The 288,358-nt window shown below is 45.7% G+C and overlaps 2 protein-coding genes across 2 annotated transcripts in view; both read right to left on the bottom strand.

Annotated features, from left to right (window-relative positions):
• Nucleotides 1-13,642, bottom strand: part of LOC141271674 (uncharacterized) — a 16,222-nt gene extending 2,580 nt beyond the window's left edge. The window contains exons 1-4 of the mRNA XM_073681713.1: nucleotides 13,460-13,642; nucleotides 9,002-9,036; nucleotides 8,331-8,410; nucleotides 8,202-8,258 (exon numbers count right to left, since the gene is read on the bottom strand). Of these exons, the coding sequence (XP_073537814.1) occupies nucleotides 8,202-8,258; nucleotides 8,331-8,410; nucleotides 9,002-9,036; nucleotides 13,460-13,642 (355 nt within the window). The remainder of the gene's footprint in view (nucleotides 1-8,201; nucleotides 8,259-8,330; nucleotides 8,411-9,001; nucleotides 9,037-13,459) is intronic.
• A 37,161-nt stretch (nucleotides 13,643-50,803) lies between these two features.
• CLCF1 (cardiotrophin like cytokine factor 1) lies at nucleotides 50,804-178,502 on the bottom strand. Its single transcript, XM_073686149.1, has 3 exons — nucleotides 178,369-178,502; nucleotides 175,128-175,291; nucleotides 50,804-55,631 (listed from the first exon to the last, which is right to left on the bottom strand). Exons 1-3 carry the CDS (start codon nucleotides 178,382-178,384, stop codon nucleotides 55,140-55,142), a joined length of 672 nt encoding a protein of 223 aa, XP_073542250.1. The 5' UTR covers nucleotides 178,385-178,502; the 3' UTR covers nucleotides 50,804-55,139.
• Between the last annotated feature and the right edge of the window lie 109,856 nt (nucleotides 178,503-288,358).

Consider the following 288,358-nt stretch of genomic DNA (forward strand, 5'->3'; position numbering starts at 1 on the left):
TTATTTCCGAATTTACAAGATCCTTCATTGAAGAGGAAACATAACCCATTTTGCAGCTGCCGAGTGTCCCGATTGGCCAAGACCGCTGCAGCTCCCAGGAAAGGACTGGTTAATTTGCCCACTCCTACTCGGCGCTGTTACACTCAGCCATAAAGCAATATCCTTATGATCCCAACGGATACCTAGAATGTACCGCTTTCCTCTGACGAAATTGTTCGTCATAACGTAACCACGCCTGTCCCCCATACACCCTATACGCCTCCCCAATTGCATCCATGTAACAAAAAAAGCCCGGAACAATTTTCTGGAGCTTTCTCGCCTATCGCACTAGCTAGTATCGCAAAAGCTTGTAACCAGTTCGTAAAGGTCCGTGGTATCAGACGGAACCTTCGTTTTTCCTCATCCTCTTTTTTGGAATCATCCTTTCTAACCCTGTCTAGGTTAAAACGTTCCAATGGTAGTAATGAGAATATCTCTACATATTCTCCTTTCCAAATTTTTTCCCTCACCTCGGTCTTCAAATGTGACCCCAAAAGCCCTTCAAAGCAAACATATACTTCCCCTCTTGCCATATCGTCTAGCCTTACATTGTCGTCCTTGTCCTTCTCGCCTTCGCCCCCCACAGCCTGTGTTGCTCCTGGCACCCCAGTGCTAGATTCCCTTAAAGACAGATTTTCTCCCCTTGCGCCCGCCGTATTAGAACCCCTCAAAGACTCAGTGTTACTACACCTATCCCACTATGTCCCCACTGGGCCGACTGAAAATTACCCAGCCACGCAGGGGAAGGTGACACTATGCCCTGTGACGTATTTGTTCCCATCCCCAATAATGAAGCTAAATCCCTTAAACCCTGCATCAGCATACCAATACCCCCGCTAACCCCCCCAGAAATGTCTTGACTGTTAAACGCCAAAGAAGGTAACGGGGGCGACGACTCACCTGGCAGCCTAGGTGTTGTGAACCAAGCAGCCGCTGATCCTGAATCCTGTTGCTGACAACCTCCATCCGATCCTTGCTGACCACCATATGACGTAAAAGGAGGACCCGAAGGGCCAGCAGGCTGCTGCCCCCAGCCTGCTGCCCAGTTAAGCGCTCTGATCTTGAAACCACGTCTTGTGGGGAGTGAGCCGACCAATGGCTGCAGGCAGCCTGGCTAATGCCCTGAACTGCTGATCTTTCTGATAAGGGGGCTGGGCCAGCACTGTGCTGCCCGTCTGGAGATCCATCAACTGTATGTATGCTGCTGCCTACCCCCTCATCAGCAGAGCCAGCCGCCAGCTGCCCGCAACCAAGGGGCAGATTGAGAGCCGCTGCGGCCGCACTATGGGCGGAGCCTGCATTGTGGGCGGGGCCGGCCGAATCATGACCGCCCGATGCTGATTCCATTCTCCCTGCAGCCCGGACCGCCGGAGGATGGGCGGAGCCGGCCGCGCGATCGACGCCGCTCCCACACTGAGGGGCCCCCAGGTTAGGCTCCCGTCCTCGCGCCCTCCCCACCTCGCTGCGCCGAGCAGGCCCCCACCGTGGCCCGGGGTCTGCCGCACCAGGTCCAGCTGTCATGCCGCTCCCCGCTGTAGAGGAGGAGGTCCCGGCGTGAACGTGGATTCCCCCCAGAGCGGGAAGTACGGGCCGCAGCAGTGCGGGCCCTACTCCTGACTGGAGGGTCCCTAGAGGGGCTCCTAACTCTCCGCTGGACCCTGGGGGTTTCCTCGGGACTAAGGTGCGCCGGAGGCCTAGTCCTCCGCGGCCGACGTGGCTCAGGAGCTGGTGAAGCATTACCAGCTCCAGTACCCCCAAGCAGGCTTCAGACCGATGCCTGCAACCAATCCACCCCATTCAGACCAGCAGCGTCCCACACCTGCTGCAGCATGACATCAATGGCCTCCATCCTGGCACAGATGATATGTATGGGACGATGGCAACCTAAAATGGCTGCCAAATCCCAAATGGCCATCCTTTATATACATATACCCCACTCCTCCCCTACAAGTGCCCCTGCCCCTTAAAGTACCCTCCCCTACAATCCTCACCAACCAAATCCAACATGAGTACCTTGCCCGAACCCCATTCACACCCCACTTCAACAAGCCTTCCCACCCTTTTTTCCCGCATTAACCCTGTTATGCCGGCCTCCCTCTGAAGCCAGGGGCTGAGTACGGCCTCTCTCAACTTGATTTAACATGTCCCTTTTGTCACATTATTTTCAGGGGTACCATCATTTCTGTCCAGGCCTATTTCATGAGTTTAATTTTTTTTAAATTCTGTAGAAGCAGGGTTGAAAAGCAATGTCTGACTTTCATGTGTTCATTTTCATAGATTCTTAATTTATTATTACTTTTGTCAGATTCAAGTTATTTCTGTGACCCTTGTGGGTTTTTCTTTCATTAAACGAGGGGTACCAACAATTTTGACCACATGTGTAGGGTCAGTTTCCTGTCTGTTGAACATGGGCATCATACTGACCCAATGTACAGTGCAATTGTTCAAATGAGCCTGTTACAACCCTTAAAATGAATTGCAGTCCTGATTCTCAGTGCAAGTGGGCGGTCGCGTGATTGCTTGTATGTGATTTGCATTGCGGTTGTAAGCAGCATGTACACAGTGTGTGGACCCATAGCATTACTATTCACCCCATGAACTGTCCTATACGTGTGTTGCTTACAAGAGCAGCATACTTCAAAACGATGTTTACAGGAATTAGTGGGGGTCTCTGGGCCCAGACTCCCACCAATCACAAACTATTTGCAGTGCCTATTGTATATTTAACAAAAAAAAGGTTATAATACTAAATAAAATGACTGGTACACTTTAAAGAACTATATTCATTTTAATGCCAATCTCTGCTGGCAGACAGTGATCACAGACGGCTCCTGCCAACAATTCAGCGGCTTCTGTGGGGAGAACCCCCTGTCGATCATCATGACGTTGGCAGTGATCTCCCTTTAACAGAGCAGCCCGGAAAAAAAAAAGATGCTCTGTTGATGTGAAGTAGCAGAATCACAAGCCGAAGCTGTCTGTGACCCCTCTATGCCAGCACTGGGTAGGATAGGCAGGAATTTACCTGTTAGCTCATAGGCCCATAGCAAAAAAAGAAAGAAGTTCCGGATAATCCCTTAGAGTTTTGAAAAATATCCATTTCTCTTAGCTACAGTATTATTTCCTCCAATATGTAAAGTAGTGAGAGTCTGAACCACTTGATAAGTGATAGGCAACGATAAACACATCCAAATACGACGTATCAATGGCATGACAGATTTGTGTTATATTCAGCTCTTGAATATCGAGCTTACATTTATTGTTTAGATTTTATAATTGTGTTCTAAACTAGTAATAAATATATAAATAAAAAAAACTCCCTGAAGAAGAAGGACAGTGATTCCTTCGATCCGCATTGGATTTTGTGGCCGCTCTGAGGCTCTCTGAGCAGTGACGTCACCCTAACCACTCTCCCCGCCGTGTGCGGCATCAGCTAGCGGCGTAGCTTCCGGTCGGGGCACGCCGCAGGTCGAGCCAGCTGAAGATTCACGGGAAGGGGCATCTCTGGGAGGACGCTCCCATTACAGACTATTTCACCGCCAGGCATTATACGGAGATTCCAGGACCCAGCACAATATAGGAGGACAAAGCAAACTACACAGGTACTTTGACCATTGTGCTATCCACTGCATTGGTTCATATGTAGTGTCTAATTAGATGGTTTTATCAGTTGTCTCTGTGATCCCTATAGCAGCACAATAGGGGATTGCAGGTGCAGGGATTTTTTTTTCTTTTATTATTGACACTATTTGTAGGTAGGTCTATTACGGCATTAGCCCGATTACTCCTGACATATGTTTACCCTGGTGTTTTAGATTCTTTCAGACATTTATCTTTGACGTCTGCGAGCGCGGTAGTATATACTCCATTCACTACATAGTAATAAATATACCAATCTATATGTTTACATAACATTTTTGCATTATGAAGGTGGGGAGCCCAGAAATATCTCTTGCACATGGGCCATCTGCAGTCTATGTCCGCCCCTGCACTGCACAGTACCACGTCTCCTTTCCTGTATATATACACTGCACAGTACCACTCCTCCTGTCCTGTATATATACACCGCACAGTACCACTCCTCCTGTCCTGTATATATACACTGCACAGTACCACTTCTCCTGTCCTGTATATATATACCGCACAGTACCACTTCTCCTGTCCTGTATATATACACCGCACAGTACCACTTCTCCTGTCCTGTATATATACACCGCACAGTACCACTCCTCCTGTCCTGTATATATACACTGCACAGTACCACTCCTCCTGTCCTGTATATATACACCGCACAGTACCACTCCTCCTGTCCTGTATATATGCACTGCACAGTACCACTTCTCCTGTCCTGTATATATATACCGCACAGTACCACTTCTCCTGTCCTGTATATATACACCGCACAGTACCACCTCTCCTGTCCTGTATATATACACCGCACAGTACCACTCCTCCTGTCCTGTATATATACACTGCACAGTACCACTCCTCCTGTCCTGTATATATACACCGCACAGTACCACTCCTCCTGTCCTGTATATATACACTGCACAGCACCACTCCTCCTGTCCTGTATATATACACCGCACAGTACCACTTCTCCTGTCCTGTATATATACACTGCACAGTACCACTTCTCCTGTCCTGTATATATACACCACACAGTACCACTTCTCCTTTCCAGTATATATACACCGCACAGTACCACTTCTCCTTTCCAGTATATATACACTGCACAGTACCACTCCTCCTGTCCTGTATATATACACTGCGCAGTACCACTTCTCCAGTCCTGTATATATATACCGCACAGTACCACGTCTCCTGTCCTGTATATATACACCGCACAGTACCACTCCTCCTGTCCTGTGTATATATATACACCGCATAGTACCACTCCTCCTGTCCTGTATATATACACTGCACAGTACCACTTCTCCTGTCCTGTATATATACACTGTGCAGTACCACTTCTCCTGTCCTGTATATATACACTGCACAGTACCACTTCTCCTGTCCTGTATATATACACTGTGCAGTACCACTTCTCCTGTCCTGTATATATGCACTGCACAGTACCACTCCTCCTGTCCTGTATATATACACTGCACAGTACCACTTCTCCTGTCCTGTATATGTACACTGCACAGCAGCTGAAGAAATAAAGCGACATAGTGCCGCCCTGTACAGTAACAGGACCCCCCTTTTTTCCCCTACCACCCCTACCATGGAAAACAGTTTCCTAAAAAGTAAACTATATTATAGAAGTAATAATGTCCCTAATTGGACTCTAAAGTAATAATGTTCCCCACTCGCCACCATAAATTAATAAAGTTCCTCAATCTGGCCCCCAAACAGTAATTAAGTCCCTTGTCCAGCCTGGCCCCTCATATATCCATCCTTACCCCCCCCCTGCATATATCTGTCCTGCCATCCACCCCCCCATATATCCCTTCAGGCCCCCATATGTCCAGCCTGGCCCCTCCATATATTTATCCTGGCCCACGTGTATCCAGCCTGCCCCCCATATATCCATCCTGGCCTCCATGTGTCCAGCCTGCCCCCCCATATATCCGTCCTGGCCTCCATGTGTCCAGCCTGCCCCCCCATATATCTGTTCTGGCCTCCATGTGTCCAGCCTTCCCCCCCATATAACCATCCTAGGCTTCATGTGACCAGCCTGCCCCCCATATATCCATCCTGGCCTCCATGTGTCCAGCCCACTCCCCTTCATATATCCATCCTGTCCACATATATATATATATATATATAAATATATATATATATATCCGTCCTGGCCCCCATTTGACCAGCCTGCCCCTCTCATATATCCATCCTAGCCCACATGTGTTCAGCCTGCCCCCCCATATATCCATCCTGCCTCACCCCATATATCTATCCAGGCCCCCATGTGTCCAGCCTGCTCCACCCCATATATCCAGCCAAGCCCCCATGTGTCCAGCCTGCCCCCCTCACCCCCATGTATCCATTCAGGTCCCCATGTGTCCAGCTTGCCCCCCTCCTCTCCCCCATGTATCCATCCAGGTCCCCATGTGTCCAGCCTGCCCCACCCCACCCCCATGTATCCATCCAGGTCCCCATGTGTCCATCCTGCCCCCCCTCACTTCCATGTATCCATTCAGGTCCCCATGTGTCCAGCCTGCCTCCCCTCACCTCCATGTATCCATCCAGGTCCCCATGTGTCCAGCCTGCCCCACTCAACACCATGTATCCATCCAGGTCCCCATGTGTCCAGCCTGCCCCCCCTCAACCATATGTATCCATCCAGATCCCCATGTGTCCAGCCTGCCCCCCCTCACACCCATGTATCCATTCAGGTCACCATGTGTCCAGCCTGCCCCCCCTCACCTCCATGTATCCATCCAGGTCCCCATGTGTCCAGCCTGCCCCCCCACACCCCATGTATCCATCCAGGTCGCCATGTGTCCATCCTGCCCCCCTCAACCCCATGTATCCATCCAGGTCCCCATGTGTCCATCCTGCCCCCCCTCACCTCCATGTATCCATCCAGGTCCCCATGTGTCCAGGCTGCCCCCCCTCACCTCCATGTATCCATCCAGGTCCCCATGTGTCCAGCCTACCCCCCCATCACCTCCATATATCCATCCTTGGCCCTATGTGTCCAGCCTGCCCCCCCATATTTGCATGATGGCCAATGCTGGGAAAACTCACCCAGAAAAACATGGATATTGCACTTGACTTGAAGTTGAATGAGGGAGAGCTGTAGCCAGGCCTGCAGCCTTGTTTCCAGGGTTACGGTGAGAGAGCAGAGTGCAGGTCACCACATACTCAGCCCAGAAGTCGGCATTAAAAGGCCAAGAGAGCAGAAGAGAAGAGGGCGGTGAGCGGTGAGAGGTGCCGGTGCGGTGTTACATACCCAGACGGGAGCCGATATTACAAGGCCAATTCCAAGGGAGCAGGAGCCGGGACTGGAGAGCAGAGCGCGGCATCGGTGTATCAGAAGCCGGCCGGGGAGCAGGGAGAGCAAAGAGCGGCGTCGGCATGTCACATGACACCACACTACTGCCAGCCACCAGCGGGAAAGCAGAGCGTGGTGCGTGTCACTGACGCGCCCCCAGGGCTGTGGGGTACTCGGCAGCCGGGCCTCTGGATGCCGGTGGGGGGATATCACGGTGGCTGGCCCGGTGCGTGGCCCAGGGCGGTCACCCAAAAGGGGATTATTTATAGGGGATTTGTAAAGTGTTTGTGACGCCACCTGTGGAATGCGGCTAAAGGGATCCGCCGCTGCGGAGCAGTCCTCTGAGGCAGATGGTAGGGCAGCTTGTGATGGAACGGCTCCCCACAGGTGGAGCGGGCCTCAGGGCAGCGTGGTGCAATGGATGGTGGTACAGGGGAGAGACGGCCAGGGCGGTTCAGGAAGAAATGACAGACACTCACACGAGAGTTCGCTTCGGTACCTTTACTGGTGTTGATGCAGGTATGGTCCAGGGTACTCGGTACGCAGGGTGCACTTCTGGACTCTCCCCAGTGAGCGGGTATAGGGCCTCCTGATCCATTGCTTTCACATGCTAAGCTTCTGACCTGCCTGGAGCTAGGCCTGGCTTAATTACTGAGCAGCAGTCGGTGGCGCTAGTAGGTGGTCCTAAGGGTTTGCAGCAAATTTTAGAACAGGAGCCACTAACTGTCCAGATGGTGTCAGAAATTGAAACCTGGATAAAAAAACTGGGTTAATTTGCGCTGCCCTACGGGCCAAGGTAATTAAACCTTAGGTATTAATAGCCTGAGTGGTACAGGTATATGAGAGCAACTAAATTACAACATGAGTAGATTGGTAAATTAAAAATAACAATTTAATGGTAGAGTTTAAAAGGACAATGACAATTTAATATTGAAAAAAGAACAATAAGTATTAAATATTAAAATGTGTAAAGGCAATTACAATGATTGAAATAAATAAATAAGTATCGGCATAGAATAAAAGATGCAAGATAAGTCCTCGTCAGGTCCTGGTTAGAGCCAGCTGGTTAGCAGTTTGTAGGGGTCCGCTTGTTTGATAGTAGGGAGCGGGGACCAAAGTTTTGGATTAGAGTTCAGTGGCTGGGTCTAGGAGAAACGGGGGGGGGGGGGATTAATATAGGGAAAGTGACTGGTATAGTGGCTGAATTGAGATGAATGGTAGTTACCTAAGGTACTAGGTTTGATGGGAGCAATCAAGTGGCGGGATGCCGTATGAAGACACTCTGAAAGGTATAAACAAGGAGAATCAGTATCAATGTGGGCAGGTGAATGAGTAGAGTGTAAATGGTAGTTACCGGTTATAGGTGGATATAAACCTTGATGGGTAGAATGAAGAGTGGGCCAGCTAATAGATGCTAAGAGGTTCTTTGGAGACCTGGGTATATGGGAGAATTCAAGGTGAAAATAGGGATGAGATTGATTGTTGGTTCTTGATAATGAAGGTGGAGGTTGTTACTTGCTTGGATGGAGAACGTGTATGGCCCCAGGTAGTAGGGGCGCGGTCCTAGGTGGTAACAGGACCGGTGACCTGGCTTGGAGGGGGGTGGGACCCCCAAGGCCCAATTTGCTGGTCTGATCAGTAGGATGATGCTTGGATCACTAGGTGATCTGAGAAGGGAATGAGGATGGAGGTCAGAACTGGCACTGAATGATAGTTAAGTTAATGTAGAGATAGGTACTGGGGAGCTTGGAACTGATGAGGATAAAATGCGGGGGAGGGGGGGGGAAGAGAGCCGGCTATATTGGGTGTTTGTGATAGGCTTGAACGTCGGAGGTTCTGCGGCTTACCTCCTTGGTAGAAGAGATCTTTGAGGAGAGTGCGCTGTAGTAGAGGGCGCGCGTTTTCTGAGTGATTGTGCTGAAGCTTGATGGTAGGAGGTTGTGGGGCTTACCTTCTAGGTAATGAAGGTGGGAGCCTGCATCTTGCGGGTGTCCGTCTGAACGGAGACGATAGGGCGGTTCTTACCTCCGTTCCTTGGGTGGAGTCCCCCGGGTGGGTAGCTGGAGAGGAGGATGGGTGGGGAATGCAGGAGCAGAGTCCTGGCCGGTGACTACTGCTCTGCACCTTACCGCGCGTGTTGTTGTAAAGCTGATGCAGGACCGCGACCAATCAGCAATATTGGCGCCAAATTTAAACATCGCTCTGCTGATTGGTCGCGGCCGGTGAAAGCGACCAATCAGCAGTATTGGCGCCAAATTTAAACCTCGCTCTGCTGATTAGTTGCAACCACCGGCCGCGACCAATCAGCGATATTGGCGCCAAATTTAAACACCGCTCTGCTCATTGGTCGCGGTTACCGGTCACGAATAACCAGCATTATTGGCGACAAATTTAAACACCGCTCTGCTGATTGGTCGCGGCCGTGACCAATCACCATTATTGGTGCCAAATTTAAATACCGCTCTGCTGATTGGTCGCGACCGCCGGCCGCAACCAATCAGCGTTATTGCCGCAAAATTTAAACCCCGCTCTGCTGATTTGTCGCGTTCGCTGGCCGCGACCAATCAGCATTATTGGCATCAAATTTAAACCCCGCTCTGCTGATTAGTCGCGACCGCCGGACGTGACCAATCTGCGATATAGGCGCCAAATTTTAACACCGCTTTGCTGATTGGTCGCGGTTGCCAGCCTCGACCAATCAGCGATTTTGGCGCCAAATTTAAACCTCGCTCTGCTGATTGCGCCCGGTCGGCCGCATACCTATTCTAGAATACCCGATGCGTTAGAATCGGGCCACCATCTAGTAACTTTATAATGGTGTATGAAGGGGTGCTCTGGAGACCCCTCTTATAGTGATCAGAACATGGATAATGTCCTGCTTCAGCGATCTCCTCTCTCTCCCAGCACCTTCCCCTCTTCTCACACCCTCAGATCAGCAGCAGGGCACAGGCAGGTCAGGTGTCAGCATCAGAGGGGGAATCATCACAGCATGACTCCCTCCAGGCAGCTTCTGCACATAGATAAGACCTGCAGCAGCATTAACCCTTAACAGGTGAGGACAGAGGCCCCTTTCATCATAATCTTGTGTAGTGTGCAGCAGTCACTCCTGTTAAGTGGTAATGCTGGCTCTGTCAAGGATCTCATGGGCCCCCTCCTGCTGACAACAGTAGCCAGGCAGCTCATTTTATGACCTAACAGACCAGCCCACCAGACATCTGCCCGATAAAGCGGATTATCAATCCAGGCCTGGCATAATGCACCCCCACATTCAGACTTTATAGTATAATGCACCAACACAGGCAGACACAATGGTATAATGCACCCCCATAGGCAGACTCTATATAGTATAATGCACTCCCCATAAAAAAATGAAATAAATACAATACTCTTCTCTCCTCCTCGTTCCCCACACTGCTCTGAGCGCCCCGCATATCTCAGGACAGCGGGCGCCAAGTGATGACATCATAGCGCCTGGTCAGTGTCTTTATCAGTGATGTCAGACGCTGAGGGGAATTGATGGGAGAGAGGGCGTCACGCTCTCTCTCTCATCACTGAACTTGCGATGACGGCCAGGGGCCCAATGCTGGGACTGGGGGCCCCTCGCCCTCCTGATCAAGTGCCCCATAGCAGCCTCATGGTAGTGCGGGGACAACGAGTCTCCCTGCTCTGCCCCAGAGTGTAACTGTATCGACGTGCTGCTCATACCCATACAGTTACACTACTGTAGCTTTGGGTGGGCCCCTCAGAGCATGGGGCCTGGGGCCACTGCCCCCTCTGAATTCCTGGTAGTTACGCTATTGGCTGGTCAGAATTGATTATCCAATCACAGTAATTGCCAACGTAGGGGGCATACAGCCTCAGGGACGAGGTGACCTGCAGGTATGGCTTGCTGTCAGAGAAATACCGTATATGTACTGCGGTTTGCAGGAATGCACTTCCTGCAGCGCCATACATATATGGTGCATGTCGTGAAGGGGTTAAAGCAAACTACACTGGAAAGCCCTTTTAAAACTGAATAGGACAGCCCACTAGACTGAAAAGCACAGAAAGAGCAGAGATCTAAATGAATAAACTGCAAATTATACTTAATCTTATCCCACTAACATATACATCAATCTGCTCAGATCGTCCAGTTCTTTAATATAATTTGACCGGTTCCCTTTAAGTTGAGATGTGTGAAAATTCATCTGATATTTTTAAATTTATAACAATCTTAGCTAACTCCAATTGCTAAAGACTGAAGCCGAGCACTAATCAGTCTGTGTGTATCTTATTAGTAAATTATCAATCAATTATGGGTTTGGCTAAGTTCTGTTCAATTGAAAAGAGTAAGTGTTAGGCTATGTGCCCACGTTGCATTTATGAAGCAGAAAATTTCTGCTGCATAAATGCAAGTCCTCTCCCGGAAAAACGCATGCGGAATTCCGCACGCGTTTATTGCGCATTTTTCGCTCGTTTATCACGCGTTTTCCACATGCGGAATTGCCTTGCGTTTTTTATGCATTGGACAAAGGCAATTCCGCTTGCGGAAACGCAAAATTAAATGGCATGCTGTGGATTTTTGAACGCAGCATAAACGCTGCGGAAAAATCCGCAGCATGTGCATAGAACTTGCGGAATCCCATTGGGGACCATGGGGTGCGGGTTACCAAGCGTTTTACAAGCGTTTCCGCTGCGGAAATTCCGCATCAAAAACGCTTGAAAAACGCTACGTGGGCACACAGCCTTACTAATTACTATCCTAATTGTTTTCAGAACAAGGAAGCAAAATGAAATTGCTTCTGGGAAATGATCTATTAGTTGCTTGTTGTGTAGCACCTGCATCTTGTAAAAAAGTGTTGTATGGAGTATTTGTTTTTACACATTACATAATGTGTTATATAAAGAATTACAAAACAGTGCATTCTTAACACTGACACACCATGAGAAAGCTTGGGAAGACTGTACACAGCAAAGATCTGTATAGCTCAGAAATTGATGATTATTGACAGGTTTATAATAATAACTAGATTGAGGCCCGATCGCATCGGAACGGCAGTAATGTCACGATGGGGCAGGCTTTGCAGCGTTGAGAATCTCTCCCCCCCCCATGTGCTCACCCACCTATCCACTCTCTCTTTCCCCCATGTGCTGACTTCTCCGGTCTGTGCTCTCTTCTTTGACCTGTCTACCCCATGTGCTATCCCCCTTGTCTGCTGTCTCTCTCCTTCCTGTGCTGTGTTCTCCCCTCATGTGCTGTCCCATTTGAGCTGTCTCACCCCTGTGCTCTGTCTCTCTCCCCCCTCTGCGCTGTCTCTCTCCCCATCTGTTGTCTTCTCCTCTCATGTGATCTCTTCTTTGACCTGTGTACCCCATGTGCTCTCCCCCTTGTCTGCTGTCTCTCTCCACCCCTGTGCTGTCTTCTTCCCTCATGTGTTCTCTCGTTTGAGCTGTCTCCCCCTGTGTGTCCTCTTTCCTATGTGCACTCACCCCTCTCCCTGTGTTAAAATGAAAGCAAAGTAGGTAAAGGTAACATTTTATTAACATGGAAAAATTTATGACAAAGGTGCTTTAACTTACATTGTATCCACATAAGGACAAAAAAATACATTTTATTCTATAATCTCTATCTATCTATCTATCTATCTATCTATCTTTCCCTCTATCTATCTATTATATATGTATTGTATATTGATCTATCATCTTGCCTTCAAGGACTATTAAAATATGTGCGTATGGCAGACCGCACTTTTGAAACTCGATGACATGTACGGCTGCGGTGACCTCTCCAAATATGCCATTGTTGATGTCTGCTAATAGGGAATCAAGTTTAATTTTAAAAACACGTGCCACCAAGTCTGGCCTATGTTCCACACGTTGCCACGGTTCTAAATTTTGTGTAATCTCAGTCCACTTGGGATTGCATGTCATGGTGACAAACAGATCTGGTCGACCATACTTTGTTACTGTACACATAGCATCCTGGTAGCACTGTTGCATGTTTCTTGGACTGCCTTCAAAAGATGATGGCAAAATTACTGTCTTTCCAATTGAGATGCCCTTTTCAATAGATTTTTTTAGTAAATGTTCTTGTAGGAGGCAGTAATCTTCCACTTTTAAATCTTTCTGGTGCATTCTGATGTAATGTAGAATATTTGCCTCGATTTTGACGTATGCATCGACCAAATATTGCTGTGTGAGTTTGCCACCATTGAATAGTGGATTAAATCCCTTCCTGACCTATAATACAAAGCTATAGTACTGAAGTTGATTTATTCTTCGGGCACTATTTCCCTGTTGTTTTTGACCGTCATGCCAACCTTGGTCTCCATAAGGGAAAAAGATAGGATACAGCAAAGCATCCAAATTGCTATGGAGAATGCTGATGCATTGTGTTTTTGGAGCCAGAGGGTTGTGTGGATCAGGTATTAAATGAATTAATATGTCTCTATTGAAGGGAGGCTCACCATCTTTATTGTGAAAGACAACTGCAACTTCACTCACTGTGGGGTTGTTGTATCGCCTTGGATCTTGAGTCCTATCTTGCTTAATAGCCATTGTGATGGTTGGCATGACAGTTCCATTTTGATGAGCTTTGATCTGTTCTTGTTGTTCAACGTCGCGTAGCATTTGATAGGCAGCAGCGAATGGATTGATAGCATTCAGTTGCTCAGCGATAATGTTCATCAATGTAGGATGACATTTTTCATTTTCTTTTTTTTTGAGTCTGAGTTCATTTGCATTAGCGGTATCCAGTTTATAAAGTTGAGCAAATTTTGGTTAGTCTTCGTCTGTTGGATGTAGTGTGCCTGTTCGATGATAGATCTGTCCATGTATGCGAAAACAGAATGGGCCATATCCAGGTGATGGTGAAATACTTGCTCCCATGGAGGCAAAAGCAAAAGAACTGTTGATACTGCGAATATTGTCCATGAAATTTTTGCTGAATTCACTTTCTCCTGTCATCAAATTTTTGAATTCTTCTGGATACTGGAGTATGGGTAGATGGACTTTCCCCTTCTGACAGCACTGAGTAACCTTTCCATCGGAAGGCGTCTCAGCTCCAAAATTCAAAGATTGACAACTTTGACATAAATGGTTCATGGGACCGCAGCTGTGTTCGTTAATTGTGTTTTCATCATGGGTTACATTTTTTGCTTGTAGTTGAAGTTCATGTCTTTCTTTTTGTATGAGACTTATTTGCCGGCGGATGTTGATTTGTCGTAGCTGTTGTAGTTGCACTTCTCTCTGGCTTTGTGTTTCGGCTTGTCGCTGTAGACAGTGTGCTTCTGCATCGTGTGACAGTCTCCTTGCTGTGGCCAATGGACATTGTTCCTAGCGTAGCATAAACTCAGCCATGTGTGCCAAACTGTTAACAGGCAAGACTTCCATGTCCTCACCAAGAGGATGACTGAAAATGCTCTCCTCCTCATCCTCCTCCTCCCTTTCCTCAGCCCATCGACGCTGAACAGACGGTATGACAGTTGTGCAGGTAGTACCGTCTATAGAGCAGGAAACTAGCTTCAGTTCTTCCTCTTCCTCCTCTTCCTCATTGTCACCCAATCCACGTTGGGATGAGATGAGGCTGGGCTGTGTGGAATCACCCCGTATGGTTCCTTGCTCCATCTCATCATGCTCCGCCTGCAATTATCCTCTTTAATTGTGAGCAGAGCGTGATGCAGAAGACGGAGAAGTGGGATGGTAACGCTAATTATGGCGTCATCGCCGCTCACCATCTTGGTGGAGTTCTCAAAATTTTGGAGGATGGTATAGATGTCTGACATCCACGTCTACTCCTAAGGTCTTATGTGAGGAGTCTGACCTGAATACCAATGGCCTTGTTGATGCTGGTAGTCAACAACTGCATTCTTCTGCTCACAAATCCTTCCCAAAATCTGCAATGTAGAGTTCCAACGCGTGGGGACATCGCAGATCAGTCGGTGAGCTGGAAGCTGCAAATGCTGCTGAAGCACGGCAAGGGTGGTGAAAGCTGTAGCTGACTTTCTAAAATGGCCACACACATTGTTTACTTTGCGAAGCAGATCCGGCATATCTGGGTAGGTTTTGAGAAACCACTGAACCATGAGGTTAAGCACATGGGCAAGGCATGGTACGTGTGTGAGCTTGCCTCGTCTCAGAGCTGTCACAAGGTTCCCGCCATTGTCACGTATGACCATGCCTGGCTGTAAGGTCAGTGGTGTCAGCCACATATCTGCCTGCTCTTTCAGAGCTGTACACAACTCTTCAGCGTTGTGCGGTTTGTCACCTAAGCATATTAGCTTCAGCACAGCCTGTTGCCGCTTGGCCGAGGCAGTGCTGCAGTGCTTCCAGCTTGCGACTGATGTGGTAATTTTGGAGATGGAGGCTGAAGTGGAGGAGGAGGAGCAGGAGCTGTAGAATGTTGGGGCAACCCTGATTGACCTAGGGCCCGCAATCCTCGGCGCCCTGACGACGTGTTCCGTCCCAAGGTCCTACTGGGTCCCAGCTTCCACTATATTAACCCAGCGTGCCGTCAGCTAAGATGTACCGTCCCTGCCCACAAGCACTTGTCTACGTGTCTGTGATTGGGTGGAATTTCCCAGTAACTGCGTTGTTGAGGGCACTGCTAATGTTGTGGGACATGTGCTCGTGTAATGCGGGGACGGCACACCGGGATAAATAGTGGCAACTGGGAACGGAGTACCGAGGGACGCCCACCGCCATCAGGTTGCGAAAAGCTTCCATCGCCACGAGCCTAAAAGGCAACATTTCGAGCGCAAACATTCGTGAAATGTGTGAATTTAGTAGAGTGGCCTGTGTGGCATTGGCTTCGTATTTGTGCTTGCGCTCCAAGGACTGGGGTAGGGACAACTGAATGCTGTGCAGGGACAAAGACGTGGACGTTCTTGCTGATGGTGCTAGATGAGAGTGTGCAACGACATGTGCAGGATGGGAGGCATCTTGGCATGCGCCATGGACAGGGGATTGATGTGCAAGCACAACAGCAGAAGAGGCTGTCGTGTCACCCGCAGACACTATTTCTGGACCCTGGGATTCGGCCCACTTAGTCGAATGCTTTGATGTCATGTGCATGATCATGCTGGTGGTGGTCAGGCTGCTAGTTTTTCTACCCCTGCTGATGCTGGCCTGGCAGGTGGTGCAAATGACTTCATGGGGTTATCAGCAGAGTCTTTAAAAAACAACCAGACTCGGGAAGACCTAACAGTTGTACTGGCAACTTCCGTCTTGTTGGCATTATGGGGAACGCTTTCCCGCTTTGTGTCTGCGGCCACCACACTGTTTCTTCCTGCCTGTTGTGGTACTATGCCTCCCTCCCCCTGTGTGGTGCTGTCCTTGCTCTGTATGTCCACCTGCCAGGTTGGGTCAGTTACTATATCATCCAGCACCTCGTCTTCCACTTCCGCACCTTAGTCCTCCTCCTGACTTTCTGGCAATTGTGTCTCATCATCATCATCCACCTCTTGCGACAGTAATTGCACTTTCCCACCGTTGCCTTCGTGTGACCATGGCTCCTCCAATATTTGGGCATCGCTACACGCGTTCTTCTCTTGACTCGCTTGAACCTGGCCGGGCGAGATGCCCGAATCTACAAATGGAAAAGTGAAGTGTCCAAGTGTGGGATCAGTTGTCTCCAGACACTAGGCATGGTGGAAGAAAGGAGGATCAGGGTGAGGAATATGCGGTCCAGACTCACGGCTACTGAGACTTGACCATGTGGAAGATAGGGTGGTGGTGGTGGTGGCAAAGTGACTGGAAGCATTATCTTCTATCCAAACAACAACCTTTTGACACTGCTCTGGGTTCAACAGTGGTGTACTGCGGTCCCCTAGTAATTGGGACAGGAAGGTCAAGCAACAAGATGTGGGTGTTTGTTGTGGCACAATGTTTTTCATTGTTTTTTGTTTGCTGTATGGTTCAATAAAAATATTTTCTATTTTTCTTAATCCCTGTATTCATAGCATGTTTCTTTTTGTTATTTTGGTAAAAGTGTTGGGACCTGGCATCATTCCAGTAGGAGGAGATGAATATAGGCATTCACATGTTATTCTTGTCTTGATTCGCATATTTGTTTTTTCACTATGGCAACAATGCACAATATATTTAGCTTATTGGCTACTATTTATTAAATACTTCTATTCTTTGCAATGTTTTCTATATTTATCATTATTTATAATTTGTTCATCTCCTCCTGCTGTTTGTGTCCCCTTTAGTGATTGCTCATGGTGCCTTTTTATTAATATTTTTCTAAATTCTCAATAAAGATCTATATCTATTCATTTTTGGCTATATTTTATTGCGAATACGTTTATTATTGCTAATTGATATAGCTGTTTTTTGCATATTTTGCTAGAGAAGTGCTTTGATTTTATTTAACTGGCACTTTATTGTTTGGCTGTTGATTGGCTGTATGCATAATGGGGCTGTATATTGAGGGACTGAGGGACTGATATACTGCAGGATGAGGCTATATATAGGGAGCTGAGAGGAGTGATATACTGCGCAATGAAGATGTGTATGGAAGGATGAGAGGAGTGATATACTGCAGGATGGGTTTGTGTATTGGAGCTGAAAGGAATGATATACTAGAGAAGGAGGCTGCATATAGAGGGACAGAGAGGAGTCATAGGAGTGAGGGAGCAGATCCTGTCACACGGAATTACAAGGGTTATAAAGATCATAAAACTCCACTGACTGTATCATTTTTATAGTTTGAGGGCAGGGACAGTACAATATTTTTTATCTCCCCTGAGTACCATTTAAGTATAGAGAGGCTAACTTATTATATGGTGCTTAGTATAAATGAGTAAATCCACTTGAATAATAAGATTTTAACATTTTTAAACCCATAACATTAAAGTAAATTTTATAATATAACTTTCATTAAAAAATCTTCAGTTTTGCTCAAATTAGTCGATGTAAAAAATAAAACACCCCACATACAAAATACTAAATGTAGTTATTTTTTTATGCCCTCCATGATTTTTAATTATAGCATCAAGTCTTCTAGCCATGGAGTGAACAAGTTGGCAAAGTTCGTGACATACTGCAACATCTATCTTTTTCCATTCTTCAAGAACGCCCTGTTTTAGAGCCTGGATGCTGGATGGAGAGTAATGCTAAACTTCATCTCTTCAGAATTCGCCATAGGTGTTCGATTGGGTTCAGATCAGGAGATATTCTTGACCACTGAATCACTTTCACCCTATTGTTTTTCAGAAATGCAACAGATCTGTTTAATAGATAATTGTCATTTTGGAAAAGTTCACGTCTACCAAGGTCATGGAGTGATGGTAGCATCTTATCATTCAATATAGAGCAGTAGATCTGTTTATTCATGATGCCATCAATGAAATTAAGTTTCCCAACACCAGAAGCACTCATGCCTACCCACATAGGGACACCGTCACTACCATGTTTCATGGTGGGCACCATGTATTTTTCTAAATGCTTGGTGCTTACCGTGAAACATGGTGGTGGCAGTGTCCTTATGCTCTGTGATTTTCCCAATGAGTTAAATAGAGCATCTTTGTTAGCAACACTGGTAATGACACCCAGATCTTCTAATATACTTCTAAACCTGCTGTTACTGCTGCTATCTACAGGCTTTCCTGTTGTGCAAATCACAACTATTAACATTTATGTATAATTTTCACTTTTTTTATACATAACTTGCTAATTCTATAGTTGTTTGCATCACGAACACCGTGCTTGAGAAGTAATGGTCAAATACAGGTTGTATCTTTAATACTCTCTCTTGACTCTATCTGGTATCAATATATTTCTGCACAGATTACCCTTGAAGCGTGGTGGTTTACTACTTCTAATTACTGTATCAAACCTCTTTGAAAAGTCCAGATACACAACATCCATGGCCTTAACCTAGGCCAGTCTAGATCTTACTGAAGCGACCCTTGCAGCCATGCCCTGGGAAGATGGGGGGGTATTCAGAGCCGGGTCAGATGACGAGGGGATGTAGCCGTGGCCTGGACCCGCTCCGTGCCCAGGGCCGTCGCATTAAAAAAATAATGGGCTATCGGTGTTGATGAGGACAAGTGGTGGAATTGAGCCTACGCCACCTGCGGTGTCTGGGGATGCGCCACCAGTGCTGCTAGCAGTCCTCTGAGGCTGGATGTTATGGCAGCTTGAGATGTTATGACTCCCCACAGGTGGAGCAGGGCCTCAGGGCAGGGGAGCAGGAGGATGGAAGGAGTAGTTATAGGAATACTCTAGTGCTGTGGTGTGGTGCAGAATAAAGAGTCCGGAGGCCTTAGGGGTAGTCTTCCAGGTCTTTTACTCATGTTATTGTAAGCAGCAGCAAGGCTTCTCCCTGCTCCTCACGGATTGCTGCGGTCACCAGAGACAAGGGCTCAGCGCACCCCGGATATTCAGGCACTTCGATCAGGACCCTCTGAGTGTTCCTAAACTGTCCCTTTTGGACCTCTCCTGTCCGAGTGCGTGCAAAGGCTGGGTCTCCCTCTGGACTATGCACAGATTTGGGGCACGGCGGCAATTGCTGTTCCGTCCGTCCCGCGACGGGATCCACTGTAGCCTTCCGGGCTTCTCTGACAGAGACGTGAAGTGGCAAAGTCAGATGTCGGGGGCCGGTACCCCTCTTGCAGCAGGAATCCCTGTGGCTGGGCCAGAGACGAGAGTACAGGTGGCGTATGCCGCTCCGTCCGTACTCCCTGGGATCCTTTTGCTTGTGGAGCTGTTTCACTATAGCTCCCGACCTTCTTGAGCAAGGGAACTTGACCAGGGCAGAGACACTGTTAACTCATACCTGCTCCTCGTGTCAAGGTCAGAGCACGAGGACCGTGCGTCTACAACATGCTGCAGGCTCCAACACATGGCCGCTGCCAGCTGTGAAGATCACACTCCATGAATTGGACTAAGAATCAAGAACCTTTTTCTCAAGATGGCTGGCTATTATATATTAAATTATGTTTGTAACCTAAAACTGTGTTCTACCCTTCACCCACTACATGGTTCCCCTCACTCTTGGTTCCCCCCCACTCGTGATCCTGCAGAGGCAGCACTATGGTGCATACTTACCTCCCATACGTCAGGAGTGTGTAGTGTTGAATGTAGATTAGGGTCCTGACCAGTGCACCTTCCTTACCTGGGTGAGGAGACACTACACCTGCTGACAGGCTGCAGTATCCCCCCTTGTGGCGACCGAACCCTCTGGGGCGCCACATTACCTCATCATATAAGCTGATCAGATTAGTTTAACATTATCGATCTCACATAAATCCATGCTGATGTTCGGTTTTGAGGTTTTTTTTACACTGAGATACTACAGAATGCCATTTCTTAGAAAATATTCAGATATTTTACCCACAGGTTAAACTTACAGGTCTATAATTTCTGTGCTTTATTTTTTTTTTTGCACCACATTTGGTATGCACAGATTCTGTGATTATGAAATCATTAAATATTAGAAATGGTCTGGAGTCACTGGAAATATGACATTGAGTACACAACCTATTTCAGACAAAATTGTGCTGCAAAAGTCAAATAGCAGCAACCAAAAACCCATTAGTATGTTAATTGTGGGCCTACGGCATTATACAAAAAAACACTCCAAAGCACATTTTATATAATAGAAGAAAATAGAGTAAGCTGGTACAGAAATATCAAAAAAATAGTTTATATAGAATACATAGGTAAAACACACAATTAAAATAGATGAAAAGAACAGGCAGAAATAAATAACCATAAGCAGTCAATACTCAATAGTGCTTCCCAGGCACTGCAATTGTATGAACTAAATGTAGGCATATGAGTCACAAAAACGTTGCCAGCAATTGGAATACACTGGGAGATGTTAGGTGTTCCAGAGATATAGGGAGTATATGCATAATTAGCGACAAGCAGTATCTAAAATATGTAAAGTCCCAAGTGGCAATCCTATGTGTCAGTAAAGATTATGGCACATCTTACCAAAATATAAGCTGACAGTCGAGGTTAGTAAAGAAATCGGGTGCGAGAAATGGTCCCCGACGCGCATTTTGCATGATTCTGGTCTTGCTTTCTAAAGGGGATGTTATGTATACAAGGCCCAACAAGACCTTCTTGTACCTATGGCAACCTGCCACGTAATATCACACATGACCTCGGGCTGCCAATCTGGGCTGCCTATTCAGCACATGCGCCCCATGTCGGTCCCGTCACTCGGCCGTCCCCAGCCATCAAGTCCCGGCTTGCACAAGCATGGGAGCGTGGAAATAGTTCCAATGCTCCCCATCATGCGTAGCAGACATAAAGATGCCAGGCAGTATCGAGTGACCGCAGGAGGCAAAGAGCGTGTGTGCACTGCAGCGTTGGTGAGGGCACAGTCAGAAGTGGCACAGACTTAGCATTTTAATATTTCCTCCCCTAATCCCGATATGGATCATATCAATCCCCTTCACCATCAATGATTTGGGGTCACAATCATGGTGATTCCGGAAATGTCAGTGGATTGTTTTGAGTTGGGGGGGGGGTTCGGCCAGTTTCTTGGCCGTGCCAATGTCCCACACATGCTCATGGACCATCTCTCTAAGCTTCCTAGACGTGAGGTCCACATGAATGAGTTGGCTGCCACATGTGGCGTAGTAGATGACATTAGTACTACTGCATGAAATCCACTGTTCGATTTGAAACTGCCTGTCACCATTCGCTGTGTCAAATGTTTTGCAGCGCAGGACATTGGCACAGGTAAGACAGTGGCCGCAGGGGAAACATCTCACGATTGGTTGATTTGGTCTAAAAAAGTTAATTCTTGAGGGTACATAGTGGCTTTTGACCAGAAGAGCTTTTAGATTTTTTGATCTTCTCGGGGTCATTGATGGTGCATTACCCAAGATGGACCCAAGGGAGGGTTCCATTTTCAGTATAGACCAATGTTTGGTGAGGATAGCCCTCATGTTGGTCCATTCATGGTTAAAGGTAAAACCTTGATTTTATGGTCATCAACGCCGTTATCTTTTTGTTTGTTTTGATATAATAGTTGATTACAAGGGATAGATCTAGCTCTGTTATAGCTGTTATAGCTCCGGCTATATCTCCCGTGTTCAAATCTCCCTTGTTCAAATCTATTTTCTAAATCTTTTGCTTGTACCTCAAATCTCTGATTTGAGGCGCAAATTCGCCTCACTCTTAGGAACTGTCCAGCGGGGATGGCAGTAATGGTGGCCAGATCATGAGCAGAGTGCGTGGGTGGTGGGTTTCCTGAAGATGTCGGTCTGAATGTGAGACTGTTGATCCACTTCCAGGACGACGTCCAGAAAGTCGATTTTTTGGGGTTCATATTTGTAGGTCAAGTGGATGTTATAATTATTAATGTTCAATCTGCTTATGAATGTCTCAAGCTGCTGCACTGTCCCACGCCACAGAAAGAAAACATCATCAGTATATCTGTACCAGCACAGCACATATCAGTGGTCCCCGTGCCCACGTCACCAAAAATTCATCTCTCCCAGGAGCCCAAGAAGAGATTGGCATACGAGGGCGCACAGGCTGCACCCATGGCTGCGCCGCGTTTTTGGAGATAAAAGTTGTCTTTAAACACAAAATAATTGTGGGTGAGTATGAAGTGCTGCAGCTTGAGAATCAGCTCACACAGAGGGTCGCGCAGACTGGAGGCCCCCAAGAAGAGGTGGACCTACTGAAGTCCATCGGTATGTTTAATGCAGGTATACAGTGATTCAACATCAGCTGCAACCAAACGGGTGTGCTCGTCCACAAAGACGCCGTCAACTCTTGTCAGGACATCTGCCGTGTCTTAAATATATGAAGGTAGTATTTCAACTAATGGCTTCAGGTAAAAATCTATAAATTTATAGATGGAATCACACAAGCTGTCTATACCAGACACGATCGGGCGTGCCGGCGGGTTGACGACGTCTTTGTGGACTTTAGGGAGAAAATAAAATGTTGGAGTCCTGGGGAACCTGACTGTGAGTCCATCCAAAACGTTTTTGGTAATGACTCCCTCCTCAAAAGCCTTAACAAGGATGACCTGGAGTTCGCTCGAGAAAGAAGCAGCAGGGTTGCAAGGTAATTTGGTATAGGTGTCTGCATCTCTCAGCTGGCGAAACGCCTCCCTTTCATATTTAGCACATGGCCAGACCACAATGTTCCCCTCCCTTGTCCGCTGCTTTATAAACCACATCCTGATAAGATTGTAATTGGCGAACAGCAATTCTCTGTTAATGCATTAGGTTGTTTCGCTGGCATCTAGTTAACAATCTTTTGAAGTCCTCTATCACTAGTTTGGTGAAGATTTCAATCTCTGGACTTAGGGACAAGGGGGGGAGCCTGTAGATCTGGCATAATGCTTTGTGGAAACCTACCTTGATAATCAGGTGTTTTCTCACTCATCAGATCTTCCAAAACTTGCAAAGCCTCCCTCTCGACCAGACTCCAGAGGCCCTGTAATGACGAGTTATTACTATGTAGCTTCCTGAGGATGTTTTCGAGAGAAGATATGCAGGTCCGTTAGGGCTGTAAAATAATTGAAGGAGTTAGTAGGGGAGAATGTTAGACCACTACCTAATGCCTCTAACTCAACCTTTGAAAACACCCCGGTAGAAAGGTTAATTACCTGCACCCCTCCCTGGGGTCCTGTCCTAGGGTGTCTCTCTGTTGGTCCCTTGTTTCTCGTATACTGTCTAGTTTTAACCCTATTAGGTGGGTGTGGTCCAGTCATTGTAGTCTCATTTAGAGTATTATGACGAGGTTGAGAGTCATCACGAGACATTGGATCTAGCTGAGATTGATCTAGACCATGAATCGGACCCGCCTCTGAAACTGGACCGTGAGCAATCATAGGGGTTCCTCCATTCATAAAGTCTCCTTTAGTTTTTGATCATTGATGTCTGTTTAATAAAGTTTGTAGGTTCTCAATCTCACTCTCTATCTCCATAAAGAAATGAAATGTCAGGGACATCCCTAAAAAAATTAAATGAGGAAAATTGATTTAGAGGTCCAAAAATGGGCCTATGATATACAAAATACAATATCTAAAAATTTAAGAGACACATTAATCATCAGATACAAAAGAGAGTTTATAAGTGGAGGAACCCCTACAATTGATCATGGTCCAGTTTCAGAGGCGGGTCCGTGACATTAAATACCATGTCACCCAATGGACTGAACGAATCTCTTAGTTTTTCCTCTTTTTTTGTAGATGTTGTGGAATAACTCTCTCCGCATCATTCCACTCAGACCGTGTCCTTTCTAGTTGATACCAATTTGCTTGTTAAATTGGGTTTTTATGTTTGTTGGTTGTGTACTTTACTAATTTTATCCCTCTTTTTAATTATTATTTTTAGTTCTCCATGCTTCATGTGATGCCATCCTTCAACCTATCAAATCTTCCCTTAATGTGGCATTAAATGAGCTATTCTGCATTGAGCTTGCAAAAATGATTCATATTTCTATGCTTTGTTGCACTGGACAGTATCACTGTACTGTCAATATGTTCTGTCATATTAACTCTCTTTTTTCATTATTTCAATTAACCACTTTTGTTTTTCTAAGACTAAGCCACTTCTGACTGTGGCCTCACCAATGCTGCGGTGCGCACACGCTCTTCGCCTCCTGCTGTCGCTCAATGCCGCTTGGCATCTTTGTGTCCATCGCTCATGACCGGGAGCCTTGGAACTTTTTCCACACTCCTGCACATGTGGGAGCCGGATCTTGTTGGCCGCGGAGGCTGCACAGGGACGGCCGAGTGACGCGAGCGAGGTGGGGCAAGGGCGCCAAATAGGCAGCGAGGATTGGCAGCCCGAGGTCACGTGTGATATCACGTGGCCGGTTGCCATAGGTACAAGAAGGTCCTTTTGGGCATTGTATAGATAACCTCCCCTTAAGAAAGCAAAACCAGAACCATGTGAAACGCGCATCAGGGACCGTTTCCCACACCCGATTTTTTTACTAACCTGGACTGTCAGCTTATATTTTGGTAAGATGTGTCATATTCCTTACTGATACATAAGATTGCCACCTGGCACTTTACATATTTTAGATACTGCTTGTTGCTAATTATTCATATACTCCCTATATCTCTGGCACACCTAACATCTCCCAGTGTATCCCAATTGCTGGCAACTTTTTGTGACTTATATGCCTACATTTAGTTCATACAATGTGGTGCCTGGGAAGCACTATTGAGTATTGACTGCTTATGGTTATTTATTTCTGCCTGTCCTCTTCATATATTTTAATTGTGTGTTTTACCTATATATTCTATATAAACTATTTTTTTTATATTTCTGTACCAGCTTACTCCATTTTCTTCTATTGTATAAAAGGTCAAATAGCGTTCATTCCCTTCCAAACCAAGCCATATGCCCAGAGGCGTAGCTAGGGGTTCAGCTCAGGAGGGGCCAAACATCTGAGTGGGGACCCTAACCAGGTAACCGTATGTACAACTACGGTGGTGAACCCTGATTGTGAGTATAGAAGAACCACAGCAGATGACTGTGCTATTACTGAAAACACAAAGACCAACACTGATATTACCACCATATGGTGACCATATAGTGGTAGATACCAGACCTGCAAACCATACAAGTAATTTTAGTACAGGTATATATAGTAACTTACAGCTGACGTTCTTTCTGGTAGAGTAGTTAATTTTCCCGTCTTTTCCATCTGGCCCAGACCGACATGACAACTTCTTCCAGTCACGACTCGTCTGCAGAGATTACAACGAAAACACATTTGACTTCTCACATTTCCAGCCTTGTCCAGATCTATTCTCAACCTGCACAAACCCCAGTACTGAGCTGCTGCTGCTGTATGTGTCTCTATTACTGCACCTGCTGTGTGGTACAAAAACAGTGCTCCTCTTACTGCCCCACATACTAATACCCAACACTGTGCCCCTTACAAAGTAATAATAATACCTCATTTGTGCCATCTAGATGGTAAATTTGCTCCCTTTAAAAGAACAATGCATTGTGCAAATGCCCTAGAAAAGTGTCCACATTTTTCCCCTTTGATGGTTACAATACTCTGAGAGCCCCTTTAACAATAATGCTTCTTAGGTGCACACTTGATATTTAATAATGTCCACTGGGTCCCCCAATATACAGCTCCCGTATATATAGTATTATGGGCCCATAGCTCCACTATACACAATATAATTCCCCACAGCTTCCCTATACACAGTATGGTGGGCCCCCAGCTCCCATATACACAGAACCACCATCAGTACATGAATGCAGCACCAGAATCACTATTGGTAAATGAATGCAGTGCCAGAATCACCGTCAGTAGATTAATACAGCCCTAGAACCACACTTTTCCTCCTCTGCATACTGCCCACAAGACACTGTGCCTTCCCATTAACATCCCTCATACACAATAAAAGTCCCTATAAACTTCGGCTCGATAAGGCACTTACCTTTCCCACTTCGTCAGCAGGGTGATGGCGACAGCAGGGTGACAGCCACAGTAGGGAACTAGTGGTAGAAAGGTGACCGCCTCAGCCAGGTGATGACCTCAGATCAGTTATGGATTGGTACATTTGTATACGATCAGGACAACTGATGTACATGAATCCATCACCAGATCCACAGTCAGTACATGAATCCAAGTTCTCCATACTGTGCCCCCACTTCTCCATATTGTCCTCAAAGCTCTCAACTCTCCATATTGTCCCCCCATGCTCCCATGTCTACATACTGTGCACCCACTTCTCCATATCATCCTCCATGCTCTCACCTCTTCATATTGCCCCCCTCAAATCCATCTCTACATACTATGCCCCCACTTCTCAATATTGTCCCCAAAGCTCTCACCTCTCCATACTGTCCCGCCATGCTCCCATCTTTACACACTGTTCCCCCACTTATCCATACTGTGCCCACTTTTCCATACTGTGCCCCCATGCTCTCACCTCTCCATACTGTCCACCCAAGCTCCCATCTCTACATGCTGTTTCCCTACTCCTCCATACAATCCCCTCCCACTCCCACTCCTCCATATGGTTCCTACATGCTTGCAATTTTCCATCCTGTACCCCTGTTTCTCCATATTGTCCCCTACGCTCTCTATACTGTCCCCCACTTCATATTGTACACTCACTTCTCCATTCAATCCCCCCACACTCCAACTTCTACATATGGTCTTCAGTTGCTCCTAATTCTCCATCCTGTTTCCCCATATTCTCCCCTAAGCTCCCACCTCTCCATACTGTCCCCCTTCTTCTTCATATTGAACACCCATTCCTCCATATTGTTCCCCATGCTTCCACCTCTCCATACTGTTCCAACACTTCTCTTTTATCTGCTTTTACCTGTTTTGTTTATCCCCATTTAATATGTGCTCTGTGGACAATGTTACCAGGTGTGCGTCTTGTGAGATGTATGCATGCCTTGAACAGCCGTTTGACGGTGAATATGTCTGCGCTTGATGTCAGTGAGTTACATGTTTGGAAGCCCAGATACTGGATCTAAATGTGCAGCTAGCAACATCAGGGGCTGGGGCCAGTGATATGGAGGAGGGTGGAGGTGGGGAAGATCAGGACCCAGAATTAGGTACTTGGGTAACAGTTAGAAGAAGGGGTAGGGGGTAAAGTGCCAGGGAGCCCAGGTAAAGCAACTTGCTTGGCTCTCCAGAGGCAGACACAGGACACACGGTTTGGGTTAACTTCCTGCTGGTTTATTCAGTGGCATAAACTCCAGCAGTGTCCCATAAACATAAACAGACCCTCTTGGGGTTAACGGGAGAAACAAAAAGATAAGGTATGACAGAATCCAATATTAAGTGAGGTTCTGCCCACTACAGGTAGCACAGTGAAGTCTTCAGCAACACCAGTCCTCCGGTGTTGCTCTCTGGTTTCACCCAAACACAGCCTGGAGACTTCCCTCTCCAGACCACACATTCCCGATCAGCTAAAGCTGACTGACCATTTAACCCTGCTCAGCCACACCCTGATTGGAGGTAGGAGAATGACTTCCCTCCCATCTCTACGTCATTCCCATAAAACCACACCCTTTAAAAGTGTTAACTCCCAGCATATAACATGCTGGCAGAAAGTTTATTGGTTTTAGGTCACACAGGCTAGCAACTTGTGTGACACATACCTCTCCTCATATATTATACCAGTGACTCACAGCGGACAGACAGGGTCATCTGCCGCTGAGGCCGTGAATGCTGAACAGTGTGTTGTCTGCCTGGTGCTCAGGTTCGACATATTGCGGATCGGATAGACAGATTGCTGGGTGGGGCTGGGGAAAACCCAGTGGTCATGGTACACGTCGGTACCAATGACAAAGTAAGGGGAAGTTGGAAGGTCCTTAAAAATTATTACAGGGAGCTAGGAGAGAAGCTGAAGGGCAGGACCTCCAAGGTGGTGTTTTCAGAAATACTGCCAGTGCCACGTGCGTCACTAGAAAGACAGTGGGAGCTTAGGGAGATAAATAAGTGGCTTAGACATTGGTGCTGGAAGGAAGGGTTTGGGTTCATGGATAACTGGGCCGACTTTGCTGTCGGCTACAGGCTCTATGGTAGGGACGGCCTGCATCTCAATGGGGAGGGTGCAGCTATACTGGGGGAAAAATGGTCAGACAGATGGAGGAGCTTTTAAACTAGGATCTGGGGGGAGGGTATGCGTACTTATAAGGGGATAGATAGAGTAGACAGAGAGAGTGGGACATCAGGGGTTATAGAGGATCTAGGAGGGCTGGGACATGCAAGAAAAGTAGGGAGCTGAGTAGGAGTAACAAATGTGCTAATTGTATTAAATGTTTGCTGGTAAATGCAAGAAGTTTCACAAACAAAATGGCTGAACTGGAGACTCTTATGTCGGTCACAGAATACGATGTGGTGGGCATTACGGAAACCTGGCTGGATGAAAGCCATGACTGGGTGACAAACATAGAGGGATACACTACATTTAGAAAGGACAGGAAAGACCAAAAAGGGTGGAGGGGTGTGTATTTTCGTAAGATGCAACTTAAAACCTGTGCTCAATATCGACATTGGGGGGAGCTGCGACAATGTAGAGTCAGTCTGGGTTAATGTACATGGGGATGGCCACAATGGAAAGCTTTTAATTGGAGTTTGTTACAAGCCTCCTTATATAGCTGAACAGGTAGAGGATGAAATGCTGGAACAAATTAAAAAGGCAGCAAATAATAATAGGGTCCTTATTATGGGTGATTTTATCTATCCAGATATTCAATGGGACATAGACTCTTCCGGTTGTGCAAAAAGCTGCAAGTTCTTATCCACAGTTGAGAATAATTACCTCTATCAGCTGGTAGATGAACCAACCAGGGGAGGTAATCTGCTGAGTCTGGTGCTGTCAAATAGACCAGATACAATTTCAGATCTACAGGCCTGGGAGCATTTGGGAAACAGCGACCATAATATGGTAAGTTTCAATGTCATATTCAATAAAACATTTCAAAAACGAAATGCAAAAACCTGGAACTTTAGGAAAGCTGATTTCAACAAATTAAGGGAAGAGCTGTGTAGACTGGGACCATGTCATGGTAACTGGGGATACCGAATGTAAATGGGGCATGTTTAAGGAAATACTACTAGAATCCTGTAGAAAATTTATACCCTTTGGTAATAAAATATCCAGGACTAAAAAGAAACCATTCCGGATAAATAAGACAGTACAACGTTAAATAAGACAAAAACAAAGGGCATTCAAAATCTTGAAGGCTGAGAATACAGAAATAGCATTTCAGGAGTATAAAGACCTAAATAAGAAATGTAAAAAAGAAATCAAGCTAGCAAAATTATCTACAGAGCAACAAATCGCCAGTGACATTAAAATAAATCCCCCAAATTTTTATACATACATCAATGCCAAAAAGAGAAAATCAGATGGTATCGGCCCCTTAAAAGACGACAATAACAAGATAATTATAGAGGACCAAGAAAAGGCTGAGATATTAAACAGGCACTTTTCATCCATGTTCACCAACAAACCGTCTGTTCCAGGGATCTTTCAACAAGGCAAAAATCAAATTTCACCACCTGATATAACTAGTTTAACACAAAAAGAAGTATGCCTGCGACTGAACAAATTAAACATTGACAAATCCCCCGGCCCAGATGGAATTCATCTACGGATACTGAGGGTATTAAGCTCAGTAATTAACAAACCGCTGTATCTCATATTTGTAGACTCTCTTGTAACAGGGGTAGTGCCACGGGATTGGAGGATAGCCAATGTGATACCGATATTTAAGAAAGGTAAGAAGGTGGATCCAGGTATGAGGAGGTAAGTGCAAATCTGGATGTTGGTAATGCGACTGATGTGATTTATCTGGACTTTGCAAAGGCATTTGATACTGTACCACATAGCAGCCTTATACTGAAGCTACAGAAGCAAGGACTTGGTGGAACTATATGCAGATGGGTAAGGAATTGGCTAAATGATAGGAAACAAAGAGTCGTTTTAAATGGTACATTCTCTAAATGGGACATAAACAGCAGTGAGGTGCCGCAGGGATCTGTGCTAGGACCGATTCTTTTCAACCTCTTTATTAATGACCTTGGGAATGGGATTGAGAGTAAAGTGTCAGTTTTTGCTGATGATACCAAACTATGTAGGATATTAAAATCTGATCTTGACATTATAATATTGCAGAACGATCTGGATAAGATGACTGAATGGGCAAACACTTGGCAGATGAGGTTTAATGTAGATAAAAGTAATGCACCTAGGACAGAGTAATCCTATTGCTTCATATACATTAAATGGAGTATACTCGGGAATACAGAACAAGAGAAGGACTTGGGTATTCTGGTTGCAAGTAAACTGAGCAGCAGTACTCAATGTCAAGCAGCAGCCGCAAAAGAAAACAAGATTTTAGGATGTATAAAAAGAGAAATAAAATCCCGCGATCCCAACCTATTGTTACCCCTTTATAAATGACTGATGAGGCCACATCTGGAATATGGGATCCAGTTTTGGGCTCCACATTTTAAAAAGGATATTCAGAAGTTAGAGTCAGTTCAAAGGCGAGGCAACTAGATTATTACAAGGGATGGAAGGTGTGGCACCCCAGGGGTCTGGTTTCCACAGTAATAGCAATGTTACGTCTGTGAGCAGGTGGGAGGTCTCCTGGGCAGGAATCCTAAGCATGCCACACCTCCTGCCCAGTCCTGGGAGGGGAAGAACTTCCCCTATATAAACTGGGGCTGAAGCAGGGTTAGGGAGAGGAGTTCCAGACAGAGACGGAGTCTGGTCTGGACACGCAGAAACAGGGACAGATAGACCTCAGGAGCTCTGTAGGAGCCAAGGAGAAGCGCCAGGGGCTGGAGCTGTGCAGAGCTCGCCCTGGGAGAAGGTACTAAAACCGGGCACAGGAGTCCGAGGCTGTGGGGACTAAGATATACCCAGCAGCAGAATCCATCCGGCAGGGGATTCCAGGTCCTCTGGCCATAAAAGCCCGGAGGCTCAGTCACAACGAAGGGACCAGCACCGCCATCCCGGAGCGGAGGCTAACAGGAGGCCCCAGGTCACCAGCCATATGGGTGAGCACCACACGGTATACCCAGGGACGTGGGCTACTTGTAACCGCCGAAAGCAGGGTAGCCAGGAAGGGTACAGACTAACGGGAAGTCCTACAACTCCACCTGGCCAGGGGAACTCCGGCTTACTCGCAGACTAACCAGGCCCCAACTACTAGCCAGTACTCCCGGGGGAATTTGCCTTGTACCATCAGTAAAGACCCTGAACTGTACCCTCGCGTCTCCGTGCTTCCTTGTCGCACCATTAGTGCTGGGACATCCACACCATCACTCCCAACATCAACCTCATCCTCTGCCCTGAGGCCATACCCCTCCCGTTGGGGGTTATACCATCCATGCTGCACATCCGTACCACCGGCCTCAGCGGACTGCCCTGCAGCGGCGGCTTCATAGCCGCATTCAACGGGTGGCGTAGTCGGACATTAATACCATCATACCAATAACTGCCACTTAGTTTGACCACCCTGGGCACAGACCGGGTCACCGCCACACGAAGACTACTACCCCCATCGGATCCGGCTCCGGGTATTCCCCGCGCGCACGCGCGCCGCACTACAGCACTGGCCCAGGGGGCGCGTCAACTTTGGCGTAGTCGGCAGGATTACGTGCCCGCAACCACCGGGTACTGCGTGCCTGAAAAAGAGACTTTTATACTTACCTGTGATGAAGTTTCCCGCCGTCCGGAGTCGTTTCCCGCCATCCGGAGCCGATTCCCGCCATCAGACGCCATCTTGGACCGTTTCCCGCCGTCTTCTGCCTTCTTCCCGCCATCCGCAGCTGCTTCCCGCCTTCGGACGCCATCTTCGGGACGCCGCACGGGAAGAAGAGGGGCGTGGACTCCGAAAGCCCGCGAGAACTGAAGCCCCGCCTCACGTCCGGACGTTGCGTAAGGTCCTGGAAGGAGCCCAGCAGACGCCGACGTCACAGGAGCGCGATGGAAGGTCCTCAACCCTGACGATCCACTGCGGAGCCGCGGCCTACGGAAGAGGATCATCGCAAGGTAGGCCACGGTCCACTAGGGGGGAGGAGGATGTCGGATACGGAGGAAAGCTTCACCGCCACAGCCGCCGCCAGCGCCACCGCTGCTGCGGTCATGCCTTTCACCATGCCCTATATCCCGGGGGCAGCCTGGCTACCCCAGTACTCAGGGGAGTCACATACCCTAAATGACTTCAGAGAAAGGCTGGATAGCCTCTTCCAGGTGTATCCCCTCACGGAGGCGCAAAAAGTGAGCATCCTGGTGGCCCAATTAATCGGGGCAGCCCAAAGGGAGGTAAAGTCCTGGCCACCTGGGAGGAAGAGGACTGTCAGAGACATACTAACCCGGCTGAAAGACACATTTGACACCCGCACCTCAGCCGAAATAAAACTAAGATTTTATGGGTGCAAACAACGGGCACATGAGAGTATAAGAGACTATGCTCTAAACCTACAAGAGGCCCTGAGAGCCATTAAGCAGGCAGACCCTGACAGCGTGGAAAATGAAGATAAGCTGTTGACTGAACAATTCATTGAGGGTCTACTGTGCAATGCCCACCGAACCCAGTTGAGGGCAATGGCCTTACAGGACCCTGACCTGGACTTTGCACAGTTCAAGGACAGAGCCATCCGGGTGCTCCGAGAACCGGCACCAGGTGGCGCTGTGACCCACCGGCGCCCTGCTATCACTTATCACCAGGAGACGGCGCCCTTGTCTGCAGGGCCTGTGGGAGCTGATGCGCAGGCTTTAAACAGTGACCCGGCTACAGACCTGCACCATCAGGTCCAAGAGCTAACTAAAAGCGTTGCCGCGCTAACCCGAACTGTGCAGTCTTTACAGGTTTCTACTGCAGGGAAGATCGAGCTGGCATCCGGACCGGAGGACATCCCGTGGCGCCGACCAAGGAGGACCCCACCGGCCAGAGGAAGACCCAGCGATCGATACAACGAGGACGGACAACCTATTTGCCGCCGCTGCAATCAACCCGGACATGTGGCAAGGTACTGTCATTTAAACGGGCACAACCTGGGGTAGAGGGCCAACCCCCAGACATAAGACCATCAGGCCCATCAAACTGGCGTGATAAATACGTAGGGGGACGTCCAATCTTGCCTGTGGTACTGGATGGCATTCCTATGAGTGCCCTACTAGACACTGGGTCACAGGTCACCACCATCCCGTACGTGCTCTTCAAGCAGTACTGGAATAATTCGGACATAACCCGCTACCCAGATGACGACCTGAGTATCATCGCCAGCAATGGTCAGCCCGTGCCGCAGATGGGATTCAAGGAGGTGACCATTAAAATCGGTAAAGTCGAACTAGCGGCACAAGGACTGATTATAGTGGACATCGACCGTCATTAGAGTCACCCTAGAATCACCCTGGGAACCAATGTAATTGAAAATTGTCTTGCAGAGGTGATTCTCATTTTACAGCAGGTTGCCAAGAACGCCAGTTCCGGCCAGCAGCGTGTGCTCCAAAAAGAGATCCGGGCACTGATGAAGCGGCAACAGGTGGAACTATCTGGTGGTGAGATAGGTAGCGTGAGAATGTGTGACCCGTTCCCTATTGCCATGCCCCCAAAAAGTGAGATGATGATTTGGTGCCGGGCAGCTATTGGTCTAAGAGGTAGAGACTACCAAGCAATGGTAGAACCCGTCTACTCAGACAGTAGGCCCACCATTTTGACAGCACGGGGGGTGGTCGATGTACGCCATGGGAGGGTGCCTGTTCGCATCATAAATATCGGTGAGAGAGAAGTACACCTGCCCCGGTATGCCACGCTAGCTAAATTGTTCACCATAAACCAGACTTCTGTACAGGCCGTGGAACCCTTGCCTCCATCTCAACCAGAGGAAGGTAACGGCTCTAAGAAACCAATGGAGGACTGGTGTCAGCAACTACATTTGGGTACTGACTCCACTCCCTCACACCAGAAACAGGGAGTCTATCGGGTGGTTCAAGAGTACGAGAGAGTGTTTAGTAAACACCCGTTAGAATTCGGGCGAGTAAAAGGGGTAGAACACCACATCCCCACGGGAGACCATCCTCCCATAAAGGAGAGATACCGACCCGTACCCCCTGCACACTACCAACACGCCAAGGGGATGCTTAGAGACATGAAGGAGGCTTGGGTAATCAGAGACAGCTGTAGCCTCTGGGCAGCTCCACTAGTCTTAGTGAAAAAGAAGGACAACACTATGAGAATGTGTGTAGACTACAGGAAGGTCAACCGTATCACACACAAAGATGCGTACCCGTTACCAAGGATAGAAGAGTCCTTAGCTGCATTAAAATCTGCTAACTTCTTCTCTACTTTGGATCTCACTAGCGGGTACTGGCAGGTTCCTGTAGCAGAGGCAGACCGGGAGAAGACCGCATTCACCACCCCGATGGGTCTCAGCGAATTTAACTGCATGCCGTTCGGGCTCTGCAACGCACCAGGAACCTTCCAACGGTTGATGGAATGCTGTCTGGGACACCGGAACTTCGAGACGGTCCTGTTATACCTGGACGATGTCATCGTCTATTCCAAGACCTACGAGGACCACCTGAAACACCTGGCAGAAGTGTTCGAAGCTCTGGCAAACTACGGCCTAAAGGTGAAACTCTCCAAGTGTCACCTCCTGAAACCAAAGGTGCAATACCTGGGACACATGGTGAGTGCTGACGGAGTGGCTCCTGACCCTGATAAGATCACCGTGATTAAGGACTGGCCAAGACCCTCCAGCATAAAGGAAGTGCGGCAGTTCCTCGGGTTGGTAGGCTACTACCGAAGATTCCTTCCCAGTTTCACCAAAATGGCAGCCCCTATGCAGGACCTCCTGATAGGTCAATCTCGAAAAGCCAAAAACCAGAAGCCGCCCTTCAGGTGGGAAAAGCTGGAAGAGGAGTCCTTTTGCCAGCTGAAGATGGCCCTCACGGGGGATGAAATCCTGGCATATCCAGACTACAGCCAGCCCTTTATCCTCCACACGGATGCAAGCAACATCGGGCTAGGAGCCGTGATGTCCCAGATCCAGCAAGGAAAAGAACGGGTAATCGCTTACGCCAGCCGAAAGCTACGACCCACCGAGAGGAACCCTGAGAATTATATCTCATTCAAGCTGGAGTTCCTGGCAGTAGTGTGGGCAGTGACCGAACGTTTCAAGCATTACCTTGCCTCCTCCAAATTCATCGTGTACACGGATAACAACCCGTTGACACACCTGGACACTGCAAGGCTCGGTGCTCTGGAACAGAGATGGATGGCTCGCCTGTCCAACTTTGAATTCACCATCAAATACCGGGCAGGACGCTCCAATGCCAACGCGGATGCCCTGTCTAGAATGCCGAACTTACCGGATGTAGGGGAAGATCCAAAAGATCTGGAAGAAGTTGAGCTCCCTGCGTTCCACCGTCATGGGATTACCCTGTATTCCCACCGTGTGAAGGGCAGGCGCTCCGTGACGTTCAATCCCTTGCCCCACTACAACTGGGCGGAGACGCAAGACAGTGATCCCGCAGTCCATTTGGTGAAGGAAATGCTGACCCAAGCCGATGCCAGTCTTGACCCAGACGCTCCGGAGGAGACTAAGCAACTGTGGAAGGAGAAAAGTAGGCTGTTCCTCTACAGGGAGAAGTTGTGCCGGAGAATGGTTAACTCTCGAACACATGAGTTGACCTGGCAGGTAGTGGTCCCCAGACGAGACGCGGCTATGATTCTGGAGGCGTACCACAATGGAGCAGGACATTTCGGGTGGAAGAAGCTGGAGTTCTTGTTGCGTGAACGGTTCTACTGGGTAGGCATGAGAGGAGCCATCGAGAGGTGGTGCAGAGACTGTGGACCGTGCCACCTAAGAAGGAAGGACCGTGCCAGCCAGAAGACTCCCTTGCAGCCCATCATCACCCGACAGCCACTGGAACTGGTAGCCCTGGACCATGTGAAACTGGCTCCAAGCAGATCTGGGTATGTCTACGCCCTCACAATCGTAGATCATTACTCCCGGTTCCTGGTGGTGGTCCCGGTCAAGGACTTAACGGCTCAAACAGCAGCTAGAGCCTTCCAGCAGCACTTCTGCCGTCCACACGGGTACCCGGACCAAGTGCTGACAGACCAAGGGCCAGACTTCGAAGCGGAAGTCTTCCAGGAGTTCTGCAACCTGTATGGCTGCACGAAGATAAGAACAATGCCCTATCACCCACAAACTAATGGACTCTGCGAGAAGATGAACCAGGTGGTGATAGACCTCCTGAAAACATTGCCCCTGGAAGAACGCAGTATGTGGCCTGAGAAGCTGCCTGATCTGGTGGACCTATACAACCACATCCCTGTAGGTTCTATCAACTGTACCCCGGCTTACCTAATGAGAGCGAGACCTGGTAAGCTGCCTATCGACCTGGATATGGGAGTCCTGACGCCCGAGGACACCTCGCCAGAGGCAGACTGGGATACAGAACGGCAGCAGCAGTATCGGAAAGTGCAGGAGAGCGTGGAGCGAAGTCTGTCTCAAGCTAGAGAAAGGCAAGAGAGGGCTTATAATCAGTATGCTCCCGCTGTTCCCCTGGTACCTGGAGAGCAGGTCTTGAAGAGGAAAAGACGGCTCCACAAGTTGGACGACCAGTGGGAGAAGGACCCGTACACCGTACTGCCATCAAGCCATGAGAGCCCAAAGATTTGCGTGATCAGTAAGGATGGAGGAGAAACCACAGCTGTTGTCTCCAGAGACCACCTGAAGAAGTGTCCCGAGCAGCTGCAAAGCCCTGAAGAAGAAGATCAAGAAAACCCTCGACCCGCAGAGGAAAGGGAAGAAATGATCAGGACTGTACTCGGAGACTTCCCCCGGTCTTGGACACAAGTAAACGGTGCTGTCGTGGTACCCGTCCTCACCTTTCTCCAGCCAGCCCCGCAAGTGCCTACAGAAGAACCAGTAGAGCTGGAAGAGCAGCCGGCCCAAGAGGCAGAAGAGTCCACACCAGCAGTACAGGAGGATCAACCCTCTGCTAGTAGTGAGCCTGCCGTGCCCATAGTGAGCCAAAGAGTGCGCAGAAAGCTGCCCAGCCTGCCCATAACACCTCCTACACCCTGTAGTGCAGGACCAGTTAGTGAGCTCCGTAGGTCCACTAGGGTTACCAGAGGCCAGATGCCCGTACGTTGGAGAATCTAAGTTGGCTAGTTGCTTTAACTATTTTATGTTTACCTGTTTTGTTGTAGCCGTTGCTAATTATGTTTTTCAGTTACAGGTTTCTTTATATGGACTGACAGGTTATGGACAGTGAGTAACTGGAACTCTGTTGTAAATATGTTTGGAGCGTAACCCAGGAATGGACTACAGACTGTTAAAGACTCGGGGCGGGACAGACCCCTACCTGGTTACGGCTCCCTGTTCTTTGGTGAAATGGACACCCTTATTGCTTCCCGGTTACGGACACGCCGTGACCATCTCATGTATTTAATTGTTATTGTTTATACCCTGTTATGTTTTCAAAAATATGTTTAGTCCGGGAGTACTAAATTTCACTAGGGGGGAATGTGGCACCCCAGGGGTCTGGTTTCCACAGTAATAGCAATATTACGTCTGTGAGCAGGTGGGAGGTCTCCAGGGCAGGAATCCTAAGCATGCCACACCTCCTGCCCAGTCCTGGGAGGGGAAGAACTTCCCCTATATAAACTGGGGCTGAAGCAGGGTTAGGGAGAGGAGTTCCAGACAGAGACGGAGTCTGGTCTGGACACGCAGAAACAGGGACAGATAGACCTCAGGAGCTCTGTAGGAGCCAAGGAGAAGCGCCAGGGGCTGGAGCTGTGCAGAGCTCGCCCTGGGAGAAGGTACTAAAACCGGGCACAGGAGTCCGAGGCTGTGGGGACTAAGATATACCCAGCAGCAGAATCCATCCGGCAGGTGATTCCAGGTCCTCTGGCCATAAAAGCCCGGAGGCTCAGTCACAATGAAGGGACCAGCACCGCCATCCCGGAGCGGAGGCTAACAGGAGGCCCCAGGTCACCAGCCATACGGGTGAGCACCACACGGTATACCCAGGGACGTGGGCTACTTGTAACCGCCGAAAGCAGGGTAGCCAGGAAGGGTACAGACTAACGGGAAGTCCTACAACTCCACCTGGCCAGGGGAACTCCGGCTTACTCGCAGACTAACCAGGCCCCAACTACTAGCCAGTACTCCCGGGGGAATTTGCCTTGTACCATCAGTAAAGACCCTGAACTGTACCCTCGCGTCTCCGTGCTTCCTTGTCGCACCATTAGTGCTGGGACATCCACACCATCACTCCCAACATCAACCTCATCCTCTGCCCTGAGGCCATACCCCTCCCGTTGGGGGTTATACCATCCACGCTGCACATCCGTACCACCGGCCTCAGCGGACTGCCCTGCAGCGGCGGCTTCATAGCCGCATTCAACGGGTGGCGTAGTCGGACATTAATACCATCATACCAATAACTGCCACTTAGTTTGACCACCCTGGGCACGGACCGGGTCACCGCCACACGAAGACTACTACCCCCATCGGATCCGGCTCCGGGTATTCCCCGAGCGCACGCGCGCCGCACTACAGCACTGGCCCAGGGGGCGCGTCAGAAGGCCTCTCATATGATGAGAGGTTGAAAAAGTTGAGGTTGTTTAGCTTAGAAAAACGACGCCTCAGAGGGGATCTAATTTACATGTATAAATATATGTGTGGTCAGTACAAAGGACTAAGACATGATTTATTCCTTCCAAAGACCATACTAAGGACCAGAGGGCACTCATTATAAATGGAAGAAAGGCGATTCCAGCACCTAAAAGGGAAAGGGTTCTTTACAGTCAGAGCAGTCTAACTGTGGAATGCCCTACCACAAGAGGTAGTAATTGCAGACACTATAACAGCTTTCAAAAAAAGGCTGGATGATTTCATCGATACAGGTAACATTGTCTTTTACAGTTAAATTAGACAAAATGTTACACCTATAGTAGTACATTTAATACGGTAATAGTAATTACATAACTAGTATCATAATTAGGTTTGATCCAGGGTTCTTGGACTGATCGCCTTTTCTCGGGGTCTAGAGGGAATTTTTCCCCGTGATGCAAATTGGCTGAATGTGTCCTGGGGTTTTTGCCTTCTTCTGGATCAACAGATTTAGGCATAGGGATTTTAGTAATACCATTATTAGAATGATAAGAATAATACAAAATATAAAACTAATTAAAAAAATTATAATTTGTAATTGTAATAGTGCAGCAATAATAAAAAAAAGTAATAATACATTTGTGAGGCCTAGTCCCAGTAAGTTGGTAAGTTAGTGTAGTGTTAGTGTAGGGAGTACAACTGGGGGAGAAAGGTTGAACTTGATGGACCTAGGTCTTTATTCAAAACTAGATGGTGGCCCGATTCTAACGCATCGGGTATTCTAGAATATGTATGCGGCCGACCGGGCGCGACTAATCAGTGAAGCAGTGTTTAAATGGGTTGTGCACTACTTTAAATTAACCCCCCAATGTACCCCCCCGGGGCCCCTAATGAATTTTGTAATTACGTCATGTTGTCAATACTGCTTGTGACAACATCGCTGACCGTGCAGCAAGTGTGAAGGGAGGACCGGGGAGCGAGGCCGCCGGTCGGGGGACTTCTGCTGCGAGCAGCCGGGAGATGACCGGCTAGCACCGGCCATCTCCCGGCTGCATCGCCGCTGATCTCCCGACGATGGCCTGCATGTTTCAAATCCGGCGCCAATTCGCGGCCGGGCTGCACCAGTCGCTGATTGGTTGCGGCCGGCAGGCCGCGACCAATCAGAGAAGCGGTGTTTTAAATTTCACGCCAATATTGCTGATTGGTCGCGGCCGGGCGACCGCGACTAATCAGCAGAGTGGTGTTTAAATTTGGCGCCAATATCGCTGATTGGTCGCGGCCGGCGGCCGGGACCAATCAGCAAACCATGTCAGTGAGGATCGGGGAGCGACGCTGCCTGTGCGGTTACTTCCGCTGCATCGCCGCTGATCTCCCGACGGCAAGTGTGAAGGGAAGACCGGGGAGCGAGGCCGCCAGTCGGGGTACTTCTGCTGCGAGCAGCCTGGAGATGACCGGCTAGCACCGGTCATCTCCCGGCTGCGTCGGCGGTGATCTCCCGACGGTGACCTGCGTGTTTCAAATCCGGCACCAATTTGCGCCCGCGACCAATCAGCAAACCATGTTAGTGAGGACCGGGGAGCGGCGCTGCCTGTGCGGGTACTTCCGCTGCGAGCAGCCGGGAGATGACTGGCTAGCGCCGGTCATCTCCTGGCTGCATTGCCGCTGACCTCCATGCGGCTACCGTCGGGAGATCAGCGGCTAGGGCCGCTGATCTCCCGACGGCAAATGTAAAGGGAAGACCGGGGAGCGAGGCCGCTGGTCGGGGTACTTCTGCTGCGAGCAGCCGGTCATCTCCCGGCTGCGTCGCCACTGATCTCCCGATGGTGGCCTGCGTGTTTCAAATCCCGTGCCAATTTGCGGCCGGGCTGCACTCGTTGCTGATTGCTGGCGGCCACCGGCCGCGACCAGTCAGGACAGCGGTGTTTTAAATTTCGCGCCAATATCGCTGATTGGTCGCAGCCGCCGGCCGAACAGCGAACCGTGTTGGTGAGGACCGGGGAGCGGCGCTGCCTGTGCGGGTACTTCCGCTGCGAGCAGCCGGGAGATAACCGGCTAGTGATGGTCATCTCCCAGTTGCATTGCCGCTGACCTCCATGCGGCTACCGTTGGGAGATCAGCGGCTAGGGCCGCTGATCTCCCGATGGCAAGTGTGAAGAGAGGACCGGGGAGTGGCGCCGCCTAGGCCACCGGTCGTCTCCCGGCTGCATCGCCGCTGATCTCTGTGCGGCAGATGAGCCGCTAACAGCCGCCATCTTGTTCTGAAATCCCGCATCGCTGATTGGCCGCGGCCGGACCAATCAGCGACGCGGGATTTCCTGGACAGACAGACAGACGGGATAAGCCGATTATATAGTAGATACGTTACTATGTTACTACTGTGTTAGTCTGTGTGACGACACATATTTGTCATACGTAAATTCAGCAGGCCAGGAGACATAAACTATTGTCTGAATGTTGACTCTTGAATTGATGTTCGTGAATTGTTGAATGGCTACTGTTTACCTATTATATCAGCTCCAACAGGTGATTGTGTTGCTATCTTTGGAGGACAGGGACGCAAGGTCATTAAACAATCAATGTTTGCTAATATATTGATTAAACATTGTATAAGTCAATGTAGCTTCTTGACTGCAAAACAATGAAGGCCAAATTGTGCAGATTAATACTCAAACATTGAGAGTTAATCTCATCTCACCTTCCCTCTGACCTGTGGATGATGGCCTGAACCACAGATGTGGGTATAAAAAGGGATATATATCCTTCTGAGGGAGAGACTCTACAGAACAACAGCCAAGGCACCATGGCTCCATCAAGAGGAATACAGATTTGACATTCTACAGGATGCCAGCTTAGGGGACCACGACCCTAGCTGGAAGAATACAGATCTGCTCCATTGACCATCGCTCCATTGACCATCACTGAATCCATAGAGACGTTTGGGGAAGACAGGGTGGAACCCTCCGGTCACCTGACCCCATGGATACGCTTGGAGAAGCCAGGTTGGACGCCTCTGGTCACCTGGCTCTATGGAGACATTCGGAGAAGCTAGGTTGGGACCCTCCAGTCACCTGGTCATGTAGCTCAATGGACTGTCAGCTTCCTAAGCTTGTCGTTACTTCCTCTCTGTGGGTGCCAGCCAAAAGTGGAGTGCCACTGGTGGGGGTAGTTGGCCCTGGAAACCCCAAAGTCACAGCTGCTCTAATCCTGGCAAGTCAGCGGAAGGGTGAGACTCTGTAATTTGCACCATCTTGGGTATTGCTGGGACTGTTCAATATGTTTTATTGTCTGTTGGTTCAATAAAGTATTGCCACACTGTTTTACCCTCACCCTGTGTTTTCTGAGTAGTTTTATGTCCATGGGAAAGGAGTGCAGGGGTTCAGTGGGATGTGCCTTGGTCCATGCAGTTTCGATCCAGTGGACGGGAGCACCCACTAACCCCGTGTCTCCACACTTGGTGGCAACAGTGGGATACTACTCAGCTCGGCAGATCCAGGGGAGCTACAGGGGACTGGTGTTCGTAGACACGGTCCAAGGGCTCCACAACCAAGGAGGCATATAGACAAATCCGGCAGACTATAGGTGAGGCATACACAGTTGGTTTCAGATGCCACTATGTCCAAACCCACTAGTTCGGCTTTGGGGAGAGGCCTGGATGGGATTTGTAGCTGCAACAAGAAACAGCAACTACAGGAGCTATGCCAGCTTCGACAGATTGAATACAGGGCCACCGACAGTTGGTCAGATTTGATCCAGGAACCACGGGAAGCAGAGGACGCCATTTGTGGACGCAATGGATATGAGTCGGTTCTCGTTGATTACGTGAGGAGTTACCCAGGTCATGCCAAGGACCAGGAGAAGGATTATCGGAATCCTATCAAGTCTGATTAATTAAGATGGGGGAGCAATTTGATGGCAAAGAATTTAATCTTAATTAACCCAGACATAAATTCAGTAGGCCAGGAGACATAGATTATTGTCTGAACGTTAACTCTGGAATTCATGTTTGTGAATTGTTGAATGGATACTGTTTACCTATTAAATCAGCTCCAAAAGGTGATTGTGTTGCTATTTTTGGAGGACAGGGAAACTGGGTTATTGAACAATCAATGTTTGCTAATATATGTTACGGGTCCGGGTGGTGGAACCTCTGTGCTTCGGTGCAAGGAGGGACCACAGGGGCGTAACTAAGTGCCTACTCGAACCGACCCAGGACACACGGCGGCTTAGTTGACTCCGTGAACCAGGGAGGGACCGGGCAGGTGAACCAGGTGCCACTCTGTGATCAACCTTGTGTGAGAGCAGGTGACTCCCACGGGTCAGATGACAGGAAGTGATCGGTACAGCGGATGAGCACGGCAGGAAGGCTGTCGGGTGATCCGGGTAGATAAGCAGGCAGGTACGGCTGATAGCCAGACAGGAGCTCCGGGAAGGTAAGCAGACGGGTACAGCAGATAGCCAGACAGGTGCTCCGGGTTGGCAAGCTGGCGGGCACGGCAGGTAACTGGCAGGTGCTTGGGGTAGGCAGGCTGGCGGGCACGGCTGGTAACTGGCAGGTGCTACAGGTAAGCAGGCTGGTGGGCACGGCAGGTAACTGGCAGGTGCTCCAGGTAAGCAGGTTGGAGGGCACGGCAGCTAGACAGACTGGCGGGCAGGACTGTTAGACTGACTGACCAGCAGGACTGTTAGACAGACTGGCGGGCAAGACTGACAGGCAGCGGGACCTGAGGGCTGAAGGAAGTGTTAGCACACAAAACAACAACTTTGCACAGGCACCTCCATTTTGGAGGAAGTGTGTTATAAAGGGGAAGTCCTCCGGCCATTGGCCGGGGACTCTTTAGGACGGCGCGAGCGGCCCCTTTAAGAGGGAGGGAGCGCGCGCCCTAAGCACAGTGCCCAGGAAGCTGCGCGGGGAGCGCGCCACAGCAGCAGCAGGAGGGGAGCAGGAAGACGCCAGACCGGGACCGCGGCGGTGAGGGGAACGGCGTCTCTGCCCGGCAGGAGGCAGAGACGCCAATGCTACAATATATTGATTAATCATTGTATAAGTCTATGTACTTTGTTGACTGCAAAATAGTGAAGGCCAAATTATGCAGATTGATTGATACTCAAACAATGAGAGTTAATCTCATTCATTTCAACTCCCCCTTGACCAGTGGATGATGGCCCGTACCACAAAAGTGGGTATAAAAAGGGATCTATATCCTTTTGCAGGAATACTCTACAGAACAACCGCCAAGGCACTAAGGCTCCATCAAGAGGAATACAGATTTGACATTCTACAGGATGCCAGCCTAAGGGACCACGGCCCTAGCTGGAAGAATACAGATGTGTTCCATTAACCATCACCTGGCCCCATGGAGACATTTGGGGAAGCCAGGTTGGGACCCTCTGGTCTCCGGGCCCCATGGAGACATCGGAGAACCTAGGCTGGGACCCTCCAGTCACCTGGTCACAAACCTCAATGGACTGTCAGGTTCCTAAGCTTGTCGTTACCTCCTCTCTGTGGGTGCCTACCAAAAGCGATGTGCCACTGGTGGGGGTAGTCGGCCCTGGAAGCCCCGAAGTCACAGCTGCTCTAATCCTTGCGAGTCAGCGGAAGGGTGAGATTCTGTAATTTTGCACCATCTTGGGTATTTGCTGGGACTGCTCTACATGTTTTATTGTCTGTTGGTGGTTCAATAAAGTATTATCCTCATCCCGTGTTGTCTAAGTAGTATTATGCTCACGGGAAGGGAGTGTGGACGTTCAGTTGGATGAGCCCTGGTCCATGAGGTCTCGGGCCAGCGGATGAGAGCACCCACTGACCCCCATATCGCCATAACATGCCCATCACAAATTGAGTAAGTGGCTGGGAACTGGTTTACAGGGTGCCTCTCATTAGAATCATGCTGACTGAACCACAGGCATCATTAGTCAGACACTGGCCACATGATTGTAGTCAGGTATGTTTACTCTGAAAATTGTAGTGTTTGAGAGAAAATATAGTTGGCTGAGGATTATAGCGAGAGACGTGACTAGTCCAGTGTGGTTCTTGGCTGACTTCGTCCTGTCCTGCCTCAGGTGATTGTCAGATCTCTCCCTATACACACATGGGAAAGAGATGTCAATTAACTAGAGAAAAGCGGGAGAAAGCAGCCAGGGACCGCACAAGACTAGTCAGGTCTCTTCACAAAGTCCCCGATGGTTTTTCAAAGTCTGTTTTCTCTGAAATACTGCAGTGTTTCAGAATAAAACATACCAGTCTGCAATTGCGTAGCCAGGCTCTAATCCAAATAATGTTTCTGAGGAATGAATTGTTGATTTTGCTCACGCTCATTTTTTCACAAGATGGATAATTCATGTGCAATGAAATCAAGATCTGCCAGGGAATCCAATGATTCCAAAGATGAGCAAATATCTCAACGTGTGTGCATGGCCAGCTGTAGAGACAAACTGGTTCACATTTATCCTATTTCCATTTAAAGTGTTTTCAACATGTGTAGACAACACATACAGTGCCTTAACTACAGTCTCTATGGTACAGTTTACAGAACCACCCTGATTGCTGCTTTGTCATTGCCGCTCCAGGCTGTTGCTGTAACAGGTCAATCACCATACATCAAGGTTGCTGTTCTATCAATTACATCATGGGGTTGATTTCGTCTGTTTTAAGGGAACTTGGCTGGGTTTAAGAAACTTGACACTGGGCGGAGATTCCGTTAAGGAATGAGAAGGGCATGATTTCCTTTTCTGCCTCAAATATTTGCACGGTTTAATCCACTCAGGTGTATAAGTTACATGCCATAAAAAATACCGCCAGGCATACACAAGCAGAAAGGTAAAGAATAATCAGTTTATTAAACACTCAGCCTGAGACACATGCTGTGCCTGTATTCATACCACTAGTACTGGTGTGTTGAGTACATTATTTATACATTCGGAAACATATGTATAACTCTAGGACTTACCGCTATAATGTATGGTATGTTGTCATGTGACACAAACTTTTGGATGCCAATACAACAGATAATGAGAATGAACCACTTTAGATATATATATATATACAGTCCAACCTCCCTAAGGCAAATGGGGGTGCTGAACAGGTGTCATCATTAGGCGCACCCCCTTTACATATGTACCAAAGGCAAAGTCATTAGGGAGCAGTCTTTGTATACCTGTAAGTATACTATCTCTTTGGATATCTCAATAAATACAAGGAGAAAATAAATAACATTTCAAATGTAATAAATAAATATGTACATACATATATATATAAGAAAAAGAGGCCTCGTACACAACACTGATATACAATAACCAAGTGGCATATGGAAAGACAGTCAGATGTATCTGACTACACATGCTCTGAATCTGCCTAGCCAGACACAGAATGATTCTTTGGGTTAGCTACATAAATAAGTGACCCAAATCTTATTCTCGCCAATTAGTTGGGTGTAATAGATTAGGCTATACTTCACCCTCTGTTGAAGATTTTTTTTTATTATTTTTTTAGGAAAATACTGAATTATTTGACAGGTTACTTTTTACATGGTCTATGTTCTTTTTCGCTATCTTTTATCTTATAAAAATGTTTTTCTTTTGAGAAGATGGCAGCCCAGACAGTATTAAAGGCAATTTTTGTCAATTAGGTTCTGATTACTTTTTACAGTATGATTGATAGTACTCCTCCCTGATTTATGGAGGTCATTACAAAACATAGCTGTATTAGGACCTACAAAGGAAAGGGCATGGGTCACTTTGACGCTGAAGCTGATAACTGTATTTAATAGTAAATTAGGCTCTATTCACTCCTGCTTTTTAATCTTGTTTCTCTGTTCCGTGAACAGAGAATTAAAATTCATGTTATAAAAGGAATGGTTACAAAATAGATGCAAACTGCAGCAGAAGACTTCTTGAGTAATTGGGTCTGATTGGTTCCTGTTTGTATCTGTGTTTTTTTTAACAGACCAAAAATGTTTTGCTTTGTTCAAAATACGGATGTGAAACAAAAACCAGCCTGACCCTATTGTAGTCTCCTGCTTTAGTTTGCATTAAGTTTCCAACAGATCTGTTTTCCACATGAATTCTGTTTCTCCGTTCCTATAACAGAACTCAGAGCATAACTTAAAATACAGGTGTGAAAAGAGACGAACAAGTGAACACTCAAATTGGATTCAAGATTGAATCTAGTCTAATGCACTAGTTGGAAGAGACAACATATAACAAATCATCTTTGTATGATGTAAAATTATCCACAATTGTTCATTTTAAACCTTCAAACCAATTATTATTTTTTTCAATGGTTTCAATGAGATTTTTGGATAAATCCCATTATAGTTTGGTGTTAATATATAACAAGAGAAAAAATCAATTAAAAATTAGATTCCAGTAGAAAGATGAGCTAATAGATGAGATGATTAAAGTGCTGAGCATTTCTGATTGTGCCACAGTGGTGAATATTGCACCCTGTAGCCTTAAATTGCCCCACAACATCTTTAGTGAAAGCAAAAGAGATGAAACTGGTCCAAGTGCATTGCAGGCGGATTGTATCCAGCCTGGCGGTTTACACATACGGCCTAAATGTTCAGCTCTCAAAGTTCAAAAATGTTACAAATGAGCATACTAGACGCTGCTTTCCATAAGGTGATGAAAATGAACAATGTACAGATAAACCCACAAACAAGAATATTTGTATATTCAAACATACAACTATGTACACACATACTGTATATCATGTTTATACATATGGTGCTTGAAGATGGCTGCAAATTTTCAATGACCGCTAAGACAGTATAGGTGGTACAGCTTTCAAGAGCCTGGGTAAGTAAGAGTCCTAAATGCATCTGTTGGCTGTCACCAACCTGCTACCACCTAGTCACTGTCTGGGAGCTTTAAAGTTGTTATGTGACAATGGTCAGTCCAGGATGACAACATGCTGCTCTTCTTTTCATGTAATGCTAAGTGTATAGGGACGAATTAGAATCATGTGTCTCCTGCTCCAACATCCCACCAAATTTATTGCATATTCTTTAAAGGGTCTATAAAGATTATATTATTCCACTTCATGAAGTCACGGTGTTACTGTGCTTGAGCAGCTTTCTGCAAGTGGACCCAAAAATCCCCAAATATACACAAAAATGTGGCTGAGTTGCTGGAAATGATAGGAAGTCTAGAGGCCCTGACATTTGCAGGAGCAGCACAGATATTTTGGACAGAGCCAACTGTGACAACAGGTAAGTAGTTTGATTTGTCCCCAAAATGAGTTATTGAATCTAATTTTATGTGTTCTACCCTGTATTAAATAATCACGAAATAGCTTAAAAACGTATCTGGGTGAGAGGCAGCCATATCATATCCTGACACCCAGTGCTACAAAGTGAACTAGCCATTAACGCTATAAGTGTGGTGTTTCTATCCAGCACGATCCTCTTATAGTTCTGGAACATGCAACTATACAGCAGAATATTAGTGACCTGAACGTATGAGACTCAGTAAGGACTACTCTCTACAAACGTTACTGTCCCATGCACACTTAGTGGATCCACATGGACCATGTTTGACCTTGTGTTGTTGGGACCTAATTTGACAAATTCCTTGTGGGTGCATGAACTCCAGCTGGTTGATCACGGAGGTCACGATATCCTTTGTACTGTGCTGTTTGCTACTAGAAATACATGGTTACAAAATATCTTTCAAAGAAGTGTGATGAGATTTTTAAACGGAAGGAGAGATAACTGTCTGCTCAATAACTACTACTGTAATCAGGGAACATCACACAGCAACAAAAACAATAAATGAACGATTTACAGAGCTGAGACATTGAGCTGTGTATAACACCGCCCACATCACTGCTTTCTGTGTACACTGTATAGTGACAGAGCTGCTAGTCAGTGCTGGAGGTGGGGTTGGACTGGGAGGCATGAGGCGAATTGTTCTCTAATGATAATCTACTCCTGACATAACACTGATTTTATTAAAATAGCAAAAAACAGGCCAGTAAGTGACACATCACTGGAATCAGCATCTCCGCTCCTACATTATGCTTCTCTTGGATTACATAGAAAAAACCTGGGGACAGATTCCCTTTAAATTATTTGTCCAATATATATGTAATGTATCAACCATTTTATTTTATATTCTTTTTTTTTTTGTTAATATGTTTTGAAAAGAAGTTTAAAATTATGTATTAATTTTTGTAAATATTTTACAGGGAGACCACCATCTGTATTGGCATCTGAATAGTAGCACACGCACACATGCTGATCTACATACAGTGGGTACAGAAAGTATTCAGACCCCTTTACATTTCTCACTCTTTGTTTCATTGCAGCCATTTGGTAAATTCTAAAAGTTCTTTTTCTTCTCATTAAAGTACACTCTGCACCCCATCTTGACTGAAAAATAACAGAAATGTAGACATTTTTGCAAATTTATTAAAAAAGAAAAACTGAAATATCACATGGTCATAAGTATTCAGACCCTTTGCTCAGTATTGAGTAGAAGCCCCCTTTTGAGCTAGTACAGCCATGAGTCTTCTTGGGAATGATGCAACAAGTTTTTCACACCTGGATTTGGGGATCTTCTGCCATTCTTCCTTGCAGATCCTCTCCAGTTCCGTCAGGTTGGATGGTGAACGTTGGTGGACAGCCATTTTCAGGTCTCTCCAGAGATGCTCAATTGGGTTTAGGTCAGGGCTCTGGCTGGGCCAGTCATGAATGGTCACAGTGTTGTTCTGAAGCCACTCCTTTGTTATTTTAGCTGTGTGCTTAGGGTCATTGTCTTGTTGGAAGGTGAACCTTTGGCCAAGTCTGAGATCCAGAGCACTCTGGAAGAGGTTTTCATCCTGGATATCTCTCTACTTGGCCGGATTCATGTTTCCTTCAATTGCAACCAGTCGTCCTGTCCCTGCAGCTGAAAAACACCCCCATAGCATGATGCTGCGACCACCATGTTTCACTGTTGGGATTGTATTGGGCTGGTGATGAGCAGTGCCTGGTTTTCTCCACACATACCGCTTAGAATTATCACCAGAAAGTTCTATCTTCATCTCATCAGACCAGAGAATCTTATTTCTCATAGTCTGGGAGTCCTTCATGTGTTTTTGAGCAAACGCTATGCGGGCTTTCAAATGTCTTGCACTGACGAGAGGCTTCCGTCGGGCCACTCTGCCATAAAGGCCGTACTGGTGGATGGCTGCAGTGATAGTTGACTTTGTGGAACTTTCTCCCATCTCCCTACTGCATCTCTACAGCTCAGCCACAGTGATCTTGAGGTTCTTCTTTACCTCTCTCACCAAGGTTCTTCTCCCACGATTGCTCAGTTTGGCTGAACGGCCAGACCTTCTGGTGGTCCCAAACTTCTTCCATTTAAGGATTATGGAGCTCTTGGGAACCTTGAGTAATGCAAAAATTCTTTTGTAACCTTGGACAGATCTGTGCCTTGCCACAATTCTGCCTCTAAGCTCCTTGGGCAGTTCCTTTGAGCTCATGATTCTCATTTGGTCTGACATGCACTGTGAGCTGTGAGGTCTTATATAGACAGGTGTGTGCCTTTCCAAATCAAGTCCTATCAGTGTAATTAAACCGAGCTGGACTCCAATGAAGGAGTAGAACCATCTTAAGGAGGATCACAAGGAAATGGACAGCATGTAACTTAAATATGAGTGTCTGAGCAAAGGGTCTGAATACTTATGACCATGTGATATTTCAGTTTTTCTTTTTTAATAAATTTGCAAAAATTTCTACATTTCTATTTTTTTTCAGTCAAGATGGGGTGCAGAGTGTACTTTAATGAGAGAAAAAAATGAATGTTTTAGAATTTACCAAATGGCTGCAATGAAACAAAGAGTGAAAAATATAAAGAGGTCTGAATACTTTCCGTATCCACTGTACATAAGAGATAGAATAGAATGGTGCGGCCACCTATGATAAGATGAGAAGATTGTGGAGGGGCCATGCTGCATCCTGAACAAACACTTTTACTTTGCTACTAGGTGGCCGCAAGAATAGGGGAAATTGCATGTCAACTAAAAGGGCTAGGCCAAACTAACTCATTGTCCTGTGTAAACAGGACCTGTGCTACCAAGAACAATGGCTGCCTATTAACGATCTATTCCAGATTTACAGATCATTCAGTACATATATGAAGAGGTCGGCCTGTGTAAGAAAGCTATTAAACAACCGCTGACAAGCAACCACATTGCCTCTCGCTGGTCTTTTAACACTGTGCATGCCGTGTAAATGTACCCTTATTCTACAATAATAAAAGCTAGATTCTGATTGGCTGTTACTAGATCCAGTGTTTCTATATGATCATAACATGCTGGAAGAAAACTGGAGCCAGGAATGTTATCCCACAAGGTGTTAAGGCACTCAACAGTGATCATCACAGATATTATCATTTATAACTTAAACTTGTATAATCTGTTTTACTGCTTCATTAAAGCCACTACCTTTACCTGGTCTGTTACTGCTGTCCACACCCCTGTATAAAAGCCACCAACTCCCCCTGTATATCGCAAACACTACGTTTTATGTCTCCTGCCCCATATGCTAATAAGCACGGTCCGGTCTGATGGGCATCGGTAGTTTGGTTTCTGCGCCTCCTCAGGACTTTGCGCCTGCACAGTTGCAGGTACATCATGCTCCCACCCTACTAAGGCCAGAGCAAAGTCCTGTAATGTGTATGTGCTGGCGCTAATTTCAATTTTGGGTAATAGATGGGCACACAGACCTGCGCTTCAGGTGTGTAGGCACAAGATTCGCAGAGACCTATGGATGATGTAGGAAGCATCATCAACATCAGTCATGGCAGGAGGGAGGCAATTCTGCCTATAGAGGAAACGTAGACTCCAGACCGCCAACACCCATCGAACCGGACTGTGCTGATTAGCATATGGATTATACGGCATACGGTTTATAACAGGTATTTTTTGGGATGTGCAGGGGAAATTGTGAGCCTGCATACTGATTGATGGACTGCAGTAATAGACCAGTTAAAGGTGGTGGCTTTAGTTTATATTGGGAAAATCTGATGACACGTTAAGACATAAGAGAGGAGGGGTTTTCTGGTTTTTACCCATCATTTCTATCTCTGGCATGTACATGCAGTAAACAGACAGCCAATCTTGTTAAATCGGTGCTATGTTATGTTTATTTTAGAAAACTCATAGCACCTATTGTAACAGGCAACACTTAGTGTCCACTTAAAAAAAATCAGTACTTGTTCGAAGTATCGCCTTTAATTTAAGATGATCACAAATTGTCACCTAGCTCTACCCGTAATGATGAACTGTTAAGTGTAGGGAATTATGGTATTAAGAATTCAATTTCCTTGCAGTGCCATCACAAGCAAAATTAGGTGTTGCACACAATACGCATTCAAATCAGTGGTTTGTCTCCATAAAGCAGGAAAAGACTAGTCTTACGAGGTGAGAGAGATGCTCTTTGTAACCAATCTCCACTCTTGCAAAGAGATAAGGGTTAAAACAGAGGACTCCATTTACCTCAAAATTCAATGCTAAAGAAGCCCTCCCATGAATATTTTTTTTCATTAAATGTGTGTATGTGCATGTTATGTAGTGTGAGTGTATTAATATACTCACCTACCGCTGCTCTCTCTGGTTTCCAGCTCCGTTCTGCTCCATTTCTCAGTGATGTCACCGCTCTGCAGACTCTTCAGGTCACGCTGCGCTCTGCATGACCCGGAAGTGGCTTTTACAATGTAAGTCTATGGAGCATGAGTACACGGCTCCATAGCCTTACATTGTAAAAAAGACTTCCAGCTCACATACAGAGCATAGAGGAAGCCGGCTAGTCTGAAGTGCGGTGATGTCACTGAGAAGCGCTGGATTCCAGAGAAAGTGGTGGTAAGTGAGTATGTTAATACATACACACACTACATTACATGCACATACACACATTTAATGAAGAAATTATTCATGTGAAGGCTTCTTTAAAGTAAACCAGACAACCCAATTAAGAAGGCACTTCATAACATAGTGAAAGAGGAGGTGCCATATAACATGTGAAATGTGTCTAAATGCATTACTGAGCCACCAGCTTTTTATTACATCTATTTTAAATTTTATACAGCATAGCAACCTGTACACATGCTATGGCTTTGGCTGCCAATTAGATATGAGCACATCAGACAAAATTCAAATTTACTTGTTTGCATAGCTTTCCCAAGAAATTTGATTTGTGGAGAAGATATTCTCTGCGAGTTTAATGCCCCTAAGGCTGCGTGCCCACTATGCGTTTTTCAAGCGATTTTGCCACAGAATTTCCGCAGCAAAAACGCTTAAAAAACGCTTGGTAATACGTGCCCCATGGTCCCCAATGATAATCCGCATGTGCTGTGCACATGCTGCGGAAATTTCCGCTGCGGATTATCATTGTGGAAAAATACGCAGCATGTCCCTTAATTTTGCGGACACGCAACGTAATTGCCGCCATTAACTTGCATTGAGCCGCATATTATCCGTGTCAGTACATTTGCACACACGGATAATATGCGTTTCTATGTGAGGATGGTACCCGGGTGTGGAGGACAGGAGACTCTCCTCCAGACCCAGGTACCATAGAACCTGTTAAAAAAGGAATTTAAAATAAAAAATAAAGATTATACTTACCTTCCGATGACCCCCGGTCTCTTCAGCGATGCGTCCGGTCTGTTGGCGGTCGCGTGACCTGTCACATGACTCAATGACGTCACCGCAGGTCCTTTCCCACCACCGCGACCCATACAACAGACCGGACGTAGCGGAGAAAACACCGGGGGTCATCGGACGGTAAGTATAATCTTTATTTTTTACCATTCTTATTCTTTTTTTTTTAACTATTACTTGGTCACACTATATAAATCCATGCCAGTTGCATGGATTTATATAGTGTGATCAAGTTGTCAAGCACTTTCCAAGTGATGCTAAAATCGCTTGGAAAAGCGCTTGATAACCCGCATGCTGAAATGCATGTGAAGACCGCTTCTACCTGGCAGGAAAAACGCATGTAAAATCTGCATGAGTTTTTCCTGGCAGGGAGAAGCGGAAAAAATATGCAGCATTTCTGCATCGTGGGCACTTAGCCTTATTATGTTCTGGGGTCTCTATAGACCCCAGAGCATTAATAAATGCAATATGTAAAAATATGCAATATGTAAAAAATACTAAAAATCCTTATTCTCATCTGACTAAACAGGCAGCAGTGAGGAGCAGAGGGGCCGGATAGTTGAGAAAAAAGGTGAGTATAAAGATTTTTTATATTTTTTAACCTTTTGATGGCCCTTTACTGTACAGAAAAATGGCAGCCAGTGGTCGTTATTTTGCTGAATCTGTGCGGAAGCAAATGTCTAAAAATCCTCATTTTGGTGAATGGGGACTTTTGTAAATTCGAGTAGAATTCAATTCCACTCAAATTGATTCACTCATCTCTACTGCCAATGCTTTTTCTTATGTGTATGAACATTGTTTGTAAGCAATTAACAGAAGGTGCTTTATTTTGCTTTGCCTGAAATAGCCTGTAATGGAGAAGCTACTTATGTTTTGTAAGGCTATGTTTGCTCACTGATTGTGACAATCATCAACTGGTACTTTCGAAATTAAGTTTATATATAGTCGTGTTTTTCTTATAAAACATCGCCTTACACATTTTTAAAAATATACGAAGGATACTAATCCCAACATCTGTCTAACATCTGTCTAAATCATAAAGCTATCTCATAAAAGAGTGTTTTTTAAAGCTCTTTAACCATAAATAATCTAAAAGTGTGCACAGGTGCATGACTCCACCATATATCTTCAGTGCCTTTGTTTCTCTTAGCTGGGTCTTGGATAAGGCTTTCGTCATTTTGATGAACATCTTTCCCTTCTGCCTGTTTTATCCATTTTTAGTTGTTGAAAATAAAAAATATAGGCTCTTAAGAGTTGAAGCTTCCATCTTTGCATAGTTATGACTTCATTTTCTACCACTTGCTGTGTTTGGTGGATTTTAAATGTTCAATCTTTTGTCTCATTGACAAGGAAGCTAACTATCCAAGGACTATATTACTGAGCTTATCAGAAAGTACACCTCCCAGTGTCATAGAATAAAACCATGAATTCATTCTGTGCCCGTTTTCCACCAGTCCCATATCTTCAAAAGCCACGGTATTCCATTCGGAAGGCCACAAATGCTGGTACTTTCCTTTTTAATCGATTAAAGTCTTTTGCGGATCTCCAAAGCCAAATCTGCAGCTCTTTGAGTAGCCAAAAGTCCTCCATCTTGCGTAGAAAATCATTACCCTTCCCAAAGCCTAAACCTGGAGGAGGAGAAGAAGTGGCAAGTTCAGGTGGGGGATTGTACCCAAGTGAAGACATTACCCCAGCAATGCTAACAACTAGGCCTTGTAAACTGGTACAGAAGCGGCCCAAGCTTCTTCGTAGCTCAGTTCGCGCCACTTCACTATCAATGGAACGCAAATAGCAAAGTAGAACACTGTATGCCCGGTGATTCTCTGCCAATCGCAGACTGTCATTCAGATTTCGCCACATGTGAAGGTCTACTGAAGCACTAGGAATTGTTTCTGGTCCTACAGCACGTGGAGGGTTAAAATCAGGATCGTTGAAAGGCGGGCCCAGGTAATTTAGCTGAAGGAAGAAGAAAAAAACAGCATAAAATATAGAAAACCAACATCACATTCTGAATTATAATTTTGCTCTTTTGACAAATTATTAAAATATATCTTAAATGGGTTTTGATTTTTTTCACTTACGTTGCCAACTAACGAGGATATAAAAAGTCTACACATCCCTGTTAACATGCCAGGTTTTTGTCATGTAATAATATCAAGAAGAATTATTTCAGAACTGTTCCACGTGTAATGTCACCCATCTGTACAAATCCATTGAGAAACAAGCTAAAACTAAAACAATGAGGTTACATCTGTGTAAACACCCAATTGGGGATGTGGTTGTGTTCAAAATTAGCCAATCACTTTTAAACTCATGTAACATAAGTAGTCAGTAAATAGCTGCCATCATTTACAGTGATTTTTCATTAAATCCATACAAAGTTTAGGTGTTCTAGTAGGATTTTCCTGACATTTTTGTTGTGGAATTTTATAGCAAAAGCTGTAAACAGCTTACAATGCAGCAAAGGGACCTTGTTGTCGAAAGTTATCAGTCAGGAGAAGGATACAAAAAAATTCCAGGGCATTAGGAGTGGCTTAAATTTGGCACAACAATGACTTTACATAATAATGGATGTTTATCAAAAATTCATGAAAAGGCAAGAAAATAATTAGCCCAGGGCGTTGCCAGGAGGCCTACAGAAACATTAAAGGAACTGCAGGAATTTCTGGCAAGTACTGGTTATGTTTTGAATGTGACAACAATCTCCTTTAGCCTTCATATGTCTAACCAGTGGGATAGGATGGGAGAACAGAAGCCTTTTCTTAGAAAGAAAAGCACCCAAGCATGTCTATGTTTTGCCAAAACCTACATCAAGTCTTCCAATAGCATGTGGAAAATGTATTATGATCTGATGAGACCAAGGTTGTACTTTTTGACTATAATTCCAAAAGGTAAGTTTGGCGCAAAGTGAACAATGTGTACCTCCAAAAGAACACTATACCTACATTTGAGCATTTTGCAGGCAGCATTATACTTTGGGGCTGTTTTTCAGCAGCTGGAACCAGGGCTTTAGTCAAAGTGGAGGGTATTATGAACAGTTTCAAATATCAGTCAATTTTGCAACAAAACCTTCAGGTCTCTGCTAAAAAGATGAAGTTGAGTTTCACCTTTCAGCACAACTGCAACAACCCTAAGCATATCTCTAAATCAACAAAAGAATGACTTTGCCTGAAGATCAAAGATTTGTAATGGCCCAGCCAGAGCACAGACCTAAATTCAATTGGAAATCTGTGGGTTATCTGAAGAAGGCGCTGTACACAGGAGATGTCCTTGCAATCAGACAGATTTGAAGAGTGTACTACTGCAATGAAGAGTGGCCAAATTTTGCCAATTCTAAATGTGCCGTGCTGATAGATCCTTCCCCAAAAAGAATGAATACTGTCATAAATTCAAAGTATACTTCAACAAAGTGTTAGATTAAGGGTGTGAATATTTATGCAACCACATTATTTTAGTTTTTTATTTTTCCATCAGAAAGGTTTCAGGTTGTTTTAACATTGATTTGCACAGATGGTGGGTGACATTAAAGGTTGAAAAAGTTCTGAAATGATTTTTCCTGGTATGATTTTTTACATGACAAAGACCTGGACTTTAAAAATGGTGAGTAGACTTTTTATAGCCACTGTATGTAATGAATAAATCTATATCTTGATAGGTGAATAATATCTCAGACCACTCCATTACAGTCTTTGTCAGGAAAAGAAGCTATGGGACTCACTCTAATTTTTTTTACAGTGTGAAGTATAACTCATGGCACACATTGATATGTTTAGAAGGGTCTCTGTATTCCATATATAGCGCTGACAGCGGTTTAGGTGGGTCAAAACTGTTGATAGGTTCTTATTTTGAGAGACCATGTTCTGCTGAGCTGGTGATAGATCAGATACTATCTCAGAGAGAATGGAAGGCTTGCTCCACATATATACATAACTATTAATCTGGAAGGTGAAACATGTCTTATTCTGTCTGCTTACCTAACATACTGCTGTTGGCTTGTTTATTTGCATGTTATATAAGTAGCTGGCAATGTATATATCATTCTGAACCACTAATTCCCCAATCATGCCTCAGGGGAGTCATGGTCCGATGCATAGGAGGAGAGGAAAATGAGTAGGAGCGCAGGAGGGGAAGCGACCTTGAAGAGATAATTATTTGTGAATGTGTGTGTATATGCAGAAGTAAGTGTTTATATCAGCATGTGAATAGATACATGGATCCAATGACACCTTGTGCCTACCTTGTATATATATAAGAGCTGATTGTTGCCTCGGGGGAGTGTGTAGCTGTGTAAGGGTATCTATGTGTACACACACAGTACATGTAGATCTACACAATTAGCGTTCATGTTTATGCATTCACATTCCTGAAACAAATATATTCCAGGATCAGTCTCATCACACAGACCACACTGGTTCGTCAGGAGTACAAATAGGAGTCTTATGCTGGCAAACTCACTTTTGGTTTAAGTAGAAAATCAAGACCCTTCTAGGCCCCAGGCATGGTACCATTTATGGGCCCCAACATTTACTTTTCATTCTGAGACTAACGTGTAAGCAAAAATCTGACAACAGGTCTTAAAATAGGTCCATGATCCAAAATAAAACTACATATATGTCAAAGCTCCAGAATATTTTTTTAAGAGTTTCAGTTTTGATCAGGTTTCAGCAAACCCCTGTAGAGTTCAGATAACGGGGGGATTATGATGAGAAGTCATATGTTATTGTAATGGGTATTAGCAGGGATAGAAGTATCAGATTAAAATTTGAAATAGAGCTTCAAAAACTACCCTATTTTTGGGACTATAAGACGCACTTTTTTCCTCCAAAATTTTGGAGGAAAATGGGGGTTGCGTCTTATAGTCCAAATGTTGGGGGAGGGTGTATATATATGTGGGCTTTGGGGTGAGCTGTAGCGGAGGAGGAGCGGGGCACAGGAGGCAGCAGCCGCCCTCTGCAGCCTACACTGTCCCCGCTGCTAAAGAAAATAAATATTCACTGCTCCCCACACCCATGGGGCGTGGGGAGCAGTGAATATTCATGCTCCTTAATAGCAGCACACAGTGTAGCCGCAGCGCGGCTCCTGCTGCTGCCGGAATCGCCTGTGCCCGCTGTTAAAGGGCATGAATATTCATGCCCTTTAATAAGCGGGCACACGAGAAAGCCCGGCAGCAGCAGGAACCGCAGCGCGGCTACGCTGTGTGCCGGCTATGAAGGAGAATGAAGTCACTGCTCCTCGCGCACACAGTCCCTAGCGTGGTGAGCAGTGACTTCCGGCAGCTGATCTCTCCATGTGAGCCGCGCATGGCAGTGACGCCATGCGCGGCTCACATGGAGAGATCAGTGCGGGCAGACCAGACGCAGAAGCTGGAGGAGAGAAGAAAGGTGAGTAGGAGTGTTTATTTTTTTTTATGTGCAGCCTGATGGGGATTAGAGGGACCATGCATACTAGGATAAGGATGAGGGGTGCCATGCATACCAGGGCAGGGATGAGGGGTGCCATGCATACCAAGACAGGGATGAGGGGTGCCATGCATACCAGGACAGGGATGAAGGATGCCATGCATATCAGGATGGGGATTACTGTGCCATGCATACCAGGATGGGGATTGCTGTGCCATGCATACCAGGATAGGGATTAGGGGTGCCATGCATACCAGGATAGGGATTAGGGTTGCCATGCATACCAGGATAGGGATTAGGGGTGCCATGCATATCAGGATAGGAAGGAGGGGTGCCATGCATACCAGGACAGGGATGAGGGGTGCCATGCATACCAGGATAGGGATGCGGGTGCCATGCATACCAGGATAAGGATGAGGGGTGCCATGCTTACCAGGATGGAGGGGTTCCATGCATACCAGGATGGAGGGATGCCAGGCATACCAGGATGTGGATGGGGACCACGTATAAAAGGAAGGGTTGGGCATATATACCAGGATGGGGGATATTGTTAGAATTGGGGGACATTACCCCTATACCAGTGTCAGCAGAAGATCCCCCTCCCCCTTAAAAGTGCATCATGAACACATTTTTTGCTTAAATTTTTTTAAAAAATTTTCCTCCTCTAAAACCTTGGTGCGTCTTATGGTCCGGTGCATCTTATAGTCCGAAAAATATGGTATTTCTTCTTTTATGATGGAGCATAGTTTCTATGGAAGAGCTCATTTGAGTGGGCATTATATGTTTGGACAATTTTTTACTCACTTTAGCCTCTGGAAGTATAGTCCTGAGACAGGGACTCAATGTCCTCCTAAGGTGAGAGGCATGACTAGAGCTAGTTACTGAAATGCACTCATTTTTAAGTCATAAAACTGTCTATCTTCTACCTTTCCCTAATATTACTACAATGAGTAATAACTACCTAATAAAACTGTTGTTGCCTCAGCCCATTGCTCCAAGTTTAGAATTCCCCACAATTTTTTTATTGTGGAAATCAAATGGATGGATGTAGTATTATGGTCAGTAACTTCAGCAATGCCTTATGACAATGTTATAGGTTAAATTGATCCGAAATCAGGATCTACAGCAGTGGTCCACAAACTGTTTAACCTTGAGAATAACATTCAACTCTGAAAGAAGTTTGTGAACCACATCTAGATTTGCATACTTGCTGTCATGTGCTGACTAGATTCCTGCGTTTCTCTCAATACTCTTTTATTGAAAGAAGTCGGGTAAGACTGCAGGGGAGTTATGACAATGTGCACACTTCAGACTGCCATGATTCAGCAGGCTACTGTCACAGCCAGTGACTGCAAACTTTTCTTCTGAGACCGGACAACCCATTTTAAGATCTCATTCAGACGTCCATTTTTCTCACGTATGAGAAAAACTGACCGATTATTTTGATCAGAGTTTGATCGAAGTGTGGTCTAAGTGTTACCAGATTTTCTCGTACATGGAGAAAGAAAAAAAAGTTTCCCCACATCTTCTCTTTCCTGACAGTCCACGAAAATCCGTGTGGGGGGAAGATTAGAAATACTGAACGGAGCTGCAGTGTCTAGTCCCAATCAATGTTTAGTGGCCAGCGCTGGGTACTGCAAATCAACTCCTGTTTTCTGTACAAGGGCTTGATTAATGAGATGAGCTGTATTTGTATGGCTACGTTCCCATGAGTTTTGGTGAGTTTTCTTACTCTGCATATTTTTGAAAAAAATTTTAGTGACCTATTTTACTTAATGGATGCATAAATGGTGCAGAAAATCTACAACATCAAAAACTCACCAAAAACTCATGGTTGGAACATAGCTTTAGTATCACCATTTTGAGATAAATATAACATGCTTACTAACGTTTATTTTCTCCTTAAATGGAATAGATACATAGTATAGAAATAAGGAGCAATTCTAGGAGTTTCTACATTTTAAGTTTTACCATATTCACAAGTTGACACAAATAATGTGTCAACTGTATTCTGTGTCAGTACCATTGTGCTGATACCAAATTTATGTAGTCTTATTTATGTTTTATTATTTTTGTACATTAAATAATTTAAAAAATCTTTAAATTCAAATACTTTATTTATTTTTCCAGCAAAGAAGGTATTTGAGGGCCAGGCTTTTGCAGGAAGAGCTGTAGGTTTCATTGTTGGCACTTTGTGGTACATACAACGTTTTAATAAGTTCTTTTCAATTTTTAGGTGATTTAGAATAAACAACAGGTATTTAGAGTTTTATTTCAGTGTTCACCATGCGCTATCATTCACATGAAATGTTGATATCTTTTATGTTTTATTACTTTTCTACTAAATAATTTAACCCCTTAGTGACCACTATACGTCTTTTTACTGAGACTAGCGTTTCCCCGACAGGTGACTATCCTGTAACTGTCACCTGTACACTATAGCTGACAACTTGCTGCATCAGCCGTGATTAGTGTTGGCACCGACCATGCATGCTAAACCCCTTAGATTCTGCTGTCAATAGTTACTACAGAATCTAAATAGTTAACAGAGTGTGGGGGCTCCCTCTTTAACCTCATCGAGACCCTGAGATCTTGATTGTGTGGTCCTGATGTTTGCCTTGGCAGTTCATGGCCAAATAACGGCTTTAGAGTCTTCCGGCTATAACGGCCTGTTCAGAAGTTATCAAAATTTAGTCGATAGATATTAACTTTTTCATTCTTGTCATGCCACTTTCCATTACTTCCTGAAAAGAACCAGAAGGGTTAATGAACTACCTGAAAGAAATTTTAAATACGTTGAGGGGTGCAGTTTTTAAAATGTTATGACTTTTGGGTGGTTTCCCCAAAGTCACTTCAAAAACTGAACAGGTCCCTATAAAAATAAGTTTTGTAAATTTCCTTGAAAAAATGAAAAATGACTGCTACATTTTTAAACCTTCTAAAATACTAACAAAATAAAACACTTTACAAATGGAGCTGATGTAAAGCAGACGTGAGGGAAATGTTATTTATTAATGTTTTTGTGTGGTAGGACTATTGGGATTAAAGGGATAGTCATTCAAAGTTTGAAAATTGCAATTTTTAAAACATTTTTGTCAAATTTCTTATATTTTTATAAATAAACGCAAAACATATCAACCTAAATTTACCATTATTATAAAGTATCATGTGTCACAAAAAACAATCTCAAAATCAATAAGATATGTTGAAGCATTCCAGAGTTATTACTACATAAAGTGACACTGGTCAGATTTAAAAAAAATTTGTCCAGTCACTAAGAGGTTAAAAAAAATCCTGTTTTTGTTTGCCATATTCTGAGGCCCATAAGATTTTTTTCTTCCACAGACAAAGCTGTGCGAGGGTTGTAGTCATACTGATGCTAGTTTGGATTCAACATGACTTTCTGCTCACTTTTTATTCCATTTATTATATGGCAAGATAATAAAAAGACAGCAATTCATTTTTTTATGATTTTCGCCATGCGGGATAACTAAATAAATAGTTTTACAGCATAATGATTATAAATGCATTGATTCTAATGTAATTATTATTTCCGTTTTTGTAAGAAGGGATAAGTAAATGCAGCAATTCTGGCATTGTTTTTTATGATGTTTACGGTGCAGGATAAATAATTTAGTTTTATAGTATGACTTTAGGAAAACATTTTTGTAATCTTTTTTGTTTTTCTCTATATATCCTGTAAGGTGGCAGCTGGGCAGTAAGTGGACCGGAGGTATGTGCCTAAGTGGTGCCAAGTCTTGGTGATGTAGGACCCGGAGAAGCAGGCTCCAGCACACATAATGCTGAAAGGTGTTTTAATGTACCGGGTTTTACGAGCAGCTGAAAGAGCTGGGTGGGATTGGCTGCTCACTTACCTTCAGTCCAGGTCTTTCAATGTCTAATTTAAGGCAGCTGGTGCTGTCTCAGTTGGTCTGTGTGTCTGCGCAAGGTGAGGAGGCCTTGTATGTGCTGCTCAGACCTGCTGGAGTCTGAGAGTGAAGGCTTAGGCTAAGTGCCCACGATGCAGAAATGCTGCAGATTTTTTCCGCATCTCCCTGGCAGGAAAAACGCATTCAGATTTTACATGCGTTTGTCAAGCGTTTTTGCATGCATTTCTGCATGCGGGTTATAAAGCGCTTTTCCAAGCGATTTTAGCATCACTTGGAAAAGTGCTTGACAACTTGGTCACACTGTATAAATCCATGCAAACAGCATGGATTTATATAGTGTGACCAAGTTAATAGTTAAAAAAAAAAGAATAAAAATGGTAAAAAATAAAGATTATACTTACCTTCTGATGGCCCCCGGTCTTTTCTCCGCTGCGTCCGGTCTCTTGTACGGCTCGCTGTGGTGTGAAAGGACCTTTCAAGACGTCGTTTAGTCATGTGACAGGTCACGCGACCGACGACGTCAGCAGTCGCGTGACCTGTCACATGACTAAATGACGTCATGGAAGGTCCTTTTAGACCATTGCGAGCCGTACAAGAGACCGTACGCCTCGCTGAGGAGACCAGGGGCCATCGGAAGGTAAGTATAATCTTTATTTTATATTTTAAATTCTTTTTTTTACAGGTTCTATTGTACCCAGGTCTGGAGGAGAGTCTCCTCTTCTCCAGACCCGGGTACCATCCGCACATTGAATCACTTAATATCCGCATGTGCACATGTAGTCATGCGAATATTAAGCAATTCAATGCAAGTCAATGGCGTATCCGCAAAATTAATGGACATGCTGCGTATTTTTCTGCAATGATAATCCGCAGCGGAAATTTCCGCAGCATGTGCACAGCACATGCAGATAATCATTGGGGACCATGGGGCACGTATTACCAAGCGTTTTTTAAGCGTTTTCGCTGCGAAAATTCTGCGGCAAAAACATTTGAAAAACGCATAGTGGGCACGCAGCCTTAACATGTAAGCGAGTGAGCTAATGCTTTTATATGTACTGGTTATTTTCCATTTTTGTTCTGTTATACTTTTTGTACCTGCTAGAGGCTGTTTTTTTTTTGTTAAACCAGACGGTTTATGAAAATGTAACCCGTTAAGGACGGAGCTAATTATGTCCTTAATGACCAAGCCAAATTTTACAATTCTGACCAGTGTCACTTATGAGGTAATAACTCTGGAACGCTTCAACAGATTCCACTGATTCTGAGACAGTTTTTTCGTGACATATTGTACTACATGATCGTGGTAAAATTTCTTTGATATGACTTGCGTTTATTTGTGAAAAAAATGGAAATTTGGGGAAAATTTGGAAAATTTTGCAATTTTCAAACTTTGAAATCTTATGCCCTAAAATCAGATAGATATGTCACACAAAATAGTTAATAAATAACATTTCCCACATGTCTACTTTACATCAGCACAATTTTTGAAAAAAATTTTTCATTTTTAGTCCGGAAGTTATAAGGGTTAAAATTTGACCAGCGATTTCTCATTTTTCCAACATAATTTACAAAACCATTTGTTTAGGGACCACACCACATTTGAAGTGACTTTGAGGGGTCTATATGACATAAAATACCAAAAAGTGACACTATTCTAAAAACTGCACCCCTCATTGTGCTCAAAACCACATTCAAGAAGTTTATTAACCCTTCACGTGCTTCACAGGAACTGAAGCAAAGTGAAAGGAAAAAATGAACATTTAACTTTTTTTCACAAAATGTTTACTTCAGACCCAATGTTTTTATTTTCACAAGGGTAACGAGAGAAAATGGACCACAAAATTTGTTGTGCAATTTCTCCTGAGTATGCTGATACCACATATGTGGGGGAAAACTACTGTTTGGGTGCACGGCAGGGTTCAGAAGGGGAGGGGCACCATTTGAATTTTTGAATGCAAAAATGGTTGGAATCGAGAACGGACGCCATGTTGCGCTTGGAGAGCCCCATGATGTGCCTAAACAGTGGAAACCCCCACAAGTGACCCCATTTTGGAAACTAGACCCCTCAGGGAACTTGTCTAGATGTGTGGTGAGCACTAGTGTTGAGCCACCCCCGTAGTGTTCGAGTTCGGTTCGGTTCGTCGAACACCCGTGTGTTCGCCGAACTGTTCGTCGAACACCTTCGAACACCGTTAAAACCAATGGCAGGCAAACAAAAACACATAGAAACACATAGAAAACACCTTCAAAGGTGTCCAAAAGCTGACAAACTGCTCAGAAGACATAACTAACACATGGAAAAGTGACAAGTACATATAGTCATGCGAAAATAAAAGAGGTGGAGGAGTAAAAGGAGGGGGAGACACAGATATAGGCATGTCATGCCCTTCTAAAATCCAAAAAGTGAGAAGCCGACACGGCCAGTCCGCTCCTGCCCGTGCCACCTCCGTGTCGCCGGGTTTGTGCCAGAGCCGCGGTGAACCCTGACGGCCAGCCCCCCTCTCCCAATACTGGTGCCTGTCCGCTGGTGGGTCGAGCGAGCCCCCCTGTGGTGGAGGCAGCTCTAAGCTTTTTAATTTAAATTGTCTCTCTAATTTGAATGAATACACTTTAAATCCATTTACAAGGATCTATTGGAGGGCAAGTCTCATGCCAGCAGCCGCGTAATTCCAGCTCCAGTAGCGTCCACTAAAGCTGCTGCAGTTAAAAAGCTTTTATAAGGATCGAGCTCGGCTGTCCACCGCAAGGCATCCTACTGCCAGTCCCAGCCCCTATGCCTTGGGGTGCCTCCTGATGCTCTTCACTAAGTATCCCATGGTCCCGAAGCATTTCCTTTGAAAAAATTAAGTGTCTAAACTACAGGTGGTGCAGCTTGCTTAACAGCCGGGATAATCCGCTCACTAGCAGACACTGCTACTAGGAACAAAGTATTTCCTGGGCTAGATGCAGTTAAAAATTTGTAATTAGATACTCTCGTTGGATGCTGAGAAAGCATTCCATAGAGTCTCCTGGCACGCCATATATGATTCTCTTAAAAAGCTTGGGGTAGGGGTCTAGGGGACCCTTTTATAGCCAAAATCACGGCCCTGTATCGCAATACGTCACCTAGGCTGAAGATAAATGGAACTGTAGCACCCTGAGGGCTCGGTTGCTACAGACGTATTGCACCTCACCCAGAGGTGTGATATCTCACTCTCAGGTAAGGATGGAGTGTGGATCAGGACCCGACACCTGCATGCATTACACCACATTGCCGTGGGGCAGGGCGACCAATATGCCCCTGAGATGGGCACGACAGTCCCTGTCCCTGGCTGGAGTGGGGGGAGGGAACACTGAGGAAGGGGAACCCTGTAGTGCAGGAGCAGGGAGGAAGCAGTTCCTGGGTGCATTGAGAAGGGAGTATAAAAGGTGGGCACCATCTTAGTTCAGTGCAGAGAAGTCTGAGCAGAAGTGACAGGGAGCAGGGGCTCTGCATGAGCTCTGCTCCGGAGGCGGGCCTAGTAACAGAGGCCCAGGCCTGGAAGAGGGAGAAGGAAGGAAGAGGAGCGGAGAAGGCTCCAGGAACGAGGAATGAAGGGATCCCAGGGGTGCGGACGGGCAAGTCGCCACCGCACGCCCGAATCCACCTGCGTGGAGGGGTCAGGCCAAAGGGGGAGACCGGTCCCCGAACTAGTGGAGGCAGGAAACGACCCTCAGCTAGAAACCGGAGGCTCTGACATTTTATGTGGCGCAGCCCCTCGCTACACCCGCTAGGAAGGCACCACATAGGGTCAGGGAAACTGGCGCCAAGTTTACCAAGAGGAGGCCCGAGGCAGCCGGACAGAAGTGTTGGTAAGAAAGGCCAGACAAAGGACACACAAAGGGGGTCCTGTGAAGTGCTCCAAAGTTATCTGTGAGTTGTCTGAGCCCCTCACCTGGTGAGCACAGTACGACGTGGGCAGCCGTTACATGCAGACGTGGTCTGGATAATAAGAACTGTGAGTAAAGGCCCTGAACTGCATCACTGACTCCGTGTCGTTACTGCTGCTGCCCTGCACCATCACCCCCATCCTCCGCATACACTGCCCTGAGGCTATACTCCTCCCGTGGGGAGTTATGCTACGCTCTGCTGCACCCACAACACCAGCCTCAGTGGTCTGCCCTGTAGCGGCGGTTCACTCTGACCGCAATCCACGGGTGGCGTAGTCGGACATTTAAACATGAAAACCACATAAATAGTTCCGCCACTGGTTTGACCGCCCTGAGCCACGGAACTGGGTCGCCGCCACGAAGACTACAACCACCAGCATCCACCAAAAAGGGTCCGGCTCCGGGTGTCCCAAGGCCCAGGGGGTGCGTCAGAACATTTTCATCACCTTTCACAATCACCAATGGGACAAGGCAGTGATGTCCTCTGTCCCCTCTCTTATACATCCTAGTGACGGAGCACCTGCTCTCATCAATTCGCCATAACCCCAATATTAGGTGGATTGAGGTGGGAGGCACCGAGTACAAGTGCTCTCTATTTGCTGATGATGTCCTAGTATATATCACTCAATCACATATATCCATCCATGCTGTTATGGCTGAAATAGATCACTTTGTTACATGGTCAAATTTTAAAATCAATGCAGCGAAGTCTGAGGCCCTCGATGTCTCCCTCCCCAAATCCATATAGGATTCCATCCAGTCCAACTTTCCCTTTGCCTGGCCCTCACAGGGTATCAAATACTTAGGAATTCCTATTCATAGAGACCTCTCCCATCTATGTTATCTTAATTTTGGGCCCTTTATTGAACAACTCCATACAGACCACGGTTGGCAAGTTAGAACTGTAAGATTCACTACGTGAACCACTGGTGTTTTGTGGAAAAGCACATGTACACTGCGTTCCAAATTATTATACAAAAAGTGTTTAGGAGTGATAAGGGAAGAATTTGTTTGTTTGTCAGTTAAACTCATTGATGGTGATGTGTGTCAGGGCTCTTTATATCACTGTAAGCAATTGCAGACACCTGTGCTAATTAGTTTGGCAGGTGTGTCCAATGAAAGGCAAGACTACTTAAGAAGGCTCTCTCACATTATTAAGCAGCCTACATTTTCTGCCAAAATGGGAAAGAAAAAGGATGTGTCGGCTGCTGAGAAGCAACAAATTGTGGAGTGTTTAGGTCAAGGCATGACTACAATCAACATTGTGCGATGATCAGGATGAAGTGTCTTGGCAATCAAGAAGTATGTAGCTGATTCACAGTACACACGTGTGCGTGCTGATAAGGGCAAATTGAGGACTCTTTCCTACAGGCAATTACGTCAGGTTGAAAGAGCAGCGGCAAAAAAGCCTTGTCATAGCAGCAGACAAGTTTTTGAAGCTGCTTGTGCCTCCAACGTCCCCCGAACAACAAGATGCAGGGTCCTTCAGAGGTTTGCAGCTGTGCATGCGCCATCCTGTCGACCTCCTCTATCCACTTCACACAAGCAGAAACGGCTCCAGTGGGCCAAACATTACATGAAGACTGATTTCAAAACTGTTTTGTTCACGGATGAGTGCCGTGCAGCGCTCGATGGTCCAGCTGGATGGAGTGGAGGATGGCTGGTTGATGGACACCCCACGCAAACACGGCTACAGCGCCAACAAGGAGGAGGTGGAGTAATGTTTTGGACTGGAATCATGGGGAGAGAGATTGTCGGCCCCTTTAGGATCCCTGAAGGCGCTAAAGATGAACTCCATAATGTATGTGGATTTTCTCAAACAGCACTTCCTGCCATGGTTCAAGAAGAAGAACCGTGTATTTCAACTGCAAGATCATTTTTCTGCATGATAATGCACCATCTCATGCTGCACATAAAACATCTGCATCTCTGGCTGATATGGGCATAAAAGGGGACAAACTTATGGTGTGACCCCCATGCTCCCCTGACCTCTACCCCATTCAGAACCTTTGGAGCATCATTAAAAGGAGTGTCTATGATGGCGGGAGGCAGTTCACATCTAAGCAACAGCTCTGGGAGGGTATTCTGTCCTCATGCAAAACAATTGAAGCAGAAACCATCCAAAACCTGACAAATTCAATGGACGAGAGAGTTCAGAAGCTCCTTTCGAACAAGGGGTCCTATGTGAAAATGTAACATCACCTAGAATAAAGTTTTGAGTTGAAAACTGTTTGATTTCAGTTTCTAACAACCTGCTAATGCTTATAATTTCAAAAATGACCATTTTTTTGGTCTTTATTAAAATGAAAAGGTTGATCGAAAAGTTTGGGGGATCTAAGAGTGTGGCAACCCAGTAGTCATGATTACTTCGAATTCTGACAATATGAGGGTCATGCTGCAGGTAGTGCAGCAAGAAGGCACTTATGTGCCTTGCGCATCTCGGAGCCCCAAAATTATTTTCCGGGCTAGATGCAGCTAAAAATTATTTTTAATTTTAAATCTGGTGAAGCTTTAGTATAGATGGCCTAATAGGATCAGTGCTGCACACTGCTACAAAGCCCAAATTATTTTCCAGTCAAGATACAGATAAACATGATTAGTAATTTGAAAGCTTAAAACGGTTGGTAGGGTGATTTTAACCAATCATCAAGCTTTTACTCTCCCCAGGATGACACAGGGGTAGAAAAGTCGTTTCGGATCCATGATTTGTTCATCTTTATGAACGTGAGTCTGTCTACATTATCAGTGGAGAGCCGCGTGCGCTTATCTGTCAGCACACCACCAGCAGCGCTGAACACACGTTCAGACAGAACGCTGGCTGCGGGGCATGACAAGATCTCCAAGGCGTAAGTGGCTAGTTCCGGCCATTTATCCAGATTGGAAGCCCAAAAAGAGCAAGGGTCCAGTGACACAGTCGTGGCTTCAATGTTTACTTGGAGATACTCCTGTACCATCGTCTCTAGGCGTTGACTATGTGTCAGACTTCTTGTCTCCTGTGGCCTTGCAAAGGATGGGCTAAAAAAGTGGTGAAATGATTCCGCAAAATTGATGTTACCAGCAGATACTGTGGTTCTGTTACGGTTTGAGTGCTGAACACTTGACGGTCCCACGGTTGGCAAGTTGGAACTGTGAGATTCACTACGTGCACCACTGGTATTTTGTGGAAAAGCACATGTAAGATTCTGCAACAGTCTCTGCTGATACTCCTGCATGCGTGCATCCCTTTCTATGGCAGGAATAATTTCTGCAAATTTACTTTTGTACCGGGGATCTAACAGTGTGGCAACCCAGTAGTCAGGATTATTTCTAATTCTCACAATTCGAGGGTCATGTTGCAGGTAGTGCAGCAAGAAGGCACTCATGTGTGTTGCGCATCCAGGAGCACCAAGTCCCTGTTGTGTTGGTGGCGAGGTAACAATCATGCTTCCTTCCTCTGTCCTCTCCCCCCAACCTCGCACAACAGAAATGTGATCAAGGTCTCCCTCATCTGATGAGTCTTCCATCAGTTCGTCCTCCACTTCTTCCTGGGCTCCTGCACCTTCCTCACTAGTTTGGCTGCTACCATGCGCCCTGGTAAAACCATCTCCCCCACCCTCACATGCCTGCCGCCTTGGTGCTGCCGACCGTCTGGACCTTGCAGATGTTAGCCCTTCCGCATACAACTCCTCCTCCTCTACTTCCTCCACCTCCTCTTGTGCCACCACCTGACTCCGAATTCTGTTTAACATGTGCTCCAGCATGTAAATCACCGGAATAGTCATGCTGATAATGGCATCGTCAGCACTAAACATCTTCGTCGCCATTTCAAAACTGTGCAGAAGGGTGCATAGGTCCCTGATCTGAGACCACTCCTCCAGCGTGATTTGCCCCACCTCTGAACCTCGTTGGCCCAGGCTATACGTCAGAACGTATTGCACCAGGGCTTGTCGGTGCTGCCACAGTCGCTGCAACATGTGCAGAGTTGAATTCCACCGGGTAGGCACATCGCATTTTAGCCGGTGAAGTGGCAGGCCCAACGACTTCTGTAGAGATGTAAGTCGCTGAGCTGCGGGATCCGAACGGCGGAAGTGAGCACACAGCGACCGTGCCCTCTGCAGAAGGCCATCTAGTCTGGGATAGTGGGCTAAAAATTGCTGGACAACCAGGTTCAACACGTGAGCCATACAAGGCACGTGTGTGACATTGCCCCGGCGAAGGGCCGCACCCAGGTTTGCAGCATTGTCGCACACGGCCTTCCCTGGTTTCAGGTCCAGTGGAGACAACCATTCATGAAATTGGTTCTCCAGAGCTGACCACAACTCTTCAGCTGTGTGACTCACATTTCCCAGACATTTCAATGTAAAAACCGCCTGATGACGTTGAGCCCTACTGCCAGCATAGTAAGGAGGTGTGCAGGATCCCTTCTGCGCAGTTAGAAAGCTTGTGGCATGACCAGACAGGCTTTGGGTGCAGGTGGAAGACCGAGAGGAGGTTGAGGAGGCAGAAGCAGTGGAGGAACTTTGACATAAAGAGGATTGACGCACAACTCGTGGGGACGGCAAGACTTGGACAGCAGCCCCTTGTCCTGCTGTCACCATAGTTACCCAGTGCCCAGTCAGCGACATGTAACGCCCCTGTCCATGCCTACTCGTCCAAGTGTCTGTGGTGAAATGCACCCTGTCACACACAGAGTTTCTCAAAGAAGCGGTGATGTTGTGTGCGACATGCTGGTGGAGCGCAGGCACACTTTTCTTTGAGAAGTAGTGCCGACTGGGCATCTGGTACTGGGGCACTGCGACGGACATAAGGTCTCGAAAATCCTCTGTGTCCACCAGGCGGAAAGGCAGCATTTCTGTAGCCAAGAGCTTGCAGATGGTGAAATTCAACCTCTTAGCTTTCTCATGGCTAGGAGGAAATGGTCTTTTACTTGTCCACATCTGAGGGACCGAGGGCTGGCTATTGTGCTTAGACGGGGTTGATAAGGGTGTCCCCGGCAAACTGCCGGTCTGTGAGGAAGATGCAGGCGGACATGTTAGGTTGCCTTGATCCAAAGGTGGTGCTATCGATGTCGGACAGCGCTCAACACCAGCTGGTGTTACCACCTCCAAAGAAAATGATGACCTGCCAATCACGCTGGCTGTTGCGGGTAAAGAGGTGGCAGGTCTGCGCCCCAAAACAGGTGTGACTGCTGTCCCCCCAGTCACAGAGGATGAAGAGGCCGTGGATGCACAAGATATGGCAGACGGTGATTGGCCCGGCCGGCTAGGCCGCATTGTAGCACACTGAGCTTCCCACTGCAACTTATGCTTCATGTCCATGTGCCGGTTCATGCATGAAGTACTCAAACTATGTATTTTTTGGCCTCTACTTAGCTTTTGCTGACAAATGTTACAGATAACACGAGTTGGGTCATCTTTATCGATCTGAAAAAATGCCCAAGCTATGCAAGGCTTAGCACCCATGCGACCTGAAGAGCCACCACGACTTGTGGTGAGAGGCAGAGTTGTGTTTGAGGATGCAGTTGTTGACGTGCTTCCAGTACTACGTCTCTGTCCAGGAAGGCGCAACCTGACCTCGTCGTCACTAGCATCTTCCTCCACCTCCTCTGCTGACCTCATCTCTTGGCTGACTGTGGGTTGACAGTAAGTGGGATCTCCGACCTCATCATCATCACCCTGTGCGTTATCACACCCGTCGTCCTCAGAGCCAACCTGTTCCTGCCCTGACAAAAAACTAAAGTTGTCGCTCCAATCAGGTATTTGAGTCTTATCATCGTCTTCCTCATTATCTCCACCAACAGGAGTTACAGTTTGGGAATGAGGGTCTACATTATGGTCAGAACCTTCTGCGTCTGGTCCTGGATCCGACTCATAAAGATTCTGGGCATCAGTGCAGATCATTTCCTCGTCTGGATTCACAGAAGCGCTGGAGTCGACCTCTGATTCCCAGGCTATAGTATGAGTAAACAGCTCTGCAGACTCAACCATCTGTTCTACCTCATACTCAGACGGGCAGCTGGAGATTTGGGAGCTGTGAGGAAGCAAGTGCGATTTGGGTGACACCTTTGAGGACTGGAGTATTTGTGATGTTGAAGTTGATGTGGAGGAGAGCCCACTTAAAGGAGCACTTGATATCCGTTGAAGCACCTGCTGTTTTTGTGCCTCATCTGGAATTTGTAGCGATTGGCGTGGCCGTAAGAAAGGGATCTTATCACATTGTCCGCTAAAAGAAGTAGACATTTTAGTTTGGCTGGAAGATGGTCTTTCTTCTGCAGATGTTACTGTTGCTTTAACACCTACCCCACGGACACAACCTTTTTTCCCCTTCCCAACACGCCTATTCCCCTTTCCACCAGCAGCAGGCCTTTTTCCACTCATTTTGGTGGTTAACTAATTCACAACTCTGGAGTTGTTTGCACAAAAAAACAATGGATGGTAACCGAGCAGAGCTGAGTGGCCAAACTGTGGTATTAGGCCAAAACTATTGGCTGGGTTAGATGCAGAAAAAAATTATTTTGAATTTGCAACCTGATGGAGGTCAGTATAGATGGACTAATACAAATAGTCCCACACACTGCTAGAAGCCCAAATATTTTTTCAGAGGTACTGTAGATGCAGATAAAAATTATTTTTAATTTGCAACCTGATGGAGGTCAGTATAGATGGACTAATAGACCAAGTCCCACACACTGCTAGAAGCCCAAATATTTTTTCAGAGCTAGATGCAGAAAAAAATTATTTTTAATTTGCAACCTGATGGAGGTCAGTATAGATGGACTAATAGACCAAGTCCCACACACCGCTAGAAGCCCAACTATTTTTTCAGAGCTAGATGCAGAAAAAAATTATATTCAATTTGCAACCTGCTGGAGGTCAGTATAGAAGGACTAATAGAACAAGTCCCACACACTGCTAGAAGCCCAAATATTTTTTCAGAGCTAAATGAAGAAAAAAATTATTTTTAATTTGCAACCTGATGGAGGTCAGTATAGATGGACTAATAGACCAAGTCCCACACACTGCTAGAAGCCCAAATATTTTTTCAGAGCTAGATGCAGAAAAAAATTATTTTTAATTTGCAACCTGATGGAGGTCAGTATAGATGGACTAATAGACCAAGTCCCACACACCGCTAGAAGCCCAAATATTTTTTCAGAGCTAGATGCAGAAAAAAATTATTTTTAATTTGCAACCTGATGGAGGTCAGTATAGATGGACTAATAGACCAAGTCCCACACACTGCTAGAAGCCCAAATATTTTTTCAGAGCTAGATGCAGAAAAAAATTATTTTTAATTTGCAACCTGATGGAGGTCAGTATAGATGGACTAATAGACCAAGTCCCACACACCGCTAGAAGCCCAAATATTTTTTCAGAGCTAGATGCAGAAAAAAATTATTTTTAATTTGCAACCTGATGGAGGTCAGTATAGATGGACTAATAGACCAAGTCCCACACACTGCTAGAAGCCAAAATATTTTTTCAGAGCTAGATGCAGAAAAAAATTATTTTTAATTTGCAACCTGATGGAGGTCAGTATAGATGGACTAATAGACCAAGTCCCACACACCGCTAGAAGCCCAACTATTTTTTCAGAGCTAGATGCAGAAAAAAATTATATTCAATTTGCAACCTGCTGGAGGTCAGTATAGAAGGACTAATAGACCAAGTCCCACACACTGCTAGAAGCCCAAATATTTTTTCAGAGCTAAATGAAGAAAAAAATTATTTTTAATTTGCAACCTGATGGAGGTCAGTATAGATGGACTAATAGACCAAGTCCCACACACTGCTAGAAGCCCAAATATTTTTTCAGAGCTAGATGCAGAAAAAAATTATTTTTAATTTGCAACCTGATGGAGGTCAGTATAGATGGACTAATAGACCAAGTCCCACACACTGCTAGAAGCCCAAATATTTTTTCAGAGCTAGATGCAGAAAAAAATTATTTTTAATTTGCAACCTGATGGAGGTCAGTATAGATGGACTAATAGACCAAGTCCCACACACTGCTAGAAGCCCAACTATTTTTTCAGAGCTAGATGCAGAAAAAAATTATATTCAATTTGCAACCTGCTGGAGGTCAGTATAGAAGGACTAATAGAACAAGTCCCACACACTGCTAGAAGCCCAAATATTTTTTCAGAGCTAAATGAAGAAAAAAATTATTTTTAATTTGCAACCTGATGGAGGTCAGTATAGATGGACTAATAGACCAAGTCCCACACACTGCTAGAAGCCCAAATATTTTTTCAGAGCTAGATGCAGAAAAAAATTATATTCAGTTTGCAACCTGATGGAGGTCAGTATAGATGGACTAATAGAATGATGCTATGCCCAAAAGATTTTACTTCACTAGGTGCAGTAAAAAAATTGGTATTCTATACACAGGTGTTATATCTTGCAACACAGATAGGCTACTCCACTGACTAACACACTCTGCAATAGGCCAAAAAGGATTAGCTTTGCTAGATTCAGCCAAATGCTGTGAAAAAAACTTGCACAGCACTGGCACAGACCTGCCTGGCAAAAACTGATAGGAACTCATGTAACCTAGTCCTGAAAAGGACTCCAATTACAATTAGTCTTTACTCCCACAACCTATCTATTTAAGAGCACAGACCTCCCTGATAAAAGTCGTAGGAAATGCTGTAACCTAGTCCTTAAAAGGACTGCAATCACAACTATTCCCTACTCCCAAGCTATCTGTATATTTGTGCGAAAATTGGCTTGAAATTAACAAGGTATAGCGCACACAGCAACAGCGGTGGCGTCTAACACGCAGCTGCAGCAGTGAGAAAATGGTGGCGACGGGGAAAATGGCTTGGTCTTATAGGGCAAGGACATGTGACATACACTGCCAATGACACATGCCCTTGCTTGTGTGAAAAAAAGCACTTCGCTCCGTGTGTGCGCTGCTGATAGGCTGACAGATTGCACCTCCCCACTGCAAATGCGGGAAAGAGAAAAAAAAATGGAGATCTTCATTGTTCCTGCAGAGATCCATCCCCTGCCCCTCCCCCCACCCCGCTGTACACTCAAACTGCGTATTAACATTAATTTTCATCATTACTGAGAAAAAATCCAGTTATGATTTTGGTGCACGAACAGTTATCGAACATAACCTCGAATTTTTCTCAAATTGTTCGTGTTCGCCGAACGGCTCGAACACCGCCCAAAACAGCTCGAATTTGAGATTGGCGAACAGTTCGAGTAGAACAACGCTCATCTCTATTGAGCACTTGATCCGCCAGGTGCTTCACAGAAATTTATAAGAGCCGTGAAATTAAGAAATTTTTTTTTTCACAAAAATGTACTTTTAGCCCCAATTTTTTTATTTTCACAAGGGTAACAGGAGAAAACGGACCCCAAACTTTGTTGTGCAATTGATAACATTAGGTCATTATATTGAAATTTTTTTCTTTTCACGAAAATGTAGTTTTAGCCCCAAATTTGTAATTTTTACAATAGGAGAAAACGGACCCCATAATTTGTTATTCTATTTCTCCCGAACGTGATGATGCCCCATATGTCATCAGAAATTACTGTTAGGCCATACATCAGGGCTGAGAAGGAAGGAGCACTATTTGGCTTTTGGAGCATAGATTTTGGTAGAATAGTTTGTGGGCAACATTTGCGGAGCCCCAAAGGTGCCAGAACAGCAGAAAAACCCCAAAAGGGACCCCATTGTAGAATTTACACATCTCAATGAATTCATCTATGGCTGCAGTGACTATTATGTAACATCCACGCATAAAGTGTAGTACCCCCATATATTTCTCTTGGTGACACACAGCCTGTAAATTGTTAAATGCTCTCCCTGCTACAATAATGCCAAACATGTGGCCGCTTAATGCAGTTTAGGCACAGTGAGGTTCAGAAGGAGGGGGCATTTGGATTTGGGAGCGCAGAATTTACCGGATTTTATTTTTAGGGCGTGGAACTGTCGCTAGTCTTTGTTCTACCAGTAACGTGGGACCCCCTATAGTCACAGTGACAGATGACGGTCCTAAGCGGGGACTGGTTTTGTGTGGGATAAATTAGGGGTTTTATTGGTAAGATTTTGGGGTACATCATTTTTTATTGCTTCCAGAATAAGACTGGATCGCCAGTCTACGTTGAGCACTTACATCAGAGTTTTCGTGTAGATCCTATAAAAATGCGATTTAGATGAAATCCCCAAACGGAACCACTCACCACAAAGAGGCAGATGGAGACACTGTGGAGTCCGTTTGACATCTGCTCTGGTGGTCTACATCATTTTAGGCGCAAACAGATCTGTGGTCGTGCATAATTTTGCGCTAAAAAATAGCCTAAAATGATGGGACGCCGCTGGAACAGAGACCAGTCCAAAGGTGCTCCATCTGGTTTTTTTGTCTGAATTGCGGTTTTGGTGAATTTACATGGAAACCCCAATTTAAGTGCTCAGTGGAGGTCGCAGGATAAATGTGAGCCGAGCCTTATTACAATTTTTTTTGAGGCAGAATGAAAAAATGGACAGCAGTACCAGAATAGTTCTTATTTTTATTTTTGCGCGGTTCACCATGTGATATAAGTGATAAGGTGGATTTATTATTCGGGTCAGTGTGATTACAGCAATACCAGATTTATATGTTTTTCTTTTTAGGTTTTGCTGCTATAACACAGTAAAAATGTTGTTTTTTTTATAAAAAGTAATTATTTTCGTCGCCATATTCTGAGAGCTGTAATTTTTTTATTTTTTGGTAAACAGAGCGGTATAAGGGTGTATTTTTTGCGGGAAAAGTTGCAGATCTTTTGGTACCATTTTGGGGCACATAGTACTTTTTGATCGCTTTTTATTCAGATTTTTCAGACACCGAATTAACAAAAATCAGTTTTAGGATGAGGGTTGCCATACATACCATGATGAGGGGTGCCATGCATAACAGGATGGGGATGAGGGCCACGTAAAACAGAAAGGGGGACAATATATACCAGGATGGGGAATATTAGTACAGAATTGGGGGACATTACTCCTATAACAGTGTAAGCAGCAGACACCCTCCCCCATAACAGTGCATCATGACTAGAGATGAGCGGTGTTCGACTTGAACTGTTCGCCAATCTCAAATTCGAGCTGTTTTGGGCGGTGTTCGAGTTGTTCGACGAACCCGAACGATTTGCAAAAAATTCGGCTGTTCGAGGTTATGTTCGATAACTGTTCGTGCACCAAAAGCGTGTCCTGCATGTCTGGCGCTATTTAGAGCACCAATCATGCAGGGATTGTCTGCCACTCACTGTAATGCCACAGCCATGGTGGTTGTGGCATTACAGTGATTGCCCAAATCGATGGGAACAGTGCTCACAGTGAAACATGAAAAGCCGGCAATTCAGCAGCGGCATACACCGGTACCCGATAATTTAGAACCGAAAGAATAGAGCATCACACATAGATTAGATAGATTGAAACATGTCAGCCACATATATACGAAGTACAGTGAAAGTGCTGCTTACTGTACTTGTCATTTAGCGTAAAGGATTTATCAAAAAAAATAATAGTGTTTTCATGCACCGTCTCTTTAAAAAAGCCGGCCGGCAATTCAGCATCTGTACCCGACAATTTATAACAGACAGAATAGAGCTTCACACATAGATTAGATAGATAGAAACATGTCAGTCACATATATATGAAGTACAGTGATAGTGTTGGTTACTGTACTTGTCATTTAGTATTAAAATAAAGGATTTATTATTAAAAAAATTGGCGTGGGGTTCCCCTTAATTTTAGGCTCTAGCGGAGGTTAAGCAGACGGCTGGGGCAGATGTTTGAAGCCTGGGAAGGGGGTAATACCCACGGAGCTTCCCAGGCTACTAATATCAGCCCCCAGCTGAATACATAGCCTTTACTAGCTATTAAAATGGGGGACCCCCCCCAAAAAATGACGTGGGGTCCCCCCTAATTTAATAGCTAGCAAAGGCTAGGCAGACAGCTGGGGGCTGATATTAATAGCCCAGGAAGGGAGCCATGAATATTGGCTCCCTCCCAGGCTAGAAACACCAGCCGTCAGCCGCCCCAGAAATGGCGCATTCATAGGATGCGCCAATTCTGGCACTTAGCCTCGCTCTTCCACGCTGCCCTGGTGCGGTGGCAGGGGGTAATAGGGTTGGGGTTGATGTCAGCTTATAATGCCAGCTGACATCAAGCCCAGGTTAGTAATGGAGAGGCGTCTATAAGACACCCCCATTACTAACCCCATAGTCAAAGTTAAAAAAAACACAAACACCCAGAATAAAGTCCTTTAATTGAAATAAAGACACAATCCTTTATTGTTCTAAATTAAACCATACTTACCGTCACGCCCATTCCAGCTGAAGCCAACGATCTCCTGCAATAAAAGAAAAATAATAAAGCAACCTCATCCTTACCTTTCCATGGTTCCCACGACAGCTTCAGCTCTGCTACATCGAGATGACAGGCTGGACCGCAGCAGAACGCTGCCATCCAGCCTCTCATCCCGCAGACACTGAGAAGCGCAGGCTTGCTTGCGCTGCTCAGCGTCTCTCTGTGACGACATCCAGATGAGCCGAGTTCATGTCCAATGAACTCGGCTCACCTCATGCACGTCACTGACAGCGTGGGAAAATTCTCAAGCTGAAGCGGTGAGTGCAGGAGAATTCTCCCACGCTGTCAGTGACGTGCATAAGGTGAGCTCATGTCCAATGAACTCAGCTCACCTCCTGCACGTCACAAACAGCGTGGGAGAATTCTCCTGCACTCAGCGCTTCAGCGTGAGAATTCTCCCGCTGAAGCGCTGAGTGCAGGAGAATTTTCCCACGCTGTCAGTGACGTGCATAAGGTGAACTCATGTCCAATGAACTCAGCTCACCTCCTGCACGTCACTGACAGCGTGGGAGAATTCTCCTGCACTCAGCGCTTCAGTGTGAGAATTCTCCCACGCTGAAGCGCTGAGTGCAGGAGAATTTTCCCACGCTGTCAGTGACGTGCATGAGGTGAGCCGAGTTCATTGGACATTAACTCGGCTCATCTGGATGCCCTCACAGAGAGACACTGTGGAGCGCAAGCAAGCCTGCGCTTCTCAGTGTCTGCGGGATGACAGGCTGGATGGCAGCGTTCTGCTGCGGTCCAGCCTGTCATCTCGATGTAGCAGAGCTGAAGCTGTCATGGGAACCATGGAAAGGTAAGGATGATGTTGCTTTATTATTTTTCTTTTATTTCAGGAGATCGTTGGCTTCAGCTGGAATGGGCGTGATGGTAAGTATGGTTTAATTTAGAACAATAAAGAATTGTGTGTTTATTTCAATTAAAGGACTTTTTTCTGGGTGTTGTGTTTTTTTTAAATACTTTACTAGAAATTCATGGTGGTCATGTCTAATATTGGCGTGACCCCATGAATTTCGGGCTTAGGGCCAGCTGATAATGCCAAGCTGGCCCTAACCCCTTTATTACCCAGTGAGCCACCGCATCAGGGCCCTGGATGAGTTGGGTACAGCGCCAGAAGATGGCGCTTCTATGAACGCGCCATTTTCCGGGGTGGCTGCGGACTGCAATTTGCAGCGGGGGTGGCCCAGAAAGCTTGGGCCTCCCTGCGCTGCGGATTCCAGCCCCCAGCTGCCTAGTTGTACCTGGCTGGACACAAAAACAGGGCGAAGCCCCACGTCAATTTTCTTTAAATTATTTCATGAAATAATTAAGAAAAAAAGGGCTTCCCTATATTGTTGTGTCCGGCCAGGTACAAATAGGCAGCTGGTGGTTGGGGGCAGCCCGTTCCTGCCTGCTGTACCTGGCTGGACACAAATATAGTGCGAAGCCCCACGTCAATTTTTTTTAAATTATTTCATGAATTTCCTGAAATAATTTAAAAAAATTGAAGTGGGGCTTCGCACTATATTTGTGTCCAGCCAGGTACAGCAGGCAGGAACGGGCTGCCCCCATCCACCAGCTGCCTATTTGTACCTGGCCGGACACAACAATATAGGGAAGCCCTTTTTTTCTTAATTATTTCATGAATTTCATGAAATAATTAAAAAAAATTGAAGTGGGGCTTCGCACTATATTTGTGTCCAGCCAGGTACAGCAGGCAGGAACGGGCTGCCCCCATCCACCAGCTGCCTATTTGTACCTGGCCGGACACAACAATATAGGGAAGCCCTTTTTTTTCTTAATTATTTCATGAATTTCATGAAATAATTAAAAAAAATTGAAGTGGGGCTTCGCACTATATTTGTGTCCAGCCAGGTACAGCAGGCAGGAACGGGCTGCCCCCAACCACCAGCTGCCTATTTGTACCTGGCCGGACACAACAATATAGGGAAGGCCTTTTTTTCTTAATTATTTCATGAATTTCATGAAATAATTAAAAAAAAAGTACGTGGGGCTTCGCCCTATTTTTGTGTCCAGCCAGGTACAACTAGGCAGCTGGGGGCTGGAATCTGCAGCGCAGGGAGGCCCAAGCTTTCTGGGCCCCCCCCCGCTACAAATTGCAGTCCGCAGCCACCCCGGAAAATGGCGCGTTCATAGAAGCGCCATCTTCTGGCGCTGTACCCAACTCATCCAGGGCCCTGGTGCGGTGGCTCACTGGGTAATAAAGGGGTTAGGGCCAGCTTGGTATTATCAGCTGGCCCCAAGCCCAAAATTCATGGGGTCACGCCAGTATTAGACATGACCGCCATGAATTTCTAGTAAAGTAATTAAAAAAAACACAACACCCAGAATAAAGTCCTTTAATTGAAATAAAGACACAATTCTTTATTGTTCTAAATTAAACCATACTTACCATCACACCCATTCCAGCTGAAGCCAACGATCTCCTGCAATAAAAGAAAAATAATAAACCAACCTCATCCTTACCTTTCCATGGTTCCCACGACAGCTTCAGCTCTGCTACATCGAGATGACAGGCTGGACCGCAGCAGAACGCTGCCATCCAGTCTGTCATCCCGCAGACACTGAGAAGCGCAGGCATGCTTGCGCTCCTCACTGTCTCGCTGTGACGGCATCCAGATGAGCCGAGGTCATGTCCAATGAACTCGGCTCACCTCATGCACGTCACTGACAGCGTGGGAAAATTCTCACGCTGAAGTGCTGAGTGCAGGAGAATTCTCTCACGCTGTCAGTGATGTGCATGAGGTGAGCTCATGTCCAATGAACTCAGCTCACCTCCTGCACGTCACTGACAGCGTGGGAAAATTCTCCTGCAATCAGCGCTTCAGCGTGAGAATTTTCCCACGCTGTCAGTGACGTGCATGAGGTGAGCCGAGTTCATTGGACATGAACTCGGCTCATCTGGATGTCGTCACAGAGAGACGCTGAGCAGCGCAAGCAAGCCTGCGCTTCTCAGTGTCTGCGGGATGAGAGGCTGGATGGCAGCGTTCTGCTGCGGTCCAGCCTGTCATCTCGATGTAGAAGAGCTGAAGCTGTCGTGGGAACCATGGAAAGGTAAGGATGAGGTTGCTTTATTATTTTTCTTTTATTGCAGGAGATCGTTGGCTTCAGCTGGAATGGGCGTGATGGTAAGTATGGTTTAATTTAGAACAATAAAGGATTGTGTCTTTATTTCAATTAAAGGACTTTATTCTGGGTGTTTGTGTTTTTTTTAACTTTGACTATGGGGTTAGTAATGGGGGTGTCTTATAGACGCCTCTCCATTACTAACCTGGGCTTGATGTCAGCTGGCATTATAAGCTGACATCAACCCCAACCCTATTACCCCCTGCCACCGCACCAGGGCAGCGTGGAAGAGCGAGGCTAAGTGCCAGAATTGGCGCATCCTATGGATGCGCCATTTCTGGGGCAGCTGACGGCTGGTGTTTCTAGCCTGGGAGGGGGCCAATATTCATGGCTCCCTTCCTGGGCTATTAATATCAGCCCCCAGCTGTCTGCCTAGCCTTTGCTAGCTATTAAATTAGGGGGGACCCCACGTCATTTTTTGGGGGGGGTCCCCCATTTTAATAGCTAGTAAAGGCTATGTATTCAGCTGGGGGCTGATATTAGTAGCCTGGGAAGCTCCGTGGGTATTACCCCCTTCCCAGGCTTCAAACATCTGCCCCAGCCGTCTGCTTAACCTCCGCTAGAGCCTAAAATTAAGGGGAACCCCACGCCAATTTTTTTAATAATAAATCCTTTATTTTAATACTAAATGACAAGTACAGTAACCAACACTATCACTGTACTTCATATATATGTGACTGACATGTTTTTATCTATCTAATCTATGTGTGATGCTCTATCTTTCTGTTCTAAATTGTCGGGTACCGCTGCTGAATTGCCGGCCGGCTTTTTTAAAGAGACAGTGCATGAAAACACTATTATTTTTTTAAATAAATCCTTTACACTAAATGACAAGTACAGTAAGCAACACTATCACTGTACTTATTATATATGTGACTGACATGTTTCTATCTATCTAATCTATGTGTGAAGCTCTATTCTTTCTGTTCTAAATTGTCGGGTACAGATGCTGAATTGCCGGCCGGCTTTTTTAAAGAGACGGTGCATGAAAACACTAATATTTTTTTTAATAAATCCTTTACACTAAATGACAAGTGCAGTAACCAACACTGTCACTGTGCTTCTTATATGTGTGACTGACATGTTTCTATCTATCTAATCTATGTGTGATGCTCTATTCCTTCTTGTCTAAATTGTCGGGTACCGGTGTATGCCGCTGCTGAATTTGCCGGCCGGCTTTTTTAAAGAGAGTGTCTTCTGAGCAGTTTGTCAGCTTTTGGACACCTTTGCAGGTGTTTTCTATGTGTTTCTATGTGTTTTTGTTTGCCTGCCATTGGTTTTAACGGTGTTCGACGGTGTTCTAAGGTGTTCGACGAACAGTTCGACGAACAGTTCCTCGAACATCCCGGTGTTCGACGAACCGAACCGAACCCGAACACTACGGGGGTGGCTCAACACTAATCATGACCACATTTTTTGCTTCAATTTTGTTTCTATTTTCCACCTCCAAAACCTAGGTGCGTCTTATAGTCCAAAAAAAACGGTGAGTGTCTGGATATGATTGTACACCGCTTTCAAAATTATTATGCAAATTGGATTTAAGTGTCATAAAGATGTAATTTTTTGTTTTTCAAATAAACTCATTGATAACATTGTGTCTCAGGGCTCTTTGGATCATTGAAATTAATCCCAACCCGTGATAATTAGTTTGCTTGGTAAGCCCAATTAAAGGAAAACTACTTAAGAAGGACATTCCACATAATTAACCCCTTCACAACCTTGGGTTTTGTCGTTTTTGCTTTTTCGCTTTTTGCTCCCCTTGTTCCCAGAGCCATAGCGTTTTTATTTTTTGGACAATACGGCCGTGTGAGGGCTTATTTTTTGCGGGACAAGTTGTACTTTTCAACGCCATTACTAGTTTTACCATATCGTGTATGGGAAAACGGGAAAAAAACTCCAAGTGCGGTAAAATTGCAAAAAAAGTGCAATACCACAGTTGTTTTTTATTTTTATTTTTTTACCACGTTCACTGAATGCTAAAACTGACCTGCCATTCTTATTCTCCAGGTCATTACGAGTTCGTAGACACCAAACATGTATAGGTTATTTTATATTTAAGTGGTGAAAAAAAATTCCAAAATTTGGTAAAAAAAACAAAAAAAAAAATAGCGCAATTTTCCGAGACCTGTAGCGTCTCCATTTTTCGGGATCTGGGGCGGGTGAGGGCTTATTTTTTGCGCGCCGGGCTGACGTTTTTATTGATAACATTTTGGGGTAGATCTGATGTTTTAATCACCCGTTATTGCATTTTATTGCAATTTTGCTGTGACCAAAAAACGTAATTCTGGCGTTTAGAATTTTTTTCTCGTTACACCGTTTACCGATCGGATTAATTCTTTTCTTATATTGATAGATGGGGCGATTCTGAATGCGGCGATACCAAATATGTGTATGTGGGTTTTTTTTTTTATATTTTATTTTGAATGGGGCGAAAGGGGGGTGATTTAAACTTTTATATTTTTTATTTTTTTTATATTTTTAAAAACATTTTTTTTTCACTTACTGAATGCTTCAATAGTCTCCATAGGAGACTAGAAGCAGCAGTTGTCTGATCGTCTCTGCTACATACAGGGGACGAGCAGATCCCCTGCATGCAGCAGAAATGGTCCTGTGCTATGAGTGCCGACCACTAGGTGGCGCTCATAGCGACCAGATCATGACAACCACAAGCGTCTGCTGCCGACCCTGGGTTGTCATGCCCACCCATCGGTGACCCGCGATCACGTGACGGGGTCGCCGATGGGCGGGGCTTATGACGAGTAACCCGGAAGCGCGCGTTAAATGCCGCTCTCGGAGATTGACAGCGGTATTTAACATGTTAACAGCCGCGGGTGGATCGCGATTCCACCCGCGGCTGTTGAGGGCACATGTCAGCTGTAAGAATCAGCTGACATGTGCTCGGTTCAGTGAGGGCTCGGCGCAGCAGCCCTCACTGAACCGGGGGTACGCAAATGTGCATACTAATACGGTAAGGGTTGGAAAGGGGTTAAACAGGCCACAGGATTCAAGCAATACGGGAAAGAAAAAGGTTCTCTGCTGCCGAAAAACGTCAAATAGTGCAATGCCTTAGACAAGATATGAAAACATTAGATATTTCACGAAAACTTAAGCATGATCATCATACTGTGAAGAGACTTGTTGCTGATACACAGCACAGACACGTTCTTGTAGATAAAGGCAATATGATGAAGGTTTCTGCCAGACAAATTCATCAGATTAAGAGAGCAATAGCATTTGTATAATAATTTGAAATGTGGTGTATTCCTATGAGTTTGGCCTGTTCAGCTTTCCCCAGTGCAAGTAGTCTTTTGAGATCATCAGAAAACAATCAAAACTGAAAAAAAGGGTAATTTGTTTTATTCTTCTCAATATGAAGGTGGTTAAAGCACATTCAAGAATAATTAAGGAACCAGAAAACAGAGGGTAAATGCACACGCTGCAGATTTTATTACAGAAATCTCTGCGATTCTGAATTGATTCCTTTCATCAGAATGGGGTTATGGCAGATGAATGAGACCGTTGCAGAACATGAATCAATATCTGCCACCAAGAGCACCTCATTCAGGTGAATGGAACTGATTATCAGCCACACACTAATGTATGATAAAATATGTTTAAGAAAACGCCTGTGTGAAAATGTCCTACTGGCATTGGAAGTGGCTGGTTTTGTATTTTTTCTTAAAGTGCATGTGTCTATCCTAGTCCAACAATTTCTGTTCCTTTCCATTCCTATAACTGATTTACTACCACTATTGCTCAGCTCTTCACTGATCTTCCGATATCTTCTCCATAAGATTTGCTCTATCCATCCAAACAATCAATGGTTTAACAATTCTTATATACTGTACTATTTGCTAACGATTGTATGTGATAATGTGCCTAAGAGGGCTATTGGAATAAATCAAGTACAATAAAGGGACAGTGAACCCATTTGTCATGTGAATATGTGATAGACGTGAGCTGAACACCTTTATGAATTAGACCTGGCTGCATTTTCAGGAGAATGTAAATGACAAGCAGAGACAAATGATACATACAATGCTGTGCGCCATGTGGTTTTCCATTTACCAGAAGGTTGTCTGCAGACATACATAACATTTATAAACATTCATAATAGACCAGACGTAAATATACTTCTTCTGTGAGTAAAACTCATTGAGTTTCACCAGTGATTCTAAACCTTTCCATTCATTTGCATGTAACATTCCAGCGACTTGCAAAACAATCCCATAAGTAAGGATAAAATTTGCATTACGAATCTGGAATAATTTTAGAGATAACTTTAGAATTACTTAAAAAATTTGGAGATGATCAGTGATGGAATTTCAAGTCTCTCTCCAGATCTGATTCAGTTTACTGGAAACTTTTCACTGTTGGCATACCTTATGTTTTAGTTGACTAAAACAGGGGAAATAGGAATAAAATTAAAAATACCTATTAAAGGGGTTGTCCCATCAGACTAACCCCTGTCTATATCATCATTAGACTTTACCAGCCATAGTAGTGCTTTCTCTATAGGACTGAATTCGAGTCTTTTTACACGCTCACCACTGATATCAATAGGTACCTTGCAATACTACATTAATATCATGTACATACTATCAGATTCCCATAACTTCCCATTAAAACACAGGGAAAGATGTTTAGATAAGGAGGGCTCGCCTAATGACAACCCATTTGAATGACTTTTATATAGATGAACTGCCCTTCAGATAGGTCATCAATATCAGATTGGTGGGGATGAGACATCCAGCACTCGCACTGATCAGCTGTTTCCAATGCTGGCTGGATGTGATCAAGATGTGCTCGGATGTGGAACATGCAAATTGTCTTGGATGTGGAACAGCACAGCTCTGTCAACTGTAATAGTAGCCATGGTCGAATACTGAATATCTTCCCTTATTTGAATTAATAGGAGTGGCGCTGTTCCGCTCTGCAACTTACCACATCCTGCTGCTGCCGGCACCAGGAACACCTTATCGGCTGGGATGCCGGCTGTCACACCCCCACCACTCTGATATTGATGACCTATCCTAAGAATTCAGTAGGTCATCAATATAAAAGTACTGGACAACCCCCTTAAGGATTAATCAATATGCATTTATATTGCGCCATAAGCTTTCATAGTGTTTCACATAACACAGTATTGTGGATAACATCCTGTAACAATTATAATAAAACAATTTTAGAACAGAGAAATTATAGCATTGTTCACTAATTAGAATATGTATGAATTCTGCCCATAAGAGCTTGTAATCTACAAAGGCAGGGTAATCTACATAGACGATGGAAACATGACGATGGAATTTTTTTTCTCTAGAGGCTTCTATGTGGAGCCTAAAAAATGCATGTAAAATTAGTTTTCTTTTTTAGAAAGAAATGGTAAATGAGTGTGGCTAGGGGTGTGGTCAAAATTTGCCATGGTGCATAGCATAAAGAGCAGATGTGATTTTTCTTTTACAGGCCATATATCTTACAACGATTTGTGCTTTCACCGATCTCAAAATTATTATGCAAATTGCATTTAAGTGTCATAAAGATGTAATTTTTATTTCTCAAATAAACTCATTGATGGTATTGTGTCTCAGGTCTTTGGATCATTGAAATCAACCTCAAACATCTGTGATAATTAGTTTGCCAAGAGAGCCCAATTAAAGAAATCTACTTAAGAAAGATGTTTCAGGCGGCGGAGTCATGTTTTGGGCCAAAACCATGGGGAGAGAGCTGCTAGGCCCCTTTGTCTGAAGGTGTGAAAATGACCACGAGAAAGTACATAAAGTGTCTGACTGACCACTTTCTTCCATGGTACAAAAACTGTGCTATCCGTAGCAAAGTCATAATAGTGCATTGTCATGCATAATCTCATGTGGCAAAGAATACCTCTGAGTCATTGGCAGCTATGAGCATAAAAGAAGAGAAACTCATAGTGTGACCATCCTCCCCTTACCTCAACCCTATTGAGAACTTTTGGAGTATCCTCAAGCAAAAGATCTATGAGGGTGGGCTATTTAGCTGTCTGTCAGCCTCTAATCTCTGCCAGTTGTAGTTCCACTAAAGACGTTTGTGTGTCTGCTCTGTGCTTTAAGTTCTAGTATTTTGTTACCCGACCTTGGATTTGCCTTTGACCATCCATTTGCCTAGCCCCTTTGTCTTGATCTGCTAACTTTTTGCAATTCTGACCCCGGACTGTAACAGGATTACACCTTTTGCCTCACTCCTCTGATTATGACTTACCATCTTGACTTTCGACCTCTGACTCCTTAATTTCCCCACCTCACTGTTTGTCCATAAGCAGTGACTAGCCTGACGCTATACACAGCAAGAGATCCAGTTGAGTAGTTGAAATTAATGGGATTGCTTGCTATATTCCACATATGCCCTCTTACACTGTATAGATATATCTGATATTACTACTATATGAAAGGCTCTTACATATAAATTGCTCCACACTGAGTCCCTGGGTTCCCATATTATCCTGAAAAATTATCTTTTATTATTTAGTATTTAATAGGACCTGAAAGGGTCAGCTGTCGTCGACCGGGGGCACTACTGACATGATCATGAGTGTGCTAACCTTCGCGGTTAGGTAGGGCTAAACTCTAGGGCCGAACAGGGAAAGATACACATTTGGCACATTTTTATCATCTGTGGTTCTACTTATACATTTGATACCACATTGCTTATGTGCGATATATCTGATTTAGCCATTTTTCGAATAAAGGTTACATTTTAAAGTGGTATTTTTCTGTAAGCTACTAATTGAGAATGTTCCCATGGTGAGGTCACGCGAGCGATCAGCTGATCGGTCACGCGAGCGATCAGCTGATCGGTCACGCGAGCGATCAGCTGATCGGTCACGCGAGCGATCAGCTGATCGGTCACGCGAGCGATCAGCTGATCGGTCACGCGAGCGATCAGCTGATCGGTCACGCGAGCGATCAGCTGATCGGTCACGCGAGCGATCAGCTGATCGGTCACGCGAGCGATCAGCTGATCACTCATGTGACCTCACCATGGGAACATTCTCAAGAACGTTCCCATGGTGGTAAGTTCTCCAGGGCTGATCAGTTGATTTTCAGCTGATGAACCCCAGTGACCTCCTGCAGTATGTGTACTGATAGGATTGATTTTACACTCTTATCAGTATACAGTGCTGTCTTCTACAGCAGTGACATCAGTGATTGCTAAGGGTTACAGAAGGTAATAAAAAAATTGTAGAACCTTGTGTTTTTTATTTCATTAAAATACTTTATTCTGGCCGTGTCTTTTATTGAAAAAGTGGCGACCACTTTACTACGCGGTTAGTAATGGGGGCGTCTTATAGAAGCCCTCAATTACTAATCTGGGCTTCACGTCAGCCGCCAATAAAAGGCTGACATGAACCCCCTGGCTAAGCGCCAGATTTGTCGCAACTTATGGATGCGCCATTTCTGGGACTGCTGAAGGGTGATATTAATAGCCGTGGAGGGGGCTAGTATTCATGGCCCCTTCCCTGGCTATTATTATCTGCCCGAAGCTGTCTGTTTAGCCTTTTCTGGTTAGATTTTATAGGGGGGCCCTACGGAATTTTTTTTTCTGGTGTCCCCCTGTAATATAGCCAGTAAGGGCTAAACAAACAGCTGTGGACTGATAATAATAGCCAGGGAACATTGTTGTCTAATGGCCACTTCCCCGGCTACTAATATCAGCCCTCAGCGGTCGGCTTTCCCTCTTCTGGTTATAAAAATGACGCGGGAGCCCATGCCATTTTTTAAAAAATTTTAGGCTCTGTGCCCACTATCCATATGTAGCAGCGCTTTGTACATATATTTTTGCTGCGTCGAAAACGTTGCACTCTATTGAACGCAGGTAAATCCACATGTGTTCACTAAACCATGTGGATTCACTACATTCAATACATTCTAGTGGTCAAATTTTTGTTGCAGAGATTAGCAACTCCACAAGAGAACTTGACATGCTGTGGTCCTGAAAGACACGCCGCATGTCAGTGGCCATGGGTGATTCACAGCCTCTGATGTACGCATAGTGGACATGGGATTTCTAGAGATCCATCCACTATGCTGCAACATCTGGACATCTGGACACTGCGGGTTTGACGATGTATAAACACGCAGCATCAAACCTGCAGCGGCTCCTGACCGTGGCCACATACCCAAACTCACCCGCAGCATGTCAATTTCTGTAGCGGACACGCTAGTCTCCGCTGCAGATTTTGATTGATTGAAGTGTCATTATATGTGGTGGATTCACATTGTATCAACAACAAAAGTGTGGCATTAGAACACCGCGTTTTGAATGCAGCAAAAATATGCTGCGTCCAAAGCGCTGCTGAGTGCTGATCGGGGGATGTAGTGGCTAACGAAACAGCTGTGAGCTGTTAATAATAGCCAGGGACCATGTTTGCCTAATGGCACCTTCATAGGCTAAGAATAGCAGCTCACAGCTGCCCCAGAAATTACATGAATGGGAATGCTAATAAAGATTGGGTATATGGGATTAGTTGACTCCTAGCTCTTTTGTTTGAAGACAAAGTGTCAATCAGACCCTTTCATTACCAAACCTAATTAAATTAAAGAGTTAAATAAACACACAGACACAGAGCAAACATTTTATTTGAAATACAATAGACACATTCTTAAATTAACCAATATACTCACCCCAGTTCTGACGGTAATCCAAGGGTTAAAGCAATGTCCCACGTTCCTTTTCAAATAACTTTATTTAGCTCCAAAAAGCATTCATTGATGTACAAAAACGCATTAAAAACCACTTCAAAACCACTTCAAAAAACACATCAAAATCGCGGCAAAACGCATGTTTTTTTCCGCAGCGTTTTTCCTGCAGAAACGCTACAAAAATTTCTGCTTCAAATCCTGAACGTGCGCACATAGCCTAAAACTAAAACAAATATATTTTTTCTGTTGGCAGGCAGAGTCCACAAAAGATTTTTTTGTGCTGCAAACATGATACACTCTACTAAAACTCACCTACTACATTAGTGGCAATGAAGTTCAGCTGTTTTCAGAGTAAAAAAATAGATTTTTTTCTGCTGCTAGCCAGAGTCCAAAAAAAAATCAAATTTTGATTTGCTAATAGCGTGCTCCTACCACAGTATCTGAGCAACATGAGTTTGAAAAAGAGAGGTCGTGATGGAAGGGGGAATAGGCTTGGTGTTCAAGGTATACGTGGGGTAGGTGGTAATGTTAGTGAAAGCACTAGTGAACCAACACCATCATGTCCTATCCGAAGACGACTGACAACTTCTGTTAGTGCGCAGGCTACTCCATTCCCTTTCTTTGGCAGCCGCACAGCGATACGCCTTGCTGATAAGTGCCAGAAAGAACAGGTATTCCAATGGATGGCAAGCGCTACTTCAAGTGGCTTCTCCTCTTCTTCCTCCACCTCAACATCACACACTGTACAGTCCACAGTGGTGGCACCACAATTACCCTTGCTTCCCCCCGTGTCCAACTGATTGTAGGGAACCACAGAAGGGCGAGTCTGTAGAACTGTTCACCCATTCTATAACATGGCCATCAGAACTGTACTCCAAACATTCACAGAGTCAAGATGAGGAGGAAAGTATCTGGTCCGATGTCCAAATTTTTTTTAGGTTGGATTCGGGGCAGGACGGAGTAGGGTCCGAGCAGGTTCCTGACTCTCGTCAGCAGACATTAACCACAGGGGAGGGAGGTGATCCTGATGAGACTCAGATACCTGAGGCTCATGCGGACTGTACTGTGCTGTCAGGGCAACAAAAGGAGAAGGGTCACTCTGAGGGCGAGGAATGGGATAACACATTGGACGATGACCAGGTCCTACTTGGAGTGAACCCAGAGTCACGCAGCCGAGTAGCTTATCTGAGGAGGAGGGAGACGAGGAGGTTATCTTTTGTCCTACGACACAGACACGGAGTGATGCAAGCACGAGGAGCACTGCATCCTTAGCCACAACTGTGGTTGTGGCCAGCAGCGGTCACAGGTCTACAGCTTGCAGGAGTGGCAAGGGTTACCTAGTCTGGGCCTTTTTTGAGACCGCAAAGGGTGAGCCAACTCACATTATCTGCACACTTTGCAACAAGAAACTCAGTAGAGGGAAAAAGTGCAATAATTTGAACTTTAACATGCGCACACAACATGCGTTACGCTGGGAATCTCACTACGCTAAAATTCAGACCAGCTGACCTCAACAACCATCAGCTGCCCCATCAACTGCATCCGCTCCTTCTTCCTCCTCTTCTGTTACCATGCCAAGTATTCTCATGCAGGTCTCCCACCGCAGAACCTCTGGTTCTCTACCCACTCCAGTCAGGCTGAGTGACATTCCGTCAGCTGTAACGGAAGCGGATATACTTGCTGTGTTCGTTTCACCAAGCACACCACATGTTTCTCAATCCACCGTAACATCTGAGCCTGCACCTGATTCACAGTCCACCAGTTTGTCCATTTCACCATACTCCACTCTCTCTCAGCACTGCAGCCAGCCCTCGGTCCCGCAGTTGTGGTCAAGTAAAAGACTGTTTCATCCTACACATGAGAAAGCTAAGAGGTTAAATCCACCATCTACAATCTGTTGGCCACGGAAATGCTGCCTTTCCGCCTTGTAGATGCAAATGGTTTCAAAAAGTTGCTGGCCATCACAGTCCCCCCAGTACCAGTTGCCCAGTCGCAATTACTTCTCTAAGAAAGCTGTGCCTGTGCTACACCAGTATGTTGCAGACAACATCACCCGTTCTTTGGGTAAATCTATGCCTGCTAGGGTGCATTTCACCACAGACACCTGGACGAGTAAGCATGGTCAAGGGAGTTACATCTCACTGACCGGGCACTGGGTGACTCTGGTGGCTGTGGGGGTATGCGGTGAAGGGGCTGCTCCACAAATCTTGGAATCCTAAAGGCTTGCAGAACAAACCTCTATATTTCACACTTCCTCCACTGCTTCTGCCTCTTCTACCTCCTCTAGGGCCTCCACCTCCGCACTCAACCTCTGCTTTAACGAGACAACAGTGCAGAGCGAATCCACACCACCTCCGTACTGTGCAGTCAGGGCTCAACGCAATCAAGCAGTCTTAAAATTAATATGCCTTGGAGATTGCAGTCATACAGCTGAAGAATTGTGGACAGCACTCCAGGCTCAGTTTGAGCAATGGCTGTCTCCACTGAATCTAGAGCCAGGGAAAGCCGTGTGCGATAACGGTGCGAACCTGGGGGCATCCCTAGGCCAAGGCAAGCTCACACACGTGCCTTGCATGACTCACGTTCTCAACCTGGTGGTACAGCGATTTCTCCGCCACTATCCTGGCCTGGATGAGCTGCTTTAGAAAGCACGGAAGCTGTGTGCTCACTTCCGCCGTTCGCACCCCTCATGTCATCGACTTGCATCGATATAGAGGTCTTTGTCCATGTCAGAAAACAGGTTGATATGTGATGTGCCGACACGGTGGAATTCCACTCTGCACATGTTGCAGCGACTGTGGCAGCAGCAACGAGCCATGACACAGTATGTGATGTCGTATTGCCTGGGCCAACGCAGTACGGACGTGGGGCATATCACGTTTACGGAGTGGGCACAGATTAAGGACCTCTTCACCCTTCTGCACAATTTTGAAATGGCTGCTAAAATAGTTAGTGGTGACTATGCCATCATCAGCATCACTATTCCGGTCATCTACATGCTGGAGCATCCTCCTCTTCTTCTAGGACAACCACCTCCTGCGGCAGGAAGTGGTTGTCCCAGAAGAAGAGGAGGATGCAGAAGGGATAAGAATGTCTCAAAGTTCCAGATTGTCGTCACACAGACAGATGCCAAGTGAGGGTGGATTTCTGCGATCGAGGGGGGTTAGTGATATCAGACAAACTATTAGTGAAGATGCAAGAGCCGAGGAACAAATGGGTGAGGAAGAGGTGATGGCCGAGCAACAGTCAGAAGATGAAGAGGATAACCATCCCCTCTCTGTTGAACGTGGTGGTTGACAGGAGGGAATGGAGGAATCAAACATCAGTGTTACGTAGCCTTCAATACAGCCTGGCTTTGGACCTCCTGGCAGAGCCCGACATATGAATGTCTTCTTGATGCACTATCTGCAACATGATCCTTGTATAGTTAAGATTCGAAATAATGCTGACTACTGGGTTGCCACTCTCCTAGATCAACGTTATAAGAGTAAATTTTGCCAGATGCTTCCCGCCCTGGAAAGGGATCCTCTAATGCTGGAGTATCGAAACAAGCTTAAGCAAATTTAAGAGAGGTTTTCCCCAAAATAGCAGTGAGGCACACAGTATGCATTGCAGCTGTAGTCTTTCAACCTCCAGCATGTCAGTTCGTCAACGCCAAAACATTAGCAGCAGCAGCAGAAGCTATTTCTTTGAGTCCTTTCACATATTTTTTACACCAGATCGTGCACCAGCACAACAGTCTGACACATGGTGAACGACTGGAGACGATGGTGCAGGAGTATCTAGAGCTCAATATGAATACCATCAGGGAGGATGTGGACCCTTTTACATTTTGGTCTTCAAAAATAGATGAATGGCCTGAGCCATTTTTATACCCGGCAGCCAGCGTTCTCTCAGAACGTGTCTTCAGCGCTGCTGCTGGTGTCCTGATGGATAAGCACAGCCGGCTGTCCCATGAAAGTGTAGACCGCTTAACTTTCATCAAGATGAACAAGTCATGGATCTCCAAGAACTTTTGAACCCCAATCGCAGACTGTACAGACTAGGCAATGTTGTAGTTTTTAGTGCGCTGCAGTCTGTGATATGGCTTCTGTGCCTGCTCTTGCTGCTGCAGGTTTTAGGTCCTAATTTTTTTAAATGTGAACACTCCTGATTGTGTCTCCATCTGCTGGGTTGGCTGTAAGAAAAGAGGTGTCGGTCCCCATTATACTACTTATACGCTAGTGAAATTGATACCACTTTGGTGGTTTTAGGCCCTCATTTTTTTACATGTGAACACTCCTGATTGTGTCTCCATCTGCTGGGTTGGCTGTAATGGAAGAGGTTTTGGTCTCTATTAAACTACTTCTACTCTGGTGAAATTGATGCCACTTTGCTGGTGTCTGACACTAATTTTTGGAAATATGGAGAATCCTGATTGGGTCTCCATCTATTGGGTTGGCTGTAATGGAAGAGGTGTCATTCCTAATTCTACAATTTCTACTGTAGTGAAATTGATGCCACTTTGCTGGTGTCTGCCACTAATTTTTGGAAATGTGGAGAATCCTGATTGGGTCTCCATCTATTGGGTTGGCTGTAGTGGAAGAGGTTTTAGTCTCCATTAAACTACTTCTGCTCTGGTGAAATTGATGCCACTTTGGTGGTGTTAGGCCCTAATTTATGGAAATGTGAACACTCCTGGTTAGGTCTCCATCTCCTGGGTTGGCTGTAGTGGAAGAGGTCTTGGTCTCTTTACAATTGTTATACTCTAGTGAAATTAATTTTTTGGTGCAGATATTGTTCTCCGCACAGGAGTACACAGACATGATAAACTCAAAATTGGTTTTCTTACTACCGTGGTATACAAAGCAGGCTAAATCTCAGCTTAAAGTTCTTTGGTGCAAATATTGTTCTGCATACAGAAATTTTAAAATTTAGGGTCCGAGTAGCTTCCTGATCCTTGTCACCAGACGTTAACCCCCGGAGGGGGAGGTAATCCTGATGAGACTCAGATACCTGAGGGTCACATGGACTGTACTGTGCTGTCAGGTCAAGAAGAGGAAGAGGGTGACTCTCAGATCGAGGAATGGGATAACACATTGGATGATGATGAGGTTGTAGATCCCACTTGGTGTTGAACCCAGAGGCACCCAGCTGAGTAGCTAATCTGAGGAGGTAGAGGAGGAAAATGAGGAGGTTATGTTGCATCCTATGGTGCAGACACGGAGTGATGGAAGCATGAGGAGCACTGTATCCTTAGCCACAACTGTGGCTGTGGCCAGCAGCGGTCACAGGGCTGCAGCTCACAGGGTTGGCAAGGGTGGCCAAGCCTGGGCCTTTTTTGAGACTGCAAAGAATGAGCCAATTCCGTAATCTCTACACTTTGCGATAAAAAACTCAGTAGAGAGAAAAAGTGCAATAATTTGACTACTTCATGAATGAAACTTCACATGCGCACACAACATGCATTACGCTGGGAATCTCACTGCACTAAAATTCGGACCAGCGGACTTCAAAGACCATCAACTGCCCCATCAACCACATCCGCTGCTTCTTTCTGCTCCTCTGTTACCATGCCAAGTATTGTCATGCAGGCCTCCCACTGCAGAACCTCTGATTCTCTACCCGCTCCAGTCAGGCTGAGTAAGAGCCTGTCAGCTGCAACAGAAGTGGACATACCTGCTGTGTTTGTTTCACCAAGCGCACCACATGTTTCTCAATCCATCGTAACATCTCCGCCTGCACCTCACTCACAGTACAGCAGTTTGTCCGGTTCACCGTACTCCACCTTCTCAGCACAGCAGCCAGCCCTCGGTCCTGTAGTTGTGGTCACGTAAAAGATTGTTTCCTCCTACACATGACAAAGCTAAGAGGTTGAGCTCCACCATCTCCAATCTGTTGGCCATGGAAATGGTGGTGTCAGGACCTAATTTTTTGAACTGTGAACACTCCTGTATGGCTGCTTTTTTACTGAGGAGGAAACCAGAGAACCTAGGTGAAACCCCCTGCAAACACAGGGAAAATATGCAAACTACTTGCAGATGTTGTCCTTGGTGGGATTTGAACCCAGGACTCCAGCACTGCAAAGCTGCAATGCTACCCACTGAGCCACTGTGCCGCCCTTTCTGCTCTCCTGCCTCTGATGTCTAACTTGAACCTACTGACACTCCGTGTCTTCAGCTCCTTTGTGAGAAAGTAATGTTTGGGCAGTCACTCAGTCTACCAAATAAAATTCTTAAGAAGGAAATTGTGGATGGCTTCGCTTCTGGTACTATTGAGTGCACTGCTAATACCATAGCGTGCCATAATTCACTGGAAATATTCCAGGCTGGTTGTAGACAAGCTCATTCCCACAGAAATGTACCAGCAGCAAGCTAAGGAGATGGTGGCCTCTATCATCATAAAGGAGTTAGCTTGTTGTCTAGGAGACCGACCACCGCTGTGGTCTACCTTGTGAACATTGTGTTGAAGCTTGCAAGGTGTGTTGGGTTTACCGTAACAGAGAGGAGCCAGAAGACCGCAGCATCTGATTCCTCCCACTCCTGCAGTCATTAGAAGCCTTTCACCTTCATTTAATCGGTGCAGGAGTTAATCTGCTCAGTTGTAAGCTCCTGGAAGGTTCCCTTTATTTAGGCTCTCAGCAGATTTGTCCTGTGCATCTCCCCCACTGTGTAACTCTGTACCCCAAAACATCAGACTGTCATCTACCGTGGAAACCTTGAAAAGGAAGCTGAACACCCACTTCTTGTGAGAAGCATACAATCTGCGGTAACCCTCGATCCAGCATACCGCTGCACGACCAGCTGTACATACTGTATCCTTACCCATCTCTTGTACATTGCTTGTGCGCGTTAGCAGGCAGGTTCCTCTCTCCTCTTGTAGCAGTCGGTGACCCCTTTTCACATGTAAAGCGCCATGGAATAAATGTCGTTGTAATAATAATAATGATTATAGTACTTGTACTTTGGGTCAATTGACGGCACATTCCAGGTGTATACCCCTAATTTGATGTGTTTTGGCAGCTTTTGGGCCCGTTTGAAGGTGTTGCATATGCATTTTTTTGCCCCTCATTGAATCCTATAGCATTCGGTAAAGTTCGGTGAATATTCGCCGAATAAACCAGTGAATATTGCAGATTCGCCGATCGGAACCCGAACCCGAATATCAAAACATTCGCTCATCTCTAGTGGTTAGCAGAGAGGATTGTGGGGAACTTGTTTACTATTCTGGCAGCAACCGAAGGGATGAGTGGTGTGTGTGATCTGTCTCTTACAGAAGTTCAGGCAAGTGAACCATTCCAGGAAAGAGTGAAGCTGGGCAAAGGTCAGAACCCCCTTTGTACTGCTGATTGAGAAAGTTTATCATCATGCAGGAACATAAGGACTGGAAGGAATTGTGTTACATCAGTCGACATAACTGTCTAAAAAATGCAATTAATAGTGATCAAATGTTCTTATTTACCACAAATTGGTATCAGTAAGTATGTCAGCTTGCCATGCAAAAAACAATCCCTCACACGGCTCAATTGACAGAAAAGTAAAAACTTTAAAGGTTTCTTTTTTTGGTTAAGGGGTAACATTTCTCCTTGAGGACAGCGACTTGTTAAGCATATCACAGTGAGGAGACGTTTAAAGCCACAATGCTCCTCTGGGAAATATGAAAATTGTCTCTTCAAAGATAAGAGGACTAGAACTCTAGTGCCACCTACAGGAACTAGCAATCCAAAAGTCAATAGTGACCCTTTAACGAGCCTTATCACATAACTTAGAATATAAGCCTGAACCAGAAACTCAATTTGGAGACACTGTTTCTTTTTTTTTTAAACCATTCAGGTTAGTTATAAACAACTCAATACAAGCTCATCAACTTAAACGTCGTTGTTTCAAACTCTCATCATCTTGGTTCATATTTATTCCAGTATAACAAACCAAAGGTATACACAGAGAAGACATCCTAAATTCTCTAGGGAAACAAATAAGACCCTTTAGCTAAACATCAATAAAACTCACTGATATTTGATCACGTGCTGCTATTTTTTAAACTTACAAACGCCCTCTGCATCAGAACCACCACCGCCTTTGCTGTCTAATTTATAAATCAAGAATAACCTAGAAAGGATCAGCCAGACACACTTATTCACAGATACATGCTTCTCTTTGAAAAGTCCTAAATTCCTCACATCCCACAAACTCAGCATCACACAAGTCATAATTAACCATAGTACTCTATGTGTGTGTGTCTAAGTGCGTTCCCAAACTCTTCCATGCAACCGGAACATCATTCCCTCCCAACCCCACAATATTAATCTCCACCTCATTCTTACACATTATTTTCATCACATTCTTAGCCATTCTAAAATCATTCATCGGCACACTAAGTAAATCATGCTTCCTCATAAACCTTTCAATCACCTCATACTAGACCAGACTCTTGAAAGCAACAGGCTGTTTAGCATCCCTCTTTCTCTAACATAAGCCATACAACATCCAACCAGCTGAATAACTTGCCATATAAGTTCCCTTATTCTCTTTATTCAACAACAAAACTACTGTTTTGATATACTGAAGCCCCAGAAAAATCTCAATGTTTGGAAAGGTCATGCCACCATGGTGACAAGCCTTGAAAAGACTTTCTCTCTTAAGTTTCTCTATTTTACTGCTCCAGAAAAAAAGTAAAAACTAACTTCTCCACTCTTTTGATTTTTCCATAAGTTGGTGGAAAAACTGTTGCAATAAAAAGCAAAATCGGAAGAATCACCGTTTTTATGATCAAAATCTTACCACTAAGGGTCAAGTCTCACAGGGGCCAAAAATTTAACTTACGTTCTATGCACAATCGACACTACTCCCAGCTCTTCTTACCTTCCAAATCATTATTAAATAATACTCCCAGCACTATGATAGCGCTCTCCTCACACTTTACCCCCTCCATTTTAACCCTGGCATCCCCAAAACATTTAAAACTACATTTATTCCAATTCACTCTAAAGCCAGATGCACCACAGAAAAAATCCAAAAGCAACTTAGCCCTACTCATAGACGCAACACTTTCACTCACAGCCACGTCATCCAAATATTTAAGAACTTTCACATGCTTCCCACCACTCACAAGTACCAACAATCCTCGAACCATTTTATCACGTCTCACCAAGCACAACAAAGGGTCAATCACACATACAAACAAAACAGGGGACATGGAACACCCCTGCCTTACACCAGACATAATATTCCCTTTCTCACTCAACCATCCATTAACAAGAAACTCACTTGACACACGATCATACAAAGACATTATCCCATTCACAATTTTTTTAGGAAATCCCATTCTCTCCAGAACTTTAAACAAAAACACATGCGAGACCAAGTCAAAAGCTTTCTCAAAATCAATTCCAAGAACCATACACTTCTGTTTCCTCACCATGCAGTCTCCAATCAAATCCCTTAATAATAACAAGTTATCACTCATACTCCTTCCAGGCACAGCGCACACTTGATCCTCACCCACAACACTGCCAATCACCTCATGCATATGATTCGCCAACAATTTGCTGCAGATTTTGTAATCTGAATTCAACATTATAGGTCTCCAATTCTCTAAACACTTTCTCTCACCTTTCTTATACACAAGCACAACCACAACTTCTTTCATAGATTCACACAGCTTACCATTCTCCCACATATACTTACATATCGTGGTCAAATCAGCACCCAGAAAATACCATGCTTTCACATAGAATTCTACGGGCATCCATCTTTACCCAGTGTCTTATTCTTTTTAGCACTCTTCATCACGTTTTCCACTTCAATCACATCCTCATTCAAAATATCACATTCATCACTATTCAACTTATTCTCTAACTCATTCAGCACCTCTGAAACAAGACCAGAATCAATCCATTTCTTATCATATAACTTGCTATAGAACCTATTCACCTCCTTTATCACATTCTCGCCTGACACACACAAACTGTTCCTATCCAGGACTTTATTCATATCAACCTTTCTCCCCTTCATTTTCTTAAAAAAGAACCTCGTGCATTTTTCATCTTTCTCAAAATATTCTATTTTGGTACAATAAATTATTTCTTTCCCTTTTTCATCCATAACAAGCTTTAATTCACTCTTCGTCTCAACCAGCAGATCAGACACATCCATCCCACTTGCTCCACACTTAATACTTAGTCTGTCCGCCTAGCAGCTTTTATATAGCCCCATTTTTTGAAGATTTTTTTGCAACATACCTTAACGCAGTCCCACCATTCAAGCACACACGCAAAATTCCTCTTACATACTCTCCACTCTTTATACTTTATTTTTAGTTTATTCATCACATCCTCATCTTCTAACAATCTTACATTCAACTTCCATACCCCAACCCCATACACACGGTCATCAATTGCACTAAACACACCTCTCAAACACTCATGATCAGAGAAAGGTACAACATTTTGTTCAAAATTCATACACAACATATTTTTGGAATTTCTGGATACAATACCACCCCTATCAGCATGGTATGTTGGCAGTGTGGGATGCCTAATTCAAGAGCAGCAGCATCTAGAAGGTAGAAATCAGAAACAAGATTGGATAACTTTTTACCAGTTATGTCACAATTCCCTTCAGTGATGCAGTGAAAGTCCCCAACTAAAACTGTAGGCATTTTGCCTGGAAGAAACAAACTTCATTTTTCCAAAAGAGCCAGCCACTCTTTTTTTTGTCCTTTCCTGATGGACAGTACACATTAATAATTCTAACCTGCCACCCCCTATAGCTAACATGTGCAATTATACATCTATCCACCTCTACCACAGTGTAGCTATATAAACTAATCTCTCTGTTACCCATTAATATCTCTACACAATTATTCCTATTAACACATGAGCCGGAGCATACATGCTGTCCGTAAGGCCAGTCCTTATCAGTTGGAGAGTCCACAATCCCGCATTCCTGAAGACAGAAGATATTAGCATTCATCTGTTTGATATAATCAAGGACTGTTGCCCTCCTGGATTTGGATCTAATTTGCCTGACATTCAGGGACGCAATGCTCCAACCAGCCTGGGGAGCCATAACATGATGGTATTATATACATGATGACAAACAGGCCACTTCCTCTTCAACCATTTTCATCTTCCATCTGAAACTGCAACTCCGCAAATCTGTTTACATCTGTGGGAATGCCTAAAAAAGCACTGGTGTCAGGAGAGAAGACATTCTGAGGGTAGCTACGTTCACTCACCGGACTTAAACATTTTCACCAGCGTCTGCCCAATCCGTTCTGGGCTTCTTACAGGAAGTTCCAGGCTCCTCGTTCTCAGAGGACTTTGCAAGAGTGAAGTCACCTTGACCTCCACAACTGGTCAACTCCTCCTCAGTATCTATCCAAGATACACTGGGGGACTTACCAAGTTAACTGCCCAACTCCCCCTCCCTGCAGACATCAGACTGATGAGGGAGCTCACACTCAACTTCAGCAAGTTCCAAACTCGCCGCCTCTGGGCTGGAAGACTCCGTTTGGGGTAGGGCCTCCTCAAGTGCATCCATGATTTCAGATTCCTCATTAAGGTCCGAGCCTGTAACCGCCTCCCCAGAGACTTCAGCATAATACCTAGGACTGGTCCTGGCCTTACAGTCCCAATACTTATGGCCCTCCTCACCACAAGCATCGCACATAACAGGATTTGTGCAGTCTTTTGCCATCTGGCCAGAACCATTGCAATTCCTGCAAGTTGACATCTCCCCACAACTATCCTGGTAAGGCCCGACATTCTTACACCTCCTGCAGTGCATCGGGGCACCTGGAAAAAACAAAAAAACACTATTCTTCCAATTGAAAAATTAAGAGGGGTGTAATGGATGCCTCCGGGGCTTTGGGGATCCATCCCAAATCTCACAAAAAATTTGTACTTCCCAGTCCAGAGCCCTTCTCCATTCAGGACCCTGTGGGAGTACTGAACATAAATGCAATGTCTCTTTAAAAATAAAGCAATATCATCCAGGGAAACAAAAGGGTTGTGCATAAAAACTACAAGTGGAACATCCCCCTTAGAGTAAAGCACAGTAAAGGTAAGACCTTCCAGCAAAGGATTTGCAACTCCATTTGTCAGGGCAGTAAACAAATTCCAGCAAGCAGCCACAGAAGATAATACCAGCACATACCTGCCTTCTCTCCTGAACTCTTGCAGGTATATTATCTAAGGCTTGTGAATCTTCAGGATGCCACAAAACACCATGTTGACCAAATATCCCTGAGAAAAATGCAACTTCTTATCTTCAGCAATGTCAATCCTGAATCCATTTTTGACCCAACTATCACCGATCCCAGAGAATTGAAGCTTGACTCCCATCATCCACAGCTTCCAGAATCTCCCTCCCGATACCTCCTGGCTATCTCCCAAAAGCAGCGACTAGCTTAAGCCGCCGAAGTGGCGATGCCGGAAGGCCAAGAGACAGCACTCAAGGTGCTCAGGAGACTTTGCACCTCGTCAGTGCAAACGGGTCAAACGTTTGGGATATCCTTCAACAAACTTCTCACAATAGTTGGTTGAAATTTGGGCCCATAACTCCTGACAAACCTGGTGTAGCTGATCTAGGTTTGTAGGTCGCCTTGCTCAAACGTGCCTTTTCAGCTTTGCCCATAAATTTTGTTACCATTTTGCAATATGCTTCAGGTCATTGTCCATTTGGAAGACTCATTTTCGCCCAGGCTTTAACTTTCTGGCTGATGTCTTGAGATGTTGCTTCAGTATTGCCACATAATCTTCTTTTATCATGATGCCATCTATTTTGTGAAGTGCAGCAGTTCCTCCTGCAGCAAAACAACCCCACAATATGATGCTGCCACCCCTGTGTTTCACAGTTGGGAGGGTGTTCTTAGGCTTCCAAGCTTCTCCCTTTTTCCTCCAAACGTAATGATGGTCATTATGCTCAAAAAGTTCAATTTTAGTTTCATCAGACCACAGGACATGTTTCCAAAAATTAAGGTCTTTGTTCATGTGTGCATTTGCAAACATTAATCTGGCTTTTTTATGTTTCTTTTGGAGTAATGGCTTCTTCCTGGCAGAGTGGCCTTTCAACCCATTTTTATACAGTACTCGTTTCACTGTGGATATTGACACAATCTTACCAGCTTCCGCCATCATCTTCACAAGGTCCTTTGCTTTTGTCCGAGGTTGATATGAACATATTGGACCAAAGCACGTTCATCTCTGGGTCACAGAACCCATCTCTTTCTGAGCGACATGATGGCGGGACATTCCCTTCTTGTTTGTACTTGCGTATAATTGTTTGTACAGATGAATGAGGCACCTTTAGGTATCTTGAAATTGTACCCAAGGATGAGTCGTACTTGTGCAAGTCCATAATTCTCTTCCTGATATCTTGGCTGATTTCTTTAGACTTTCCCATGATGCTACACAAAGAAGCAGTGTGTTTCAGGTGTACATTAAAATGCATCCACAGATGTGTCTCTAACTAACTCAGATGTTGCCAAAAAGCTTCCAAACACATGACATCATCATATGGGCAGTGTATGTAAACTTTTGACTTTTGCAGTAAGAATTAAAATGCCTTAAAACATTTTCTCTCTCTCATTATTTTGGCATTTGGCAAATATAAAAAATTATGGTAATCCTAATTGACCTAAAATGGGAAAGATTTATTCTGATTTCATGTGAGATATTGAGAAAAACATGCATATATGTCTTTTTATATAGTGTATGTAAACTTCTGGTTTCAACTGTAACAGGGACAGTGGAGGTCAAGATAAGGTCTGGAAGACCAAGCAAAATTTCAGTGAGAGCTGCTTGTAGGATTGCTGGAGAGACAAATCAGAATCCCCGCTTGACTGCAAAAGGCCTACAGAAAGATTTAGCAGACTCTGGAGTTGTGGTACATTGTTTTACTGTTCAGAGAAAGAAAAAATGGTTTGATACCATGTTAGCCAGTTGAAAAAAGATTCCTCTCAGTGGGAAAAACAAGTGTCTCTGAACAAGTTCTGGGAATACAAACTTATTACAGTCTTTGATTCCCTCCACACAGGACTAAATTTCTCAGGAGGATTTATGACTTACTTCAAAATCTGAGAAATCTGCTCCAGAGAGAGGAGGGCACCAGGTCTCTGATCTTACATGCATACTGGGACTGTAAAACTTTCACACTACTAATCTAATTAAAGATTCACTCTCTAATCTCAGTTCGTTAGTTTATTTAAATGTCCATTTATTATGCCTCTGCTCTTTTTGTGTATATATTTGTGTTTCTTCATATACTTTGTTATACCGATCTAAGAAGTCTCGAAAGCTTGCTTTGAAACATAATTTATTTTATTTTTGTTAGCCATTAAAAGGTATTATAACTAGTGTTGAGCCACCCCCGTAGTGTTCGAGTTCGGTTCGGTTCGTCGAACACCCGTGTGTTCGCCGAACTGTTCGTCGAACTGTTCATCGAACACCTTCGAACACCATTAAAACCAATGGCAGGCAAACAAAAACACATAGAAACACATAGAAAACACCTTCAAAGGTGTCCAAAAGCTGACAAACTGCTCAGAAGACATAACTAACACATGGAAAAGTGACAAGTACATATAGTCATGCGAAAAGAAAAGAGGTGGAGGAGTAAAAGGAGGGGGAGACACAGATATAGGCATGTCATGCCCTTCTGAAATCCAAAAAGTGAGAAGCCGACACGGCCAGTCCGTTCCTGCCCATGCCACCTCCGTGTCGCCGGGTTTGTGCCAGAGCCGCGGTGGACCCTGACAGCCAGCCCCCCTCTCCCAATACTGGTGCCTGTCCGCTGGTGGGTCGAGCGAGGCCCCCTGTGGTGGAGGCAGCTCTAAGCTTTTTAATTTAAATTGTCTCTCTAATTTGAATGAATACACTTTAAATCCTTTTACAAGGATCTATTGGAGGGCAAGTCTCATGCCAGCAGCCGCGTAATTCCAGCTCCAGTAGCGTCCACTAAAGCTGCTGCAGTTAAAAAGCTTTTATAAGGATCGAGCTCGGCGGTCCACCACAAGGCATCCTACCGCCAGTCCCAGCCCCTATGCCTTGGGGTGCCTCCTGATGCTCTTCACTGAGTATCCCGTGGTCCCGAAGCATTTCCTTTGAAATAATTAAGTGTCCAAACTACAGGTGGTGTAGCTTGCTTAACAGCCGGGATAATCCGCTGACTAGCAGACACTGCTACTAGGCACAAAGTATTTCCTGGGCTAGATGCAGTTAAAAATTTGTAATTAGATACTCTCGTTGGATGCTGAGAAAGCATTCCATAGAGTCTCCTGGCACGCCATATATTATTCTCCTAAAAAGCTTGGGGTAGGGGTCTAGGGGACCCTTTTATAGCCAAAATCACGGCCCTGTATCGCAATACGTCACCTAGGCTGAAGATAAATGAAACTGTAGCACCCTGAGGGCTCGGTTGCTACAGAGGTATTGCACCTCACCCAGAGGTGTGATATCTCACTCTCAGGTAAGGATGGAGTGTGGATCAGGACCCGACACCTGCATGCATTACACCACATTGCCGTGGGGCAGGGCGACCAATATGCCCCTGAGATGGGCACGACAGTCCCTGTCCCTGGCTGGAGTGGGGGGAGGGAACACTGAGGAAGGGGAACCCTGTAGTGCAGGAGCAGGGAGGAAGCAGTTCCTGGGTGCATTGAGAAGGGAGTATAAAAGGTGGGCACCATATTAGTTCAGTGCAGAGAAGTCTGAGCAGATGTGACAGGGAGCAGGGGCTCTGCATGAACTCTGCTCCGGAGGCGGGCCTAGTAATAGAGGCCCAGGCCTGGAAGAGGGAGAAGGAAGGAAGAGGAGCGGAGAAGGCTCCAGGAACGAGGAACGAAGGGATCCCAGGGGTGCGGACGGGCGAGTCGCCACTGCATGCCCGAATCCACCTGCGTGGAGGGGTCAGGCCAAAGGGGGAGACCGGTCCACGAAACTAGTGGAGGCGGGAAACGACCCTCAGCTAGAAACCGGAGGCTGTGACATTTTATGTGGCGCAGCCCCTCGCTACATCCGCTAGGAAGGCACCACATAGGATCAGGGAAACTGGCGCCAAGTTTACCAAGAGGAGGCCCGAGTTAGCCGGACAGAAGGGTTGGTAAGAAAGGCCAGACAAAGGACACACAAATGGGGTCCTGTGAAGCGCTCCAAAGTTATCTGGGAGTTGTCTGAGCCCCTCACCTGGTGAGCACAGTACGACGTGGGCACCCGTTACCTGCAGAAGTGGTCTGGATAATAAGAACTGTGAGTAAAGGCCCTGGACTGCATCACTGACTCCGTGTCGTTACTGCTGCTGCCCTGCACCATCACCCCCATCCTCCGCATACACTGCCCTGAGGCTATACTCCTCCCGTGAGGAGTTATGCTATGCTTTGTTGCACCTACAACACCAGCCTCAACGGTCTGCCCGGCAGCGGCGGTTCACTCTGACCGCAATCCACGGGTGGCGTAGTCAGACGTTTAAGCATCAAAACCACATAAATAGTTCCGCCACTGGGTTGACCACCCTGAGCCGCGGAACCGGGTCGCCGCCACGGAGACTACAACCACCAGCATCCACCAAAAAGGGTCCGGCTTCGGGTGTCCCAAGGCCCAGGGGGCGCATCAGAACATTTTCATCACCTTTCATAATCACCAATGGGACAAGGCAGGGATGTCCTCTGTCCCCTCTCTTATACATCCTAGTGACGGAGCACCTGCTCTCATCAATTCGCCATAACCCCAATATTAGGTGGATTGAGGTGGGAGGCACCGAGTACAAGTGCTCTCTATTTGCTGATGAAGTCCTAGTATATATCACTCAATCACATATATCAATCCCCGCTGTTATGGCTGAAATAGATCACTTTGTTACATGGCCAAATTTTAAAATCAATGCAGCGAAGTCTGAGGCCCTCGATGTCTCCCTCCCCAAATCCATACAGGATTCCATCCAGTCCAACTTTCCCTTTGCCTGGCCCTCACAGGGTATCAAATACTTAGGAATTCCTATTCATAGAGACCTCTCCCGTCTATGTTATCTTAATTTTGGGCCCTTTATTGAACAACTCCATACAAACCACGGTTGGCAAGTTAGAACTGTAAGATTCACTACGTGAACCACTGGTGTTTTGTGGAACAGCACATGTACACTGTGTTCCAAATAATTATGCAAAAAGTGTTTAGGAGTGATAAGGGAAGAATTTGTTTGTTTGTCAGTTAAACTCATTGATGGTGATGTGTGTCAGGGCTCTTTATATCACTGTAAGCAATTGCAGACACCTGTGCTAATTAGTTTGGCAGGTGTGTCCAATGAAAGGCAAGACTACTTAAGAAGGCTGTCCCACATTATTAAGCAGCCTACATTTTCTGCCAAAATGGGAAAGAAAAAGGATGTGTCGGCTGCTGAGAAGCAACAAATTGTGGAGTGTTTAGGTCAAGGCATGACTACAATCAACATTGTGCGATGATCAGGATGAAGTATCTTGGCAATCAAGAAGTATGTAGCTGATTCACAGTACACAGGTGTGCGTGCTGATAAGGGCAAATTGAGGACTCTTTCCTACAGGCAATTACGTCAGGTTAAAAGAGCAGCGGCAAAAAAGCCTTGTCATAGCAGCAGACAAGTTTTTGAAGCTGCTGGTGCCTCCAAAGTCCCCCAAACAACAAGATGCAGGGTCATTCAGAGGTTTGCAGCTGTGCGTACGCCATCCTGTCGACCTCCTCTATCCACTGCACACAAGCAGAAACGGCTCCAGTGGGCCAAACAATACATGAAGACTGATTTCAAAACTGCTTTGTTCATGGATGAGTGCTGTGCAATGCTCGATGGTCCAGATGGATGGAGTGGAGGATGGCTGGTTGATGGACACCCCACGCAAACACGGCTACAGCGCCAACAAGGAGGAGGTGGAGTAATGTTTTGGGCTGGAATCATGGGGAGAGAGATTGTCGGCCCCTTTAGGATCCCTGAAGGGGTAAAGATGAACTCCATAATGTATGTGGAGTTTCTCAAACAGCACTTCCTGCCATGGTTCAAGAAGAAGAACCGTGTATTCCACAGCAAGATCATTTTCATGCATGATAATGCACCGTCTCATGCTGCACATAACACATCTGCATCTCTGACTGATATGGGCATAAAAGGGGACAAACTTATTGTGTGACCCCCATGCTCCCCTGACCTCTACCCCATTCAGAACCTCTGGAGCATCATCAAAAGGAGTGTCTATGATGGCGGGAGGCAGTTCACATCTAAGCAACAGCTCTGGGAGGGTATTCTGTCCTCATGCAAAACAATTGAAGCAGAAACCATCCAAAACTTGACAAATTCAATGGACGAGAGAGTTCAGAAGCTCCTTTCGAACAAGGGGTCCTATGTGCAAATGTAACATCACCTAGAATAAAGTTTTGAGTTGAAAACTGTTTGATTTCAGTTTCTAATAACCTGCTAATGCTTATAATTTCAAAAATGACCATTTTTTTGGTCTTTATTAAAATGAAAAGGTTGATCGAAGAGTGTGGGGGATCTAAGAGTGTGGCAACCCAGTAGTCAGGATTACTTCGAATTCTGACAATCTGAGGGTCATGTTGCAGGTAGTGCAGCAAGAAGGCACTTATGTGTCTTGCGCATCTCGGAGCCCCAAAATTATTTTCCGGGCTAGATGCAGCTAAAAATTATTATTAATTTTAAATCTGGTGGAGCTTAGTATAGATGGGCTAATAGAATCAGTACTGCACACTGCTACAAAGCCCAAATTATTTTCCAGCCAAGATACAGATAAACATGATTAGTAATTTTAAATCTGGTGGAGCTTAGTATAGATGGCCTAATAGAATCAGTGCTGCACACTGCTACAAAGCCCAAATTATTTTCCAGCCAAGATACAGATAAACATGATTAGTAATTTTAAATCTGGTGGAGCACAGTATAGATGGCCTAATAGAATCAGTACTGCACACGGCTACAAAGCCCAAATTATTTTCCAGCCAAGATACAGATAAACATGATTAGTAATTTGAAAGCTTAAAACAGTTGGTGAGGTGATTTTAACCAATCATCAAGCTTTTACTCTCCCCAGGATGACACAGGGGTAGAAAAGTCGTTTCGGATCCATGATTTGTTCATCTTTATGAACTTGAGTCTGTCTGCATTATCAGTGGAGAGCCGCGTGCGCTTAGCTGTCAGCACAGCACCAGCAGCGCTGAACACACGTTCAGACAGAACGCTGGCTGCGGGGCATGACAAGATCTCCAAGGCGTAAGTGACTAGCTCCGGCCATTTATCCAGATTGGAAGCCCAAAAAGAGCAAGGGTCCAGTGACACAGTCATGGCTTCAATGTTTACTTGGAGATACTCCTGTACCATCGTCTCTAGGTGTTGACTATGTGTCAGACTTCTTGTCTCCTGTGGCCTTGCAAAGGATGGGCTAAAAAAGTGGTGAAATGATTCCGCAAAATTGATGTTACCAGCAGATACTGTGTTTCTGTTACGGTTTGAGTGCTGAACACTCGGCGGTCCCATGGTTGGCAAGTTAGAACAGTGAGAATCACTACGTGCACCACTGGTGTTTTGTGGAGAAGCACATGTAAGGTTCTGCAACAGTCTCTGCTGATACTCCTGCATGCGTGCATCCCTTTCTATGGCAGGAATAATTTCTGCAAATTTACTTTTGTACCGGGGATCTAACAGTGTGGCAACCCAGTAGTCAGGATTATTTCAATTTCTCACAATTCGAGGGTCATGTTGCAGGTAGTGCAGCAAGAAGGCACTCATGTGTCTTGCGCATCCAGGAGCACCAAGTCCCTGTTGTGTTGGTGGCGAGGTAACAATCATGCTTCCTTCCTCTGTCCTCTCCCCCCAACCTCGCACAACAGAAATGTGATCAAGGTCTCCCTCATCTGATGAGTCTTCCATCAGTTCGTCCTCCACTTCCTCCTGGGCTCCTGCACCTTCCTCACTAGTTTGGCTGCTACCATGCGCCCTGGTAAAACCATCTCCCCCACCCTCACATGCCTGCCGCTTGGTGCTGCCGACCGTCTGGACCGTGCAGATGTTAGCCCTTCCGCATGCAACTCCTCCTCCTCTACTTCCTCCACATCCTCTTGTGCCACCACCTGACTCCGAATTCTGTTTAACATGTGCTCCAGCATGTAAATCACCGGAATAGTCATGCTGATAATGGCATCGTCAGCACTAAACATCTTCGTCGCCATTTCAAAACTGTGCAGAAGGGTGCATAGGTCCCTGATCTGAGACCACTCCTCCAGCGTGATTTTCCCCACCTCTGGATCTCGTTGGCCCAGGCTATACGTCAGAACGTATTGCACCAGGGCTTGTCGGTGCTGCCACAGTCGCTGCAACATGTGCAGAGTTGAATTCCACCAGGTAGGCACATCGCATTTTAGCCAGTGAAGTGGCAGGCCCAACGACTTCTGTAGAGATGTAAGTCGCTGAGCTGCGGGATGCGAATGGCGGAAGTGAGCACACAGCGACCGTGCCCTCTGCAGAAGGCCATCTAGTCCGGGATAGAGGGCTAAAAATTGCTGGACAACCAGGTTCAACACGTGAGCCATACAAGGCACGTGTGTGACATTGCCCCGGCGAAGGGCCGCACCCAGGTTTGCAGCATTGTCGCACACGGCCTTCCCTGGTTTCAGGTCCAGTGGAGACAACCATTCATGAAATTGGTTCTCCAGAGCTTACCACAACTCCTCAGCTGTGTGACTCACATTTCCCAGACATTTCAAAGTAAAAACCGCCTGATGACGATGAGCCCTGCTGCCAGCATTGTAAGGAGGTGTGCAGGATCCCTTCTGCGCAGTTAGAAAGCTTGTGGCATGACCAGACAGGCTTTGGGTGCAGGTGGAGGACCGAGAGGAGGTTGAGCAGGCAGAAGCAGTGGAGGAACTTTGAGATAAAGAGGATTGACGCACAACTCGTGGGGACAGCAAGACTTGGACAGCAGCCCCTTGTCCTGCTGTCATCATAGTTACCCAGTGCCCAGTCAGCGACATGTAATGCCCCTGTCCATGCCTACTCGTCCAAGTGTCTGTGGTGAAATACATCCTGTCACACACAGAGTTTCTCAAAGAAGCGGTGATGTTGTGTGCGACATGCTGGTGGAGCGCAGGCACACCTTTCTTTGAGAAGTAGTGCCGACTGGGCATCTGGTACTGGGGCACTGCGACGGACATAAGGTCTCGAAAATCCTCTGTGTCCACCAGGCGGAAAGGCAGCATTTCTGTAGCCAAGAGCTTGCAGATGGTGAAATTCAACCTCTTAGCTTTCTCATGGCTAGGAGGAAATGGTCTTTTACTTGTTCACATCTGAGGGACCGAGGGCTGGCTGTTGTGCTTAGACAGGGTTGATAAGGGTGTCCCCGGCAAACTGCCGGTCTGTGAGGAAGATGCAGGCAGACAAGTTAGGTTGCCTTGATCCAAAGGTGGTGCTATCGATGTCGGACAGCGCTCAACACCAGCTGGTGTTACCACCTCCAAAGAAAATGATGACCTGCCAATCACGCTGGCTGTTGCGGGTAAAGAGGTAGCAGGTCTGCGTCCCAAAACAGGTGTGTCTGCTGTCCCCCCAGTCACAGAGGATGAAGAGGTCGCGGATGCACAAGATGTGGCAGACGGCGGTTGGCCCGGCCGGCTAGGCCGCATTGTAGCACAGTGAGCTTCCCACTGCAACTTATGTCCATGTGCCGGTTCATGCATGAAGTACTCCAACTATGTATTTTTTGGCCTCTACTTAGCTTTTGCTGACAAATGTTACAGATAACACGAGTTGGGTCATCTTTATCGATCTGAAAAAATGCCCAGGCTATGCAAGGCTTAGCACCCATGCGACCTGAAGAGCCACCACGACTTGTGGTGAGAGGCAGAGTTGTGTTTGAGGATGCAGTTGTTGACGTGCTTCCAGTACTACGTCTCTGTCCAGGAAGGCGCAACCTGACCTCGTTGTCACTAGCATTCTCCTCCACCTCCTCTGCTGACCTCATCTCTTGGCTGACTGTGGGTTGACAGTAAGTGGGATCTCCAACCTCATCATCATCACTCTGTGTGTTATCACACCCGTCGTCCTCAGAGCCAACCTGTTCCTGCCCTGACAAAAAACTAAAGTTGTCGCTCCAATCAGGTATTTGAGTCTCATCATCGTCTTGCTCATTGTCTCCACCAACAGGAGTTACAGTTTGGGAATGAGGGTCTACATTATGATCAGAACCTTCTGCGTCTGGTCCTGGATCCGACTCATAAAGATTCTGGGCATCAGTGCAGATCATTTCCTCGTCTGGATTCATAGAAGCTCTGGAGCCGACCTCTGATTCCCAGGCTATAGTATGAGTAAATAGCTCTGCAGACTCAACCGTCTGTTCTACCTCATACTCAGACGGGCAGCTGGAGATTTGGGAGCTGTGAGGAAGCAAGTGCGATTGGGGTGACACCTCTGAGGACTGGAGTATTTGTGATGTTGAAGTTGATGTGGAGGAGAGCGCACTTAAAGGAGCACTTGATATCCGTTGAAGCACCTGCTGTTTTTGTGCCTCATCTGGAATTTGTAGCGATTGGCGTGGCCGTAAGAAAGGGATCTTATCACATTGTCCGCTAAAAGAAGTAGACATTTTAGTTTGGCTGGAAGATGGTCTTTCTTCTGCAGATGTTACTGTTGCTTTAACACCTACCCCACGGACACAACCTTTTTTCCCCTTCCAACACGCCTATTCCCCTTTCCACCAGCAGCAGGCCTTTTTCCACTCATTTTGGTGGTTAACTAATTCACAACTCTGGAGTTGTTTGCACAAAAAAAAACAATGGATGGGAACCGAGCAGAGCTGAGTGGCCAAACTGTGGTATTAGGCCAAAACTATTGACCTGATGGAGGTCAGTATAAATGGACTAACAGACCAAGTCCCACACACTGCTAGAAGCCCAAATATTTTTTCAGAGCTAGATGCAGATAAAAATTATTTTTAATTTGCAACCTGATGGAGGTCAGTATAGATGGACGAATAGACCAAGTTCCACACACTGCTAGAAGGACAAATATTTTTTCAGAGCTGGATGCAGAAAAAAATTATATTCAATTTGCAACCTGATGGAGGTTAGTATAGATGGACTAATAGACCAAGTCCCACACACTGCTAGAAGCCCAAATATTTTTTCAGAGCTAGATGCAGATAAAAATTATTTTTAATTTGCAACCTGATGGAGGTCAGTATAGATGGACTAGTAGAACAAGTCCCACACACTGCTAGAAGCCCAAATATTTTTTCAGAGCTGGATGCAGAAAAAAATTATATTCAATTTGCAACCTGATGGAGGTTAGTATAGATGGACTAATAGACCAAGTCCCACACACTGCAAGAAGCCCAAATATTTTTTCAGAGCTGGATGCAGATAAAAATTATTTTTAATTTGCAACCTGATGGAGGTCAGTATAGATGGACTAATAGACCAAGTCCCACACACTGCTAGAAGCCCAAATATTTTTTCAGAGCTAGATGCAGATAAAAATTATTTTTAATTTGCAACCTGATGGAGGTCAGTATAGATGGACTAATAGAACAAGTCCCACACACTGCTAGAAGCCCAAATATTTTTTCAGAGCTAGATGCAGAAAAAAATTATATTCAATTTGCAACCTGGTGGAGGTCAGTATAGATGGACTAATAGAACAAGTCCCACACACTGCTAGAAGCCCATATATTTTTTCAGAGCTAGATGCAGAAAAAAATTATATTCAGTTTGCAACCTGGTGGAGGTCAGTATAGATGGACTAATAGACCAAGTCCCACACACTGCTAGAAGCCCAAATATTTTTTCAGAGCTAGATGCAGATAAAAATGATTTTTAATTTGCAACCTGATGGAGGTCAGTATAGATGGACTAATAGACCAAGTCCCATACACTGCTAGAAGCCCAAATAATTTTTCAGAGCTAGATGCAGAAAAAAATTATATTCAATTTTCAACCTGATGGAGGTCAGTATAGATGGACTGATAGAATGATGCTATGCCCAAATGGTTTTACTTCACTAGGTGCAGTAAAAAAATTGGTATTCTATACACAGGTGGTATAGCTTGCAACACAGATAGGCTACTCCACTGACTAACACACTCTGCAATAGGCCAAAAAGGATTATCTTTGCTAGATTTAGCCAAATGCTGTGAAAAAAACTTGCACAGCACTGGCACAGACCTGCCTGGCAAAAACTGATAGGAACTGATGTAACCTAGTCCTGAAAAGGACTGCAATTACAATTAGTCTTTACTCCCACAACCTATCTATTTAAGAGCACAGACCTGTCTGATAAAAGTCGTAGGAAATGCTGTAACCTAGTCCTTAAAAGGACTGCAATCACAACTATTCCCTACTCCCAAGCTATCTGTAGATTTGTGCGAATATTGGCTTTAAATTAACAAGGTATAGCGCACACAGCAACAGCGGTGCCGTCTAACACGCAGCTGCAGCAGTGAGAAAATGGTGGCGACGGGGAAAATGGCTGGGTCTTATAGGGCAAGGACATGTGACATACACTGCCAATGACACATGCCCTTGCTTGTGTGAAAAAAAGCACTTCGCTCCGTGTGCACGCTGCTGATAGGCTGACAGATTGCACCTCCCCACTGTAAATGCAGGAAAGAGAAAAAACAATGGAGATCTTCATTATTCCTGCAGAGATCCATCCCCTGCCCCTCCCCCCGCCCCGCTGTACTCTCAAACTGCGTATTAACATTAATTTTCATCATTACTGAGAAAAAATCCAGTTATGATTTTGGTGCACGAACAGTTATCGAACATAACCTCGAACAACCGAAATTTTTTCAAATCGTTCGTGTTCGCCGAACGGCTCGAACACCCGCAAAACAGCTCGAATTTGAGATTGGCGAACAGTTCGAGTCGAACAACGCTCATCTCTAATCATAACTACAAGATTATTTTACTGTTCAGAGACACCTGCACAAATATGGCCTTCATGGAAGGGGTCATCAGAAAAAAAAACTCTCTTGCATCCTCCCCAAAAAATTCAGCATTAGAAGTATGAAAAAGAACATCTAAACAATCCTGATGCATTTTGTAAACAAGTCCTGTGGATCGATGAGATTAAAATATAATTTTCTGGCCACAATGATCAAAAAGTATGTGTGGAAAAAAGGCCGTCAGAATTTCAGGAGAACATCTCACCAACCATTAAGCATGGGGATGGATCAATCATGCTTTGGGGTTGTATTACAGCCAATGGCACAAGGAACATTTCATGGGTAGAGGGAAGAATAGATTCAATGAAATTTCAACAAATTCTTCATGCAAACATAACACCATCTGCAAAAAAACTGAATTTGAAAAGAGGATGGCTTCTACAAATGGATAATGATCCTAAACACACATCAAAATCCACAATAGGCTACCTCAAAAGGCACAAGCTGAAGGTTTTACAAAGGCCCTCACAGTCCCCTGACCTGAACATCATTGAGAATCTGTGGCTAGACCTCAAAATAGCAGTGCATGTAAGACGACCCAGGAATCTCGCAAAACTGGAAGAATTTTCCAAGCAAGAATGGATGAAAATCCCTCAAACAAGAATTGAAAGACTTAATTGGCTACAAAAAAGCATTTACAAGCTGTGACACTTTCAAAAGGGGGTGTAGGTACTATCCATGCAGGGTGCCCAAACGTTTGCATCAGTCCATTTTATTTTTTGTATTTTTAAAATGTAAAAAATGAAAATTATATATATTTTTTTTGCCTAAAATACAAAGGAAATGTGTCATATTTAACTGTAGACCTTTTAGAGATCATTTCATCTTCAACTTGCTTAACTGTTCACAATAACATTAATTTTGACCAGGGGTGCCTGAAGAGTCAATTGGTACTTATTTTATCAAACTGCATACAAGTATTTTTCACATTTTATATATATGTTGTCGGGTTTTCCTAATAATTATTAATTTGATATATTTATCATTAATCAATAGGTGCAATGTTCCATTATATTTAATGCTTCTATTGTTTATTAGTGGTCAAGTTCTATTTGAAGTTCTTCTCTCTGTAAAATGTGATTAGTAACCAAGTGGTGTATAGTCTGCTAATTAGTTCCCTTCCATTAACTTTCCTTGCACTGCAAAAGTCTCCAGTATCAACATCAAAACAGTTTTTTGAAAAAGCTTGTTAGGCTGATTCTATATTTACTTTTGTTATTATATGCCTGAATTTATTAACTTGATGCATTTATATTATCAGTTACTTTACCAATGTCTGTCACTTAACTTAACACTAACTCTATTACACATTAGAGAAAAACCAAAAACAAGCAAAATACCCAAATAACTGGAAGTAAATGGATAGATCGCACAGTGCAAAAATAATAATAAATAATAAAGGGTATTTAGTTAACATAATTTTGATCAAAATAATGTAAAAGCTACCCCTATGGGACAGTCCTAACTCTAATATTAAAAACCTTACCATTTGTCATGTGCCGTACACATGGATAAGGGCAGAGAGACTGAATCCCCAGTATAAGCATAGACCTGAGGTAGAATGAACCTTTCAGCTCAGACAGAGGGCGGCCACACCCTTTTATATGCACTGAAGCACATTGAACTACAAAGAAAAAAACCTGGAAGTCTGAACTGAATCGTAAATTGATGTGCATGCAAAATGTAAATGCATGTTCACACAAGGCCACTAAACAGAGAAAAACCAAAAACAAGCAAAATACCCAAATAACTGGAAGTAAATGGATAGATCGCACAGTGCAAAAATAATAATAAATAATAAAGGGTATTTAGTTAACATAATTTTGATCAAAATAATGTAAAAGCTATCCCGCCACGTCACAGCAACCCTTATGGACATGTGTACATCACTTGACAAATGGTAAGGTTTTTAATATTAGAGTTAGGACTGTCCCATAGGGGTTGCCTTGACGTTGCGGGATAGCTTTTACATTATTTTGTGGGCGCGATCGCCGCCAGGTGTCAGCTGATTGTTACAGCTTACACCCGGTACTATGTGGTAGGAACGGTCCCGCACCGCTCCCAGCACATTAACCCCCGAAATGCTGTGATCGAAGTCGAAGTCGATTGCAGCATTTCTGGGGCAAGCAGCGGTGAGAGCGCCCCCTCTTACCTCTATCCGGTGTCCTGCGCTGTTTATGCTGGGTCCGGATAGTTGCCATGGTGACCTGATGTCGTCATGACGACATCCGGGTCACCAGGCATCAGCAAGATAGGTAGCTCAGTGCACAATCTACCTAGCTTGTGTGTGCAGGGCTGACAGCCTGCACAGCATAGGGGATGATGCTTCATCCTTATGCTGTGCAAGCAATCAGCCGGCAAAAAATGAAAGTCCCATAGTGGGACAAAGTGTATGCACCGAGTATCGTGGGTGCTCAAGTGACATGCTCATATGTTTTGCAGCTGTTATACAGCCAAAAAAACTTGCGTTCAAAAAGTCACACAGTGCTCCTTCCCTTCTGAACCCTGCCGAGTGTCCAAACAGTGTATTTTCCCCTCATATGGGATATCGGCGTACTCAGGAGAAATTGCACAACAGTTTTTGGGGTCCATTTTCTCCTCTTACCCTTGTGAAAATAAAAGATTTGGGGCTAAAACATCATTTTTGTGGAAAAAGTTTGATTTTTTTTGTTTTCACGGCGCTACGTTATAAACTTCTGTGAACCATGGGGTTGTTTCCCCTGCGGCAGATGTTCAATCTGTAAATTCATCACCAAAACAGGTGAATTTTCAGACTCTGGTAAGAATAAAAATTTTAAAATCTTACATCATGTTACATGTGAAACGGAAGCGGTTGTCTATCACATTAGATGTCCGTGTGATCTTGTCTATATAGGCATGACCACAAGACCCCTCAAAATCCGCATCCAAGAACACATTAGGGACATAAAAATGCTGCCACCTGCTTAGACCCCCAAAAATTAAATCGATTCCAAGGCACTTTTTCGATTCCCACGGCTGTAACCCGAGGGGCCTTTCAGTTCGGGGCATCGACAGAGTTTATATGGGCATTAGGGGAGGTAACACTAAACAAAAATTGCTCCAAAAGGAGACACGCTGGATCATCATATTGGATACGGTTACGCCCTCTGGTTTGAATGAGTCTGTTAGCTTCAAGTCTTTTTTGTAAATATTCTTTTGCCGCGCTATTTTAATGATGGGTCCCTATATATGTTGTTTTTATCTCCCCTACATGTTTTGCTGTATCTATTTATTATTGATTTTATGCCCTTTGACATTCATAGTACTCTGTCATCTACTGGCTATCATCTTATTATTGCCTTCATCTATTTTGACATGAAGACCTGACGCCCTACCATACAATAGAAAAGGCACTGCATATCCTTCGAGTGATTTTTCGAGATGGCCTTCTATCAAGACTTCAATTTACTCGCAGTCCATTTATTTATCTACATGTATTTAGTTATTTGTATAATTATTGTATTTATATTTATTATACTTGCTCTTTTCATTGGTCTATTATTATCTGTGCAAATATATTTAGAAATACTGTAGATATCATTTGGGAGATTAATTTTGATTATACTTCAGAATTTTACTAGGACAGGGTATGACTTGCTGGATAGTGGACCTATGTTTTCTATTGCCTTATTATAGGTCAGGGCAGGCCATTACTTTCTCTTTATCCTCTTATCTGTCCTCATTGGGGACGGGGGACCGGCCACCCCCTATCAGCAATGATGCCACTAGAGAGAAGAGAGTACCTATGTTTGAATCCCATTCTTTCTGTCTGCTTACGTGTGGACGCGCTCTCGCTCGCGCACTGCGGCGCTCCAGTGGCGTCGCGGCCTGTGCGTTGTTGCCCTGGTGATGGGGGGGATGACGTTGTTCTTCCTCCTCATCCCGCGGGCTGCACGCCGGGCCGCGTCATCGCTGGGGGCGCGGCATCGCGAGGGATAGCGCGCCGATTGGCGGTTAAGCATACTTCATTCAAATAAATAGGACCCACCTTTTATTTTTACCACGCCTCCTGACGAAGCTGAGGCAAAACGCGCGTCGAGGCGTTTGGCTGACTACGAGCCCCTGATCTTTATTATGACTCAAGGTATTTATTTTTACGTTATTGGCTGGCATATTATATGACTAAACGTAACGTTAGGCTGTTTATTATCATCAGCTCTCAGTCTCTTACTTTGATTTATGATAGAGTGAGAGACTTAAGATATGTATACTTACCTTGAGCCAGCATGGTATAGTGCTTTTAGTGGTTGATTAACCTTGATTTCAATCACTGCCTTATGTCTTTTATTTCAATATAAATAATTTATTTATTCTTTGATAATTTTTGATATATTTCACTTATATGAATAATCCTTCCATTTTTGATATTATTTATTTTTTTATTTTTGGTTGGATTTTCACTTTGATAACCATGCTTAATACTATCAATTCGTTATTTATGCAGTATTTATATTGATTTGGAGCTATATTGACGGTCTTACCACTACCATCTTGGGTTTATATACCCTGTACTCCTTACTGTTTTAGCTGCTCTTTTCCCAATACCCTCTTATGTGATGTCTTTATTAGAATTATAAATTGTTATGAATAAAATGATTATATTTTGTATAGATCTCCGATGTGTCTTGGGTATCTGTTTATATATTTTTCTTTCTGTTATATTATTATCTGTCTGACTGATCTTTAGATACCTATCAGACTTTAGTTTGGGTTTTTGGTTTGGTTATTTGGAGTTGGCATTTCACCTTTGGTGATCTGCTTTTGTTTTGGTTTTAACTTCTGTGAAGTACCTGGGGGTTCAGGGTGCTCACCATACATCTAGAGAAGTTCCTTGAGGGGTTTAGTTTCCAAAATGGGGTCAGTTGTGGGTGGTTTCCACTGTTTAAGCACATCAGGGGCTCCCCAAACGCAACATGGCGTCTGCTAATTATTCAAGCAAATTTAAACATTCAAAAAGTCAAATGGTCTCTTCCGAACCCTGGCATGTGCCCAAACAGTGGTTTTCCCCCACATATGGGGTATCGGCTTACTCAGGAGAAATTGCACAACAAATTACATGGTGCAATTTCTCCTGTTACCCTTATGAAAATGCAAAATTGGAAGCTGAAAAACATTTTTTGTGGGAAAAATGTGAAAATTGTATTTTTATGGCTCAATGTTATAAACTTCTGTGAAGCACCTGGGGGTTCAAGGTGCTCACCACACATCTAGATAAGTTCCCTGAGGAGTCTAGTTTCCAAAATGGTGTCACTTGTGTGGGGTTTCTACTGTTTAGGCACATCAGGGGCTCCCCAAATGCAACATGGCGTTATTCAAGCAAATTTTGCATTCAAAAAGTCAAATGGTACTCCTTCCCTTCCGAACCCTGCCGTGTGCCCAAACAGTGGTTTTTCCCCGCATATTGGGTATCGGCGTGCTCAGGAGGTATTGCAGAACAAATTTTGGGGTCCATTTTTTCCTGATACCCTTGCAAAAATAAAAAAACTGGGGTCTAAAGTAACATTTTTGTGAAAAAAAGTTAAATGTTCATTTTTTTTCTTGCACATTCCAAAAATTCCTGTGAAGCATCTGAAGGGTTAATAAAATTATTGAACGTGGTTTTGAGCACCTTTGGTGTGCAGTTTTTAGAATGGTGTCACTTTTGGGTATTTTCTGTCATAAAGGCTCCTCAAAGTCTCTTCAAATGTGATGTGGTCCCTAAAAAAATATTTTTGTAAATTTTGTTGGAAAAATTAGAAATTGCTGGTCAACTTTTAACCCGTATAACTTCCTAACAAAAAAAATTTGGTAACAAAATTGTGCTGATGTAAAGTAGACATGTGGGAAATATTATTTATTAACTATTTTGTGTGACATATCTCTCTGATTTAAGGGCATCAATATTCAAAGTTTGAAAATTGTGAAATTTTCAACATTTTTGATTTTTTGACAAATAAACGCAAGTCATATTGAAGAAATTTTACCAATATCATGAAGTATAATATGTCACGAAAAAACAGTCACAGAATCAGTGGATCCATTGAAGCGCTCCCGAGTTAGTACCTCATAAAGTGACAGTGTTCAGAATTGTAAAAATTGGACTGGCCATTAATGTTCAAACCACCCTCGGGGGTAAAGGGGTTAATCAAAGACTGTGCAAACCCAACTCTACTAAATTGCTGTGTCATTTCTACGGAACCTTTGTGCCAGCTCTATAATCAATGCCTCTTCTACAGCTCCATTATATTGGTTGGCCAACTATGCTAAACCTTTGTGGCTTGCTGTAAACCTAGCTCTGCTACACCATTGGGTAAGCAATGCAGAACCTCTGTCCCACATACCACGATTCATGATGCACAGATATGGCAGAGAAATATAGGTATACAACAAAGGGCCCAGGCTGTCTCCTCATCCTTCACATATGCAAACATGCACACAAGCACAGTAGGCAGACATGCACGCACACGCACAGTAGGCAGACATGCAAGCACACACACACAGTACGCAGACACGCATGCACAGTACGCAGACATGCACAGTAGGCAGACATGTACGCACACACACAGTATGCAGACATGCGCGCACACACACAGTATGCAGACATGCACGCACATACACAGTATGCAGACATCCGCGCACATACAAACACAGTACGCAGACATGCACATACACACATTACGCAGACATGCACACGCACACAGTACGCAGACATGCACCCAGTACGCAGACATGCAACCAGTACGCAAACATGAACGCACACACGGTATGCAGACAGGCGCACACAGTACGCAGACATGCGCACACACAGTACGCAGACATGCGCGCACACACACAGTACGCAGACATGCGCGCACACAGTACGCAGACAGGCGCGCACACACAGTATGCAGACATGCGCACACACACACAGTATGCAGACATGCGTGCACATACACACATACACATAGTACACAGTTATGCACACATACAATACGCAGACATGCACATAAACAGATACAAGCACATACAGACATACATACATATTTGAACACAAATTCTTAAAAACACATAAAACGGACATAAATATATATACACAGTCATACACACTGACATACACAGATATTCACACCATACACACACACAGAATATTTTTAATATGGGGATTGGGGAAGCTGGCAACAAGCCTCGCTCACCTGCCCACGGCCTGTGTCCAGTCCAGCTCCTCAGGTATGTAGCTGTCCAGTTTGTGTTTGCCGTCACAGACATGGCCCTGGACTATCAGAGGGGCCCACTCGCCGTTGGGGCCCGGGCTACTCCCCCAGCATCTGTGCAGGACCTCTGGCGCTGCTTGATTGCCGACAGTTCACTAGACATGGCCGCGCGCACTATGCTGTGCGGCTGTGTCTGGTGGTAATGACGCAGACGGGGCAAAAAACACAAGCACAATTAAAAGTGCAGTGTCGCCCCTGCCGTGTCATTACTACCAGACACAGCCGCAAAGAGCAGTGCGCGCAGCCATGTCTGGTGAAGTGCCGGCAATCAAGCAGCGCCAGAGGTCCTGCACAGATGCTGGGGGAGCGGGCCGGGCCCCAATGGCGAGTGGGCCCCTCTGATGGTCCAGGGCCCCGGCACTTGCCCGGGTGCGCCGGGTGCAGACGCCGGTGCTGCTGTGATGGTTATGCCTTGGAAATTATTTCAAAACCAGGTCTGGTACATCTGTGCCTAGCCTCTGGGTTACCTCTGTTATATTGCTGGTCCAGCTCTGTACTCAAAGTCTGCTACATTGCTGTGCTAGCTTGACTACACTGAGGCACCACCTGCTATAATATTGAGCCTACCAAACTTCTTTGTGGATCCCATCTCTGCAACCATTTCTTCTTAATTACTCCAATGGCAGCTGTTCCTGATCTTGCTGCTCTAGCGCCATATATCTGTGCTACATTAGACCACCTGTTCAAGATTTAGGGCTTCAGAGATCCACCCACTGCACACATCGAAACATAGCACACTCTAGTGAGTTTGGTTTATCTACCTATTAAATACAATATTTTAGCTCTGCTATAGAATTTTCTCATGCATTGAGTAAATCATACATTTTTTATGAAATATTTGATGCCTATCTGTTTTGTATATGTAAAACAATGTTATACTTTTTTTCCCAATTGTTATGACTTGTTATAGATATATTATGATAACTATTTAGTCCTCTATACGCTCCTTGCTTTTGTATGTTTAGACTTTGTACATTCAGACTGGCTTTCATATCAGAGATACAGTGGGGAAAATAAGTATTTGATACACTGACGATTTTGCAAGTTTTTCCACCTTTTATTGGAGGTAATTTCTATGCATTTTTATTCATTTTATTGCATAAAATAAGTATTTGATCACCTACCAACTAGCAAGAATTTTGGCTCTCACAGACCTGTTAGTTTTTCATTAAGAAGCCCTCTTACTCTGCACTCATTACCTGTTTGAACTCTTTACCTTTATAAAAGACACCAGTCCACACACTCAATCAATCACACTCCAACCTCTACCCATGCCCAAGACCAAAGAGCTGTCTACGGACACCAGGGACAAAATTGTAGACCTGCACAAGGATGGGATGGGGTACAGGATATTAGGCAAGCAGCTTGGTGAGAAGGCAACAACTGTTGGCACAATTATTAGAAAATGGAAGAAACACAAGATGACTGTCAATCTTCCTCAGCTTGAGGCTCCATGCAAGGTCTAGACTCGTGGGGTAAGGATGATTCTGAGAAAGGTCAGAAATCAAGGCCAGAACTACATGGGAATACCTGGTCAATGACCTGAAGAGAGCTGGGACCACAGTCTCAAACATTACTGTTAGTAACACACTACGCCATCATGGATTAAAATCCTGCCGGGCACACAAGGTCCCCCTGCTCACGCCAGCACATGTCCAGGCCCATTTTAAGTTCGCCAGTGACAATCTGGATGATCCAGAGGAGGTTATGTGGTCAGATGAGACCAAAATAGATCTTTTTGGTATCAACTCCACTCGCCATGTTTGGAGGAAGAAGAAAGATGAGTATAACCCCAAGAACACCGTCCCAACCATGAAGCATGGTGGGTGAAACATCATACTTTGGGGATGCTTTTCTGCAAAGGGGACAGGGCGACTGCACTGTCTTGAAGGGAGGATGGATGGGGTCATGTATCACGAGATTTTGGCTGACAACCTCCTTCCCTCAGTAAGAGCATTGAAGAGGGGTCGTGGCTGGGTCTTCCAGCATGACAATGACCTGAAACACACAGCCTGAGCAACTAAGGAGTGGCTCTGTACAAAGCAATTCAAGGTCCTGGACCAGTCTCCAGACCTGAACCCAATAGAAAATCTTTGGAGGGAGCTGAAACTCAATGTTGCCCAGCAAAAGCCCCAAAACCTGAAAAATCTGGAGAAAATCTGTATGGAGGAGTGGGCCAAAATCCCTGCGGCAGTGTGTGCAAATTTGGTCAAGAACTACAGGAAACATCTGACTTCTGTAATTCCAAACAAAGGTTTCTGTATCAAATATTAAATTCTGTTTTTCTAATGTATTAAATACTTATTTCATGCAATAAAATGCAAATTAATTATGTAAAAATCATACAATCTGATTTTCTGGATTTTTTTTTAATTCTGTCTCTCACAGTTGAAGTGTACCTACGATTAAAATTACAGACTTCTCCATTCTTTGTAGGTGGAAAAACTTACAAAATCAGCAGTGTATTAAATACTTATTTTCCCCAATGTATGAGATAGCCAAGATGATAGTCTATAAAATGATGCTAGTCTCATGTTTGAGACAGTAGTGGTTGGTGAGATATGGAACCTGAAAGTCAAAAGTTCAAAACATTGTTACCCTTTGGCTCTTCAGTTTATATAGAGGTTTTATCACAGCATATGCTCCTGTCCAGACAACATCTATTTCATGGAAGTCCTTGCATATATCAGCAAGACTATGCTAAACCACATGCTTCATCCATTACAACAGCATGACTACAGAAGGGTTTAGGTGATGAACCGGCCGCCTGCAGTTCCGACCTTTCACCAATAGAAAACATTTGGGGCATTATGAAATGTAAAATCTGGCAAAGATAACCAAGGATTGTGAAGCTGCTAGAATTGTATATCAGACAAAAATGCGACAACATTTCTCTCTCGAAACTCCAGCAATTGTCTCCTTACTTCCCAGACATTTACAGACTGCTGTAGAAACAAGAGGGGATGCTACACAATGGTAGACATGGCCCTGTCCAAATATGTTGCTACCATCAATTTCTAAATGAGTTTTTTTTTTTTAATTAAATAGAAAAATATCTAACTTTCACCTTCTGATCCATTCTATGTTCTGTTGTGAATAAAATATGGCAGTAATGACACGCCCCCAGGGCCGTGGGGTACTCGGCAGCTGGGCCTCTGGTTGCTGGGGGATATCACGGTGGCTGGCCCGGTCCGTGACCCAGGGCAGTCAGTGCAAAAGTGGGGTACTTTTATATGGGGTTTTTGGGATTGTTCGTGACGCCACCTGAGGAATGCGGCCATGGGGTGCCGGCCGCTGTGGAGCAGTCCTCTGCAGCTGGTGTTACGGCAGCAGGGATGGAGTGGCTCTCCACAGGCAGAGCAAGCTCCAGGGCAGTGTAGGAAGATGGTAGTTGCGCTGGGCGTTGTAGTGCAGAGAGGGAACGATGGTGCAGATTAAAGAATGGACGGAGGCAGTGCGGTGCAGTCATCCGAGTTTTTACTCACAGTTCTTGTGACAGTTCCACTGGTGCACTGTACAGGTGTCAGCCTCCCACGTTGCGCTGCGTTCACCAGGCAGGGGTTCAGCACTTCCTCAGGTAGATCAGGAGTACCTGGCAGAACCCCACTTTCTCGTGCTCCTAACTAGACCGTCTTCTCGCTGGGTCTTTCTCCCTCCTGCCCTGCGCTTCCCACTCTCAATCCCGCTTGGGTGCTCTGAAGTCCCTCCTGTCCGTCGGAGTTCACAGACCTGCTTGACCCTTACGGGGATTAGAATGAGGCTTCAGCAACTGACTATAGTAGCCAGAAGCCTCCGGTTTTTCCAGCCGAGACTTGAAGTACACGACTGGGCCAGGGGCCGGTCCCCTTCTTGCGGCCTACGATCCCTCTGTCTTCTGACAGATGTGGGGCGTACGGGTGCCTTCCTGCACTTGCCGTACCCCCTAGGATCCCTTCTTAGAACGGAGCCTACTCCTCTGCTCCCCACCTGGGCCTCTAGGACTGTGCCCTACTTGTGGAGTAGAGTTCCTACTGAGACTCTGCTCCCAGACTGTTCTTCTGAACTGTCCTCGCACTACTGTTCAGAACTGTTCTGCCACCCTAAGATGGCTTCCCTATTTATACTCCTACCAAAGTGCTCCCCCTAACTAATTCCTCCACCCACACCCACTACTAGTTCCCCCTACCTTTGGATTCCCCCCACTCCAGCCAGGGTCCGGGCTCAGCAGAAACATACATTGCGTCTTGCCCTTCCAGCCGGCCTGGAGCAGTGTAGTGTTGAATGTGGGTGTTGGGGTTCCGGGCAGCACTCACTCCTTACCTGAGAGAAGGAGACACCACACCTCTGGGTGAGGTGCAGTACATCTGTGACGACTGAACCCTCAGGGGCGCCACAGTAAGAGATTTCCAAATCATTAGATTCTTACATTTTACACAGCGACCAACTTTTTTGGAATGGAGTTTGAGAAAGAATGTGACCAAAAAAGCAGAAATCTTTTTCTGAAACTTCCTATTTTAGATCAACTTACATCTTTGCCAATATAAACTTAAAGGAAACCTGCCACGTCCTAGTTGCTATGTACACTTCCCCCATAGCTTTGTTAGTGGTCCAATGTGCATCATTAACAAGCTTTTTTCATTAAAATTGGTGGTAGTATAATGATTTTATAACTTTATATATACTTTGTCCTACCTGCTGTATTCAGTCATAGGGGTGTGATTCTCTCATTCAGTCATGGGCAGCACTGCATTCAGTCATAAAAATACTGATCAAATACTGTGAATATGGCCCTAAAAGATTCTCCAAACTTGGCAATGGTGCATGACCATGAATCTTCTTGATAATGTAGTATGTACTGTACAACTGCAGTTAAGGGGCACTTTCTCTTAAAGAGTAATCATCGTTTAAATTTTTATTTTCTAAATTAAAAGTACTTGTGAAAATAAGAAACTTTGTAATATACTCTATTTTATCAGAGAAATTTGCTTTCTCCTCCTCCTGAACAATTCACTGAAAAAAGCACTAAAAATGTCAATAAAAGACATCACTGAAAAATAAAAAGATATAGCAGCCATACTTGTACAGATACAAGTGCACAACAGGATGCAGCAGGTCCCCAGTGATAAAGGCGAGGGTCTTTGAGGAGAGACTGCGCAGTTTGTTCCGAGTGTACCCCCTGTCTGAGGAGCAGAAAGTCAGCATCCTAATAGGCCAGCTAATCGGTGAAGCCCAGAGGGAGGTGAAGTCCTGGCCCGGCAGGGACAAAAGCACTGTTAAGGAAATACTGGCCTGGTTAAAGGATACCTTTGACACCCGCACAGCAGCAAAGATTAAAATGAAGTTCTAGGGGTGCAAACAAAGGGTGCAGGACAATGTGCGGGACTATGCTCTAAATCTACAGGAGGCGCTGCCGGCCATTAGACAGGTAGACCCCGACAGTGTGTGAGACGAGGACAGATTGTTAACTGAGCAGTTTATCGAGGGGCTCCTGTCTAATGCTCACCGGACACAGCTGCGCATTATGGCTCTGCAACACCCTGATCTGGACTTTGTGCAATTTAAAGACCGTGCCATCCGGGTGCTGCGAGAATCAACCCCAAGTGGCACTGCACCCCTCTGGCGCCCCGCTATCACATACCACCAGGAGGTGGGGTCCTTTTCCCAGCACCAGTGGAGGCTGACGCGCAGACCCTAGATAATGACCCCTCTGCAGACTTACGCCTTCAAGTCCAGGAGCTGACCAAAAGTGTGGCTACGCTAACCAAAACCGTGCAGGCCATGCAAGTGTCTCCGAAGGAAAGAATTCAGCTGGCTTCCAGTCCAGATGACGTCCCGTCGTGACGGCAGAGAAGAATTCCACCGACCAAAGGGAGGAACAGCGATCGCTACGACCAGGACGGACAACCCATCTGCCGCCGCTGTCAAAAGGTGGGGCACTTTGCAAGATTCTTAAATTTAAACGAGCAACCCCTGGGGCAGAGGGCCAACCCCCAGGAGTAAGATAACCAGGCCCACAAAGCTGGCGAGACAAGTACGTGGGAGGACGACCGGTCCTACCTGTCGTGCTTGATGGCATCCCGATAAACGCATTGCTGGACACTGGTTCCCAGGTGACAACGATGTCATATATCCTTTTCAAATGATACTGGACTGATTCAGACATTACCCGCAGTCCAGATGAACACCTTAACATCTATGCCATCAATGGTCAGCCCTTGCCTCAGGTGGGGTATAAAAAGGTGACCATAAAAGTTGGCCGAGAATTGCCATCACAAGGAATGATTATTATTGATATTGATCGCCGAGAAAGTCATCCTATGATAACCATAGGCACCAATGTGATAGAGAATTGTCTTGGGGAAATTATTGTTTTGTTGCAATAGGTCGCAGAGACTGCCAGTTCCAGTCAGCAGTGAGTTCTGCAGAAGGAAATCAGAGCCCTGATGCAAAGACAACAGGTAGAGCTGTCTGGAGGAGAAGTCGGCAGTGTCAGAATGAGTGATCCATTCCCCATTGCAATGCCTCCTAGGAGTGAAATGTTAATATGGTGTCGGGCAGCAATAGGTCTCAGGGGTCAAGATTATCAGGCCCTAGTAGAACCCGTGTACTCTGATAGTAGGCCCACCATCTTGACAGCCAGGGGTGTAGTCGATGTCCACAAGGGGAGAGTACCGATACGCATCCTGAATTGTGGGGAGAAAGAGGTCCATTTACCTCAGTATGCCACCCTTGCTAAGCTGTTCACTGTCAGTAACAATGCAATAAAAGCAGTAGAACCCTTGCCTCCGTCCAAACCGGCGGAGGATAATGGCTCCAAGGGGCAGATGGAGGATTGGTGTCAGAAGCTAGGCACTGACTCCACCCCTTTGCACCAAAAGCATGGGGTGTACCGGGTGGTCCAAGAATATGAGCGAGTCTTTAGCAAACACCCACTAGACTTTGGGCAGATAAAAGGGGTCCAACATCCTATCCCCACAGGAGATCATCCGCCCATTAAAGAGAAGTACCGGCCTGTACCCCCAGCTCACTATCAATGTGCCAAGGGAATGTTACGGGGGTTGAAGGAGGCTGGGGTGATCAGAGATAGTTGTAGCCCCTGGGCAGCTCCATTAGTCCTCGTTAGAAAGAAAGATGGTACAATGAGGATGTGTGTTGAGTATAGGCAGATTAACCGCATTACACATAAGGATGCCTACCCATTACCCAGAATTGAGGAATCATTAGCTGCACTAAGATCTGCTAACTATTTCTTCACTTTAGATCTCACCAGTGGGTATTAGCAGGTTCCCGTGGCAGAGGCGGACAGAGAGAAGACCGCGTTTACGACACCAATGGGCCTCAGTGAGTTCAACTGCATGCCATTCGGGCTCTGCAACGCCCCGGGAACTTTCAAGCGGTTAATGGAGTGTTGCTTGGGACATAAAAACTTTGAAACCGTTCTGCTGTACCTAGACGACGTAATCGTCTACTCAAAGACATATGAAGACCACCTGGAGTACCTGGCCAAGGTGTTTGAAGCCCTATCTGGTTTTGGCCTGAAGGTAAAGCCGTCTAAGTGCCACCTGTTGAAGCTCAAGGTGCAGTACCTAGGTCATGTGGTAAGCGCAGAAGGTGTAGCACCAGACCCTGAATAAGTCACCATGATCAAGGACTGGCCAAGACCCTCCACTATCAAGGAAGTGCGGCAGTTCCTCGGGCTGGTAGGCTACTACAGGAGATTCATCAAGGGTTTTCACCAAGATAGCGGCACCCATGCAGGACCTCCTAGTGGGCCAGTCCAAGAAGGCCAAGAACCCGAATCCTCCGTTCAAGTGGAGTAAAACAGAAGAAGAATCCTTCACTCGACTGAAAGTGGCTCTTACGGGAGACAAAGTCCTGGCCTACCCTGACTATGGCCAACCCTTTGTACTCTATACGGATGCCAGCACTGTGGGATTGGGAGCGGTGCTGTCCCAGGTACAGCAGGGCATTGAGAGAGTGATTGCCTACGCCAGCAGGAAGCTTCGTCCTACAAAAAGGAACCCCGACAACTATAGTTCCTTCAAGTTGGAGGTTTTAACCATAGTCTGGGCTGTAACAGAGCGCTTCAAACACTACCTCGCCTCCTCCAGATTTACAGTCTTCAGGGATAACAACCCACTGACGCACCTGGAGACTGCGAAGCTTGGTGCCCTAGAACAATGATGGATGGCTCGACTGTCTAACTACGAGTTTACCATCAAGTATCGGGCGGGGCATAAAAATAATAATGTTGATGCGCTGTCCAGGATGCCCAACTTGCTAGATGGGGGAGAAGACCCGGAAGAGCTGGAGGAGATAGAGATACCCGCTTTCCATCGTCACGGGGAGACCCAGTGCTCCCACTGTGTGAGGAACAAGCGCTCTGCCAACAGGGAGGCCACATTTAACCCACTGCCTCACCATGGATGGGCAGAGACACAGGATAGCGACCCGGCTGTCCACCTAGTAAAGGAGTTGCTGACACAAGCTGACTCGCACCCTGGTCCCGATGCTCCACAGGAGACCCAACAGTTGTGGAAGGAGAAGGGTAAGCTGTTCATCTACAAGGGAAAGCTGTGTCGAAGAAGCATCAACTCCCGGACACACAACCTGGTCTGGCAGGTGGTAGTCCCGAGGCGGGATGCGCCAATGGTCTTAGAGGCGTACCACGATGGAGCAGGACACTTTGGGTGGAAGAAGTTGGAAGCCCTGCTACGTGAGCGATTCTACTGGGCTGGCATGAGGAAATCGATCGAGATATGGTGTCAAGAATGTGGTCCATGCAAACTGAGACGGAAAGACTGTGATAGCAAGAGGCCTCCCCTGCAGCCCATAATCACCAAACTTCAGTTATCCGGAAAAAGACAATTCCCGGGTAGTGGGTTTTTGTGATTTTTGCTTTTTGAGACTTTGTAAATTGTTGGTAATGAGAATTGTTATTGTTGTTAATTGTTAATTCAAAAAGGTATCCTCAGTCTGGGAGTACTGAATTTAACTAGGGGGGAATGTGGCACCCTAGGGGTCCGGTTGCCACAGTGACATTGCCTCCCTCACAAGGAGTGATGCCATGCCTGGAAGCAAGGAGGGGTCCCCTAATCAGGTATACCAGCATACAACACTTTCCTGGCTCCAGACCAGAAAGGGGAGCTCCTCCCCTTAGCAACTGGAATCTGGAGGCAGGGTTAGTTAGAGTGAGTGAAGAGGAGTTGAAGACAGGACAGCGACGAGGAAGGACCTGGGGAAGGGAGCTGTGTACAAGCTCGCCCCAGAGGAGAAAAGCGCAGAAGAACCGGACACCGGAGTCCGAGGTTGTGGGGCACTGAAGGCCCAGCAGCAGAATCTGGAGGGCAGGAGATTGAAGGTATCCTGGCCCCACCAGACGCCAGGTGGCACAGCAGCACCATAGGGCCCAGCAACGCCATGCGGGAGCGACACTTAAGGAAGGCCCTAGCTGCCTGCCATACGGGTGAGAAAAAAGACGTTTTACTCAGGGATGAGGGCTGCAGAATAGTTTCAAGCAGCAGGGCCAAAGAGATTAGCGCAGAAGGAAGGCCTACAACTTCACCTGGCGAGGTGGATCCCTAACTTGCTCCCAGGCCGCCCGGACCTCTTCTACCAGCTAGCACCCGTGCCCCGGTCTGCTTAACAACCGAAAGTAAAGATAGGAGGAAACCGCCATTAAGCTGTGGATTGGTCATTATCCGCACCATCACCTGCACTACACCGCACCAACATCTACCTCATAGCATTACTATATCCTGCCTTGGAGCTAAGCTCTGCCTGTGGAGAGCTGAACCAACTCTGCTGCGTCACCATCAGCTCCAGAGGATCTGCACCGCAGCGGCAGCCCCATATAGCCGCATAACACAGGTGGCGTCACGAACATTATCTCTATAAAAACTTTATTCCCCTTTTACCTTTCCCTTTAATTGACCGCCCTGGGTCACGGACCAGGTCACTGCCACCATGACATCCCCCAGCATCAACCGGCCTGGCTACCGAGTACCCTACGGCCCAGGGGACGCGTCAACTGCATCTCAGGTGCAAAATACTAATAAAATAACCACTTACTAACCCACCAAACATCCGTGGAGTGGCTGCCTAGTATTAAAAATGTATTACAAATGCACACAAGCTTGTATAGGGTGCTATTCACACCATTATGTGAGATGCACCTCTGTCCATATAGCAGTCTATTACCATTGTCCTTACTACTACATCTGGCAGGCTGCCTACACCATATGTACATCCACAGGCCACATACCCCACATTAACCAGCCACCACTGGAAGGACCCAGCCTACACCCTGCATAAATAAACTTGAGAAAAAGATGCATATAGTGCATAAAGTATCAGTCAATATTTTGGCCATAATACACAAGCTCACAACCCACGTCAACGTTACTCATTATCTTGCAATTGCCTACACTAAATTTAAAACCAATTCACTGAAAAAAAAATTTGGACATGGTATTACCAGTATGGCTGCAATTTTTTTTTCTTTTTCAGTGATGACCTTCTCCTCCTGGACTTATCATTATTTTTCAAAATTCAGTAAAGACAGACTTTCCCATTACTGAGATAGAAGATGGCAGGTGCTGCTGATAGGATTCTATGTAGAGAGGAGGAGGGAGAATCTTATCAGTAGTAACTGCCATCTCCTTTCTAAGTAACAAGCTGTCTTCCCTGAATACAGATTTTACCTGGAAATTGAGAATTTTGATAATGATTCATCAATTCTGATGGGTTACTCTTTAACCCCTTTACGACCTTGGACGTATGATCTATCAATATAAAAAAAGAATTATATACAGTACAGACCAAAAGTTTGGACACACCTTCTCATTTAAAGATTTTTCTGCATTTTCATGAGTTTGAAAATTGTACATTCACACTGAAGGCATCAAAACTATGAATTAACACATGTGGAATTATATACTTAACAAAAAAGTGTGAAACAACTGAAAATATGTCCTATATTCTATCTTCTTCAAAGTAGCCACCTTTTGCTTTGATGACTGCTTTGCACACTCTTGGCATTCTCTTGATGAGCTTCAAGAGGTAGTCACCGGAAATGGTCTTCCAACATTCTTGAAGGAGTTGCCAAAGATGCTTAGCTCTTGTTGGCCCTTTTGCCTTCACTCTGCTGTCCAGCTCACCCCAAACTATCTCGATTGGGTTCAGGTCTGGTGACTGTAGAGGCCACGTCATCTGGCGTAGCACCACATCACTCTCCTTCTTGGTCAAATAGCCCACACACAGCCTGGAGGTGTGTTTAGGGTCATTGTCCTGTTGAAAAATAAATGATGGTCCAACTAAACGCAAACCGGATGGGATAGCATGCCACTGCAAGATGCTGTGGTAGCCATGCTGGTTCAGTATGCCTTCAAATTTGAATAAATCCCCAACAGTGTCACCAGCAAAGCACCCCCACACCATCACACCTCCTCCTCTGTGTTTCACGGTGGGAACCAGGCATGTAGGGTCCATCCGTTCACCTTTTCAGCGTCTCACAAAAACACAGTGATTGGAACCAAAGATCTCAAATTTGGACTCATCAGACCAAATCACAGATTTCCACTGGTCTAATGTCCATTCCTTGTGTTCTTTAGCCCAAACAAGTCTCTTCTGATTGTTGCTTGTCCTTAGCAGTGGTTTCCTAGCAGCTATTTTACCATGAATGCCTGCTGCACAAAGTCTCCCCTTAACAGTTGTTGCAGAGATGTGTTTGCTGCTAGAACTCTGTTTGGCATTGACCTGGTCTCTAATCTGATCTGCTGTTAACCTGCGATTTCTGAGGCTGGTGACTCGCAAAAATTAATCCTCAGAAGCAGAGGTGACTCTTGGTCTTCCTTTCCTGGGGCGGTTCTCATGTGAGCCAGTTTCTTTGTAGCGCTTGATGGTTTTTGCAACTGCACTTGGGGACACATTCAAAGTTTGCCCAATTTTTCAGACTGACTGACCTTCATTTCTTAAAGTAATGATGGCCACTCGTTTTTCTTTACTTAGCTGCTCTTTTCTTGCCATAATACAAATTCTAACAGTCTATTCAGTAGGACTATCAGCTGTGTATCAACCTTACTTCTGCACAACACAACTGATGGTCCCAACCCCATTTATAAGGTAAGAAATCCCACTTATTAAACCTGACAGGGCACACCTGTGAAGTGAAAACCATTTCCGGTGACTACCTCTTGAAGCTCATCAAGAGAATGCCAAAATTGTGCAAAGCAGTCATCAAAGCAAAAGGTGGCTACTTTGAAGAACCTAGAATATAAGACATATTTTCAGTTGTTTCACACCTTTTTGTTAAGTATATAATTCCACATGTGTTAATTCATAGTTTTGACGCATTCAGTGTGAATGTACAATTTTCAAAGTCATGAAAATGCAGAAAAATCTTTAAATGAGAAGGTGTGTCCAAACTTTTGGTCTGTACTGTATATATAATATATATATATATATTAATATGTACAGTACAGAACAAAAGTTTGGACACACCTTCTCATTTAAAGATTTTTCTGTATTTTCCTGACTTTGAAAATTGTACACTCACACTGAAGGCATCAAAACTATGAATTACCACATGTGGAATTATATACTTAACAAAAAAATGTGAAACAACTGAAAATATGTCTTATATTCTAGGTTCTTCACAGTAGCCACCTTTTGCTTTGATGACTGCTTTGCACACTCTTGGCATTCTCTTGATGAGCTTCAAGAGGTAGTGTCCAGAAATGGTCTTCCAACAATCTTGAAGGAGTTCCCAGAGATGCTTAGCACTTGTTGGCCCTTTTGCCTTCACTCTGCGGTCCAGCTCACCCCAAACCATCTCGATTGGGTTCAGGTCTGGTGACTGTGGAGGCCAGGTCATCTGGCGTAGCACCCTATCACTTTCCCACTTGGTCAAATAGCCCTTACACAGCCTGGAGGTGTGTTTGGGGTCATTGTCCTGTTGAAAAATAAATGATGGTCCAACTAAACGCAAACCTGATGGAATAGCATGCTGCTGCAAGATGCTGTGGTAGCCATGCTGGTTCAGTATGCCTTCAATTTTGAATAAATCCCCAACAGTGTCACCAGCAAAGCACCCCCACACCATCACACCTCCTCCTCCATGCTTCACGGTGGGAACCAGGCATGTAGAGTCCATCCGTTCACCTTTTCTGCGTCGCACAAAGACACGGTGGTTGGAACCAAAGATCTCAAATTTGGACTCATCAGACCAAAGCACAGATTTCCACTGGTCTAATGTCCATTCCTTGTGTTCTTTAGCCCAAACAAGTCTATTCTGCTTGTTGCCTGTCCTTAGCAGTGGTTTCCGAGCAGCTATTTTACCATGAAGGCCTGCTGCACAAAGTCTCCTCTTAATAGTTGTTGAAGAGATGTGTCTGCTGCTAGAACTCTGTGTGGATTGACCTGGTCTCTAATCTGAGCTGCTGTTAACCTGCGATTTCTGAGGCTGGTGACTTGGATAAACTTATCCTCAGAAGCAGAGGTGACTCTTGGTCTTCCTTTCCTGGGGTGGTCCTCATGTGAGCCAGTTTCTTTGTAGTGCTTGATGGTTTTTGCAACTGCACTTGAGGACACTTTCAAAGTTTGCCCAATTTTTTTGACTGACTGACCTTCATTTCTTAAAGTAATGATGGCCACTCGTTTTTCTTTACTTAGCTGCTTTTTTCTTGCCATAATACAAATTCTAACAGTCTATTCAGTAGGACTATCAGCTTTGTATCCACCAGACTTCTGCACAACACAACTGATGGTCACAACCCCATTTATAAGGCAAGAAATCCCACTTATTAAACTTGACAGGGCACACCTGTGCAGTGAAAACCATTTCCGGTGACTACCTCTTGAAGCTCATCAAGAGAATGCCAAGAGTGTGCAAAGCAGTCATCAATGCAAAAGGTGGCTACTTTGAAGAACCTAGAATATAAGACATATTTTCAGTTGTTTCACACTTTTTTGTTAAGTATATAAGTCCACATGTGTTAATTCATAGTTTTAATGCCTTCAGTGTGAATGTACAATTTTCATAGTCATGAAAATACAGAAAAATCTTTAAATGAGAAGGTGTGTCCAAACTTTTGGTCTGTACTGTATATATATATATATATATATATATATATATGCATATATACATATAATTAATCCGATCAGTAAACTGTGTAGCGAGAAAACTTCAGAATTCCTTTTTTTTTGTCGCCGCAACATTGCATTAAAATGCAATAACGGGTGATCAAAACATTGTATCTACTCCAAAATGGCATACACTCACTCAGCATGCAAAAAATAAGCCCTCACCCGGCCCCAGATCATGAAAAATGGAGACGCTATGGGTCTTGGAAAATTGCTCTTTTTTTTTTTACAAACTTTGGATTTTTTTTTCACCACTTAAATAAAAATGAACCTATACATGTTTGGTATCTGTAAACTCATAATGACCTGGAGAATCATAATGGAAGGTCAGTTTTAGCATTTAGTGATGCCAATACTTTTGTCCGGCCCTTTTTTGGAGTTTTGTGTGAAATGATCAATGATTTGATTTTTGCTTCATTCTCTTTTGTGTTTTTTCCTTGCAAGCAAATTAAATGAAGAGAATAATACCAAAGAATTTGTGATTGCAATCATTTTCAGGAAGAAACTGAGTATTACCTGACAGAATTGCCGGGGTGCCAATACTTTTGGCCAGCACTGTATGGGGCCATTATACTGTATGATGCAATATATGGGACCCATGGAGATGGACTTGTAGCCTTGAGATTGCTCATGCTTCCTCACAATTTGGTTTCTCAAGTCCTCAGACAGTTCTTTGGTCTTCTTTCTTTTCTCCATGCTCAATGTGGTACACACAAGGACACAGGACAGAGGTTGAGTCAACTTTAATCCATGTTAACTGGCTGCAAGTGTGGTTTAGTTATTGCCAACACCTGTTAGGTGCCACAGGTAAGTTACAGGTGCTGTTAATTACACCAATTAGAGAAGCATCACATGATTTTTCAAAAGGTGCCAATACTTTTGTCCATCCCCTTTTTTAGGTTTGGTGTGGAATTATATCCAATTTGGCTTTAGGACAATTCTTTTTGTGTTTTTTTCATTGAAGACAAATTAAATGAAGATAATAATACCAAAGAATTTGTGATTGCAATCATTTTCAGAAGAAACTGAGTATTATCTGACAGAATTGCAGGGGTGCCAATACTTTTGGCCACCACTGTACATATATCACCAAAGGAATAATATGTACTGTATATAGAAATACTCCACTGTAAATTTTCAGTATAGTTGAAAGTAAATGTATATTAATTGTAGCATATCAACCGTAACCATCAAATATAATATAATGTTTCTTTATATAGAGAAAGGAATGGGAGTAATGGCCGCTCAGTTTGGTATGGTACCAAACTGAGAGGCCATTTCTCCCATACAGGTTTCTTTTAACTTCTTGCAGCTTTGGTGTTATTCCTTGGCATTCCATTCTCTATGGGTCACTGTAACTATATGTGAACAAGGCTCTGTAAGAGCCGAAATGTTAAATTATATTTGATGGTCATGGTTAATATGCTACAATTAATATACAACATTTACTGTCAACTATACTGAAAATTTACAGTGGAGTTTTTCTATATACATAGTTATTCCTGGGTGATATATGTATATAAAATAATTTATTTTGTTTCTACAATTCTCTGGAATCTTCTCTGGACACGTTTTGATTTTCCCTGGAAATTATCTTGACCTGATTAAAACATTGAACTAATGAATGAGCTGAATTTTTTGTACTTTTAATAAACTTTTAAAAGCTCCTCCCATAATAGCGTCTTTACTATTAAAAATTACCTATCACCTCATGGGAAACCTCATAGAGTAAAAGATGACCAAAATATAAAACCTTTCTCACATATATAGTATATACTTATGAATATTAAAAACTGTCATCAGTAATTTACATATAAAAGCTCTGGCCTTTTATGAAACAGAGACTAAAATCAGCTCTCTTCTGGCAGCAGTGATGTGCCACTATATTGGCAGGCCTGTGGTACTTCCTGTTTGTGAGCTGGGACACCACTGTGAGGAGGGAAACTATAAGGCTGCGTGCCCAAGTTGCGTATTACAAGCGTATATGCTGCGAAATTTCCGCAGCGTAAACGCTTGTAAAACGCATGTATATCCGCACCCCATGGTCCCCAATGGCATTCCGCAATGTCAATGCCCATGCTGCGGATTTTTCCGCAGCGTATATGCTGCGGTCAAAAATCCGCTGCATGTTCATTAATTTTGCGTTTCCGCATGCGGATGGTACCCAAGTCTGGAGGAGAGGAGACTCTCATCCAGACCTGGGTACCAAAGAACTAGTGTTGAGCCACCCCCGTAGTGTTCGAGTTCGGTTCGGTTCGTCGAACACCCGTGTGTTCGCCGAACTGTTCGTCGAACTGTTCGTCGAACACCTTCGAACACCGTTAAAACCAATGGCAGGCAAACAAAAACACATAGAAACACATAGAAAACACCTTCAAAGGTGTCCAAAAGCTGACAAACTGCTCAGAAGACATAACTAACACATGGAAAAGTGACAAATACATATAGTCATGCGAAAATAAAAGAGGTGGAGGAGTAAAAGGAGGGGGAGACACAGATATAGGCATGTCATGCCCTTCTAAAATCCAAAAAGTGAGAAGCCGACACGGCCAGTCCGCTCCTGCCCATGCCACCTCCGTGTCGCCGGGTTTGTGCCAGAGCCGCGGTGAACCCTGACGGCCAGCCCCCCTCTCCCAATACTGGTGCCTGTCCGCTGGTGGGTCGAGCGAGCCCCCCTGTGGTGGAGGCAGCTCTAAGCTTTTTAATTTAAATTGTCTCTCTAATTTGAATGAATACACTTTAAATCCATTTACAAGGATCTATTGGAGGGCAAGTCTCATGCCAGCAGCCGCGGTAATTCCAGCTCCAGTAGCGTCCACTAAAGCTGCTGCAGTTAAAAAGCTTTTATAAGGATCGAGCTCGGCTGTCCACCGCAAGGCATCCTACTGCCAGTCCCAGCCCCTATGCCTTGGGGTGCCTCCTGATGCTCTTCACTAAGTATCCCATGGTCCCGAAGCATTTCCTTTGAAAAAATTAAGTGTCTAAACTACAGGTGGTGCAGCTTGCTTAACAGCCGGGATAATCCGCTCACTAGCAGACACTGCTACTAGGCACAAAGTATTTCCTGGGCTAGATGCAGTTAAAAATTTGTAATCAGATACTCTCGTTGGATGCTGAGAAAGCATTCCATAGAGTCTCCTGGCACGCCATATATGATTCTCTTAAAAAGCTTGGGGTAGGGGTCTAGGGGACCCTTTTATAGCCAAAATCACGGCCCTGTATCGCAATACGTCACCTAGGCTGAAGATAAATGGAACTGTAGCACCCTGAGGGCTCGGTTGCTACAGACGTATTGCACCTCACCCAGAGGTGTGATATCTCACTCTCAGGTAAGGATGGAGTGTGGATCAGGACCCGACACCTGCATGCATTACACCACATAGCCGTGGGGCAGGGCGACCAATATGCCCCTGAGATGGGCACGACAGTCCCTGTCCCTGGCTGGAGTGGGGGGAGGGAACACTGAGGAAGGGGAACCCTGTAGTGCAGGAGCAGGGAGGAAGCAGTTCCTGGGTGCATTGAGAAGGGAGTACAAAAGGTGGGCACCATCTTAGTTCAGTGCAGAGAAGTCTGAGCAGAAGTGGCAGGGAGCAGGGGCTCTGCATGAGCTCTGCTCCGGAGGCGGGCCTAGTAACAGAGGCCCAGGCCTGGAAGAGGGAGAAGGAAGGAAGAGGAGCGGAGAAGGCTCCAGGAACGAGGAATGAAGGGATCCCAGGGGTGCGGACGGGCGAGTCGCCACCGCACGCCCGAATCCACCTGCGTGGAGGGGTCAGGCCAAAGGGGGAGACCGGTCCCCGAACTAGTGGAGGCAGGAAACAACCCTCAGCTAGAAACCGGAGGCTCTGACATTTTATGTGGCGCAGCCCCTCGCTACACCCGCTAGGAAGGCACCACATAGGGTCAGGGAAACTGGCGCCAAGTTTACCAAGAGGAGGCCCGAGGCAGCCGGACAGAAGTGTTGGTAAGAAAGGCCAGACAAAGGACACACAAAGGGGGTCCTGTGAAGTGCTCCAAAGTTATCTGGGAGTTGTCTGAGCCCCTCACCTGGTGAGCACAGTACGACGTGGGCAGCCGTTACCTGCAGACGTGGTCTGGATAATAAGAACTGTGAGTAAAGGCCCTGAACTGCATCACTGACTCCGTGTCATTACTGCTGCTGCCCTGCACCATCACCCCCATCCTCCGCATACATTGCCCTGAGGCGATACTCCTCCCGTGGGGAGTTATGCTACGCTCTGCTGCATCCACAACACCAGCCTCAGTGGTCTGCCCTGTAGCGGCGGTTCACTCTGACCGCAATCCACGGGTGGCGTAGTCGGACATTTAAACATGAAAACCACATAAATAGTTCCGCCACTGGTTTGACCGCCCTGAGCCACGGAACTGGGTCGCCGCCACGAAGACTACAACCACCAGCATCCACCAAAAAGGGTCCGGCTCCGGGTGTCCCAAGGCCCAGGGGGTGCGTCAGAACATTTTCATCACCTTTCACAATCACCAATGGGACAAGGCAGTGATGTCCTCTGTCCCCTCTCTTATACATCCTAGTGACGGAGCACCTGCTCTCATCAATTCGCCATAACCCCAATATTAGGTGGATTGAGGTGGGAGGCACCGAGTACAAGTGCTCTCTATTTGCTGATGATGTCCTAGTATATATCACTCAATCACATATATCCATCCATGCTGTTATGGCTGAAATAGATCACTTTGTTACATGGTAAAATTTTAAAATCAATGCAGCGAAGTCTGAGGCCCTCGATGTCTCCCTCCCCAAATCCATATAGGATTCCATCCAGTCCAACTTTCCCTTTGCCTGGCCCTCACAGGGTATCAAATACTTAGGAATTCCTATTCATAGAGACCTCTCCCATCTATGTTATCTTAATTTTGGGCCCTTTATTGAACAACTCCATACAGACCACGGTTGGCAAGTTAGAACTGTAAGATTCACTACGTGAACCACTGGTGTTTTGTGGAAAAGCACATGTACACTGCGTTCCAAATTATTATACAAAAAGTGTTTAGGAGTGATAAGGGAAGAATTTGTTTGTTTGTCAGTTAAACTCATTGATGGTGATGTGTGTCAGGGCTCTTTATATCACTGTAAGCAATTGCAGACACCTGTGCTAATTAGTTTGGCAGGTGTGTCCAATGAAAGGCAAGACTACTTAAGAAGGCTCTCTCACATTATTAAGCAGCCTACATTTTCTGCCAAAATGGGAAAGAAAAAGGATGTGTCGGCTGCTGAGAAGCAACAAATTGTGGAGTGTTTAGGTCAAGGCATGACTACAATCAACATTGTGCGATGATCAGGATGAAGTGTCTTGGCAATCAAGAAGTATGTAGCTGATTCACAGTACACACGTGTGCGTGCTGATAAGGGCAAATTGAGGACTCTTTCCTACAGGCAATTACGTCAGGTTGAAAGAGCAGCGGCAAAAAAGCCTTGTCATAGCAGCAGACAAGTTTTTGAAGCTGCTTGTGCCTCCAACGTCCCCCGAACAACAAGATGCAGGGTCCTTCAGAGGTTTGCAGCTGTGCATGCGCCATCCTGTCGACCTCCTCTATCCACTTCACACAAGCAGAAACGGCTCCAGTGGGCCAAACATTACATGAAGACTGATTTCAAAACTGTTTTGTTCACGGATGAGTGCCGTGCAGCGCTCGATGGTCCAGATGGATGGAGTGGAGGATGGCTGGTTGATGGACACCCCACGCAAACACGGCTACAGCGCCAACAAGGAGGAGGTGGAGTAATGTTTTGGGCTGGAATCATGGGGAGAGAGATTGTCGGCCCCTTTAGGATCCCTGAAGGCGCTAAAGATGAACTCCATAATGTATGTGGATTTTCTCAAACAGCACTTCCTGCCATGGTTCAAGAAGAAGAACCGTGTATTTCACAGCAAGATCATTTTTCTGCATGATAATGCACCATCTCATGCTGCACATAAAACATCTGCATCTCTGGCTGATATGGGCATAAAAGGGGACAAACTTATGGTGTGACCCCCATGCTCCCCTGACCTCTACCCCATTCAGAACCTTTGGAGCATCATTAAAAGGAGTGTCTATGATGGCGGGAGGCAGTTCACATCTAAGCAACAGCTCTGGGAGGGTATTCTGTCCTCATGCAAAACAATTGAAGCAGAAACCATCCAAAACCTGACAAATTCAATGGACGAGAGAGTTCAGAAGCTCCTTTCGAACAAGGGGTCCTATGTGAAAATGTAACATCACCTAGAATAAAGTTTTGAGTTGAAAACTGTTTGATTTCAGTTTCTAACAACCTGCTAATGCTTATAATTTCAAAAATGACCATTTTTTTGGTCTTTATTAAAATGAAAAGGTTGATCGAAAAGTTTGGGGGATCTAAGAGTGTGGCAACCCAGTAGTCATGATTACTTCGAATTCTGACAATATGAGGGTCATGCTGCAGGTAGTGCAGCAAGAAGGCACTTATGTGCCTTGCGCATCTCAGAGCCCCAAAATTATTTTCCGGGCTAGATGCAGCTAAAAATTATTTTTAATTTTAAATCTGGTGAAGCTTTAGTATAGATGGCCTAATAGGATCAGTGCTGCACACTGCTACAAAGCCCAAATTATTTTCCAGTCAAGATACAGATAAACATGATTAGTAATTTGAAAGCTTAAAACGGTTGGTAGGGTGATTTTAACCAATCATCAAGCTTTTACTCTCCCCAGGATGACACAGGGGTAGAAAAGTCATTTCGGATCCATGATTTGTTCATCTTTATGAACGTGAGTCTGTCTACATTATCAGTGGAGAGCCGCGTGCGCTTATCTGTCAGCACACCACCAGCAGCGCTGAACACACGTTCAGACAGAACGCTGGCTGCGGGGCATGACAAGATCTCCAAGGCGTAAGTGGCTAGCTCCGGCCATTTATCCAGATTGGAAGCCCAAAAAGAGCAAGGGTCCAGTGACACAGTCGTGGCTTCAATGTTTACTTGGAGATACTCCTGTACCATCGTCTCTAGGCGTTGACTATGTGTCAGACTTCTTGTCTCCTGTGGCCTTGCAAAGGATGGGCTAAAAAAGTGGTGAAATGATTCCGCAAAATTGATGTTACCAGCAGATACTGTGGTTCTGTTACGGTTTGAGTGCTGAACACTTGACGGTCCCACGGTTGGCAAGTTGGAACTGTGAGATTCACTACGTGCACCACTGGTATTTTGTGGAAAAGCACATGTAAGATTCTGCAACAGTCTCTGCTGATACTCCTGCATGCGTGCATCCCTTTCTATGGCAGGAATAATTTCTGCAAATTTACTTTTGTACCGGGGATCTAACAGTGTGGCAACCCAGTAGTCAGGATTATTTCTAATTCTCACAATTCGAGGGTCATGTTGCAGGTAGTGCAGCAAGAAGGCACTCATGTGTGTTGCGCATCCAGGAGCACCAAGTCCCTGTTGTGTTGGTGGCGAGGTAACAATCATGCTTCCTTCCTCTGTCCTCTCCCCCCAACCTCGCACAACAGAAATGTGATCAAGGTCTCCCTCATCTGATGAGTCTTCCATCAGTTCGTCCTCCACTTCTTCCTGGGCTCCTGCACCTTCCTCACTAGTTTGGCTGCTACCATGCGCCCTGGTAAAACCATCTCCCCCACCCTCACATGCCTGCCGCCTTGGTGCTGCCGACCGTCTGGACCTTGCAGATGTTAGCCCTTCCGCATACAACTCCTCCTCCTCTACTTCCTCCACCTCCTCTTGTGCCACCACCTGACTCCGAATTCTGTTTAACATGTGCTCCAGCATGTAAATCACCGGAATAGTCATGCTGATAATGGCATCGTCAGCACTAAACATCTTCGTCGCCATTTCAAAACTGTGCAGAAGGGTGCATAGGTCCCTGATCTGAGACCACTCCTCCAGCGTGATTTGCCCCACCTCTGAATCTCGTTGGCCCAGGCTATACGTCAGAACGTATTGCACCAGGGCTTGTCGGTGCTGCCACAGTCGCTGCAACATGTGCAGAGTTGAATTCCACCGGGTAGGCACATCGCATTTTAGCCAGTGAAGTGGCAGGCCCAACGACTTCTGTAGAGATGTAAGTCGCTGAGCTGCGGGATGCGAACGGCGGAAGTGAGCACACAGCGACCGTGCCCTCTGCAGAAGGCCATCTAGTCTGGGATAGTGGGCTAAAAATTGCTGGACAACCAGGTTCAACACGTGAGCCATACAAGGCACGTGTGTGACATTGCCCCGGCGAAGGGCCGCACCCAGGTTTGCAGCATTGTCGCACACGGCCTTCCCTGGTTTCAGGTCCAGTGGAGACAACCATTCATGAAATTGGTTCTCCAGAGCTGACCACAACTCCTCAGCTGTGTGACTCACATTTCCCAGACATTTCAATGTAAAAACCGCCTGATGACGTTGAGCCCTACTGCCAGCATAGTAAGGAGGTGTGCAGGATCCCTTCTGCGCAGTTAGAAAGCTTGTGGCATGACCAGACAGGCTTTGGGTGCAGGTGGAAGACCGAGAGGAGGTTGAGGAGGCAGAAGCAGTGGAGGAACTTTGACATAAAGAGGATTGACGCACAACTCGTGGGGACGGCAAGACTTGGACAGCAGCCCCTTGTCCTGCTGTCACCATAGTTACCCAGTGCCCAGTCAGCGACATGTAACGCCCCTGTCCATGCCTACTCGTCCAAGTGTCTGTGGTGAAATGCACCCTGTCACACACAGAGTTTCTCAAAGAAGCGGTGATGTTGTGTGCGACATACTGGTGGAGCGCAGGCACACCTTTCTTTGAGAAGTAGTGCCGACTGGGCATCTGGTACTGGGGCACTGCGACGGACATAAGGTCTCGAAAATCCTCTGTGTCCACCAGGCGGAAAGGCAGCATTTCTGTAGCCAAGAGCTTGCAGATGGTGAAATTCAACCTCTTAGCTTTCTCATGGCTAGGAGGAAATGGTCTTTTACTTGTCCACATCTGAGGGACCGAGGGCTGGCTATTGTGCTTAGACGGGGTTGATAAGGGTGTCCCCGGCAAACTGCCGGTCTGTGAGGAAGATGCAGGCGGACATGTTAGGTTGCCTTGATCCAAAGGTGGTGCTATCGATGTCGGACAGCGCTCAACACCAGCTGGTGTTACCACCTCCAAAGAAAATGATGACCTGCCAATCACGCTGGCTGTTGCGGGTAAAGAGGTGGCAGGTCTGCGCCCCAAAACAGGTGTGACTGCTGTCCCCCCAGTCACAGAGGATGAAGAGGCCGCGGATGCACAAGATATGGCAGACGGTGATTGGCCCGGCCGGCTAGGCCGCATTGTAGCACACTGAGCTTCCCACTGCAACTTATGCTTCATGTCCATGTGCCGGTTCATGCATGAAGTACTCAAACTATGTATTTTTTGGCCTCTACTTAGCTTTTGCTGACAAATGTTACAGATAACACGAGTTGGGTCATCTTTATCGATCTGAAAAAATGCCCAGGCTATGCAAGGCTTAGCACCCATGCGATCTGAAGAGCCACCACGACTTGTGGTGAGAGGCAGAGTTGTGTTTGAGGATGCAGTTGTTGACGTGCTTCCAGTACTACGTCTCTGTCCAGGAAGGCGCAACCTGACCTCGTCGTCACTAGCATCTTCCTCCACCTCCTCTGCTGACCTCATCTCTTGGCTGACTGTGGGTTGACAGTAAGTGGGATCTCCGACCTCATCATCATCACCCTTTGCGTTATCACACCCGTCGTCCTCAGAGCCAACCTGTTCCTGCCCTGACAAAAAACTAAAGTTGTCGCTCCAATCAGGTATTTGAGTCTTATCATCGTCTTCCTCATTGTCTCCACCAACAGGAGTTACAGTTTGGGAATGAGGGTCTACATTATGGTCAGAACCTTCTGCGTCTGGTCCTGGATCCGACTCATAATGATTCTGGGCATCAGTGCAGATCATTTCCTCGTCTGGATTCACAGAAGCGCTGGAGTCGACCTCTGATTCCCAGGCTATAGTATGAGTAAACAGCTCTGCAGACTCAACCATCTGTTCTACCTCATACTCAGACGGGCAGCTGGAGATTTGGGAGCTGTGAGGAAGCAAGTGCGATTTGGGTGACACCTTTGAGGACTGGAGTATTTGTGATGTTGAAGTTGATGTGGAGGAGAGCCCACTTAAAGGAGCACTTGATATCCGTTGAAGCACCTGCTGTTTTTGTGCCTCATCTGGAATTTGTAGCGATTGGCGTGGCCGTAAGAAAGGGATCTTATCACATTGTCCGCTAAATGAAGTAGACATTTTAGTTTGGCTGGAAGATGGTCTTTCTTCTGCAGATGTTACTGTTGCTTTAACACCTACCCCACGGACACAACCTTTTTTCCCCTTCCCAACACGCCTATTCCCCTTTCCACCAGCAGCAGGCCTTTTTCCACTCATTTTGGTGGTTAACTAATTCACAACTCTGGAGTTGTTTGCACAAAAAAACAATGGATGGTAACCGAGCAGAGCTGAGTGGCCAAACTGTGGTATTAGGCCAAAACTATTGGCTGGGTTAGATGCAGAAAAAAATTATTTTGAATTTGCAACCTGATGGAGGTCAGTATAGATGGACTAATACAAATAGTCCCACACACTGCTAGAAGCCCAAATATTTTTTCAGAGGTACTGTAGATGCAGATAAAAATTATTTTTAATTTGCAACCTGATGGAGGTCAGTATAGATGGACTAATAGACCAAGTCCCACACACTGCTAGAAGCCCAAATATTTTTTCAGAGCTAGATGCAGAAAAAAATTATTTTTAATTTGCAACCTGATGGAGGTCAGTATAGATGGACTAATAGACCAAGTCCCACACACCGCTAGAAGCCCAACTATTTTTTCAGAGCTAGATGCAGAAAAAAATTATATTCAATTTGCAACCTGCTGGAGGTCAGTATAGAAGGACTAATAGAACAAGTCCCACACACTGCTAGAAGCCCAAATATTTTTTCAGAGCTAAATGAAGAAAAAAATTATTTTTAATTTGCAACCTGATGGAGGTCAGTATAGATGGACTAATAGACCAAGTCCTACACACTGCTAGAAGCCCAAATATTTTTTCAGAGCTAGATGCAGAAAAAAATTATTTTTAATTTGCAACCTGATGGAGGTCAGTATAGATGGACTAATAGACCAAGTCCCACACACCGCTAGAAGCCCAAATATTTTTTCAGAGCTAGATGCAGAAAAAAATTATTTTTAATTTGCAACCTGATGGAGGTCAGTATAGATGGACTAATAGACCAAGTCCCACACACTGCTAGAAGCCCAAATATTTTTTCAGAGCTAGATGCAGAAAAAAATTATTTTTAATTTGCAACCTGATGGAGGTCAGTATAGATGGACTAATAGACCAAGTCCCACACACCGCTAGAAGCCCAAATATTTTTTCAGAGCTAGATGCAGAAAAAAATTATTTTTAATTTGCAACCTGATGGAGGTCAGTATAGATGGACTAATAGACCAAGTCCCACACACTGCTAGAAGCCCAAATATTTTTTCAGAGCTAGATGCAGAAAAAAATTATTTTTAATTTGCAACCTGATGGAGGTCAGTATAGATGGACTAATAGACCAAGTCCCACACACCGCTAGAAGCCCAACTATTTTTTCAGAGCTAGATGCAGAAAAAAATTATATTCAATTTGCAACCTGCTGGAGGTCAGTATAGAAGGACTAATAGACCAAGTCCCACACACTGCTAGAAGCCCAAATATTTTTTCAGAGCTAGATGCAGAAAAAAATTATTTTTAATTTGCAACCTGATGGAGGTCAGTATAGATGGACTAATAGACCAAGTCCCACAGACTGCTAGAAGCCCAAATATTTTTTCAGAGCTAGATGCAGAAAAAAAATATTTTTAATTTGCAACCTGATGGAGGTCAGTATAGATGGACTAATAGACCAAGTCCCACACACTGCTAGAAGCCCAAATATTTTTTCAGAGCTAGATGCAGAAAAAAATTATTTTTAATTTGCAACCTGATGGAGGTCAGTATAGATGGACTAATAGACCAAGTCCCACACACCGCTAGAAGCCCAACTATTTTTTCAGAGCTAGATGCAGAAAAAAATTATATTCAATTTGCAACCTGCTGGAGGTCAGTATAGAAGGACTAATAGAACAAGTCCCACACACTGCTAGAAGCCCAAATATTTTTTCAGAGCTAAATGAAGAAAAAAATTATTTTTAATTTGCAACCTGATGGAGGTCAGTATAGATGGACTAATAGACCAAGTCCCACACACTGGTAGAAGCCCAAATATTTTTTCAGAGCTAGATGCAGAAAAAAATTATATTCAGTTTGCAACCTGATGGAGGTCAGTATAGATGGACTAATAGAATGATGCTATCCCCAAAAGATTTTACTTCACTAGGTTCAGTAAAAAAATTGGTATTCTATACACAGGTGTTATATCTTGCAACACAGATAGGCTACGCCACTGACTAACACACTCTGCAATAGGCCAAAAAGGATTAGCTTTGCTAGATTCAGCCAAATGCTGTGAAAAAAACTTGCACAGCACTGGCACAGACCTGCCTGGCAAAAACTGATAGGAACTCATGTAACCTAGTCCTGAAAAGGACTCCAATTACAATTAGTCTTTACTCCCACAACCTATCTATTTAAGAGCACAGACCTCCCTGATAAAAGTCGTAGGAAATGCTGTAACCTAGTCCTTAAAAGGACTGCAATCACAACTATTCCCTACTCCCAAGCTATCTGTATATTTGTGCGAAAATTGGCTTGAAATTAACAAGGTATAGCGCACACAGCAACAGCGGTGCCGTCTAACACGCAGCTGCAGCAGTGAGAAAATGGTGGCGACGGGGAAAATGGCTTGGTCTTATAGGGCAAGGACATGTGACATACACTGCCAATGACACATGCCCTTGCTTGTGTGAAAAAAAGCACTTCGCTCCGTGTGTGCGCTGCTGATAGGCTGACAGATTGCACCTCCCCACTGCAAATGCGGGAAAGAGAAAAAAAAATGGAGATCTTCATTGTTCCTGCAGAGATCCATCCCCTGCCCCTCCCCCCACCCCGCTGTACACTCAAACTGCGTATTAACATTAATTTTCATCATTACTGAGAAAAAATCCAGTTATGATTTTGGTGCACGAACAGTTATCGAACATAACCTCGAACAGCCGAATTTTTCTCAAATTGTTCGTGTTCGCCGAACGGCTCGAACACCGCCCAAAACAGCTCGAATTTGAGATTGGCGAACAGTTCGAGTAGAACAACGCTCATCTCTACAAAGAACCTGTAAAACAAATAAAAAATAAAGTTTACACTTATCTTCTGATGTCTTCCCGGTGTTTTCCCGCCGTCACGAGGTGTGTGAAGGACCTGCCACGTCATTGAGTCATGTGACCCATCACATGACTCAATGACGTCACCGAAGGTCCTGCACACAACAGCGTGAGCCGCTCAAGACTCTGGACGGGGCACAGAATGCATCGGAAGGTGAGTATAAACTTTATTTTTTTATTTTTTACCATTCTGATTCTTTTTTTTTAACTATTACTTGGTCACACTATATAAATCCATGCCGGTTGAACAAGTTGTCAAGCACTTTTCCGAGTGATGCTTAAATCACTTGGAGAAGTGCTTGATAACCCGCATGGGGAAATGCATGCAAAGACGCCTCACAAACGCTTCTACCTGGCGGGAAAACCGCATGTAAAATCCGCATGCGATTTTCCCGCCAGGGAGAAGCGTAAAAAATATGCTTCATTTCCGCAATGTGGGCACATAGCCTAAGGCTATGTGCCCACGTAGCAGATTTGATGCAGAGCGTTTTTGCCTCTCTCTGGCAGAAAAAAAACGCATGCAGATTTACATGCGTTTATTCTGCCAGAGAGAAGCGTTTTTTCAGTGTTTTTACATGCGTTTTCGCATGCGTTTTTTCAAGCAGTTTTCCAAGCGATTTTGAGCATCACTTGGAAAAGTGCTTGACAAGTTGATCACACAATATAAATCCATGCAACTGATGATTTAAATGCAGCATCTATAGTAAAAAAAAAGAATTAAAACGTTAAAAAAAAAAAAAAACTGTATACTCACCTCTCCGGCGGCCCTCGGTCTGCTCCCGGCCGCGTCTTCTCTCTTCAGCGTCCCGCAGTGTACTGTCAGGACCAGCGGTGACATCATTTAGTCAGTTGATGGTCACGCGACCATCACCTGACCGCCGACGTCAGCGGTCCCGTGACCATCAGCTGACTAAATGACGTCACCGCAGGTCCTGACAGTACACCGCGGGACGCCAAGGAGAGAGGACGCGGCCGGGAGCTGACCGGAGGAGACCGGAGAGCAGACCGGGGGCCGCCGGAGAGGTGAATATACAGGTTTTGTTTATTTTTAACTTTTTTATTTCTTTTTTTCACCGCGTGGTAGCCGAGATGAAGAGGAGTTGTAGTCTCATCTTCATCCCAGGTACCACACGCACCGCGATTACGCTGCAGCGTAATCGTGGTAGAAATGGTCATGCTGCGTTTTGCAAAGCAATGCGAATTCGGTGCGCAAATTAGCGCATCATGTGCACAGCACATCCGAATTCACATTGCTTTGCATGGCAGACTGTTTTACAAGCGTTTTCGCGGCCGTAAAAATGCTGCCAAAACGGTACAAAAATGCTACGTGGACACATAGCCTAAATATGCAGCATGTAAAAAGGAGATATTACTGCTTCTGCCCTACTTCATGCTGGATATTATTTTATTAACAATAATGTAAGATGGATTACTGTGTATAATGGAGCAGTAGAATGTGGAGGCAGCAGCTGCTACAGAGGAAAACCCTGTTGTAGCTTTCAGCTCAATGTGGAGAGGATACCAATGTCTCTGCATGTATTTTACAAGCAGCAGACTCTTCCTCCATGTGCAGATTAACCCTGTCTAAGCAGGATGACTTTGTTTCACCTGTGAATACTGCACACATCCAATGTCATTGAGCTACAGCTAGTTTGCAAAGAAGAATAAGCAAAAATTTCATCCTCTAGATGAGCAAATCTGGTAGAGACATACCTCAAAAAACTTGCTAAATTAATTGGCTCACCACATGCACACCAAATACTCAACGTGTGCATGTGGCCTAAGACAATGTACTGTTGAAGGTGCTGTCTTTTCATGATGACAATGATTGTGTGGTGGACAAGACCTGGAAACCAGATTGGGGTGCTGGGTAATTCCATCAGGAATAAGATGGTGGTTTTGGCCATAAAAAGCTGAGCCAACATCTGCCAAAAGATCTTCCAGAGCAAAATCTTCATTGGTTGGCTTGGTAGCAGGCAATGCTGCATATGCTGTTAGTGAAAAAGACTCAATAGCATTTGAAAGCTCTGGATGTTGTAGTGGTGGAGGTGGCAAGTCCTACGTGCGACCATCTCAAGCATGATATTCTTTTCCACAGTGCCACAACACAAATTTTTGTCAGTCTGCCAGGTTGCAGAAGAATTATAGACTGTGAACATCCAGACTTGAATAGACTAGGAACTATAGCTGTCCATCAGCACATGATGCAATATCATCTGATTATTTGGGAAAAAGAAGCTGAGCAAGGCTCAAGCTTTCTTCCTACCCCTTCTCCTTACATTCGTCTCTCTGGTAGTCAGGCTGCACTCCAAATAGTACATTGTCAGTGTCATCATCACCATCATCATCGTCATGCAAAATTACGGCTTATTATACTCCAATGACTCCTACTCCTCTATTGCACTGCAAGATATCCATCCCTGATTATGTGTCACAGAAACAGGCATAGGCTTCCAGTCATCCACTTGTGTGCCAACTCAATTTCCAAGTGGTCAAATTGCTGCTGGTGCAGTCACTGCCCATCCACTCTGTCATTTGAGAAATAATAGCGTGTGCTTATTCTCATTGAAAGATATCCAACCACCGATATTGACTGCAGAAGGAGGTGCGTGCTCTTTGCCCTCTTTGGACAATGTTGTTCACTCTCTGAAATCTATTTTTAACTCAAAAGTGCATTGCACCATAGACACCTGGATTAACAGCAATGAACAGGGACCATACAAGTTTATTATAGCCCACTGGGTGACTATTTTGAAAAGCAGTGATGCACCACTGCAACCAGGACAGGTGGTGAAGCCTCCATGATTGGAAGCTTCATCTAGTTATACTGCCAGGTGGCAGTTATCTGTCCCTTACTCTTCTACCACATCCTCCTCAACAGACATACTTCCAGCCTCGTTCATGCAAAGTAAAGCGCTACCCAGCAGTTTTACAGCTTTAGGGCACGGGCAACTACACGGTAAACAAGTTGATGCTGCGCATCAAGAAGCAAATTTCAGCTGGAGGGCTCCCCATTAACTGCAACTCAGCATTGACATGAGCGACAATGCCTTCAACATTATGGCTGCCTAACGTTTGGGCAAAGTAACTCACGTTGAAATTAATAACGCAAAATTTCTTAAAGAAGTATGCCGACTTGAGGAAGGTAGTGTCCATGGAAAGTGTCTGGTCTTTTCAACTGTTTGAAATTCATGCTTGAAATTTCTGCCACAAAAGAGATTTTTGAGAGTTTTTGCACAACTTGTTATGAAGTCATTGCGTTTTCGCTTTCAAAACAACAAACCTAATCTTGCTCCCTAAATAAAGGGATAATTTTTGCACAGCTTGATTCTGCAATCAGCAAACCCTTTGCTGATCCTAAAACAGGGATAATTTTTGAATAGAATGTGAAAAACTATGGCTTCTTCATTTAACAAACAAACTTCTTGCTATTCCCCAAACAAACAGGGATTATTATTGCCCTTCTTCTTTTAAAAAGCCATAGCTTGTTCTTTATGAACCACCTGTATATTAACATTAGCAAGGCAGGCATCTGCCCCTATAAAGGAATACTTTTTGTAATATTTATACAGTTTATAATAGCCCAAAAAGTCTGCTAGGAGCGAGTGTTGTTAAACAGACTGTTGGTTACCAACTTTTACAATCTGTTTATCCATCCATAGCCAGATATGTTGAGGTCGCTGACATTTCTAAAGCTGTGTTTGTATCAACCCCTTCATGAACATATGACGTACATATACATCGTGTGTTGTGTCCCTGACTTTGATGTGGGCTCGCATTATGAACCCTCATCTTTGATATAAAAAAAAATGCTCAGAATTAAATCATGTCATCCATAACTTCATTAGTAAATAATTTAAACTTTATTGATCAATCAGAAATTCAAAACACCATTAAAAAATGAACAAAAATACAGACACACCAAATTTAAAAAGCGAGAAGGTGCATGCACAGATACAGGAGATGTTAATAAATATTAAATTATATGATGGATTTCAGAGATGAGTTCATACAATAAACTGCGAGTCAGTGTAATCAGATCTTAAAGTGGCACAGTGCTCTCAGATATTAAAGTGGCATAGTGCCAAAATAAATCAACAGTTCACAGTAGAAAGAGGAGCACTATTTTTTATAGGTAAATCAGATATAATACACATGATTTAACAGTATACCTGTATTATACAATACCTGTATTCATGCCGCAAGCACCACACGCACAAGATGGATGCACACCAACGCGCGTTTCACAGATACGCTTCCTCAGGGAGTCACTGAGTGCGTGTGGTGCTTGCGGCATGAAAACAGGTATTCCTTCTACCAACAAGCGCTGGGCTCCATGTAGTTCTACATGGTAGCGCTGCATGCGGGGTTCTTTACTGCACTATGCCAATTTAGGTTAGGATACTTTGTGCACTGAACTTTATATACCTACCTCTGCTGACTTGAAAACAATGCATTTATATAATCAATTTTTGATATTTCCTATGATGACTAACTGTTAAATTATGTGTATTATATCTGATTTACCTATAAAAAAATAGTGCTCCTCTTTCTAGTGTGAACTGTTGATTAATTTATTTTGGCATTATGCCACTTTAATATCTGAGAGCACTGTGCCACTTTAAGATCTTATTACACTGACTCGCAATTTATTGTATGAACTCATCTCTGAAATCCATCATATAATTTAATATTTATTAACATCTCCCGTATCTGTGCATGCACCATCTTGCTTTTTAAATTTGGTGTGTCTGTATTTTTGTTCATTTTCTAACCCCTTCGCCACCCTGGGATTTTCCGTTTTTGTAGTTTTGTTTTTTGCTCCCCTTGTTCCCATAGCGTTTTTATTTTTTGGTCAATATGGCAGAGTGAGGGCTTATTTTTTGCGGGATGAGTTGTAGTTTTGAACGGCATTACTGGTTTTACCATATCATGTACGGGAAAACAGGAAAAAAATTCCAAGTGCGGTGAAATTGCAAAAAAAGTGCAATACCACAGATGTTTGGTTTTTTTTAACACGTTCACTGAATGCTAAAACTGACCTGACATTATTATTCTCCAGGTCATTACGAATTCGTAGACACAAAACATGTGTTTTTTATTTAAGTGGTGAAAAAAAATTCCAAAGTTTTCTTAAAAAAAAAAATGGCGCCATTTTCCAAGACCCGTAGCGTCTCCATTTTTTTGGGATCTGGGGCCAGGTGAGGGCTTAGTTTTTGCGCACCGAGCTGAAGTTTTTATGGATACCATTTTGGGTAGATCCGATGTTTTGATCGCCCGTTATTGCATTTTATTGCAATGTTGCGGCGACCAAAAAACGTAATTCTGGCGTTTAGAATTTTTTTCTCGTTACGCCATTTACCGATCAGATTAATTTTTTTTTATATTGATAGATCGGGCGATTCTGAACGCGGAGATACCAAATATGTGTATGTGGGTTTTTTTTAATTATTTTATTTTGAATGGGGCAAAAGGGAGGTTATTTAAACTTTTATATTTTTTTTTTATATTTTTAAAAACATTTTTTTTCACTTTTTGCTTGCTTCTATAGTCTCCACAGGAGACTAGAAGCAGCACTTGTCTGATCTCCTCTGCTACATAGAGGTGATCAGCAGATCACCTCTATGTAGCAGAAATGCTCCTGTGCTATAAGCGCCGACCACTAGGTGGCGCTCATAGCGATCAGCTCATGACAACCACTGGAGTCTCCTGCAGACCCAGGGTTGTCATGCCCACGCATCGGTGACCCGCGATCACATGATGGGGTCACCAATGGGCGGGGTAAGTGACACGCTTCCGGCGCAGCAATGTTAAATGCCGCTGTCAGAGATTGACAGCGGCATTTAACATGTTAACAGCCACGGGTGGATCGGGATTCCACCCGTGGCTGTGCGGGCACATGTGTATGTGGTTTTTTTTTAATTATTTTATTTTGAATGGGGCAAAAGGGAGGTTATTTAAACTTTTATATTTTTTTTTTATATTTTTAAAAACATTTTTTTTCACTTTTTGCTTGCTTCTATAGTCTCCACAGGAGACTAGAAGCAGCACTTGTCTGATCTCCTCTGCTACATAGAGGTGATCAGCAGATCACCTCTATGTAGCAGAAATGCTCCTGTGCTATAAGCGCCGACCACTAGGTGGCGCTCATAGCGATCAGCTCATGACAACCACTGGAGTCTCCTGCAGACCCAGGGTTGTCATGCCCACGCATCGGTGACCCGCGATCACATGATGGGGTCACCAATGGGCGGGGTAAGTGACACGCTTCCGGCGCAGCAATGTTAAATGCCGCTGTCAGAGATTGACAGCGGCATTTAACATGTTAACAGCCACGGGTGGATCGGGATTCCACCCGTGGCTGTGCGGGCACATGTCAGCTGTAACAATCAGCTGACATGTGCCCGGTTCAGTGCGGGCTCAGCGCCGGAGCCCTCACTGAACCGGGGGTTACAGCCTGGTGCGTACTAATACGCCCCAGGCTGTAAAATGGTTAATGGTGTTTTGAACTTCTGATTGATCAATAAAGTTTCAATTATTTACTAATGAAGTTATGGATGACATGATTTAATTCTGAGCGTTTTTTTATATCAAATGTCTAGTCTTTGCTCCGATCACACCTTAGGAGGCGATATTTATGATATATAGCTATGATTGGGGACTGTAATCCTCCTTTTCTTTTGGTATTAATTGAACCCTCATCTTTCCAGGCAGATAATGGCTGATTTAATCAGCCATCTTGTGCGTCTAACAGTTGCTGGTAGAAAGGAGCTCAACCCCTAGCTGTTAACCTTTTAAGTGCCGCTGTCAATCTCTGACAGCGGCATTTAACACACGCCTACAGTGTAGTGCATGTAACAAGATTGCAGGATGCCAATGAGTTGCCATGACAGCCGAAGGTCTGCTGAAGTTCCCCACACTTGTCATCACGATCCTCGTGTGAAAGCCAGCATTTAGCCAGCGTTCATAGGAGATTGGGATTTTAGATATACACAGCCAATCAGACGATCACAACTTCAAGTCCCCTAAGGGGGACTATTAAATACAGTAAAAAGTAAAAAAAAAATGTGTTTGAAAATATGAAAAGAAAACACAAAAGTTCAAATCATCCCCCTTTTGCCCCATTAAAAATAAAACAACAAAAAACTCACATATTTTGTATCGATGAGTTTGTAAAAATCCAATCTATCAAAAGATAAATATATTAATTCCATAGGTAAATAGCGCAACAAGAAAAAAAATCAAAACACCAGAATTATGTTTTTTTAACAACCACAACATTGCAATAAAATACTATAAGAGGCAATCAAAACATTGTATCTACCCCAAAATGCTGTCAGTAAAAACATTAGCCCAGGGAGCAATAATTAAGCCCTCATACAACTCAATATCTCAAAAATTCAAAGCATTACAGGTTTCGAAAAATGGCGAAACAAGCAAACTTATTATTTTTTTTTACAAATTTCCAAATTGTTTTTCTTCACTTAAATAAAAAAAAAACAACTATGCATGTTTGGCATCTGCGTAAGCATACAGACCAGGAGAATCATATTGGCATAAATATACAGAAAAAAAACAAGTGTACATGTGTATGGGAGAGTCTAAAAAAAGGTTATATTAGTCCAACAGCTATTGATGAATATCACCACCTTGTTACATAACACCAGAGAGCTAAACTTACTTTGAAGTGGGTTTGATCATTTACATACAGTAGTTCAAACAATATTTGGAGACCTTCAAGACAGGGGAACATGAACTACTGGATCCCAGACAGACAGACACCGCCACCATAATGTCTTCTATGAACATCAGTCATATTTTCTCACACTAAATACAAGTTTGTTTCAGCCATCTATATATATAATCGTCTTATCCCGTCTGTCTGTCTGTCTGTCTATCTGTCTGTCTGTCTTTCTGTCTGTCTTTCTGTCTGTCTGTCCTGGAAATCCCGCGTCGCTCATTGGTCCGGGAGCGGCCAATCAGCGCCGCGGGATTTCTGAAAAAAGATGGCGGCCGTTAGCGGCTCATCTGCCGGACGATGCAGCGGGGAGATGAGCGGCGCTAGCGGCACAACTACCCCGACCGGCGCCGCTGACCTCCATGCGGCTAACGTCGGAAGATCAGTGGCTTGGCCCGCTGATCTCCCGACAGCAAGGGTGAACGGAGGACCGGGGAGTGGCGCCGCCGGTCGGGATGCTTCTGCTGCGAGCAGCCTCTCATCTCCCGGCTTCTCGCAGCAGAAGGAGCCGCACAGGCAGCGCCGCTCCCCGGTCCTCACTAATACGGAGCCGCACAAGCAGCGCCGCTCCCGGGCCCACACTAATACGACGCTGATTGGTCGCGGTGGCCGGCCACGACCAATCAGCGAGATGGGCGGCAAATTTAAACGCCGCTCTGCTGATTGGTAGCGGCCAACCACCGCGACCAATGAGCGAGATGGGCGGCAAATTTAAACGCCGCTCTGCTGATTGGTCGCGGTGGCCAGCCGCGACCAATGAGCGAGATGGGCTGCAGATTTAAACGCCGCTCTGCTGATTGGTCGCGGTGGCCGGCTGACCGCGACCAATCAGCGAGATGGGCGGCATATTTAAACGCCGCTCTGCTGATTGGTCGCGGTGGCCGGCCGCGACCAATCAGCGAGATGTGCGGCAAATTTAAACGCCGCTCTGCTGATTGGTCGCGGTGGCCGGCCGACCGCGACCAATCAGCGAGATGGGTGGCAAATTTAAACGCCGCTCTGCTGATTGGTCGCGGTGGCCGGCTGACCAATCAGCGAGATGGGCGGCAAATTTAAACGCCGCTGTGCTGATTGGTCGCGGTGGCCGGCCGTGACCAATCAGCGAGATGGGCGACAAATTTAAACGCCGCTCTGCTGATTGGTCGCGGTGGCCGGCCGCGATCAATCAGCGAGATGGGCGGCAAATTGAAACGCCGCTCGCTGATTGGTCGCGGCCGGCTACCGCGACCAATCAGCGAGATGGGCGGCAAATTTAAACGCCGCTCTGCTGATTGGTCGCGGCCGGCCACCGCGACCAATCAGCGAGATGGGCGGCAAATTTAAACGCCGCTCTGCTCATTGGTCCCGGCCGCCGGCTGAGACCAATCAGCGAGATTGCCGCCAAATTTAAACAACGCTCTGCTGATTGGTTGCGGTGGCCGGCCGCGATCAATCAGCGAGATGGGCGGCAAATTTAAACGCCGCTCGCTGATTGGTCGCAGCCGGCTACCGCGACCAATCAGCGAGATGGCCGGCAAATTTAAACGCCGCTCTGCTGATTAATCGCGGCCGGCCACCGCGACCAATCAGCGAGATGGGCGGCAAATTTAAACGCCGATGTGCTGATTGGTCGAGGCCGGCCACCGCGACCAATCAGCGAGATGGGCGGCAAATTTAAACGCCGCTCTGCTGATTGGTCGCGGCCGGCCACCGCGACCAATCAGCGAGATGGGCGGCAAATTTAAACGCCGCTCTGCTCATTGGTCCCGGCCGCCGGCTGAGACCAATCAGCGAGATTGCCGCCAAATTTAAACAACGCTCTGCTGATTGGTCGATTTTATCACCAAATTTAAACAAGCTCTCCGGTCCTCACTAACACAGTTCGCTGATTGGTCACGGCCGCCACCCGTGACCAATCACCGATATTGCCGCCAAATTTAAACACTGTTTTGCTGATTAGTCGTGGTTGCCGGCCGCGACCAATCAGCGATTTTGGCGCCAAATTTAAACAACGTTTTGCTGATTACGCCCGGTCGGCCGCATGCATATTCTAGAATACCCGATGCGTTAGAATCGGGCCACCATCTAGTCTACTAATATTCTTGTTCCGAATCCAAAGGCCCATGATGAGATGATAATCTGGAATGATTTGTCAGAATTCTTGTTCGCCGAATATTGGCTTGATCCTATGATCCTATATATAATGCTTTCATCTGCCAAGGTCACGTTTTTTACCGCAAATATTGATTGTTTATTAATATATTGATCCAGTGGTCAGTGACCTAAGGTATTGTTTTCTATCTGGACTCAATAAATACTTGACTTTTCACAGTACCTACAAAGTTTAGAGGTTTTCTGCATTGCTGGGTTATTTTCTCATACCTCTTGTATCTGAATATTTTCTACACAGGTTGTGTTTTAAGCGTTTTTTAAAAAAACTTGGTTGTTTGTGTGTTGTTGATGTATTATTAATAAAAACTTGATATTTTGCATTACATTTGGGAGTGCATGGTCTTTGTTTGCCCTATGCCCTTTTCTCTTCTGTATACCAATTGATTCCAGCGATGTGTCACTTATTGGGCTGTGTGCTGTAGTTTCAACACAATCAGTGTTTTATCAGCAGGGGATTATTACTGCCTGACTAGGTCTCATCTGCAGGCTAGTCAGGCTAATCTGTGTAACCCCGCATCCATCACTGATTGGCAGCTTGCTGAATGTATTATACACAGCTCAGCATTCTAAACATTGCTACATCTGCAACAGAAAAAAACAGGAATTCTATTAAAACTACACCAGGCAGTCCAGTAAGGGACACATTGCTGGAATCAGGCTCTCTGTCCCCATATCATGCTTCTCTCAGATTACATAGCAGATTCCATTTAACATGTAACTAGGGGCATTATATCATCCTTAACCCCTTTATCCCCGAAGGCTGTTTGCACGTTAATGACCAGACCAATTTTTACAATTCTAACCAGTTTCACTTTATAAGGTAATAACTCTGGAACGCTTCAACGGATCCCACTGATTCTGAGAATGTTTTTTCGTGACATATTGTACTTCATGATAGTGATAAAATTTCATCAATATGTCTGACGTTACTTATGGAGCAAATTTTGAACATTTTGCAATTTTCAAACTTTGAATTTTCATGCCGTTAAATCAGAGAGATACACTACCGTTCAAAAGTTTGGGGTCATTTAGAAATTTCATTATTTTTCAAAGAAAAGCACATTTTTTTTCAATGAAGCTAACATTAAATGAATCAGAAATACACTCTATACATTGTTAATGTGGTAAATGACTATTCTAGCTACAAACGTCTTGTTTTTATTGCAATATCTACATAGGTGCATAGAGGCCCATTTCCAACAACCACCACTCCAGTGTTTTAATGGTACATTGTGTTTGCTAACTGTGTAAGAAGGCTAATGGATGTTTAGAAAACTCTAGAAAACCCTTGCACAAGTATGTTAGCCCAGCTGAAAACGGTTTGGCTGATTTGAGAAGCTATAAAATTGACCTTCCTTTGAGCTAGTTGAGAATCTGGAGCATTACATTTGTTTGCTCTATGAAACTCTCAAAATGGCCAGAAAAAGAGAACTTTCATGTGAAACTCAACAGTCTATTCTTCTTCTTAGAAATGAAGGCTATTCCATGCGAGAAATTGCCAAGAAACTGAAGATTTCCTACAATGGTGTGTACTACTCCCTTCAGAGGAGAGCACAAACAGGCTCTAACCAGACTAGAAAGAGAAGTGGGAGGCCCCGCTGCACAAGTGAGCAACAAGACAAGTACATTAGAGTCTCTAGTTTGAGAAATCAACGCCTCACAGCTCCTCACAGCTTCATTAAATAGTACACTCAAAACGCCAGTGTCAACGTCTACAGTGAAGAGGCGACTCCGGGATGCTGGCCTTCAGGGCAAAGTGGCAAAGAAAAAGCCATATCTGAGACTGGCTAATAAAAGGAAAAGATTAATATGGGCAAAAGAACACAGACATTGAACAGAGGAAGATTGGAGAAAAGTTTTATGGACAGACGAATCAAAGTTTGAGGTGTTTGGATCACACAGAAGAACATTTGTGAGACACAGAACAACTGAAAAGATGCTGGAAGAGTGCCTGACGCCATCTGTTAAGCATGGTGGAGGTAATGTGATGATCTGGGGTTGCTTTGGTGCTGGTAAAGTTGGAGATTTGGACGAGGTAAATGGGATTTTGAATAAGGAAGGCTATTACTCCAACGCCATGCCATACCCTGTGGACAGCGCTTGATTGGAGCCAATTTCATCCTACAACAGGACAATGACTCAAAGCACACCTCCAAATTATGCATGAACTATTTAGGGAAGAAGCAGGCAGCTGGTATTCTATCTGTAATGGAGGGGCCAGCGCAGTCACCAGATCTCAACCCCATTGAGCTGTTGTGGGAGCAGCTTGACCTTATGGTACTCAAAAAGTGCCCATTAAGCCAATCCAACTTGTGGGAGGGGCTTCAGGAAGCATGGGGTGAAATTTCTCAAGATTACCTCAGCAAATTAACAGCTAGAATGCCAAAGGTCTGCAATGCTGTAATTGCTGCAAAGGGAGCATTCTTTGACGACAGCAAAGTTTGAAGGAGAAAATTATTCTTTGAAATAAAAATCATTATTTCTAACCTTGTCAATGTCTGGACTATATTTTCTATTCATTTTGCAACTCATTTGATAAATAAAAGTATGAGTTTTCATGGAAAACACAAAATTGTCTGGGTGACCCCATACTTTTGAACGGTAGTGTATGTCACACAAAATAGTTAATAAATAACATTTCCCATATGTCTACTTTACATCAGCACAATTTTAGAGCCAACATTTTTTTTGTTAGGAAGTTATAAGGGTTAAAAGTTGACCAGCGATTAAATATTTTTCCAACAAAATTTACAAAACCATTTTTTTAGGGACTACATCACATTTGAAGTGACTTTGAGGGGCCCAGAAAATACCCAAAAGTGTCACAATTTTAAAAACTGCACCCCTCAAGGTGCTCAAAACCACATTCAAGAAGTTTACTAACTTTTCAGGAGCTTCACAGGAATTTTTGGAATTTGGAAGAAAACAATTAACATTTAACTTTTTTTCACAAAAATTTGGACCACAAAATTTGTTTTGCTATTTTCCCTGAGTACGCCGATACCCCATATGTGGGGGAAAACCACTGTTTAAGCACACGGCAGGGTTCGGAAGGGAAGGAGCTCCATTTGACTTTTTGAATGTAAAATTTGCTTGAATAATTAGCGGACGCCATGTCACGTTTGGGGAACCCCTGATGTGCCTAAACAGTGGAAACCTCCCACAAGTGACCCCATTTTGGAAAGTACACCCCTCAAGGAAATTATCTAGAGTGTGGTGAGCACCCTGAACCCCCAGGTGCTTCACAGACGTTTATAAACATTGAGCCGCAAAAATAAAATGTTCATATTTTTTGCACAAAAATGTTTTTCGGCCCCAAATTTTGTGTTTTCATAAGGGTAACAGGAAAAATTGCACCAAACCATTTGTTTTGCAATTTCTCCTGAGTAAGCTGATACCCCATATGTGGGGGGAAACCACTGTTTGGGAGCACGGCATGTGTCCATGTCACTGTGTGACTTTTTGAACACAAAATTGGCTGGTTTCAAGAGCGGACGCCATGTCGCGTTTGGAGAGCCCCGATGTGCCTAAACAGTGGAAACCCCCCACAAGTGACCCCATTTTGGAAACGGCACCCCGCAAGGATTTTATCAAGGTATATAGTGAACATTTTGAATACAGAGGTACGACACAAAATTTGATAACATTAGGTCATTATATTGAATATGTTGTCATTAGTCTGGAGCGCAAGTGCATCGGGTACTCGGGTACGCACCAACTATCGTGGGTGCTCAAGTAACATGCTCGAGTCCCCACCCCGCATGTTTCACGGTAGTTGGACATCCAAAAAGAAACATGCTGGGAATTGCTTGTGTAAGGCAGGCAATCCCCGCATGTTTTTTTTAGTTGTATAACAACCCCAAAACATATGGGGCGGAGCCTCAAGCATGTCATTCGAGCACCCGCGATATTCAGTGCATAACCGAGCACCCGATAGACATCCTATGACTAAGGTTACATTCTGCACCTGAAACGCATCAGGTTTTCCTGAGGTTTCTGTTTTTATCTTCATGTTTTAATTTTTCTCCAAATAATTTTTTTTTTATTTTACAGTATATGTCCTGGTTGGATGAGCCGGTTCTACTCTTTTTTCCTCATTCATGGTCTGTGTTCACCGACAGGTGTGGCACTCACAGGATTTCTCCAGCTGAAGTCATTCCTTCTTTCAACATGGTAAGCCTCCAACCCTCCTTCCCCATTTATTCACCCGAAGCAAACTCAAGTAGAGAGCATTTGTGCTCAACACTACTCGCCATATCGTTGGCATTTTTTTCTTTACTTTTGAAAAAATCCCAGCCCCAACACAACCCTAACCCTAACACAAACCTAACCCCCAAGCCTAATACAACCGTAACCCTAACACAATGCTAACCCTAATCCTAACCGTAACCCTAAGGCTGCGTGCCCACTATGCGTTTTTCAAGCGTTTTTGCCGCGGAATTTCCGCAGCGAAAATGCTTAAAAAATGCTTGGTAATACGTGCCCCATGGTCCCCAATGATAATCCGCACGTGCTGTGCACATGCTGCGGAAATTTCCGCTGCGGATTATCATTGCGGAAAAATACGCAGCATATCCATTAATTTTGCGGACACGCAACGTAATTGCCATCATTGACTTGCATTGAATCGCTTAATATCCGCATGACTACATGTGCACATGCAGCTATTAAGCGATTCAATGTGTGGATGGTACCCGGGTCTGGAGAAGAGGAGACTCTCCTCCAGACTCGGGTACCATAGAAGCTGTTAAAAAAATAATTTAAAATAAAAAATAAACATATACTCATCTTCTGATGGCCCCCGGTCTCCTGTATGATGCGTCCTGGCTCCCCGACGGCTCGCAATGGTCTAAAAGGACCTTCTATGACGTCATTTAGTCATGTGACAGGTCACGCGACCGCTGACGTCGGAAGTCGCGTGACCTGTTACATGACTAAATGACGTCATGAAATGTCCTTTCACACCACCGTGAGCCAAGAGACCGGACGCAGCCGAGAAAAGACCGGGGGCCAACAGAAGGTAAGTATAATGTTTTTTTTAATTTTTTTTACCATTTTTAATCTTTTTTTCAACTATAAACTTGGTCACACTATATACTGTAAATCCATGCCGGTTGCATGGATTTAAATAGTGTGACCAAGTTGTCAAGCACTTTTCCAAGTGATGCTAAAATCGCTTGGAAAAGCGCTTGATAACCCACATGCAGAAATGCATGCAAAAACACTTGACAAATGCTTCTACCTGGCAGGAAAAACGCATGTAAAATCCGCATGCGTTTTTCCTGCCAGGGAGATGCGTAAAAAATCTGCATCATTTCTGCATCAGCCTTACACAACCTTAATGCTTAACCCTAACATAACCCTGACCCTAAAACAACCCTAAGCCTAACACAACCCAAATCCTAACCGTAAACCTAATCCTAACTCTAACACAACCCTAACACAACCCTAACCCCAACACAACCCTAATCATAACCCTAATCCTAACCCTAACACAACTCTAACCCTAACACAACCCTAATCCTAACCCTAACACAACCCTAACCCTAACACAACCCTAACCCTAATCCTAACCCTAACACAACCCTAACCCTAACACAACCCTAATCCTCACAGAACCCTAATCCTAACAGAACCCTAATCCTAACAGAACCCTAATCCTATCTTGAGGGTTCCATTCACTATAATGAGGCAGCAGAGTTACTCTGGACTTCATCTGGCCTCTGTTTAGCAGTGTCCTTTACACAATAAAAGCTATTTTATAGAAAAAATAATTTTTTTGCATCGCTTTATTCTGAGAGTTATAACTTTTTTATTTTTTGATGGAGCTGTATGGTGGATTGTTTTTTGTGGGACAAGATGACATTTTCAGGGTTACCTTTTTTATTTACATTTGTCTTTTTGATCACGTTTTATTCTACTTCTTGTTCAGCGGTATGATGATAAAGCACGGTTTTTTGCTTTGTTTTTTATTTCTTTTCTTATCGTGTGTACTAAAGGGGTTAACTAGTGCGACAGTTTCATAGGTCAGGTTGTTTCGGATGCAGCGATACCAAATATGTGTACTTTTATAGGTTTTTTTTTTCATAAAAATATTTATTTGTGGGTACAATATATTTTTCTTTTTTATTTTTTTTTTATATATTTTTACAATTTTTTTTCACTTTCTTTCACTTTTTTACTTTGTCCCACTATTGGACTTTTATTTTTTTCAGGTTGGTCACTTGTAAAGCATAAGGATGCAGGAGCATCCCTATGCTGTGCGGGCTGTCAGCGCTGCCTGCACTGACACAAGTTAGATAGATCAAGCACTGCGCATGATCTAACTAACTTGCTGGTGCCTGGTGACCTGGATGTCTCCTGACAACGTCAAGTCACCATGGCAAGGATCGGGACCCCGCAATGACGTCTCCGAATCAAGGTAAGAGGGGGTGTCTTACCTCTACCTGCTCCTGAAATGCCGTGATCGATTTCGATTGCAGCATTTCGGGGGTTAATGTGCTGGGACTGCTCCTGTGACCGAGTGCCGGGTGTCAGAATCAGCTGACACTTGGCAGCAATCGCGCCCGCACAGCCTCACGTCAGAAAGGGGTTAAAGGGGTGTATAATCCTTAGTATCAACATAGACAATAGACTGTATAAAATGCCTCATTTTTTTTAAAAATAGTGGTTTTTAGGTGGTCAACATCATTTTACTTTATATTCAGTTAGCTATTATGCCGCTTTTCAAGTTTAAGTGTCTTAGAACATACCACGGCCCCACTATCAGTATTTGGTCAGTATTTTTTCTCAGGAGTGGGAGCCAAAACCAGGAGTGGGTGATAAATGCAGAATTGGTGACTGGTTTCTATTATACCTTTTCTCTGATTGTTCCTCACCTGGTTTTGGCTCTCACTCCTGAGAAAAAATACTGACCGAATACTGATAGTGGGGCCGTGGCCAAAACATGTAATATTTACAGTCTAATCAAAATGAGTTGTGCTTATGACTCTCAGGATGAGAAATTCTTTTTAATCTAAAGTTTCTCACAAAGAACTCTAATGCACAATTAGTAGGAATTCATGTGTGTTCTAGGGTCAAATAGAGGTTTATAAACCTACATCTACCATACCTACATCTATCTGAAACAGTTGTGTGGCGCCCCTGAGGGTTCAGTCGCCACAAAGGTACTGCACCTCACCCAGAGGTGTGGTATCTCCTTCTCTCAGGTAAGGAGGGAGTGCTGCCCGGAACCCCAACACCTGCATTCAACACTACGCTACTCCAGGCCGGCTGGAAGGGCATTAGGCACTTCTTCTGCTGCCCTGTCCCTGGCTGGAGTGGGGGGAACCAAAGAGAGGGGGAACCAGTAGTGGGTGTGGGTGGAGGATGTAGAATAGGGGAGCACCGTTATAGGAGGTATATATAAAGGGAAGCCATCTTAGGGTGGCAGGAGAAGTACAGTGCAGAGCAGTACTGTGCAGTAGTAAGGAGTGGAGGGGAGCAGAGTCTCTTCAGGAGCTCTGCTCCATGACTGGGGCCTAGTAAGAGAGGCCCAGGAGGGGAGCAGAGGAGAAAGGCTCCGTAACATAAGGGATCCCAGGGGTACGGAAGGATCAGGAAGCCACCTGTACGCCCGAGTCTGCCAAGTGTCAGAGGGATCAGGCCGCAAGAAGGGAACCGGTCCCTGGACCAGCCGTGTTACTCCAGGTCTCGGCTGGAAAACCGGAGGCTTCTGCACTTCCATGGTGCAGCTGCCACAACCTCACCTAGCCGCTGTGAAGGGCACCAAATAGGTCCGGGAACTCCAGATTGCCCAGAGGGACTTCAGAGCACCCGATCGGGACTTTGCGTGGGGAAGCACAGGGCAGGAGGGAGAAGACCCGACGCGAGAAGTCGGTCTAGTAAGGAACATAAAGAAAGCGGGGTTCCGTCAAGCGCTCCTGATATACTTGAGAAAGTGCTGAACCCCTTGCCTGGTAGATGCAGTGCAACGTGGGAGGCTGACACTCATACAGTGTACCTGAGGAACTTGAACAGAACTGTGAGTAAACTCAGATGACTGCACTCCCCTGCCTCTGTCAGTTATTTCCGCTGCGCCATCTCTCTCTTCTGCACTACAACGCCTCGCATCACCATCTGCACCTACACTGCCCCGGGGGCTCGCTCCGCCTGTGGGGAGCAGAAACATCCCCATCCCCATCACCCCCGGAGGTCTGCAGCAGCGCTGGTAACCAGTATCGGAAACCACAGGTGGCGTCACGAGACAAACTGTACACTAAAACCCCTATTACAAGAGAGACCCCAGAGTACGGGCCTGGTACCCGACTGCCGTGACATCCTAAACAAGGTAAAAGGCCCGGGTACCGAGTCCTATATCCTCCTGAGCGAGAGAGTTGGATTTGTTGATTCTTTGCCCCCCTTCACTTAGAATTTGCATTTTTTGTTTTGTTACTTTTCCCGTAGAAGTCAAGATATATAAACCTCCATTCACAGATACCCTTTTTTATGCCATTTTTTCTACATTGACTTCATTGGCATAAGATGCTGCAAAGAAAATGGCAAGAAAATGACACAGGTGTTATTATCTTCCAAAAAAGTAGCAAAGTGTTGCTGATTGTGAAAACAAATGCACATAAATTTGTTTTAGTTGTGATCATGTGAATCTAGATTTATTTGGCTCCTCCAGGCCCTGCCCCCAGCAAGGAGATTCAGATCCCATAAAGCAGGATGTTACTGTAATTTGTACCAAAGCCCAAGGCAGTCCAGATATAATTACATGACGGGAAGGAACGGAGCACTGTGACAGGACTGCGAACGGGAAAAGAAACGAGGAAAAGAAGTCAACGTGAGAAAAGACAAGAAGAAGACAACAAAGTAACGAATAGAAGCAGGCGGTGGGGGAGCTGCAGCAGGGGGAGAATGGAAAGAGAGAGAGAGCCAAGTCAGAGAGGTCCATGAAGAGAGACAGACAGGGAGCGCTGCCTTTAATCACACAAAGTTTACACAGTGTGTAGAAAGCGAGACCGCTGCCATTTCTCATATTATAATCAGCCTTTCTCAAAGCCAAAACACAATCGTCTCTTACTTCAGTCAAGTACTCGAAACTCCGAGTTTTATTTTTTTCCTGACATTATTACTTTACCTTAGACTTTTGCTTTTCTACGCTGACTTTGTATCTCTGTGCATGTCCTCTATTTTGACTGCATTTTGCTATGTACATCTGTCTCTCTTTTTCGCACCCTCTTTTGGCTCAGTGTAACGGAAGCGGTCTCATTTTAGACCGCACCGAGCCAAACATCTTGAGAACTGGAGAGAGTGAAAAGCGTGGAGACGAGAGGGTCTCATAAAGCAATGTATACTGATCTGCACCTGTGTTTATGTGTACACACCACTAAGGACATGTATGCTGCGGGGTTTATGTGCCTCTAGCTCCACCCATCCCTTTATATAACCGACTCGCACATTTCCTGGTATTTTCCAATAAAACCCCTTTTACGTATATCTGTCTAATTCTCCAAATAGCTTTTCCATCTATAATCCCTGGTAGTGTTTAAAAAGATTTAACCATATCCAGCCTATCTGGATTAAAACAGTGGGGTTTTTTTCATTTAATTTTTAGTGCATTACCGCCCAAGCTACAAATCTGTTAAATTGATCCACTGCTTTTTTGTACAAAGGCTGTAAGTAGGCTGCAATCCATCTAACAGGTCAGAATATTATGTTTTTACCATATGTCACTTCTCCCTATTAGAATCAAAAATTATAACCCGTAAAGATCTTATAAGCAGCATGAGTTGGACCCACATCCTATATCCCATCATAGGCCCTTTAGAATTTCCATTCTATTTATTTATTTTACTCTCTTATATAGCGCCATTAATTCCCCAGCGCTTTACAGACATTATTGTCGCTGTCCCCATCGGGGCTCACAATCTAGATTCCCTATCACTATGTCTTTGGAGTGTGGGAGGAAACCGGTGAACCCGGAGGAAACCCACGCAAACACGGGGAAAACATACAAACTCCTTGCAGATGTTGTCCTTGGTGGGATTTGAACCCAGGACCCCAGCGCTGCAAGGCCACCCTGCTACCGCTATTATATGAAATAAAAGCTCACTTGTATAAGACATACCTCAATGCTCTGTTGAGCGGCTCCGGCCGTGCACAGTGAAGCTGGGAACTACACACAGCTTCACTGCACACGCGAGGGGAGTCGCTAATCACAGTGCATGTGCGACTCCCAGAGCAACAAGTGCGGCTGGCCATGACATACTACCCAAGCGCTTCATAGTGACGTCAACACAAGCCGGGAGCAGAAATCACACCCATATGTCTAAACGGGCAGGTATGAAATAAATAAAGTGTTTTTTACACGTTATATTAGCGCCGATTTTAACGAGAAAAGCGTGTTAGTGATGCACTTATCTCACCTCTAATATGGGCATACAGGTGATAGAAATGGGAATATAAAGTTAGTTCTTCACTTTTTGGGCTTTCCGGGTTTTTGCTAAATTTTTGCAGTCATGCACTGTATGTCACTGTTGCATGCTATCAGTATTCACCAATCAGCAGTCACAAAGTGACAGCAGAAATTTAGCAGAAGCCTAGAAAATCCCTTTAAAGTTAACTAAGTGCTGCCTTGATTTATCAGTCAGCATTGGGACATTCTTGGATTAGGCTGAAAATGTGTTCACAGAGGAAGAAGATGGTCAAAGTGCTCACAGTAACACTTTAGAATTAGCGGTGGTATAAAAGGTAATTTACCAATCCTTATCTCCTGAAAAATAAATATATGAGATGAGCAGATGTTTGGAATCATTAAGATAACTGAAAATGTAATCATATATACAAGTATTTGTAGAAAATAGGGCCAAAGCAAGTGCAAAGTAGCCCACCATGCAACTTATGGTTTTAAGGCAGAGTTTCTGTTACTTTAAAATTGTAATGCTGTAAAATGCCTAAATAATACCTTCAAAGCATCCAAATAACACTACAGTATAGTGCCCTCATAGTATGGCTGATAGTATAGTTCCCCAGAAAATGAGAGGCCTTATGCATGTCTAATAGTGATGAGCGAATATGTTCTGTTAACCCTTTCGGCGAGCATGCTTGGGTGCTCACCGAGTATCTTCAGCGTGCTCGGCCGTTATGTTTTAGTCACTCCGTGCGAATGATTTGCGACTATTTGACAGCTTTAATACATGTGAGGAATGCCTAAGAAATAGGCATGCCTCACATGTATTAAAGCTGGAAAACACCCGAGCATGCTCGTAAATATCGAGTAACAAGCATGTTCACTCATCACTAATGTCTAGTTTTTTACCCCTTTAATTCAGCCATGGGAAAATACCAAGCACAGTGTCCTTAAAGGGAATCTGTCAGCAGGTTTTTTTTTACCTCATCTGAGAGTAGCATGATGTAGGCAAAAAGACCCTGAATCCAACAATGTATCACTTAGTTTACTGGGTACAGTGGTTCTGACACAGAGTTTTTAGATTTAGCACAAAATAGGAAAGGGGCGCAAATAGTGCCGTTACCCAATGTAACAATATAGAAACTTTAACCTTGCTGAGTTGTGAGAACGCACAACTCATATGAAGGTAAATGGAGAGCTTCAGAAGACACCAACCCTTCAGGGGTTCAACGTGTACCAGAAAATGGATGAAAAACTGATGCACTGATGAAGTGGACAGGACGTCCATGAAACGCGTCTGATTTTGGCTTTCTAATAAAATGAATTTAATTTAAAGAACTGGATACTGGACCCTATTTCGGCACGGAGGAGCGCGGAAATACAGACATGATTTTTCATCCATTTTCTGGTAGATTTAGCACAAAGCAGAGCTGAGAAAGCTAACCCCACCCCTCATCAGGCTCTGTACATACATTGGCTATAGACAGTGAGCTGCTTATCACAGGCGGGGGCAGAGTCGGACCAGGAGGCATGCACTGCTGTGTCCCAGCAATTATAAGCTCCTGGTGCTAAAACAATCATAGCAACTAAACAAAACCACAAAGCTTTAATAAGAGAGGCATAGCTGAAATTTGTGTTTTAACCCCTAAAGCATGCTGTCTTCAGATTACATAGCAAAAGCTTGCTGACGGATTCCCTTTTAATATCAATATGGCAGTATTAAATTATTATTATTATATATTTTTATAAAATTACAGATCCCTACACTGGAGTTTATCTGCCAAGAAATATTGGCTAGTTAGATTTAGAGAGTAATGGCCATTTTATTATTATTATTTTTTATATATATATCAACAGTACACATGAAAATAAGAAACTTTGTAATATATCTTATCAGAGAAATCTGATTTTTTTTTTCATTTGGATTGAACATCAATTCTGAATTCATCGGTAAAGTCTGTATTCAGTGATGTATGAGATGACATTTGCAGTTTATAAAAATCTATGGAGATGGGGGAGCTAGAGGCAAACACAGATATTCTGCTGCAAGTTCGCGTGAAAGCACAATTTCACTTTATCTTGGCTGTGTTTCTTTTCAGGTTCCATTGCCCAAATTGCTACAAACATGCTAAAGGAGGAGTAAATTCTGAGAAGTTCTCATAGGGTAAAGCTTATAGGTTTGTACAGTGAGGGTTTTGACCAAGCATCTTTAAAGTTCTTAAACAGTAAATGTGAGATCACATGATTGGCTAATAATAGTGGAGCTATTTCTATTTCACTAGCCATGACCATTTTTCTAGATGATTTGTGGGTGTTTTTTCCAAAATATTCCCTATACATTTTGTAAAATCATCCTGTAACATATGAGGCAATGTAACACCAAGTTGATGCGGATCTGCAGCTTATACACGGCAGTTATTACCGTATGTAATCCTATAAAATGTTATTATGAGTCACAGTGCGGATTAGCGCACATGAAAAAGTCCTCGGATTGATATTAATATTACATGACATTGCGCAAAAGAACTATTGTAGAAGTCTACACTGAGATTGAGCCCACCTTTATGAGCTCATCCTTCATAATTATCGGCTGTGTGACTTTTCAGAAGATCCGGTTCAAGATGGATATTTCACTAAAAGGGCTAAGAACTCTCTTGTGTAATTGTGAATTGAAATTTGGCTGAATACTACTGTGATAACTAAAGTTATTTGATATGACAAATGCAATGTTTTTTATCAACATTAAGAATTTGGACGCCGCTACAGTGCTCCTGCCCACCCACTCGTCACAACGATCCTTCCTACAGTGCAGCATAAAAAGAAGGGAAGATGGTCCAAATCTGGGACACTTTGTCCATAGTTTCCCGTAGAGAATAGCTGATATATAGACCTGGAGGAGGTAATTGAAAATATAGGTTACATTGAAGATTGAAAAGCAAACCATAAGATGAAGCCTTGTCCTTCATCCCTCATGCCATGACAGCAAGGTCCAACGTGTGAAAGGTTCTGTTTCAGGCGCATGTAATGTAGGTTGGTTTCTTCCCTCTCTTTTCGGGATAGGGTTCCTGACCGACCCTTTTCCACAGCTTCATGGGAGCAGTAGGCCGTACAACTATGCACTTTATGACCTTGATTTTTATTTATTGCACATGGCATGAGAAATATCTATGGGTTAATATGTGTGGGATACTGATATAAATGGTTATTTTAGTTAAGTGCCGAGAACCAAGACAACTAATTTGCAGTATAATATATAATGAAAAAAAAATTGAAGTATGATCCCAATGTTTTCATGGCTAGGATAAATGGCTAGTAGAGCTACACTTGTGTTTTAGGCTACAAAATAAATCCTGTGAGTGTGCCGGCATGATTGCTTAAACCCATGAAGGATTTTCTCATTAAAGTGACAGCACTGGCAATGCTGCCAGATTGAGCTGTCATGGTTTTATGAGGAAAAACAGTTGTTATAAACAAATCTACACTTTTAAACAAACTTGTTAAAGGGGTTGTCCAGGATTGACTTCTTAGTAACTCCACAGCACAGGACAAATGTAAAAAAAAAACCTTGATACTTATCTCCTAGGTCAGTAACGTTTTTACTGTGTTGTTGCTGTGTCTTCTGGAGTTCCGCTCTGACAAAATACTGAAAGGCTGCAGTCGATCAACACCTGCTGATTGGCTGCAGCAGTCAGATGACATAAAAATGTCACATGACTGGCGGGAGACACAGCACCCACACCACAGGAATGATTCTGATCTGGAAGATGAGTATTGTGTTTTTATCATTTTGTATGGTGGATTTCAAAGAAGACCTTCTTTAACATGTAGTGCTTTACATATAAAACATTTTTATTATTTAAAAAGTATAATTATTTTTATAATTTTTCAATAGTACAATTATTTCTATTTTCATTTCTTTCTTATTGGTATTTCATCTATTAGTTCTTATCAAGCTATATTTATAAACAGTGAAAAAAATCAAGAATGACCACTTTTCAGCTTGAACGTAGTGTTCAATGCAGCATGGAGGTAGATCGAGTCTTTCCATATTGAGATACTGTTTCATTTGCTCTATACTATCAAAGGAGTTTGAACATAAAGCCAGATTAGAAGAAAACGCTTTCCATGCCAGATTTCATACACCCCTAGGTGGAAAATAGCTGAGAACAAACCGGTAAGAGAAGATGGTACTCACATATGGCCCAGCCAGAGAACGTAGTTGGTGTTCCAGATATTTTGTGAGGTCGTAGCTTTTTTGAATTGAAGTTCGAGCAAGAGGATCTGTTATGTTTAGAGCATCAATTGACACAGCATGCAAGAGGGACACAAGTATAGCACATAGGACTCTTTGGGAGCCCTCTTGAGATGCAGATGGTTACAACAAAGAATTAGTTAAAGGAGTGGCAGGTGCAGGTAATAGGAAAAAGGAAGTGAAACACGGAGGAATGACAGTAAAGGAAAAAACACACACAAAAAAAAACATAAAAAATAAAATTAATATCACTATACAAATGGCTAGTAAATGTCCGGTATGAAATGTAACATAAACTAGAACACATATTAATATATATGGAAATTATATGATGTCTTAAGTACAAAATACATAAGCAATTCAAAATGAATAATTGTGCATATTATTGTGAAAAGTAGCATTTCTAAAAGCTCGACATCTTTGACAGCGATTATTATACTCAACAAATAACAAAACTGTTTTAGGTAGAATTTCCTCCAGCATGAATTTTAATTTACGTTTCTTAGGGAGACTCATGATTAATTTTTAAAACATGTATCTGCCATTATATTCATATTTCCAAGGACGTAAAGTCACATTGGAATAGAAATTTACATGACTGCCAAGTATGGGCCTATTATTTAGTAATTGTCAATTCAGTTCCATTAATACAGAATTGATGCTGAAAGGTCATGTAGGTTACTCATTTATTAACCCTTAGCTATTACAATATTTTGCATGCATCGCTTGAATATTAAAAATAGAGGAATAATTGTTTATAATGAAAAAAATGGCTTGCTTTTACATGCAATTTAAAGAAACTAAAATTTGTGTACATTTTATCCTTTTCTAAAAGAATGGGCTAATGGCTGTTTTTGGCTAATCTTCTTTAGAAAATAAAGTGTCTATCATACAGTATTGTTATCCATGAATATCAGCACACACTGTTATTTCTTGTACTCATGAATCCACGGTGTATTTCATTGTAGATTTATATGTAAGGTATATAGACATAAGTTATGTTTATGAACCAAAAGATATTTTGCCTAATAAATGTCTAATCCGATACAATCTTGAACTCTAGCTCAACCATACACGTGTATGTAACAAGGGTGCTCCGCTTAAAGCTAAAAAAAACTGTATGAAAACCACTACAGTTCAATGAAGTCACTGAGAAGGAATTTTGAAAATAATTAAAAATAAATAAATCCTGTTGTTGACATGTTTTCTCATTACGTATTCTTTCTTTTGACACCTTTATCTTACTATTTTGGTTCCTCATTCTCTGTTTTACTTGTAATAGGAAGCACATGTCAGCTTGGTAGAAATGAGAGGAAACAGGCTAAAGTAGGGACAAGTAAAAAAGCAAAAACATCTAGAAAACCTTTAACAAATGACAACCAAGGAGAAAAAAAAAACTCCAGAAGGTCTATAGAACAGACTAAAAAAAGGCAGAATAAAAATCAAGTATGTGGATGACCCTGATTTATGCACAATCAAAAATATAAAATAGTCTAAAATATTTTATCTCCAGTTATAGAAATATTTAGGAGCCTTTGTATGAATGGCAAGACCATTTTAGATGGCTTCAAATAATATCTTATATGAGTTGAACAAAAGGTTAAGACAAATACATTGCTAAACTATAGATGGTTTTAAAGGTACTATGTTAGATCCTGTTTCATTTTAAGGGTTTCTGACAAATATTGTACATTTTAGATAGGACTAGTATGTTTCTCTTAACTTTTTATTGTTCTCACAGTTCTCCTCTGGAACATCTCCAGAATTTTTCACACATTGAAAGACATAAGACATTTAACCTATGGTTCAAAGAAGCAAACAAAAGATAGAAAAATGAAATGCGATGGTGCTTGTATTTAAAAAAGTAAAAATCACTTAAAAAAGAAACAAAAGAAACCAAGGATGGAAAGAAAATAGCTTAGGCGAATGCTGAAAAATGGCAAATTACAGACATTTGTGAGAATGGTGACAACATATAATTATAGAATAATATCCAAATGAATAATAAATGCATAGAATTATGACAAAAGAATAAAGGAGATATCAAGGGTGAAGAAACTTGACTTCAGCAAGTGACAGAAGAGGCATATCAGAAAAGGCAGAAACAAGCTTCAGAAGCAGGATATCCCAGGTATAAAAGAAAGCAACAAAATCAGGCAGAAGGCTAAACAAAGATGAGAAGAAGAGTGCCAAAGAACAAAGAGTGACCAGAAGACACAGAGAGATCGTCAGATGGAACGCACTATGGTGGAAATTAATTTAAGGCACACTAGGAGTAGACTGAAAGAAGCATACAATCAGGATAAGACGGGGGTGGTGAGCCCAGCAAGTCAGACGAGCTGCGTGCTACAGTGTTGTCTGTCAATGCTCTGGGTGGGGAACTATGAGAGATGTCACAATCTGTCTTTGATATTGACACTTTTCTACAAGTGTCTGTCTCTAGGGCCCCTCTCATGTTTCACCCTCAAATGACACAGTTGAAGTTGTTACCCATTTCTTACACAGACCTTTTCTTTTATTCCTTTTCAGACACTTTTGAATCCTCAAGTATCTGTGTTTTTTGTGCATTATGTCTTGGTTTGCTTAATATGCCACCATGTGTATTACTACTTTGTATGATGTATACATGCATAATAATATGTCACTGAAGGCAAGTGTAAAATAATGATTATAATGATAATATATAAGTCACCAAGTTTTAGTTTTGGTAACATAATACTTAGAAATGAGAATAATGCAAGCATAAAGAACAGTATAAATAGATGGTAAGCACAAATGGGTAGGGATCTCTGTATAATTTCATTGTAGTACATGTTCTCAATATTGTGTCCTGATCCCACTAATTGTAAAACACTGTGGAACATGTTGCCACTGTATAAATAAAAATGATACCTGATTAACAACAAGAGTCAACATTAACCTTATATGAGTTAGGTAAACCAGAGGACATACTCCAAACGCAATGAATAAAATCATCAACAGGTTCAAACAGTAAATGTAAGACATGGAGCACTATTAGGACTCAGAGAACATTGATGAAGGAGGAAGAGACGGGTGCGAAAGACAGGTCTACAAGAGAGGAAGAGGCAATGAGGGAGCAAGTTGGAGGTGTAGATTGAGACGGCCCAGCCTGATGCACAGCAAGGAAGAAAGATGTATAGAAAAGTTTCAGGAAGTTGGGTACCTGTGATAAGCAGCATGTCGAGGCCCAGGAAAGTTATTGGCTGCTGGTTGCTGGTAGCCCAGCTCTCTGTTTACTAGCCAGGGCAGAGAGTGCCATTTCTTGCTCCTACCTTCCTTTAAAGCCAGACTGGGTGATCTGTGGGAGGGGGGAGGGAGAGGAGGAGAGAGCGAATGGAAGAGAAAGGAGGGGGAGCAGGAATTTTTGGGAGGGAGAGAGAATTGGAGCCTCTCCCCTGACGTCATATAAGTAACCACAGAGAAAAAGAGAGTGAGAGGAAGTGAAAGGCAGAAAGGGAGGGAGAGACATAGAAAAAGTTATCAGTTTATAGGAGGCTAAGAGGTGAAAGGAAGGGAGAAGGTGACACAGGCTTATCTCTACCTAAGAACATGCTTTCTTGCATTGTCTACAATTCACAAAAACTTGTTGAAACCTGATGATAAATATGTCTTTTAAAACCTCAATACCATGATGGGAAGACATGAAAACATGGACTTCTGCTCCCAGTGGCTAGGCGTGGGTCGCCAGCGCTCAGGGCAAGGCAAGTATTTTGCGTCTCCTAGCCCAATAACCGTTTGCAGTCCCTGAGTCCCTTTCACAAGTCCAGTATGTGAACTACTTATTCCCCAACCTCAAAAAATGCTGATGCAAATAAAGTAAGGCTAAGTTCACATTTCCATGCATTCCGTTTCTCTCCTGTTTAGTTAACAAATACAATTTCTGTAGAAATGTATCCATTTGCATTATAAAAAAGTAATCCTCATTGATCATTTTGAGGCCCATCTGGGTTCTGTTTTGTGCCATGCAGGAAATTTTTTCTGTTATAAAAATGGTCAAAAAAACAGAACGCACACAAGCACTGGTTATACTAAGTGCTTTATCATCTTGATCGCTGCCTATGCCGAGCGCAGCAGCCCAAAAGTAAGTCATCTTTACTACTGAGCTCTGCATAGGTCCTGCATTCTGCAGAAAGCAGGCTGCTTAGTCTGAGCAAAGCTAGTGCTTTCTGGGCTCCGGGCAGGCACTGCTACCATGCGCTGCTATGAGCTGATTCTGCTGTTTTGGATCATATTGACCATGGAGGGTGGGTCGGAAATTTGTGCTCCACCAGAATTTGTTAAACCTGATGGGGCCTTTCACATGTACAGGTGCATCTCACTAAATTAGAATATCATCAAAAAGTTCATTTATTTCAGTTCTTCAATTCAAAAAGTGAAACTCATTATATTGAGTCATTACAAACAGAGTGATCTATTTGAAGTGTTTATTTCTGTTAATCTTGATGATTATGGCTTACAGCCAATGAAAACACAAAACTTATTATCTCAGTAAATTAAAATAATTAACAAAAAACATCTACAAAGGCTTCCTAAGCGTTTAAAAGGTTCCCTTAGTTTATTTCAGCAGGCTCCACAATCATGGGGAAGACTGCTGACTTGACAGATGTCCAGAAGGCAGTCATTGATACACTCCACAAGGTCCGAGAGTTCCAATTTTCATTTGGAAATCAAGGTCCCAAAATCTGGAGGAAGAGTGGAGAGGCCACAATCCAAGCTGCTTGAGGTCAAGTGTGAGGTTTCCACAATCAGTGATGGTTTGGGGGGCCATGTCATCTGCTGGTGTAGGTCCACTGTGTTTTATCAAGACCAAAGTCAGCGCAGCCGTCTACCAGGAAATTTTAGAGCATTTCATGCTTCCCTCTGCCGACAAGCTTTTTGGAGATGGAAATTTCATTCTCCAGCAGGACTTGGCACCTGTCCACACTGCCAAAAGTACCAATACCTGGTTTATAAACGACAGTATCACTGTGCTTGATTGGCCAGCAAACTCGCCTGACCTTAACCCCATAGAGAATCTATTTGGTATTGTCAAGAGGCAGATGAGAGACACCAGACCCAACAATGCAGACAAGCTGAAGGCTGCTATCAAATCAACCTGGGCTTCCATAACACCTCAGCAGAGCCACAGGCTGATTGCCTCCATGCCACGCCACATTGATGCAGTAATTGATGCAAAAGGAGCCCCGACCAAGTATTGAGTGCATTTACTGAACATACATTTCAGTAGTCCAACATGTCGGATTTTAAAAACATTTTTCAAGCTGTTGTTATAAAATATTCTAATTTACTGAGATAATGACTTTTGTGTTTTCATTGGCTGTAAGCCATAATCATCAACATTAACAGAAATAAACACTTGAAATACAGGGTGGGCCATTTATATGGATACACCTAAATGAAATGTGAATGGTTGGTGATATCAACTTCCTGTTTGTGGCACATTAGTATATGGAAGGGGGAAAACTTTTCCAGATGGATGGTGACTATGGCGGCCATTTTGAAGTCAGCCATTTTGGATCCAACTTTATTTTTTTCAATGGGAAGAGGGTCATGTGACACATCAAACTTATTGAGAGTTTCATAAGAAAAACAATGGTGTGCTTGGTTTTAATGTAACTTTATTCTTTCATGAGTTTTTTACAAGTTTATGACCACTTATAAAATGTGTTCAAAGTGCTGCCCATTGTGTTGGATTGTCAATGCAACCCTCTTCTCCCACTCTATACACACTGATAGCAACACCGCAGAAGAAATGCTAGCACAGGCTTCCAGTAGCCGTTGTTTCAGATGCTGCACATCTCGTATCTTGATGGTATGGTGTGGTATATGGGGTACAAAGATAGTGGGGCCATTCTTCATCAACGGAAACCTCAATGCCACTGGATATCTGAAATTGCTACATGATGATGTGTTGCCCTCTTTATGCACTGAAGATGGCACGTTCCCTGAGTTTTTCCAACAAGATGGTGCCCCACCACATTATGGGTGTCAGGTCTGAGCATTCCTACATGAACAGTTTCCTGGAAAGTGGATTGGTCATCGTGGGCCAGTTGAATGGCCATCAAGGTCTCCCGATCTGACTCCCTTAGACTTTTATCTTTGGGGTCATCTGAAGGCAATTGTCTATGCTGTGAAGATACGAGATGTGCAGCATCTGAAACAACAGATACTGGAAGCCTGTGCTAGCATTTCTTTGAACACATTTTATAAGTGGTCATAAACTTGTAAAAAACTCATGAAAGAATAAAGTTACATTAAAACCAAGCACACCATTGTTTTTCTTATGAAATTCTCAATAAGTTTGATGTGTCACATGACCCTCTTCCCATTGAAAAAAATAAAGTTGGATCCAAAATGGCTGACTTCAAAATGGCCGCCATAGTCACCATCCATCTGGAAAAGTTTTCCCCCTCCCATATACTAATGTGCCACAAACAGGAAGTTGATATCACCAACCATTCACATTTCATTTAGGTGTATCCATATAAATGGCCCACCCTGTAGTTTGTAATGACTCTGTATAATATATGAGTTTTGTGTTTTGTGTTGAAGAACTGAAATAAATAAACTTTTTGATGATATTCTAATTTAGTGAGATGCACCAACCATTCACATTTCATTTAGGTGTATCCATATAAATGGCCCACCCTGTATTTCAAGTGTTTATTTCTGTTAATGTTGATGATTATGGCTTACAGCCAATGAAAACACAAAAGTCATTATCTCAGTAAATTAGAATATTTTATAACAACAGCTTGAAAAATGTTTTTAAAATCCGACATGTTGGACTACTGAAATGTATGTTCAGTAAATGCACTCAATACTTGGTCGGGGCTCCTTTTGCATCAATTACTGCATCAATGTGGCGTGGCATGGAGGCAATCAGCCTGTGGCTCTGCTGAGGTGTTATGGAAGCCCAGGTTGATTTGATAGCAGCCTTCAGCTTGTCTGCATTGTTGGGTCTGGTGTCTCTCATCTGCCTCTTGACAATACCAAATAGATTCTCTATGGGGTTAAGGTCAGGCGAGTTTGCTGGCCAATCAAGCACAGTGATACTGTCGTTTATAAACCAGGTATTGGTACTTTTGGCAGTGTGGACAGGTGCCAAGTCCTGCTGGAGAATGAAATTTCCATCTCCAAAAAGCTTGTCGGCAGAGGGAAGCATGAAATGCTCTAAAATTTCCTGGTAGACGGCTGCGCTGACTTTGGTCTTGATAAAACACAGTGGACCTACACCAGCAGATGACATGGCCCCCCAAACCATCACTGATTGTGGAAACCTCACACTTGACCTCAAGCAGCTTGGATTGTGGCCTCTCCACTCTTCCTCCAGATTTTGGGACCTTGATTTCCAAATGAAAATTGGAACTCTCGGACCTTGTGGAGTGTATCAATGACTGCCTTCTGGACATCTGTCAAGTCAGCAGTCTTCCCCATGATTGTGGAGCCTGCTGAAATAAACTAAGGGAACCTTTTAAACGCTTAGGAAGCCTTTGTAGATGTTTTTTGTTAATTATTTTAATTTACTGAGATAATAAGTTTTGTGTTTTCATTGGCTGTAAGCCATAATCATCAAGATTAACAGAAATAAACACTTCAAATAGATCACTCTGTTTGTAATGACTCAATATAATGAGTTTCACTTTTTGAATTGAAGAACTGAAATAAATGAACTTTTTGATGATATTCTAATTTAGTGAGATGCACCTGTACATGATTTTTCGTGGAACAAACGTTGCGTGCAAAATTGACATGTCCAATTTTGATCCGAGTGTTGGATTAAAATCGGCAATGCAAGTCTATGAGTCTGTGAAAAAAATTGGTCAGCACTCGGTTGCCATCGTTTTTCATGGTCTGCTAAATAGGAAAAAACAGAGAAACTTTTTTTTGCTCATTGGAGAAAAACTGATGAAACTCAAACCAAGCTCTCATCGTATAAACTGACAATTAAACTCTGATGACACTCTGATAAAAAACACTGATGAAACTCTGAAACTCAGACAGATTTTCTTGTACATGAGATATTAGGTGTCAGAATAGGACAGATCTCTCCTAAAACACTGACATATTTTAGTAGCTAGACTTTAGAACTGGACCCATGTTGCATTCTCAGGGTAAACATCAGTACATTTATCATCGACTCCTATGAAACCCGCACATAGCTTCTCATACAGCTCTTATGGATCTCATAAGAATGTTTATTTTGATAGCCAATTCCGATTTTTATTTCAATGATAACTAAAAGTTCTCATAAACTTGTTCAAAAAAGAATGTCACATAAAGCAGTTTCAGCTAATCTCTAATCTTTCCACTAGTTTTCATAAATGATGTCCATGGTTCTCAGTAAAGAAGACTAACAGGAGAAAAAAAGTGTGGCGGTGCCTAACGCAACTGATCGAATGTTCGCATTATGACCCGGTAATTCTATTCACGTGCCTAAAAACAAACCTTCAGCTTCACACTTCATTCTCACTCCTAATTCAAATGTAAACCTGTTGCAGTGCGTGCGGCAGTATTTTCTATATCAATTAATATACTGAGACGTAAAAGAACGGGTTAATCTTACGCAAGATGAATGGTAAAATCCAAGGTTAATAAGAGCAATACCAAAAACAAGGAGTAATGAAAAAAAAGACAGGTGCAGACAAGTACCAAACATGGAGCACACAGATATAGGAAGAAATACAAGAGTAAGGCTAAGTTCCCACAGTGAGTTTTTGTTGGGTTTTTACCATTCCAGCAAAGTGATTGGGATTCACAGAAATCTTGTGTCCTGCAGTTTTTTTATGCTGCGCAAACTGATCTGCGGTGCGTGTTTAAAATCCACAACATGACAAATACCAGGGAGTATCAAAAACAAAACAGCTTTATTTAAAACATGATAAAGCAACAAGAGATAAAGATCGCAGCTCCAAAAACGCAATAAAACACAAGCAAAAAAACACACTCAAGAATGCAATGCAAAAAACGTAATTTACCTAGTAGGTGCAGAAATGCTGCGGATAATCTTCAACATTAAGAACTAACTAAAACTAGCCCTCATCATGGGAACGTAACCTAAAGCTATCTTCCCACGGAACGTAATTACAGGTGAAACGCGCACATACAATATGTCTGCAGCATAAATTGACTTGATGTGGGTCTGAAATCTGCAATTTTATATATTTTTAGCATGTGTGTAAGCTTAATAGCTCATGCACTTTGCATGAATAAGTGGAAAATTCGCTGTTTTTGCACTGGGGGAATTTAGCATAAAGAGGGAAAAGACTTGGTAATTAGCAATCCTCATTTAATTTTAATTTTTGCAACTTTTGTCACTTTTTCTTTATTTTGTGTTCCCGATCTTTACCTTTTTTCCTGTTTTATTTTTCTCTCTTACTTACCTTTTGCTAATGTTTATTTTACTTTGTCTGTTTGTGTTTTTTTTTCCTTTAAACCTTTTACCTCTATTTTCTTTCACTTCCCTCTTCTTTTGTTCCAGTTCATTTTCTACATTTTCATGTTTTCTTTCATTTATCTATTCTTACTGTCTCGTCCTTGTTTATTCCAGTAAGATATAACACTGCTCTATAGGTGATCTTATACCAAGAGCAGATAAAGAAATGAGTTCCATGTCAAAGGAGCCAGCAGTTAAATGCTGTAAATCAGCCAAAGAAGCCGTGATACACAAAAGGGCAACCAGATGACAGATGATCATAGGGGAGACAATGGCTGGCTAATGACTAACGAGGCAATAATTATAGTGTCCTCTATGTGCATGCTGAGAAAGATCGTGTTTCCTGGATTTGCATTCAGCCCTTGGCTGGGTAACCTGTTAGTCATTTGGCCCAGAGGGTGGCTATGGCAGCCGCGGGTGTGAGAGCCATTCATAAATATCTGGCCAGCCATCCTGACTCAGAGGAGAGCCGGGAACTGGCAGACTTTCCATGTGGTGATGCTGTTGCATTGTGTGTCACTCAAGCAGTGTAATGCATGATATGAATTCACAGACAAGTGAGTTTCATTAATTGATTTCGGTATGTTTAAGATGAAAGTAATAAAAGTAAGAGTGTTAAAAACTCTATACACAGTCCCTGATTTTGAGTGGGACCTTAGTTTAAAACATTTTCTAGGGTTCATCAGAGAAGGATATAAATAACAGTTTCCTATTATCATCAGCATCTTCCTATTATCTCTGAGTACAATTTCTCAATTCCCTGTGGCTTCCTTTTTGACAAAGCTACACTGGAAAGTCTATTACTGACTTTAGGTAAGACCAATACACCACATGTCCCAGTGCACCGTGCGCTGTCTAAAACTCTAAGGATGAGTAACAGAAATCAAAGCAGTTGTCCAATGACTACTCATCTGCCTAAACTCAATATACCCCTATATGAAGGAATCCCATGGCAGTGGATAAGACAAAATTCCTCCAGCTACTGTACTGTACATGTATCTTTTCCTAATATAGACTGTGTTAATTCACTTCTTCATTTTATTCTCTAAGACAGAGCTAAGCAAAGAGTGGCCCGCAAGCCACATCCGGCCCTCCAGCTGTTCCAGTCTGGCCCGCGGATCAAGACGAGGCTATGTGGGGGCTTATACTGTATATAGGAGGCTATGTGGGGCTCATAATGTATTTAGTAATTTATGTGGGGGTTATACTGTATATAGGAGGCTATATGCGGTCTCATACTGTATTCAGGAGACTATGTGGGGGCTCATACTGTATATAGGAGGCTATGTGGTGGCACATACTGTATATAGGGGAGCTATGCAGTGGCTCATACTGTATATAGGGGGCTATGTGAGGGCTCATATTGTATACAGAGATGCTATGTGGGGGCTCACACTATATATAGTATATGTGGGGGATCATACTGTATATAGGGGTTATGTGGGGGCTCATTCTGTATGTAGGGGCTGTGTGGGGGCTCATTCTGTATGTAAGGAGGCAGTGTGGGGGATCATACGGTTTATAGAGGGATATCAGTATACTTAATTCTGCTCAATATTAAGTGATAATATTAATATAAAATAAAAATTATAATTGTTATTATTAATATTGAGCACAATTAATTAATGCCTATTGCTTCTGCCCTCCACAATAGTCATGGTCTCTCATGTGGCCCCTCTGGAAAACGAATTTCCCACCCCTGCTCTAAGAGCATTTCTCAGATTGTGGTACTTAGTCAAGTGACAGATAGGGTGGCTCTGTTTTGTAAACAAAAGTGCATATTACAGGAGAATGCCACTAAAATGATAAAACCCATATTTTGGATTGAGCATGTATCAATTTCTACTTCCTACTCCCTCATAATGTCTCTGCAACAGTGCTTTGAACAGAATGCATCACTTCCACTTGCATTTACATGTACAAATTTCAGAGCAATTTCTAAACAATATATATATTCATATCAGTTTGAACACTTCAAATACAGCTACATACAATGAAATTCTTTCATTTTCGGACCTACTGGCACTTGTGGTACAACAACAAAATAACCTGAAATCAATCGCTGGACGGGAGGCTTGCAAATCTCTTATCTTCCAGAATACCCAACATGCTGCAATGATGATATCGCACCTGCTCAGCTAATCAAAACCTCACCAGATATCTCGAAAGGTAAGATCTCCATGAACATCCCGTCTAGCGGCCACAGACTACTGACCAGGCTGATGGACCAGAGTCCTCAGAATCAATCTGCCCAACTCTGTTAGGCACCTATTAGACCCCATGTGTATATTTGAGCACTAGCCTATGCAGGTTATCATTGTGTGATATGTACAATATGTATTTTGTAAATATTTGTGACTGTTCATTCAGAAAAGTCAATTACATGGTTTACACTCCTAAAAAGTATGACTAAAATATATCAGGGGTGTCAAACTCAAATACACAGAGGGCCAAAATTAAAAGCTTGGACAAAGTTGTGGGCCAACCTTGATATTTATTAAAACAAATGCCTACAATTTAAGAGGTTTTTCCTTATCATCAAATATAACAAACTTTTTCACATGGAAGCAAACTTAAAGGGGTTATCCCAACTACATTTTAATTAAAAGATCTTAGAATAAAATATTGGAATAATATAATATGTAATGTAAGAGCAGTAAAAAGCATATGGCCCAATGGCCTAATTTATACATGTAATAAAGGATAAAAAGCTTAAATAATACAGGTAATAAAGTAATATGCAAAGAAAAAAAGTGCCCACCAAACACAGTATGATAACCCCACAGCGAATTACTCCACATGCACGGTATGATGAACCTACTATACCCCCCTCAATTCCCCCGACAAAGAATGGTGATCTCATCACTGTATGATTCTCCAACTGTAATCCCAACACAGTCCTCCATACAGTATAATGGCCACAAAAAGCGCTCCATACAGTATAATGAGCCTGACATAATTCTCCATACAGTATAATGTGGGCCCTGCATTGCCTTCCATACAGTATAATGGGCCCCACATACTGCTCCATATAGTATTATGGCCCCACATACTGCTCCATACAGTAGAATGACCCCTTATAGTGCTCCATACAGTATATTGGCCCACATAGTACTCTGTACAGTATAATGACCCCACATAGTGCTCTATACAGTATAATGGCCCCACATAGTGATCAATACAGTATAATGTCCCCTCATAGTGCTCCATACAGTATAATAGGCCCACATAGTGCTCCATACAGTATAATGTGCCCCACATAGTTCTCCATACAGTATAATGGAAGTGCTCCATACAGTATAATGGTCCCACAGTGCTCCATACAGTATAATGGCCACACAGTGATCCATACAGTATAATGGGCCCCATATAGCGCTCCATACAGCATAATGGGCACCATATAGTGTGCCATACAGTATAATGCGCCACACATAGTGCTCCATACAATATAATGTGCCCCACATAGTGTTCCATGCAGTATAATGGACACACATTGTACTACATACTGTATAATAGGCCCCACATTCAAAAAATAATTACTCACCTCTGCCCATTCCCCTGCTGCTCTGGTCTCTTCATGTGGTCTTCTGATCCTCTGCACAATTCGGTATAGGGACGCGTTGCAGTGACGTCATCGCATTCGCTGTGCTGAGACATCAGTCACAGAGGCGGCACTATGGGAGAGGGACTGTCAGCTGTCGCTCCCTCCTCCATCATTGCTTTCAACTGTATCTGCATCTACGATACCGGGCAGGGGACTGGGCCAAATATACTCGGGGACCTGTCTGGCGTCACGGGCCAAATATGCTCACTATGTGGGCCAAATTTGCTCAACGGGCCAGAGTTTGACAAATGTGCAATAGATGCACTGATCCATGAACATATCCTAACATTTAGTTGGGAAATAAAAGGTATCAAGGACTACCACTGAATGTATAAATGAATTATTCTGGTCTTCTTGGGTCAATACAAGATTATTTAAAGGAGTTTGGTACTTAAATCACATATAAAAGATGTGTTTAAAATTGAAATTGAAATTTACTAATACAATTTCATGATCAAAGCTCCACCACTGTCTACAGTGGTAGAGAGCCAGCTCATGCCAGGTGTCCAGTTTGGATACCCAATAGTTATAAGACCCAGAGGATGCTGGTATGTTCGGCAAGGTACTCCTTCAGCATCTTCCAGAACTTTTCCCTCCTTGTCTGATCAGAGTACCCCATGCATCATTGCCTGGGTGCTGGGAGGGGCTGAGAAAACTGTCCCATACCTTTAACAGCATTCCTCTAGTGCATCTGGTTTGTGTCTCCCTCGCCTGTATTCCTCGGTTGTCCAAGGAACTGTGACCTCTGCCGTCAGTGTTGTCAGCTGTAAATTTTTTTAATAATTCATCAACAAGGGCGTTCTGGTACTGCAAGATTTTATTAGACCTCTCCGCCACGGGAAGGAGAAATAGAAAGTTCTCCTGTAGCGTGGGTCTATAAGTGTGACCAACCAGTAATTACTGTTGCCCAAAATGCGTACAAAGTGAGGGTCATGGGAAAGGCAGCGGAACATAAAGTCAACCATGTGTGCCAGACTGCCAATAGATAAGACTTCCCTGTCCCCACCAAGAGGACAACTGTCCATGTTCTTCTCCTCATCCTCCTCCTGCTGCTCCTCCTTGTTCTCCCTCTCCTCAGGCCATCCACGCTGAAAACACGGTATGAATGTTGTGTGGGTAGTACCATCTATAGCGCAAGAAACCAGCTCCTGTTCCTCCTCCTCCTCATTGCCACCAAATCCACATTGAGATGAGATGAGGCTGGGCTGTGTAGCATCACCCTGTATAGTTCTTTGCTCCATCTCATTGTGCTCCGCCTGCAATGCCTCCTCTTTAATGCTGTCAAAGGTATGGGACAGATCAGCCTAGGAGGTCTCCACTCACCTCTTTCCCTAGAGTCTGGGCTCCCTTTCTCCCTTCCTTTTGTTTTGCACTAAGTCTTTCCCACACCTTGCGTGACATTATCACCGGCCATGCACATTTAGAGAAAAAAGAAAACTGACACTTGGATTAATTGTGTGGGTTTTTTTTTCGGGTGTGTTTTTTTTTTCCTTTCTCCCTTTGTATGGGTTCCGTTGCAGCGCTCGCAGAGCGGCTGCACAGTCTGTTTCTGGAGGTGAATGACCTCCGCTGTGAGGTTCAGCAACAGAATCAGCGGCTACAGGTCGCTAATGTGGGGGTCTCCACAGGTAGGCCTGTCCAGCCTGAACCCAATGTTGCCCTCCCAGACAGGTTTTCAGGAGGTAGGGACAAGTTTTTGGTATTCAAGGAGGCCTGCAAACTGTATTTTAAACTTTGTCCTTATTTCTCCAGAAATGAGGGTCAAAGGGTTGGAATTCTGATCTCTCTACTGCAGGGAGATCCTTAACCCCGTCATGACTGAAGCATTTTCCGTTTTTGCAATTACATTTTTTGCTTCACTTCTTCCCAGAGCCATAGTCTTTTTATTTTTTGGTCAATATGACCATGTGAAGGCTTACTTTTTGCGGGACAAGTTGTTCTTTTAAACGCCATCCCTGGTTTTACTATATCGTGTACTGGAAAACGGGAAAAGAAGTGCAGTAAAATTGCAAAAAAAAAATGCAATTCCGCGGTTGGTTTTTTTAAAATTTTTTTTACCACATTCACTGAATGCTAAAACTGACCTTCCATTATTATTCTCCAGGTCATTATGAGTTTGTAGACACCAAACATGTATAGATTCTTTTTTATTTATTTAAGTGGTGAAAAAAAAATCCAAAGTTTACCAAAAAAAAAAAAGGCACCATTTTCCGAGACTCGTAGCGTTTGCATTTTTCTGGATCTGGGGCCTAGTGATGGCTTATTTTTTGAGTGTCGAGCTGACATTTTTATTGATATTATTTTGGGGCAGATGTGATGTTTTGATCTCCCGTTATTGCATTTTATTTCAATGTTGCAACAACCAAAAAAACACAATTTTGGAGTTTAAAATTGTTTTCTCGTTACGCTATTTACTGGTCAGATTAATTATTTTTTTATATTGATAGATCGGGCGATTCTGAATGCGGCGATACCAAATATGTGTATGTGGTTTTTTTATTATTTTATTTTGAATGGGGCGAAAGGGGGGTGATTTAAACTTTTATATTTTTATTTTTTTCATATTTTTTTTTTTCAATTTCTCCACTTTCTGCATGTTTCAATAGTCTCCATAGGAGACTAGAAGCTGCAGTTATCTGATCGGCTCTGCTACACAGAGGCGATGAGCAGATCGCCTCTGTGTAGCAGAAATGCTCATGTGCTATGATCGTCGACCACTAGGTGGCGCTCATAGCAAGCGAGACATGACAAACACAGGGGTCTGCTGCAGACCGCTGGTTGTCATGCCCACGCATTGGTGACCTGCGATCACGTGAAGGGGTCACCGATGGGCGGGGCTAATGCCGCACTTCCGGCGCGGCGATGGTAAATGCCGCTGTCAGAGATTGACAGCGGCATTTAACTGGTTAACATCCACAATTGAATCGTGATTCCACCTGTGACTGTTGTGGGCACATGTCAGCTGTAAGAATCAGCTGACATGTGCCCAGTTCAGTGCGGGCTCAGCGCCGGAGCCCCCGCTGAACCGGGGGTGATGGCCTGGGGTGTACTAATACATCCCAGGCCAGTAAGGTGTTAATCATGGGCGTTTTCTTTACCACAGGATTCAGTTTGTCTCCAGTCTATAGAGGGGTTTTTCGGGGCTCTGGCCCTCATCCATGATGACTCTGACCGAGTCGCCTTGTTTGATTCTAGGCTACGTTGCCTTCAGCAGGGAAATCGGTCAGTGGAGACTTACAGTTCGGAATTCCGTAGATGGGCAACGGTTTCCAAATAGATTGACTCAGCCCTTAGAAGTAAATTTTGTGAGGGTCTTATTGAAAGGTTGAAAGATGCCTTGGCAGTATATGAAACCCCTCAGTCCTTGGAGGCTGCCATGTCATTGGCCATACATCTTGATAGATGCCTTCGGGATAGGCGGGTGAGACCACCTTCTCCGGGGCCTTGTTCTCGGGGTTATGTACCTCTGCCGGGGGAGCGGTCTGGCATTGAACCACTACTGGGGGAGGTGGAGGATCCCATCCAGTTAGGGGGTGTCTCTGCATTATACATTTCCCTGGAGATTCGCAAGAAAAAAGGCGTATGTTTTTTTTGTAGGAAAAAGGTACATTTTATTGGGACCTGTCCTTCAATTCCTAAGCAAAAGGACACTTGATTAACTCTTGGTAATCTGGAGTTGGATAAACAAGGGGTGCATTTGTTGCCAGCCTGCAGTTCCTGGTTTGTCCTGACAGCAGAGGTGGTGCTAGAAAGCAAAACCGAGAAAATTTCTGTGTTTGTTGACAGTGGAGCCGTAGTCAGCATGGTTGATGCTGAGTTTGTGAAAACTCATGGTCTTGCTTGCTGTACTTTAGCTAAACCTATTTCCATCTTTGCCATCGACTCGGCGCCACTTGCACAGAAAGGATTTACTCAGATTGTACATAATGTAAAACTGAAGGTGGGGTCAGTTCATTGTGAAATAATCCCTTGCTATGTCCTTGACAGTCTTCCCACACTTATTGTTTTGGGTCTTCCCTGGCAGGTGAAACATAATCCGTTGGTGGATTGGCAAGCCGGGGAGATTACTGCCATGAGAACTGTTTAGATATTTCCCTTGCTATGGTCTCTACGGAAATATTGCCTGCTTTTCTGTCTGGTTTTGAGGACGGTTTTTCTGAGAGGTGGTGTCAGGATTTGCCTCCTCATCGTGCATATGACTGTCCTATTAACCTGACCCCCGGAGTTAAACTACCAAAGTCCAGACTGTACAATCTTTCTGGCCCTGAGAGACAAACCATAAAGGATTTCATTGCGTAAAGTCTGGATAAGGGACATATCAGACCCTCATCTTCACCCGTGGCGGAAGGGTTCTACTTCATGAAGAAAAAAAGATGGTGGTCTACGTCCCTGTTTAGATCTCCGGGAATTAAATCAAATTACCATCCGTGATCTATACCCTCTTCCTCTGATTCCTGATTTGTTCAGCCAGGTTGTAGGATCTAAGGTATTCTCCAAGTTGGATTTAAGAGGAGCCTACAAACTGGTTAGAATCAGAGAAGGGGACGAATGGAAAACAGTGTTCAATACCCCTGAAGGGCATTTCGAGAGTCTGGTTATGCCTTTCGGTTTGACCAATGCACCTGCGGTATTCCAGCATTTCATAAATTATATTTTCCATCATTTGGTGGGGAGGTTTGTGGTGGTCTATCTGGATGATATTTTGGTTTACTCACCTGATTTTGAGACACATTGGGGGCATGTTAAACAGGTGCTCCAGATATTAAGGGATAACAAGCTTTATGCCAAACTGGAAAAATGTGTTTTCGCTGTTCAGGAGGTGCAGTTTTTGGGGTACTTGTTGTCATCTTCGGGTTTTCGGATGGATCTGAAGAAGATCCGTGCAGTCCTTGATTGGGACCGTCCCAAGAACCTGAGGCTCTACAACGTTTTCTGGGCTTTACTAATTTTTACCGGAAATTCATTAAAAATTACTCAGTAATTGTGAAACCCCTTACTGACATGAGTAAGAAGGGGCCTGATTTTTCCAAATGGTCGGATGCCTCCATCCAGGCTTTCTCTTTCATAAAGAATCATTTTGCCACTGCACCTATACTCAGTCAACCCGATATTTCCCAGCCCTTTATTGTAGAGGTTGTTGCGTCAGATGTGGGGGTTGGTGCTGTGTTGTCTCAAGGTCTGTCCCCTGGTACATGGCATCCATGTGCCTTCTTTTCTAAAAAATTGTCTTCGGCTGAGAGAAATTATGACGTGGGTAATAGGGAACTTTTGGCGATCAAATGGGCGTTCGAAGAATGGCGACATTGGTTGGAGGGGGCTGTCCATCCTATTACTGTTATTACTAACCATATGATCCTGTAATATCTCCAGTCAGCTAAATGTCTCAACCCTAGGCAAGCCAGATGGTCCCTGTTTTTTACTAGGTTCAATTTTGTTGTCACTTTTCGTCCAGGGATCAAAAATGTCAAGGCTGATTCTTTGTCCCGGAGCTTCCCTGGTGGTGGTGACCATGAGAACCCTGCCTCTATATTACAGAAAGGGGTAGTCATTTCGGCAGTGTATCCTGAATTGGAGGGTGAGGTGTTGGAGGCTCAGAGGGATGTCCCGACCTCCTGCCATTCAGGAAGGTTATTTGTACCATTTAATCTGCCCGCAAAGTAATTAAGGAACATCATAACTCTGTGCTTGCTGGGCATCCAGGTGGTAGGGCAACCGCAGACCTCCTTTCTCTTTGTTTTTGGTGGCCGGGGTTGCTTAGAGATGTGATTGAATACATATCTGCTTGTAGTATTTGCGCACGTTCTAAGGTTTCGCATACCCGTCCGTCTGGTACTCTTCTTCTGCTTCCTATTCCTAGTAGGCCATGTACACACTTGTCCATGGATTTTATTACTGACCTACCGGTTTCTGCAGGCGGTTTTGGTGGTTGTAGATAGGTACAGTAAAATGGTTCACTTTGTAGCATTACCTGCACTTCCAAATGCCAAGACACTTGCTCAGGTGTTCATAAATGGGATTGTGAAGCTTCACGGGGTTCCCTCCAATGTGGTTTCAGATCGGGGGACCGAGTTTGTTACCAAGTTCTGGAAGGCATTCTGTTCTTGACTGGGGGTGCAGCTGTCCTTTTCCTCTGCCTTCCACTCTCAGTCGAATGGACAGACCGAGCGTGTCAATCAGAATTTGGAGACATACCTTAGGTGTTTTGTCAGGAGGATTGAGTATCCTACTTATCGCTGGCAGAATTTGGCATCAATAATCATCGTCAAGAATCCACTGGCAGGTCATCGTTCTTTGGTGCATATGGTTACCACCCACAATTTGGTACCTTTAGTGGGGGAGGATCTTCAGGAGTTAATGAGGAGGAACGTTTTGCTTTGTCGCTCTCCTCGGTGTGGCGGGGAGCCCTGAGTAATTTAAAGATCATGGGAGACAGGTATAAACATATGTCTGACAGAAAACGCTTGCCAGTTCCGGACGTTAATGTGAATGACTTTGTGTGGTTGTCTACCAGAAATATCAAGTTGAAGGCCCCGTCTTGGAAGCTGGTACCTAGGTTTATTGATCCCTATAAAATAACCATCATCATTAACCCAGCAGAGTTTCGTCTTGAGCTTCCTCAGGCCCTTAATCTCCACAATGTTTTCCACTTGTCCTTACACAAGAAATATGTGGAACCTCTTAAGCCCTCACCTCTATCGCTGCCCCCAGTAATGGTTGATGGTAATCTGGAGTTTCAGATTTCGAGGATTGTAGATTCTCGTCTCCAACGTCGTTCTCTACAATACTTGGTGCATTGAAAGGGTTATGGTCCAGAGGAGAGTATGTGGGTTTCAGCATCAGAGGTGAACGCCCCAGGTTGGTTCGTTCATTTCACACCTCTTATCCTGAGAAACCTGGTCCTGAGTGTCTGGAGGCCATTCATAGAGGGGGGGTACTGTGACGTCTGTGTCAGAAGTGACAGACAGTTGCCCTGCAGTTAGTTGCAGGAGAACTCTTAGTTTGGCATTACAAACACCTTCTTAGCTGTTTCACTCTAGGACTCAGCGGCTACATCCTTCCTGCTAATTGACAGCCTGGGCTGGGTGTTTAAATAGCTTCACTTTGCAGCAGGAAGGAGCCGATGATATTCACATGTTTCTTTGTGAATGCTTGGAGCTCTCAGACTGCTATCTTCCTCTGTGGTGCTAGGCGGACGCTTGGATTTATCTCTCTGAATTCGGCAAAAGCTAAGCTAATTTCCCCGTGTCTGCCCCCCTTGCTGTCTTTAGTGTTTAGTGGGAACTGACTAGCACTCATTTCCCCCTTCCCTATACAGGGCCATCCGCTAGGGAAGTACAGGGTTTAGTTTCGCGTGCGGCGATTGGTGAAGAACCAATATAGGGACATTAGTGGAGACAGGGTGATATCAGATCAACCTAGGAGGTCTCCACTACCCCCTTTCCCTAGAGTCTGGGCTCCCTTTGTCCCTTCTTTTTGTGTTGCACTAAGTCTTTCCCACACCTTGCGTGGCAGTAATGTTCTGGGACACGTGCTTGTGTAAGGTGGGGATGGCACAGCGGGAGAAATAGTGGTGGCTGTGGACCGAGTACCAAGGGACAGCTGCCGCCATAAGATTGCGGAAAGCTTGCGTCTCTACAAGCCTGAAAGGCAACATTTCCAGTGCAAGCAGTTGAGAAATGAGGCAGTTTAGTATTGTGTGGGTGGTTGGCTGCGTATTTGCGCTTGTGTTCAAAGGACTGGGGTAGGGACAACTGAATGCTGCGCTGGGTCAAGGACGTGGTTGCTGACAGTGCACACTTGGAATGACAGGTGCAGGATAGGAGGCATCTTAGCCTGCTTCATGGACAGAGGCTTGGTTTGCATGTACAACAGGGGAAGAGGCAATGGTGTCACCCGCAGACACTGTTTCTGGACATTGGCGTTCGGCCCAACTAGTCGGGTGCTTTCCTGGCATGATGGGAGGAAGGAGAATCAGTGTGAGGAATATTATTATTATTATTTATTATTATAGCGCCATTTATTCCATGGCGCTTTACATGTGAAAAAGGGGTATAATAGAAGAACAATTACATTAATCTTGAACACAATGTGACAGCGACTGGTACAGGAGGAGCGAGGACCCTGCCCGTGAGGGCTCACAATCTACAAGGGATGGGTGAGGATACAGTAGGTGAGGGTAGAGCTGGTCGTGCAGCAGTATGGTGGAGCGGTGGTTACTGCAGGTTGTAGGCTTGTCGGAAGAGGTGGGTCTTCAGGTTCCTTTTGAAGGTTTCCACGGTAGGCGAGAGTCTGATACGTTGGGGTAGAGAGTTCCAGAGTAGGGGGGGAAGCACGGGAGAAATCTTGTATACGGTTGTGGGAGGAGGAGATAAGAGGGGAGTAGAGCAGGAGATCTTGTGAGGATCGGAGGTTGCGTGCAGGTACAGTACAGACCAAAAGTTTGGACACACCTTCTCATTTAAAGATTTTTCTGTATTTTCATGACTTTGAAAATTGTACAGTCACACTGAAGGCATCAAAACTATGAATTAACACATGTGGAATTATAAACTTATACAAAAAAGTGTGAAACAACTGAAAATATGTCTTATATTCTTGGTTCTTCAAAGTAGCCACCTTTTGCTTTGATGACTGCTTTGCACACTCTTGGCATTCTCTTGATGAGCTTCAAGAGGTAGTCACCGGAAATGGTTTTCACTTCACAGGTGTGCCCTGTCAGGTTTAATAAGTGGGATTTCTTGCCTTATAAATGGGGTTGGGACCATCAGTTGTGTCGTGCAGAAGTCAGATGGATACACAGCTGATAGTCCTACTGAATAGACTGTTAGAATTTGTATTATGGCAAGAAAATAGCAGCTAAGTAAAGAAAAATGAGTGGCCATTATTACTTTAAGAAATGAAGGTCAGTCAGTGCGAAAAATTGGGCAAACTTTGAAAGTGTCCCCAAGTGCAATTGCAAAAACCATCAAGCGCTACAAAGAAACTGGCTCACATGAGGACCGCCCCAGGAATGGAAGACCAAAAGTCACCTCTGCTTCTGAGGATAAGTTTATCCGAGTCACCAGCCTCAGAAATCGCAGGTAACAGCAGCTCAGATTAGAGACCAGGTCAATGCCACACAGAGTTTTAGCAGCAGACACGTCTCTACAACAACTGTTAAGAGGAGACTTTGTGCAGCAGGCCTTCATGGTAAAATAACTGCTAGGAAACCACTGCTAAGGACAGGCAACAAGCAGAAGAGACTTGTTTGGGCTAAAGAACACAAGGAATGGACATTAGACCAGTGGAAATCTGTGCTTTGGTCTGATGAGTCCAAATTTGAGATCTTTGGTTCCCACCACCGTTTTTTTGAGCGACACAGAAAAGGTGAACGGATGGACTCTACATGCCTGGTTTCCACCGTGAAGCATGGAGGAGGAGGTGTGATGGTGTGGGGGTGCCTTGCTGGTGACACTGTTGGGGATTTATTCAAAATTGAAGGCATACTGAACCAGCATGGCTACCACAGCATCTTGCAGCGGCATGCCATTCCATCTGGTTGGCGTTTAGTTGGACCCTCATTTATTTTTCAACAGGACAATGACCCCAAACACACCTCTAGGCTGTGTAAGGGCTATATGACCAAGAAGGAGAGTGATGGGGTGCTACACCAGATGACCTGGCCTCCACAGTCACCAGACCTGAACCCAATTGAGATGGTTTGGGGTGAGCTGGACCGCAGAGTAAAGGCAAAATGGCCAACAAGTGCTAAGCATCTCTGGGAACTCCTTCAAGATTGTTGGAAGACCATTTCCGGTGACTACCTCTTGAAGCTCATCAAGAGAATGCCAAGAGTGTGCAAAGCAGTCATCAAAGCAAAAGGTGGCTACTTTGAAGAACCTAGGATATAAGACATATTTTCAGTTGTTTCACACTTTTTTAAGTATATAATTCCACATGTGTTAATTCATAGTTTTGATGCCTTCAGTGTGAATGTACAATTTTCATAGTTATGAAAATACAGAAAAATCTTTAAATGAGAAGGTGTGTCCAAATTTTTGGTCTGTACTGTATGTAACGGGAGACTAGGTCGGAGATATATGGAGGAGACAGGTTGTGAATGGCTTTGTATGTCATGGTTAGGGTTTTGAACTGGAGTCTCTGAGCAATGGGGAGCCAGTGAAGAGATTAACAGAGAGGAGAGGCCGGGGAATAGCGGGGGGACAGGTCGATTAGTCGAGCAGCAGAGTTTAGGATAGATTGGAGGGGTGCGAGAGTGTTAGAGGGGAGGCCACAGAGCAGGAGGTTGCAGTAGTCAAGGCGGGAGATGATGAGGGCGTGCACTAGTGTTTTTGCAGATTCATGGTTTAGGAATGTGTGGATCCGGGAGATATTTTTCAGTTGGAGTCGGCAGGAAGTGGAAAGGGCTTGGATACGTGGTTTGAAGGAGAGTTCCGAGTCCAGGGTTACCCCAAGGCAGCGAGCTTGAGGGACTGGGGAGAGTGGGCAGCCATTGACGTTGATAGATAGGTCAGTTGGGGGGGTTGAATGAGATGGCAGAAAGATGATGAATTCTGTTTTGTCCATGTTAAGTTTTAGAAATCTGAAGAAGGATGAAATAGCAGAAAGACATTGTGGGATTTTGGTTAGTAAGGAGAAGTGTTGAGCCACCCCCGTAGTGTTCGAGTTCGGTTCGTCGAACACCCGTATGTTCGCCGAACTGTTCATCGAACTGTTCGTCGAACACCTTCGAACACCGTTAAAACCAATGGCAGGCAAACAAAAACACATAGAAACACATAGAAAACACCTTCAAAGGTGTCCAAAAGCTGACAAACTGCTCAGAAGACACAACTAACACATGGAAAAGTGACAAGTACATATAGTCATGCGAAAAGAAAAGAGGTGGAGGAGTAAAAGGAGGGGGAGACACAGATATAGGCATGTCATGTCCTTCTAAAACCCAAAAAGTGCGAAGCCGACACGGCCAGTCCGTTCCTGCCCGTGCAACCTCCGTGTAGCCGGCTTTGTGTCAGAGCTGCGGTGGACCCTGACGGCCAGCCCCCCTCTCCCAATACTGGTGCCTGTCCGCTGGTGGGTCGAGCGAGCCCCCCTGTGGTGGAGGCAGCTCTAAGCTTTTTAATTTAAATTGTCTCTCTAATTTGAATGAATACACTTTAAATCCTTTTACAAGGATCTATTGGAGGGCAAGTCTCATGCCAGCAGCCGCCTAATTCCAGCTCCAGTAGCGTCCACTAAAGCTGCTGCAGTTAAAAAGCTTTTATAAGGATCGAGCTCAGCGGTCCACCGCAAGGTGTCCTACCGCCAGTCCCAGCCCCTATGCCTTGGGGTGCCTCCTGATGCTCTTCATTGAGTATCCCGGGGTCCCGAAGCATTTCCTTTGAAAAAAATAAGTGTCCAAACTACAGGTGGTGTAGCCTGCTTAACAGCTGGGATAATCCGCTGACTAGCAGACACTGCTACTAGGCACAAAGTATTTCCTGGGCTAGATGCAGTTAAAAATGTGTAATTAGATACTCTCATTGGATGCTGAGAAAGCATTCCATAGAGTCTCCTGGCACGCCATATATTATTCTCTTAAAATGCATGGGGTAGGGGTCTAGGGGACCCTTTTATAGCCAAAATCACGGCCCTATATCACAATACGTCACCTAGGCTGAAGTTAAATGGAACTGTAGCACCCCGAGGGCTCGGTTGCTACAGAGGTAATGCACCTCACCCAGAGGTGTGATATCTCACTCTCAGGTAAGGATGGAGTGTGGATCAGGACCCCGACACCTGCATGCATTACACCACATTGCCGTGGGGCAGGGCGACTAATATGCCCCTGAGATGGGCACGACAGTCCCTGTCCCTGGCTAGAGTGGGGGGAGGGAACACCGAGGAAGGGGAACCCTGTAGTGCAGGAGCAGGGAGGAAGCAGTTCCTGGGTGCATTGAGAAGGGAGTATAAAAGGTGGGCACCATCTTAGTTCAATGCCGAGAAGTCTGAGCAGAAGTGACAGGGAGCAGGGGCTCTGCATGAGCTATGCTCCGGAGGCGCGCCTAGTAACAGAGGCCCAGGCCTGGAAGAGGGAGAAGGAAGGAAGAGGAGTGGAGAAGGCTCCAGGAAAGAGGAACGAAGGGATCCCAGGGGTGCGGATGGGCGAGTCGCCACCGCACGCCCGAATCCACCTGCGTGGAGGGGTCAGGCCAAAGGGGGAGACCGGTCCCCGAAACTAGTGGAGGCGGGAAACGACCCTCAGCTAGAAACCGGAGGCTGTGACATTTTATGTGGCGCAGCCCCTCGCTACACCCGCTAGGAAGGCACCACATAGGGTCAGGGAAACTGGCGCCAAGTTTACCAAGAGGAGGCCCGAGGCAGCCGGACAGAAGCGTTGGTAAGAAAGGCCAGACAAAGGACACACAAAGGGGGTCCTGTGAAGCGCTCCAAAGTTATCTGGGAGTTGTCTGAGCCCCTCACCTGGTGAGCACAGTACGACGTGGGCACCCGTTACCTGCAGAAGTGGTCTGGATAATAAGAACTGTGAGTAAAGGCCCTGGACTGCATCACTGACTCCGTGTCGTTACTGCTGCTGCCCTGCACCATCACCCCCATCCTCCGCTTACACTGCCCTGAGGCTATACTCCTCCCGTGGGGAGTTATACTACGCTCTGCTGCACCCACAACACCAGCCTCAGCGGTCTGCCCTGCAGCGGCGGTTCACTCTGACCGCAATCCACGGGTGGCGTAGTCGGACATTTAAACATGAAAACCACATAAATAGTTCCGCCACTGGTTTGACCGCCCTGAGCCATGGAACCGGGTCGCCACCACGGAGACTACAACCAGCAGCATCCACCAAAAAGGGTCCGGCTCCGGGTGTCCCAAGTCCCAGGGGGCGCGTCAGAACATTTTCATCACCTTTCATAATCACCAATGGGACAAGGCAGGGATGTCCTCTGTCCCCTCTCTTATACATCCTAGTGACGGAGCACCTGCTCTCATCAATTCGCCATAACCCCAATATTAGGTGGATTGAGGTGGGAGGCACCAAGTACAAGTGCTCTGCATTTGCTGATGATGTCCTAGTATATATCACTCAATCCCATATATCCATCCTTGCCGTTATGGCTGAAATAGATCACTTTGTTACATGGTCAAATTTTAAAATCAATGCAGCGAAGTCTGAGGCCCTCGATGTCTCCCTCCCCAAATCCATACAGGATTCCATCCAGTCCAACGTTCCCTTTGCCTGGTCCTCACAGGGTATCAAATACTTAGGAATCCCTATTCATAGAGACCTCTCCCGTCTATGTTATCTTAATTTCGGGCCCTTTATTGAACAACTCCATACAGACCACGGTTGGCAAGTTAGAACTGTAAGATTCACTACGTGAACCACTGGTGTTTTGTGGAACAGCACATGTACACCGTGTGCCAAATAATTATGCAAAAAGTGTTTAGGAGTGATAAGGGAAGAATTTGTTTGTTTGTCAGTTAAACTCATTGATGGTGATGTGTGTCAGGGCTCTTTATATCACTGTAAGCAATTTCAGACACCTGTGCTAATTAGTTTGGCAGGTGTGTCCAATGAAAGGCAAGACTACTTAAGAAGGCTGTCCCACATTATTAAGCAGCCTACATTTTCTGCCAAAATGGGAAAGAAAAAGGATGTGTCGGCTGCTGAGAAGCAACAAATTGTGGAGTGTTTAGGTCAAGGCATGACTACAACCAACATTGCCAAGACACTTCATCCTGATCATCGCACAATCAAGAAGTATGTATCTGATTCATAGTACACACGTGTGCGTGCTGATAAGGTAAAATTGAGGACTCTTTCCTACAGGCAATTACGTGAGGTTAAAAGAGCAGCGGCAAAAAAGCCTTGTCATAGCAGCAGACAAGTTTTTGAAGCTGCTGGTGCCTCCAACGTCCCCCGAACAACAAGATGCAGAGTCCTTCAGAGGTTTGCAGCTGTGCGTAAGCCATCCTGTCGACCTCCTCTATCCACTGCACACAAGCAGAAACGGCTCCAGTGGGCCAAACAATACATGAAGACTGACTTCAAAACTGTTTTGTTCACCGATGAGTGCCGTGCAACGCTTGATGGTCCAGATGGATGGAGTGGAGGATGGCTGGTTGATGGACACCCCACGCAAACACGGCTACAGCGCCAACAAGGAGGAGGTGGAGTAATGTTTTGGGCTGGAATCATGGGGAGAGAGATTGTCGGCCCCTTTAGGATCCCTGAAGGGGTAAAGATGAACTCCATAATGTATGTGGAGTTTCTCAAACAGCACTTCCTGCCATGGTTCAAGAAGAAGAACCGTGTATTCCACAGCAAGATCATTTTCATGCATGATAATGCACCGTCTCATGCTGCACATAACACATCTGCATCTCTGGCTGATGTGGGCATAAAAGGGGACAAACTTATGGTGTGACCCCCATGCTCGCTTGACCTCAACCCCATTCAGAACCTCTGGAGCATCATCAAAAGGAGTGTCTATGATGGCGGGAGGCAGTTCACATCTAAGCAATAGCTCTGGGAGGGTATTCTGTCCTCATGCAAAACAATTGAAGCAGAAACCATCCAAAACCTGACAAATTCAATGGACGAGACAGTTTAGAAGCTCCTTTCGAACAAGGGGTTCTATGTGCAAATGTAACATTACCTAGAATAAAGTTTTGAGTTGAAAACTGTTTGATTTCAGTTTATAATAACCTGCTTATGGTTATAATTTCAAAAATAACCATTTGTTTGTTCTTTATTAAAATGAAAAGGTTGATCGAAGAGTGTGGGGGATCTAAGAGTGTGTAGTAGTCAGGATTACTTCGAATTCTGACAATCTGAGGGTCATGTTGCAGGTAGTGCAGCAAGAAGGCACTCATGTGTCTTGCGCATCTAGGAGACCCAAAATTATTTTCCGGGCTAGATGCAGCTAAAAATTATTATTAATTTGAAAGCTGGTGGAGCTTAGTATAGATGGCCTAATAGAATCAGTACTGCACACTACTACAAAGCCAAAATTATTTTCAAGCAAAGATACAGATAAACATGATTAGTAATTTTAAATATGGTGGAGCTTAGTATAGATGGCCTAATAGAATCAGTACTGCACACTGCTACAAAGCCCAAATTATTTTCCAGCCAAGATACAGATAAACATGATTAGTAATTTTAAAGCTTAAAATGGTTGGTGAGGTGATTTTAACAAATCAACAAGCTTTTACTCTCCCCAGGATGACACAGGGGTAGAAAATTCGTTTCGGATCCATGATTTGTTCATCTTTATGAACGTGAGTCTGTCTACATTATCAGTAGAGAGCCGCGTGCGCTTATCTGTCAGCACACCATCAGCAGCGCTGAACACACGTTCAGACAGAACGCTGGCTGCGGGGCATGACAAGATCTCCAAGGCATAAGTGGCGAGCTCCGGCCATTTATCCAGATTGGAAGCCCAAAAAGAGCAAGGGTCTAGTGACACAGTCATGGCTTCAATGTTTACTTGGAGATACTCCTGTACCTCGTCTCTAGGCGTTGACTATGTGTCAGACTTCTTGTCTCCTGTGGCCTTGCAAAGGATGGGCTAAAAAAGTGGTGAAATGATTCCGCAAAATTGATGTTACCAGCAGATACTGTGTTTCTGTTATGGTTTGAGTGCTGAACACTCGACGGTCCCACGGTTGGCAAGTTGGAACTGTGAGATTCACTACGTGCACCACTGGTGATTTGTGGAAAAGCACATGTAAGATTCTCCAACAGTCTCTGCTGATACTCCTGCATGCGTGCATCCCTTTCTATGGCAGGAATAATTTCTGCAAATTTACTTTTGTACCGGGGATCTAACAGTGTGGCAACCCAGTAGTCAGGATTATTTCTAATTCTCACAATTCGAGGGTCATGTTGCAGGTAGTGCAGCAAGAAGGCACTCATGTGTCTTGCGCATCCAGGAGCACCAAGTCCCTGTTGTGTTGGTGGCGAGGTAACAATCATGCTTCCTTCCTCTGTCCTCTCCCCCCCCCAACCTCGCACAACAGAAATGTGATCAAGGTCTCCCTCATCTGATGAGTCTTCCATCAGTTCGTCCTCCACTTCTTCCTGGGCTCCTGCACCTTCCTCACTAGTTTGGCTGCTACCATGCACCCTGGTAAAACCATCTCTCCCACCCTCACATGCCTGCCGCCTTGGTGCTGCCGACCGTCTGGACCTTGCAGATGTTAGCCCTTCCGCATACAACTCCTCCTCCTCTACTTCCTCCACCTCCTCTTGTGCCACCACCTGACTCCGAATTCTGTTTAACATGTGCTCCAGCATGTAAATCACCGGAATAGTCATGTTGATAATGGCATCGTCAGCACTAAACATCTTCGTCGCCATTTCAAAACTGTGCAGAAGGGTGCATAGGTCCCTGATCTGAGACCACTCCTCCAGCGTGATTTGCCCCACCTCTGGATCTCGTTGGCCCAGGCTATACGTCACAACGTATTGCACCAGGGCTTGTCGGTGCTGCCACAGTCGCTGCAACATGTGCAGAGTTGAATTCCACCGGGTAGGCACATCGCATTTTAGCCGGTGAAGTGGCAGGCCCAACGACTTCTGTAGAGATGTAAGTCGCTGAGCTGCGGGATGCGAACGGAGGAAGTGAGCACACAGGGACCGTGCCTTCTGCAGAAGGCCATCTAGTCCGGGATAGTGGGCTAAAAATTGCTGGACAACCAGGTTCAACACGTGAGCCATACAAGGCACGTGTGTGACATTGCCCCGGCGAAGGGCCGCACCCAGGTTTGCAGCATTGTCGCACGCGGCCTTCCCTAGTTTCAGGTCCAGTGGAGACAACCATTCATGAAACTGGTTCTCCAGAGCTGACCACAACTCCTCAGCTGTGTGACTCACATTTCCCAGACATTTCAAAGTGAAAACCGCCTGATGACGTTGAGCCCTGCTGCCAGCGTAGTAAGGAGGTGTGCAGGATCCCTTCTGTGCAGTTAGAAAGCTTGTGGCATGACCAGACAGGCTTTGGGTGCAGGTGGAGGACCGAGAGGAGGTTGAGGAGGCAGAAGCAGTGGAGGAACTTTGAGAAAAAGAGGATTGACGCACAACTCGTGGGGACGGCAAGACTTGGACAGCAGCCCCTTGTCCTGCTGTCACCATAGTTACCCAGTGCCCAGTCAGCGACATGTAACGCCCTTGTCCATGTCCAGTGTCTGTGGTGAAATGCACCCTGTCACACACAGAGTTTCTCAAAGAAACGGTGATGTTGTGTGCGACATGCTGGTGGAGCGCAGGCACACCTTTCTTTGAGAAGTAGTGCAGACTGGGCATCTGGTACTGGGGCACTGCGACGGACATAAGGTCTCGAAAATCCTCTGTGTCCACCAGGCCGAAAGGCAGCATTTCTGTAGCCAAGAGCTTGCAGATGGTGAAATTCAACCTCTTAGCTTTCTCATGGCTAGGAGGAAATGATCTTTTAATTGTCCACATCTGAGGGACCGAGGGCTGGCTGTTGTGCTTAGACGGGGTTGAGAAGGGTGTCCCCGGCAAACTGCCGGTCTGTGAAGAAGATGCAGGCGGACATGTTAGGTTGCCTTGATCCAAAGGTGGTGCTATCGATGTCGGACAGCTCTCAACACCAGCTGGTGTTACCACCTCCAAAGAAAATAATGACCTGCCAATCACGCTGGCTGTTGCGGGTAAAGAGGTGGCAGGTCTGCGTCCCAAAACAGGTGTGACTGCTGTCACCCCAGTCACAGAGGATGAAGAGGCCGCGGATGCACAAGATGTGGCAGACGGTGGTTGGCCCAGCCGGCTAGGCCGCATTGTAGCACAGTGAGCTTCCCACTGCAACTTATGCTTCATGTCCATGTGCCGGTTCATGCATGAAGTACTCAAACTATGTATTTTTTGGCCTCTACTTAGCTTTTGCTGACAAATGTTACAGATAACACGAGTTGGGTCATCTTTATCGATCTGAAAAAATGCCCAGGCTATGCAAGGCTTAGCACCCATGTGACCTGAAGAGCCACCACGACTTGTGGTCAGAGGCAGAGTTGTGTTTGAGGATGCAGTTGTTGACGTGCTTCCAGTACTACGTCTCTGTCCAGGAAGGCGCAACCTGACCTCGTCGTCACTAGCATCCTCCTCCACCTCCTCTGCTGACCTCATCTCTTGGCTGACTGAGTTGACAGTAAGTGGGATCTCCAACCTCATCATCATCACCCTGTGTGTTATCACACCCGTCTTCCTCAGAGCCAACCTGTTCCTGCCCTGACAAAAAACTAAAGTTGTCGCTCCAATCAGGTATTTGAGTCTCATCATCGTCTTCCTCATTGTCTCCACCAACAGGAGTTACAGTTTGGGAATGAGGGTCTACATTATGGTCAGAACCTTCTGCGTCTGGTCCTGGATCCGACTCATAAAGATTCTGGGCATCAGTGCAGATCATTTCCTCGTCTGGATTCACAGAAGCTCTGGAGCCGACCTCTGATTCCCAGGCTATAGTATGAGTAAATGACGCGCCCCCTGGGCCTGTGCTGTGCAGGGGAATACCCGGAGCCGGATCGCAGGGGGTTGTAGTCTCCGTGGCGTTGACCCGGTCCGTGCCCAGGGTGGTCAAACCAGTGGCAGTCTATTTGTATTGTAATAAGTGTTCGACTACGCCACCCGTGGATTGCGGTCAGTGGGGACCGCCGCTGCGCTGCAGACCGCTGAGGCTGATGTTATATGCGCAGCCAAGAATGGGATAACTCCCCACGGGAGAAGTATTGCCACAGGGCAGCTAGAGTAGATGATGGTAGTGATGGTGTGAGCGTCCCAGTACTAATGGTGCTGGTGTGGCGATGAAACACAGAGACGTGTGGTTGCAGTTTCCAATGCTTTACTCACAGTTCTTTACTGGTCCTAGTCACCTCAGTACTGGCGGTGACTGCCCAAGCCATGCTGCGTCCACCAGGCAAGGGGCTCGACCAACTCCCAGGCAATTCCAGAGCCGTGCCCCACCAGTGACTCTACGTTTGTCCGGCTGCCTCGGGCCTTCTCTGGGCACGCTGATCTCTGCGTCCCTGACCCTATATGATGTGCCTTCCTGGTAGGTGTAGTGAGGGGTCGCACCGAGATATAGTCACGACCGCCGGTCTTTGGCTGAGGATTAGTCGCCTCCACAAATTTGGGATCTGGTACCCTGTTCTGCCAACCCATTACCCGCAATCTCCTGGGTCCTTAAGGTTCTTTCTGCCTTTGTGTCTCTGGGCCTCTCTTGGTGTTCTGTTCCTTTCTTCCTTTCCTTTCTGTTCCTGTCTTTTCTGCTGGCTCTGGCCTCACAGGCTAGGCCCGCCTCCGGAGCAGAGCTCCACAGAGGCCCTGCTCTGTCACTTCCTCTCTCAGACTGAACACTGTTCTAAGATGGTGCCCACCTTATATACCTCCTTCTAACACCCGAGCCCAGGTGACTAGCAACCAATGGGCTCCTACCTATGCCCAGAGACCCACCCCTATCTGCTCCTACACCACTGGGTTTTCCTCCCCCTCCCCACTCCAGCCAGGAACAGATGCTGTCGTGCCTGCACTTCTGTCTAGTGGGAGCACCGTTGAGCTGTCCCTCGGAAATGGGGTGTGTGTGGTGCATGCAGCTTACTGAGTCCTGGTCCACACTCCATCCATACCCGGGAGTGGAATATCACACCTCTGGTTCGAGGTGCAATATCCCTGTAGCAGCCGAGCCCTCGGGGTGCTACATTCCCCCCTGGTAAATCACAGCACGTTCTCGGGCTGGAAAAGAATAAAACAATTTTCAACATACAAAATTTTTGGAATGCATTCGCATATAAGACATTTAACCAAAAACTCATCCCTTTATGGGAGGTACTCTTTTCTTTCCAACGTTACTGGTATAAACATTATAAGACTTTCTTCACACACACATAAAATACTATAAACTCTTTTAGCAGCTGTGGTGCAGCGGCATTGCTATACTATAATGATCTAGTATGTCTGTTTATGCTATTTCCTCCCCCTCAGCTGACTGGTCACATGACTGTGACATCACACAGGTCCTTTTGCTCACAGAAGGTATGGACACGTGACTGTGAGATAAGCACAGGTCCTGTGGCTGTTTCTACAGGATATAAAACCCTGGTGATTTGTGCAGTGTGAGTGGTGCAGGTGTGCAGTGTTCCTGTGAGAGAGGCATGAGGCCTGTTTCCCGGGTGGGTGGGACACTGTTTGTCTGAAGCCTAGTGAGGCCGAGTGAAGCCTGACAGCCTGAAAGGCCGAGACTAGATCCTGGGAGTGGATGCTAGTGGCTTGGAGGGCCAGAGGCTAGTGGACTCCTGGAGGGTGAAGCCTGGATCCTGTGTGGATGTCAGTAAGCCTTGGAGGGCCAGAGACTAGAGACCCCATCTGGGAAACAAATGGACCAAAGCAGCTAAAGCCCGACGTAGGTAATACTATTTGTGTTATGGACATTTTCATGGACATTGTTTGATTATTACCTTGCGGGAGGCTGTAACTAGAGCCAAGTGGGCCGGTCTGCCACTTGGGCTCGTGGACTTTATATGTGTGTCGGTGGGCCACGGAGTTGGACCCGGAAATCAGCAGTTTATGGAGTTAATAAACTGCTGAGTTGAGAAATACCGGAAAATATGGCTGGTGTGTTTTAAATTGACGCAGCGAAGCGAGTATCCCCCAGGATAATGACAAGCGCTGCCTTACATGTGGTTTGAGAGTGCGGGCAACTGCAGTCTGGTTGCTGGGAGCATCTGCAGTCTGGTTGCTGGGAGCATCTGCAGTCTGTTTGCTGGGAGCATCTGCAGTCTGGTTGCTGGGAGCAACTGTGAAACCTGGTTTGCTGTGGCGTCGCACGCACTCAAACCTGGTTTGCTGTGGCTCGGCGGGGCTCACGAAGGTCAAAGCATCTTGCTGCAACTCGGCGGGGTTGCGAAGGTTGTCGCCGAACTCAAACCTGGTTTGCTGTGGCTCGGCGGGGCTCACGAAGTCAAAGCATCTTGCTGCAATTCGGCGGGGTTGCGAAGATTGACATCGCTCTCAAATCCTGTTTTGCTTTGGCTCGGCGGGGCCACGGAAATTTTTTCGGGGAGAGCGGTGAAGTTCAAGTGTGAACAGTGTACCGTGATGGCTGTGAGCAAAGCAGCAGAGGTGTCTGGAGCTAATGAGCGTTTGAAGGGCCGGTTGGGACCGGAGCAGGTATTTGAGAAACTCTTACAGGACATGGTGCGGGAACCGCAGGAGCTGTGGGCACCGTATAGAATGGTGGCCGTGGACCATTCTATGGACTCTCCGGGGGCGCCCGTGTTGTCCCAGAGTGCCCGGGGAGGTGGTAAGAGGTCTTGTGAACTGAGTCCTAAGACTGTCGCTGATGTTTTTTGTAAAAATTCCCTTACAGGTGTGGTTGTTGTACAAAAGGGGGCGGAGTCTCAAAAGGGGGATGATTTTCACAAGAGCATGGAGGGTAGAAAACTTAAAATTGTTGCTGATGGTGGGTTGGTACCTCCTAAAAATGACAATTTGACCGTTGAGAACGGGGTGTCTCCAGTGGAGGGGGTTGATGTCAAAGTGGAAGGTGACCTGTTAGTCCACAACACCATGGGGAGTGACACAGACCCCGTAGCTGATGGTGACACTACGGAAGTAGAAGGAGAGGTCAGTCAGGAGGGGAGAGATGAGGTGAGAAAGTCAACCTCGCGTAGACGGCGCAAGGGCCACAAAAAGTTTGCTCCTGTAGTCTTGACGAAAAGTGAAAATAAAGAAAATGTAATGGTGTGTGCCGTTGCTACAAGGGTGGATCCTCCTTCAGAGGCAGAAGAGGAGGTGACGGACCTGGAGAACGTGTCCTCAGACCAGCGGAGCCTGGAGTCTGAATGGCAGAGGGTATACCAGGTTGTGAAGGACTTACAGCGTGGTCTAAAGGAAAGCAACGAGGAAGTTGTCCAGTGGAAGGAGATGTTCCACGCAATTAAGGAGGACCGCCGCAAAATTAAGGAGGAGGTTTTGCAGTTGAAACTTGAGAAGGAGACGCGGCAGGATGGAGTTTCTGGACGTCATCAGGAGCTAGAACAACTGCGCGTACAGTTCAACAAGGAGCTGTGTAAATCTAAAAAGGAGTATGATGAACTCATGAGGGAGCTGCAGCAGTTCCAGGACCAAGTAAAGCCTCTAATGCAGGAGAAGGAGCGGCTGGAGGACTCTCTGTACCAGCGAGACCAGGAGCTATCCGCCCTGAAAGAAGCAATAAAAGTTGAAGTGTCTGCTCACGACCATGAGGCAGAAAAGAGGCATGAAAAGTTCAGTGAGGAAGTGAAACAGATTAGGAGAGATTATGAGGACCTCCTCAAGGTTAAAGAAAAACTAGAGGAGGGTAAGGCGGATGCAGAGCAAGAGCGCCAAGTGGTTGAGACCACTTTGCAAGATATCCGTGAGGAGAATGATGATCTCCGGGGAAAGACCCTAGATCTGGAAGCTCAGGTGAAGGAGCTACAGATGTCCTGTGATACTCTCCAGAAGGCGGAGACGTACCTTAGGGAAACAGTCAGCAAGATGGAGGCTGAGCGATAGAAGATGGAGGAGTCCATCGGAAAAGCCACAGACCAGGGCCAAGAGTTGACCGCTGGTGATGGGAGGTATGAAGCAGATACCTCCATGAGTGATGTGGGCTCGGAGGATTCGGTGGATGTCGGAGCCGAGATCAAGCAGCTCAAGGAGCTGCTACAAGCCCAGTGGATGCAAGAGAAGCTTGAGAGACTGGCTATTGAGAACCGAGTGGGCGCATTGGAGACCGAGAGGTCTGAGGGAACCCTACTGTTGAAGGAGCAGTTGAAGCAGGAAAAGCTTCAGAGACGGGCTGCTGAGAGGAGAGTGGCGGAACAAGAGGAAGAAGTTTCCGGGCTCAAAGGTCGCCTGATAGAGTGTCACTCAGTGAACGAGGCCTCCTGGGAGAAGGGAAAAGGCAAACAAGGGACACTCACTCCCTTAGACCAGGAGAAGGTGGACCTGAGGAGAGCTAAGAGAGTGTCCACAAATGATCGTTTGGAGACCACTGGTGAGACCGAAACGGCTCGGTACAAATGCCTCATAGATGTACCTGAGGATTTGAGGGAAGAATGCACCAGTGAGTCCGTGCATGACCAGTTTAAGAAGGCCGTGGGAGCCCGTAAGGTGTACTCGACCTCAGAAGCCAAACAGCTGGTGGTCCTGTCCACGACCGAAGTCACAGTGAAGAGGGTGGCGATCCTAAGTGACATGCACTGGCGATGTGTTCGCACTAAGCGGTTTCTCCGGTTGAAGACAGAACAAGCCGCCAGACAACTGGAGCTGATGAGAAAGGCTCACAGTCTGCGGGAAGAGGTCATCCGGGTGCCTCATGTTCTGATGAGCAAGCTCGTTGGGAGAAATGGCCGAGCCATGCAGATGATGGTGAAGAAGTCTGGTGTGGTGAAAGTAAGCAGTTCACGTGATCGTCAGGACTGGATACCAGATGAAGACGGCATGGTGTCATTCTACGCTATAGGAACGGAAGAAAGTCTTGCATATATGAGCATGCTGGTGGAGTACCAAGTGTCCTACCTGCGAGAGGTGGAACAATTGAATCTCGCTAGACTGCGAGTAGATGGACAGCATCATCTGAGCAGTAGAGGATGACAGCCGTCTGGAAATGGTGGGACCCGACAGAGAAGGGGGCCCCTAGATAACAGAACACCTGAAGTTAGGGACCCTTCAAGGTGTCCTGAGAGTAGTAGTGGGCGTGGGTTTAGAGGTAGTGAGACCTCCAGTAACTCAGGTTTGGGTGGCCCATACAAACGACCCAATAGAGGACTGGACAATATGGAGTCGAACCGGACCTTAGGTACAAGGACATGTGAGTCGCACTGCCGTATTGACCGCTGGGAGCGGGGGAGACCTGACAGGGTTTCGACTGACCACTGGGAGCGGAGGAGGTCGGACAAGTTTACGACTCGGAAATGTGACCTGATGAAGTCAGTGACAATGACAGATGGTAGGTCCCTAAGGGATGGGCTAATGTCGTTGACTAATGTTTCAGGGGCTGAGCAGCGCAATTGTCCAGTAGATGGTCTCTGTGTGAACTGTGGGTTATAAACTGTTGGGTATATTATGTGTTCAACCCCACAGGTTTGAACAGAGGGGGGGAATATGTGGTGCAGCGGCATTGCTATAATGATCCAGTATGTCTGTTTATGCTATTTCCTCCCCCTCAGCTGACTGGTCACATGACTGTGACATCACACAGGTCCTTTTGCTCACAGAAGGTATGGACACGTGACTGTGAGATAAGCACAGGTCCTGTGGCTGTTTCTACAGGATATAAAACCCTGGTGATTTGTGCAGTGTGAGTGGTGCAGGTGTGCAGTGCTCCTGTGAGAGAGGCATGAGGCCTGTTTCCCGGGTGGGTGGGACACTGTTTGTCTGAAGCCTAGTGAGGCCGAGTGAAGCCTGACAGCCTGAAAGGCCGAGACTGGATCCTGGGAGTGGATGCTAGTGGCTTGGAGGGCCAGAGGCTAGTGGACTCCTGGAGGGTGAAGCCTGGATCCTGTGTGGATGTCAGTAAGCCTTGGAGGGCCAGAGACTAGAGACCCCATCTGGGAAACAAATGGACCAAAGCAGCTAAAGCCCGACGTAGGTAATACTATTTGTGTTATGGACATTTTCATGGACATTGTTTTATTATTACCTTGCGGGAGGCTGTAACTAGAGCCAAGTGGGCCGGTCTGCCACTTGGGCTCGTGGACTTTATATGTGTGTCGGTGGGCCACGGAGTTGGACCCGGAAATCAGCAGTTTATGGAGTTAATAAACTGCTGAGTTGAGAAATACCGGAAAATATGGCTGGTGTGTTTTAAATTGACGCAGCGAAGCGAGTATCCCCCAGGATAATGACAAGCGCTGCCTTACACAGCATATAAAACTTTTTCAGTATAAGACATTCTTAAGTAAAACATTTTTTTTTTAAAAAACACATTCTTGAGTTCTGGCCGTGGTGCGACTTGCGACCAGGTGTTCTTTCTTCTTAGGGGAATGGCTGCTCTCAGTCCCCAGCCAGATTAGGAAAAAGGGATGGCTGTTGTCAGTCCCCAGCCAGATAAGGGATATAGGGGGTAACTTCTACACAGTTCTATATCAGTCCCAACGGGGACCACACTCCACTCAGTAACAGTTTCTATATCCTTACGGGTAACTATATACAGTTCCATTTACCGTTTACTGGTAACGGTGTCCTCCTGATGCTCCTTCCTCGTACTCTTCAGACCCGTCCGGGCCCTCAAGGTAGTCCATGTCTGGGCGGTATCGCAGCTCCTCCTCTGTTAGACGGTGGGCATGGAGGGCATACAGTCCCTTTGCGCCCTTGCGTAGCAGGCCTTGTGACCGGGCCTGGAGAAGGTCGCTGTTAATGACGCCCGGGGTCAGAGGGTGCGACTTTGGGCCTGGGCGCAGGCTGGTGGCGGCAGTGACCAGGGCTGGAGGGCTCGGCAGCAGGGCTTGTTGCGGGGTCTGGAGCAGGTCGGTGTTTGCAGCGCCAGGGATCGGCGGCTCCACCAGGGGGCCCGGGAGCAGGCTGACGCTGGCAGCGTCCGGGACAGGGAGACTCCTCTTACCTGCTCCCGCGACCGCTCCTGCATCACGCGTCTTCTCCTGGTGCTGGTCGGGGCCCGCGATGACTGGGGCACTGCCGATGCTGGGCAGCTTGGTCTGCTGCCGGTCCGCCATCCTGCTCTCCGTTCCTGGTGTCCTCCTCCCCCCTGGTGGACCGTGGCCTACCTTGCGTTGGTCTTCCTCCGTAGGCCGCAGCTCCGCAGTCGATCATCGGGGTTGAGGACCTTGCGTCGCGCTCCTGTGACGTCAGCGTCGCTCCCTCTCCCTTCCAGGACCTTACGCAGCGTCGGTGCGTGGGGCGAAGCTTCAGATCTCGCGCGCTTTCAGCGCCCACGCCCCTCTTCTTCCCGCGCGGTGTCCCGAAGATGGCGCCCGATGGCGGGAAAACGACTGCGGATGGCGGGAAGACGGCGGGAAATGACCCAAGATGGCGTCCGATGGCGGGAAACGGTCCAAGATGGAGTCTGATGGCAGGAATCGGCTCCGGATGGCGGGAAACTTCGGGAAATGGCGGGAGACTTCTTTTCCAGGTACATGTACAATTTTCTTCAGGCACGCAATACCCGTTTGTGGCGGGTTGGTCTCGATCCTGCCGACTACGCCAAAGTTGACGTGCCCCCTGGGCCTGTGCTGTGCAGGGGAATACCCGGAGCCGGATCGCTGGGGGTTGTAGTCTCCGTGGCGTTGACCCGGTCCGTGCCCAGGGTGGTCAAACCAGTGGCAGTCTATTTGTGTTGTAATAAGTGTCCGACTATGCCACCCGTGGATTGCGGTCAGTGGGGACCGCCGCTGCGCTGCAGACCGCTGAGGCTGATGTTATATGCGCAGCCAAGAATGGGATAACTCCCCACGGGAGAAGTATTGCCTCAAGGCAGCTAGAGTAGATGATGTTAGTGATAGTGTGAGCGTCCCAGTACTAATGGTGCTGGTGCGGCGATGAAACACAGAGACGTGTGGTTGCAGTTTCCAATGCTTTACTCACAGTTCTTTACTGGTCCTAGTCACCTCGGTACCGGCGGTGACTGCCCAAGCCGTGCTGCGTCCACCAGGCAAGGGGCTCGACCAACTCCCAGGCAATTCCAGAGCGTGGCACAGGGCTCCCTTCTCTTCCTTTCTCTGTCCGTGCCCCACCAGTGACTCTACGTTTGTCCGGCTGCCTCGGGCCTTCTCTGGGCACGCTGATCTCTGCGTCCCTGACCCTATATGGTGTGCCTTCCTGGTAGGTGTAGTGAGGGGTCGCACCGAGATATAGTCACGACCGCCGGTCTTTGGCTGAGGATTAGTCGCCTCCACCAATTTGGGATCCGGTACCCTGTTCTGCCAACCCGTCACCCGCAATCTCCTGGGTCCTTAAGGTTCCTTCTGCCTTCGTGTCTCTGGGCCTCTCTTGGTGTTCTGTTCCTTTCTTCCTTTCCTTTCTGTTCCTGTCTTTTCTGCTGGCTCTGGCCTCACAGGCTAGGCCCGCCTCCGGAGCAGAGCTCCACAGAGGCCCTGCTCTGTCACTTCCTCTCTCAGACTGAACACTGTTCTAAGATGGTGCCCACCTTATATACCTCTTTCTAACACCCGAGCCCAGGTGACTAGCAACCAATGGGCTCCTACCTATGCCCAGAGACCCACCCCTATCTGCTCCTACACCACTGGGTTTTCCTCCCCCTCCCCACTCCAGCCAGGAACAGATGCTGTCGTGCCTGCACTTCTGTCTAGTGGGAGCACCGTTGAGCTGTCCCTCGGAAATGGGGTGTGTGTGGTGCATGCAGCTTACTGAGTCCTGGTCCACACTCCATCCTTACCCGGGAGTGGAATATCACACCTCTGGTTCGAGGTGCAATACCCCTGTAGCAGCCGAGCCCTCGGGGTGCTACATAAACAGCTCTGCAGACTCAACCATCTGTTCTACCCCATACTCAGACGGGCAGCTGGAGACTTGGGAGCTGTGAGGAAGCAAGTTCGATTGGGGTGACACTTCTGAGGACTGGAGTATTTGTGATGTTGAAGTTGTGGTGGAGGAGAGCCCACTTAAAGGAGCACTTGATATCCGTTGAAGCACCTGCTGTTTTTGTGCCTCATCTGGAATTTGTAGCGATTGGCGTGGCCGTAAGAAAGGGATCTTATCACATTGTCCCCTAAAAGAAGTAGACATTTTAGTTTGGCTGGAAGATGGTCTTTCTTCTTCAGATGTTACTGTTGCTTTAACACCTACCCCACGGACACAACCTTTTTTCCCCTTATCAACACGCCTATTCCCCTTTCCACCAGCAGCAGGCCTTTTCCCACTCATTTTGGTGGTTAACTAATTCACAACTCTGGAGTTGTTTGCACAAAAAACAATGGATGGGAACCGAGCAGAGCTGAGTGGCCAAACTGTGGAATTAGGCCAAAAGTATTGGCTGGGTTAGATGCAGATAAAAATTATATTGAATTTGCAACCTGATGGAGGTCAGTATAGATGGACTAATAGAACAAGTCCCACACACTGCTAGAAGCTGAAATATTTTTTCAGAGCTAGATGCAGATAAAAATTTTATTGAATTTGCAACCTGATGGAGGTCAGTATAGATGGACTAATAGAACAAGTCCCACACACTGCTAGAAGCTGAAATATTTTTTCAGAGCTAGATGCAGAAAAAAATTATATTGAATTTGCAACCTGATGGAGGTCAATATAGATGGACTAATAGAACAAGTCCCACACACTGCTAGAAGGCGAAATATTTTTTCAGAGATGCAGAAAAAAATTATATTGAATTTGCAACCTGATGGAGGTCAGTATAGATGGACTAATAGAACAAGTCCCACACACTACTAGAAGCCTAAATATTTTTTCAGAGCTAGATGCAGAAAAAATTATAATGAATTTGCAACCTGATGGAGGTTAGTATAGATGGACTAATAGAACTAGTCCCACACACTGCTAGAAGCCTAAATATTTTTTCAGAGCTAGATGCAGAAAAAAATTATATTGAATTTGCAACCTGGTGGAGGTTAGTATTGATGGACTAATAGAATGATGCTATGCCCAAAAGGTTTTAGTTCACTAGGTGCAGTAAAAAAAATAGTATTCTATACACAGGTGGTGTAGCTTGCAACACAGATAGGCTACTCCACTGACTAACACACTCTGCAATAGGCCAAAAAGGATTTGCTTTGCTAGATTTAGCCAAATGCTGTGAAAAAAACTTGCACAGCACTGGCACAGACCTGCGTGGCAAAAAGTGATAGGAACTGATGTAACCTAGCCCTGAAAAGGACTGCAATTACAATTAGTCTTTACTCCCAACCTATCTATTTAAGAGCACAGACCTGCCTGATAAAAGTCGTAGGAAATTATGTAACCTAGTCCTTAAAAGGACTGCAATCACAACTCTTCCCTACTCCCAAGCTATCTGTAGATTTGTGCGAAAATTGGCTTAAAATTAACAAAGTATAGCGCACACAGCAACAGCGGTGCCGTCTAACACGCAGCTGCAGCAGTGAGAAAATGGTGGCGACGGGGAAAATGGCTGGGTTTTATAGGGCAAGGACATGTGACCTACACTGCCAATGACACATGCCCTTGCTTGTGTGAAAAAAAGCAGTTCGCTCCGTGTGTGCGCTGCTGATAGACTGACAGACTGCACCTCCCCACTGTAAATGTGGGAAAGAGAAAAAAAAATGGAGATCTTCATTATTCCTGCAGAGATCCATCCCCTGCCCCTCCCCCTGCCCCGCTGTACACTCAAACTGCGTATTAACATTAATTCTCAGCATTACTGAGAAAAAATCCAGTTATGCTTTTGGTGCACGAACAGTTATCGAACATAACCTCGAACAGCTAAATTTTTTTCAAATCGTTCGTGTTCGCCGATCGGCTCGAACACCGCCCAAAACAGCTCGAATTTGAGATTGGCGAACAGTTCGAGTCGAACACCGCTCATCTCTAGTAAGGAGGTGATATCGGGTCCAGAGAGGTAGATCTGTGTGTCATCAGCATAGAGGTGATAATGAAAGCCGTGAGACTCTATGAGCTGTCCCAGGTCGAAGGTGTAGATGGAGAAGAGCAGGGGTCCTAGAACTGAACCTTGGGTGACACCGACAGATAAGGGGCGAGATGAGGAGGTGGTCTGTGAGTGGGAGACACTGAATGTCCGGTCGGTTAGGTATGAGGAGATCCAGGATAGGGCCAAGTCTGTAATGCTGATAGATGAGAGAGTCTGTAGTAAGATGGAATGGTCCACTGTGTCAAAGGCAGATGACAGGTCTAGGAGGAGGAGGACAGAGTAGTGTCATTTAGATTTGGCGGTTAGTAGGTCGTTGGTGACTTTAGTCAGTGCAGTTTCAGTAGAATGGTGCGGTCGGAAACCAGATTGTAGACGGTCAAAGAGGGAGCAGGAGGAGAGGTGGGAGGACAGTTCAGAATGGACATGTTGTTCCAGTAGTTTTGAGGCATAGGGGAGAAGTGATATGGGGCGATAGCTAGACACAGAGGATGGGTCAAGGGAGGGCTTTTTGAGGATGGGTGTGATTGAGGCATGTTTGAAGCATGAGGGGAAGACACCAGTTGTTAGTGACAGGTTGAAGAGGTGGGCTAGGGCTGGGATGAAGATGGTGGTAAGGTTTGGGGTAAGGTGGGACGGGATTGGGTCAAGTTTACAGGTGGTGAGGTGTGATTTGGAGAGTAAGGAGGAAAGTTGATCTTCAGAAATGGTGGAGAATGTGGTTTTGGAGGAGGAGGGTTGAGTAGGTGTGGGGAGGGGCTGTGGGGGCTTTAGGCAAAAGCTTTGTCTGATGGTGTCAATCTTCTGCTTGAAGAGTGAGGCAAAGTCTTCGGCTGAAATAAGAGGAGAGGGAGGAGGCACTGGGGGATTGAGGAGAGAATTGAAGGTGTTGAATAGTTGTTTGGGGTTGTGAGACAGGGAGGATATGAGAGATGTGAAGTATGTTTGTTTTGCTGCAGTGAGTGTGGACTTGAAGGTAGTGAGGGACTGTTTGAATGCGATGAAGTGCTCATGGGAGTGGGACCTTTTCCATCTACGCTCAGCAACCCTGGAGGCCCATCGCAGTTCTTTAGTTAGACTGGTGTGCCAGGGTTGTCTGTTGATTGTGCGAGCCTTGGTATGTGTGAGGGGGGCGACCGAATCGAGAGCTGCAGCTGTTGTGGTGTTGTATAAAGTGGCAGCAACATCTGCATCATGTAAGGAACTAATGTCTGTAAGAGGGAGGAGGGATTCAGGGAGTGAATGTAGGTCAAGGTGTTTGAGATTTCTGCGAGGGTATGCAAGTTTGTGGAGTGGGGATTGTTGCCCCGGGGAGGAGAGAGAAGAGAATGTGAGTAGATTGTGGTCAGAAAGAGGGAGAGGTGAGTTAGAGAGGCTAGATAGGGAACAGAGGCGGGTGAAGATGAGGTCCAGCGTGTGTCCGTCTTTGTGGGTGGGTGTGGAAGACCACTGAGTAAGACCAAAGGAGGAAGTGAGAGATAGAAGCTTAGAGGCAGCTGAGAGGGAAGTGTCAATGGGGATGTTAAAGTCGCCCATGAGGATAGTAGGGATGTCAACGGAGAGGAAATGAAGTAGCCAAGTGGTGAAGTGGTCAAAGAAAGTGGTGGTTAATCCTGGGGGGCGGTAGATGACAGCCAGTTGGAGGTTGGATGGGGAGTAATTGAGGGCGGCAGTGGGATATTGGTGAAGGAGCAGTTTTCTGAGAGGAGGAAACCTATTCCTCCACCGTGCTTGCCGGTAGGGCAGGGGGCATGAGCGAGGTGGAATCTGCCATATGAAAGTGCAGCAGGAGAGGCTGTGTCGGAGGGGGTGAGCCAGGTTTCAGTGATGCCGAGGAAGGAAAGCTTGTTAGTGATGAAGAGATTGTGAATGTAGGAAAGTTTATTGCAGACGGAGCGAGCGTTCCATAGAGCTCCTATTAGTGGAACTGGGGAAGCGGGGGCTGGGCGGATGGGTGTAAGGTTAGAAGGGTTACGAGAGTTTGGAATAGATCGTGGGTAGGAGGTGGAAGTGATTGTAGGGATGTGGTGAGGAGGGCCAGGATTTGGAGAGATGTTGCTGTCAGTAAGGAGGAGCAAAGAAAGCGTGGGAGCAGGAGAGGGCATGAGGTGGCTGTCTGTGTTTGGAGACAAAGGATTGTATGTTGAGGAATAGCTCTGAGGAGGAGGTGAGATGGGTGGAGAGAATGGAGGGAGAGATGAAGAGTTCCTTACTAGGTGTAGGGATTAGGGGTGGTTGTAAGAAGTGAAGGATTAAGGGGGTGAGAGTGAAAACAAAGACAAATATTGTTTACTGTGACTTAGCATCCAGTTACCTTCAGTTCACTTCAGGTTCAATTCAGGATTAATTCAAATTTCAGACACTTCAGCTAATGGACACTTAAGGTGATGTGGTCCAGACTCAGGGTGATTGAGAGTGGACCATGTAGAAGACAGGGTGCTGGTGACAAACTGACTGGAAGCATTATCTGCTATCCAACCAACAACCTTTTCACACTGCTCTGGCTTCAAGAGTGGTGTTCCGCGGCCCCCTAGAAAGTGGGACAAGAAGCTAGGTCGACATGATTTGGGTGTTTTTTGTGCTCCCTCAGCAGGCACAGTTTCATCTTGCCCACGGCCTCGGCCTCTGCGTGCCCCATCAGCATCACATCCTCTTCACCGTCCCTCACCCCATGCCTTGCCCATTTTAAATGGAGTATAATCTAATTGCAGCTTGCAAAAAAAATCTGGATTAATACCGTAGTATTTGATCATGTTTAATTCCCAATTCTTTTGCCCAGTGAGGGTATACCGATGCTATTGGTCAGCGAACAAGTGTAAATATATTTTTGACACATAAGGCCTCCCCGGTTTCCTTGGCGATATCTAGGAGACCCTTGGATTACAGCCATATAGAAGCTAAAACGGAGAGAAACCATTGGAGGCTTGGGGAACTTCCCTGACGGAAAACAGTAGAAAAGGAAGCAGGTAGTCCTAGTCTCGACCATCCTTCTTGACGACCTTTTTGAGCATTGCTTTCAGAGTCTTATTAAAGTGCTCCACCAGGTCATCAGTCTGCAGATGGTAAACGGAGGTTCGCAGCTGGGTAATTTGAAGCACTTTACACAGCTCCTTCATCACCTTGCTTTTGAATGGGGTTCCTTGGTCCGTCAGGATTTCCTTCGGCAGGCTGGTCCTGGCAAAGATGTGGACAAATTCCCGAGCTATGTTCCTACTGGACGAGTTCCTTAAGGGTACCGCTTCGGGGTACCGGGTCGCATAGTCCATGATGACCAAGATATATTGGTGGCCCCGGGCCGATTTAACTAAGGGGCCCACAAAGTCCATGGCAATCCTCTCAAAGGGAACTTCTATCACAGGTAGTGGAACTAAGGGGCTACGGAAGTGGGAGGAAAACACGGTTATCTGGCAGGTGGGACAGGACCTACAATAGTTTAAGATCTCCCAGTAACATCCTGGCCAATTAAACCTTCTCATTATTCTCTCCTGACATTTTTCCACCCCTAGGTGTCCGCCCAGAATATGTGAGTGAGCCATATCCAGTACCCTCCGTCGGTAGGGTCCCGGCACTAACAGCTGTCCGACTGTCCTGTAAGGGTGAAGACCGGGATCCAAGTACTTTCAGAACAAGGGATCCGGAACTGCCAGGACCGTGCCTCTGGTTGCAGGGGGAAGACAGACTGCCAACACAGGAGTCAGGTGACCGGGAAGCTGGGGCGTGTCCAGAGCTAGAGCTCAGGGGTCAGGTGACCGGTGAGCTTGTCTAGGAAGAGGGAGAAAAAGGAGGTTTGCGTGGGAAAGCAGGGAGTTGTCAGTTGGGGTCAAGCCCGACTAGAGGGAGAAGAGACGCAGGGTCCATGGAGCCGAGCAAGTGAGGTGCAGTGTTATGGACTAGGGGCTCAGCGGGTCAAAGCGGAAACTGCCCGCTGCTGCCAGAAGACGGAGCATTGTTTAGGCAGGGAAGCCAGAAGAAAACACCGGCATCAGCCGGCAACTGCCTTGTGGGGAACAAGAGTCAGCTAAGTGTAAAAGTGCCTATTACAACCATTTCAACTCTGCTACATCTAGCCAAACTGTGGATTGTCAGTTATAGCCTGTAACCTGCTACTCCCCTTGTTGTCCCCATATTTCCCCTGTTACTCGCTGCGTGGAGATTGACCCTGTTACAGTAAATCCCCCCCCCCTGTCTATTAACCCTGTACTGGCTGCTATGTGTTTCTGTGTCACTGCATCTAAAGTACCTGTGTTACAGTCCCACCGCCCCTTAGTTTAGCCACCCGATATAGCAACTCCCCCTGAACTGCAAAGTGGGGGGAATCTGGTATCGGCCCCCGTCTCTTGGTCAACCCCATTACCTGGTCAAACTCCCCCTTTAAAGTCAGGTCCTGAACTTGAGCAGTCCCAAAGTTTTCTCCAGACACATCTAACTCAGGGAGGTCGGCCTCCTCAGTCACCGTCTCGCCCTCATCGCCGGCAAGGACGTACAGTGGGAACTCATCCACTTGAAACTTCGTCGGGGGTTCTTCTCCAGGTACCTGTTTTTTCCCCATGCTACTTAGTCCGGTTCCCTTCCCCCATAAGTCTCATAATAAAGAAAAATCATGGCCCAGTATGATGGGATGTATCAGGTCCTTAACCACCCCGACCTCGTGGGACTGGGCACCACAGTCTATTCCCACTGTCACTGTGGCCACGGAATAGTCCCTGGCGTCACCATGGATGCACCTAATGCCCACAGTTTTGGAAGGGATCAACTGGTGGGGAATGGTAGCTCTGATTAAGGTCATCAGAGTCCAACAGTGCAAGCACTTTTACTCCATTAATGGATACGGCACATGCCTGCGGCCCCTCACAGGGTCGACAGTCCACACTGCAGGATGGATAAACATAATAGAAACATTGTCTTCCTAGGCTACAGTCCATGGGTTCAGGGGTCATTTGACACCGGGCGGCTACGTGTCCAGGGTTGTGACACCACCAACAGACTATATCTTTAACAACAGTCCTTGTGGCACCTTCAGTGGGAGTGGGATGCCCCCCCAGTGGTGGCTCTAGACCCCTTCCATGGTGAACCCGCCCCCTTGTGGATATCCCAGTATGGAGAAGTGGCTATATCCGGTTTCCTGAGGGATTTCTCAACCACCTGATACCTCTCTACCAGGCCGATGAAGTCATCTGCATTCTGTGGATTGCCCTGGACAACCCAAGTCTGTACTGACTTGGGAAGGGAGTGCACGAATCTATCAGTCACCACCCGCTCGACCATCTGGGCTGAAGTGGAGGACTCTGGCTGCAACCACTTCTGAACGAGATGCAGTAGGTCAAACATCTGCGAGCGAGGGGGTTTGTAGCTGGCACATGCCCAGTGGTGGACTTGTTGGGCTCTTACCGCCATAGTCATTCCCAGGCATGCTAAGAAATCTGTCTTTAGCTTGGCATATTCCTTGGCATCCTGCAGTGCCAAGTCTTAATATGCCTTTTGGGGTTCACCCAAAAAATATGGTGCCAGAACCTCTGCCCACTGTTCTGGTGGAAGTCTCTCCCGACCAGCCACCCTCTCAAAGACTGTCAGAAAGGCTTTACATCATCCCCAGGGGTCATCCTCTGCATGACCCGTCTTACCGCTTTCCTGAAGTGGGAGTCATCAGTCGGCCCTGGGGGTGGGGCAGCTGTCCTGCCCTGGATGGCGTCCCCCAGAAGCTGATTCTGCTGCTACTTCTGCTGCTCCTGCTGGTGCTGCTGCTGCACCGTTTGCTGCAACTGGATCTGTTGCAGGAACAATTTGGTCGTCTCCTGGTGCTGCTGCTGCATGTTCTGCTGGCTCTGCAGGTGCTGCTGATGGTACTGCGCCTGCTGTGCCTGCTGTTGCTGTAGCTGGTACTGGAACTGCGCTTGCTGCTGCTGGTGATGCGTTTGTTGGGCCTGTTGTGCCTGCAATAGATGCTTAAGCAGGTCCTCCATGTTTCCGGACATCTCTGGCTGGCTCAGTGCCATCACCTAGGACATCTGTGGCGCCCTGTTGTGCATTGGTGCCACAGATCCTAGAAGGGTACATGGACGGATTCCTCCACAAGAGGCCCTCATAGCATACACACACCTCCACCTTCCACCTCAGACCACCAGAGGGAGCCCGGATAGGGATATAAAAAGGGAAGGTGGAGCTAGGCAGTTCAGTCTAGTCTGTGAGGAGGTCAGTCTGCTGCAGCCAGAGAAGTTGCCAGTCCAGCCTAGACTCAGGGAGCTCAGGTTATTGAGCCAACGGCGTGCCGATGCCATAAGAGCGGTGAAGAGTAGCGAGGCCTACTGCCCGTGTGAAGCCTAGTGAGGGCCCCGAGAGCAGCTGAAGGCGAGTGGAGTAAGCGAGCTACATAGGGGGCAGAGGAGCTTAGCCAGCTCACCCCAAGACCATATACCGGACACCAGGTCTGTGTCTGCAAGGATCTCTAGGACCAGCAGAAACAACCGGAACCCCTGGCGAACTACATGTCCCAGGAACACCAAAAGCTGACCGTTATACCAGGGTCAGGAATCACTGAAGCCCAAGAGACCAGGGAGTGTGATCTCCAACGGAAGGCCCTACCACCAGGTCAGCAGGTGCAAGACAAAGACCAAGTTAGGCTTAGCTCCAGGCAGGTCACAAACTTATCAGGAAAAGGCAAGAAACAGGAGGCCCCACACCCGCTCACTGGGGAGAGTCCTGAAATGCGCCCTTCACCCTACAGTGCCCTGGATCATGCCTGAAACACCACCAGTAAAGGTACTGAAGTGAACTGTCGTGTGTGTGCCTATTCTTCTTCTGACCCGGCTGGGTCCCCTCTGTCCTCCATCCCTTCTCCTATGCTGCCCTGAGGCCCCGCTCCACCTGTGGGGAGCCGCACCAACTAAGCTGCCGGACCACCGGCCTCAGAGGACTGTAGCAGCACTGATGATCCTCACCAGACACCACGGGTGGCGTCACGAACTTTCCCTATCCCATATAACTTTCCCCATTCCTTGCTTTATAAGAGTGACCCCAGGGTACGGCCTCGGGAGCCGGCCACCGCGGCATCCCCCCCCCAAAAACTAACAACAAGGCCCGGGCGCCGAGTCGTCCCCATCCCCTGTGCGCGTCATCTCTTCCTGGCGTCATGAACAGGATTCTGTGCCCACTGCAACGACGGAGTGTTGTGCCCGTTGCCACTGGGTACTGTGCGCCTTTAATAAAAACTGTGTATTTAACTGTGGCAAAGATCGCCGCCATTGTTGTGCCGCCGAGCGGGAAGTAGGGCGTAACCGCGGGACACTGAGAGGCGTAACTGCTAGAGCGCGCGAAGCCTCAGACACACCCCACGCCTCGACGTCAAACCAGGAAGCGCCAGGTCCTGGAAGGAGCGGCGGTGAACGCTCTGATGTAGGACGCAAGCGACGCAAGGTTCTGAAGAAGACCGTCACCTGCGGAGCTGCGGCCTACCGGAAGGAAAGAAGAGAAGGTAGGCCACGGTTCACTAGGGGGGCGCCAGAATGTCCGAAGAACAGCACAACGCCGGAGTAGCGGTTACCGACTCTGATAATCAACCCGCGCTCGGCGCCGAGCAGGCCGAAGCAGCCGCTCCACCAGCAGGGCTTGTAACCCCTGTCATACCCATGGCCCTACCGTACATCCCTGGAGCGAAGTGGCTCCCCCAGTACAGCGGCAGACCAGATACCCTGTCTGGATTTAAAAGGAAAATATGCGGTATACATGTACTCTATGACAGGCAAGCAAAGAGCCGCTATTGTATTGGGACAATTGACTGGTGCTGCGGAGCGAGAAGTAGAAACCTGGACGGCCGCAGACCAGGAGTCAGTGTCCACAATCTTTAAAAAGTTACAGACTGTCTTTGAGAATCGTACTGAGACAGACCTCCGGATGAGGTTCTACAACTGCTCTCAGCAACCGGAGGACAGTGTTCGGGACTATGCCTGGCGTTTACAAGGGGCCCTGCGAGCTATGAAACAGGTTAGTCCAACCACCATCGATAATGAAAATAAAATGCTGAAAGAACAGTTTATCCGGAGACTGAGGTCCCAGGAGGAGAGCAGGACTGTGCGTTGGTGATCCCTGGATCATCCAGATGCCACCTTTGACACCTTTAAGGACATGGCTATAAAAGGACTGCAGCCCCTGGAAACAACTGCTATCCAATGTTACCAGGGTGGGGCCACCCCAGTGCCTGCAGCATCCACCTTTTCCCCAGTGGCTGCTGAAGCCAAGGTTCCAGCAACATCCCCTAGTGAGCTGGACAGCCTGCGCTCTGAAGTGCGTCAGTTGAGCAAAACCCTGACCACTGTACTGAGTGCCCTGCAGCTGCGGACGGAGCCCGAGGCAGAAGGAAGGATCCTGCTAGCCGACAGCCCTGAGGATGTCCCCTGGATGAGAAGGAGGAGGAGGACAACGCCACCCCCTGGGAGGACCAGCGACCAACGCCGCCTGCCGAGGGACCCTGTCTGCTACCGCTGCCACAAGACAGGTCACGTCATCCAGAGCTGTCCTTTAAACGAGAAAACCCTGGGGCCGAGGGCTGACACCCAGGAGTAGACCCCCCAGGCCCATCAAACTGGTACCGCAGGTTCGTGGGAGGAAGACCTTTCCTGTCCATTGTGCTGGACGGCATCGCGACACCCGCTCTGCTGGACACAGGATCTCAGGTAACCATCATGCCTGATGTCCTCTACAAAAGGTTCTGGTCCATAGACGAACTTCACCCACCAGATCCAAATCTTTCCGTGTATGCCTCAAACGGCCTCCCCCTTAACCTAGTCGGGGTTAAGGATGTGATAGTAAAGGTGGGGAGAGTGGAACTGAAGGACCAGGGACTAATTGTAGTAGAGACTAATCCTGATGATACAAGCTTGTATATGGTGCTTGGCACTAATATTATTAGTAACTGTTTGGGAGAAGTGTTGTTCTTGCTCCAACAGATAGATGACACTGCCAGACCAGGGCAGAGAAGGGCGAGGCAGAAAGAAATCCGAGGTCTTATGTACCAGCAACAGGTAAAGCTAACAGGCGGTGAAATTGGTAATGTACGGGTGACATTGTGATTCCCCCGATGAGTGAAATGCTGATTTGGTGTAGAGCAGCAATAGGTCTCAAAGGATGGAGCTACCAGGCGGTAGTAGAGCACCTTAGCTCGGAACATAGGACTATACTATTGACTGCCAGAGGGGTAGTGGATGTACGTAATGGGAGGGTGCCCGTACGCCTCCTAAACTATGGGGAGAACGAGGTTAGATTACCACGCTACGCCACTGTTGCCAAATTGTACACAGTAAAGAACAACTCCAAACACACGGCGGAGTCCTTATCCTCACCAGACGAAGTAGAGGATAATGACCCGGCAACCCAGGTGGAGGATTGGTGTCAACAGCTCCATGTTGGGACAGACACCACTCCTGCCCATCAGAGGCAGGGTGTACACCGGGTGGTTCGGGAACACGAGCAAGTATTCAGTAAGCACCCACTTGACTTTGGGAGGATTAAGAGGGTTCAACACCATATCCCCACAGGTGACCATCCACCCATCAAAGAACGTTACAGGCCTATACCACCAGCACACTACCAGAAGGCGAAGGAGATGTTGCACGACATGAAGAAGGCAGGGGTAGTAAGGGATAGTTGTAGTCCCTGGGCAGCTCCCCTAGTTCTAGTCAGGAAAAAGGACGGAAGCATGAGAATGTGTGTAGATTACAGACAAGTAAATCGCATTACACATAAAGATGCATACCCTTTACCACGTATAGAGGAATCCCTGGCTGCCTTAAAGTCTGCAAATTACTTCTCCCCCCTTGGCCTCACTAGTGGGTACTGGCAAGTAGCTGTTGCTGAGGAGGACCGGGAGAAGACGGCCTTCACCACCCCGATGGGACTCTGCGAGTTCAATAGTATGCCGTTTGGACTCTGCAATGCCCCCGGAACGTTCCAGAGATTTATGGAGTGCTGCCTGGGACACCACAACTTCGAGACTGTACTACTATACCTGGATGACGTGATAGTGTACTCCAAAACGTATGAGGACCACTTGAAGCACCTGGTGGAGGTATTTGAGTCACTGTCCCAGTATGGGATGAAGCTGAAGCCCTCAAAGTGCCACCTGCTCAAGAGAAAGGTACAGTACCTGGGGCATATCGTTAGTCCAGAGGGAGTAGCACCAGACCCAGAGAAGGTCACTGCCATCCAGAAATGGCCGGAGCCGAAGAGCCTCAACGAGGTACGTCAGTTCCTGGGGCTAGTCGGGTATTACCGGAGGTTTGTGAAGGACTATACTAAGAAAGCGGCGCCTCTGCAAGACCTCCTGGTAGGACAGTCCCCCAGAGGCAGAAATCCTCCGTTCCAGTGGGGTAAGGAGCAAGTTGAATCCTTTAATGTGATGAAGGAGATCCTGACCGGCGAAGAGATCCTAGCCTACCCTGACTACAGCCAACCGTTCCTGCTGTACACTGACACCAGCAATGAAGAATTAGGAGCTGTACTGAGTCAGAAGCAGAATGGCAAAGAAAAGGTGATTGCCTATGCAAGCAGGAAGCTCTGCTCGACCGAGAGGAACTCAGAGAACTATAGCAGCTTCAAGTTGGAGTTCCTGGCCCTGGTCTGGGCCATCACCGAGCGGTTCAAGCACTACCTAGCCTCCAGTAAATTCACTGCCTTCACTGATAACAACCCCTTGACTCATCTAGAAACAGCCAAGCTAGGAGCCATGGAACAACGATGGATGGCTTTGCTGTCAAACTACCAATTCACTATTAAGTACCGGGCGGGCCGCAAGAACGCCAACGCCGATGCCCTGTCCAGGATGCCTCATCAGTCGGACACTGAAGACGAAGTGGATGACTTGGAGGAGATTGAACTACCTGCCTTTCATCGGAATGGAATGGTCCACGAGCAACGAGCCTCCAGGAGGCCTCGTGGTAAGACGTTAAACCCCCTGCCTCACCACAGCTGGAAGGAGACCCAGGACAGCGACCCGGTTGTCAGCCGTATCAAATAGCTGATAACCCAGGAAGGTTCCTCCCTGGAGAAGGAAGCGTCTCTACAAGCCAAGCAGCTGTGGAATGAGAGAAGCCGTCTGTTCATCTATAGAGAGAAGCTGTGCCGGAGGTACGTCAACCCCAAAACCCATGAGATAGTATGGCAGATAGTGGTGCCCAAGACAGACATACAGATGGTGTTGGAAGCCTACTACGATCTGGCGTGGCACTTTGGCTGGAAGAAGCTCGACCTTTAGAGATCGTGGCCCTGGATCATGTCAAGCTATCACCCAGCAGGTCAGGATACTCCTATGCCCTGACCATGGTGGATCACTACTCCTGGTTCCTGGTGGTCGCACCCATCGCCCAGAAACTGCGGCGAAGACGTTTCAGGCGTACTTCTACAGGCCACATGGATACCCGGAGCAGGGGCTGACAGGTCAAGGCTCAGCCTTTGAAGCCGAACTGTTCAAGGAGTTCTGCCATCTGTACGGGTGTAAAAAGATCAGGACTACACCGAACCACCCCCAAACCAACGGTCTCTGTGAAAAGATGAATAACATCATCATCGACCTGCTGAAGACCATACCACTAGAGGAGAGAAATCAGTGGCCAGACCTACTACCTGACCTGGTAGATCTGTACAACTACATACCTGTGAGTTCCACCAATTGTACTCCAGCACATCTCATGCGAGCAAGACCCGGAAAGTTGCCCATGGACCTGGAGCTTGGTGTAGTAGAACCAGAAGCAGATATGTCCACTGAGGACTGGGACACGACCAGACAGGAGCAGTACAGAAGAGTACAGGCCTGTGTCGAAGACAGTCTCACTCGGGTGAGGGACAAGCAGGAAGCCCATTACAATAAAAGTGCGCCCGCAGAACCCTTCACACCAGGAGAAGTGGTGTTAAAGAGGAAGAGGAGAAACCACAAACTTGATGACCAGCGGGAGAGAGAACCCTACACTGTATTAAATTCAAGATTCGATAATAGGAAGACCTGCCTAATTAGTAGAGGCGGAGGAAGAAAGACTGCAACGGTATCTAGAGACCATCTGAAGTTGTGTCCAGACCTGCTAAAGCCCCAAGAAGAAGTGCCTCTCACCATACCGGAGGAGTCTAAAGAAACAGTACTCCATATTGAGATTTCCTGGCAGATTGGCCTCAACTAGGAGGAGCAGTAATAATACCTGTGATACACTTCTTTCAACAGCCAGAAGACCCTCCACAGCAAGTAGAACCTGTAAGTGCTTCAGAAGAGCCTGCACAAGAAGAATCCCCGGAAGACGGATCCCCGGTTGGAGCAGAGCAAGAAGGCCCAGCCAATGGTACACTTGCCAGTCCCATAGAGAGGTTAAGGCAGTTTTACAATCTACCCACACGTAGAACTGACAGGGTAGCAGTTGGTGCAGACACAGATTCCATCCACACTCCCGTACTACGCAGATCGACACATAGCACACGAGGTCAGACCCCTGTCAGATACAGAGAGTAAAGAGGGAAGCTCTGACAGTGTAGATAGTTGACCCTGGGGTATTATATTGTGTGTTTTCATGTATATGTATTTATTAACTTGTGTTTTGCCTTATAATGGACAATCTAAGTGAAATGGACACTTTCCCTTGTTGCCCCTAGTTACCCGTCTGGGTACATAAAGAACTCTGTGGCTGAGGACTATGTGCAGCTCAAAAACTACTTCTTGTAAATAATTGCACTCCCTGGAGTGCCCCTTTAGGTGACCTCAGAAGGAAAACCTGTCTGGTGTGGCACTAACGGAGGTCCAACTCAGGATCGCCATGCCCTGCAGCCACCCCAGTGCCTACGTGGAGGGTTTGGGACAGGTCCCTCAAACTACCAAGTACTCTATCCTGTGAAATGGACATCCTGTGGGGGAACCTCACCGGAAGAAACTTGAATTCTGGGGTTGCTTATTAAATTGTATATATCTATTTATTATTTACAATGTTTTATATGTAACGTTTAAGCAAATTGCCTCCCATGAAGGGAAAATTGTTATTGTTGTTGTTATAAAAAGTACTTCAGTCCGGGAGTACTGAGCTTTGCTAGGGGGGAATGTGGCGCCCTGCTGTGCATTGGTGCCACAGATCTTAGAGGGGTGCATGGACGGATTCCTCCACAAGAGGCCCTCATAGCATACACACACCTCCACCTTCCACCTCAGACCACCAGAGGGAGCCCGGATAGGGATATAAAAAGGGAAGGTGGAGCTAGGCAGTTCAGTCTAGTCTGTGAGGAGGTCAGTCTGCTGCAGCCAGAGAAGTTGCCAGTCCAGCCTAGACTCAGGGAGCTCAGGTTATTGAGCCAACGGCGTGCCGACGCCATAAGAGCGGTGAAGAGTAGCGAGGCCTACTGCCGTGTGAAGCCTAGTGAAAGCCCCGAGATCGGCCGAAGGCAAGTGGAGTAAGCGAGCTACATAGGGGGCAGAGGAGCTTAGCCAGCTCACCCCAAGACCATATACCAGACACAGGTCTGTGTCTGCAAGGATCTCTAGGACCAGCAGAAACAACCAGAACCCCTGGCGAACTACATGTCCCAGGAACACCAAAAGCTCACCGTTATCCCAGGGTCAGGAATCACTGAGGCCCAAGAGACCAGGGAATGTGATCTCCAACAGAAGGCCCTACCACCTGGTCAGCAGGTGCAAGACACAGACCAAGTTAGGCCTAGCTTCAGGCAGGTCATAAACTTGTCAGGAAAAGGCAAGAAACAGGAGGCCCCACACCCGCTCACTGGGGAGAGTCCTGAAATGCATCCTTCACCCTACAGTGCCCTGGATCGTGCCTGAACCACCACCAGTAAAGGTACTGAAGTGAACTGTCGTGTGTGTGCCTATTCTTCTTCTGACCCGGCTGGGTCCCCTCTGTCCTGCATCCCTTCTCCTACGCTGTGGGGAGAAGCACCAACTAAGCTGCCAGACCACCGGCCTCAGAGGACTGTAGCAGCACTGGTGATCCTCACCAGACACCACGGGTGGCGTCACAAACTTTCCCTATCCCATATAACTTTCACCATTCCTTGCTTTTTAAGAGTGACCCCAAGGTACGGCCTCAGGAGCCGGCCACCGCGGCATCCCCCCAAAAAACTAACAACAAGGCCCGTGCGCCGAGTCGTCCCCATCCCCTGGGCGCGTCACATCCACTGTTCTCTGTGGCAGGTACACATGTTCCTGGAATCTTGCCAGCACTCTCCACCAACTGTGGCAGGATGACTGGCTCGGCCACTTCCGGAAGTAGACTCAGGAATCCGGGTTTTGCGGGCTTTATTAACTAGCTTAAAGCTCTGTACCCCAGCAAAATAAACACAGCCTTACTTGGCAAAACAACAAAAGCAAAAAATAAACTGTAGCACAGTCCATATATGTGTGTGCCATTCGCACACACAGGTTATGTCCAGCCTTCAGCCCCCTCCTGAGCTATGGCGGTCCAGTCTGGAGACCTTTCCTCTCCAAACACAACACAGATAAAAAAAAACAGGACTGAACATTTAAACGTTGCTCAGCCACACCCTGAGGTGGAGGTATGGGGAATGACGTCCCTCTCATCACTATGTCATTCCCCTAAAACCACGCCCTTTAAGTGAGTTAACCCTCCAGCATATAACACGCTGGCAGAAAGTTTATTGGCTTCAGTTCACACAGGCTAGCAACCTGTGTGACACTTACCTCCTCTCATAAATCATACCAGTGACTCTGTCACAAAACGCATACACAGAAATGCACACTCAGACAAGCACATACATGCACATAGAAATGCACACTCAGACAAGCGCACACACGCACATAGAAATGCACACTCAGACAAGTGCACACACACTCATAGAAATGCACACATACACGCGTACAGCCACATATACACAGAAATCCACATGTTCACATGTAGACATGTACACATGCAGACACACATGACACTTACACATAGAAATGCATACGCAAACACGCACATGTAGACATGCACACCCAGGCAGACACACACAAATGCACAAACATATAAACAAACACATACACAGATATACGTACATACACATGCAGACCTTTACACAAAAATGCATATAAACATACACACATATTAACTTGCCTTGATTTGTCTGTAGTGATGAGCGAGCATGCTCGCTACTGCTCGGTGCTCGCCTGAGCATCTCACTGCTCGAGATGCTAGGCGGTCCCCGAGTATTTCCGGGTTGCCCGGGCGGGAACTCGGGTCCCCTCCCTGCATGTTTGGTGCTCTTTAGAGAGCCAATGAACATGCAGGGATTGCCTGCCATGCACTGTAATGCTGTAACCATGTTGGTTGTGGGCATTACAGTGATTGGATGGCCGCACAGCGTCATCAGGTCTATATCAGACCTGGCGCTGCCATGCTCGTCACAGTCACTCTGGATCAGACAGTGTAGGGAGAGCTGCTGCTGCGTTAGGGAGAGATTTGATTGTGTATTAGGTAGTGTAGGGAGAAAAAACGTACATTACACATATCCATCTTAACAAACAGTCCTACTGAGGACTAATCCATCTGCAGAGATATCAGGCAGGCAGGGTGTATAGGCAGGCAGGCAGGGTATATAGGAGACTGCAGTGCACATAGCACAAGAGGCTCCATTCCAATTCTGCCTTCTGCTGCTGTTAGATATTTCTATACAAAGGCCCAGGTCTCAGAGGCCAGGAATACTTAATCTTAATCCTCATTATTAGCTTAAAAAGCAATCCAGAGAACACCGTTTGGCACCATTTGCTTGTTGGCACTGCAGAATACAGCCAGGTCCTTTCCATATTACAGCGCTAGAAATCCAGCTATTTAAAACTGTATTTTCTCCATCAAACGGATCACATATACGTTGTCAGAAAATACTGCCATTTCTGGCCTCCATTAAAAATTTCCTTTAGTGTGTCAGTGAAGCAATTCAATTCACAGCAGTTTGCTGTTCAAACTACTTACCTACAGGCCAGGTATTTAAAACTCTGTTTTCTCCGTCACACGGATCACATATACGTTGTCAGAAAATACTGCCATTTCTGGCCTCCATTAAAAATTTCTTTCAGTGTGTCAGTGAAGCAATTCACAGCAAGTTTGCTGTTCAAACTACTTACCTACAGACCAGGTATTTAAAACTCTGTTTTCTCCATCACACGGATCACATATAAGTTTACTCCAAAGTCATTTGTAGTGAGCGTGGAAGATCGTGTCCTCCATTTAAAATGGGCAAGGGACAGGGAACTGGACGTGATGGTAATGGTGCATGCAGAGGCCGAGGACAAGGCCGTGGGCAAGCCGAAATTGTGCCACAACAAACACCCACATCTTCTCGCCTGACTTTCCTGTCCCAATTTCTAGGGGACCACAGCACACCACTATTGAACCCAGAGCAGTGTCAAAAGGTTGTTGGTTGGATAGCGGATAACGCTTCCAGTCACTTAGCCACCACCACCACTACCCTGTCTTCCACACGGTCAAGTCTCCTTCCTACCACCATGCCGAGTACCCAGAGACATCTTATCCCACACTTGGACACTCTGAAGAGCTGTCCACTTGAAGCGGGGCAAGAGGAGATCCCGTGTAGCGATACCCAAATATTTGAGCAGCCACGGTCACACGAAGGTGACAGTGGGAAAGTGTCACAAGAGGTGGACGATGATGAGACACAATTGCCAGAAAGTCAGGAGGAGGACCAGGGTGCGAAAGTGGAAGACGAGATGGTGGATGATATAGTAACTGACCCAACCTGGCAGGAGGACATGCAGAGCGAGGACAGCAACACACAGGGGGAGGGAGGCAGAGCACCCCAACAGGCAGGAAGAAGCAGTGTGGTGGCCAGAGACAGAAGGCAGGCAACCATTCCCCGTAACACCAACACGAAGGAAGTTGCCAGTACAACTGTTAGGTCTTCCCGAGTCTGGTTGTTTTTTAAAGACTCTGCCGATAACCCCAAAAAGGCCATTTACGCAGTTACCGGTAAAGTCCACCTAACCACGGACACGTGGACAAGTGCTTGTGGGCAGGGATGGTACATCTTGCTGATGGCACACTGGATTAGCATAGTGGAACCCGGGACCCAGTCGGACCTTGGGACGCAACACGTCCTCCCGACGCCAAGGATTGCGGGCCCTAGGTCAATCAGTGTTGCTCCCACGGTCAACAGCTCTTGCACCTCATCCTCCTCAGCCTCCTTCTCCTCTTCAGCCTCCATCTCCGAAATGACCACATCAGTCACAAGCTGGAAGCACTGCAGCACTGCCTCGGCCAAGCAGCAAAAGGCTGTGCTGAAGCTAATATGCTTGGTCGTGTGTGACAATGGCTGGAACCTGGTGGCGGCTCTGAGGCGAGGCGAGCTCACACACGTACCATGCCTGGCCCAGGTGCTTAACCTCGTGGGTTTCTCAAAACCTACCCGGATCTGCTTGTCAAAGTACGCCGCCTGTGTGCCCATTTTAGAAAGTCAGCTACAGCTTCCGCCGCCCTTGCAGTGTTTCAGCAGCGTTTGCAGCTTCCGGCTCACAGACTGGTGTGTGATGTCCCCACGCATTGGAACTCTACACTGCAGATGTTGGGAAGGATTTGTGAGCAGAAGAGGGCAGTTGTTGAGTACCAGCATCAACAAGGCCGTCGGTATTCAGTTCAGAATCCACACATAAGACCTCAGGAGTGGACATGGATGTCAGACATATGTACCATCCTCCAAAACGTTGAGGGCTCCACCAAGATGGTGAGCGGCGATGACACCATAATTAGCGTCACCATCCCGCTTCTCGGTCTTCTGAAACTCTCTCTGCTCACAATCAAAGAGGATGCATTGCAGGCGGAGCACGATGAGATGGAGCAAGGAACCATACAGGGTGATTACACACAGCCAAGCCTGATTTCATCCCAATGTGAATTGGGTGACAATGAGGAAGAGGAGGAGGAGGAGGAAGGACAGGAGCCAGTTTCATGCACTATAGACGGTACTACCTGCACAGCTGTCATACCGTCTGTTCAGCATGGATGGCCAGAGGACAGAGAGGAGGAGGAGGAGAGCATGGTCAGTCATCCTCTTTGTGAGGACACGGAAGTCTTGCCTGTTAGTAGTCTGGCACGCATGGCTGAGTTTATGCTACGCTGCCTTTCCCATGACCCTAGCGTTCTCAAAATTTTGGGTGACAGTCATTACTGGTTGGTGACACTTCTAGACCTACGCTACAAGGAGAACTTTATATCTCTTATTCCTGAGGCGGACAGGTGTACAAAAATGGGGCAGTACCAGAAGGCCCTTGTTGCAGAACTAGTAAAAAAATTCCCATCTGAAAACGCTGGTGACAGAGGGCACACTTCGCTGGACAACCAAGGAGTACAGGCGAGAGAGACACAACTTCAATCCAGCAGAGGCAGGAGAACACTGTCAAAGTTCTGGGACAGTTTTCTCAGACCCTCCCATCACACAAGCCCTGAGGCGCGGGGTACTCTCACAAGGAGTGCAAAGTTTGGGAAGATGCTGAGGGAGTACCTTGCCGACCGTACCAACGTCCTCCATGATTCCTCTGTGCCTTATAATTATTAGGTATCCAAGCTGGATACGTGGAATGAATTGGCTCTATACGCCTTGGAGGTCCTGGCCTGCCCTGCCGGCAGCGTTTTATCAGAGCGGATTTTTAGTGCCGCTGGTGGAATTATAACTGATAAGCGCATCCGCCTGTCAACTGAAAATGCTGACAGGCTGAATCTTATAAAAATAAACAAGGGCTGGATTGGGCCAGACTTCTCAACACCACCGAATGATAGCAGCGTAACATAAACTCAAATCCAGTGTCTTTTCTTGGGAGGTGTATTCCCATGCACCTTTTCACACCCACACATGGGTATACACTTCCTGATTTTGGCTATTTGCTCTTTTCCTCCTCCTTCTCCTCTTCCTTCTCCTCTTCCTCCACCACGATATCACCAGGGTGACCGTGGTCCGTGATGCAACACCCACATAATTTTTTTAAAGGGTGTTTATGATGCCCGTAAAAAAATTTTTTTATACAATATGTTCATGTATACCTCCCAGGGGTAAATGTTTGTCAGCCCATACACTTAGTACATGGGCATTACAAGTATAGGAGGCCCGCTCCTTTCTAATGGGAACATTTTTTTATGAGGCCCTCCTCCACGTTTCTTCCAAGGGTCATTGAAGTGCCTCCAAATTTTTGGCAGCCCTTGCATTCACTGCATAGGCCAACACTATGGGAGACTCTCTCCTTTCTAATGGGAATTTGTCGTTACTGTGGCCCTGCTCTGTGTGTCTTTAAATTCTTAGTGGGGTTTTTCCTAAAATTCGTCAGCCGTTGGACTCACTGCATACCCTATAACTGTAGAGCAGACCCTCTCCTTTCTAATTGGAACATGTCGTACCTTGTTACTGTGGCCCTGCTCCGTGTGTCTTTAAATTCTTAGTGGGGTTTTTCCTAAAATTGGTTAGCCGTTGGACTCACTGCATACCCTATAACTATATAGCAGACTCTCTCCTTTCTAATGGGAACATGTCGTACTTGTTACTGTGGCCCTGCTCTGTGTGTCTTTAAATTCTTAGTGGGGTTTTTCCTAAAATTGGTCAGCCGTTAGACTCACTGCATACTTTATAACTGTACAGCAGACCCTCTCCTTTCTAATGGGAACATGTCGTACTTGTTACTGTGGCCCTGCTCTGTGTGTCTTTAAATTCTTAGTGGGGTTTTTCCTAAAATTGGTTAGCCGTTGGACTCACTGCATACCCTATAACTATATAGCAGACTCTCTCCTTTCTAATGGGAACATGTCGTACCTTGTTACTGTGACTCTGCTCTATGTGTCTTTAAATTCTTAGTGGGGTTTTTCCCAAATTTTGGCAGCCCTTGCAGTCACAGCATGGTCATTACTAGAGATGAGCGTTGTTCGACTCGAACTGTTCGCCAATCTCAAATTCGAGCTGTTTTGGGCGGTGTTCGAGCCGTTCGGCGAACACGAACGATTTGAGAAAAATTCGGCTGTTCGAGGTTATGTTCGATAACTGTTCGTGCACCAAAATCATAACTGGATTTTTTCTCAGTAATGACGAAAATTAATGTTAATACGCAGTTTGAGTGTACAGCGGGGTGGGGGGAGGGGCAGGGGATGGATCTCTGCAGGAATAATGAAGATCTCCATTTTTTTTTCTCTTTCTCGCATTTACAGTGGGGAGGTGCAATCTGTCAGCCTATCAGCAGCGCACACACGGAGCGAAGTGCTTTTTTTCACACAAGCAAGGGCATGTGTCATTGGCAGTGTATGTCACATGTCCTTGCCCTATAAGACCAAGCCATTTTCCCCGTCGCCACCATTTTCTCACTGCTGCAGCTGCGTGTTAGACGGCACCGCTGTTGCTGTGTGCGCTATACCTTGTTAATTTCAAGCCAATTTTCGCACAAATCTACAGATAGCTTGGGAGTAGGGAATAGTTGTGATTGCAGTCCTTTTAAGGACTAGGTTACAGCATTTCCTACGACTTTTATCAGGCAGGTCTGTGCTATTAAATAGATAGATTGTGGGAGTAAAGACTAATTGTAATTGCAGTCCTTTTCAGGACTAGGTTACATCAGTTCCTATCAGTTTTTGCCAGGCAGGTCTGTGCCAGTGCTGTGCAAGTTTTTTTCACAGCATTTGGCTGAATCTAGCAAAACTAATCCTTTTTAGCCTATTGCAGAGTGTGTTAGTCAGTGGAGTAGCCTATCTGTGTTGCAAGATATACCACCTGTGTATAGAATACCAATTTTTTTACTGCACCTAGTGAAGTAAAATCTTTTGGGCATAGCATCATTCTATTAGTCCATCTATACTGACCTCCATCAGGTTGCAAACTGAATATAATTTTTTTCTGCATCTAGCTCTGAAAAAATATTTGGGCTTCTAGCAGTGTGTGGGACTTGTTCTATTAGTCCATCTATACTGACCTCCATCAGGTTGCAAACTGAATATAATTTTTTTCTGCATCTAGCTCTGAAAAAATATTTGGCCTTCTAGCAGTGTGTGGGACATGTTCTATTAGTCCATCTATACTGACCTCCATCACGCTGCAAATTCAAAATAATGTTTTGTCTGCATCTAGCTCTGAAAAAATATTTGGCCTTCTAGCAGTGTGTGGGATTTTCTCTATTAGTCCATCTATACTGACCTCCATCAGGTTGCAAATTAAAAATCATTTTTATCTGCATCTAGCTCTGAAAAAATATTTGGCCTTCTAGCAGTATGTGGGACTTTCTCTATTAGTCCATCTATACTGACCTCCATCAGGTTGCAAATTAAAAATAATTTTTTGTCTGCATCTAGCTCTGAAAAAATATTTGGCCTTCTAGCAGTGTGTGGGACTTTCTCTATTAGTCCATCTATACTGACCTCCATCAGGTTGCAAATTCAAAATAATTTTTTGTCTGCATCTAGCTCTGAAAAAATATTTGGCCTTCTAGCAGTGTGTGGGACTTTCTCTATTAGTCCATCTATACTGACCTCCATCAGGCTGCAAATTAAAAATAATTTTTATCTGCATCTACCTCTGAAAAAATATTTGGCCTTCTAGCTGTGTGTGGGACTTGTTCTATTAGTCCATCTATACTGACCTCCATCAGGTTGCAAACTGAATACAATTTTTTTCTGCATCTACCTCTGAAAAAATATTTGGGCTTCTAGCTGTGTGTGGGACTTGTTCTATTAGTCCATCTATACTGACATCCATCAGGTTGCAAATTGAATATAATTTTTTTCTGCATCTAACCCAGCCAATAGTTTTGGCCTAATACCACAGTTTGGCCACTCAGCTCTGCTCGGTTCCCATCCATTGTTTTTTTGTGCAAACAACTCCAGAATTGTGAATTAGTTAACCACCAAAATGAGTGGAAAAAGGCCTGCTGCTGGTGGAAAGGGGAATAGGCGTGTTGGGAAGGGGAAAAAAGGTTGTGTCCGTGGGGTAGGTGTTAAAGCAACAGTAACATCTGCAGAAGAAAGACCATCTTCCAGCCAAACTAAAATGTCTACTTCTTTTAGCGGACAATGTGATAAGATCCCTTTCTTACGGCCACGCCAATCGCTACAAATTCCAGATGAGGCACAAAAACAGCAGGTGCTTCAACGGATATCAAGTGCTCCTTTAAGTGGGCTCTCCTCCACATCAACTTCAACATCACAAATACTCCAGTACTCAAAGGTGTCACCCCAATCGCACTTGCTTCCTCACAGCTCCCAAATCTCCAGCTGCCCGTCTGAGTATGAGGTAGAACAGATGGTTGAGTCTGCAGAGCTGTTTACTCATACTATAGCCTGGGAATCAGAGGTCGACTCCAGCGCTTCTGTGAATCCAGACGAGGAAATGATCTGCACTGATGCCCAGAATCTTTATGAGTCGGATCGAGGACCAGACGCAGAAGGTTCTGACCATAATGTAGACCCTCATTCCCAAACTGTAACTCCTGTTGGTGGAGACAATGAGGAAGACGATGATGAGACTCAAATACCTGATTGGAGCGACAACTTTAGTTTTTTGTCAGGGCAGGAACAGGTTGGCTCTGAGGACGATGGGTGTGATAACGCACAGGGTGATGATGATGAGGTTGGAGATCCCACTTACTGTCAACCCACAGTCAGCCAAGAGATGAGGTCAGCAGAGGAGGTGGAGGAAGATGCTAGTGACGACGAGGTCAGGTTGCGCCTTCCTGGACAGAGACGTACTACTGGAAGCACGTCAACAACTGCATCCTCAAACACAACTCTGCCTCTCACCACAAGTCGTGGTGGCTCTTCAGGTCGCATGGGTGCTAAGCCTTGCATAGCCTGGGCATTTTTTCAGATCGATAAAGATGACCCAACTCGTGTTATCTGTAACATTTGTCAGCAAAAGCTAAGTAGAGGCCAAAAAATACATAGTTTGAGTACTTCATGCATGAACCGGCACATGGACATGAAGCATAAGTTGCAGTGGGAAGCTCAGTGTGCTACAATGCGGCCTAGCCGGCCGGGCCAACCACCGTCTGCCATATCTTGTGCATCCGCGGCCTCTTCATCCTCTGTGACTGGGGGGACAGCAGTCACACCTGTTTTGGGGCGCAGACCTGCCACCTCTTTACCCGCAACAGCCAGCGTGATTGGCAGGTCATCATTTTCTTTGGAGGTGGTAACACCAGCTGGTGTTGAGCGCTGTCTGACATCAATAGCACCACCTTTGGATCAAGGCAACCTAACATGTCCGCCTGCATCTTCCTCACAGACCGGCAGTTTGCCGGGGACACCCTTATCAACCCCGTCTAAGCACAATAGCCAGCCCTCGGTCCCTCAGATGTGGACAAGTAAAAGACCATTTCCTCCTAGCCATGAGAAAGCTAAGAGGTTGAATTTCACCATCTGCAAGCTCTTGGCTACAGAAATGCTGCCTTTCCGCCTGGTGGACACAGAGGATTTTCGAGACCTTATGTCCGTCGCAGTGCCCCAGTACCAGATGCCCAGTCGGCACTACTTCTCAAAGAAAGGTGTGCCTGCGCTCCACCAGCATGTCGCACACAACATCACCGCTTCTTTGAGAAACTCTGTGTGTGACAGGGTGCATTTCACCACAGACACTGGAACGAGTAGGCATGGACAGGGGCGTTACATGTCGCTGACTGGGCACTGGGTAACTATGGTGACAGCAGGACAAGGGGCTGCTGTCCAAGTCTTGCCGTCCCCACGAGTTGTGCGTCAATCCTCTTTATGTCAAAGTTCCTCCACTGCTTCTGCCTCCTCAACCTCCTCTCGGTCTTCCACCTGCACCCAAAGCCTGTCTGGTCATGCCACAAGCTTTCTAACTGCGCAGAAGGGATCCTGCACACCTCCTTACTATGCTGGCAGTAGGGCTCAACGTCATCAGGCAGTTTTTACTTTGAAATGTCTGGGAAATGTGAGTCACACAGCTGAGGAGTTGTGGTCAGCTCTGGAGAACCAATTTCATGAATGGTTGTCTCCACTGGACCTGAAACCAGGGAAGGCCGTGTGCGACAATGCTGCAAACCTGGGTGCGGCCCTTCGCCGGGGCAATGTCACACACGTGCCTTGTATGGCTCACGTGTTGAACCTGGTTGTCCAGCAATTTTTAGCCCACTATCCCAGACTAGATGGCCTTCTGCAGAGGGCACGGTCGCTGTGTGCTCACTTCCGCCGTTCGCATCCCGCAGCTCAGCGACTTACATCTCTACAGAAGTCGTTGGGCCTGCCACTTCACCGGCTAAAATGCGATGTGCCTACCCGGTGGAATTCAACTCTGCACATGTTGCAGCGACTGTGGCAGCACCGACAAGCCCTGGTGCAATACGTTCTGACGTATAGCCTGGGCCAACGAGATCCAGAGGTGGGGCAAATCACGCTGGAGGAGTGGTCTCAGATCAGGGACCTATGCACCCTTCTGCACAGTTTTGAAATGGCGACGAAGATGTTTAGTGCTGACGATGCCATTATCAGCATGACTATTCCGGTGATTTACATGCTGGAGCACATGTTAAACAGAATTCGGAGTCAGGTGGTGGCACAAGAGGAGGTGGAGGAAGTAGAGGAGGAGGAGTTGTATGCGGAAGGGCTAACATCTGCAAGGTCCAGACGGTCGGCAGCACCAAGGCGGCAGGCATGTGAGGGTGGGGGAGATGGTTTTACCAGGGCGCATGGTAGCAGCCAAACTAGTGAGGAAGGTGCAGGAGCCCAGGAAGAAGTGGAGGACGAACTGATGGAAGACTCATCAGATAAGGGAGACCTTGATCACATTTCTGTTGTGCGAGGTTGGGGGGAGAGGACAGAGGAAGGAAGCATGATTGTTACCTCGCCACCAACACAACAGGGACTTGGTGCTCCTGGATGCGCAACACACATGAGTGCCTTCTTGCTGCACTACCTGCAACATGACCCTCGAATTGTGAGAATTAGAAATAATCCTGACTACTGGGTTGCCACACTGTTAGATCCCCGGTACAAAAGTAAATTTGCAGAAATTATTCCTGCCATAGAAAGGGATGCACGCATGCAGGAGTATCAGCAGAGACTGTTGCAGAATCTTACATGTGCTTTTCCACAAAACACCAGTGGTGCACGTAGTGAATCTCACAGTTCCAACTTGCCAACCGTGGGACCGTCAAGTGTTCAGCACTCAAACCGTAACAGAACCACAGTATCTGCTGGTAACATCAATTTTGCGGACTCATTTCACCACTTTTTTAGCCCATCCTTTGCAAGGCCACAGGAGACAAGAAGTCTGACACATAGTCAACGCCTAGAGACGATGGTACAGGAGTATCTCCAAGTAAACATTGAAGCCATGACTGTGTCACTGGACCCTTGCTCTTTTTGGGCTTTCAATCTGGATAAATGGCCGGAGCTAGCCACTTACGCCTTGGAGATCTTGTCATGCCCCGCAGCCAGCGTTCTGTCTGAACGTGTGTTCAGCGCTGCTGACAGATAAGCGCACGCGGCTCTCCACTGATAATGTAGACAGACTCACGTTCATAAAGATGAACAAATCATGGATCCGAAACGACTTTTCTACCCCTGTGTCATCCTGGGGAGAGTAAAAGCTTGATGATTGGTTAAAATCACCCTACCAACCGTTTTAAGCTTTCAAATTGCTAATCATGTTTATCTGTATCTTGGCTGGAAAATAATTTGGGCTTTGTAGCAGTGTGCAGCACTGATTCTATTAGGCCATCTATAATAAGCTCCACCAGATTTAAAATTACTAATCATGTTTATCTGTATCTTGACTGGAAAATAATTTGGGCTTTGTAGCAGTGTGCAGCACTGATCCTATTAGGCCATCTATACTAAGCTCCACCAGATTTAAAATTAATAATAATTTTTAGCTGCATCTAGCCCGGAAAATAATTTTGGGGCTCCGAGATGCGCAAGACACATAAGTGCCTTCTTGCTGCACTACCTGCAACATGACCCTCATATTCAAATATAAGGACTAGATACAAATGTACTAAGGCGCAAATGTGTCTATATCAAGGTAACCTATATATGTGACACATCAGCTATATTGTTGAAATAAATAACATTTATTGAGTAGATATAATAAAATACATGACTAGATAAAATAAGGGAAAGGATAACACAAAGAGGAGGTTACTGGGTAGGACAGTACTTGATATATAATATCATCCTCGTCAAAGCCTCCCCTTGGCGAAACGCGCGTCGGATCTGGCTGTCTGGGTTAGTACATACTTCATTAATAATGCACCTTCTGTTTCTGAACGCCTTATTTATTTATTTATAATGTAGCACATTTCTATCATTATGGTCCATTTTTAGCACTATGCACTTTACTGTGGACCCCATTTAAAGCACTGGTCTTTTTATATATATTGTCCTACTGATGTATAGAAACTGAGTACACTATGTATCTATTATATATCAAGTATTGTCCTACCCAGTAACCTCCTCTTTGTGTTATCCTTTCCCTTATTTTATCTTGTCATGTATTTTATTATATCTACTCAATAAATGTTATTTATGACCCTCATATTGTCAGAATTCGAAGTAATCATGACTACTGGGTTGCCACACTCTTAGATCCGCCAAACTTTTCGATCAACCTTTTCATTTTAATAAAGACCAAAAAAATGGTCATTTTTGAAATTATAAGCATTAGCAGGTTATTAGAAACTGAAATCAAACAGTTTTCAACTCAAAACTTTATTCTAGGTGATGTTACATTTTCACATAGGACCCCTTGTTCGAAAGGAACTTCTGAACTCTCTCGTCCATTGAATTTGTCAGGTTTTGGATGGTTTCTGCTTCAATTGTTTTGCATGAGGACAGAATACCCTCCCAGAGCTGTTTCTTAGATGTGAACTGCCTCCCTCCATCATAGACACTCCTTTTGATGATGCTCCAGAGGTTCTGAATGGGGTAGAGGTCAGGGGAGCATGGGGGTCACACCATAAGTTTGTCCCCTTTTATGCCCATATCAGCCAGAGATGCAGATGTTTTATGTGCAGCATGAGATGGTGTATTATCATGCAAAAAAATGATCTTGCTGTGAAATACACGGTTCTTCTTCTTGAACCATGGCAGGAAGTGCTGTTTGAGAAAATCCACATACATTATGGAGTTCATCTTTAGCGCCTTCAGGGATCCTAAAGGGGCCGACAATCTCTCTCCCCATGATTCCAACCCAAAACATTACTCCACCTCCTCCTTGTTGGCTCTGTAGCCGTGTTTGCGTGGGGTGTCCATCAACCAGCCATCCTCCACTCCATCCATCTGGACCATCGAGCGCTGCACGGCACTCATCCGTGAACAAAACAGTTTTGAAATCAGTCTTCATGTAATGTTTGGCCCACTGGAGCCGTTTCTGCTTGTGTGAAGTGGATAGAGGAGGTCTACAGGATGGCGTATGCACAGCTGCAAACCTCTGAAGGACCCTGCATCTTGTTGTTCGGGGGACGTTGGAGGCACCAGCAGCTTCAAAAACTTGTCTGCTGCTATGACAAGGCTTTTTTGCCGCTGCTCTTTTAACCTGACGTAATTGCTTGTAGGAAAGAGTCCTCAATTTGCCCTTATCAGCACGCACACGTGTGTACTGTGAATCAGCTACATACTTCTAGATTGCCAAGACACTTCATCCTGATCATCGCACAATGTTGATTGTAGTCATGCCTTGACCTAAACACTCCACAATTTGTTGCTTCTCAGCAGCCGACACATCCTTTTTCTTTCCCATTTTGGGAGAAAATGTAGGCTGCTTAATAATGTGAGACAGCCTTCTTAAGTAGTCTTGCCTTTCATTGGACACACCTGCCAAACTAATTAGCACAGGTGTCTGCAATTGCTTACAGTGATATAAAGAGCCCTGACACACATCACCATCAATGAGTTTAACTGACAAACAAACAAATTCTTCCCTTATCACTCCTAAACACTTTTTGCATAATAATTTGGAACACAGTGTACATGTGCTTTTCCACAAAACACCAGTGGTTCACGTAGTGAATCTTACAGTTCTAACTTGCCAACCGTGGTCTGTATGGAGTTGTTCAATAAAGGGCCCAAAATTAAGATAACATAGATGGGAGAGGTCTCTATGAATAGGAATTCCTAAGTATTTGATACCCTGTGAGGGCCAGGCAAAGGGAAAGTTGGACTGGATGGAATCCTATATGGATTTGGGGAGGGAGACATCGAGGGCCTCAGACTTCGCTGCATTGATTTTAAAATTTGACCATGTAACAAAGTGATCTATTTCAGCCATAACAGCATGGATGGATATATGTGATTGAGTGATATATACTAGGACATCATCAACAAATAGAGAGCACTTGTACTCGGTGCCTCCCACCTCAATCCACCTAATATTGGGGTTATGGCTAATTGATGAGAGCAGGTGCTCCGTCACTAGGATGTATAAGAGAGGGGACAGAGAACATCCCTGCCTTGTCCCATTGGTGATTGTGAAAGGTGATGAAAATGTTCTGACGCGCCCCCTGGGCCTTGGGACACCCGGAGCCGGACCCTTTTTGGTGGATGCTGGTGGTTGTAGTCTCCGTGGCGGCGACCCGGTTCCGTGGCTCAGGGCGGTCAAACCAGTGGCGGAACTATTTATGTGGTTTTGATGTTTAAATGTCCGACTACGCCACCCGTGGATTGCGGTCAGAGTGAACCGCCGCTCCAGGGCAGACCGCTGAGGCTGGTGTTGTGGGTGCAGCAGAGCGTAGCATAACTCCCCACGGGAGGAGTATAGCCTCAGGGCAGTGTATGCGGAGGATGGGGGTGATGGTGCAGGGCAGCAGCAGTAACGACACGGAGTCAGTGATGCAGTCCAGGGCCTTTACTCACAGTTCTTATTATCCAGACCACGTCTGCAGGTAACGGCTGCCCACGTCGTACTGTGCTCACCAGGTGTGGGGCTCAGACAACTCCCAGATAACTTTGGAGCACTTCACAGGACCCCCTTTGTGTGTCCTTTGTCTGGCCTTTCTTACCAACCCTTCTGTCCGGCTGCCTCGGGCCTCCTCTTGGTAAACTTGGCGCCAGTTTCCCTGACCCTATGTGGTGCCTTCCTAGCGGGTGTAGCGAGGGGCTGCGCCACATAAAATGTCACAGCCTCCGGTTTCTAGCTGAGGGTCGTTTCCTGCCTCCACTAGTTTCGGGGACCGGTCTCCCCCTTTGGCCTGACCCCTCCACGCAGGTGGATTCGGGCGTGCGGTGGCGACTCGCCCGTCCGCACCCCTGGGATCCCTTCATTCCTCGTTCCTGGAGCCTTCTCCGCTCCTCTTCCTTCCTTCTCCCTCTTCCAGGCCTGGGCCTCTGTTACTAGGCCCGCCTCCGGAGCAGAGCTCATGCAGAGCCCCTGCTCCCTGCCACTTCTGCTCAGACTTCTCTGCACTGAACTAAGATGGTGCCCACCTTTTATACTCCCTTCTCAATGCACCCAGGAACTGCTTCCTCCCTGCTCCTGCACTACAGGGTTACCCTTCCTCAGTGTTCCCTCCCCCCACTCCAGCCAGGGACAGGGACTGTCGTGCCCATCTCAGGGGCATATTGGTCACCCTGCCCCACTGCAATGTGGTGTAATGCATGCAGGTGTCGGGTCCTGATCCACACTCCATCCTTACCTAAGAGTGAGATATCACACCTCTGGGTGCAATACCTCTGTAGCAACCGAGCCCTCAGGGTAATACAGTTCCATTTATCTTCAGCCTAGGTGACGTATTGCGATACAGGGCCGTGATTTTGGCTATAAAAGGGTCCCCTAGACCCCTACCCCAAGCTTTTTAAGAGAATCATATATGGCGTGCCAGGAGACTCTATGGAATGCTTTCTCAGCATCCAACGAGAGTATCTAATTACAAATTTTTAACTGCATCTAGCCCAGGAAATACTTTGTGCCTAGTAGCAGTGTCTGCTAGTCAGCGGATTATCCCGGCTGTTAAGCAAGCTACACCACCTGTAGTTTGGACACTTAATTTTGTTCAAAGGAAATTCTTCGGGACCACGGGATACTCAGTGAAGAGCATCAGGAGGCACCCCAAGGCATAGGGGCTGGGACTGGCAGTAGGATGCCTTGCGGTGGACAGCCGAGCTCGATCCTTATAAAAGCTTTTTAACTGCAGCAGCTTTAGTGGACGCTACTGGAGCTGGAATTACGCGGCTGCTGGCATGAGACTTGCCCTCCAATAGATCCTTGTAAATGGATTTAAAGTGTATTCATTCAAATTAGAGAGACAATTTAAATTAAAAAGCTTAGAGCTGCCTCCACCACAGGGGGGCTCGCTCGACCCACCAGCGGACAGGCACCAGTATTGGGAGAGGGGGGCTGGCCGTCAGGGTTCACCGCGGCTCTGGCACAAACCCGGCGACACGGAGGTGGCACGGGCAGGAGCGGACTGAACGTGTCGGCTTCTCACTTTTTGGATTTTAGAAGGGCATGACATGCCTATATCTGTGTCTCCCCCTCCTTTTACTCCTCCACCTCTTTTCTTTTCGCATGACTATATGTACTTGTCACTTTTCCATGTGTTAGTTGTGTCTTCAGAGCAGTTTGTCAGCTTTTGGACACCTTTGAAGGTGTTTTCTATGTGTTTTTTGTAGCGCCGGCGTCCCTGCCCTCTGCTAGGCAGGGACGCTGTTCCCCTCACCTCCCTGCTCCGTGCCCGGCGTCCTCCTCCCGCTCTGCTGGCAGCGCGCGCTCCTTCCCGGCCACTGTGCTTAGGGCGCGTGCGCGCGCTCTCCCTCCCTCTTAAAGGGGCCGCGCGCGCCGTCCTAAGGAGTCCCCGGCCAATGGCCGGAGGACTTCACCATATATAAGGCACCTCCTCCAAAATGGAGGTGCCCGAGCAATGTTGTTGCACTGTTCTACTCTGCTTCAGCCCTCAGGTCCCGTTGCCAGTTACCTGCCAGTTACCTGCCTGATTCCTGCCAGAGTCCTGCCAGTTTGCTGTCTGTTTCCTGCCAGTTATTCCTGCTACCTGCTTGCTAGCCTGAGGTCCGACGGTCTGCCTTACAACTCCTGTCAGTCTGTCTAAGGACCAGCTTGCCCGCTCACCTGGGAGCGCACATCAGCTACCTGCCTGCTTGCTAGCCTGAGGTCCGACGGTCTGCCTTTCTACTCCTGTCAGTCTGTCTATGGACCAGCTTGCCCGCTCACCTGGGAGCGCTCCTCCGCTACCTGCCTGCTTGCCTGCCCGGAGGCTCCGCCGTCACGTGCTGTGACCACCAGCTATTCCAGAGACTCTTGCCCGCTCACCTGGGAGCGCTTCTCCGCTACCTGCCTGCTTGCCTGCCCGGAGGCTCCGCTGTCACGTGCTGTGACCACCAGCTATTCCAGAGACTCTTGCCCGCTCACCTGGGAGTGCTTCTCCGCTACCTGCCTGCTTGCCTACCTGGAGGCTTCGCCGTCACGTGCTGTGACCACCTGCTATTCCAGAGACTCTCGCTTGCTCACCTGGGAGCACACATCCTCCATCTGCCTTGCTAGCCTACCTGGAGGTTCAGCCATCACAGGTCATACCTACCCTTTACCTAGAGACTGCCCCAGTTACTTGCCGTGACCTCCAGCCCGTTCACCCAGAGACTGCCCCGGTCACTTGCCGTGACCTCCAGCCCGTTCACCCAGAGACTGCCCCGGTCACTTGCCGTGACCTCCAGCCCGTTCTTCCAGAGACTGTCACGGTCACTTGCCGTGACCTCCTGCCCGTACACCCAGAGACTGTCCCGGTCACCTGCTGTGACTGCCTGCCTGGTCGCCACCCGCTCCCTTACAAGGACCGCCCCCTTGTATAGTAGCTCAGAGGTTCCGCCTCCCAGACCCGTTACATTTTTGTTTGCCTGCCATTGGTTTTAACGGTGTTCGAAGGTGTTCGACGAACAGTTCGACGAACAGTTCGGCGAACACACGGGTGTTCGACGAACCGAACCGAACTCGAACACTACGGGGGTGGCTCAACACTAATCCTAACCGCTAACACAACCCAACCCTAATCCTAACCCTAATCCTAACTGTAACCCTAATCCTAACCGTAACCCTAATCCTAACCCTAACACAACCCTAACCCTAACTCTAACACAACCCTAACCCTAACCCTAACTCTAACACAACCCTAACCCCAACACAACCCTAATCCTAATACAACACTAACCCTAACACAACCCTAACACAACCTTAACAGTAACTCTAATCCTAGAGTTTATTTTTTAAGTCGCTCCTTGTGCGGGATAAGTGATTAGATGACTTTATTCTTTGGGTTGGTGCGATTACAGCGATATCAAATTCATATCGGGTTTTTATGTTTGGCAGCCACACATTAAAAGACGCTTCTTTTTTTGCAAAGATAGGTTTTTGCATCGTCATATTTTGAGAACTATAATTTTTCCATATTTCGCCTGACAGAGTCATGTAAGGCCTTGTTTTTTACAGGACAATTTGACGTTTTTATTGGTACCATTTTTGGTCACATTATATTTAGGTAGGTATTAGGTAAGAGGCAGCCAGCACATTACATGAAGGTGGAGATCACATGAGGATAGGCACACAGGTAATGAGATAAAGCACAGTAGCTGGAAATACAATAGTGAGCATACTAATAGTGGAAAAGGCACTTACTCATGACCCCCACACGTCGCAGATGCCCCAATGCACATTTTGAATCTTCCTCAGGGGGTGGAGATTTATCCTCATGTGATCTCCACCTTCATGTTATGTGCCGACTCCCTTTTACCTACCTAATTGTAATCATGCTGAACTCGGACCAAGCACTGTTACTTTTTGTGGTGATCCATGTGATATGGTCACACTCATGTGAGTGTTCAATTTTTGGCACCCCACTGACCCCTGCTGTGTCTCTTTTTTCATTAATAAAATTGATATTGGTGTTTGTTACAAAATTGAAGTAGTAATGACTCAATTTTTTCTTGGTTGAATCATGTAGAGCAGGGTTCCCCAACTCCAGTCCTCAAGGCCCACCAACAGGTCATGTTTTCAGGATTTCCTTAGTATTACACAGGTGATAATTGCATCACCTGCACAGGCAATAATTCCATCACCTGTGCAATACTAAGGAAATCCTGAAAACATGACCTGTTGGTGGGCCTTGAGGACTGGAGTTGGGGAACCCTGATGTAGAGCATGCGTACCTCTGCACCATTCAAGACAGTGCTGCAGAGCCCGGTTCTCGGTTTTGAGAGTTTTGTTCTTGGGATTGCTCTGGATCTCAGAGGTTATGTAGCTAGTCTTTGTCTAGCTACATAATTTATTATCTTCTGATTAATGTTTAGATTTCATCTCTACTGATTAAAATCAGTCTTTAGAATTAATGACAGACATCTGGGAAAACAAGTGAGTCATTAGACGATTAGAAGTATCCTTGGAATAGATTGTACTAGAATGGAATGAGAAAGGTCTAATTTTAATAACTTCTGTTGCCCATTTTAATATTAATTCCCAAAAATAACAAAAAAATACAAATATTCTCTACGTTTTTATAGTTATCGTAATTATTTATTTTGATTCTGCAAGGTTTTTTTTATTGTGTCTTGCTTTATGTAGTAGATTGAGAACTTAACCCCTTAATTTGGCCTCAATGTTCACACATTTATTTATAAAAAAAAAATTATTTTGTCACATTCAAGGAGTCGTAACTTTTTTTTTCATTGACGTAGTTGTATGAAGGCTTGTTTTTTTTTCTGGCAACGATTTTGGCTACATATGTACTGAGCGACAAACCGTCCTACATTGGTCCCCAATAAAACATTTGTGAGGAGGTTCTTGGTCACCCCCAATTAACCTCAAACCTCTCCCGGACCGAAACCTAGGAAAACATGAGCATTGGCAAAGGTCAGTGAACATCCCCAATCCTGGTGACTATCAGGGTCTTCCCAGTAATAAGGTCTTTAAGGGACACCAGCTCAGGGCGGTTGAGGGTTCATTCTGCACTGGTGTCTTTGAGCCCCACAGTGACAGTGTCGCCCACAGTGTATTACGACACCATTAGGAACAAGCGGTGAACACCGTGTTCCAACGTTTAAGTTTCTTTCCTTTCTACCTACTCACCCAAGCCTTTACTGTGGTCTCAGCCCACTCCTGGCAATCTCACCACTGAATACTGTACACTGATGAAGTGTGTCCTATGCGACCGAAACGTTTGTATTATGTACTATCATTTACCTTATTAAAAATCAAGAAAATTAATTGAGTCGAGTGCCGGGTTTTCTAATACATTGATACTCGGCTTGGCACCTTACCCGTGCACCAACCTATACCCAGGGGTGTGATAGTTTATTTACAATCTAGTGTCGCCCACAGCAACTGGTTGGCCTCGTAGGTATTTGCGATCTGTATGGCCTTCCCAGCCTCCATTGGCTCCCAGTCCATCACGAACTGTCGCACCTCGACAGGGTAAAGATGAAGAAACTGGTCCTTCAACATCAGGTCCTTCAAGTCCTCGAAGGTGGTAACTAATAGTCCCCGGACCCACTGCTCGAAGTTGGTTTTGAGCCCATCCACCACATCACAGTAGCTGTCACGAGGTCTGCGTTGGAGGGTTCGGGACTTATTTTGGTACACTTCAGGAGTCAGCTGATATTTCCGTACCAGAGCCTGTTTGATGGCCTCATAGTTTCCATAAATGTTCTCGAGGGACAGCTGCGAACACCTCCAGAGCATTGCCTCATAGTCCTTGGGTTAAGTTTTGTGTCCACTGGTCATCAGGCAACAGGTACTGTCTGTAGACTTTTTCAAACCCCCACAAAAATATGTCCATGACAGGGAAATGCTAGGGATGGGGTTTAAAGATGTTGACACTGTTTAGTGGGGTAGGTTGCTCCTCCTGGAGTCAGATTTACTCCATCTGGTGGTCTATGTTAGCCTGTCACTCTTGCACCTTTCACTCGGCCTGGGCCTGTTGTTCGGCTCTGTCAGACTGTCGTCCACTCAGACTGTCGCCCAGCAAACTCACGTTCTGCTTTGCATTCTTGTAGCAGAAACTGCATCCACATTGTGCTATATCCTCCCAGTTGCTGCAGAATGAGTGGGAAGCAAGAGTCCATTCCACTCTGGGAGCTAAGGCTGCTGCTGGCCCCTTCTGAGCCGGAGAGTTCAGGAACCAGATCCACAACTGGGCATCCTGGTGTTCCATTGGTCGTGGGCTCTGGTGCCACATCATCTTGATGCTTGACATCATTCTCAACCAAGGTACAGATCAATATCTCTTTGGTTTTGTCTGACCCATCGAGACCTTACTCCTCACACAAACAGATCAGAACAGCTTTCTCTTGCTTCTAATAAGCAGCTACCATCTTAGCAGTTACTCACCAAAAAAAGATAGAACTCAAAAACAAGAGAAGGGTGAAACTTCTATATGCACAGTATTGTCCTAAGTATAAATAAACTCTGAGTCCAATCCTCCAAGCTTTGCACAGAATCCTTGCACAGACCATGCAAGGTTTTTTACCCCAGATTACTAATGTTCTGTGATCCCACCGCTTGCCACCAATTTGTCAGGGGAAACAGCTGAGAGATCATGCAGATCCCACCGCTAGCACCAATTTGTCAGGATAATTAAGCAATTGACTGACAAGTGATGAATGGGGCTGCACCTGTTTTCCATACTAGGCTAGTTATTCAGGAACTCACAGTGAGTGTATGGTATATACACCTCAGATTCCAACGTATGGAATACTGTATATATATGTTTCAGGGGTGCTGTTTAAAGAGCAAGAGGAACGGAGCTACTAAATTTTTTGTTTAATCTGGAAAGTAGGCAGTGTTTATAAAAAATATACAAAGAGGTTACAAAATGGGAACAAAACAATATGGTATATACAATCACATGGCCTAAAAGGGATAACAACAGAAAAAGTACTAAACCTGTGTCACGAAAATGGCTTAGAGCTTAGCGGAGGGAAGCACTCCTTAGCAATGGACAGCACCACAGAGTACTGTGTCTTCCAGAACTGTATAATGACAAAAACCCAAACTGTGATTTTTATTAGATCAAAGTTACGCCCAAATACTTCCCCTTGGTGAGCTCAAATGCGGGGCTGGTCGTGGGATGTTATCAAAATGCATAAAAAAACATGTAATATTCACTTAAGTATATCAATAAAGTTTTGTCAAAGCCAAATATCAGAAAGTATGAGAAACAAAGCAGCCTTATTTAAAGCGTGACAGACCAACAAGAGACAAAAACTGCATCAAAAACGCGATACAAAAATGCATGCTAACAAAACGCACACAAAAAATCAAGGAAAAATCCCAGGTAAACTAATTTAAATAATGGTGCAGAAATGGTACAGAAATACTGCAGCATCAAAAACCCACCAAAAGCTCATCGTGGGAATATAGCTTTCAACAATAAACACTCCGAAAAAAACCTCATTTTTTTTCTGTCGTCATATTCTAAAAGTCACATTTTCCCATCAATAAAGTTATTTGAGGGCTTATCTTCAGTGTAACAAGATGTAGTTTTCTAGTATTCACTGGTAACATTTTTATGTACAAATAACTTTTGGATAATTTTTATTCCATTTTTAACAGAGGGGTGAACATATTTTTTGCAATTTTTTTTTATAGTACTGGTCGACACGACTACTCCATTTATAACTTTGTTTCGATACTTTTACACTTTTTTGCATCATATTCTGGAGGTCATGCCTTTTTCGTTTTTTGATTCTGAAAGCTGTAACTTTTTCATTGGCTGCAGAGCTGTTGTAGGACTTGTTTTTTGATTAATGAGCTGCATTTTTATTGGTGCCATTTTGGGGTCCTTACAAGTGATGAGCGAGCACTAAAATGCAGAGGGCCTAAAAATTGCCCAAATCGATGGGAACAGTGCTCAAATGCCATGGGACCAGCATGGGAAAGACCCCTGGAAGCATTTCTGACTCCCCAGATCAATGCTGTCAACAATGTTGTCAGAGGTATTACGCTACTTTTACGGACTCACAATAAAACATACAAAAACGAAACCAAAATGGATTTTCCTGGGAAAAATGTTAAGGAACATCCTTTCCAGGGCAATGACTTGTATATAAAGCAAAATAAATGTACAAAAACAAAAATGCTCCTCCACACCTTTGGCTATGTTCACAAGTAGCGTTTTTTCATTGCTTTCAACCAAGACAAATGCATTCACCTTGGAAATGTAATTTTAACATTTTACAACCTTATCTGGCCATGTGGTGTGTGACGCTACATCAGACACATCCTGTTTCATTTATGATGGAGGGACTCTGAAAGTCACAAAGCCTATTTTTATAGGGCCATCAGGCAGCCCTTACTATTCTTAAACGGCCAGCAATCAGCCCTAGCTATTGTTAGAGAGCCATCAGCCGGCTATGCTTTGTTGTTCCCATTATTAATGAGTGGGTCTCCTATACTGTTATTGCATATGCAGTTGTGGCGCCCCTGAGGGTTCAGTCGCCACAGGGGTACTGCACCTCAGACCGAGCTGTGGTATCTCCTCTCCGAGGTAAGGAAGGAGCACCTTTCAGGACCCAACCTCTGCATCCAACACTACACCTCTCCCACCTGAGGGGGGCTTTAAGGCACCATAGTACTGCCCTAAGCCGGGATAAGAGGGAATGGGGGGGAACCAAAAGATAGGGGGAACCATGTAGTGGGTGAGGGTGGAGAACGCACTTTTAGGTTACACCACAAAATTCATATTTAATACACGGCCATCTTGGGCTTATGGTCTTTGATTGTGATCTTCATCACTGAACGTGGCTTTCTGTGTGAACCTGCAGCTGATTGAGGATACACGGTCCTCGTCCTCTGGCCTTGAGGCGAGGAGCGAGCTAGAGTTAACGGCTTTCTCTACCCGGTCAAGGTCCCTACCCAAGAAGGCCTGGAGGGGAGCATAGGAGACAAGCTCCACAGGCAAAAGGATCCCAGGGGGATGCAGACGGAGCGGCATACGCCACCTGTCCTCACTATTCTAGCCTAGTCAGAGGGATTCCTGCTGCAAAAGGGGTACCGGCCCCCGATATCTGACTCTGTCACTTCAAGTCTTAGTCGGAGAAGCCCGGAGGCTCAGTGGATCCCACCGGGTAACGGACGGAGTGAAGTCGCCACCCGTACCCTTATTCTGTGCATAGTCCAGAGGGAGACCCAGCTTTAGTACACGTACCACACACGGACAGGAAAGGACCTAGTGGGAAAGTCTAGGAACACTCTCGTGCGGGGGTCCTGATTCATGCACCCGAACTATCCGGAGTGTGCTGAACCCCTTCCTGGTGGCCGCAGCGCACCGTGAGGAGCAAGGAGAAGCCTTGCAGCTGACACCTAACATCGTGAGTAAAGCTTGGAAGACTGCATCTATTGCCTCCGGTTCCTTATTGCAACGCGGCACCGCACTACACCGCACCACATCTCCTACTACTACTCCCCTGATCCGTCTTCTCTGCCCTGAGGCCCTGCTCCGCCTGTGGGGAGTAGTACCATCTGCTGCTGCCACTACATCCCACCTCAGAGGACTGCTGCAGCGCTGGTGGCGAATCACCAGGCACCACAGGTGGCGTAGTCATTACATCCACTCGATTACCACCGTCCCTCCTAGCCCTTATTTTTGATTGTGACAACCCTGGGCACGGGCCGGGCCTAGGCCACGACTGCATCCACCTTCCACCTGGAGGTCCGGTTTCCAAGTACCCCCATCTCTCAGGGTGGGCTAGCGAGTAGCGATGTAGGCGTCACACACAGTGACTGCAAGGGCTGCCAAAAATCTTGACACAACCCAACACCCCTTTGAAGAGACATAGAGGAGGGTCTCAGTAAAAAAAATTTCCCATTATAAAGGAGCGGGTCTCCTATAGTGATAATGCCCATGCTGTAACTGTAAGGGCTGCCAAAATTTGGGAAAAAACCCACTAACAATTTAAAGACACATAAAGCTGGGCCACAGTAACGACATGTTCCCATTAGAAAGGAGAGGGTCTGCTATTCAGTTAAAGGGTATGAATTGAATGCAATGGCTGCCAAAATTTAGGAAAAATCCCAATAACAATTTAAAGACACATAGAGGTGGGCCTCACTAATGACATATTCCATTAGAAAGGAGTGGGTCTCCCATACCATTTGCCTATGCAGTGACTGCTATGGCTGTCAAAATTTTGGAGGCACTCCAAAGCCCCTTGCAAGAGATGTAGAGGTCAGAGGGCCTCCTGAAAACAATGTTCCCATTATTAGTAAGTGTGTCTCCCATACTGTTTGCCAATGCAGTGAATGCAATGGCTGCCAAAAATTTTGAGAAATTCCAAAGCTTCTTGCAAAAGATGTAGAGGTCGGAGGGCCTCCTGAAAAAAGTGCTCCCATTATTAGGAGGTGGGCCTCCCACACTGTTTGCCTATGCAATGAATGCAATGGCTGAAAAAAATTTGGAGGAACTCCAAAGCCCCTTGCAAGAGATGTAGAGGTCAGAGGGCTCCTGAAATCAATGTTTCCATTATTAGGAAGTGGGTCTCCCATGCTGTTTGCCTATGCAGTGAAGCAACAGCTGCCAAAAAAATTGGAGCAACTCCAATGTTCCTTGCAAGAGATGTAGATATGTTGATATTGTACATATGGTGGTGATATGGTGGTGGAGGGTGAGGATGCGGAGAAGGAGGAGGACAAGAGCAAATAGACAAAATCAGGAAGTGTATACCCATGTCTGGGTGTGAAGACAGAGGTGCATGAGAATAGAGTTAGACCTCCCAAAAAAGAGACACTGTATTTGAGTTTATGTTACACTACTATCATTCGGTGGTGTTGAGAAGTTTGGCCCAATCCAGCCCTTGTTCATTTTTAGCAGAGTCAGCCTGTCAGCATTTTCAGTTGACAGGCGGATGCGACTATTGGTTATAATTCCACCAGCGGCACTAAAAACCCGCTTTGACAAAACGCTAGCGGCAGAGCAGGCCAGGACCTCCAAGGCGTAGAGAGCCAGTTCATGCCACGTGTCCAGCATGGATACCCAATAATTATAAGGTACAGAGGAATCACAGAGGACATTGGTACGGTCGGCAAAGAACTCCCTCACCATCTTCCGAAACTTTTCACTCCTTGGGAGAGTACCCCACGCCTCAGGACCTGTGCGATGGGAGGGTCTGAGAAAACTGTCCCAGAACTTTGACAGTGTTCCCCTGCCTCTGCAGGATTGCATTTGTGTCTCTCTTGTCTGTACTGCTTAGTTGTCCAACAAACTGTGACTGTAATTCCGCAACAAGGGCCTTCTCGTACTGCCCCATTTTATTAGGCCTGTCCTGCACAGGAATAAGAGACACAAAGTTCTCCTTGTAGCGGGGGTCTAGAAGTGTCACCAACCAATAATGACTGTCACCCAAAATTTGGACAATGAGAGGGTCACAGGAAAGACAGCGTAACATAAACTAAGTCATGTGTGCCAGACTGCAAAGAGGCCAGACTTCCGTGTCCTCATCAAGAGGATGACTGACCATGCTCTCCTCCTCATCCTCCTCCTCTTCCTCCTCCTCCATGTCCTCAGGCCATCCATGCTGAACAGACAGTATGACAGTTGTGCAGGTAGTACCGTCTATAGCGCGGGAAATTAGCTCCTGTTCTTCCTCCTCCTCCTCCTCTTTGTCACCCTATCCACGTTGGGATGAGATGAGGCTGCGCTGTGTGGAATCACCCTATATGGTTGCTTGCTCTATCTTATCATGCTCCGCCTGCAATGCAACCTCTTTAATTGAGAGCAGAGAGCATTTCAAAAGACAGAGAAGCGGGATGGTGACGCTAATTATGGCACTCATTATCTTGGTGGAGTCCTCAAAGTTTTGGAGGATGGTACATATATCTGACATCCATGTCCACTCCTGAGGTCTTATGTGTGGAGTCTGAACTGAATACCAACGGCCTTGTTGATGCTGGTAGTCAACAACTGCCCTCTTCTGCTCACAAATCGTTCCCAACATCTGCAATATAGAATTCCAATGCGTGGGGACATCGCAGATCATTCGGTGAGCTGGAAGCTGCAAAAGCTGATGAAGAATGACAATGGCGGAGAAAGCTGTAGCTGACTTTCTAAAATGGGCACACAGGCGGCGTACTTTGACAAGCAGATCCGACAGATCCGGGTAGGTTTTGAGAAACCGCTGAACCACGAGGTTAAGCACATCGGCCAGGCATGGTACAAGTGTGAGCTCGCCTCAGAGCCGCCAACGATTCTGGCCATTGTCACACACGATCATGCCAGTCTGTAGGGTCATCAGTGTCAGCCACTGATCTGCCTGCTCTTTCAGAGCTGTCTACAACTCTTCAGCGTTGTGCGGTTTGTCACCTAAGCATATCAGCTTCAGCACAGCCTGTTGCCGCTTGGCTGAGGCAGTGCTGCAGTGCTTCCAGCTTGCGACTGATGTGGTAACTTCGGAGATGGAGGCTAAGAGGAGGAGGAGGTACAGGAGCTATAGAATGTGGGGGCAACCCTGATTGACCTAGGGCCCGCAATACTCAGCGTCTGGAGGACGTGTTCCGTCCCAAGGTCCGACAGGGTCCCGGCTTCCACTATATTAACCCAGTGTGCCATCAGTGAGATGTACCATCCCTGCCCACAAGCATTTGTCCACCTGTCCGTGGTTAGGTGGACTTTCCCAGTAACTGCGTTGTTGAGGGCACGGCTAATGTTGTGGGACACATGCTCGTGTAATGCAGGGATGACAGACAGGGAGAAATAGTGGTGGCTGGGGATCGAGTACAGAGGGAGGGCAGACGCCATCAGGTTGCGAAAAGCTTCCGTCTCCATGAGCCTAAAGGGCAACATTTCGAGCGCAAGCATTCGCGAAATGTGTGAACTTAGTAATGTGGCCTGTGGGGCATTGGCTGCGTATTTGTTCTTGCGTTCCAAGGACTGGGGTATGGACAATTGAACGCGACAAGGACGTGGACCTGCTTGCTGATGGTGCTACTTGAGAGTGTACAACGACAGGTGCAGGGCGGGAGACATCTTGGCATTAGCCATTGTCAGGGGATTGGCGTGCATGCACAACAGCGGAAGAAGCAATGGTGTCACCCTCAGACACTGTTGCTGGACCCAGGGATTCGGCCCACTTAGTCAGGTGCTTTGCTGCCATGTGCCTGATCATGCTGGTGTTGGTCAGGCTGCTAGTTTTGCCACCCCTGCTGATGCTGGCCTGGCAGGTGGTGCAAATGGCCTTTTTGGGGTTATCTGCAGAGTCTTTAAAAAATAACAAGACTCGGGAAGACCTAACAGTTGTACTGGCAACTTCTGTCGTGTTGGCGTTACGAGGGACGTTTTCCCGTCTTATGTCTGCGGCCACCACACTGCTTCTTCCTGCCTGTTATGGTGCTACGCCTCCCTCCCTCTGTGTGCTGCTGTCCTCACTCTGTGTGTCCCCCTGCCAGGTTGGGTCAGTTACTATATCATCCACCACCTCGTCTTTCACTTCCACACCCTCATCCTCCTCCTGACTTTCTGTCAATTGTGTCTTATCATCATCATCCACCTCTTGCGACAGTAATTGCACGTTCCCATCGTCGCCTTTGTTTGACAGTGGCTGCTCCAATATTTGGGCTTCACTACACTTGTTCTCCTCTTGACTTGCTTGAAGCTGGCCAGGCGAGAGGGCCGATTCTACAAATGGAAAATTGAACAGCTCTTCTGAGTGTCCAAGTGTGGGATCAGTTGTCTGCGGGCACTCGGCATGGTGGGAGGAAGAACAATCAGGGTGAGGAATATGCGGTCCAGACTCACGGCTACTGAGACTTGACCGCGTGGAAGACAGTGTGGTGATAGTGGTGGCTGAGTGACTGGAACTATTATTTGCTATCCAACCAATAACCTTTTCACACTGCTCTGGGATCAATAGTAGTGTACTGTGGTCCCCTAGTAATTGGGACAGGAAGGTCGAGCGACAAGATGTGGGTGTTTGTTGTCGCACAATTTCAGAGACCTAGTGTAAATAGCTTGATCGACACACTGCAACAGAACGAAAATGGAAGAAATGGCTGATTTTGGAACTCTCTTATAGGTGATATGTCTGACAGAGAACCACGGTTTTAAATAGCAGGCCTGTAATTTACTAATACTATTCTTCACAGACACCTAGTGTGAATAGCTTGACCGACACACTGCAACAGAATGGAAAAAGAGGCCAATATTTTACACGTTCAGTTCAAATTTCTGGATTTTTATCGCTGAAATATGGAACAGATCTGACTTTATTCTGCAGTGCTAACAAGAAAATGGAGCAGAAAAAATGGTGTACTCTGGATTGCTTTTTAAGTAGATAACCCGGATTAAGATAAAACAAAAAATATTCTGGCCCCTGAAATCTGGGGATATGTCTACAAATATCTGTAATTATTACAGCAGCAGCAGACAGGATGTTCAATGGACCCTCTTGTGCAGTATCATACACTGCAGTCTACCACATACACTGCCTGCCTAGCACTGATTATATGCAGCTGGATTAGTCCTCAGAAGGACTGTTAGTTCAGTTGGATATATAGATATATTGATACTAACTATAAAGAAGCAAATCACTCCCTGACTCAGCAGCTCTCCCTACTCTTTCCGGGGTAGGCTGTGACGAGCATAGTGGCGCCAGGTCTTATACAGGCCTGATGATGCTGCGCGGCCAGCCAATCACTGTAATGCCCACAACCAACATGACTACGGCATTACAGTGCGTGGCAGGCAATCCCTGCATGTTCATTGGCTCTCTAAAGAGCGCAAAACATGTAGGGAGGGGACCCGAGTTTCCGCTCGAGCAACCCGGAAATACCTGTCGAGCTTGTCGAGCACAGTGATGCTCGGGCGAGTACAGAGCAGTGGCGAGCATGTTCGCTCATCACTAGTCCTTACATCTTTTTGATAATTTTTTTATTTCATTTTATGAGAAGGGAGAATGAACAATATGGCAATTCAGTGTACTTTTTTGCATTTTTTGTGGCAAAAAATACAGGATAAATAATATTATATTTTTATTTTATTGTAGATGCAGTGATACCAGATATGTGAGGGTTTTTAACCATTTGTTTTTTATTACATCAAACAACTTTTTATTCAGATAAATTAGATTTATTTAAATTTCTTCTTACATTTTTTAAACACTTGAAAACATATTTAATATATTTTTCTGCAATATTTATTTTTCTCCCAAAAGGACTGAACACACAGTCCTTTGATCATACTGTTAATTCCATGTACTTTTTACAGAGTGGAGAGCATTAGGCCTCATTTAGACGTCTGTTTTTCACTTACATATAATCTTTGCGTTTTTTATGGAGTTTTTTGGGCTGTTCACATGTCCATGTTTATTTGCAGACAGTGTATCCATTTTTCATTGGAGGCCTCATTCCGATGTCACATATTGACATCATATTATGGAGAGTCATCTCCTGGTGGGGACAGCAAAGTATTGCCTGTTGGGTGTCTGGCACACATGGCAGACTTTATGTCCTGCTACCTTTTACCGTGACCCTTGCGTTATATGCATTTTGGCCACCACCGATTACTGGTTGTTCACCCTTCTGGACCCATACAACTAGGAGAACTTTCTATCATTCCAGCAGCGAAGAGGGCATTACAGAGCGGTACTCCGTATATTAATTATTAATGTCAGATTTCACTATCAGTAATCAATATCTGGCTAATACCTCACACCTTAACTTCCTCTTGTTCCTTTGCAATATACTATATGAATAGAGACTAACTGAGAGGAAACCGTGTATCAACAAAGGGCATTTATTACACACAAGTCTACCGTTATTTTACTACTAAATTATCACACTAACAGTGTATACAATAATAGTACACAACACTAATATACAATTAAACCCACCCACGTTACCTAAAAACATACATACGATAATTACAGCCCACCCGCCTATCACTTGCTATCCCTACAGTGATCAAGGGGTTAATAACAATGATCAACAGTGATACTTAGCCCACTCTTGAAGATGAGGCTGATCCTGGGCTGCAGGTGTGCTGCTGGAGCAGGAGAGAGAGTCAGAAAGGGGACTCAGAGGGTCTATGGATGTTAGGGATGTCAGAAGGGCAGCGGAGGGGGCCGTGGCGGGGCTGTGCAGAGAGCAGAGGATGCTGTGAGGGGCCAGAGAAGAAGCGGGCTTCTGCACAAAGAGAGACGGAGGGCAGAGAGGTAGGGAGAGAGATCACATAGGAACTGTGAGAGGAGGACACTGAGGGTTGTGGTGACAGTGGGCTGAGGGACAGGTGCAGGAAAAAAAAGATAGCGGAACAATAGCGGGGGAGACAGCGGCAGGTCAGGTGAGTAAGAAGAGGCAGACATTGAAGAGAGACTGAGTGCTGCTGCTGTCAGATATTTAAATCTGGCGAGGCATGCTCCCTTGTCAGATACGCCCCTGTCCTCCTCCTGCATGTGTGCAGATGTGTCACCCAAGGGGAATATAGCGGACTCGGTACCCGGGCCTTTTACCTTGTTTAGGAGGTCACGGCAGTCGGCTCCCGGGCCCGTACTCTGGGTCTCTCTTTAAAAAGGGGTTTTAGTGTACAGTTTGTCTCGTCACACCACCTGTGGTTTCCGGTAATGGTTACCAGCGCTGCTGCAGACCTCCGGGGGTGATGGAATGGCAGCTGGGATGTTCTTGCTCCCCACACGCGGAGCGGGCCCCCGGGGCAGTGTAGGTGCAGGTGGTGGTGATGCTGGGGCTTGTAGTGCAGGCGAGATAGCGCAGCAGGAGTAACTGACAGAGACAGGGGATTCACTTCAGTACCTTTACTGGTGTGGATGTCAGGTACGGTCCAGGGTACTCAGTAGGATGGGTGCACTACAGGACTTCTCCCCAGTGAGCGGGTATAAGGCCTCCTGGTCCATGTCTCCCTCTCTCTAAGCTCCTGGCCAGCCTGCAACTGGGCCTAGCTTCTGTGTCGTGCTGTTCCTTCACCTGTCGCTTGATAGTAGAACCTTTTTATGGCAACCACTATACCTGGATGTTGGGGCCTTCGTGGTTCCTAGTCCTGTCAAGGGTTTAGCTTCAGGTCGACCAGGGACTTGTAGTCCTCCTGGTATGCCGGTGATCCCTACTGTGATATAAAGGACCCGGTGTCTGGTTCGTGTCATGGGGTGAGCATATGATGCTCTTCTGCCCCCTCAACTCCTCTCTCCTCTCCTCCTTGCCTCCTGCCACACTCGGGGCCCTCAATACAGCAGCAGACATGCTGCGACTTCACTGCTCTCAGTGGCAGCACACTCTCTGAACTCTAACTAACTTCTAACTAACTGCCTGGCTCCACCCTCCATATATACAGTGCCTACAAGTAGTATTCAACCCCCTGCAGATTTAGCTGGTTGACACATGCGGAATTAACTTGCCATTGTGACATTTGTACTGTAGATCAGCCTGGAAGTGGGAAATGCACTGCAGCAAATTTTTTTTTTTTTTTTTAAAACGTAAAAAGTTAATTCAGAGTGTCATTTATTATTCAACCCCTCAAACCACAAGAATTCTGTTTGGTCCCCCTAAAGTATTAAGAAGTAGTTCAGGCACCAAGAATAATGAGCTTCACATGTGTGGATTAAAGATCTCTTTTGCCAGCCTTTTCTGACTATTTAAGACCCTCCCCAAACTTGTGAACAGCACTCAGACATGGTCAACATGGGAAAGACAAAGGAGCATTCCAAGGCCATCAGAGACAAGATCGTGGAGGGTCACAAGGCTGGCAAGGGGTACAAAACCCTTTCCAAGGAGTTGGGCCTACCTGTCTCCACTGTTGGGAGCATCATCCGTAAGTGGAAGGCTTATGGAACTACTGTTAGCCTTCCACGGCCAGGACAGCCTTTGAAAGTGTCCTCCCTTGCCGAGGCCAGGCTTGTCCGAAGAGTCAAGGCTAACCCAAGGACAACAAGGAAGGAGCTCCGGGAAGATCTCATGGCAGTGGGGACATTGGTTTCAGTCAATACCATAAGTAACGTACTCCACCGCAATGGTCTCCGTTCCAGACGAGCCCGTAAGGTACCTTTACTTTCAAAGCTTCATGTCAAGGCTCGTCTACAGTTTGCTCATGATCACTTGGAGGACTCTGAGACAGACTGGTTCAAGGTTCTATGGTCTGATGAGACCAAGATCAAGATCTTTGGTGCCAACCACACACGTGACGTTTGGAGACTGGATGGCACTGCATACGACCCCAAGAATACCATCCCTACAGTCAAGCATGGTGGTGGCAGCATCATGCTGTGGGGCTGTTTCTCTGCCAAGGGGCCTGGCCATCTGGTCCGCATCCATGGGAAGATGGATAGCATGGCCTACCTGGAGATTTTGGCCAAGAACCTCCGCTCCTCCATCAAGGATCTTAAGATGGGTCGTAATTTCATCTTCCAACAAGACAACGACCCAAAGCACACAGCCAAGAAAACCAAGGCCTGGTTCAATAGGGAAAAAGTCAAGGTGTTGGAGTGGCCTAGTCAGTCTCCTGACCTTAACCCAATTGAAAACTTGTGGAAGGAGCTCAAGAATAAAGTCCACATGAGACACCCAAAGAACCTAGATAACTTGGAGAAGATCTGCATGGAGGAGTGGGCCAAGATAACTCAACAGACCTGTGCCGGCCTGATCAGGTCTTATAAAAGACGATTATTAGCTGTAATTGCAAACAAGGGTTATTCCACAAAATATTAAACATAGGGGTTGTATAATAATTGACCCACACTTTTATGTTTAAAATTTAATAAAATTCAACTGAGTAACATAACTTTTTGGTTTGTAAGATTTATGCTTCTGTTCATAAAACCTACTCTCGTTTGCAGTTTGAAGGCTCTAACTTATTTGCATCTTATCAAACCAGCTAAATCTGCAAGGGGTTGAATACTACTTGTAGGCACTGTATATCCCTATCAGGGCTCCCTCTGGTGGTATGAGGTGAAAGGGTGGAGGTGTTTGTTTGTAGTTAGGGCCTCTTGTGGAGAAGTCCATACATGCACCCTTTTGGGTCCTGTATTACCTGTGAACAGCAGGGTGCCACACAGACAAGGTGCGAGCGCTGGTACGGCGATATAACGTCACTACTATGACACGTGCATCCCCGCTCGCACTCATGCGTGCCCTGCGGCAGGGCACTCAGAATGATTTGAATGAACATCAGTGTCAGCATAAGGACCCCGGTAGACGTCGATTGCTGCCAAGACAAAGGGTCAGTTTGATCCTTTGTCCTAGCAGTCTGTGGCTATCTCCTGACATTGTAATTAACCATGTCAGCATATGACACCAGACAACAGATGGACATCTGTCCATTTTCTTTTGATATGTATTCTGTCCCCATGGTTGTGCTGTAAATATGACGCTGTGAGACACTGTTTCCAGACTATCTCTTCACCTTACTTAAAGGGCGATGGTTGCAGATAGCTTTAACTCGGCTGCAGGCAGGCACGTGGTGAAGATTTAGAAAAAGCTTTATTTTCCTTGTAGAAATCTTGTAAAAATGCATACATCAACAGCAGGTAAAAAGAGCTTTTCCTGAGACTGGCTGTGAGCACATGAGCTTCTTATGGTGGTAAGATGGAGAATGAGGAGAAGCAGGAAGAAGAAGGGAGGGGTTAGTTGCATCACAGCCACATGAGAGGGAGACAGGGAGAGAGAAGGGACAAACTTAAGGAAAGTAAAAATTACAGCAATGCAATAAGACAGTAATACATAGCAACTGTAAAAAGTCCAGTATAGCCTGTAAATTTCCCATTCATGGGACATAACACTCTCCCTCTGAAATCTTTAGATTTCAATGATTCTTTGAGGTGGTGTCTTTGATGATGCTACAGTAGATCTGAAGGACAAAAACGAAAGAAACATACAGGTATACATCAATAACAATAACAGTTGTAGTCCAATTTTCCGTTGGAGGCCAGAAGTCCTCAACAGCCGGATAATCCGAGTCCAATTGGAAAACCTATCTTCGGATTGGGAAAGATGCAACGTGCAAATGCTTCCACCAACCCAACAATCCACTGGAAGAGTTCAAATGTCCCAACACAGCTGGAGGTATATGGCTGTAAGCCCCCATGCCATAAGCTGTGTCCAGTATCAATGTCCTTCATGTGATGTCCTCCTTTGGTAAAACCAGTATAAGTTCAGTGACTGAACGGAAGAAAACACGAGCTGAACGACCTTTCGTGACCTTGACTTCTACCTTACAAGTCTTTCCATCGTTGCTTGGTGTAACCTTGGCGATAAGACACATTGGTCAGTCATTGCGATGAGCTTCTTTATCCTTAAGGAGGACAAGGTCTCCCTCTTGGAGGTTAGGTTTTGCAGCCTGCCATTTGTGACGGTTTTGAAGCAAGTGCAAGTATTCAGTCTTCCAGCGGTGCCAAAAGACATTAGACAAGTGTTGTACCTGTTTCCACTGATGCCTGTAAATGTCTCCGTCCACAAACTTCCCTGGAGGGTTTGCAGCAGTTCCAACCTTCTGAGTAAGAAGTGTAGTAGGAGTAAGAATCCAGCTTATGATCCAGCAACATCGAATCAAGGATTCTCCCATATGCAATGAATGTGGAGGGTTGAACACCCAAGTGCACCCATTGTAAATCAAGAAGTTGTCTAACTGTAGTTCCTTGCACGCTCCCACAAAGTTAGTGTCACAGTCAGATCTGAGCTGTTTGGCAGGTCCCCGGATAGCAATGAATCTTTTGAGAGCATCGATTCAGAGGAATCCATGGATTGAATTACTTCAATGTGAACTGCTCAGATGCTAAGACAGGTGAACAGCACGGCCCACCACTTACTGTTTGCGGCTCCACCACAGGTCCTTCTTGTAACAACCGACCATGGGCCAAAAACATCTACGCCGACGTATGTGAATGACTGGTCTGTGTTTAGCCGATCTGCCGGGAGATTTGCCATCTTTTGATATTGGTGTTTTCCTCTTAATTTTTGACACTTAAAGCATTTATGGAGCACTCAGGAGACACATCTCTTCATTCCCACGATCCAGACGCCAGCGGACCTTATGGCGCCTTCGGTAAACTGTGTCCCTTGGTGCTGCACTCGTTCATGATAGTGACGGACCAATAGCGTATCAATGTAGTGCCGACCCGGAATGATGATAGGATTCTGCTCCTTATCACATAGATCAGACTTCTCTATACAACCACCCACCTCTAACAGTCCGTGACGATCGACCGCTGGGTTCAATTCAAGCAGTGAACTGTTCTTGGACAGGCTGGTATCCTTTGTGATGCTGTCGATCTCGTGACCATATTCTTCTTGGTGCACGCAACGGATGATGAATTGGTCGGCATGTCTGATGTCAGCAACAGTAGGGTATCCTCTACACATATGCCAGCCACAAAACTCTGATGATTTGTCACTGGCAAAGGAATGAGAAATGTGAACAAGACGAGCTATGGCCCACACAACACCTGACCATCTTGAGAAACGTTCAAAGCAAAGAGATCTTAGTTTCGATTTTGGCATCACAGAAGTGTAGCGAGTAGAGATGATTGGTCTGATCTCTTTGTCAGACTCTGGTTCCACTAGCTCATAAGTGTTGTTGATGTCCTTTGAACTAGAATCCTCGTATAAGCAGGTTTCTGGGGTTAGTTTTGCCTTGCCAAGGATGAATCCACAATGTACCTTGTTGTTGCTTTGTGAGGTTTTCAGATAGGCTACTGCAGCTATGGCCTCTGTAGATGCGTCTGAGAAAATGTGGACTTCCCTCCTGGTGGCGGCTGAAAGGCTGCTTAGGGAATAACAGTGTGGGACTTGGAGTTGCTCTAAGACCTTCAGAGACTTCTTCCATGTCTCCCATCTTTGTTGTTTCTGGGATGGTAGCAGAGTGTTCCAATCCGTGCTCTCAGCGGTCAACTGTCTCAACAGTATCTTGCCTTGAATGGTGATGGGTGCAATAAACCCAAAAGGATCATAGATGCTGTTCACAATGGATAGGACTCCACATTTAGTGAAAGGTTTATCACAAACTGACACCTGGAATGTGAACGTGTCCTGATTAATGTCCCAAAGCAGACCGAGGCTGCATTGCATAGGGGGAACATCGCAACCCAGAACGAGATTTCTTACACTAGCTGTGTGATCCTTGGATGGAAATGCTTTCATTACCTCTTTGCTGTTGGAGATGATCTTGTGGAGTCTAAGGTTTGTCTCTTCACTTGTGGGCAGAGACTTAAGCCCATCATCTACGTAGAAGTTATTCTCCACAAATAGACGAGCATCAGACCCATACTCTCTCTCATCTTCCTGTGCTGTCCGCCTCAGTCCATAGATTGCCACGGCAGGCGTGGGGCTGTTTTTAAAGACATGTACTTTCACCCTGTAGTCTATGACCTCATTGTGGACATCATTGTCTTTGTGACATAGGAGCCTGAGGTAGTTTCTACTGTCTTCTCTCCAGATAAAACAATGAAACATTTGTTGAATGTCGGCCATTACTGCAACAGGTTCTTGTCTGAAGCAAATCAGTACTCCTATAAGGCTGTTGTTTAGGTTAGGCCCAGTAAGGAGCAGGCTATTGAGAGAGATGCCTTCGTACTGAGCACTGGAGTTAAACACCAATCTAATTTGGTCGGGTTTGCGAGGGTAGTAGACACCAAAGGATGGAAGATACCAGCATTCTTCTCCTTCCTTCAGTGGAGGTGCGGGTTCTGCATGACCTCTGTCAAAGATATTCTGCCTGAAGTCGACAAAATATTTCTCCATCTCCGGCCTTTTCTTTAGGGTGCGTTTTAAAGATGAAAACCTTGCCGTTGCTTTCTGCAGATTGTTAGGTAACCTTGTTCTTGGAGAACGAAAGGGTAAAGGTGCTGTCCAGCTGTTGTAATAGTCTTGGGTGGATTCTTTTTCCATTTATGAATTCTTTGTCCTCTCTTGCCAGTGCCAACTGGTTGTCTTCTCTTGTAGAATTGAACACTGTTGACCCGAGGTGGTCATCGCAGGACAGGAACATGTTCGTATTGTCAGTGGTTTCTTGCTGCCACTTAGCCTCTCTTTTATCCAGTAATGATGTGGGTATGGCTGAAAGTAAGTGCTGCGACCATTTGGCAGGACATGAGTCTTAAATGAGGAAATCCTCGTAGGTCTCTTCATCTTTTCTATACAGACATTGCCTATTATAACCCAGCCTAGATCAAAGCATTGAGCAATTGGAGCGTCATGTGGCCCGTTGATTTGCTGACGCACCTTGTGTAGCCGCAGAATATCTCTGCCGAGTAGAATCAGGATATTCGCGCTATTGTAAAGAGCTGGTATCTTGTTTGCTAAAGTCTTTAGATGAGGGTGATGCAGTGCAGACTCTGGAGTTGGGATCTCCTCTCTGTTGCATGGTATCTGGTTGCATTCGACTAGAGTGGGTAGGGGTATCTTCACGTTGTTCTCAAGAGAAGACACCATGAGTCCATTGGCTCTTCTCCCAGAGACCTCCGTTACAGCACTACAGGTGCCCAAGTTCATAGAATCATAGAATGGTAGAGTTGGAAGGGACCTCCTGGGTCATCTGGTCCAACCCCCTTCTCAAAGCAGGATTCACTAAATCATCTCAGACAGATGTCTGTCCAGCCTCTGTTTGAAGACGTCCATTGAAGGGGAACTCACCACCTCTCGTGGCAGCCTGTTCCACTCATTAATCACCCTAACTGTCAAAAAGTTTTTTCTAATATCTAATCTGTGTCTCCTCCCATTTAGTTTCATCCCATAGCTTCTAGTCTTTCCTTGTGCAAATGAGAATAAAGATGATCCTTCTACAATGTGACAGCCCTTGACATATTTGTAGACAGCTATTAAGTCTCCTCTCAGTCTTCTTTTTTGCAAGCTAAACATTCCCAAATCCTGCAACCGTTCCTCATAAGTTGTAGGGGTGAGCATTTCCCTTTAAGTTAAACAGATCAAAAAGTTCTGACCTTGCGAATGATCGGTTACTCTGATCGTCCAGGATAACATACACCTTTACGGTTTTCTCTGGTTGACCCTTGGGATACACGTTCACCAGGCATATCTTCGCACATGACTTGTCCCAGTGGCCTTCTCCACAGACTTCTGTGCATGAAGAAGATATTGTGATAGGACTCACTGTTTGATCAGCATCCTCCCCGCCTTGCCTTGTGCTGGGGGTAGGCGCAAGCTGTGCAGCGTTAGATTGGGATTGATGGAGCGCTTGTACATGGTCCTCACTGTCGCACTCCAAACACTTAATAGGGATTTTACAGTCCTTAGCAAAATGTTCAGTAGAAGCACAACACCTGTAACATACCCCAAAGTTCTTTAGAAGCTCTTTGCATTCCTGGAGCAGTTTCTTTCTAAAGCCGATGCACTTCTTTAGGAGATGGGGTTTCTTATGAATGGGACACATACGATTAGGATTTTCAACCTTGTTACCTTTGTTGCACTTGTCTGGTGATAATGTAGGTGTAGGAAGAACATCAGTCTTCTTGACGGACACTGGAGCTCTGCGGTTCCTGTTATTAGGACATGGACTCTCATGTTTAGGAGATAAAACAGGGCCATTGGGTTCTCTGTAGGAAAAACTTGGGTCAGTCTTACACTCTGCAATATTTTTGATAAACTCACAGAAGTAGGAAAATGGAGGAAAAGAGACTTGGTTTTCCTTTTTGTACTTTGATCCAAGTGTGGCCCACCTATCTTGGATATTGGATGGTAGCTTAGAAACTATTGAGATTACCCCACGAGCAGTGTCCTGGTAGCTGAGGCCAGGCAGGTGCATGTCTGCTTTGGCCAGCTGAAGCTCTAACAGGAGGTCACTGAGCTCTTGGAATTTTACACTGTCCTTACTGGATACTTTTGGAAAATCCTCTAGTCATTTGAACAAGGCATTTTCTATGGCCTCAGAACTACCATAGCTTCGTTCTAGTCTCTCCCATGCTGCAGTGAGACCAGCTATTGGATTACTGATGTGGACAGATCTAAGTCTCTTGACCGTTCTGTGGATTGTGGCCTGAGCCACCTGATCAGCAGGTCTAGCTCTTCAGCGGCAGTGATGCCGAGGTCACTAGTTACGGTTTTAAAGGCACATTTCCAACCTCTATAGTTTTCAGGTTGATCATCAAATCTTGTAAGACCAGTCTTAGTTAGATCACGGCGAATCATGTACCTTGCAAAGGCGGGCATGTCAGTATTCTCGGCTTTTGGAAAGACAGTTGCTGGCTGGGTAGCATTGTTCATACTGTCTGTGGTGTTTTGACCTAGGAATGCAGGGAAGTATGATGCAGCATAAGCATTCTGTCCAGTAACTGGCTTAATGTGCATAGTTTCTGCGACACTCTGTGGCTGACTGGAATTTGATGACTTGCCTGCATATTGGCCTGCACCTGTGCTTCTGCGCATATGGTTTGGTGAGGTGCAGGGGCCTTGTACATTCTGGTGCACAAAGGAGTTTCAGCATGCAGAGTTGGCAGCGTGTTGTACTGACCTTGAATGCAGGATGCTGATAAATGCTCTGCGCTCTGTTGCCTTAGAGGAATGTCTCTGCTGTCAGGAAGGATTGCTGGAGCCGGAAGAGCACTATTTTGGCTTTGCACATAGTCTCTTGTACGCATAAGAGGGTCTTCAGTATCAAAATCACTTAAACTGATGCTGTCTCTTTGGCTCCCACTGATAGCTTGTTCCAGGACCTTTAACCTTGCCATGGATGTGGCGTATTCACATTCCTTTAGCAGGGTCTCTATGTCGGCCTGCTTGAGTGCTGCTTCTGCTTCCATCTTAGTTTTCCTTTGCGTAAAAGCGGCTTGTAGCTTAGTAGCCTCGGCTTCAGCACGTGCTCTTATAAGCTGTTGGCTGAGAGTCGAAGATTTTGAAGAGCGTGACTTAGATGATCGCTTTGACTGCCCGGCTGAGTCAGAAATGCAAGATGACATCTCGGCCATTGGAGCAATTCTTGCCTCTGTCTTGGATTTAATATCACGCACCATGCAATCTCTCTCAGAGATAAGTTGTTTGAAAGCTTGCAGCTCTTTACAGGTAACAGATGTATTAAGTTTTTGTACAATTGTGACATATTCATCCGTTTGTACTGACATACAGTTGATAATCTGCACACAGTTGTGCAATGGCTCCCTCTGGTGGTAGTTTGACAGAAGCAGGCTGATAGAGGCTGTCAATGTGACTCAGCAGTTTTTGCCATAAGTCTGCTATAACACAGGAAAGTTCATGTTTAATGGCTTCAAGGTTCTCTCTAACCTTCCATGTAGGTTTTGTAGGACGCTTAGCCTGCTCACTAGATGGTGGATCAAGTTCTATAGATTCTTCATCTAAGAATGGGTCTGGCAGAGACCGTGTAGTCATTCCCTCGGCCATCTCAATTCACAGGGAGAAGGAACACTGGATGATCTCTTATATGCTGAGAGCAAATGCTCTGCTGAATGTTCTGTAGCTTTATAGAAGCTGTGGCTGGCTTTACAGGTGAATCTGGGAAGTTCTTTTTACTATTCTGTTCCCATGGCTGTGCTGTAAATACATGGCGCTATGAGATGTTGTTTTCAGACTATCTCTTCACCTTACTTACAAGGACGATGGTCGCAGATAGCTTTAACTCAGCTGCAGGCAGGCACGTGGTGAAGATTTAGAAAAAGCCTTAATTTCCTTGTAGAAATCTTGTAAGAATGCACATATCAGCAGCAGGTAAAAAGAACTTTTCCTGTGACAGGCTGTGAACACATGAGCTTCTTATGGTGGTAAGATGGAGAATAAGGAGAAGCAGGAAGAAGAAAGGAGGGGTTAGTTGCATCACAGCCACATGAGAGAAAGACAGGGAGAGAGAAGAGACAAACTTAAGGAAAGTAAACATTACAGCAATGCAATTAGACAATAATGCATAGCAACTGTAAAAAGTCCAGAATAGTCTATAAATTTCCCATTGATGGGACATAACAATATGCCTGGACTTTTCTAGTCCTGGGCATATCTCATCAGTAGACGGGACAATCAGCAGGATTGTGCTTAGTAAACCACATACACTGTCAGGTGAATGCCGTTACACTGAGTAAAATGATACCTTTGTTGATGAAATCCATCCTGTGGTTCTTTTATAATCTTTATTTTCATTTCTGCCATAATGATATGCTCGTGCTTCGGGGTGGGCCTTTGGGGAGGGGCTGTAGCTGGTGCTCTCATTCAGTGACCTGCCTACTATTTTAAATACTGCCTTTGTCATTTCTGTGCCAAAGTAAAATTTACATGCACCAAAATGGCCACCGCCGCCCACGCATGCACAGTAGCATCTTTCAGTTGCCGAGAGATGCTACTCCGCATGCGTGGGTGCCATTATACATATGAGTGCCTTCTTGCTGCACTGTCTACAGCATGATCCCCATATAGATATGATTCAAAATAGAGCTGACTACTGGGTTGCCACTCTATTAGATTGACGTTATAAGAGTAAATTTTGCCAGATGCTTCCCGACCTGGAAAGGGACACAAGAATACTGGAGTATCGAAACACGTTTGTACACAACCTTAACATAGGTTTTCCCCAAGATAGCAGTGAGGCACTCAGTGTGCATCAAAGCTCTACACTTCCAACCTTCAGCTCGTCATTTCGTCAACCCCAAAATATTAGCAGCAGCAGCAGTGTGTCGGAAGCAATTTCTGTGAGTCCTTTCACACATTTTTAGACTAGCTCGTGGGCCAGCACAACAGAGTACAAATCTGACACGTGATGGATGACTGGAGAGGATGGTGCAGGAGTATCTAGAATTCAATATTATTTCCATCAGAGAGGGTTTGGACCGTTTGACATTTTGGTCTTCAAACATGGATGAGTGGCCTGAGCTCGCCTGTCATGCCTTGGAGGTTTTTATCATGCCCGGCAGCCAGTGTTCTCTCAGAACGTGTCTTTAGCGTTGCTGGTGGTGTCCTGACGGATAAGCGCAGCTGGCTGTCCCCTGAAAGTGTAGACCACCTAACTTTAATCAAGATGAACAAGTCATGCATCTCCAAGGACTTTTGCACCCCAATCGCAGACTGTACAGACTAGGCCAGGGGTCCTCAAACTACGGCCCGCGGGCCACATGCGGCCCGCGGAGGACTTTCATCTGGCCCGCCCATTGCCCGCCCTTCCCCCCACTTGCTCAGGGCCCCGGCAGGCGGATACTTACCTCTCCCCGTGCCTCTGCAGATCCGCTGTCTTCCATGCTCTGCGCTTCCTGTGACGTCTCAGGTCAGAGGGCGCGGTGACGTCTTTACACCGCGCCCTCCCGAGTGCTGTCACAGGCAGCGCAGAGCGGGACAACGCCGCCGTGATGCTGGAGTCCAGACCAGAGTAGAGCAGCGGCAACAAGTGAGAAGTGAGGTGAGTATTGGATTTTTTTCTTTTTAATGTATGGAGGCATAGGTCATTATATCGAGGGTGACATCCTGCAAGGGGTATAATATGGGGGGGGTGACATCCTGCATGGGGCATGATATGTGGGGTGACAACCTGCATGGGGCATTATATGGGGGGAAAGGGACATCCTGCATGGGGCATAATATGGGGGGGTGACATGCTGCATGGGGCATAATATGGGGGGGTGACATGCTGCATGGGACATAATATGGGGGGGTGACATGCTGCATGGGGCATAATATGGGGGGGTGACATGCTGCATGGGGCCTAATATGGGGGGGTGACATCCTGCATGTGGCATTATATGGGGGGGTGACATCCTGCATGTGGCATTATATGGGGGGGGTGATATCCTGCATGGGGCATTATAAGGACAGGGGAGTGATATCCTGCATGGGGCATTATATGGGGGGGTGACATCCTGCTTGGGCATTATATGGGGGGGGTGACATGCTGCATGGGGCATTATAAAGACAGGGGAGTGATATCCTGCATGGGGCATTATATGGGGGGGTGACATCCTGCATGTGGCATTATATATGGGGGGGTGACATCCTGCATGGGGCATTATATGGGGGGGTGACATGCTGCATGGGGCATAATATGGGGGGGTGACATGCTGCATGGGGCCTAATATGGGGGGGTGACATCCTGCATGTGGCATTATATGGGGGGGTGACATCCTGCATGGGGCATTATATGGGGGGGTGACATCCTGCATGGGGCATTATATGGGGGGGTGACATGCTGCATGGGGCATTATAAAGACAGGGGAGTGACATCCTGCATGGGGCATTATATGGGGGGGTGACATCCTGTATGGGGCATTATATGGGGGGGTGACATCCTGCATGGGGCATTATATGGTGGATGACATCCTGCATGGGGCATGATATGGGGGTGACATCCTGCATGGGGCATTATATGGGGGGAAAGGGACATCCTGCATGGGGCATTATAAAGACAGGGGAGTGATATCTTGCATGGGGCATTATATGGTGTGAGAAAGGGACATCCTGCATGGGGCATTATATGGGGGGTGGCATCCAGCATGGGGCATTATAAGGGGGGAACATCCTGCATGGGGCATTATAAGGGGGGAACAGCCTGCATATGGCATTATAAGGGGGAAACAGCCTCCATATGCTGGCTGTAGTGGAAGAGGTGTCGGTCCCCATTATAATAGTTATACTCTAGTGAAATTAATTCTTTGGTGCAGATATTGTTCTCCACACAGAGATACACATGATAAAATCGAAATTGTTTTTATTAGTACCGTGGTATATAAAGCAGGCTACATTTAATCTTTTAATTCTTTGGTGCAGATATTGTTCTCCATGAAGGGGTACACATTAGTGATGAGCGAGCAACAAAAGTGCTCAACTTAGTGGTTCAGTGGTTTCTCAAAACCTACGCAGATCTGCCAGAGCTGCCTGTAAAAGTATGCTGCGTGTGTGCCCATTTCAGAAAGTCAGATACGGCTTCCGCCACCCTGGCCGTGCTTCAGCAGCGTTTGCAGCTTCCAGCTGACCGACTGATGTGTGATGTCACCACACTTTGGAAAGGATTCGTGAGAAGTAGAGGGCAGTTGTTGAGTACCAGGTCAGACTCCACACATAAGAGCTGATGAGTGGGCATGGATGTCTGACATCTGTGCCATCCTCCAAAACTTTGAGCACTACACCAAGATGGTGAACAGCGATGATGCCATAATTAACATCACCATCCCTCTTCCCTGACTGAAATGCTCGCTGCTCACAGTTATAGAGGAAGCATTGCAGGCAGAGCAAGGAACTATACAGGGTAATGCTACACAGCCCAGCCTCATCTCATCTCAGTGCGGATTGGGTGATAATGAGGAGGAGGAGGATGAGGAGGAGAACGTGGACAGTCATCCTCTTGGTGAGGACAGGGGAGTCTTGGCTGTCTTGAAAGTCTTGATACCCCTCTTTCAGTCTGTATGAAAGCTGTATGAGTTTCCCTTAATGATGTCCTTCAGTGGCCTAAGTGTGACATGCAGAAGTAGTGCTGTTGCTTTAAAAGCATTCAGCAACTATTAGAAGTAATACAAGCACATGAGACAGGAAGTGTTGTGCTCCAGTAGCATCTAGCAACTAGAGGGGTTAACACAGTCACAGGAGAAGGGGAGTGTTTTAGCAGAGGCCCAGGGGGATTGTGGGGTAGTTGTTTATTGTCTGGCTGGAGACGAAGAGAAAGGTGGTGTGTGTTCTGTATCTTACAGAAGACCCCTGCAAGTGAAAAGGATCCAAGTCAGGAGTGAAGCTAAGCACAGGTCAGGTAGAGTTCCTGAACTAACAGTGCAGAGTATTGTCAGGCAGAAATAAGGACTGGAAGAAATGATGTCCCAGGGATCATTTCCCTCAGCAAACCCTCCCCACCGCCTCCATGTCACTCTGCTGTAAAGAATGCTGTGTTCATTAATGTGCCTTTGCATTAGAACTTTGTTGTCCTGTACTACTGGGAAGACTGTGAACTGCTGTGCTGCTAAGGAAACTGAACTGTTTGTCACTGGAGCCTGTTGCTCATAAGACTTAACTTGCACTGGCTGTGCAGCTTCTTATTAAATTATACTGTTCTACCATTTATGAGGACTCTGGTCAAGTGTGTCTGGTCAGCAAGTGAAACAACCTATGTGTCTGTGCCTGAGGGTTAATACCCCTGTGTGCCTGAGAGAAGCTGCAGCACATGGTCTATGGTCGCCCTGAGTAACGGTTCCCCCAGGATTCCAAAGAATTCATGTAACCTGTCTTGCCCCTATCTGAACCTAGCGGCATGCGTGTAACATTGGTGGCCAGTACGGGGAATCCCGAGCAGGAATTAGCGTGCAGAGGAAAAGTGTCTGGAAAAACACAGCAGCACAGCACCTCAACTCAACTCTGCTACACCAGTTAAAGGGGACCAGCCCAAAAGAAAAACTCACTAGCAGTAATGGATGTGGAAATACAAATGGACAGAATTAGTGAGCTGCTTCTTCAGTTAACTTGTGAAGAATTGAGAACAGTAGCAGAACATATAAAGATGTCAGTAGAATAGATTTCCAAAGCACACAACCGCAGGCAACTGTTAGCTGCCATTAATGCAAAAATGGATGAGCTGGGGGAGACAGAAGCTGAAGACGTCATGGGGATATTCCTCCAGGAAATAACACAGTTTCTAACCAGGTTGAAGTTGGAGGATGGAGGGGTAGCACCAATTACCAAAAGCGGGAATCTCCTTCCACAGACTGAACTACAGGAATTGAAAGAACAATTCAAAGCCCTGCAGGAATCGACCAAAACCTCTGAAAGGGTGATCGACTCAGACAGGACCTTTAACCTTCTCGGGTTAGATAAATCAGGGAGACAGTCCTCTCTAACACCACAAATCACCTTAAGGAAAGAATTCAAGATCCTAGGACAGATTGGAGAGGGCGAACAGAAAGACAGACTGTCTTATAGGAACTTGTTGCACCAGATCTATGCAGGCTTACAGAAAGGCTACCAGCCAGATGAGATCGTTGAGGGGGTTGTGAAAGCGATCAGCCCAGGACTAAACCTCTGTAGTATACTAGAAATTAAAAGTCAATTGACCTTGCAACAGTGGAAGAGGATTTTAAAAGGGCACTATAAAGAAGAGAGTACTTCAGAATTGTTCCACCGACTCATTAACCTCTCACAGAAAAATAATGAATCACCCCAAAATTTCTTGTTCAGAGCAATTGAACTGAAGGATAGACTGTTGTTTTCATCGAGAGATGTAGAAGCGGAAGAGAAGTTTGATGCTGGACTAGTCCAGAAGAAGTTCTTGAGATCATTGGGAATGGGATTAATCAGCAAAGATATCAAGTTGCCACTGAAACAGTACCTAGAAGATCCCTGCAGTTTGGACGAAGTCCTAATTGAAAAAAATGAATGAGGCCGCTAGTTTGGAGCCATAGAGCAAACAGAAGTTAAAGAAAGGATCTGCTCCTAAAATCCCCAAAATGAGTCAGCTGAAGTTGGAGACCCCCGGTGGCCAGTCCGAAGATCATCATAGAGACCCTCCAGTGCCACCTCCGAGAGGGAACCTTAAATCATCAACAAAAGAGAGGCCGGCCAGCGCTGACTGGGAGGAAGTAATAGGAGAACTGTGAGCTGAGTTGATTGAGGTGAAAAAGTTGATTCATTCCAGACCAGAACCGGTATCCCTCAGACCCAGGAGTGGGTTCCAAAACAGAAGATACCCGGCTTGTGAAGCGTGCTGTTCATCAAATCAGAGTACGGTGTGTGTCCACTGTCTAAGATGTGGTGAGGAAGGACATTATGCCAAGGAATGCCAATGGTCACGGTCATTTGGGTTAAAAGACAGGAGGTTACCAGTGCAGGGTGACTGGTAACCGCAACATGTAGGAGGCCCCAGAAGCAAATACAAATCTCACCAAACCCCCGACCGGCGCAAGAGGTAAAACAGCTGTGTCATTACTATCCCCAAGTGTGTTCCCATCTACAACAGCTGCAAGGGAGACAGGGGCATCAGTTACTTAATGCCCCGTGTGGAGGTCAAACGATGTACTCCTGGGAGAATGAAGGATTCCTCATTCAGTAAAGATAGCCTCATCAGCCTAATCGTTGAAAGGTGCTTTATACAGTTCCAGCTAGATGGGCTCCTAGTAAAAGCACTGTGGGATACAGGAGCCCAAGCGAGCCTTTTAAATGAAGAATGGAGAAGGTGCTACCTGCCACACACTTGCCTTTGGACACTAATGAACTCTTGGGACCGGTGGAACTCCACGGCAAAGCCGTCAACCAGACCGAAATCCCTTCCATAGGCTGGGTGGAAGTGACTTTCCAACTGAGGACCATGAATAACAGCAACACAATTGAGCTTTTGGTATCTTTTCTAGTGACCAGTGATCAGAACGTGGCAGAGGATCCTATCCTGGGTTATAATGTAATCAGTGAGGTCATCACGAAACACAAGTCAGGGACGCTGGTGTTGGATACAATTGCCACATCACTTGCCATACCCAACGCCGTGTTGGATAATGTGATTTATAGGGTAAAGAAAGCACAGAATACAATGGACCGAAAAGAAGTCAAGGTAGGCTGGTGCCCAACCATCATCCCTGCAAACCAAATGGTGGGGATGAGGTGTGGAGTCCGGGTAGAACCAGGTAGAAAAGTCCAGAAAAGACTGTGCCAAAAGACTCCTCAGAACTTCCAGAAGGCCTAGTTCAAGGTGAGACTGTGCTTACGATTCCTACTGGTGGGTTTGCTCGAGTGACAGTACCGGTGATGAATACTACGAAACACAAAATTAGACTGGATCCAAAGACTGTGTTAGGTCACATTGAAACTTAAAACGGTATATCCAGCCAGTGTGAGACCCGCCCAAGGGTCTACCGTGAATTCAGTCTCCCCATCAAGGAACAGGAGTTGCCCAGGGGAGGAATTTGCATGACCCACCTCAGGGTCCTGGGATCCCCCAGTATCCCTGGAACACTTGTGTGCAGAAGATATAGCGATAGCAAAACAGATGCTGAGAGAAGAGTGTCATGCATTCTCTAAAGATGACTGATATAGGCAGTATTCCATTGTTGCAATTGAAAATCAATTTGAAAGACACGACCCCAGTAACCAGAAGTTACATGTCTGTGCTGAAACCATTACACCGTGAAGTGAAAGAATATTTACAAGATCTCATCAACATAGGTTGGGTCCAAAAGTCGAAGTCGTCTTATTCCTCTCCTATTGTCTGTGCTAAGAAGAAGGACGGTACATTGAGACTCTGTTGTGATTACCGGGAACTAAACGGAAAGTCAGTGCCTGATCGACACCCGATACCAAAGATCCAAGATATGCTGGATAGTCTATCAGGAAGCACCTGGTTCTCTGTCGTTGATGAGGGTAAGGCATACCAGCAAGGGTTTGTCGAAGAGTCCAGTAGACCCTTGACAGCATTCATCACACCGTGGGGATTATATGAGTGGATCCACATACCGTTTGGGCTCAGTTCAGCCCCAGCAGAATTCCAGAGGAGCATGGAGACATGTTTAGAAGGATTGAGGGACGATATCTGCAGGCCGTACTTGGATGATAATGTGGTACACAGCAAAACTTTCCAGGAGCATGTTGAACACGTGAGGACCGTATTACAATAGTATCAACAACACGGAGTTAAGTTGACCCCAAAGAAGTGTGAACTGTTTAAAAGTCTGATTTCTAGGGAAAATTGTGTCCGGAGAAGGATATTCCCAGCAGAAATCGCTCCGGTACTGGTCTTAAAAGACAAGCGGCCCTATACCGTCGGGGAGTTGACGCAGATATTAGGATTCCTCTCCTTCTATCGTACTTACATTCGGAACTTCTCCAGGATTGCCGCCCCACTATACCTCCTCTTGGGGGGGGGGACAGAGACGACAACACATATGGAGAAAAAGAAGAACACGGGTAGGACCGAGCTTAAAAGAAACAACACTGTTTCGCCCCAACAGCCCATTCTCTGGACAGCAGACCACCAGGATGTATTGGAAGAACTAGTAGACTACCTGGTAAAACCACCCATCTTGGGATATCCTGATTTCAATTTACCATTTGTTCTTCATTGTGACGCTTCTCAAGTTGGACCTGGAGCTGCCCTGTATCAGCTTCAAGATGATAAATTGAGAGTCATCGGTTACAGTTCTAGAACATTGATAGATGCCGAGAAGAATTACCATCTACATTTTGGAATTTGCTGTTCCTGGCACTGAAATGGGCCATCTGTGAATGATTATCTCTACTACAGCAAAGAGTTTGAGGTATACATTGACAACAACCCTTTGACCTATGTCCTTACTACAGGCAAACTGAATGCAACAGGTCAGAGATGGGTCACTGAACTAGCTGACTTCAATTTCAGCATCAAGTGCAGGCCAGGAGAGAGCACTCACCAAGCAATACAAGCTTATCAGGAGGAAGACACACCATTGTGGTGTCCGTTGACGGTGGAAACCACCATAAAAACGAGAGAACAAGATCACCCCCTGTCTCTTCATCAACTACCAAAAGGGAAAATCCGTAGAGTACAACGGGAAGGTCAGATAAATAGTGGAATACTATTTTATGTGGACCAAAATCGGTTTCCAAGTAAATGGGAGAGAGACAATGAGTCACCAGCTCTACCTCAATGAAGACGATATCCTATATTGTAAAGGAGGACAAAACCGACAGTTGGTACTACCCAGAGTATTCCGTAGGTTGGCCTTCAAAGAACTCCATGAAAACATGGGACACCTGGGAGTGGAAAGGATAACCAACTTGATCCGTGAACGTTTCTTCTGGTCGTACATGCAGAGAGATATTGAGAGGTACGTGACCAGGGAGTGTGGGTGTCTGAAAGATAAACGTCCCAACACATCAACCCGGGCACCTATGGGCAACATCCAAACTACGTATCCATTTGAGATGGTCTCAATAGACTTTCTACATCTCGAGATGTGCAAGGGTGGTTACGAATACATCTTGGTGGTGATGGACCTGAAGAGACCGACTGACACTCAGGAGGAGCGGATTACCAGAGTGTGCGGAAACAAGCGATTCAGGAGAGGTACAGGAACTTACAGAGGCAGCTCCAAGAGCATCTGAGGAGGCACGGGAAATGAGTGTGGCGAAGAAACTTCTGTGACAGAAGAATCCGTGGTCTCTGAGGAACAACCGACCAGGAGGATGTCGATTCGAGAAGTGAGGAGGCCCGTGACACTGACGTATGAGACACTTGGTGAACCGAGTCAAGTGCCAAGGACTGTCGACTGGAAACAGGTGTCTCTGCCTGTGGACCAGGTACACCCACTTGAGTGGTATTCACGACCAACAGGCAGTATGGAAGATGTTGCCAGGTGGAAAGACTTATTTTCATTCTTTGATTTTCCTTAAAAAGACTTTGTTTCTACAAAGAACTGTTAAAGCATAGAGAGAGAGCTGGTTGAAGATGTACGAAAAGCTCCAGCTGAAGAGATGTTGATAATTTAATTGTGTTAATTGTTTACATCTTACAGGCATCCTACAATAAAAAGGTCATAAGATTAGGTTGTTATCAATGTTTATGAACATTATACCAATTTGTCAATGCCAATTTGTATATGAAGCTATCCAACTTTCACCACTGCCTCAGAATTGGTCAGATTGACCAATTAAGACGAATGTCAAGGACGACATTCAAAAAGGAGGGAAGAGTGTGACATGCAGAAGTAGTGCTGTTGCTTTAAAAGCATTCATCAACTATTAGAAGTAACACAAGCACATGAGACAGGAAGTGTTGTGCTCCAGAAGCATCCAGCAACTAGAGGGTTAACACAGTCACAGGAGAAGGGGAGTGTTTTAGCAGAGCCCCAGGGTAATTGTGTGGAAGTTGTTTAATGTCTGGCTGGAGCCAAAGAGAAAGTAGTGTGTGTTTTGTATCTCACAGTAGCCCCCTGCAAGTGAAAAGGATTCAAATCAGGAGGGAAGCTCGCATCCTCAACCTGCTGTACCATCAGGTTGAGAATGCGAGCCACGTGTGATGCTGCCCCAGCACAGGGCCGCCACTAGGTTTGCACTGTTATCGCACACGGCCTTCCCTTGCTCCAGGTTCAGTGTAGACAGCCATTGCTCAAACTTGGCATGGATAGCTGTTGTGAGGCAGTGAGGGGGATCATATGCGAGGGTTGGTATGTTTCCCCTAGAATGCGCATATTGAACCCACTGGAGTGCATTGTAATCACAGAAACAGCTGTGCTTGCAGTGAAAAATAAAAGTAAAAGTTTGGACTTGGTCAAGCTATGTCAGATTTAAGAAAACCTGACCTGGGCTTTTATTTTTTGAGTGATCTACAGGATGGTAGTGGGGCGGGTCACTCCATCTAGCCCAGTGCTTACAAATGGCTCATGTCCGGGACTCACATTTAAACCTCAGCAAAGGTCAGGGTGTGTCAGTGGTTTGTTTCTAGCTGCAGAGCAGGGGGCTCTGTGCACTGCAAGCCTGTGTGAAGGCATAACACAGGCCTGTGAAGACAACGTAACGGGTGCACCCCTGAGCAAAACGGCACTGCCGTCGCCCACGACAACCAGTATACACGGACTGTTTGGACCACCCGTTGGCGATCCAGAGGACATCATTTTAATTTAAGCAGTGAGTTTTTGCAAATAAAGACATTTAAGTTGAACTTTCCTTGGGTCACTGCCTCATTACCACACAGTGTGAACACCGCCGCACTACACTGTCCACAACTCTTGATCAGTTTGACTGCGATATCCAAGGCATATTAATTGAAACACCGCCTGATTGCAGTGAGCCCTGGCTGTGCAGTACGGAGGTGGGGGGGATTCTATCTGCACTGTTGGAACATGTGTCTCATTAAGGCAGAGGTTGAGGGCGCAGGTGAAGGCCCTAGAGGACGTGGAGGAGGCAGAAGCACTGGAGGAAGTGTTAGATACAGAGGTTTGTCCCTCAAGCCTTGGGGATTCCAAGACTTGCTGTCTAGCGACACCTTGTTGTCTAGTGGTTTAGTTCTCAATCCCCTGGTGTGTAGTAGTTTAGTTCTCCAACCGTAGGTGTTTAGTAGTTTAGTTCTCCAACCCCTGTTGTCTAGGGGTATGTGCAGACTATCCAGAGCTGGCTGCGGCCCCAAGGCTGCGGAGAATCCACCTCCGGCTTCCGCTAATTATGCAAATGAGCACCGGCCTCTTTCTCACATGCAGACTTTCCCCATGGAGATTAGGTCTATGGGGATAGCCCGCATGCGGACCCGCAGGAGAAACTGACATGCTGCGGTCTGGAAAGATGCACCGCATGTCAATTTCCGCGGTTGTGCCGCAGACGTATAGTGGGCATGGGATTTGTATAAATCCCATCTACTGAGCTGAAACATCTGGGCGCTGCGGATTGCACGCAGTACACTTGCGCTGCGTCCAATCCGCAGTGAACAATGATCATATGCACATACCCTATTAGTTTAGTTCTCCATCTTCTGGTGTCTAGTGGTTTAGTTCTCCATTTCAGTAGTTTAGTTCTCCAACCCTAGCTGTTTAGTAGTTTAGTTTTCCAACCCCTGTTGTCTATTATTTTAGTTCTCCATGTTCTGGTGTGTATTTGTTTCATTCTCCAACCCATCCATGCCCACCCCCAGGGGTTAATGTCTGGGTTTAGATTTTGCCTACTTGTCCGGCTCCAGATAAGCTGAAAAACATTTTGGGCATCGCTACACATGCTTTCTCCCTCTTGAATCTGTGAAACTTTGGATCAGACCTCTGATGCCCCGGAATAGAATGTGTGAACAGCTCTGCAGACTTGCCCATCTGTGGTTCCCTACAGTCAATTGGGCGGTTGGAGAGTTGTGACGCGGGGGAAAACAAGGGTAATTGGGGTGCCACCTCTGAGAACTATACTGTGTGTGATGTTAAGGTGGAGGAAGAGGAGCAGAGGCCAATCGATGCAGCGCTTGTCATCTACTGGAGCACATATTCTTTCTGGCCCTCATCTACATCTGTCTCGGCATCACAGACTTGGCCATATCTTGGATCTCTTCATACCTAACTGACCAGACATTCAGTGTCTCCCACTCACACACCACCTCTTCATCTCACCCCCTATGTGTCGGTGTCCCCCAAGGTTCAGTTCTAGGACCCCTGTTCTTCTCCATCTACACCTTCAGCCTGGGACAGCTCATAGAGTCTCATGGCTTTCAGTATCACCTCTATGCTCATGACACACAAATCTACTAGCTCCCCATTGCCCAGAAACTCTAGTTGAAAGGCCTAACTTTGGCATACCAAGCCATCCAAAACCTGTCTCCTCCATACATCTGTGACATTGTCTCCCTGTACTTACCTGCGCGCAACCTGCCATCCTTGCAAGATCTCCTTCTCTACTTCCCTTTTATCTCTTCTTGCCACAATCACATACAAAATTTGTCCCTTGCATCTCCCCTACTGTGAAACTCTGTACCCCAACACATCAGACTCTCGCCTACCATGGAAACCTTCAAAAGGAAGCTGAAGACCCACTTCTTCTGAAAAGCGTACAATCTGCAGTAACCCTCACTCCAGCATACCGCTGCACGGCCAGCTGTACTCTCACCTACTGTATCCTCACCCATACCTTGTAGATTGTTTGTGCATCCTTGCGGGCAGGGTCTTACTCCTCTCGCTCTTGTACCAGTCGGTGACCACTTTCACATGTAAAGCGCCACGGAATAAATGGCGCAATAATAATAGATAATAACAATTATACTACTTGTACTCTGGGTCAATTGATGCCACTTTCCTGGTGTCTGCCCCTAATTTGATGTGTTTGGCAGCTTTTGGGCCCATTTGAAGGTGTTGTGTATGCATTTGGTTTTGACCCCCATTGAATCCAATGGCGTTCGGAGATGTTCAGCGAATATTCGACGATTAAATCGGCGAATATAGCAAATTCAATGATCGTAATCCGAACTGAATACTGAAATATTCGCTCATTTCTAGCTGTGTATACGCTCCTGGAGGAAGATAGCGCTACGTCCCTCCTTAGTCTCACCATGTGCCTAAGCACTACTGCACAATCATATATGGGGTATTTCTACATTCAGCAAAAATTGTGTGACAAATTTTGGTGCCATTTTTACCCATTTCCCAGTGTGAAAATGTAAAATCTGGGGCTAAAACAAAACTTTGGTGGTAAAAATGTAATTATTCTTTCTTCCTCGCCCAATGGTGTAAAATTCTGTGAGGCACATGTGGTGTCAACATGCTCACTCAATAAATTTATTGAGAGGTGTAGTTTGTAAAATGGGGTCTGTTATGGGAATTCTGCTGTTCTGGCACCTTAGGGGCTCTGCCAATGTGACATGTGACAATGGCACCTTCAAACCAGCCAAGCAAAATATGAACTCCAATATGGCACTTCCTCCCTTCTTAGCTTTGCACTGTGCCTCTAAAGTAGTTTTCCCATACATATAGAGTATCTGCGTTGTCAGGAGAAATTGCACAACAATTTTAGGTCCAATTTTTCCTTTTACCATTGCGAGAATAAAAAAAAATTGGGGCTAAAAGATCATTTTTGTGGAAAAAAGTGATTTTTTTTATTTTCACGGCTTCATGTTATAAACTTTTGTGAAACATTTGGGGATTCAAAGTGCTCAGCGAACATCTAAATAAGTTCCTTCAGGGTTCTAGTTTCCAAAATGGTGTCACTTGTGGGGGGTGTCCACTGTTTAGGTACATCAGGGGCTCTCCAAACGCGACATTGCTAATTATTCAAGCAAATTTTACATTCAAAAAGTCAAATGGCGCTCCTTCTCTTCCAAACTCCTTCACATATGGGGTATCGTCTTACTCAGGAGAAATTTCACAACAAATGGTATGGTGCAATTTCTCCTGTTACCGTTATGAAAATGCAAAGTTGGGGGCTGAAAAACATTTTTGTGGGAAAAATGTGAAAATTGTATTTTTAGGGCTCAATGTTATAAACATCTGTGATGCACCTGGGGGTTCAAGGTGCTCACCACACATCTAGATAAGTTCCCTGAGGGCTCTAAATTCCAAAATGGTGTGAATTGTGGGGGGTTTCTACTGTTTAGGCACATCAGGGGCTCCCCAAACGCGACATGGCGTCCTCTAATTATTCAAGCAAATTTCACATTAAAAAAGTCAAATGGAGCTCCTTCCATTACAAGCTCTGCCGTGTGCCCAAACAGTGGTTTTCCCCCACATATGGGGTATCAGCGTGCTCAGGAGTAATTGCACAACAAATTTTGGGGTCCATTTTTTCCTGTTACCCTTGCAAAAAATAAAAAAAATTGGGTCTAAAGTAACATTTTTGTGAAGCACCTGAAGGGTTAATAAACTGCTTGAATGTGGCTTTGAGCACCTTGAGAGTTGCAGTTTTTGAACGGTATCACTTTTGGGTATTTTCTGTCATAAAGACCCATCAAAGTCACTTTAAATGTGATGTGCTCCCTAAAAAATGGTTTTGTAAATTTTATTGGAAAAATTAGAAATTGCTGGTCAACTTTTAACCCTTATAACTTCCTAACAAAAAAAAAATTTGGTTCCAAAATTGTGCTCATGTAAAGTAGACATGTGGGAAATGTTATTTATTAACTATTTTGTGTTACATATCTCTCTAATTGAAGGGCATGAAAATTCAAAGTTTGAACATTGTAAAATTTACCAAATTTCTGATTTTTTCACAGATAAACGCCAGACATATCAAATAAATTTTACCACTATCATGAAGTACAATATGCCACTAAAAAACAATCTCATAATCACTGGGATCCATTGAGGTGTTACCGAGTTATTACCTCATA

The sequence above is a fragment of the Phyllobates terribilis genome, unplaced genomic scaffold, assembly GCF_046119375.1.
Source record: "Phyllobates terribilis strain yellow unplaced genomic scaffold, ASM4611937v1 Scaffold_5__5_contigs__length_657084704, whole genome shotgun sequence".
NCBI classification, from domain to species: Eukaryota; Metazoa; Chordata; class Amphibia; order Anura; family Dendrobatidae; genus Phyllobates; species Phyllobates terribilis.

Bases quoted from the DNA above. Each gene is read 5' to 3' on its own strand.
- CLCF1 (XM_073686149.1), bottom strand. The intron at 55,632-175,127 runs GTGAGTACCATC...TTCTTCCTTCAG, and splicing joins GTTCTCTGGCTGGGCCATAT to CTAAATTACCTGGGCCCGCC.